Source organism: Meles meles, chromosome 11 (genome assembly GCF_922984935.1).
Source record: "Meles meles chromosome 11, mMelMel3.1 paternal haplotype, whole genome shotgun sequence".
Lineage (NCBI taxonomy): Eukaryota > Metazoa > Chordata > Mammalia > Carnivora > Mustelidae > Meles > Meles meles.
Window position 1 is genome coordinate 14,674,549 of NC_060076.1, and position 288,358 is coordinate 14,962,906.

At 42.1% G+C, this 288,358-nt stretch overlaps 1 pseudogene; it reads left to right on the plus strand.

Moving 5' to 3' along the window:
- Window positions 1-32,855: 32,855 nt before the first annotated feature.
- Window positions 32,856-172,865, plus strand: LOC123952545 (annotated as a pseudogene).
- Window positions 172,866-288,358: the final 115,493 nt, after the last annotated feature.

Sequence of the window (288,358 nt, forward strand, 5' to 3'; positions counted from 1 at the left end):
ATGGTCAGTGGTAAGGCCATTATTATAAGAAAAATGACAATAAGCTTCCACTAAGTATAACACGGTGTGGGCTGTGCAAGCACTGAATGTAAAGTGTGTTGGGATCAGATCCACCTGATGCAGTGGGGAGTTGGGGAAGTCTTCTCTGAGGCATGGGGGTGAACCTTCACAGCTGAATATGACTTTTTCCAAGCAGAGAGAAATGAAGGAAAATTCCAGGAAACAACATGGATGGGCGCAAATCACTGTGGGTTGGACCGGTTTGCTGTCTTTAGGTTAGGTGTTGGCAGAAGATACCTAGTGGTGAAAGCGAGGTTGGGTGTGTAGATATGGATATATCACAAAATAGCTAGGGGCTGTGATGATCGTTGGGGTGTAGGAATTATGATAGCATAATGTGCTTCATGCTGAAGATAGTAATTGGGAGCTGGGCACAGAGATGGCATGAAGTCCCGAGTGGCTGAGGTGTTTCTGGAAGTATGGGCATAGTGATGTCATAGGGCATCCCTAACGGTTGAGATGGTGGGGAGACTGTGGGTGTGGTGATGATTAGATTCTAGTAATCAGCTGAGCCAGAACAGCAAGGATTAAATCATGAAGGTCTTAGAATCCATGAAGAGCACTTATATTTTTATGGAAAATTGTATGAATGATGTTTGTCTCTTTTTCTTTAGGAAGATGAAATGATTTTATCCGATCCATATTTCAGAAAGATTACACTGATTGTAAGTATATGGGATGGATTGAAGATGAATCTTTCTCCCATAGGAGCCATAGTCAGGCTTATCCTGGAATTTCTTTTCAAGAAAAACATATTTGTTTGTTTTCTTTTCCACTTCTAAATTTTACTCTGTATTTTCCAAAGATCTGTTTGATTTCTAAGCCTGCAGGGTAAGGTTTGCAAGTGCAGACTTGAAAACACACAGTGTCCTCCCATCACCAGAAGGCTTAACTTCGTAATTCATAGAAATTAGGCTAGCCTGGGGCCTGTGGGACCTCTCATTTTATATTTTCCTGGAACAACTTGGGTAACAATCATCTTCACAGTTTTCCTTCAGGCCACTGACTGCACACATGTGAATTAGAAGTTCTGCTATATCGTGGAGTCATCTGCTCAAGGTGCAAATCACCCTCACGGATCCCTGGCTCTTAGGTACATGAAAGGCAAAAGAGCCCGGACATCTCAACATCTCCCATACTATAGAATAGGACCTAGCCAAATAAGTTGGGGGCATGCCCCCAGTGAATCCCCAGCTCCGTCCCACTCCCAACACACATGCTGACATGCACTTGTGAACATGCATGGGCAATCACACACACACACATTTATATTTTTGCACAGTCATAATTCACAAAGGAACATTAAAAGCTCTGCAGAAAAACTAACAAAAACAGCAACAAAATCAGAACTTTAACACCATGTTTCCCAAATTTAACTGACTGCAGAAACAACATTTAAAAAAATTTTTTTAGCAGAATACCTTTTACATCCCACTTTGGGACCTTCTAATCAATCTAGTCTTCTGGTAATCAGGGTAGGCTCAGTGAGTTTGCTAGGACTACAAAAGTAGTTATTACTAGAGCTCTGACTAGAATTCAGGTTCAATGTCTGGATAGTCTCATTCTTTTTGTAAAAATATTCCAAGTTCTGAGTCTTCTGGCCCAAGTCTGTGCTATAAAGATATATTTGGGAGAGTATTGGGACACGCAGGAACACAGCTATCTGTCAGTTATGACTGTATGTGTCACTGGAGAGTTTTTCTCTCTCTGAGTAGCTGATCTGCACTGGGACTCTCTCATTATAAAATGTCTTGAGGAGTGAGGGTTTTATTTCTGTCTCATCTGTTTTTTGCATTTGTAGTTTCTGCTTTGTCCAAACAGATTACTCTTTCAGAGAATGAACTGCTCATCTTATTTTTTTTTTTTTTTGGAATATGTCATTCAATTGTATTTTAATAAAATCCACAGGAGGAGCTCAAAAAACATTTTATCTTTTATGAAAACAGACACATAATGGGAAAGTTACCATCTTCTCTAATTCCTAGCACATTGCAGTGGACACAACCCAGACACTAGTGTTTTGGAAGAGACAGGTTTGATGCTAACTAGTCCCACTTCTTCTTGGACATAAAGGAAGACTACATTTCCCAACCTTTCTTGAAGCTGATTTAGGATCATGTGATTTGGTTCCACCCAAATGGATGTGGGGTTCGTGATTGCATTCCATTTCCATTCTTGGTTCTAAAATCTCCTGTAATTTCCCTTTTTCTCTCTTCCTTTTCTTGGTGACCATGACATTTCTTGTGTTGATGATGGAGACACTTCTGGATGGAATTTCCCGAGTCACTACTGGAGAAGAACTGTCAAGGAGAACTACCCAACCTGTATGTCTTAAGGTTGAACAAGGAACAAATCCTTGCAGCATAAGACAGCAGAGATTCCAGTGTCTACCACTTAGTACAGTCTAGCCTCATCTATTTTGACTACTACAAAGAGAATGCCATTGACTTTAATTTTCCCTAATGTATCTTGAGTATCATCTACTAGAAGCAAGTATTTATTCCCTGAACTATAAGCACTTCTATAGCATCTCAGGAAGAGTCTCACATCTCATCTCTCTTTTGAGTCTCCTCCCAACACCCCTTGAAGAAACTTGTCAAGGTGTTCATCATACCCAATTTATAAGTGTCGTGGACGTGGCTTAAATATAGTCTAAAATAATTCAGGAGGTCAGCGTCTCATCTGAATTCCAAGCTCAGGCTTCATGTCTCCGACTCTGGTGCTCCCCAACTATATTCCTGCAAACTGATATGAAGTCCAAAAGATGGCAAAGCCAGTCCAAGGGATCCAAACTGGCTAATTTCACGTTATCCATATACTTGAAATCAGGAAGAATTTAATTATCGAAACTTTAGAGCCAGTGGCATTTCCAAGTAAAGGAAAAAAAAATTCTTCTAGCTATTTTCTTCTATCATTGTACTTTCCCTGCTACTTTTACACTATTTTCCTTTATTTTTCAGGGTTACTCTAGAGATTATAATAAGCGTTTTTCCCTTATTTAAAGACAAATGTAAATTTGTACTTTTCCATTTCCTGAAAAAGCAAGGACCTTAGAGGACTTAATTCCCTTAATTCCCTTTGCTTCATTCCTTTATGATATTTCATTGTTCAATTCTCATTTTATAAATGTTAAACCTCCATGAGAATAATAATTATTATTGTTATTACTTTATCCAATCAACATTTATGTAGACTCACTCCCCCTCTCCTTGCATCTGATTTAGTCAATATACTTTTTTTTTTTCCAGCCCGAAGTATATTCTGTAGTATATCCTGTGGGGAAGATCTACTGTTCATGATGTACTTAAATTTTGCTTGTTTTCAGTTGTCTTTATTTTGCTTTGATCTTTTTCACTGGATATAGAATTTTAGATAGTTATTTTCTTCCAGTCTTTGAAGATAATTGTTCCATTTTCCAGTGGCCTCAATTACTCTGTTCAGTGGTCAGCTGTAATACTTGTTGCTGCACCTTTGGAGATAATCTTTTTCCCCCACCCTCTGCCACAGTTGCTTGTAGGTTTTTCTACTTTTCTTTTTTTTTTTTTTAATTTTTAAAAAATATTTATTTATTTATTTGACAGAGATCACAAGCAGGCAGAGAGGCAGGCAGAGAGAAAGGGAGGAAGCAGGCTTCCTGCTGAGCAGAGAGCCCGATGTGGGGCTCGATCCCAGGACCCTGGGATCATGACCTGAGCCGAAGGCAGAGGCTTTAACCCACTGAGCCACCCAGGCACCCCGGTTTTTCTACTTTTCTTTGAATTTCTTGTCTATATGTATTTTGTGTCTGGTGTTTATAGTGATGGAGTTTGTCGTGCTTCTGGTATCTGGGGCTTGATGTTCATCAGTTTGGGAAAGTGCTTGGTCATTATTTATTCAAATATTGTTTCCATCTCTTCTCCATCTCTTTCACTTCTAGCAATGCAGCTGTATATACTTAGTCAGACTTTCTCAGGAGATCTCACAGTGTCTTGCTTTCTTTCTACATTTTCTATTGTTTTATCTCTTTGTGCCTTAGACTAGATATTTTCTTTTCTCTTATCTTCCAGTTTATTAATTCTCTCTTGTGTTCTATCTAATCTTCTGTTTATCCTTGTATTGTGTTTGGATTGCAGTGATTGCATTTTTCAACTCTAGAATTTCCATTTGATTCCTTTTTATGGCTTCTCGCCCTCTGCTGAAATTATTCATCTTGGCATCTTATGTCTTCAACATATTGCTCCTCTGGAAAGGATCTACGTTTGCTTCTGATAGACAGATTAGGAACAGACTTTTTAAATCAAATCAGGGATTGAGTAATTTGAAGCTGGATTTTTAGCCTTTTAAAGAGTTTCTTGGTTCTTTAAATAGATACTGTTTTTAGAGCAGTTTTGGGTTCATAGCAAATTGGAGAGGAAGGTGCAGAGATTTCCCATATGCCTCTCACTCCTGGCTCAGATACATAGCTTCCCCCTATCATCATCCCCCCCACCAGAGTGCTAAGTTTGTTACAATTGATGACCCTATATTGATGTAGGATCTCTCCCCAAAGCCATAGTCTACATTAGGGTTCACTTCTGATGTACATTTTATAGGTTTGGACAAATGTATAAAAATATGTATCCACCGTTATAGTTTCATAAAAGTAGTTTCATTGCCTTTGAGGGCTTCTTTTAATTCTTGCTTTTTCTTATTCTTGAGGTAGAGTCTTTCAAAACTCCCAAGGGAAAGCTCCTCCCTGGCAGGCCCTGAATTCTAATTTTAGTTTTTTCAACCCAGTAAGATGACTCTGTTCAGCTTTTTGGCCTCTGAGCCTCAGAGCTGCTCAGATACCCATTTAAAATCATCAGATCTCTGTAGGAGGGAAACAGCACCAAATGTAAGACTCACTCTCTGGACTTTCTTTCATCTCTAAAATCTTAGCCTTTCAAGTCTTGGTAGTTCTCAGATATCTTCAAAATGACTATTATTTTTATAATTGATCAAACTGGCATAATTTTTCAGTTGAGCTTCATAGGATTGTTGGTCTGAAACAAGCAGAACTTCCGTCCACAGTACTTTCTGGTCAATCTTTAGGTTTCTCTCATTCTTTTCCCCCCTGCTTTTCAGAGTCTCAGGATGAATTTAGATGTAAATATGTATCTTCACACAGAATTGGGCAGTTATGGCCCTGAATAGAATTTCTGAGGATTGGTATAATCAAGGGAATGTATCTGCTTCTTAAAATTGTAAGAGTATAACATGGTTCTAAAAAATGGTTCAGATAAAAAAATTAAATTAAAAATGGTTCAGATCTAGAAAAGTAAAGTGAACTTGGGAATAGATGACAGAGAATCATAAGCTCAGTACTGGAGTCTTGTTCTGGTCCCCAACTGCCAGGTGTTCTTCTGTTCTCCACTTAGAAACCATTCCCCTCCTCTGGCAAAGGGAGTCATAGCTGCCTTTTCACTGGATAATGGAGAAGGTAAATGTTCATTAGGAAATATAGCATGCTAGAATTTAGAAGGATGAGGATGGAGTAAAGGGAAGGTTAACCTTGCCTTGCTTGGTGCTTCCCAGACAGAAATTAAAGACTATCAAATGAGCCATTTTAGTGCAAATAAATGGTACCACTTTTATAACAGTAACAAATGCTAAGGCAATAAAGCTTCGTCTACAGGGTCTATGAGAACATCAGTTTTGGCTACTTTTTTCACAACTTATGTTTGGTGTTAGCATAGTGTCTGACACATGATAAGTGCTCATCAACTATTTTTTTTGCAAGGAACAATGCTTGAAACTTAGAACCCTATAATATTTCTTTTCCCTTTTTAAAGCTGGAACTAGGAACTCCCTACATTTTCTTTCTTTCTTTCTTTTTTTTTTTTTTTTTGGAGATTTTATTTATTTGACACAGAGAGAGAGGGAGAGAGAGATCACAAGTAGGCAGAGAGGCAAGCAGAGAGAGAGGGGGAAGCAGGCTCCCCTCTGAGTAGGGAGCCCGATGTGGGACTCAATCCCAGGACCCTGAGATCATGACCTGAGCCAAAGGCAGAGGATTAATTCACTGAGCCACCCAGACACTCCTTTCTCTCTACATTTTCAGTTCAACTGTTTTACTTTACAAATGAGAAAACTGTGGTTCGTATTTTCTGGGTCATTGCTGAAAGCAGATATAATAGCGAGTAACAGAACATTTGAAAAAAAGTTCCTAGTGACTTAAGCTTTGTCACAAAGTTATGAATGTAAAAATAGGTTCACAATACTATGGGTACATAATATATAGAAATACAAGTACACATACATGCAAATAATTTTACCTAAGAAGATGAATGAAAGACACTTGGGAATCACCGAAGGAAATTTTGAGTAAATCACCTAGGAACAGAACATGCTGTATTCTATAATGTGTTCTCTGGTGTTCAGGAAGGATGACAAGAGCAGACTCTTCCCTATTTATTTATTTATTTATTTGCAATGGTTTTGAGATTGTTGATCAAAGTGATTTAGTGCAGGCAAACTTTGCATTTTCCTATTGGATGGTTGCCTTCTACTGTTTTGGTAAAATTGTCTCTATCTCTACCTTTTAAGGAAGAATCATCTGCTATCAATGTTTGGCTACTGTCATTTAAAAGCATAAAAACGTGGGCTTAAAAGAGAACACGATATTTAAGTCAAACGTCAAATCTAATTTTTGAAATGGAAACCCCTACTGCTGTCTGAGGTAATTACCAAAATGTGGATCTGAACAAAATGATTTTATTTCAGCCAGCGCCCTTTAAGTTTGGAACAGGAAGTGGGTTAAGCCTTACTGTTTCTTTCGCTTTATTAGATTCTCTAAGGAGAAAAAATAAAACCCCTCATTTTTAATTTGTATCAAATGATAATTTGCTGACATGTTATCTGCTGAAATCAATGCAGCACCCTGGCTAATTTGGAGTGGAGTTGTTTTGCAACAATTTAGAACATAGCTTGGGAATTAGCTATTCAGCAAACCTACATTAAAATTAATTTGATAAAGTATACATTAACATCCTTGACACTTTTCTGAGCATAGATTTTAATAGATCAGTGTATGGGGGGCTCGGCCAGTAAAATAAAAGCCTCCTCTATGAGATGGATAGAGAAATGCACCATCTCGCCCTCCCACACTGCGGGACTAAACCCTTCAGCTATCAGCATAGTACATCAAATTTAAGAGTCTTTAAATATTAAATATCAGTGTGCACCATGGAATGTAATAAACCCACTTTTCAAATAATGTTTCATTCCCCGACATCAAAATGTGTGAGGAGTTTTCTTTTAAATATACTGTGGAAGTTAATTAAGTTCACTCAAGTTTATTGCACGGATTCACTAAGACTACATTGGGATATTTACGACCCACCCAGAATGCAACTCAGTGAAACTTTTGATATGTAGATAAGTGATAAGGATGTCATTTGAGGTTTATTTTTTAATAATAATTTAATTGTCATTGTAAAATGCCTCATAGTTAGGACAGATTAAATTGCCACCAAAACCATTACTAAAATTCATAACCTCTATAAATGTAAAGTGTTTGCTGCTGTGTCATAAATAACAGCACTTGTTCCAGGAAAATGAGGTGCCTGAAATAAATTAAGAAAACCAAAACATATAAATGCATTAGATTGCAACAATTTCTGGTTGCTGATGGAAATGCAGCTGAATGGGGAGGTGGATTCTTTTACTGAGCAAGGGTTACTTATGATCTCAATAAATCTTGGGTGCTGGAGGATTTCTACAGTGGTTTTTTTTTTTCCCTCCCCCCTTTCCTTAGTGGTACTTTTGCAGGGTGCTGCCTCTCCTGACTGAGGAGGAGCAAGATAATCTGGGAACTTTTGAAGAAATTATGTCATGAGCAAGGTGACCTTATCCAAATCCCATGGTCTTATTGAGTTTCATGCTTCTCATCTGCATAATGGGATCATGTTTTCCAATTGTTTTGAATGCAGAAAGCCAAACTAGGTTTTCTCATAGGGTCCTTTCCTGTTCTAATATCCACTAGACTCAGGTGAATAGTCAGCTTTCCTGGAAAGCATTTTCTTATTTCTCAAGTCAGATTGGCCCTTCTCTATCTGCTATTTGTCTAATGCCATTGATCATGTGGCGGTTATCACATGCTCAAAGACTGGTTTTGCTCATCAGGGTACGAGCCATTCAAGGTCAAGAGTCTGTGCTGTTCCTCTTTGCATCTCCTGTTCCCAGAAAATGTCCAGACATATAGTAGATGCATAATAGATTTTAATAAGATAAATATATCAATATATCATTGGATATATTTGAAAAATAATGTTTTCATATGCTTAAGGAGAATGCACAGGTTATATGAAAGAAATTTTCAAGTTTTTTTTCTATTTCACCTTTTGCTACTTGGCAATTGGGCATCTGCAGCAAGTCTGGTTTGGTGTGGAATGGGTCGCTTTTAGGAATAGCTGGGTAGAAGTTTGAAGAAAAGACTGGCTGTTTTATCCATAGAACTAGCATCTGTCTTAACATATTGAACTGATAAACAATGCAGCTGCTGTGGAACTCACACAGAGAAATAAACATGGAAGCCATATGTAATTCATGGTTTGCATTAATGAGAAAATTTTTAAAAAATTATAAAAGAAAGAGAACAGGTTTCTAATCACTGTAGGCATAGGTCAGTAGACGTATTGATATGGCTAAGAGACATAGCCTGAGCTGATTTCTGCTCTTAAAAGAACTCCAGGGTTTTACACAGTGGAAAGGAGAACCAACATTGTACTGAGAGCTAAAATATTTGGATTTTGGTCCTGACTCAGCAGCTTCCTCTCTCTCAGGTCTTGAGTAAATCCTGTCCTCTGTCTTGGCCTCAGTTTCTTCACATGAAAAATGAAGGGGGTTGTGATGATCCGTATGTCTCCCTCCATCCCATATAGACCATGCATCATGTCTGGATGGCCAGATGGCTCCTGGAGGAGGGTGATCTCCTGTCAGAGGTGCGGCCTGCTGCAATCCCAGTTCTGGGGACATGAACTATGAAGCCATCAAAGTTGGGGGGTGGCGATGACCCAGCATTTCCACTTCCTCATGGCTCAGCTTTCATTGGTCTTTCAAAGTCAGAGCCAACCTAGAGAATGCTTATAAACTTGCAAGACACTCAGGATAAAAGGGGATGGAGCAAGAATGAAGAGGTTTAACTTTCTGGCCCTTCTTGCCAATTACAACACATACCCTCCAAGTCAGGGTCCCCACTGCGTTTAACAACCCAGCAGGAAACAGCCTTGAAGAGAGTTCACAATTCCTCTCTCCGACATGAAATAAAACCAAAGATTCCTTATTAGTGGGTTGAAAAGCTAGGTAACAGTAACCAAGAAAAAAGAATAAAGTTGTAAAAGTTCTTTCCTGTTTAATAGAATTTTGTGTTAGTATTGTAAATTAATGTAAATGTCACTTTAAGAGAGAATACCGAATAAAATCCTAATAAAGTTGGATAGCACCGCAGGGGTGGTGAGTAAATTGAGAGAATATCTGATTAGATTTCAAAATGCTGCTTTTTAATTCATGGGACTACTCTCTTCTCCTCGTTTATTAGATATTCAGGTTCAGATTGAGTTTCTTGGGCCAAAAGGGGCTGTATCTCACATCTAACTTCATGTTATTGGTAGATCACAGAATACTATTTAGCAGTTGTGTAGATTCTGTTTTTGTAAGTGTTTCCAGTTATTAGTCAATCCCTTTGAGAAAGCCGAGTGGAAGGTTTGGTCAAAAATGAACAAGGAAAAAAAAAATGAACAAGGAAGGGCACCTGGGTGGCTCAATCAGTTAGGGGTCTGCCTTGGGCTCAGGTCATGATCTCAGGGACCTGGGATCGAGCCCCACACCAGGATCCTGCTCAGTGGGGAGTCTGCTTCTCCCTCTCCCTCTGCCCCTCCCCACTACTTTTGCTCTCCATCTCTCTCTCTTTCAAATAAAAAAAAAAAAAAAAAAAAGAACAGTGAAGCCCAGGGACATTAAGTAAATTGAGATCCCACCCAAAATTGAAAGCTGATCCATTTTCTGATATGTGTCTAGCAGTGCTGTTTCAGCTTCTGGAAGGTAGAGATTGACCCTTGATCATATACCTGATCAGGCATATATCTCCATGATGACCATGTAACAAATGCTGATTGAATTAGAGTCTCTGCCAACATTAGGTTTAGTAACACCTTTAGTGGGAACTTTATTATTATATGTGCTGCGGAAGCAAGCACAATGGGAACTTTATTTATTTATTTGTTTGTTTGTTTGTTTGTTTGGCTCCATGCCCAGTGAGCCCCATGTAGGTCTCAAACTCATGACCCTGAACAAGACAACTTGAGCTAAGATCAAGAGTTGGATGTTTAACGGACTGAGCCATACAGGCACCCCTTATTGGGAATGTTCTAATGGCAAAGCAATTCGCACAGACATCTTTTGTTTGGGGAGTGGCTTATCTACCCTTACTTATAAATCACTGGAGTTTCCAACAACCAGAAGCCTTGGGAAGGAGGCTTCTTCATAATACTGGAAATCATGCCTGGCAACAGAAGAACGTTGGAAGTCTAGTTCTGACCTATCCACACACTTGGGCAAGTCCCTCCTTTGCTCTGATCCTCATTTCCCTTATCTGTAGGAGTGGATTAGATGTGATCCAAAGTGTTCCATCCAACACTAATTCCATGAGCTACTTCATGATAAGAAACCTCCATGACTAAGTATGTTTGGATAAAGACATGAACCATTCCCACCTCTAAGAGATGCACAGTGCATCCCAGTATGCTAAAGACTATGAAAAGGTCTGAAATAAGGAAGTCTGTTGAACTTCAAGCCATTGCTACCAAAACCATTATGATTTAATAGAAAAGCCCATTTAAGTGTTTTGTGAAGATTGGGCAAATATTAGATAAGATGATCTCAAAGTGCTCTTCCGACTCTACGATTTACTATTTGTGATTGACCACTTCTCCTTGACAGGTGAGAAAATCAGACACTCAGAAAGGATAACCAAATAAAAATGCCACACAAATGGGTAGATAAGCCCCTGTTTTAGAATCTATTGAGTTCCTTTCTTTGACAGCTTTTATCTTACCAATAGTGGGGAATCCAATGGTCTGTCTGGTCCATGTGGCCACATTTACACTTAAAACTCCATTCCAATATGTAAGAGGCCCAAGGTTTCCTCCCAAAGCCTTCTTTGAGAAAGGCCATCCTGGAAATAGGATAGGATTAGGGAAATAATGGCAGCTGTGTTTGGGATAGGAGGTAGTCCTTGTGTATCCAAAGCAGGCTTTTCTGACACCCACTGGTCGAGTTAGGTGGACTTTTGTGCACATCCTTCCATCATTATTCTTCTGCATTTTCTTAATAAATTATGTGTTTTAAATGTATATATTCTTCAAACATTTCTCAAAGGAACGTACAAATGGCTAACAAACACATGAGAAAATGGTCAACATCACTTGGCATCAGGGAAATACAAATCAAAACTACAATGAAATACCACCTCACATGGGTCAGATGGCTAAAATCAAAAGCATAAGAAACAACAGTGTTGGCAAGGATGTGGATAAAAAAGGATCATTTGTGCTGTTGGTGGGAATGTACACTGGAGCAGCCACTGTGGAAAACAGTCTAGAGATCCCTCAAAAAGTTAAAAATAGAGCTACCCTATAACTCACTATGCAATTGTGCTATGAGGTATTTATCCAAAGAATTCAAACATAGTGATTTGAAGGGGCACTTCCACCCCAATGTTTATAGCAACAGTGTCCACAGTAGTCAAAATATAGAAAGACCCCAGATGTTCATCAAGAGATGAATGAATAAAGAAGAGGTTTTATACACACACACACACACACACACGCACGCACACACAATGGAATATTACTCAGCCATCAGAAGAATGAAATCTTGACATTTGCAATGATTTGAATGGAATTAGAAAGTACTATGTGAAGTAAGTCAGTCAAAGAAAGACAAACACCATATGATTTCACTCATATATGGAGTTTAAGAAATAAAACACATGAACATAAGATAAGGGAAAGAAAAATAAAATTGGATGAAAATATAGAGGGAGGCAAACCATTAGAGACTCTTAACTCTAGGAAACAAACTGAGGGTGGCTGGAGGTGGGGTAGAGGGATGGGGTAACTGGGTGATGGTCATTAAGGAAGGCACTTGTGATGAGTGCTGGGTGTTATACGCAACTGATAAATCACTAAATTCTACCCCTGAAACTAATAATAAACTATATGTTAAATAAATTGAATTTAAATTAAAAAATGTATATGTTCTTTAGAAATCCCTTTAGAATTCAGTGTTTCTAGCAGTGTCTGGCACATAGTTGGTTATCAGCATCATTTTGAAATCAGATGAGCGAGTGAGTAAATACATGAGTGGATGAATGAATGAATGAATGAAATACTGATTGAAACTCCAAACATCTTAAAGCCATGTCTCCACAGTTCCTACTGCATAGGACGGATTGAAACAACTTGGCTGATGAATCTGAGCCTAAGCTGGCTTCTTTCATCTCAGTTGTCCGCTTCTGCATCCCCCAGTCTTCTGTTATTTTCTGTTTTGTTTTTCAATTTACTCCAGGGCCATATTTTACCTTGGAGATAATTTCCATTGGTACAGCACATCCATCTTAAGGACAGACAAGGTCTTTCTCGACCCTGTCTCCTCTTCTCTAAGGAAGGATTTGTTTGTGTTTTTAAGTAATTGAACTCATCCCCAAAATACTTCTGGCAGTGTGACATCATGTCAGGAAATACTACGAGGTACGGGAGAAATGGTGATCAGTGAAGAAAACAGAAGAAAGCTGAAGGTGCTAGAATTCAAACTCAGCCTTGGAGGTCAGGGAAGGATTTATGGAAGAGAACTCAAATGGGATCCAAAGGATAAATAGGAGTTAGCAAGAAAAAAAAAAAAAGGTAAGTGCAAGTGTTGCAGACAGAAGGAGGAGCAAGTGAGGAAGTTGGCATGTGAGAACAAACAAGCTACCTTTGGGGAATGGGAAGGTGTTCTGTTTGGCTGGAGTAGAGCTAGTAAGAGAGCTGGGGATGAGGTGGCTGGAACTATAAGCCTGAGCAGATACCAGAGTGAAATGCATGTCATGCCTGGGTATGTCTGTGGGCAATAAGGACCCTGGAGAATTCCAAGCAGGTAGGTGATGCGAACAGATTGACGCTTTAGAGGCTTGGCCGAATCAGCTGTCTGGCTGCAGATGTGAGAATAGGTGGAGGCAAGACAATACTCAGGGAGCCTAATTAGGAGCTTGCTACAGTCATTGAAGAAATGATTGTGTCATGGGCTGGGGAGGGGCGGTGACAGTGGGAATAAAAAACCGTTTGGCTTTGCCATTTTTTTTTTAGGAAGTTGAATCAATTTGATGATTAATTAAATGTGAGAGATGAACGAGAGAGATGAATTAAATATGAGTCCCAGTTCCGTGGCCTGACAGCCGGGTGGGAATTGATAGATACCACTCATTGATAATGGGAAAACAAGACATGGAGGAGGTGTTTACTGTTGGGGATTTCATAAGCCAGGATCTAAGTCATTTATTTTCTTCCTCTTCAAATCTATTGTCAGGGACTATGACTACTTATTTGTTTACTGAATTTACCAGTTGGTATACATAGCACAATATATAAAAAGGAATTTAGATTCTATAGTTTCAAAAGAGCCCATTTAAACAACTGTGTATTTACAAATAGATTGGTGGGGACTGCCCAATTCAAGCAAACAATTAGCAATATTTTGAAACAAATAATGGTTCATCAAGTTTTATAAGTGAGTCCACTTGCACCTTTGGGCAGTAGAATAAACAAAATAATAAAAATACTTGGGAAAGTACTTACGAGCCATTTGGATTTTATGTCCTTTTGAAGAGTTGGAAAAACAGTGGAATCGCTTCTGCTTCAGTATGTTACCTCATAACTAAAGAATTGGTTTCAGAGAGGGACTGGGTTATTTGAAATGTATCTATATAATAGTGACCAGAAGATTAAACATACTTAGGCTAGGTGATACAAGATGCTATTTCAGGAATCAGGAATATTTTCTTCTGGAAAAGAGAGGGTAGCGATAAGTGTTCATAAACACCCTTGGCTCTTGTAGGCATATGAGTTGGGCATGGATGGGCTCTTGCCTCATCACACATTCAATAACTGTATGACCTTGACAGGTCCTTCAACTACCTTGAGGCCAATTTCTTCATCTATAAAATGGAGATACTATTTATTTCCCCTGCAAAGCCCAATTGGATAATAAAGAGAATGTGACCACTTGTCAACTCCTATGATTTTCTACTTCTATCTCCCTAATGTAATTCATATCACCCATCTTCTTTCTGACCTCATTGCAAGCATCCTTATGGCATGTTATATCTATGGTTCCATCCTACCTTGACAGAACTCTTGGACTCTTGTCTTGTTCTCTCCAACCACCAACTATGCTGTTCACAGAATGATCTTTCTAAATTCCAAATATAATCATGTTTTCCATCCTCCAAAAGCTTTCCATTAGCTATATAATAAAGCCCAAGCTCCTTAGTATATGCTCCAAGTCCCTAAATTATCTGGCCCCTCAACTCAACACTCAAACCACCAACTTGAGTTTCTGCCATATTAAATCATTTGTGATTTAATTGACTAGTGTGTTTCAGACCACTAAACATTTGCCCAAGTTTCTCCCTTTCCTTGGCATCTCCTTAACCCCTCCTCATTCCACACCCACACTAACATCAAAATATACTGTGATAGAGGAAGTATCAGAATTCACCATATTCCCTTCATTTAGAGATCCAGTAGAGGACTCCATGATGGTGGAAGATGGTGGAATCACTTGATGCAAGAAGCTTGGGTATGTGATGATTACATGGAGCCCAGACTCTAGCTAGTGCTTACTTGAAGAAGAGTAAGCAGTAAACCTTTATTATCTTAAGCCAAATATATTGGAAGGAAATCTGTACAGCTTTTAGCTTGTCTTAAATAATGATACCTACTTGGCTTTCAAGACCCCATTCAAGGTCACTGTTTGGGTATAAATCCCTGATCTAACACTTTCCCCTTCTGAAGCAAGTCACTAAGCCCCTCTACATCTGGCTTTGTCATTTGCCCATCGGGGAATACAATATCTTTTAGTTTATGATGTTGACTGGGGATTAAGATAGCCCATGCAAAATATCTGGACCAGAGTGAATACAGAATAAATGCTGGCTTTTGTTATTATCTCCAAAATCATTCCAACCCTGAGATTCTGTAATTGATGATTTTCAAAACTCAGAGCCAACAATACTGAAATGTGGTCTCAAACATTTCCCCCTATGGTTCTGATAGAGCAGATTTTAGAATACAGGTTGTAAGAAATTCATGGAATGCTAGTGAATTCAGAAATCACCTGGAATACCTTTTATAAAATTAGTCTCATGAAAAGACAATTTCAGTTGGATGACCATCTTGGAGGAGAGAAGCTGTTGTGGCAGTTTTGAAGAGGAGTCAGACACTGAAGATGACAAACGTCATGAGACCAAGTTTTATTGTTATCCTTAGTCTGCTCAAAACTTTGTCACTAAAATAACACAGACCACTAACCATCTGTTCCCCAAAAGCCATGACTCATGTGTTTCATGCTTTGCAAATCCAGCGTTTAAAAAATCATCAAGTATGCACAGTTGTTTCTACCTACTAATTGTAACCAGCACTTGTCTTAATTGTGTAGTGTTTCAACACTTTTTGGGTGTTTTGCTACCTGTCCAACCAAAGTTGTAATTAACTCAGTTTCCATGGTGTCACGGAAAGGGCACAGTCATTGGTATAACACATTTGCTTGGAATCCTTGCCCTATCCCTTAACATCTATTCGATACTGGACCATTTACTTTGCCTCGTTGAGCCTCAGTGTCACTACCTACAAGATGGGGGTAAGGAAACCTATCTTGCTGTATTTTTGTAATAATTGGAGATGATTCACACGAAATAACTGTCACACGATAGGCACTCACTAAGCAATGATAGTATGATATATATCCATAGATATTGATAGATATATTTTTCTCTTCTCCCATTTAGAGTCTATAGGTAGCTAAATATTATAAGCCTTATGCTCTAGACAATCATGTGAAGCTGTATTCAGAGCATCTTCCAAAATATTTTAGAACAACATTCTCTGTATTGAGTGCTTTAGTGTGAATACTGATATATGCTCTCCTTTATGTATCTCTATTTATTTATTCCCCAAGGAAAACAGGTTGAGTTGGGTTACATGTGAGCTAGGAAATGGGGTTATCTAGAAGTAGTAGAGACTCCAGCAGTAGTGGTTTAGATCAGATTAGATTAGGTTATTTACTTTTTCATGTAAAAGAAGTCTAGGATAGATGATTTTCATGTCTGGGATAATGGCTCCAAGGTGTTATCAAGAAAACAGGCTTCCACTTTACCATCCTAAGGTGTTAATTTCATCTTCAGTCAATTCCATGGTTATATATGGTGTCTATGTCTTCTACCTTTACATTCATAATGTGAGCTGTAAAAACTCAAAAGATGTAAAGGCTGGAAGAGTAGCCTCCAAGGTGAGCCAGCTTACTTCAAGCAACCTTTCTGGAACCGACCTCCACATAAACACTCACTTATATTCATTGGCCAGAACGTGCTCCTATGACTACAACTAGCTGCAGAGGAGTCTAAAAATTGTAGACTTTTATTTCTGGGTGTCGGAGTTCCAAACTAAAAAGTCGGGCTTCTATTACTAAAAGGAAATAGCAGGGGCACTGGTGTGGCTCAGTTGATTGAGCGTCCGGCTCTTGATTGTGGCTCGGGTCTTGATCTTGGGATTTTAAGTTCAGGTCCCATGGTGCAGAACCTGCTTAAAAAATTAAAAAAAAAAAAAAGAAAGAAGAGAAGGTACATTTGGGGAAAGATAGCTAAGACTGTCAGATACTAGAAGTGTAATCCAGTGGTGGTAAGACGCTTTAACCCAGGGACCAACTCTCCTTGACTTATACAGGCTCCTCAGAGCAAACGATTGAGTGTGATGATAAAGCCATAAAGCAGGGCCCTGGGAAGAGAGGACCATGATTGTTTGGGTGCCCCTAGGGGTGCAGACTCGGGATAGGGGGCAGCAGTCACACTGTGGGTTTGCTATCCTGGGCTTACCCCAGAGGAGGGATGGGGATTCCAGCCTGAATATTGAAGAGTAGGTATTTTCACACAATAGTGATGGCAGATACTTATGATTTGCTTCCCAGATCATTTCCTTATTTGACCCCCTTCCACCCCACCAAAGAAGAAGGGATGGGCAGAGATTAATCTCATCTGCATTTGGCAGTTGAGAAAATCAGCTCAGCCGGGTGAGGCAAAATGCATAAGGTCACAAAGCCATCCAAAGACAGAGTTAGAATTTCAGTTTTAGCTCCTGACTGTACGTACTTATATTGGACTTGACAAGCACTTAGAAGCAGTGTGACTTTAGGGGTCAAACAAATGTGGGCTTGAATCCATGTTCCACCCTGCAGAATCTTTTGGTTTTGACATGCAGTGATAATCATATTTTTGAGGGAGGAGTGTCTACAGTTCTGTGAATGTTCCATGCATAGATCCTTGTGAACACTACCACCAATGGGCTATACTACATTTCAAACACCCCAAAAAACCCCTTGTGTGGGTCCATGGAAATCTCCATGGTGAGGCTAGTGGGCTGCTTGTGCCCGTGTTGCTATCAATAGGTTTCAAGGTCAGTGAGGGGTAAAATTATTAGCAGTGTGTGATAGCCATACCAGTTAGAAAGATCGGGGATGCAAGCGACAGAGAGTGCAAATCAAGATGGTTTGAGGCCAAAGAACACATCTTATCTCACATAATAAGTCCAAAAAAGGGGGTTCCTGGATGGCTCAGTGGGTTAAGCCTCTGCTTTTGGCTCAGGTCATGATCTCAGGGTCCTGGGATCAAGCCCCGCATTGGACTTTCTGCTCACCAGGGAGCCTGTCCCCCCACCCTCCACCAGCTGTCTCTCTGCCTACTTGTGATCTCTCTCTCTCTGTCAAATGAATGAATAAAATCTTAAAAAAAAAAAAAAAAAAGAAGTCCAAAACGGTAGTGTGGCTTGCAGGTGCCCACTTCTATATAATGCTCTTGGCTCCATAACTTGGCTGCATTCTCTGAATGTTCCAGGCATTACTTTCAGACATAACATATTCAGAGGCATAAAAGTACTGTCCTCTTCTTTTTCCTTCTCTGGAATAAGATATTCTTGTCTGGAAGCCCCAGGGCAAATCATCCTACTCACATGCCTGTTACTTAACTAATCATGGGCAAGGGGAAAGGGTTTCCCCTGATTGGCTTATGCTACTCAGGATACAACAGCTAGGGTGGGATGTGGTCAGCTTCCCATAGAGCATGGTGTGGTAGGCTCTGTTAAGAAGTGGGAATGGTGTTAGAGATAAACAGTAGGCAATGAACAGGAAATCTACAAGTGGATTTCTGCCAATGGCTCACTTTCCCCCCCGCCCTACATGGCTACACCTGTCTGAATCAGCACAGCAGTCAATTTCCAGCCTATTGGAGCCTTTCAGTCTTGTTACTGTGTGTGTTGGGGGGTGGGGTGGGGGAAGTGTAAGGAGGGGAGAGAGAAAGAGGTAAGAAAAAACTGCTGTGGATACTATTATATGCAACCAACGTTAGCCCTATAGTGACAACTTGTTTTCTTGTTATAAATAAAATAAAAATCCCACCTGAAAGTCATTAGTCACGAATCTCTGTATCTGTCCATTCTGTAAGACAATTATGCCAGTAAGACAATTATTCCAAATCCCAGCAAGGTCAAAAAGAAGGAATTAGTTGATTTGGGATAAAATAATATAATGTATTCAAGTATTTTTTCCCCACTATGTAAGTTGCAGAATAAAGTTGCCGTATAATTAGTGCATAAATGACTCATCGGAGAGGTTGGATGTTGTTTTTCTTTTTTATTAGGACTTTCCAGTGACTGGTTGGTGGGATGCAAATGTTTCCAACAAGTTTTAAAGCAATATCTTATGGGTTTTCACTTAGTGCTGACAACAGATGGACACAAAGCTGTATGACGTCTTAACAGATCAACTAGCGACTCAGCATCCGCTCTTAACTGGGGAAGTTATCTTGATTCACTATCCACTTAATCTAGTCTATTCTCTTGGTCACTTTCAAAGAGTGCTCATCAGTATGTGGGCTCCTTGAGAGCAGAAGCTATGTCCTATTAATCTCTGTGTCTCCAAGCAATGCCTACCATAGTATCTGGTCCATCCTAAGTGTTCAGTAAACATATGCTGAACCAAACCTGTAAATGTCACATAGTGTCCTTGGTGCTTTAAGTTTCCATGTCTCTCTTATCCTTAGTGTATTTTGCATATGTTGAAATACATTTATTAACCACTCCTGTCCTTTTCACTGGGCCTGCCTCAGGTAATATAGAAAGTCAAAGCAATAGAGAATCTTGTTATTTGATCCGAATGCATAGGGACTATTCATTTTTATGTGGCTGGGCAAGAAAGATTTTGCAAAAACCAACAATTATTCCCATTTATGCTGATAGGAAGAAATTGAGTGATCTTGCCAAAGCCACCAAGGACACATTGGCCCTAGACCAGAATTTCAGTTAATAAAAAAGGATGCTCTGTTACTGGTGTTATATGGTATAGTCTGAGAGTCCCATCTCAACTAAAAGATGTATCTCGCCTCGTGATGCCTGAAATTTCACCATCAGTGTTGGGTCCCTTGGCCCTAAGTTTCTGATTTGACATTATATTTGCATAACATTTTTTAGTTGGACAAACTACTTTATAAATCATCTCATTTGATGCTTTCAGCAGCAGGGAGAAATGGTCAGGGTGGGCTTGATTAACCCTGTCTTGGAGGTTAGGAGACTGAAATTCACAGAGGTTAAATAAGTGGGAAAGCCAAGGAGCCTTGAAAGCTATAAATACATTGGCTTCAAATTAACCAAAGCTTTGTTCATCACTCCCCACACCCACAAATCTTCCCCTTCCTTCCTTATTTCCACTAGTTGGAATGAATTCTTCCATGATCTGCGCTCTATCTAATGCAGCCAACAGATCCTGTCATGACATTTAACTGGCTCTGCTTTATTTTATTTAGAACCTTAATACTTTCAGGGAACTTAAAGTTAGTCAGGCCCAGACATCTGCTGCTGGAATTCCATCTATACCATCCTTTACAAGATGTCATCCAGACTCCTAGGATACTTCCCTTGACAGGGATCTCACTACCTCTCAAGGTGACTTGTTTCCTTAAGAAGCCCTCTTACAAAGTGCTCCATTTTGGAGAGGCTTCTGCCTTCTCCGGGAGAATGCGAACTCTTTAAAGATAAGGCTGAGTATCCTTATCACCCCTGCATCTTACCCGCCTCCTCCTTTTGTAGCAGAAGCTCAATAAAAGTTTGTTGAATGAATAAATCAGTGGATGAACGGTTGGATGAGTTTCTAATAAAAGCTTCAAACAGCTCCATCTAGTATCTTTCAGAAGCTATTGACCTGCCACCCAAGGTGTTTTTAGTTGCTAATTTACTTTCCTCCAGTTGGGGTTTTGGAATTCCCAATGCAAATATTTTTGAAATACAAAGCACAAGCCATCAGTCTGGCCTCTCATAAACTGGATGCATATCATAACTGAGCACAAGGAGATGCGAGATATGGAAGTGTGGTAATATATGGGCAGCTAGCAGTGGGGAGATATGAACTGATAATTGGCTGCAGGAAGATAACTGTTAAGTCAAAAGGAAGACAGGGATGTTGTTTCATAATGGAAAGGAGCAAATAACACAATGATTTGTTGGAGGCAGCAGAACATGGTGGGAAAGCAGGGGTGGGACACTCTAGGGTTAAATTTGCGCCCGCTGTCACCGACTGCATGCACTTTAATCCTGGGTCTTTGCTTACCAGCTGCATGACCTTGGGGAAACCACATCGTCCCTCTATCATCTAGTTTCCTATCTAGAAAGTAGAGATGAAATGAGGTCGTGCATGAAAAGCCCCTAGAACAGCACATGGCATATGATTTATCTTCACGATGGGACTGGTGGTCAGGCAGCCAGGGTTCGAACCCCAGGTCTGTCTCTAACTAGCTGTGTGAGTTGGTCCCTTGAGTGCTTTTCTCAAGTCATCAATAATATGGGGATGATAATGCATTTCATAGAGTGGTTATGGCCATTAAATGAGATGAATGCATTATCCTCTTCTAATTGTCAACTGCTCTGAGATGGAGATAAAGCCAGTTGGAACGTGCTCATCCTGCATCCTCTGGAGAGCCAGAGCTCTTCCCAGGGTCTCTGGGAATTTCCAGAGGTGTTTGCATTCCTGGCACCACCTGAGCTCAGGGTTCCTGCATCCTTGAGAACAGACTCTGTGGCATCATGCCTACCCTGATCGTTTTCTTCTGTTTTAACAAGAATCACTAGTTCTTTTTCCAGGCATTTGCGAATTAGGGAGACATTGCTCCTGACTTGAAAGGAGTGTGTGTGTGTGTGTGTGTGTGTGTGTGTGTGTTCGGGGAAGGGGAAATCCGCATCCATAGCTCCTAGCCTCTCACCATGCGTACGGCCTTCCTCTGCTATCTTCTCTTCACCTTATAACCCCCGTATTGTCAAGGAAACCCCAAACTCTTCCCTCTTCTATAAAGAGCCATTTATCTCTTCTCAGATATTTTGGCACCAGCTGATACTCGAGACTAAGGTCTCGTCTTCATCCAAAGCATTTATTAAGGGATTTTTTTCCAACTAAAGACAGCCTCTCTTCCACTGTTCTTCAAGTTAACTGGTAAGTCTATAAAATTTGACTGGGTCTTCAATAAATGCTACTTCACCCGGATTCACTTTCAATTTAATAACTCTCCCTCACTCCTGTTCCCTTTTTTCTCATGCGGTGACATGCCGCCATGTCTATGAATTCTCTTCGTGAAGAATGGAGATGCATCACCCTCCACACTGGCAGCAGAGCACAGTTCAGCCATTTCCCACAGGAAGCCAGGATAAAAGTCATACCAACTTGCACTAAACCCTGACTCAGGCCCAGCTGACATTGATAACAAGGGGACTTGCTCTGAGCTGAGGATCTAAAAATGTTCAAGGAACAAAGGAACCAATCAGGCAATAAATACATGAAGAGGAGTTCTCCAAGCGCTGAGGGGAAAAAAGAAGAAAAAACTAGTCTGAACATTTCTCTCCAGACTTCAACGCCCCTCTTATCATGCTCTGGTAACTCCCCAAAGTCCAAACTTCCCATCCATGCAGGGAAGGAAACAACTGGCCACGGTTTTTTTTTCCCTAAGGATTTTTTTCCTAAGATTTTCCCCAAACTGTTTTTACAAAATTTTACAAAAATTTTAGAAATTGATAAGCAGGTTACAAAATAAATTTAAAAAATGTTTTTAGAATGACAGAACCCCATGTGTCACTGCTGAGTTGCTACCATCGTTCCTAGAGAACCATTTTCTAGAAAAGTGAACACTCAAGCATCCAACTAGATGTAAATGATGAGCATGGAGAGCCAGACCCTGCATTGGGCCCCATGAGTCCTGAAGAAATAGTCTTGCCATAATGGTGCTCATACCTTCAACAAAGACTTATGTAATTTATTATGATTATAATTATGATTTTTTTTTTATGTAGGCTCCATGCCCAGTGTGGAGCCCAACTTGGGGACATGAACTCATAACCCTTAGATCAAGACCTGAGCTGAGATCAAGGTCGGGTGCTTAATATACTGAGACACCCAGGCACCCCTACTATGACTATTTTAATGCATATCTTGAAGGAGAACTACAGAATGCCATCAAAGTACAACAGGAGGCCTTGAGTTTGGTTTGAATTTCCAGGGGAGGTGTGCTCAGGGAAGGAAAGGCTGAATTGACATCTATGATCATTGATTTAATGTGTTAACTTCACTAGGCTCTAGTATAGAGCTGTTTAGCCAAACAGTAACCTAAGTGTGGCTATGAAGGTCTTTCTCAGGTATGGTTCACATCTGTCATCAATTGACTCTAAGTAAAGAGATTAGCCCTGAATAAAGGAGATGGGCCATGCCCAATCAGTTGAAGGCCACAAAAGAAAAACTCAGATTTCCCAGAGAGGAACAAATGCTGCCTCAAGAACTACAGCATTAACTCCTCCCTGAGTTTCTAGTCTGTCAGCCTGGCCTACTGATTTTGGACTTGATGGTTCCACAATTGCATGAGCCAAATTCAGTGAAATATAGATAGCTGTATAGCTAGCTAGGAAGACTACACACACACATACACACACGTGTACATGCACACAACCTCCCATTGGTTCTTGGTGACCTGGACGGATATATCTAAAGGACTAGTATGTAGGCAGAAAAATGGAAGAGTTGAGGATGGTGTTCCAGGCAGAGGGAACAGTGTGTGGGAAAGTCCTGCTCACCAGTTTTCATTTCACACCTTTAATGACTCCTACGGTTTCTTGTTCCTTGGAGGATTTTCTCTACTTAGCTTCCTTGCAACCCTAGGCCCGGCAGGTGTGGAGTGTCCTCTCCACAACTATGGATCATGGGCAATTCCAGTGAGACCCTTGCAGGCAGGAAGATGTTTGAACTGGGAGTCTAGTGTCCTGGGTTTGGTCTTCACTTCTCCTCTAGGGATCCTTGGGCAAGTACCTAAGTCTCTTTGGGCCTCAGGATTGTTTTGCTGTTCTGTAAAATAAGGAAGATAATAATAAGATAATGAGAAGAAACTCCATGTACTATTCTAAACGTGAAGCATGAATTCAGCTAATTCCCTAGACATTCATATGAGATGGGAACTATTGTTGTCTACACATCAGGGATGAGGAGCCAACGTCATGAACCATGCTCAAGGCCCCACAGCCAACAGATCACAAGAGCAAGTTTCGAGGTCAGGGGGAGTCCAGCTCTGCACCCTTTGTCATAATCATTGCATTAGCATGGATCCTTGTGTGCCCCACCCTATAAGGCCATTGTAAACACTGGCTATCACCGGGTTTTTTGAAATTTAGTTTTGATTCCAATGTAGTTAACATAGAGTGTTATGTTAGTTTCAGGTGTACAATCTAGTGATTCAGTAATTCCATATATTATTCAGTGCTCATCAAGATAAGTGTGCTTTTCATCCCCTTTGCCTATTTGCCCCATCCCTTCACCTACCACCCCTGGGGTAACCACCTGCGGGTTCTCTTTAGTTAAGAGTCTGGTTTTTTGTTTGTTTCTCTATCCTTTCCCCCTTTGGTAATTTGTTTGTTTCTTAAATTCTACATATAAGCTAAATCATATGGTACTTGTCTTTCTCTGACTGGCTTATTTCCCTTAGCATTATACTCTCTAGATCCATCCATGCTTTTGCAAATAGCAAGATTTTTCCTTTTTTGTGGCTGAATTATATTCCTCTATCTATCTATCTATCTATCTATCTATCTATCTATCTATCTATCTATCTATTCTTTTTATGGCTGAATTATATTCCACTATATAGAAATATATATATATATATGGATAAAGAAGATGTGAGACAATTTGGGAAGTATTTGGGAAATATATCTCACATCTTCTTTATCCATATATCTTTTGATGGATGCATGGGCTGCTTCCATAATTTGACTATTATAAATAATATTGTAATAAACACAGGGGTGCATGTATCCCTTCTAATTAGTGTTTCCACATTCTTTGGGCAAATATCCAATAGTGCAATTACTGGATTGTATGGTAATTGTAGTTTTAATTTTTTGAAGAACCTTGATACTGTCTCCACAGTGGCTGTACCAGTTTGCATTCCCACCAAAAGTACATGAGGGTTCCTTTTCCTCCACATCTTTGCCAAACAACAAACTTGTTGTTGCTTGTGTTTTTTATTTAACCATTCTGACCAGTGTCAGGTGGTATCTCATTGAAGTTTTTATTTGTACTTTCCTGATGATGAGTGATGCCAAGCATCTTTTCATGTGTCTGCTGGTCATCTGGATATATTCTTTTTTTAAAAAAATTTATTTATTTATTTGAGATAAAGAGAGAGAGAGCACAAACAGGAGGGGCAGAGGGAGAGGGAGAGAGAATCTGAAGCAGACTCCAGGCTGAGCTCGGAGCCCTATGCAAGGCTCGATCCCGTGACCCTGACATCACGACTTGAGCCAAAACCAAGAGTCAGAGATTTAAACAACTGTGTCACACAGGCACCCCCTGAATATCTTCTTTGGAGAAATGTTTATTCATGTCTTCTACCCATTTTTTAACTGGATTATTTGTTTTGTTTTGGTGTTGAGTTGTATAAGTTCTCTATTCAAAGGGCTTTTTAAAACCCATAAAGCTTCATGCATAGAGATGATTATTATACTATTTTCCAGCCCTCTCTGCAGAAGGCTCTGGGATATCTTCCCAAATTGTCTTAAAACTTGTCTTATTTTTATTGAGTGTTTATTTTCTGAGTGTCAGGCTCTGCAAGATCTCATTCAATTCCAGCATCAATCTTAGGAAGAAGACATTTTATCTTCATTTTGGGAGCGTGTCCACTCAGGCAGGCAGTCAGGTACAGAGAGAGGCCAGTGATGTGCCCGAAGGCACACAGGGGCTTTGTGGACCAGGGTCTGCCTGAAGGGCAAGTCCCAGCTGCTGGCTCCATCCCGATTCTGACACCCTGCCAGCCTCTCCCTTACTCTGGCTATGCCAGGCCGGGCTAACACTATTGTTGGACTTTCCGCGTCCAGGAAAGAAATGGTTTCATCTGTTTTTTAACAAATTTGCATGAATCTTTTCTGAACACAAGATCTCCAAGTTATGATTTTGATTTATGAATTTGAGCTCCTTCCTTCCTCAGCCAGCTATGCAGCTCCCAGGCTTAGGTATAAAAGCTCAGGGCTCCTCGGGTCTGTGTCCCTCTCCTACTCTCCTGCCCCAACCCCTTGGACTCCCTTCTTGCACTTGTGTTTCTGCTTCTCTGGATCTGTATTGTCCTCTCCCCACTTGTGACCCTGTGTGCCTGTCCATTCTTTTTTGCCTGAAACTCCTGCCCCTATGGGCCCTGAGGCCATGTGATGTTCTGCCTGTTGTGGAAATACACACTCCCTCATGCACTCACAGCTTGTGTCCCCCTTGAGGCCAAGGTGGCCTGCATTTGTATGCAGCTCTGAGGCACGAAGGGCCCAGGAGGGACCCAAGAAGGACCCAGGCAGCTGTTCTCATAGCAGAGGTGTTTCTGTGAAGAGAACATCTTGCAACTCCTTCCAGTTTTGTCTTAACCCAGTACTGGTTGACTGCCTACAGTGTGCTTAGATTCCACAGATTTTTTTGGTAACTTAATTATTGTGTCACTCTCTCCATATCAGAACTAATAAGGATCCTTGGGAAAGGGTGGGATCAAGGATGAGGAGAACAGAGGTAAAGGAGACAGGTTTTGTAACGCACTCTGGAAAATGCACAAATGGGTCATGCCTACAAGTTCCAGAGAGTATGGGCTGGTTCTGGAGAGGTACAGGGGTCTGAAGGGGCTCGTGGAGAAGTAAGGTCTATTGAGGGTTATAAAATCCCACCTACTGGAGGGTAGGGCTGAGAAATGGGAACAGGACACTTTGAGGGAATTATTTGATGTTAGGAGTTTGCAAACATTGGGAGGTGACCTGAAACAGAAACCTCCAAACCTTCAGCTTTTATTTCTGTTGTCAAGTCATGTGAGCAAAAATCATCCTCAGCTCTTCCCCAAGGCTGTTCTTAAGCCTCAATGCATGCATGAGATTTACTCCCCTTCTCAGGGCGCTTATATGTGTCCCCGTATCCCTGTGTCGTGCTTCATCCATCAGCCGGTGGCTGCCAAACCTCCAATTGGTTGTGCCAAAAAACCCTGCTCGGGGAATAACACCTGCACGAGCAGAGAGTTCTTTTATAGCATGCCGAGATGAATAAGGTAAATAAAAATTTCCCAATGCTTTGCACTACTTGAAGCAACTGAATGACTCCAGGTCTCTTAGCATACCGAGAGACATCAACAAGGCAGCCGTGACTGTTTCTTGACTTAAAGTCTATTTTGTCTGATCCAAGTACAGATGCCTCTGCTCTCTTTCCTTACTATTTGCAAGGAATGTCTTTTTCCATCTTTTTACTTTCAGCCCATATCGGTCTTTAAATAACTAAGTCTCTTGTAAACAGCATTTGGTTAAATTGTTTTCAATCCATCAGTCACTCCGCATCTTTTGATTGGGGAGTTCCATTCAGTTACATTTAAAGTAATTATGGACAGGGAAGGACTTTTTATTTCCATTTCGTTAATTGTTTTCTGTCTGCCTCGTGGTTCTTTTGTCCCTTCTTCCTCTCTTGCTATTTTCCTTTGTGTTTCATTGATTTCTCTTTTTTTTTATTGATATGCTTTGATTCTTTTCTCTTTTGAAGCTTTTGTGTATGTTTTATAGGTATCTTCTTTGTGGTGATCATGGGGCTTACATAAAACATCTGATAGTTATAATAGCCTATTTTAAGTTGATAACAACTTAACTTTATAAGAGTATAAAAAAAAGACATTGTATGATGATAAAAAGGGTCAATTCACCAGGAAGATATAACAATTATAACTACATGTGCACCCAACATCAGAGCTCCTAAATGTCTAAAGCAAACATTGGCAAAACTGACAGCAGAGACCGCCAGCAATAGAATAATGGTAGGGGACCTCAACACCCCACTTTCGATAGCAGACAGAACATCCAGACAGAAACTTAATAAGAAAACAGAGGACCGAACAACACTATAGACCAAATGCATCTAAGGGACATATATGGAATGTTCCACCCAACGACAGATTAAACATTCTTCTCACATGCACATGGAACAAACTAAGCCCAAAGTTAGCACAAAGAGGGGAATAATAAACACTAGAGCAGAAACAAATGAACTTGAGAAGAGAAAAACAGTAGAAAAAAATCAAGGAAACAAAGAGTTGATTAAACATTGAGAAGTAAGTTCTACCATATGTAACAACAACCATATGGACCTTGAGGATGTTATGCTATGTGAAATTAGGCAGTCACAGAAGGAGAAATGTTGCATGATTCCACTCCCAACAGATATCGAAAATAGTCAAAGTCAGAGAAGCAGAGAGTGGAATGGTGACTGCCAGGGACTGGGGGGAATGGGGGAGGAGGTCCTTATTTTGTGGGTACAAAGTTTCAGTTATGCAAGATGAATACATTCCAGAGATCTGCTCTACAACATTTCCCACAGTTAACAGTACCATTTTATACACTTAAAATTTTGTTGAAAGTAGAGCTCATAGTAAATGTTCTTATAACCATAAAAACAAAACAAAACAATTACCAAACAAAAACATTGAAGTCACATTGCAGTTAACTTTGTTTCTTTGCAGGGGTAAGGCAGCCCTCTACAATGCAAAGATCTTTAAAAGGGTGTGTGGTTACAAGTCTCAGTTCTGCTTCTTGCTAGTTCTGAATCATTAGAAAAGTAATTTTATCTTTCTGACTTTCGATTTCTTCAATCTATAAGGTGTGAATAAGATGATCTGCCTCGTCTGTGTCACAAGGTTATTATTAATGTAGTTTACTTTGTAAATTCCAAAGTCTTTTTAAAGATCCACCATCTAATTTGGTTCAGAAATTATCTTCACTTCTGCCTTGTGAAAATTCCAAGGTTTAGGGAGGCTTAGTGACAAGCTCAAGGTAACATAACTAGCAACTCATGGAGCTGAAATTAGATTCCAGGTTTTCTAGTCTCTCCAAGGGTGCTTTTCTCAGTACTGGGCTTCCTTAGCGTAAAATTTAAGGAAGAACACTGCCCTCTTCTAAGACGTTTTCTTTATCATCCTGTCCTTATTTCTGAAATAGTAGTGTTCAGTCCTGATCAGATTCCTGGAGACATACGTTTTCTTACAGGGTTAAGTCATTTGAAAAAGGGTGGAAATTGGGTGCTGGCTTGGTGAGATCCCCTAGAAAGCAGTGTGTGTGTGTGTGTGTGTGTGTGTGTGCGCGTGCGTGCACGCGCACATGTGCTTGTGTGCCTGCATGCCTATGTGTAAGGATGCTGTTCTTCTTAAAGGGGAGGATACAAGAGAGAGGGTGGATTTGGGATTTCCCCTTCCCCTCAGTTTTCTTCAAGGTAATTACTCACCAAGGAAGGAACAAAACGATTGAGAAATATTTCACATGTAATGGGCACTTCTGCTTGGACATAGACTTCCGAGGAGTTCTTATATCTGATTTGTGAAACACAAACTAGCCTATACAGAAAGCCCACTTACATGATAAGAGTGCAAATCACATGCTCAATGGGAACTAAAGAAGCTTTTCTCTCAGAGACTCTTGAAACTATCCTTTTGGCCAGAGAACCCCCTGGTTTCACCTTTTGGAATTGCTTGGTCTGTTGAGCTCATAAGTAGGATCTTTAGTGTAGGAGTCAAAGCCTTGTCAGTATTTTGGGGGTTTTGTTTGTTTGCTTGCTTTTTAATTTAATTTAATTTTTTCATTGTTCCAGGATTCATTGTTTATACACTGCACCTAGTGCTCCATGCAATACGTGCCCTCCTTAATACCCACCATATGTCAAAAATCACAGCCTATATAAAGGTACTAATCTTATCAGGAAAACTTCCCATTTCTTTCATCCCCTCATCCTAGAAAATCATATAGAATTCATATCTTTCCATTTATGACGATTTCGACAATACTGTTGACAAAATTCTAAATTTTTCCCTGAGCTGGCCCTGTCATGAAGATCTGTTTTATTCCTAAGTCTGGACGTCCAGCTCCAAGGCTCACCCACAGTGTCTGAAGCTAGAGGACGGGTGGGGATGGATGAAGAAATTCAGAGCTTTTCATGGAGGGCTTGGGGGAGCTGGTGGGACATCAAAAAGCTCTTAGAGAAGAGCTGATGGATGATTTCAGAATCAATGAATCCCTTAAAATATTCTGGGTATAGAACATTAATGGGACGAGCGCGTGGCCCCAAAAGCATTTAAGATTTTTTTGTTAATGCCACAACGTTTGAAAAATAGTTAAGCAATGTTTAACGATCTGGAAAAGGTGCACAGTGCACCCAATCTTGTGTTATTTGTGAAGTGTTTCCAAGAACCCCTGTGAGAACAGCACATCTGCAGGGACTCCATTAAGAAAGGCAAAGGGGGGTGGGAATGAAAAGCTCAGTGAGAGTCTCATCAGGGAAATGAAAAAATGGCAGAAGTGTTTCCATATTGAACTGAGTTGCATTAGTCAGCCTCCTGGAAAAAGCTTCAGGGTTATCAGCTGAACAAAGGAAGACAGTGTCTAAAATATGAAGATCACAGTTTGTATTAGAATGACGGCAACACGGAGAGAATTGCCCATCTGCTTTGATAAAGGAACCACATGGTATAGTCTGGAGTCTCAGAAACAACTATTAAAGTTGGGATATAGTGAATCTATCTAGAAGTACCAATAGGATGCTGTACAAAGTATAGGGCCAAGCAAGAGATGAGCTTTGAGAGCCTACTCTTTGGGGCTCTGGTCTAAATATTTTCAGACTCTGTTCAATCTTAATATTAATTTCTGTTAAACACAGTATCTATTTTCCAGATTAGCAAATTGAAGATGACAGTGTTGAAGAATTCGCATAAGGCTATACTGCTGATAAGTGGCAGTACTTTTGACTTGAATCCTGGTCTCTTTGTTTCCAAAGCACATGATAAAGAAAAAAAAAAAGATTGCACAATGGACTCTTCTTTTGTGAAAACCTACACATTCTTATAAGTTCAGGTCTTCCCATGTGGAGAAGCATTTAGATCTGGTTCCAGAAGTATTGTAGACCAGTCTCAGACCTTCGACAGACACCAGAAAGTATGAAGGAAGACTGAGAAATCTGCAGTACTGTTTTCTAGAGTTACAGATTTCTTAGCTTTTTCCTTAATTGAGGTCTTTTTTTTTCCAAGATAAAGGAGAAATAATCTCTGAGCTGGGACCCATATATTTTTCATTCTAATACTGGCTCAGCTACATCTACTTTCATGAATGTTGGTTGTTATCCAACATTTCCGTGGGAGAATTTTATACACTTTAAAATAAAATAACACTTACTGTGACTGACTTATACAATTGTCATGGAGATCAAATAAGACAGCCCAAAGTGATCTAAAGTAATCAACTGAAATAACAAATTACATGTTGTGGAATTTCAGTTGTGACTCATTTGTAAAGATCTTCATATGGCTTTTTAAATGGGGAAAATTTGGCATATGCCTAAAAAATGTTACACTGAAAATTAAGAATGATTGTTTTAAAATGTTTATGAATTTCTGGTACTCTTCACCTTCCTATATTGGGTGCAGTCTGAAAAATTAAATGGGGGCACTTTATGGGACTCATGAATTCCCGGATATTGCATTCAAAATTTTGTGATAGGTGGTTTCTTGGGAGAAGATGCATAACACTCATCAGGTTTCAAAAAGGAACCCATGACTATGAAGATGAGGGTTTAGTGGTACAATCCTCTAGTCTTGGATTTTGGGATTCTGATTTGAAGGCACTGATAATGACGTAGACTTTATCAGTCAAGATCCAGCCAGGGAAGAAGAAGCCACACTGTGTATTTCAACAAAGGAAATTTAACACAGGAAAGTCATTATACTGGTTTTGGGGAGACATACAGAGAAAAGAAAAAAGAATCCGAGAATATTGCAGAGACAAGAAATGCTGAGGGAACCAACTACTCTTAGGAATGGGTGAACGCAAGGGGAGAGGTTAGGGTGACAGACTCTCAGAGCTCATAGAAGGTGCCCAAGTGAGCTGGTGGTCAGAACTCTGAAAACGGAAGTGCCCACCAACCGCTGAGGAGTCATGGTCAGAATGCCCTAAGAAGTCAAGAAAGAAGTGGGATGCTGCAGCAGACTACCACTGCCCGACTGACACAGCACAACCAGGAAAAGGACCCCTTCCTCCTCATTTCCTCTAACTTCTCTCTGGTGCCTCCTATTGGCAGATTCTAGCTGGAAGCCAGGAAGCTGACAAATTGAGGGAATGTCCTTGGTAGAGTTCCTAGATCTGAAGTCATGGAACAGAGTCCATAAAGGTAGATTTTGGTAAATAATTTCCATGCTATGCTTATTAGTGCTTCTATAAAGAGAACATACCAGGAATTCCTTTATATGTTTGGAAGGATGTACTCAACATACTCGTACTAGTTTATCAATGATCCTGCTATTTCAAAGAAAGTGGAAATCACATACATTTAAACTTAATTGCCCTGAAATCCTATGCTTGGAATATCCAGACATCTTCTGGATGTTGTGACAGGATCCAGACAAGGATCTGTATCAAGACAAGTTTACTGCTTCGGTGAATTAATGGGACTTAGGAGTGGGTGGGGGAAGGGCACTGTCATCATTCTGGTTGGATTGACCAAGGACATGCGTTCCGAGACTGAAGTCTAGGAAGTGGTTCAAGTATCCATGTGGTTGGGATGAAGGTGAAGAGTAAAATTTTCTGAGTGAGAAAACTGGAAGGAGTAAAGAGTCTGGGTATCCAAGACAAAGCCAAAGAATAAGTAATTTTTCTTGCAATCCTCTTACCAGAGACTTTAAAGAAAGCAGATATGCTAGTGATACACACAGTTGCAGGTCCAAATACCTGGTCTAGAAAACCAAATAGCCAGACTCAATCTCATCCTTAAAAGCTCCTGACAGACATCAAACTTCAAACTTCTAACTGTGTGCTGTTTCATACAGACTTGACCTTCCAAGTAAGCCATGGTAGTTCCTTATTGGATAAATCTCAGCTCCTGTTAAGTCTAAATGACTTTGCCACATGGGTAGGCATGAGCTGCCTTAGGACAGAATCTCGATGGATTCAAATGGTCGGAAGCAACAGCACCAGATGGAACACTCCATGTTCCTGACAGGTAGGTCACACGAGTCTATGATGGGCTGATGGTCCTCTCACTGCCTTGTTGAGTTCCTAGATTCTACCTGAAATCTCCATCTCTGGTAAGTTTGCTATCACTGTTCTCTGAAACGTCACAATTGAACTTTATTTATTTATTTATTTTAAAACATTTTTTAGTTTCAGGAATAGAATTCAGTGATTCATCAGTTGCCTACAACACCCAGTGCTCATCACAGGTGCCCTTCTTAATGCCCATTACCCAGCTACCTCATCCTACCACCAACTTCTCCTCCAACAACCCTCAGTTTGTTCTCTATAGTTAAGAGTCTCCTATGGTTTGCATCCCTCTCTATTTTTATCTTATGTTATTTTTCCTTCCCTTTCCCTATGTTCATTTTTCTCCCTAAATCCTACATATGAGTGAAATTATATGATATTTGTCTTTCTCTGATTTATTTCGTTTAGCATAATACACTCTAGTTCTACCCACATCATTGTGTATGGCAAGACTTCATTCTTTTGGTGGGTGATATATATATAGATAGATATCTATCTATATATATATATATCTCACAACTTCTTTATCCATTCATCAGTCAATGGACATCTGGGCTCTTCCCATAGTTTAGCTGTTGTTCATAATGCTGCTATAAATATTGGGGTGCCTGTGCCCTTTCAAATCAGTATTCTTGTATCCTTTGTATAAATACCTTGTAGTGCAATTGCTGGGTTGTAGAGTAGTTCCTCTGTTAACTTTTTAAGGAAACTCCATACCGTTTTCCAGAGTGGCTGCACCAGTTTGCATTTCCACCAACAGTGTAAGAGGATTCCCCTTTCTCCGCATCCTCACCAACATTAGTTGTTTCCGGAGTTGTTAGTTTTAGTCATTCTGACTGGTGTGAGGTGGTAACTCACTATGGTTTTGATTTGTGTTTCCCTGGTGTGGAGTGATGTTGAGCATTTTTTTCATGTGTCTGTTGGCCATTTGGATATATTCTTCGGAGAAATGTCTTCTCATGTCGTCTGCCCATTTCTTGACTAGATTATTTTTGGGATGTTAAGATTAGTAGGTTCTTTATAGATTTTAGATACTAGCTCTTTATCCAATATGTCATCTGCAAATATCTTCTTCCATTCTGTAGGTTGCCTTTTAGTTTTGTTGTTTGTTTCTTTTGCTGTGCAGAAGCTTTTTATCTTGAAGTCTCAATAGTTCATTTTTGTCGTTGTTTCCCTTGCCTTTGGAGATATGTTTAGCAAGCAGTTGCTGAGTCTGAGGCCACAGAGGTTGCTGCCTGTGTTCTCCTCTAAGATGTTGATGGTTTCCTGTCTCACATTTAAGTCTTTCATTCATTTTGAACTTATTTTTGTGTATGATGTAAGAAAATGGTCCAGTTTCATTCTTCTGCATGTTTCTGTTCAATTTTCCCAAAACCATGTGTTGAAGAGACTGTCTTTTTTTCTCATTGGTTGTTTTTTCATGCTTTGTTGAAGAATAATGGACCATAAAAAAAAAAAAGAATAATGGACCGTATAGTTATGGATCCATTTCTGGGTTCTCCATTCTGTTCCATTGATCTCTGTGTCTGTTTTTGTGCCAGTACCATACTGTCTTGATGATTACAGCTTTGTAGTGCAGCTTGAAGTCTGGAATTATGATGCTATCAGCTTTGATTTTCTTTTTCAACATTCCTCTGGCTATTTGAGGTCTTTTCTGGTTCCATAAAAACTTTAAGATTTACGATTGTTCCAGGTCCGTGAAAAATGCTGGTGTTATTTTGATCAGGATTGCATTGAATGCATAGATTGCCTTGGGTAGTATAGACAGCATAATGTATATTCAACTTCATTAGTAATAAAAACAAAAATTACATGGTACTTACATTTCTTAAAAGCACTTTAATACCTATTAACATATTTAATTATCTCATTAAGCTAGTGAAATTGGAACTGATGACTTCACTTTCCTTTACAGGTAAGGAAATTGTGGCTTCAAGGTTAGGTGATATGCTTAATAAGAGCACATTTTTATATGACTCATCAGGGACTTGAACCCAGGCCTTCTAAATCTAAAGCCTGGGATGTTTCCATTTTATGTGGTTACTGTAGGGACTAAAATATTCAGACCATGTGACTGCTCCGGTCATGGTTATGAGCCATGGTGATGGATATATATTGAAAAAATAATCTGTGGTTCAATCATATTTGGGAAACGCTGCATACTGTATTCCCATCGCTGTAATTCATAATTCATCATATCAGAATATCAAAGGCTCTTAAAAGACTTGAAGAGCTTAACTATGGTGGCTCAGTGGGTTAAAGCCTCTGCCTTCGTCTCAGGTCATGATCCCAAGGTCCTGGGATGGAGCCCTGCATTGCGTTCTCTGCTCAGCAGGGAGCCTGCTCCCTTCCCCCTCACCTCCCGCCTGCCTCTCTGCCTACTTGTGATCTCCGTCTGTCAAATAAATATACAAAATCTTAAAAAAAAAAAAAAAGAAGATGCGAAGAAAAAAATACTATAGTTTCTTTGTTTGTTTGAATCAAAAATTTTTGGACCATACATTATTTGCTGGTATGAAGTACACATTTCTATTAAATGGGATACCGGTGTTCCATAAAACACTGGGGAAATGGTGCCTCATCCCATATTCTGATCCTTGACCTTTCAGAATAAAAACTGACTTTCTGCTTAGATTGTCCCACAGCCAACGGGAATATTCAGGCAAGGTCAGTGGCCAGCTGGAGGAATTGTCCAATCTTAGAGCCACCTCGCCACACCAGCTATCTTGTCACCGGGCTCAGTGCCTGGGGAAAATGAATTCCATACTCACAAGAATTACTTTGTAGAAAGATATCCAGAGCTGGTCCTCCAAGGTGATTCTATCTATGGCCGATATTTTGTTTTTAAATTACAAGCTTCTAAATGCCCTGTGGAGATTCATTATTTATCCAACTTTGGAGCACTCAGTGGCTCCCTCCTGTAAAATGGTCAGCTTTGAGTCAAGTTATTAGTTGCATGGTGGTTACTGGTAGTGGCACAGCTTCAGAAACATTAATACAAATTGATTAGGCAACAGGGCTGGAAAGAAAAGAAAAAAAAACTGTGATGGCCAATAGTAAGGAAACACGGGACACATCATCCCATAAGAATGGCAAACATTGTGATTGCATTATTTTAAAAATCTTTTCTCTGTGTTCTAAGTCACTTAGACTTTGATGCTGTGTCTTAAAAAAAAAAAAAAAAAGCAGCAGACATGTGTTGAATAGTCATTTTGTCCTGGGCATTTGTAAGAAGGAAGGGAGGAGCAGAGATAAAGAAGATGAATTCCTTGCCTTAGTAAGGTTCCTTGTGTTCCAGGAAAAGGAAGATAGACCTGCACAACATTGCCCACATACACTATAAAACAAATAACACAGATCTATGCCCCAGAAGGACAGTAATTTCTCATGGGAGGGTGGCAGCCTGGAAGAACTCCCCAGAGCAAGTGACATTCAAACTGTGTTTTGAACTTTATTATATAAGACACCTTCCCCTGGAATCTCTCCCTCTTCAGGGTCCTTTTCTGCCACTATGCCCTCTGCCCACTGCTTTCTAGCCTCGGATGGTTTTCTTTGACGCCATCCTCACGGCCTTTGCACATGCTGTTTCCTCTGTTTGAAACCCTTGCCTTCTTCCTTCAACTATCTGACTCTATTTGCCTTTTGGGTCTCAGCTTAAATTTTACTCCCCAGGGAATCCTTCTGATACTCTCGCCTACCCATACACGTTGCACTTCCTCTATGGTTCTCATTAGGCCATTCAGGGAATTTCATTTCTAGCAGGTATCATACCTTTTACTTCTGTATTTTTCACATGTTTGTTTCTCTCTCTTCTACGTTGTTTTCGTGACCTCCCTGAGATCAGTAACTGCGCCTATTCTGTTCAGCATTGTATTACCTGATCTCATTTAGTTTCTTCCACCCAATAAAGGCTCACTAATCATGGGTTAAATAAATGAATGAATGAGAGCTGGATGTTTTAAGGTGAATGAGAATCTCCAGTAAAGAGTTATTGACATAATCCTGCCTAGTATGAACATTAGTGACAGGTTCTAAACCTGCGTGGTTTATGGGGCAATGGGGTTAGGGGGATTCAGCCTTCTCTCCTCATAGGAAGAGGAGGAGCTCAAACGTACGTGGGGAAGGGTAAAGGCATTATGGCATCACATACAGACAAGGAAACCTCCTGCAGGTCAAACGGTGGTAGTAAGTTCCTGGCTCTCGAGTGCATGTTTGACTTGTGGATACATCCTCTTTCGGTTCATGCAGCTGCTATAGGAAGTCAGACTTGGACTTTCCTCTTGCAGGGAGGCCCAGTTGTTCTGGTGTGGTGGCTCTACATCTTAGGAACAACCCCCTTCTCTTTACCCAGTAGATGAGATCTGTCTTCACTTGAGATTTCTATGCTTCCCAGTGCCATGGAAATGGTGGGTTGTCAAGGGATGGGACTAGGGTGTGGACCAGAAGAGGGCTCCAGCGTGGGCTTGAGTCGACTTTGAGTTAATACCATAGGCCTGAAGTAGACTAGAGCCCTTCAGATTTTACATCAAGTCTGGCATGTTCAGCAGAGCTGGGAGTCCGCAGAGATCTGGAAGCAAATTCTTATAAGAGAAGCATAATCATAGCTGACATATACTGAGCTCTAACCATATGTCAGGCACCGGGCTAAGCATTTCATATGCATTTTCTAATTTAATCTTCACAAAAACATCCTGTGAGTTAGGTCCTATTATTATTCCCATTTAATTGAGGAGAAAAATCTAGGTATTGTGTGCAAGGCAGTCTGAGGCTTACCCGGCCAGCAGCGAATAGTAAAACATTGGGCTTTACAGCCCGAGCCCCTTAGCCTTTTGTTCTTCTGCTTCTGGAAACTGCACTCCTAGTAGGCAGTTGCCAGAAGATTCTGGGCTTGGGTTCCCAGCCATCTCTTCTCTCTCTAGACAACAGGACCACCAGCTGGTCCACAGAGGATGGGTGAGTTGAGGATGGTCTGCTTGGTGGGACTGGTTTTGAAGGATTATGAACACTCAGCTGAGAAACCCAGATGCCATTCTTGGAAACCAAAGGGATTGTTTGCATAAGGGAATGGCATGCGAGAGATCAAAGTGGCAGAGAGTGGCACTCAGGCGTTGGGTGCTGAGGAGACCAGGGACAGGAAGCTGCAGTGATAGTTCAGCAAGTAGGAACCGAGGTTGGGGTACTGAAGATGGGCCAGGAGTCCTCTCAGGCTCTATGAGATGGGAGTTGGCAACCGATTGGTATGGAAGAGCTGTCTGTTGTCACCCAGTAATGGAACATACATTCCCCCATTCCCAGCCACGCACAGCATCTCAGCAAATACACTTCTCCTGAATTGGTCAGTATTTACTTAATATCCTCACTTGACTGAGAAATCCAACTTGGCTCCAGCTCTGAAAAAGCATGAGTTTCTGGGCTTCTCTGGCTTATAAGACTGCTCTTAAGAAATGGACTTTGATGTCAAAAAATGAAATCACATGCATAAAACACTATACATGGGGCACCTGGGTGGCTCAGTGGGTTAAAGACTCTGCCTTCGGCTCAGGTCATGATCTCAGGGTCCTGTGATCGAGCCTTGCATTGGGCTTTCTGCTGGGCAGGGAGCCTGCTTCCCTTCCTCTCTCTCTGCCTGCCTCTCTGCCTACTTGTGATCTGTCTGTCAAATAAATAAACAAAATCTTTAAAAAAATAAAAAATAAAATGCTATACATGTGCTTCTGTCTCACTGGAACTTGTGAGGTCAAACTACCCTTCTTTCTGTGTCGTTATGATGTAATGGTATGACTTCCCTCACTTAAAGGTTGATACTCTACCAATTCCTCCTAAGTACTTTAAGGGCAAATTTAAGAAAGAGAACAGGTCAAATAAATGTAAACACAAAGTTAGACAAATTAAAATGAGCAGAGGATGAATGTTTGTCAGGCTTCTAGTGGATCTACTTTGCTAACACAGTGCTTATATATAAACACTATGTATATTTTTATCTTTGCTATATATTTATCTTTGTATCTATGCACGTGTGTATAGTTGTTGCTTTTGTTTTTGTTGTTACTCATTACTGAATGAGTGAATGAATGAATCAGTGAATACACTTTCTAGGATCAGATATTGAACTTCCTTCTGAGTTCCCTGGTAGCTAAGGGGGAAAGGGAAAGAAGAATACAATATAGTCTATATTATGTGACCAAAGAAAAGACATATTTATCTGAGTGAATGTTTATCTTGGCATAGCAATGGACTCCATGAAAACACTGTTTTCTTAGACCCTCACATAGGACATCTTGAAGTAAATAATGTTACTTCCTCCTCCTGCTGCTTCTTTCTAAAACATAGTTGTTTGAAGGATGTAGTTTTTAGTTTTGTGTGCTTAAAATTGGGACGTGTCCAGAGCAGGGATACAGAATTACCAAATTACAGTAGGAGAGCTCAGTTAGCAGAAGCAGCAAAGGCAGACTGCTGTAGCTAATATAATGGGTTTTAGAAGTGAGGGACTCCCCTCTTTACCTGCACAATGGAGATGAAGATGAGGAGGAGGGGGAGGATAAGTAGGAGGGAGAAGAGAATACCTAAGTGCTTAGCATCGCAGCTGCCGCAGGACAAAGAGCTCCAACTCGGAGGGACTCTGACCGCATGCTTGTGATACAGGTGACACTGTTCTCACGAGGCCTTTTCCATTTGTACCGTTTCCCTTCCTTCCACTGTTTATGTCCCATTAAATAATATGAGGTGAGTAGCGCCACTGGTAATAATATATATATTTTTTCTTTTGGGTGCTCATGTCCAGATGGAAAAAGACAGCGTGCTGCACAGGCGCCACACACCAGTGGAGCTTGGACGATTGACTTCGCCTCTTCCCAACGCGTGGTATCGTGCCTCATTTAATCTGAGTGAAACTTAGAACCTTATCGAGATGGCAACTTTCTCCAAGGAAAGTATACTTCCTTCTCCTCTGTCCCTCTACTGCCCAACACAGACCCCTCAACACCCATATTTGGAGCAACCCGGGATGTCCCAGGCACCGGATAGAGCACTGAAGAAGCATGCAAAGTTCCTGCCCTCGGGCAACTTCACTTCCAGGAGAGGAGACAGAGACAACAAATAATTCAGTGAGTAAAGGTGACAGGTTCAGATTATAAGTGTCATGCTGAAAATGAAAAAGGACCAGGTGACAGAAAGGACTCAGGACATTCTTGATTTAGGCATTGGGGAAGGAGGTTCAAGGAGTAATATTTGGATCAAGCTGTAAATGGCTCAAAGGAGCCAGCCATGTCCTGTGCTGGGGGGAGGTGCTCTAGTTGGAGAAAGAGGAACAAGAGCAAAGACCTTGAAGTGGAATGAACTGGAAGTGTTCAAAGAGCAGGAAAAATGCCCACGTGGCTGGCGTGTGGTGAGGGAGAGGGGGGCTGGGGTGAGCAGAGGCAGGATCCAGAAATAATTATGAAGGGAGCTCTACAAACATCAGCAAAGGAGCCAAGTGGCTATGTGCTGCCTGGGGCAGAGTGAAGTTTTCATCTCCATGGTGTTTCCTCTCCTCTGCTACCATCTGAATCTTGAAAGATAGACCTCTCAATGCAGAGATTTCCAAACTGTCATCGAGCTGAGTCCTCAAACAAACCCCAAGAGGTGAGTTACTGGGATTCTAGCGTTAAGGATGATGGATCTACAATTGAAAGAACTTGATAGAAGTCTTGTCACTTTTAAGTGGTTCTGTTAGGGTTTGAATCTTCCTGCTCCAGGCCATGGCTTTCCACCATCACCATGAAGATGTCTCTCAGTTATTCTGTGTCCCTCTCATCTCCTGTCTAAAATCTTAGAAATGGGTCTTTAGAGACATGGGGTATAGGTGTCAACACTTGGAATCAATGCAGTGAGCAGGAACTATCATCACCATCATTATCATCATCATGAATAACAATGTCATCAGAGCAGGACTCAAAGTACTTACAACCTGTTTAACACATACTATATCCCAGAAATATGCTGAGCACTTAGCATATGCCCTTAAATTTCCTTGGCCCAATAATCCTAAGGTGTAAGCGCAATTATTATCTGTACTTGTAGATGAAAATAAAATAACTGCCCAGAAAGGTTAAGTGACTTGCCTCAGGTCACACTGCAGTAGAGCTAGAGTTGGACTTAGACCCAAGGCTGAATAGATTCTGAATGACTCTGCTGTTCATCTCCAGCTACAGGAACCAGACACTGGACCAGTCGTGGTGGAGGGTGGGGGGGCATGTGATTGAATAAGATTTAGTTCATGACCTTGAAAAGGGCAAGGCATAGACAGGGAATGTCTCTTAAGGGAACATAGTCTTTTTTTTGCCTGCCCAGGCCTCCCAAGCAAAGTGAGCACAGAGCCCAGTTCTGTTTGACAACCCAGAGAGTTAGTATCTGGTTGTGAAGGCAGGAGTGGAGGAGGAGCCAGGCGGGAGGAAGCCATCCAGTAATAAGGATTAGCACTGGCATCTGGGGAGGGAGAGGGTGAGAACCCGGTGAGCAGTTAAGAGGCTCCACCTTGGCATGGGAGATAAGTGGAAATTCTGATTTCCCCAGACCAGAAGATTGAACCACAGTCCAGGCTGTGGTTATTTATATTCCCCTAACAGCCTTGTTTACACAACCTGCCTGGATGCAAATCAGCGTATGGAAGCAGTGGAGGCGGTGAGGTGTGCAGCCGGAAGGGACTGGGGGATTGGTTTTCCTCGTGTAGTGTTAACACAGCTACACATGACTGCTTGCACTTTTGCAGCAGAGGGAGAGAATGAGAACACGCAGTCCCCAGGACACTTGCCCAGTCCTTCTGCCTGAGCAAGAGATAACAAAAGGAGTGGAATGGACTGTGATTATTCCAATCTCTTCCTTCTCAGTCTGCCCCTGACCTTTCTTTGCCAGCTTCATCACCAAGTACATCTCCTGCCCTTTCCTCCTGCAAGCACCCTGTGCTCCTGTCACTCTTGGCTATGAATATATCCTGAGCCCTCATGCTTTTGTGCTCCAGCTCAAGGCCATCTTGCTCAGAATGCCTTTTGCCCTCTCTCTCTCTTCCTCTCTCTCTCTTTTGCGAACTATGTTATGTATGACTGATGGGGCACCAGATGGCTTTAGGTAGTACACAAGCAGAATTCTTATTTTATGCAAATATTTATCATCTTAGACCTGAGCCAATGTGAACAAAGAGACTGAATATATAATAATAGAGGTAGGGTATAGATAAGGCAAGTATCTTGATGATCAGGTAGAGATTACTATCATTTGGAAAACACTGCTCTTATTTATGGGACGTGGTCTGCCTCTTACCACATGGGAGACAGGATTGGCATTCTCTCCTGCTCTAAGGTACTTTCTCCAACCTATGAAGTTCATTCACATCATCTGATTATATGACCTTCATTCAGTCTTCACATGTCCCATTGTCCCTAAAGGCCATGGTCCTAGAAACCGTATTTTTCCCAAGGTCAAATCCTGCCATCCCTGTGGAACATACCAGTCTCCAAGGAAAATCCACCAAATAACCGGCCTCCTCTGTCCCTCCATCCCTCTTCCCTCTCTAAACCCTGGCGAACCTTAACCTGTTCTCTGTCACTATAATTTTATTAATTTGCCTTATATAAATGAAATTATATAAAATGTAACCTTAAAAGGTTGGCTTCTTTTACGAAACATAATTCCCCTGAGATCTATCTAAGCCATTGTGTGAATCAGTCAATAGTATTCTCTAGTATGGCTATATTAGAGTTTTTTAATCATTCACTTGTTGAAGGACATTTGGGTTGTTTCTAAGCTTGGACTATTATGAATATATAATAATATTAAGAATAAAACTGTTTGAACATTCATATACAGGTTTTTGTGTAAACTTGTTTTCATTTCTCTGGAATCTATGTTCAAATTTAATTGCTGGCTTGTTTGGTAAGCATAAGATTAAACTGATTGAAAAATGCCATACTTATTTCCAGAGTGACTTTACAAATTTAATTCTCACTAGTGAGATATAAATCAATTAGTTTCTCTGCCTCCTTGCCATCATTTGGTGTATCACTTTTCTTTTTAAATTTTAGCCATTTGGGGTGTGTAGAGATACCTCATTTTAGTTTTAATTTGCACTAACCTTAATAGTTAATGATGCGGGATGCCTGGGTAGTTCAGTGGGTTAAAGCCTCTGCCTTCGGCTCAGGTCATGATCCCAGGATTCTGGGATCGAGCCCCGCATTGGGCTCTCTGCTCAGCAGGGAGCCTGCTTCCCCCTCTCCCTCTCTGCCTGCCTCTCTGCCTGCTTGTGATCTCTGTCAAATAAATAAAATCTTAAAAAAAAATAGTTAATGATGCTGAACATCTTATGTGTTCGGTGATATGTCTGTGTATGTTTTTTGCCCATTTTCTAATTGGATTGTTTTGTTTTAATTGTTGTATTTTGAGACATCCTTACATATTCTAGATACAAGTCCTTTGTTGGCTATGTGGCTTGCAAATATTTTCTCCCAGTTGGTACCTTGTCATGTCATCCTCTCTCCCTGGGTCTTTCACAGAGCATTATGTCTTTCCATTCATTTAGTTCTTCTTTGATTTCCTCCAGCAACATTTTATAATTTTCAGTGTATTAATTTTGTGCATGTTTTGTTGGATTAATACCTAATTATTTCATTCTATTTGGAGCAATTATATATAGTGTTGTGTTTTTACTTTCTGTTTCTACATGTTCATTAATAATCTGTAGAAATATGAATGATTTTTGAGTGTGGATCTTGTCTCCCATGCCTATACTGAATTCATTTATTAGTCCTAGTGATTTGTAAATTCCTCAGAATTTTCTGTGTAGACCATCATGTCTTTAGCAAATAGAGAAAGTTTTATTTATTCATTTCCAATTTGTATGCCTTTGAATTTCTTTTCTGGCCTCATTGCACTGGCTAGAACTTTCCATAGTATTTTGAATAAGGGTAGTGAAAGTGGACCACATTGCCTTGTTCCAGTCTTATGGGGAAATCATTTGTTGTTTCACCATTTTTTTTTTATTGTTATGTTAGTCACCATACAGTACAGCATTAGTTTTTGATGTAGTGTTCCAAGATTCATTGTTTGTGGATAACACCCAGTGCTCCTTACAACACATGCCCTCCTTAATAGTCATCACCAGGCCAACCCATCCCCCCACACCCCTCCCCTCTAAAACCTTCAGTTTGTTTCTCAGGGTCCACAGTCTCTCATGGTTCATCTCCCCCTCCAATTTCCTTCCTTTCATTTTTCCTTTCCTTCTCCTAATGTCCTCCATGCTATTCCTTATGTTCCACAAGTAAATGAAACCAGATGATAATTGACTTTCTCTGCTTGTCTTATTTCACTCAGCATAATCTCCTCTAGTCCCATCCATGTTGATGCAAAATCTGGGTATTCATCCTTTCTAATGGCTGAGTAATATTCCCTTGTGTATATGAACCACATCTTCTCTATCCATTCATCTGTTGAACGACATCTCTGCTCTATTGTGGACATTGCTGCAATGGTCTTTGGGGTGCATATGACCCTTCTTTTCACTACATCTGTATCTTTGAGGTAAATACTCAGTACTACAATTGCTGGGTCGTAGGGTCGCTCTATTTTTAATTTTTTGAGGAATCTCCACACTGTTTTCCAAAGTGGCTGCACCAACTTGCATTCCCACCAACAGTGTAAGAGGGTTCCCCTTTCTCCACATCCTCTCCAATATTTGTTGTTTCTTGCCTTGTCAATTTTTGCTATTCTAATTAGGGTAAGGTGGTATCTCAATGTGGTTTTCATTTAAATTTCCCTAATGGCTAATGATGGTGAACATTCTTTCACGTGTCTGTTAGCCATTTGTATGTCTTCTTTGAAGAAATGTCTGTTCATGCCTTCTGCCATTGAGGACAATATTAACTCTAAGTTTTGTAGATCTTATTTATCAAGTTGAAAGGATTCTCCTATATTCCTAGTTTTCTGAGAGCATTTGTCATGAATGGATGTTGGATTTTTGTGAAATGTTTTTTGACATTTGATCATCTGATATTTCTTCGTTAGTATGTTGTTATGATGGATAACAGTGATTGATTTTTGAATATGAATGAACCTTGTTTACTTGAATAAATCCTGCTTGGTCATGCTTTATATTTTTTTATTTATAACTTTTTATACATTGCTGAATTCAGCTTGTTAATATTTTGTTGTAGATTTTGTGACCTACATTTATGAGAAGAGTTGGTCTTGCAATTTTTCTTCCCTTTTTTTTTTTCTTGGACAATCTTTGGTTTTGTTATCAGGGTAATGCTGACCTCATAAAATATTCCCTCCTCTTTTATTTTCTGCAAAAGATTGAGTAAAATTAGTGTTCACTTAAAAAAAAAATGGCAGATGGGGCGCCTGGGTGGTTCAGTTAAGCCTTTACCTTCGGCTCAGGTCATGATCTCAGGGTCCTGGGATCAAGCTCGGCATCGGGCTCTCTGCTCAGCAGGGAGCCTGATTCCCCCTCTCTCTCTGCCTACTTGTGATATCTCTTCCTGTATAAAATAAATAAAAAAAAATCTTTTTTAAAAATTGGCAGAGTTCTACAGAAGAACCATGTAGGCATGGATATTTTGATTTGGGTGCTTTCAAAATATACATTTAATTTCTTTAATGGGTATAGAACTATTCAAATTGTCTATTTCAACTTGGTTGAGTTTTGGTGGTTTGTGGTTTTGGGGGAGTTGGTCTATCTATTTTAAGTTGTCAAATTTCAGGGCACCTGGTTGGCTCAGTTGGTTAAGTGTCCAGCTCTAAATTTTGGCTCAGGTTATGATCTTGAGCTTATGGGATCGAGCCCTTCATCAGGCTCCAGGCTTAGTGAGGAGTCTGCTTTCTTTCTCTTCCCCTCCTTGTACACCACCCCTCCCTATGTTCTCTTTCTCTCTGTGTCTCATAAATAAATCTTAGAAAAAATAAGTTGTCAAATTTCTATTTTGTTTTCGGAGGGAAAATTATTATTCCCCTTGACGGAGTTCTGTATCCTAAAATCTGTAACAAAACACATAGCTCTGCATGTGGATTTTCTAACTCCTTCAGCTGCCCTGATCTCTACTTGATTTCCTTGTTCATCACCAATGGTCCTCTAAACCTCAGTTCTCTGGAACAGTGGTTCTTAGCCACTCTCATTTTTAGTCTCAGCCCCAGAGGACCTTTGGCACTGTCTGGAAACATTTTTGGTTGTCACAACTGGGGAGGGCTTGCCATCGGCATCTAATAGATAGAGGCTACACATGTTGCGAAGCGCAGGAGGTTCTTTCTTTCCCCCTCCTTGTATCCCACCCATTGCAGACTTACAATGTACAGGACAGCCTCTCCAACACAGGGTTATCTGGGCTAAGATGTCAATAGCACTGAGGTCAAGGAACCCTGGCCTGTCCTTGCTCCAGCATAGCCTGCAGACCAGCAACATCCACAACACCTGGGAGTTTGTTCAAAATGCAGAATCTCTAGCTTTACCCCAGATCTACTATAAAGTAGAATCTATAGTTTAACAGGATTTCCAAATGATTCATATGGACATTAAAGTTCAAGACGTACTGCCTTAGAATAATTTCTCCCTGTATCAGTCTCTTATTGCTGCTGTAACAAATTACCAGAAATTAAGTGGATTGAAGTGACGTGAATTTATAATACAGTTCTGGAGGTTAGGAATGTGAAATGGGTCTCACTGAGTTAAAAATCAAAGTTTCATAGGATTGTGTTCTAGGCTGTAAGGAAGAATCCATTTCCTTACCTTTTCTAGTTGCTAAAGGCTGCCTTCCTTTCTTGGCTCATGGTCCCATTATTCCATTTTCAAAGCCAGAAACATAGGGCACATCTTTATTATCCTACCATCTCTCTGGTTCTGACATTTCTATCTCCTTCCTGCATATTTAAGGACCATTGTGATAACATTGGGTCCACCTGGATAATCACAGATACTCTCCCTTATGCCTTATCTTATAGCCAATTCATTAGGAAGCCTAATTCCATATGCTACCTTAATTCCACTTCATCACACAAGCTAACATATTCAGAGGTTCCTGGCATTAGGGTGTGGATAACTTTGGAAGATCTTTATTCTGCCTCATATACTCCCCGATTGCATTGATCATAAGAATCACCCAGAGAACAATTTAGCATTCAACTCCCGGGTCCTAGCCATATCCTATGGAAACACACTCCAGAGGTAGTGGCTGAGAATGTGTATTTTCCAACACTTCCCAGGTGGCTCTGATGATCATGTAAGTTTGGGAACTACTGCTCTAGATGTTTTTGGGTAGCCAATTGCTCTTGAAGCACCATTTTCTTGCCTTTACTTTTTGGTAAGGGCCACATGCACCCACCCAACAGAATGTGAGACAAAGATTCAAATGCAAGTAGTCTGTTTGGGAGGTGATTTTAGGAAACAGTAGAAGACAGTGGGGGATAAGACAAGGAAGGGAAGGCAGTTACTCATGAGTGATTATCAAACATTTTATCACTATTGGAAACTGGGGCTTCATCCCACCAAGCAACTCTGGGAGCCAGTATGGGGCACAGATATCAAAGTTATCTCACTTGGGAAGTAAATAATTTGGGGGGTACTTATGCACTAGTTTCTGTTGGTCATTGCTTAAGCGATGTTCCAAGGGGAACATTAATTCCTTGCCTTTTGGGGTTGTTAGGTGCATTGGTCTAGCAGTCGTCTGGGTCCAGAGAAAGCCCTCAGATAAAGAGATGATGGTGCTAGAATTTGGAAGTTGAGAAGTGTCCTCTGAAAGAGTAAGATCTAAGGAGATATGGGCAGGCCACTAACAGCATCTGTTCCACCTTGGATTTCCAGCAACATTTTTTATTGAAATCACCAAGGAAACAATATTTACAAAATTGGAGAAGAGATGGAAGAGTTTTATTGAAAGTTGTCTGCTGAAGTAGAAGAAGAAGGAGGGACCATTGTTTGTACTGAGGAGGGAGCAGGAACCCAAACCCCTCTTAGCCTCCAGAGTCCAAAACAGTTATTATCCATCCTACTTGGTGCCTGTTGGTCTCGTCTTTCAGTCCCTGGTAGTTCTGCACTCTCGCGGTCCAGAGGCAAGGTCTCTTCTCAAGTCCTACTGCTGCTCCAACTGAACTCAGGGTAAAAATCATGCATCGTGTGTAAAAAGATGACAGGATTGGAGTCAGGTGTCCTAATAAATATTGTAAGGGCTGCTCTGAAAGTTTATTGAAATCATGCTCTAAAACTCCCCACTTAGGGGCTTGCCATATATGATGGTTTCTTGAAATGCGAGTTTCTTTCTTCCATGCTCAAGGAGAAGCTGAAATGAGTCTAGGTACAGGTATAGATATAGGTATACCCATGAATACCCTCTTGACCCTTTAGGATAAGGTAGATTCTCATTGGAGTGGAGGTCAGACGATGAATTCAAGGTCGCCTGCATCAGGATGAGGTTTTGAACCAAAAGTGGGATGATGTTGGCTTGTGCTATGGTGGTCACTTCCCCCTCCCATCTTCCCATCACCTGTTTCTTCTCTCTTCTCTTCCATAAGTAGAAGCACTGAGACTTTGTTTTGGGCAGTCAGATCTGTGCCCAAATCTGTCTATGGTTGCTGAGTCCCCTCACAACGTATAAGCCCTGTGGTCCATTGCGAATTTTGGCCATTGATCTTAAATTCTCTGACCCGCATTCGGTTTCTCCACTGAAACCAGTACACAGGCTTTGCGTTGCCTCTGAATGCCAACTTGGCCTCCTATCCATTGTTAAGACCTACCATTGTCCCTGAATTCCAAATTCCATACATTCCCCCCCTTCTCACCTGGCCTTGTTTTCCCAAAGAAAAATAATGCAAAGTGGTACAAATTTAAAAGTGTGGCACTGAATAATGGATCAAGAATACAGTGACACACAAGCAATGAGTTTTCCTGTATAGTCTTCACTTTAGCCAGCAATTTTTCTATAGCGTTATTCACAGATATGCCTTTACTCTTGACATTCCTCACTATTTACCCTGAGCCCTCTTTAGCATAAAGCATCCCACAGCTTACCTATGATTCAAAAAATAAGCACGAAAAGGGTCTATCTTATTCAGCAAACCTATTCTCCGAGGTGTTTCTCCCTCATAGAAAATAAAGTGCGCATTGTTGTATAGGAGTAAATTGGACCAGAAACCTTTAGAATGCTAACTGGTTTTTGTGTGCGTGTATCTTATGAACATTCATGTGCTTATCTCTAAGCTCGTCTAATACACTTTGTGCTGTGTTAGCTAAATGTTAAAGTCACCCCCGAGTCACCCCAATAAGAGTGGTGTTTTGAGGCAACTTGAACTCAGCATAAGCTTTATATATAAAATAAATTCCAAGGAGGCAGACGCAGATTCATGCTTCTTGCCAAAGGGAGGAAGAGAGGGTTTATCAGAGCGGCTCACCTGGCAAGAACCAGTGACTTCTAGCAAGTTCTTTTCTCCCTCCAGGACTGATCTACCAAGCAGGAGGGGATACGAAATGCAGAATAATAGTAGGGCTCTGGAATCCTGTCCATTTGTACAAATTAAAACCAACAAACTGGGGCCCAGAAAATGAAATGGCTTCCCAAAGGTCACATGGCATCCCTCAAACTTGCCCCCAAAGGGAAAGGCTCAGTACATGAGCTCCACCTTCCCCTGGGTTTGTGTGAAAGTCTGACTTTATGTCTCTATGTGCAAAGGGGCCAGAGACAATCCAGCTTCCTAAATGAGCGATGTTGATCACAGATGAACACCAAGCTGATATTAGATAGGAACTCAGGAAAACACTCATTTTCCAAAGGATAATAATCAAGCCATTGGACTGGAATAAAAACAAAACAAAACAAACAAACAAAAAAACCAACCAGTCATAATGGGTTAGAGCACTGTCATTCATGTCAACAACAGCCTTGGAAAAAGAAGATGAGCTTGAAATGTCCACAGTTAAGTCCTGTTTTCCACCAGCACAGAGGTTGTACGGGTCTAAGACGGTGGTGAGGAAGGAGTCACACCCCAACCCTCTTGGCCATTACGGTGCAGGAGAAGGACATTGCTCTGCATTAATAAAGAGACTCTGTGAGCACAGAAGCTTGTTTGGGGGAGCAGGCAGTTTGGAAGAGAGCACGTAAACACACTTGTTGGAGAAACTCTTCATTGCAGGTGTGTTTGTTCTGAAAACACTGCAGTCCCAGGTCAAGGAATTTATGAATAAAACCCCTTCCTTATTTTGACTCAAAAGGAATAAAGATTTATTACCATCCTAACCAGGGAACCAGTATTGACCCACTGGCTATTTGAGAGTTTTAGCATTGTGGGCAAGAATATTTATTGCTTTTAATTACCATAAAGTAGCAAGGATCTTGTTTTCAATAGATTTTTCTCCCATTCCCTGATGTTGGCTTGCAATTCTGGATGTAGGAAGAGGGAAAATAATGCTACATCAGTGTTAAGTAAAAATTCTCGGACAAAGACGATAAAAAATGACCAAGGCTTCTTTTCAGTCTTTCTCTCTACTTTCTTTTTAATCCCAGGAAGTCAAAATAGCTTTGGGGCGTGGGGGGACCTGTGGGAACTGGCCCCTCTGGCTGTATGACCTTCAGCAGCTTGGTTAACCTCTCTGACTCCCCAGACCAACTGAAGTCAGGATGAGAACACAAGGAGTTCCTAGGGCGGTCTTCCAACCTGTGGGGGACTTGGAGGCAGGTAAGCCACAGCAGCACTCGCTCTCCCTGGACCTGCTCACTGTCCTTTTGGCCTATGGAGAATTTCTTCATCTCTTTAAGCCTCAGTTTCATCATTCATAAAATGGGGAGAATAATGTTTCCTTTGTAAGGTCATCATAATGGTAAGAGGTTACAGTGGGTTTAAAAAAAAAATCCCTAGCAGGGTTTTTAACCCATATCATTCAGTAAATGATAATCACACTGATAATCAGAGGTTTGGATGCCAGAGGCTAGGTGTGCTCATTTTCTCATTCTTTCTCTTATCTCTCCCCCTTGTCTCTACACACATGCTCACACATGCAAACATGCGCACATGCAAAAGGGAGAGGAGAAAGATTCAGGTTCCAGGGCAGGGAGAGGTTGTGCTACTTCCAAAAGATCCTCAGTGGTGGTCTGTCAGCTAAGATCTATATGTTTGAAACCACCTATGGATGTTCTGTGGCCAAAGGAAGGGATTTCTGGCCATTCCTGGTTATGTGCCAATAGCAGACACGCCATGTTATCGTGGGTGAAGATAAGCTCTCCTCACTCCATGTTGCCAATGAAAAAGGCATGAGCTGAAAATACTGATTGGATCCACAAAAGAGAAGAACACAAGGCATCCTCGGCTTAGGATGCTGGGGAGGATAATTAGACTTTCCACTTTAACACTGTTCCAGGAGCACTTGCTTCCACTGTCTTCTTGTTCTACCATCACCCAGTGGATTGACCCTGGGCACGTTCCTAACTTCCTCTCGTCTTAGTTTTCTCATCTGCAAAGTGGGAATAACTCTATCTATTCAAGGGATAATTGTGATGGTTCACTAAAATAATCTGTGAGGCTCACTTATCATTGTCCAACCCAGAGAGTGTCAATGAGTAGAGACGGTCATATAAGACCTGTGAGTCATCACTGTCCTTTTCTGCTAGCAAATTCTGGAGAGGAGATGCCTCCAAACTGGCTTTCCAGAAAGGAAATAGCAAGATCACTCATTGCATTTCCATGCCATTGCCCACCATTAAAGTCATACTTGTAGAGCAGGTTAATATTTCCTAATGTGAGAACATCTGGACTTCCCTCCTGCCTTTGGAGTCTCAACACGGCCATATTTTATGGAGTGTCTGCCTTTACCACTGTGATATATGCGCACGGAGTGTGGAAGAAGTTGTTGTAAGTAGAGGGGAGAGAAGGAGTTTTAGCTGTGTGAAAATGCAAGGCATGGAACTAGCTCAGAGAATGGAAAGAACACTGCTAGAAGTACCAATAAGGGAAATACTTCCTAACCTATGACCATATGGGCTTACTGATGACCATCAGTAGTGTCTTAGGTTAAGCATCACTTAAAGAAAGGCAGGGATATGTTAGACACAGTGATTATATTTAAGGGATGCAGAAAGGGAGAAAAGAATGGAGGGACTAGGGTATGGGAAATTAAAAAAAAGAGAGAGAGAGAGCGAGGAGAGCAGGAGGAGAGAGGAAGATACCATGCATGGTGAGAGGGAAACAGCAAGAGGCAGGGATCAGGGAATAAAGGAGTCAATAAAAAAGAAGGGGGACCATGGAGGGTTGATAAAGGCAAGAGGAGGGAGGGGACTGGCACTGACTGCCAGACAGACTCCTGTCCTAAACGGGACTACAGCTGGTCTGGGCCACCTTGTGTGATGACTTCCGCAGGGATTTCCTGGCACAGGGGGGTCCGCCTGTGCTCCGCTAACCTGCCTGCTGCCTCTGCCCTGCTGGGAAGACAGTGATGCTCTCTGCATGTTTGGAACAAGGGGAGAGATCCTCCTCCCTTCCTTGTCTAGCCACTCGCCCCTGGAAATGCTGCTCCCTGCTCTTGCCTTTCAATTCTTTGCTAAGGAAGAAAATAATAAGAGAGAAGATGAATTGAGATTCTTTTATATTTTTACTGCAAATGACCGTGGACAGAAAACTTTTCCAAGTCAATGGCTCTCTTGTGGGGCTTTACAATCCCTCTGCACCCGCAATCAGCACCACCAGACACTGCCTTCTATATGTCAGAGACTCCTTCAGGGCTTGGCATGGAGCCTTTTGTACAATGGGGACAAACATAGCCGTTACATGAATAGGACCACTTGCCTGGCACCCTTTCAGGTTAAGTAGAGGCAGAGAATGAGCTGGTATGTTTTGTAGAGCTTTGGCTGGCGTAGATCTGAGCAAGCATTTCACCCAATGAAAGAGGAGAGCACAGGGCTTCCAAGAGGCAAAGTGTTTCTCTCCAAGTCACACGGTTGGTTGTGGGCAGAGCCAAGGTGCCCCCCAGCCTGGGGTTCTTTTTCTGGCATGCCCCTCACTTTGAAAACCTGCTGGTCAGTCTGTATAACGAAGGAAAGCAAAAATTCCTTCCTTTAGTGCAGTTATATCTCACTTATAAATTGGATGTTTTTTCTGAGAGTTAAATATTTATTATTTATTATTTGCTTATTTTGTAAAAAAATTTTTAATTTCATTTTAATTTTTCAGTGTTCCAATATTCATTGTTTACATACCACACCCAGTGCTCCATGGAATACGTGCCCTCCTTGACACTCAAAACCAGGCTCACCCAACCCTCCACCCCTCTCCTTTCCAAAACCCTCAGTTTGTTTCTCAGAGTCCACAGTCTCTCATGGTTGGTCTTCCCCTCCGATTTCCCCCAGTTCACTTTTCCTTTCCTTCTCCTAATGTCTGCCATGCTTTCCCTTATGTTTTCAAATGAATTTAATAATGCCTAAATGCAATGTCTCTTCTTACAGATGCTATTAGCCATATTACTTAATGAACATTATAGAGAGTCTTTCTAGGAATTTTCCGATTTATACTCTAAACGCCCACACAAACATGATTTTCCCACATCAGTCTCTCTTTTAGTGAGTATGCCCACAATACTGTAGGATGATAACCGTGGCCGTTAAAAGTCCTATTTGTACCACACTCCATTGACCTGTACATGTTTTCACACTTCATGGGCTGATTTGTGTCAACACGATACCTATTTAATAGATGGAGAAACTGAGACACGGAATTACCAAGGCTTAAGTAAGAATGAAACACTTTGTTAAAACAGTGCTCAGAGTTAAAAGGCTAGAGGACCCAATGTTATTGATCTGGAAGCTCTTTAGATTACTGGGGTTTGGGAAATTAGCTTTGTGACTTTGGTCAAGTGCCTGAGTCTTCGTTTCCTCACCCACGAAATGGAGAAAATAAGGATGTGGAATTCGTAGAGTTGCTGTAAGAATTAAGGGTCCTGTCTAGAGGGTTCTTAGCACACAGCAGGTGCTCCACAACATAGCCATTATTACTCAATATAGCCTCTTCTCTCCCACTTCATTCCTGACAGATTCTCTGCGTCTCCTCACGGCACCTTAGACACTCGGGCAAGACGGTTTCTTGCGGAGGAAACGCGCTCTTCCATTCGATAATAGCTCGCCTGCCATTCCGTCCTGCAGAGCACAAACCCGTCCACTTCTCCGTTTAAAAACGATCACTGCTGATGCATGCTTTTGCCTCATCCCATGTTTGATCCCATTTCCCCTTCAGGGGGATGAATTTTCTGCCAGATAGTCTCCTTCCCAAAAGCTGTTATATTTGTGATTTTTAAATTTTTATGTTTCAGCAAGTCAGGCTCTCTCTTTTAAAGAAATATAAAGCATCAGCATCTCTACTTCATCGCGAGGACACTCAGGGCACCAGAAATAGTCGAGAAGTAAGCTGAAGGTCTGACTTTCTGAGGGATGAAGGTGGAGAGAGGCATCTCTCAGGTTCTTGTGACCTCTGAGCATCAGGAATGTTGTCGGGTCAGGAGGAACCTCACCAGACAGGATGTCAAGAGACCGGGAGTATGGTTTGGGCCAGGTTTCCAACTTAGCGTTTGACCTTGAAGGGAAGGAGGGACCTTCCTGTAGGTCCTCAGTTTGCCGCCTACAAAGTAAAGAAGTCAGATCAGATGATCTCTAAGGCACTTTTAGCTCTTGCCTGTTATTACTTCTATCACTGAAATCCTGTCAGAGCCCAAAGGAATTAATTTTAATGATTAAATTCCAGGCCTTGTGTAGCTCTGGGGGAGATAATTGGGAAATATGGTTGTGCCTTTCAAATCAATCCACATGGTGACCCCCAACTCTGCCTAATTGTCAAGAAAGGCCCTTCAACCAGTCTTCGAATAGACTGAATTATAAATTAGACATGCCCATATCCAGAGACATATTAGACAGAGATGTTTTATAGGCCATAATTGCACATGGACAATGCAGTGAAAGTTAGCTCACCCGCCATCCCATAACCCAAACACTTTATTACCTGGCAAGAATGTGTTTGCCCTGTCTACATTCTGCTTTTATACAAAAATGAAAAGAAAAAAAAAAAGGTTACAAGTCAACCAGCTGATAACCTGGATTTATCTTGAGAAAATAGATTCCATGATATGCCCTGGGGTCAGTGTTGATTTAACACAATTCCACGCATCCTCTGCAGCCACTTCTGTAGTGTAGCGGTGCTCTAGCAACAGGAAAAAAAAAACAAACCCACACAATTCTGGAGTGCTTATCTGAGCAATGCTAACAAGGATGAAGCCTTCACAATTTCATTAGAAATCATACAACATTTCACATGCAATCACCTGTGGGACCCTTACAACAGCTCCCTGAAGTAGGAAAAGTGTCATTGTCTCTAACATACAGAGAAGAAAACAAAAGTCACAGAAAAATAATTGCTAGAGGTAAGTTGCTCAGCACTTCTCACGTGCAATTTCACTTTATCCCAGTGATGTCAGGTGAAGTGGGTGCTTTCATCACTCGCCCACAGATGAGATTAACGGAGACTCAAAGTGCTTAAAGCAGAGACTCAGACTCCTTGACTCAGGATCATGTGATTCTAAGAATCCATGTTCCTAACTTCTTCCTCACCTGTCTGGGACTCGAGCAAGGTTTCCCATCCAGAATAGTGCCTGAGCCACAGTCAGAGCCCCATTGCTCCTTTTCACCCTACCCTTAAATACTTCACACTCTCTCTTACCTCTTGCACGCCACGTCCTTGAGGATGGGCAAGAGTTACATAGCATGTTTAACTTATTTCACTCAGCATAATCTCCAGTCTCATCCATGTCAATACAAAAGTTGGGTACTCATTCTTTCTGATGGAGGCGTAATATTCCACTGTATATATGGACCATATCTTCTTTGTCCATTCGTCTGTTGAAGGGCATTTTGGCTCTTTCCACAGTTTGGCGATTGTTGCTGTGAATAGGAAATAACATGGAGGACATTAGGAGAAGGAAAGGAAAAGTGAGTTGGGGAAAATCAGAGGGGGAGATGAACCATGAGAGACTGTGGACTCTGAGAAACAAACTGAGGGTTTTGGAAGGGAGGGGGGTGAGGGGATGGGTGAGCCTGGTGGTGGGTATTAAGGAGGGCACGTATTGCATGGAGCACTGGGTGTGGTACTTAAACAATGAAACTTGGAACACTGAAAAAATAAAACAAAATTTAAAAAAAAAAGAATTATATGGCATGCTTTTCATTTCTCTCTTCACCAGACCTTTGTATTCCCTGGCCGTTCCTGATAACAGAGAATTTACTTTTAATTTTGCACAAGCCAATAAAGGCAAAAGAAAACTGGAAGTGAGTTATTTTCTGTGTTGAGTGTCTGCCTTCTGCTACGTGGTACTTACAGGGATATAGAATGAGGAGGAAGAAGACTGGGTTGAACGTCATCAATATGTTCCATTTTCAAAGATAAAGCTATTTAGGTTTCCAGGGGGCTCTCATAACCCTTCACTAGCACCATGTCCCTCCTTTCCTTCTACTTGTCTGCATCCCTGTTTGCCAACTTTCCTTTCTGTACCACCACTGTCTCTTTCCTGAACCATGAAACCACCTCCTAACCTGCTTTCCCGTACCAGCTCTTTCTCCCCCTGGTTCATTATTTCCACTGCAACCAGAATTCTCTTCTAAAGACAGATAGGATTATGTCTCTCTCCTGTGTTGGAGAGGAAAAACTTTTCCTTTCTTCCCTCCTAGGTTCTTTGGCTGGTCTGATACGTAAATAAACACAAGAGAGATTAGTGGGAGAAAAATTTAATTTCATATGTATGGGAGCCCATAAAAATATGAGGCTCAAAGAAGTGAGTGAGACAGGCAGTTTTTATACCTTTTAGACAAGGAAACAATGGATTTGTGAGGAATTGACAAGACAAAGTGGTTTGGGCTTGGGGACATGAATTAGTGAAGAACTAATGGTGTGTGTGTGTGTGTGTGTGTGTGTGTGTGTGTTAACACAGCCTTCTTGGCCCTGAACTCTGTGTCTGCTGGGGAGGACGCTTCTCCCCACCTGGTATGGGAGGGCACAATTCACATGGAAGAGTTATTTCCTGCTTTCAGGGGGACAATGGGGATTAGAGTGTCCTTCTGGCACTGGTTGTTTCCTTACTAACTTAAATTAAAAATAATCAGTATGTCGAAGTGGCACATTTTGGGGTGGACTTTTCCCTTCCCCATCACCCACTTAAATTCCTCCAGCCTCCCCCTTGCTGGCCCAAATCCTCATCTGGACTGACCCACAGGGCCTTCCCTTCTTCATCCTACCTCTTTCTCTTCCGCTGCCTTCCCTTCACTTTCTTTCTTCCACCTCCTGGATGTGCCATGTATAAAATTCATTTCTGGCCCAGTGTCATTGTGTGGATCCCCCTTTCCCTGGAGTCTGCAGATTCTTTTCTTCCTACCAACCCTCTCCACCCCTCTCCCCCACACATGCATCCACATGCTCAGTCACATTTAGGAATTTCTCCACCTCAAATGATATATACCATTCTTAGGGAAGTATCCCCAATCTCTGTGGTAGTCCAGGCTACACAGGTCCATGTTCCCACATGGCTTCTTCTCCTCTCTGTAGTACTTGGTCCTAATTGTTATTACTCTAGTGCATGTTTATTTGTTTAATTTCCATGTTCTCCACCAGACTCTAGGCTGTAGGGGGACAAGGGGCCACATCTATCTTCCTGAGCTAAGTCTCCTTCATGCCTGTTGTGGGGCTTAATATACATTGGCTGTTTGATGGTGCTGTATTGATTTGTTGGTGGAATGAACAAATATTCAGGATTATACAGCTCTGCCTTTACCTTGGTTAGTTCCATCCCAGAATACAGAAACCATCGGACTGGCCTCCTTATCTCCCCCCACCCCTTCTTCCCTAAACACAGCTTCTTCTCTCTTAATATTACACATTCATTTCCAAGACTCTGTGACTTGCACTTAGGCTCTAGCTACCCTAAAGGTTACAATGGAAAGATACAACCACTTTTATTATTTCTTCCATTTATTTTTCTCCTCTCTTCTCCACCCACAATGATCTCCTCTATTCAGTCATTATTATATGAATAATATTAGTATTTTTAATAATAGTATTAATATAACATATATGGCCCATAAAGGAGGAAAGTGTATAATTTTAAAAGCCGTTCTGTTAGTATCTGACCATCAGTTTAATTTATACCTAGGCAGAGAGCAAACCATGATAGGTCATAGGTCATCCTTACAGAAAAGTGCTGCATTTGAGGTGCTGCAGACCTTTACAAAAACCTCTAAAAGACCACATATTTCCTGACGGAATAGTTGTTTTTTTTTCCTTTCCTGTTTTTTTCTTTTCTTTTTTTCCTTTGCAAAGAAAAATAATTTCCAAAACATTTTTTACCTTCCTAACAGCCAAAAGGTTGTTAAGCGGCTTCACACATTTTTCCCTCTGGGGTGTTCATATCCACCAAAGTTAATGGATGGAAAATTAATGTTTCTCTCCAAATGTTGCCACGATCACAAAGCAAATAGTTGATTCTGCCAAGATGACAGCGTAAATCTGCCCTCAGGAAAAGGCTTCGTCACTATTACCCACATCACTCAGCCCCAGGGCAGGGACTGGCCTAATTATCATGATAATTAAGGAAATGTGGATTTAGGGACCTTGAAAACCCTCCCTATATAACTGACCACACCCTACGATCAGTTGTCCACTCCCCTGTTATTTTTCTGCCAGGTAGACTGCGTTTTCCTTGCACACAACACGATTTGTTTTTTAAGTGGTGCTTTCCAAATATTGTGACTCAAGTCAACACTAGTTGAAATATTTTCTAGGCTAGTAAAATGGTTTAATTATGAATCACTTTCCAAGAAAGAGATTGCAGCTAAAACCCATATGTCCACAGAATGGATGGATTGTTACCAACGTATGCATTAGGGGTGCATTTTTATGCTTCTGTTTTCAAGGATCATCATTTAGTCGGTTTTGATCATCAGGAGGTGAACCCCCGCATGTCTCTTAAGGTAAATGCAAGGCAGGGAGAGCCTAAATTTGCAACAGATCCCAATTTAATATACCTGTAGCAGAGCCTCACACAAAATTTATTAACAATAATTCATGTGTAATCAGTATTTCTGCTGGAGTGCTGTCTTTGGTCTTGCTGAACTCCAACCAAATGTCATCAAAGAATAATAGGGAGGAAAATTACTAATAAAAGCAAGCATGTAATGGAACTTACTGAGGACGAGACACTTCTAAATTGATTTACTTGAATTAACTTGACCCTTAAAACTTATGGAAGTAAGTTGCTCTTATTTTTCAATACTGCAGAAAAAGAAACTGAGGCATGATGGTTAAATAACTTGACCAAGGCTACGCAGCCAATTTGGGATTTGGAATCAAAGCTTAGTAGGATGCCTTTTTGAAAAAAAAAAATTTTTATTTATTTGTTTGTTTTTAAATTTTATTGTATTTTTTCAGTGTTCCACGAGTCATTGTTTAGGCACCACACCCAGTGCTCCATGCAATACGTGCCCTCCTTAATACCCACCACCAGGCTCACCCAACCCACCACTCCCCTCCCCACCAAAACCTTCAGGATTTTTTTTCAGTTTGTTTCTCAGAGTCCACAGTCTCTCATGGTTCATCTCCCCCTCCGATTTCCCCCAACTCCCTTCTCCTCTCCTTCACTCAATGTCCTCCATGTTATTCCTTATGCTTCACAAGGAAGTGAAACCATATGATAATTGATTCTCTCTGCTTGACTTATTTCACTCAGCATAATCTCCTCCAGTAGGATGCCTTTTGACTCTATCTTTGAACCATTAGGCTATACTGTTAAGCAAGCTCGAGGAAAGCAAAATGTTTACTATGCCTTGGGGGATCTGCCTTGAAGTCTGGCTTCCTTTCCTGGGACAGGTGTGGGCTCTAAAGGAGCGAAAGACATGGTGCCCTTTATCTATAGACCACCAGGAGTTCAGCATGCAGTTTCCTGCCTCCTCTAACGAAGGCTACATTACCTCAGCCAACTTCCCCTAACCAGGATGTGCTTCTCAGACCAAAATAAAGCACCACAAAGAGAAAGGAAACTCCTATCCAGAGACCATTAGGACCTGCTGAAGATCTCTCTTAAGGACTGAACTCTTGCTCTCCTCAGGTCAGGATGGCCTTGACTCTCACTGGTCATACATACGCAAAGATCCTTCCCTTCTCAGCTAATTATATTAGCCTCATTCTGTTGAATAGGTGTGCTCCTCAACATGGGAACCAGGAACAACTCCCAGTGAACAATAAAACATGGTAGAGGGAAACATGTCTGCTTTTCCCTCTGGGGAATGAGATGTAGGTAAGTAATGAATCAGTTTTGTTAGCAAGAGCGGTCTTACTAAGAAGTCACATGAAAAGGACTTGACATTTTGTTTGGGTGTGAGAGAAGGATGTAAAGAATAACATTTAGGCACTAGAATGAATTTATTCAAAGGAGGAACATACAAATTAAAAGGTGAGAAACAGAGACAAGATGTGCAGGAATTGTGATAAATTTCATTTGTGATAAATTTCACTTTTGACATGTTTGTGTGATCAGCCACATCCCCCTGGAAGGGATCTAGCTGGTTGTTGGAAATGGGACAATGGTGCGTAAGGGAAGGTCTGAGATAGAAAAGCAGATTGTGGGGTCACCAGTGTAGAGGTGATGATGGAAACCATGAAGCTGGAAGAGATTTCCAAAGAGAAACATACTGAAAATGAGAAAAATAATGATGATGGCATGCTTTGAAAAAGGCTGATGCATTTAAGAGGTAAAAATAAGTGTCTGCCTTCAGGTCATGATCCTGGGGTCCTCGCTCAGTGGTGGGGGGGAGGGGAGTCTGCTTCTTTCTCTGTCCCTCCCATAACTGTTTGTGCTCTCTCTCTCTCTCAAATAAATAAATAAAATCTTTTTTTTTTTAAGTAACTATAAGTAAAAAGAAATTGAAGAAGAAGAGGTAGTGGGGAGAGGCTGCAGATCAACAGTGGTGATTATGGTGGTGGGAGAAAAAAAACAGAATTCTACTATAAGGGATATAATCGTTAGTATCACACTTTCAGAGAGATCACAAAATGTGAAGACTGGGAAAATGATTTTTGATGTTATAGTTGGATGACCCTTGAAGGAGTTTTTCCAGTGTTCGTTGGTGCCCTGCAGCAATCCAGATTTCTGGGGAATAACACAATAAAATACCTTTGGAACATCTTATTAAAAACCACTAATTGTCAGGGCACCTGGGTGGCTCAGTGGGTTAGGGCCTCTGCCTTCGGCTCGGGTCATGATCCCAGCGTCCTGGGATCGAGCCCCGCATCGGGCTCTCTGCTCAGTGAAGAGCCTGCTTCCCTTCCTCTCTCTCTCTACCTGCCTCTCTGCCTGCTTGTGATCTCTGTCTGTCAAATAAATAAATAAAATCTTTAAAAAGAAAAAAAAAACACTAATTGTTGACCATGGATATGAAGACTATGCCGTGCAATGGACTCAAATGCCAGCCAAACTTCTATTGGAAAAGGATAGCTTTGCATTCATTTTTAGACATTCCTGATGGAAGGCCAGCTGTTGTCCATGGTGCTAAAAGAGTCATCTGGCATTATAATATTGCAACAATATGACCAGTATAGTTGGAGTGAATTAGGTGTTTCATTACATGCCTCTATTTGGGGGATTTATTTTTCACTGAGATGAGATTTTTCATATATATTTCCCATCTGGAAGGTTTTTTTTTGTTTTTTGTTTTTTTTCTCCTAACTCCCCAATGGTAAACGTTAGAAAGCAATTGCTTTTTTTTTCTTTTTCTTTTCTTTTCTTTTTTTATTTTTTTTTTAAGAAATCCCTTGAAACATGAGTATAAGAAATAGAGGTGAGGGAAAAACAGAAAGTGGAAGACATGTTGAAAAGGTTATACAATTCTTTCTTTTTATAAAATATCTGAAAACATTAACTCTCCACTCAACTCTACCCCTCCTGTAGCACTCTCAAAGTAAAAACAACAACAAAACTTAAACTATTTGGAATTCAAGCATTGCGCTGATAATCATAATTAAAAATTAAAGTAGAAGAAATATTATATCATTTTTATGAATAATCATAAACTATTAAAATGGTTGCTAATGGAATTACGGTCATCTTTCTTGCATGTTCCTCCATAAAACACATTTTTGAGTCACTAGTAAGACAGGCAATACAAAACGATAAACAATTCCAATAACATCCCTGATGAAGTCAACATAACTTCTCTCCAAGGTCATGTAGGTAGGATCTACTGGGTAAAGTTGCCAATGAACTTGAGAGTTCAGGGTTAAGGAAATCACCAAAAATATTCTTTTTTTCCAGTAAAAACCTCAGCAGTTTGACTGATTGGAATATCAAGTATAGGAAATAAAATAGGAAATAAAAGATCCAATTTGCATCATGAAATTGTTAACAAAATGTGATCAGTAAGTCCATGACCTGTCTCCAATGGAAGAAGGATAAATGAAAATCGGTACAAGCAGTGGAGGTATGTATTTTTGGTTTATCCAGGAAAGGAGGAGACAGGGAAGGTCCAGCCATCCCCAACAGTCCCATCAGTGCTGGGCACTGGGTGCTTAGGATGCTGTGAAGAGCTGTAATAACAAAGAATAGACATGACTGCTTAGGAAGATAAATATTTAAAATTATATGTATATTTACATAAATAATTACAATGGTAAGGAGATATGCCAAAGAGCATGTAAGGAAATAATTCCCTAATTCTACCAAATTCTACTTCTCTAGAAAGTCATGTTTACACTAAGACATGAAGGGGACAGAAGTGACAAAAGAAAGAATATTTTGAGTGAAGAGAACATCATGTATGCAAACATGGAGGCCATGGAGACATATATATTTAAGGAATAGGAAAATAAAAGACCATGTGGCTCAAGAGTAAAGTATGAGAAGCAGAGAAGCATAAAATTATACAAGAAGGGTGAGGAGGTCGTAACTCACAGGTCCTTCTCTAGCCTACACTCAGGATATTGGTCTTTATGTGTTAAAGCCTTCATGGGCTCTATGCATAGTGAAAGGTGTATTAGTCAAGGTTAGATCAGAGAAGCAGAATATTTATGAGAGGGACTGGACCTTACACAATCTTGGGAGCTGGTTAAATAGTTGATGAGAGGCGTTTGCTTCTGTGTCTGCTCATGCAGCCTGAAGTCAGCAGGGCAGGCAGCCTGTAAATGAAGATGAACATAAAACAGGGGAAGTAAGAGCAAACAGAAATCTTTGAGGATGGTGGGAAACCTTGAGGAGAGACAGGGAACCATGCTACTCTCTCACTGCCTTCAGCCTTCTACTCTGATGGTGAGGGTAGCCAGCAGGAGACACTGCATTCTTTGTCCCAGCTAGATGCCCACCTATGCCAGGAATGGGAGAAATGTAAGAAGAAGATTCATGAAAGCTGGAGGAGCTTGCAGGTCTGGCTGTGATCCTTCACCAACTAGGGGAGTCAGCAGAGAAACATAGTGTGTGTGAGCTGTGTACCAGTCAGCATTCTCCAGAGAAACAGAACCATGAGATTATGGAGGCCAACACTTCTCAAGATCCGATGTTGGCAAGGAGACCCAGGAGATGCAATGATATAATTCTAGTCTGAATGCCAATAGACTTGAAACCCAGGAAGAGCTAATGTTTCAGTTTGAGCTTGGAAGGAGGAATCCCACACCCAAGTCTGACCTCCTGAAGGAGTTCCCTCTTACTCAGAGGAGGGACAGGCTTTTAATTCTATGCATGCCTTCAACTGATAAGATGAGGCCCACCCACATTAAGGAGGGCAATCTGGTTTCTTCAGTATACTGATCCAAATGTTCATCTCATCCAGAAACACCCTCACAGACACACTTGGAATCATGTTTGGCCAAATGTCAGGGCACCCTGTGGCCCAGGTACATTGACACATGCAATTAACCATCAAAAGTTGCAAGATCACCTTGGGCCTTACAGTGATCTTCCAAATGGAAAAAGACTATGGATATTTCTTTAATTTTGCCTCCTAAATTAATTAATATATGGCTGTTTGCTCTGAAGTATTCAGTGAAGGGAGTTCTGGGAAATGTAGCATCAGTTAACTTGGCATGATGCAAACCCATTTATTGCAAGGGTGTTTATCAGAACTGTGAGTAGAAAATCACACACTAGTTGTAGTGTGGAGAAAGGATCAGAATGGATCCAAAGGGGTTATCTTCATCTTCCAGTGGGAGAAGGGATGAGGATATCATTACGTGGTAGTATTTTTTTAAATAATATTTATTTGTTTATTTATTTACTTATTTATTTAGAGAGTGGCAAGGGGAGGGGAAGAAGGAGAGGAGAGAGAGAATCTTAAGCAGGCCCCATGCCCAGCATGGAGCCCAACATGGGATTCCATCTCACAACCCTGAGATCATGACCTGAGCCAAAACAAGAGTCAGGTGCTTAACCAAATGAACTACCCAGACACTCCATGTGGTAGTATTCTTCAATAACATAATGTGGCAGAACCAGAACCATAAATGGAGTCTTTCAATCTGAGGTATCACAGGTAAGAAGTGCCCCATCACTGAAAAGTATCGAAGCAGAGAAAATACAATCTCCTTTCACAAAATTTTCAAAGTCATTTTTAAATTGCATGGATATTTGAGCTAAATGATGCTGAGTTGTTTTTTCAAAGAATTTGTGGCTCCATTTCTTAAGGAAATTCTATTTTTCATAAAAAGATACAACTACTACACTGAAGAAGAAAAAAAACACCACGATGTAAGATAGGAAAAACAATTTAAAGAATTGGGATGTGGGTCAAATTAAGGGAAAAACATAAGTGTCATGGAAAGCGATAAAGTTGAGACACATGTGTAAGAAGGATTTGGGGGCTCCAGTAGGGAGGGGGATCCCATGTTGAACACTGGGACAAGACCTTGTTAGGAAAAAATTCTGACGATGGCATCCTCCAGCTTAATTGCCTTAAGTGCTGTAAGGCATTAACTGTGGTCTTTATGACCTTGATGGATATGCTGTTGTAATGACTGCTAACCTCAGCTCATGCCACTCATGCCTGATACCTACTGTTATTGCCCTTTTCTTTTTTTCTTGAAATTGTCAAATTCCCTCCACCTTAAAGCTTTTCTAACATGCTATTGTGATGGCCTGATGATGCTCTTGATCCCAATCTTGATCGTACTCTTGACCTGCATGAATCTATTCATGTTTCCATCTCAGTTTCAATATTATTTCCCAGAAAGACTGTGCCTTTATGCTTTCTCCCCACCTCTGATCTAGACTGGTCCCTTAGTTACACTCTTACTGCCTCCTGTACTTCTCTTTCATCATACCAAACACAACTGTAATTTTTTAGTTATTTTTGAGATAATTAGTTTGTTTCTGCCCCTACCACTAAACCATAAAGCTAAGTGAGATTACGCCTTGCATGTCTATCACTTTGCATGACATTGTACGGTTGTTAGATTATTATTTGAATGGAGCAAATGAAGAAGGAAGACTGACTTTTTGAACAGCTGGATCTTGGGATCTGCATCTTTGTAGATTAATCATTTAACTTACAAGGCAAGGTGACAATCAGTTTTGGTGCTGAAAGCATCATCATCTTGCACCATTTTCAGCTCTCTCCCTGTTGAAGCCAAAGCAGTTTTTATTTTGGATTTGCTAAACATGGCCCAAGCGTCTGCAGCATCAGAATGAGCTGAGCACATCCCTTGGCATTTCATAGCTTGCTTGGCTTGCTCAGGAATAGTCCAGTATTTTCCTGCTCATAGTTGAACATTACTTTGCAAACATCTGCTCTGGGTCCAAATTCCTAGGGAAACAGGACTTAAGACAGCATTGTGTCTCTATTTCTGTGTTTACCTCATTTTCTCTCTGAAGACCTTTTCCCTTGAGCTCCCATGAAGCTAAGAACATTCTGCAAATCCTCATCTGGGAGTTGGTTGCAAAAGGAGTTCAGAGGTGACGCCTCCTATCTGGGTTATTGAGAGTTTGTCTTCATCTCAGATACTTATGCCTTCTCTGGGAGGGATAGGAGATGTGGATCTCTCTGGTGTAATCCAAAGAAAGAAAGTCAGAGAATAAATTGAGCAGTTAGTTGGTGAATAGAAATGTCTGTTCAGGTTTTTCAGTCCCTAATTTCTCTTTCAGCCAAAGACAGATACAATGTGGACAAAGAGGAAGGCAGAGAGTTTAGGGCTCTGCATGGGAAGCCAGGGAAGGATTTGCAAAGATGCCTTTGAGATAGCTTTTGAAATATAAGGAGGGGTTTGTCAGATGGTGAAGGGGGAAAGGTATTCTCTTCAGAGGAGACAAATTAGGGTAAGGAGGAGGATCTTGGGTGTGTACAGGATGGGCAGGGTGAGGTAATGGGGATAGACAAAGCAGTGAGATAAGATATGCATTTCTTATTGTGATTCCTTCCCTGAGGACCAAGAGGACAGTCTCCAATCATTGAGTACTCACAGACCACGTGAATTTTACTGCCTGTAAACAGTCTCAGAACGGAGATGCAGCCTGTGGTCATCTGGACCTCCCTTTTCTGTCTCTGCTGAGTAAACTTGGAGCGCCCAGCTTTGGAACATCGTCGTTTCTCTGTCCTCACCTCTGAGTTTAACTCATTCTCTGGTTACTCAGAATCAGACTCTTTCAGTGTCCTTCTAGCACAGACAGTCCCACGTTTCTTCTTTTGTCCTTTTTATTAAGTATTTGCATTGATTATTACAAACATAAAGAAACATGACCAGGGGTGCTTGGCTGGCTCAGTGAGTTAACCTCTGCCTTCTGCTCAGGTCATGATCTCAGGGTCCTGGGATGGAGCCCAGCATGGGGCTCTCTGCTCAGCAGGGAAACTGCTTCCTGCCCCCCTCTCTCTGCCTGCTGCTCTGCCCACTTGTGATCTCTCTCTCTCTGTCAAATAAATAAATAAAATCATATGATTTCCCTGATATGAGGAAGTGGAGATGCAACATGGGGGGGGGGTTAAGGAGGTAGGAGAAGAATAAATGAAACAAGATGGGATTGGGAGGGAGACAAACCACAAGTGACTCTTTTTTTTTTTTTTTTTTTTTTTTTCATTTTAACACAAGTGACTCTTAATCTCACAAAACAAACTGATGGTTGCTGGGGGGAGGGGGTTGGGAGGGGGGGTGGGGTTATGGACACTGGGGAGGGTATGTGCTATGGTGAGTGCTGTGAAGTGTGTATACCTGGCGATTCACAGGCCTGTACCCCTGGGGATAAAAATACATGATATGTTTATTAAAAAAATTTTTAAAAAATCTTAAAAAAAAAGAAACATGACCAATCCTTTTATGTTGATGTTCAGGAAACTTTGCTCGGCTCCCCTATTCTTAGTTCTGATGACTAGGCTATTGAATCTCTTGGATTTTTCATGGGGATTCTGAAGATAATCATATTGCCTGTGTAACAGCAAATACTTAATGCAGAAGTTGCATTTTGTTGAGGGTAATGGAAGTATTTGTCTTTATTGGAACTTAATTGTTTTAAGCATTTGATAGATATTAACTTATTGAATTTGTGCACATAATCCTGTCTGTCTGTGGGCCATATTACCATCATCATCAAAATCTTAATTTTATAGGTGGGATAATTAAGGTGTAGGGCTTAAAAAACATGTCCAGGTATTCTCAGACAGGAAGAGGGAGAGCCAAGGTTTAAGCAGAAGTGTGACCTAATCATCCATTCTTTTGACCACTAGGCCACCTTGCCTCTCTGTTTTTACTTTATCTCCTTCTTTCCAACATTGGTCTCTTATTTATTTTTCTTGTATTATTGCATGGGCTAGCTAATATTTTTCAGGATAGTATTAAGAGTGTACCTAACTTTGGGGATAATTCCTATAACGCTTTAGCATTATGTATGACATTTGCTATCCCTAGAGTAGAACTTGTGTGCACAATAAGACTTCCACTGAAAAATTAAAACAAGATAGTGTTGTCTGGTCACTGCAAGATCGGCCTCACACAGGAATTGGTGAGGCTTAATCCACTTTCTGTATGCCTCATATGTGCCTCTTTTATAGCTTTCTTTTATACTAAGTGGCTATTATCTAGTGTAACATTTTAATTTTTAACACATTTTTCATTATATATTTTTTTTTCTTATTTTCTTACTGTTTGCTCTAGGGCTTACCATATACCTCTTACAGGTGGCATATTTTTAAAGTCTTTTCTTGGTTTAACTACCTCTTGTTTTAAGACTGTCTCAGGTCAGAAGCAGCAGGTCTGCTGGGTAGGAAATCATGAGATCTCAAGGCTGACTGATGCTCACTCTATGTGTGAAGTTCACTTTGATTTCGATAAAGAAAGGCGTCTCCTGAATTTATGTGGTATCAAATTCCATCTTTTGGGTTGGACCTCTTGGTCTCACTCACAGTCATGAACTAGGACAGGGGACCTAGCATCAGCGTGGCAAGGCTGTAGTGCATATAGGAAAACGTCCTTATTTTCACTCTGGTTAACTCAGAATTTGTAATTTCTTTACACTCTCCATGTGTAAAAGGATTTGCTAAGCAAATGTGTGAAGAAAGCAGCAAGGGAGAGAGTTCATCTACTTATATAAACCAATAGCTTTTAAGAAACTGAGAACACGATTAGAAAACAAATGAATAAATGGATGGCTTTCATTAAAAAGGAGCCTATCCATCCATTAAAGCGGTTTGGGGTGGGTGGATTATCTTCTCAGGCAACTTCCTAAGAGCCTTTTCCAGGGCCACTTCCTCTGTAAAATCTATCGCAATGATCAGGGTAGAGAACAGAGCATAGACTCTGGAGTCAGAGAGACCTGGGGACAAATCTTGTCTCTGCTCCTTGGTAACTGGGTAAGTTCAGGTGAGTCACTGAAGCCAGTGTTTCTCAAAGTGTGGTCCTCAGATCCATAGCACCCACATCACCTGCAGGTTTTCTAGAGACTTTGAACTGCAGGTCCTGGTCAGACATACTGTATTTTAAGAAGATCCCCAGTGATCCATTTACACATTGAAGTCTGAGAGACACTGATCTAGGCTCTCTAATCTTTAGGGTCTCATAGTGTAGATGGGATTAAATGGTGCCACAATGTCCAGCCCCTGTAACAGATGCTGGTACAGAGAGGGCTCTCCAGTCCCTGTAACAGATGCTGGTACAGAGAGGGCTCTCCAGAAATGGTGGTTATCTTCAGCATTATTATTGAGGTTTCTGTTGTCGTCATTGCTCTCAGTCTGAGTTTTCCCCAGCCCCATCACCCGGAGGCATACCAGACTTTTACTCTACAGATTAGAACTTTGCCCAAGCAATGGCTGGAGAACTTAACACTTTCTCTGAGCCTGTTTTCCAGTCTATAAAGTGGAATGATGATCCCCACTCAGACATCTACTGTGAGATTAAAGTGATGCACAGCATCGTTTTGGGGGACTGGGTGCTGTGTTCGACACTTTCTATCCATTTTCTCACTGACTCTTCCTATTACTCCCGTGCAGTGGAAAAGTGTTCAGAGAGGCTACAGCATGTGCCCAAGGACACACAGCTAGTGAGCAGCAAAGCTTGTATCCACATCTGGAGCAAGTCTGAACCTAAAGCATTTAACTGCTTTATTCTGGGCATCTCTTACAGCATAAAAACTTCACTGCCATATCCAGATGCCCTATCAATCATCAGGTGTCCCTAGCCATGAGGAAATATTAGTGATTGAATGTGGGCTTTGACTTTCTACCCTGCTGTGCTGACCCTAGCTGGAGGCAGTTATTTTGCTTCCCTGCTCACTTGGCCACACTCTGAATCAACCCAATTCACTCCATCGTTCCCCACCTTTTTTTTTTTTTTCTCTCTCTCTCTCTCTCTCCAAGGGCTCAGCTGGCCAGATTCAAAGTCAGTTGCCTCGGAGAGTCAGGTGTGACCACTCTTGTTAAGGAGCCAGAGGCTGAGCTAATTATAGTAATTAAAGCTTCTTATTTACACAACACCTCTCAGGCAGAAGGAACACAGAGCATGTTTCCTGGGCCAGGCAGAAAAAGCTGTCCAGCTCCCACACTGCTGTGCTGTTGCTTCCCTGGAGGCCTGGAACAGAGGCTGGAAAGGAGCACATGCCCACATCACACTGGACCACCTCGGGTGCAGGGCGGAAGGAAGCCACTTCTCAAGCAAACAGCCAGGGCTCCAAAGAGTCTAGAAAGTCTGGTTCCCAGTAAATTCACAGCCTGAACACACAGTACCATGTTATTTAGCTGCTCTTATATGATTCTATTGTTCTATTGTTGCCATGTATCTTACTCACATCCATAATCTTTAACTCTTATGAGAGCCAGATGAGGTAATGCCTACTATCCCCATTTTACAGATAAGAAAAATGGGGCTCAAAGAAGTTAAATAAATTTAATCAGGGTCATATAGCTAGTGAGTGGTGTAGCTGACTTTTCCTTAAATTATGTGTAATTGCAAAACCCATGAGGAGTCGGCCACCTCCTATAGCCTATCTCAAGAATTTCACCAATTACCTGGGAGTCTCATCATTACTTACTTTTTACAGCCTTACGATATAGAAGGATGTTATCTCTGTTCAGTAGGTGAAACATTCAGGGTGCACACGTACCCACACATACACGTGAGATTCAGAGAGGTCTTACATCTATTTCCTGTTGTGTCTCTAGAAAGTGGCAGACAATGCTTCCACATCTGGATTTCTTGCTACTATGGCTTGCTGCTGCCTTGTATTCAATTAGTATGGTCTTTTAAAAAATCGATAAATGGTTAGTGATGCTTTTAATAGATATTGAATGAATACAAATCTGGTGTTATTTATCATGTGAGAAATACTTTATTTATTCCCCTTGGAGTAATACCGGCTATATCCAATGTACTTGATTTTTGTAAGGGGTGCCCCGTTACCTGATTCCAGGGGTAGCGGCCAGTCTACTATCATCAGAGAAGCTATCCTCACTCTAACACCAGTGGATCACTACCAGCTGAAATAAACCTACTTGTTCTGAGTCACATAACCAGCAAATGGCAAAGTTGAAACTCCGAATCCATTATCTTTCCACATATCTATATCTGAAATAAATATTAAACTTGCTGCTGACCTTCACTCAGTCAATAAATCAAGAATGACCAAGGGCCTATTGTGCTCTGGGTACTGTCCCAGAGTTGGGTATACAGTGCTAAAGATTAGGCAGAGCTCTCACCCTCTTGGGAAAGACAGACAATAAGCAAATAACCAAACCCATATACCAACCCAAGCTGGAATATGGATTAAAAAGGAACGAAGGAGATAACAGAGAATAATGGAATTGGAGGTGGGCCTACTGAGCCTGGTTGGAGAAGACATTCCTTGGGAAGGAACATTCAAGCTGACTGTAAAAGATAAGAGGAGCCAGGCGGGCTGGTGGTAAAACCACCCAGACTTGGGAACTGTGTATGAGAAGTCTCTAAGAAGAAGGGTTTGGCAAGTTCAAGAACTAAAAAGAGGCCAGGGTGCTGGAGCACAACAAGAGAAGATCTGCATGGGCCAAGAAGAGGGAAAGTGGAAAGGTGTGCAAGGGGAAGTGATGTAGGACCCAAGGGACCACAGCAAGGATTGAGGATTCTACTTCAAAGTAAATGTAAATTACATTTTTTTAAGATTTTTATTTTTATTTATTTATTTTGACAGAGAGAGATCACAAGTAGGCAGAGAGGCAGGCAGAGAGAGAGAGGGAAGCAGGCTCCCTGCCGAGCAGAGAGCCCGATGTGGGACTAGATCCCAGGACCCTGAGATCATGACCTGAGCCGAAGGCAGCGGCTTAAACCACTGAGCCACCCAGGCGCCCTGTAAATTACATTTTTAAAAAGATTACCATGGCTCCTTTTCTCCAGAAGAATACAAATTTCATTATATTTTAAACTTCAGCTTGGAGAAGAAGCCAGACTTCAGAGTGCGAAGGATCTGGGTTTAATCCTACATGGGCCACTATTTGCTATTGATCCTTGGTGAGTTACTCATTCTCTGGTGAGTCTCTTTCCCCATCAGTGAGATCAGGTAAGTTGTGCCACGGTAACAACAGAAAATACCCAGAATTTCAAAGGCTTAATACTACAAAAATTGACTTCCTTTCTTCTTATTTTCTTTCTTTCTCACTTTCTTTTTTTTTTTTTCCTATTCTTCAAGATGTTTTTTTTTTCCATTTTATTTATTTTTTCAGCGTAACAGTATTCATTCTTTTTGCACAACACCCAGTGCTCCATGCAAAACGTGCCCTCCCCATTACCCACCACCTGTTCCCCCAACCTCCCACCCCTGATCCTTCAAAACCCTCAGGTTGTTTTTCAGAGTCCATAGTCTCTTATGGTTCGCCTCCCCTCCCCAATGTCCATAGCCCGCTCCCCCTCTCCCAATCCCACCTCCCCCCAGCAACCCCCAGTTTGTTTTGTGAGATTAAGAGTCATTTATGGTTTGTCTCCCTCCCAATCCCATCTTGTTTCATTTATTCTTCTCCTATCCCCCTACCCCCCCATGTTGCTTCTCCATGTCCTCATATCAGGGAGATCATATGATAGTTGTCTTTCTCCGATTGACTTATTTCACTAAGCATGATACGCTCTAGTTCCATCCACGTCGTCGCAAATGGCAAGATTTCATTTCTTTTGATGTCTGCATAGTATTCCATTGTGTATATATACCACATCTTCTTTATCCATTCATCTGTTGATGGACATCTAGGTTCTTTCCATAGTCTGGCTATTGTAGACATTGCTGCTATAAACATTCGGGTACACGTGCCCCTTCGGATCACTATGTTTGTATCTTTAGGGTAAATACCCAGTAGTGCAATTGCTGGGTCATAGGGTAGTTCTATTTTCAACCTTTTGAGGAACCTCCATGCTGTTTTCCAGAGTGGTTGGACCAGCTTGCATTCCCACCAACAGTGGAGGAGGGTTCCCCTTTCTCCACATCCTCTCCAGCATCTGTCATTTCCTGACTTGTTAATTTTAGCCATTCTGACCAAGAAATGGGCAGAGGACATGAACAGACATTTCTGCAAAGAAGACATCCAGATGGCCAACAGACACATGAAAAAGTGCTCCATGTCACTCGGCGTCAGGGAAATACAAATCAAAACCACAATGAGATATCACCTCACACCAGTCAGAATGGCTAAAATTAACAAGTCTTTCTCACTTTCTTCTCATTCAAAGTCTACTGCAGGCTCTACAACCCTCCAGTGCATAACCTTCCCTCACTGGCTCAGCCCTTCAGACCCCTTCCATCTCCTGTGCCTTCGTATCAGCTGGCTTTGCTGAGTTGGTCGCTATGATAAAAAGTTTCTTTCCAGAAGGGCCATCCATCACATGTGCTCACACTTCTTAGATAAAGTGGGTCACCTGGCCACTGTTCTCCTAGGGGCAGGGCAGAGGAAGCCAAGGGCATGCAGACTTCAGTAAACAATGGTGATTATACATTTCTCACTCAAATGGTAAATGGCAAGTGGCAAATGTTAGAAATAATCTGTGCAAAGTGCCTATGCCATCTCTGGCATGAAACAAATTCTTAATGAATGGTTTTGGTGATTAGCCCCCTCAAATTCCTGGTGCTGCTCCTCTGGGGAATCTCTTCTGGAAGGCTCTACATTGTATATAGGCTATTGTGAGTAACATATTATGGGAGAAGGGAAATAAGGAATCATCGCATACTTCATCGGGGATCCACAAACTATATATAGCCCATGGACCAAATCTGGATGCCACCTGTTTTTTTTTTTTAAACTAAGGTTTTATTTTAGTAATTCCTAACTCAGTCCTCACTTTGTTTTCATGTGGATTCTCTGCCTAATTTAAAAAAAAAAAAAAGAAGTTTGGGGCGCCTGGGTGGCTCAGTGGGCTAAAGCCTCTGCCTTCAGCTCAGGTCATGATCCCAGGGTCCCGGGATCGAGGCCGGCATCGGGCTCTCAGCTCAGCAGAGAGCCTGCTTCCCTTCCTCTCTCTCTCTGCCTGCCTCTCTGCCTACTTGTGATCTCTGTCTGTCAGATGAATAAATAAAAATCTTAAAAAAAAAAAAGAAGGTTGAGGAGCTTGAATTTATCCTGGACTTTAATTTTTCTGTTCATTGGTGCCAGCTGTGACTCAAAGAAGACAGGGGAGTTGTCAAAGTCAACCAGCTCCAGAACCCAATCTCTACTTCTTAGAGGTGGCTGGTGATAGGTGCCCCTTCCCACTTATCTTTATCCATGGCACCATTTTCTTTTTCTCTCTCACCATGTACACCATCTAATGGGGAGCAGACATTGCAAAGATTCAGGGAGTTTGTCAGCAACTGTGGCATTTTTTTAAAAAATCACATTAGGAGGAAGAAACCTGTTGTAAATCCCGTCCAAAAAAATACTTTATAGAGTCCACATGTACACAATGGATAAATCAATTGCTCTAAATTAAATTCTCTAAACCTGAAAGGCCTGGGTCTCATGCTGGATTTATTCAGACTCAAGGAAAATAGTAATTTTCTAAGTCAACATCCTCACCCCACTTGAGTCAGCCACCGATCATGATAAAGACTTCCCTCTACCACTTGCTGCTCCCTTTGAAGGAATTAGACATGTATCCTGGGAAGAAAGGTACCCAAGTCCAGGGGACAGAAACTAATCACAATGAGTTAGCCAAGTAGTAGGTGCATTGCCTCACAGAGGTCTACTGCCTGGTGCAGAGGCTACTGGACGCCTGCTCCATGTGAAGATGCACAGTCAGAAAGCTGCAATGGTCCTGGTATTTCCTATCCTCATCTAGGGCTGATGGCTCATTAATTAATTCCTCTTCCTGATGTTCCCAAATGACACTACAGACAAAGGGCTGATATCCAAGATCCACAAAGAACTCCTCAAGCTCAACACTCAAAAAAACAGATAATCACATCAAAAAGTGGGCAGAAGACATGAACAGACACTTCTCCAAAGAAGATTTACAAATGGCTATCAGACACATGAAAAAATGTTTATCATCATTAGCCATCAGGAAGATTCAAATCAAAACCACCTTACACCTTACGTTGAGATATCACCTTACACCAGTTAGAATGGTCAAAATTAACAAGACAGTAAACAACAAATGTTGGAGAGGATGTGGAGAAGGGGGATTCCTCTTATACTGTTGGTGGGAATGCAAGTTGGTGCAGCCACTTTGAAGAACAGTGTGGAGATTCCTCAAAAAATTAAAAATAGAGCTTCCCTATGACCCTGCATTTGCACTACTGAGTATTTACCCCAAAGATACAGATGTAATGAAAAGAAGGGCCATCTGTACCCCAATGTTCATAGCAGTAGTGTCCACAATAGCCAAACTGTGGAAAGAGCTAAGATGCCCTTCAACAGATGAATGGATAAAGCAGATGCAGTCCATATATACAATGGAATATTACTCAGCCATCAGAAAGGATGAATACCCAACTTTTATTTCAATATGGACAGGACTAGAGGAGATTATGCTGAGTAAAATAAGTTAAGCAGAGACAGTCAATTATCATATGGTTTCACTTACTTGTGGAGCATTAGGAATGACATGGAGGACATTAGGAGAAGGAAAGGAAAAGTGAATTGGGGGAAACTGGAGGGGGGGAAAACTAATGGAGACTATGGACTCTGAGAAACAAACTGAGGGTTTGGGAAACCAGGAGGGTGTGGGGTTGGGTGAGCCTGGTGGTGGTATTAAGGAGGGCATGTATTGCATAGAGACTGGGTGTGGTGCATAAACAATGAAGATTGGAACACTGAAAAAAAATAAAATTAAAAAAAAAATTAATCCCTCTTTCTTTATTCTTTCCCCTAAATTTTGCATGACCTGGACTCTGACAGGTGTGACAGCAACATCCAATTCAAACTCTAAGCCATGACTCCAGAGGTAAATACACTTTGACAGGAGTAGCCACCTGTGTGAAATGATTCCAGCTTCCCAAATGACCTTACCTCCCATACAAATCTTCTTTTCCAGCATAGAATCACAGTTTAGTTTGTAGATTTTGTGTTTGATCATCTATTGCTATAGCTTCCAGAGAGCTTTCAAGATCACGTGCCTTGGGTCTTTTCCTTTACAGGAAAGAAGTGGAAGTTCCAAGGGCTGGCTAAGGTCACGTGGTCAGTGGTCTTCTTGTCTCCCATTCCGTCCCAGTGAGTTTAAGGGTCACTGTTCCCCCCAGAAGTATGATTATATTAGCTCAGGGATCTTGAAAGACTTTCACAATGATGAGGAATCAAATCTCTGCAAGGAACTTTTCAGATCATTTGGAGCCACACTCTTCCAGTGGGTAGACATGCTCCCAGCTGGAATCTGCATGGTTCCCCAGGGCAGGTGCAGAGCTGCAGAATTAGCTCCTTCTGCCTGGGCTCCTGGGAGCTTCCTGGAGACCAGGGAAGGTTTTGTGTTTCTAAGGCCCTCACCTTGAAGCCATTCTAGTCTCCCATCTTCTGACTCAGGGAGTTCCAGGGATTGGTGAGTATCTTTTGGGAGCTCCTTTGATGTTCTTTCACCTATACCCTGGCCCAAATTTACCACTACACTGTAACCAAAATTTGAGGCTTCCCGGAGCTTGAGCACCGGGTCAAATGGTCGTCCTGGTTCCTTTCCCCCTACTTTGATGGATCCTGGCCACCGTTTCCTGAAGCATTTGTTGCACTTGGCACGTGCGGAGGAAAAATATTAAGTACTTTAATTTATATGCAATTTGACATGTGTATATTCAAAGAAAGATGGACTAGAGCAAACACTGCAAGGTTCCCAAGAATTTTAAAAATATAAATAAAACATGAGACTTCAAAGAAGCGTCTGTTTGTGGCCGGCCACTTTGTTCACGGACCTTCCCTCAGGAACCTAGGAGCAGCTTCTTCACTTCTTCCCTGCAGTTCACTGGCACTAAAAGAGGAAAGGGAAAAGCTTTGAACTGATTCAATCATTCTGTTTACAAATAAGGAAACAAAGCCTAGGCATTTAGGTGGCTCAGCAAGGCATCTCTGTGGGACGGCGTAGGAAGAGTAGGCTTGGGGGTCCTGAAGACCTGCTCTTGAGTTTCTCTTTTTCCCTCGTGTGACTTCAGGCAAAATTTTTCACTTCTTCCAGACAGTTTCCCCAACTGTAAAGTGACTTAAGACCAGATTATGTGGCTAAGATGATACTGCCTGCAAAAGAGAAGTTACTCAGTAGAGGCTAGTTACCTTCCCCATGTGACAGAGACAGGAGTACAACTAAGCTCTATAACTTCCTTTCATTAAGCCAGGTCCCTGGATACACATTTCTATATTTTTATATCCTGCTGTCTAGCCTCACATTCGGTCCTCATGGGTTATTAGAGGGGTGGCGTTTCCATTTTTATTTACCGTGTGCACGAATTCCCTCCTTCCTTCCTCTTAAGAAATCTGCCACTGGTAAATTTCTACTCACTCGTCCTTTAAATTGCTGCTAGAATTCTACGTCTTCCATGGAATGTATCCCCTCTACCTCCTTGGGCCCAGTTCCCTACTTTCACCACCCCCTCAGACCATATTGTAAGGTTATCTACTTTAATACTCAGCCCGTTGTGTGGTAATGGTCTGTCTACGGGTCTGTCTCCCCACTTGACTATGAGCAGGGATGGAACCTGTTTCCCTTCTGAATCTCCAGCCCCTAACACAGAGGCAGCTGGGCATAGGTGCTCAATAAATAAATGACTGCCTGAATGGATGAGTTGATGGAAGGAATCACTCTGCCCTCACCTCCGAAGGAGAAATTAAAGTCTTAATTGCCCTCAGTGTCCAAGAGGAAGTGGATCCTTTTTATGGGGAAAAGCACAGAGCCAAAAAGCAGATATGCAAAGATTCACTTGTGTGCCATCTTAGTAGAGAACAGCTCCGTCACCACGATTCCTGTGACATACCTAGCTCCAAGTTCATTTCTCTCCCCACCACAGGCTGACCTTCAAGACTGTGGTTCCCGGACTGTCTCCCTTCCGAGTAAGCCGCCACCCGCCACCCGCCACCCGCCAGTTTGCCTCCCCTGTAATTAGCACCGCCAACTCTGTCTCAGAATGCCAGGCCAGGACCTGGAGTAATTGCAGCTCGAGATGCCTCCTGACACAAATGTTGACATTCTGTTGGCATAACTTGCAATAATGTATGCAGATTGCATCCTTCCAGGGCCATAATTATTACTTCTCGGCAAGAAATAGTCAGGTTATTCCCTGGCTTGATTTCTAGGAGCCAATTTCACTTTGAGAGCCGGCTTGTTTGAAGAAGCGAGAAGGAGAGAAGGCGAGCTGGAGTGCACCCAGGGAGCAGAGCTGTGTGGCTGGTTCTGGGCGGCACCCCGCAGCTGGACCCTGGAAATCCGGAGTCCTAGGTAACTGTTACCAGTTTGCCCTTCTAACTTCTGGAGCTGGGTCCAAGGAACACATAGTTTCTGAGATCCTCAGATTATTCTTAAATGCAGTAAAGGATCTCTCAGTCTCACTTCTCCTCCACGAATAAGGAACTGATCTGGGTTGAAGGCCCAAGGGACACAGGGTTGACCCACAGTACTAGGTTAGAGAGCTTTATAGGAGGCATGAAAAAGTGAGAAGTGACTGGTGTCCATTGCTTACTCTGTATCCTGTAGCTGGAAAATGTATCATCACATGTTGGAAAATATTATCACCTTTTGACCGTCCCTGGTTCCACTTAAATCACCAGCTCTTTGCATCCGTAGAATAAAGAAGTCTAGACTTTTTTTTTAAAGATTTTATTTATTTATTTGACACAGAGAGAGAGAGAGATCACAAGTATGGAGAGAGGCAGGCACAGAGAGAGGGGGGAAGCAGGCTCCCTGCTGAGCAGAAAGCCTGTTGCGGGGTCGATCCCAGGACTCTGAGACCATGACCTGAGCCGAAGGCAGAGGCTTAACCCTCTGAGCCACCCAGGTGCCCCAAGAAGTCTAGATTTTTATATTCTGTAATTAGAAGTGGGCCCGTGTTCTGTATTAAAATAAAAAGATTAAAACAGATTTCGACACTCTCGTGGGGTCTATTAGCATGTCAGATTGTTTTGGTCTATTTTATGACATTTTCTGTCAATATATCCTAGGACTGAATTTTATTTGAACAATTTGGACAATTTGTTTATTCTGTTTGAGCTCAGTTTGGAATTCACTGGGATCTTCAGATCTTTTTCCAATTTCTTTGTGCTCAACTAAGCCTTCATTATATCTTTTTATCTACTCATGTGAGAAAAGGCATGTGATCACGTCTGCTTTGGTCCCTGGCATATCATAGGTGTTCAAAAGTAAAGTCATTCGTTGAAATCGAGTGGGACATTAGCAGGATTGGCTGTTCATTCCCCTACAGGATGGACTACTTTGCCTTCCTGCATTTGCATTCCATCTTGAGGCCTCAGAAAAACAATCTGTGTATAGGCAATGGTGGCCAAACTCTGATTTATTCTGGGAGAATGGGATCGTTTGTCACGTACTTGTGTGTTCCCCTTGGGTCTTCGGGGAAGGAAGTGAGTCAGAGAAGTGAGGATGATGAACAGCACCTGGCCAGGCTCCCCATTCTGGAGAAAATTGTTCCCAGCTGGATGTTCAGGCCACCCTAGTCCAATAAAGACTTCATGCTTCTACCCGTAATGTGTGTGGATTCTCCCTAATGGGGACTGAGGGATGGATGTACATCAAGTGTTCTCTTCTCCTTCCCTTTCTTCTCATTTTACAGGAAACTCACCACATCATAAACTCTGCAGGATGTTTCCCTCGGGGATTTTTCTTCTCTTGCCACCTTGGTCTTCACTCTGGCCTCCTGGGTTTCTGGCTGCTAATGCTGCAGATCTGTGGTCCAACAGTGTGAGGCAGCGGGGCCAGAACCCCTCACGAGAGATGCTCGTTAATTCACTTGATGGGCTGACTCCATCCAGATGCAGCCAGACCCATTAGGAGACAATGGTTCATTTGGTGCTTCAGCCCCTCCATAATGAAGCAAGAATCCATGGAGTCCCCTGGCTGCCAGGATGAAGAACAGGGAGCGCGAATGCCCTCCCCGCCCCTCCGAGCCCTGGAATTGGAACCAAAGGTCCAGACACCTCCTATCTCAGAATCACGCATATCACACTTCCGGAGAGAAAGACAGGGCTGTTTTCACCTCTGTCCTCCAGCTGTGTCTGTCTCACATTCAGACATATCTGGGGGCTCCCATACCACTCAGAGAATGAAATCTGAGCTCCCAAGCACGGACTGTGGGAACCTTCACTTCTGGCTGCAAACTTTCCTGCCAGCCTTATCTGTCTCTAGCCTCCACTATCATCCCTGCGTTATAGTCAAATCAGACCCCTTCCGACACCAACACACGCCCTTTGCTTTCTTAACCACGTGCCTTTGCAAATCTCATTTCCTCAACCTAGAATGCCCTGCTTTGCCCTCACCTTATCAGTCTATCAAAATCCTACATGAAAGACCCAGGAAAATGTCATGTCCGCACTATAAAACATTCTTATTTCCTCGAACAGAAAATAATTTCCTGTTATTATTTTTCTTCTTATTCTATTCAACCTGGACTTGGGGTTATATAATTGTGTTTCTTAAAAGTCTCTCATTACAGGATTGTGAACTCATTGCACGGGGTCACCGCTATCTTATTTATCTCTCTCCTCCACGGTGCTTCATATGGAACCTTGAATATTTGAGGGACACTGGAAATGCTTAAACGGAAAGTCATCCTCTGCTAGTCTCAAGGTTTACTCTATATGATATGCTGTCCCAGGACTACTCCAGGCACTGATTCTAAGAGAATATACGTTTTCCTTAGGGTTACTACCTCCAAGGTCTGGAATAGTATCAAGATCTATCTAACTTACCCTGAAAGATCTATCTAACTTACCCTGAATAATTCAATACAGATCACCAAATTGTCTTGAGCTTTTTGGTAGACCCAAACTACACTATCCTGCAGGGGATTCACATTCTCTCTCTCTTTTTTTTGCCTTTTTTGTGTATTCTGTCCTTAGTATACTGCTGTCTGATGCCTGAATGCTCAAGTGGTATCTGAGACCTTTTAACTTACCCTCTGGCCTCTACCCTGAGGAGCAGCTAAGCCAGTCCAGAAAGATGGCCCCATCATATTCACCTCCTAGAGATTAAGTTGTACCATCCATCCTCCCTTTTCCTTCCTGTCCCAGCAGGTAGCTGATAACATCAAATATGCCTTATTGGGAAAATGCATTCCTGGATTCTCATTTTTAAAAATTTATTTCTTCATTTCTTCATTCTTATATTCATTAAATATGAATTGAATACATAGCATGTGATTATTAAATATCTAGTCTTCTCATGCATTCCCCAGAAAGAAAAGAAAAAAAAACCCAACCAAGCAAACAAACAAAAACCCCAAAATCTATTTGGTGTCTTTCAATTGTACACAAAGGAAAATTAAAATTTCTTATCTTGCCATCTCTGTACTTACAAATACACAGACTCCTGTGCCATTCATACTGGCCTGCTCTCTGCCCCCATAGTGTCTAGCCTATGAATCAATGCACCTGACAGTCCCCAATCCTGAAATCTGTCCCCACCTCACCTCTCCCATCTCACCATTCCTATGGTGGATTCCTCTACTTTTGTTTCAACCTATATGAAAAATCCTCTATTACAAAAATACTCTATGAAAAGCCCCACCCCCCCTTTTTTTTAGTCTAAAGACTGTGTCAGTGACTCCCCCTCAATGTTCCTACCCTCCCGGGTGCTTTTCTTTATGGTAACAGTTCACTGTATGGTATTCTACTTTATGTTTATTTGCTTTTCTCTCCCATTAGATTGTAAGATTCCTGAGGCCCGAAATCCTATTTCGTTTTTCCTGGCATGCTTAGAATTGAGCACCATACCTGTAAACGGTAGATGCTTGAAAGACTTTTTCGCCGGATGGATGGAGTGTTTCAATGCTCTCCCAGTCAAACAAACATGGTAAGTCCTATCCCCTGCTTCAGGGAATTCACATCTAGTGGAAAGAACATAAAGAGAGTAATTATGATACATGGTGCTAATGGCAACATGGGGGTCTGAATGAATGGAGGGGCAGCAACCTGGCAACTTCTCAGGGATGAGGTGGAGAGGGGCAAGTGAGGTCCTTTTCTGCTCAAAGTGAGGAGTCAGCACTGGCAAAGTCAACGTCATGGTCTTGGATGGAAGTCTGCAGCAAAGTCCCAATTCCTATACTAGTTTATGCATGGATCCGTAGCTTTTTGTTTGTTTGTTTGTTTTTAAGATTTTATTTATTTGCAAGTGAGAGAGAGCACAAGCAGGGGAGCAGCACAGGGACAGGGAGAAGCAGGTTCCCCACTGAGCAGGGAGCCAAATGAGGGGCTGGATCCCAGGACCCTGAGATCATGACCTGAGCCGAAGGCAGACGCTTAACTGACTGAGCCACCCAGGTGCTCTGATCTGCCTCCACAGGTTTTATTCCTGTAATCCAGGTCTTCTCATGAGGTCACTTACAGATCTGATATGATTTTCTACACCCTGATTTAATTTCCCCCGAATTCTAGTATAAGTGCTCTGACCTTGCCCACTCAGGCACAGACCTTCTGCCTCCTGTTGCCTATCTGTACTCTGCGTATCCCCCTCTCTCAATGTCTGGATACACAGAATGAAGGCCTCAGCTTCAGCCTGGCTTTGCAAGTTGTGGCATTGTTCAGGCACCAAGTGCTGCCCACCTGGCTGGAGTTTCACTGCGGGGATTCATTCTCCCAGAATGTGCATGGCCAGAGGAGAAGGTTTGGGCAAAGAGACCAGTCTTTGATCTAATAGCCACAGTGTCTGAATCATGGTTTGATCTAATGGCCCAGAGGCTACCCATGATCCTAAGGCCTGATGGAACAGGTAGCTTCTGGTCAGGAAACGGGAATCCCAAAGCCAACCCAGATCTCATTGGCCTTGAAAAATCTCATTCTACCTCACAGCAATTGAAATAGTCAGCTTTTTAAGTGTTGCGGAAATAATACATCAGCATTTGGGGTGTTAATAGACATTAAACATCCCCAGATCATTTCCTGTTCTGGGACCATACAAGAAGTTCAAAAGCCGGAGATCCCCAGTGTCTGCCCTATATCCCAACAAAGGAGAGCTTCATGAGAGCTCCGTGGGAGATTGGTGTTCGTGACAAGGATGGGTTTTTCCTGGGACCTTGTGGAGCACATGTGTGTCTGGTGTGTATGTATTTACAGGGAATTCTTGCTGGGAAATAAAGGCAGAACTGAGTCTTTAGGGATAGGAAGTAGTTGTTCAGGTTCAAGGGAGGTAAATATTTCTCTAAGAAGCTGAGGAAGAAAGCAGTGAGGGGTGTGTGTGTGTATAAAATAGGATATCTGTGATATTGGACAGTATGTTGTCAATCAAGACATTGCAAGAAATGAGGCTGAAGAGCCTGTGCATGGAAGGGCATTAACTTTAAGCTAATTTGTTTGGAATTTACACCAAAAGGAGTGAGGAGTCCCTGAAGGGTTGTAAACACAGGGAGACCACAGCCAGGTTTTTTTTGTAAAGGGGGATTAGAGGGAGAGCCTCCTGCTGTGTCCAAGTCCCTGTCTCCCTTCTCTGCCTCCTCTAAAGCATAACTCCCTAGTATCATCATAATCTCTCCTATGGCTTGTCCCTAAATCCCGTGGTGGTTCCCCCTTCCTGAGCATAGAGGGAGAACAGCTGGTCACCATCCCACTTGAAAACTATTCTTGAGATGTTTCCCAAAATGTGCTATATGTCTCATTCAAATTGGATTTATTCTGGTTTCCACAATCAGTGCCCTAGTTAACTGTTCCATGTTCCTTGAGAGTTGTGATACAGACCCAGGAGCTTGGGATGCACTGGGTGGTGAATGACTAGGACCACCTGCCCCGAGAAGCTGAATGCACTCATCCCACTAACTAGTCATTAAAACTCTCCTCACCTGCCTTTTTACGTCCTCATACAACCAGTTGCATTCATTTGCTTTATAAGGAACTTTCTCATTATGCATATTAATATAGCTTCTCTGGGAAGGCTGGGTAGAGATACTGTACCCATTTAATAGATGATAGAAGAGACATCCAAGATCACTCGGGGCACAGACAGAAGACTGAATTGGGAAGGAGGGTACCTATGTTCTTATCCTGACTCAGCCATCAATTAGGTGGGAATTACTGTAAAAGGAGGCTACACATTTATTCTGAGACTGCATCATGAAGGAATTGCATTGTATTCATTAATTTAACACCGACTTACTGAGTACCCACTTTGTGCCAGGAACTGTTCTCAGAAGAAACGTGCCGAACAGAACTATCCCTGTGGAGCATCCCTTTCCAGTGGGGCGTTAGATGATAAACAGAAAAACAAGGGAGTGTATCATATCAGACAAACAAGTACAATAGAAACCACAGAGCATGATGGGACTTTATGCTAGATGGTGCTATCTTCTATAGAATGAAAAGAGATTGCCTCTCCAAAGGGCTAACTTTGAAATGGAGAACTGATTGAAGACAAAAAATAAGGGATGAATATAGCCAGTGGAAAGCATTCCAGGCTGAACAAACAGCAAGTTCAGAGGTCTTGAGGTGAGTATGTGCTTGGCATGTTCTAAGAACAGCAAGGTCAGTGGGGCAGAGGCCAGACCATGCAGAATCTTGCAAGCCGGGATGGGAACTTTGGATTTTGCTCTAGGGTGATGGAGTGCCATTGGAGGGATTTGAAAAGGATCAGATTCAGCTTTAAAAAAAAAAAAAAAAGCCTATTCTGGCTGCTGTTGTTACTGGGGTGTTTGTTGGAACAGGGGCAAGAATGGCCACAGTCAGAGCCCTTGGAGGTGGTTGGCCTCGTCTCTGTGAGCAGTGAGGCTTGTGGTCCCTTCCAGGCCTACATTTTCCTCTCTTGCTGCAGGCTATGTCTGGTCAAGTTAGGATTGGAATCCAGCTGTTTTGAATTGTGTTCTACTGCACGCTCCATTCCAAAGCACCAGATACAGTTCAAACGAGCCAGTTTCACACTCCAGCCTATCCGAAGCCATTAAAGGTTGCTCATTACCAAGCTGTAACTCGGCATTTTAGAAGAACACCTATGCCCATATTCCAGGGCCCTTGTGTGATTTCTGAAAGTTCTCACTTCCACACCTTTGGTCATGCTGTGTCCTTTGCTCCAAATGCTTATTCTAACCCTGTCAGTCCCTCAAAGCCCAGATAAAATAAATTCTGCCTCTTTGGGGAGACTTTTTCCGATTATCAGGGCCCACAGCCTTCTGTTTATTATCAAGCACCTGCTCTGTACCAGGCTGTCAGTGCTGGATATGAAACAGGGAAGGAGTCAGGCATGGTCCCTACCCTCCTGGAATGTTCCTTTTTATAAGAATACCTACAAACAAATACAAACAAATAGACCAAACACCATATATGCAAACAAATAGACCAAAGAACATCCGACCATGACATACCAAGAAGGAGGAGTGTGCCATGAGACAGAGTACCTGTAAGGATATTTTAGATAGCGTAGTCAGGAAGGTCTGTTTCTGTTCAGCCTTCCTCTCTGTTTAATGAAAATAATATTTATGAGGGTGTGTTAATTAGGAAGCCACGCTCAAGTTCCCAACCAAATTCCTTACACAAAGTGTGCAGCTGACAAATGTCATTAGGATCTGAGCGAAGGAGAAAGGGAGAGCATGCGGCAGTAGTAGAAGGAAGAAACGAGGGAAGAGAGGAAGCAAACAAGAGCATGTCTTGTGACAAAGGTATCTTCGAGAGGACAAACTGTCAAGCAAGGGTCCTATTTCTGTCTCTGTGGAAGGTGTCTCTGCAGGAGACTGACAACAATATGTAGAGTGAGAGCCTGCGTGTGGGGCTGTGGAACAGGTTTCCAGCATGTCTCCATGGGGTCCTCCTACACACCAACACAACACAGGGAACACAGATCACCTGTTGGTGGGCTGCCCGAGGGTCCTGCCAGACAGGATGGGGAGAGGTCGAGGTGGTCTTCTTTGCTACCTTAAGTTTTCTGGGGTTCTGCATCCCATGGGTAAAGTGGTGGAAGTGGAAATTCTAATTTCCTCCAACAATGACTCCAGTTTCCAATTAATATGCTAGGAAGATAGAACAGACACGAGCCTCTGGGGAAACTGTCACTACTCAGTGGCATTTGTTAAAATTAGCTGATGGGCAGCCTTCTTTTTCCCAGTAGAGACCATGAAAAGCTCCCATCCACATTCATTCCCCTGACCGCACCCCCTTCATGTTCCCTAGGTGAATAAAATGTGACTTTTCTCCTAAGTAATTGATGTTCTTTCTGTCTTGTTCCCCGAAGCAGTACAGGTTTAGCAAAGGAAACAGTGTCTCATCTTCCTTGTTACTGGTGCTAATGACATATCCCTTGGCTGACAACTTACAAAACAGGAGGGGGATGAGGATGGGACCTTTGTAGACCTTCCAGTTGCCCAGCCCTGACCTATAGTACTAATAACTCCTACTTAAAGAGGGGATGTAAAGGAAATTGAAGCTGGATGGGGAGAGAAGCCAGGCTGTGACCATATTCACTCACTAACTTGCCCACCCATCTGTCACTCTATCAATCAATTGATTGATAGATCAATCAATCTACCTTTACAAACTTGCCTATTCATTCACTCATTCACTTGATCTATCAAGGTTCTTTGGTTATAAGCAATCTTGTTCTGAATATTTTGAGAAAACAAAAGAGGAAGTATTTGAATAATACCAAAACAACTTGGTCTCTAAAAGCTAAAAGGAGAGGTGCCTGGATGGCTCAGTCAGTTAAGATCCTGCTTTCAGCTCGGGTCATAATCCCAGGGTCCTGGGATTGAGTACCATGTTGGGCTCCCTGCTCAGCCGGAAGTCTCATTCTCCTTTTCTCTGTCCCTCCCCCCTTCATGTGTGCCCTCGTTCTCTCTCAAATAATAAAATCTTTAAAAAAAAGCTAAAAAATTTGTAATGGGTTGAATTGTGTCCCCCTCACCCCATGCCTCCCACTGCCAAAAGTCACACATTGAATTCTTAACACCCAGGACCTCGGAATGTAAACATATCTGGAAATAAGATCATTAGCTTACTATTAGTTAAACTAAGATGAGGTCATACTGGAGTCTAGTGGGTCCCTAATCCAGTATGACTGGCGTCCTTATCCAAAGGGGACATTTGGACCCAGTGACAGACATACACAGAGAGAACGCAATATGAAAAGGCACAGGGAGAAGATGGCCATTTACAAGCCATGGAAAGAGGCCTGGAACAGGTTCTCTCTCAGAGCCTTCACACAGACCCAGTCCTGCTGACACCTTGTTAGACTTCTAGCCTCTTGAGCTATGACACCATATATTTCAGTTATTTAAGCCACCCAACTTGTGATTCTTTGCTATGCTTTGTGCTGGAAAACCAATATGATGGTAGATGTAAGAATCAGCAAGACCAAACCAAACAAAATAACTTGGGAAAAAACAGCAGTTCTAAGGACTTCAGTTATTGGATCTGATCAATATCAATATCAATATTAGATCAATTTGGAGCTCATCATGAGAAGACTCAGACCCAGTAGTCTCCCATTACTCTGTCTTCATTCTCATTCCCATGGTGGGACTCTAATTGCCCCAGCTTCACGAGGTATCTCTATCATCATGTCATTTAGCCCCAGCTTGCAGAGGGTGGAGCGAAACACCCATGGCCTCTGAGGACTCTCAAAAACTCTGGCAGAAATGTGGGAGGGTGTCCACATTCACATTAAGTATCTGTTCTGGCCCCAGCTCTTCGTTAAGTTCTTGGAAACTGTCTTCAAAGCAATTTTACTTTGAAAAAGGTAAAGCATGTGTCCATCCAGATGCACAGAAAGAGGAACACGAGCTCTAAGGGAAGCAGGATGAGGCATAAGAGTTCAGAGATGACTTGCATAGAAGGTCAGGATGAATTTTCACGAAGAGGTGGTCCTATCCTCCTCTACCTATCCTCCTACCTATATGGGTAAAATTTAGACATGAAAATTCTAAGAGAAGGATTTTTGTATATAAAGAAGCACAAGCTGAGACATGGAAGCAACAGAGAATTACCCGTTGTGTAGGGCAGGGAATTCTGGCCAGCAGAGGCTGAGTGGGACAGAGCAGAGGTAAATTCATTCAAACACTGTGGTCAGGTCACAAAGGGTTAGGTAGCTGTCTTGGAGGCTTGAACATGACTGAGCTGGTAGAGGGGAGTCACTGCATGCTTTGCCAAGGATAGTGCCATAATTATAAGTGTGCTTCAGGTCCAAGATAAGGACAGCAGTGGTGGATAGGCTGGATCCACGCTGGGAAAACAGGGCAGGTAGACAGGCAAGAGAAGAGAGAATGGGACGACTGGAAGGAGTTGTGTGCATTTGACCCACACTTTCTTGCCTCTGTGACATTGGTCTTGCTGAAACCACCATCAGGATTGTTCTATCTCCATCTTTTCCTCCTTTGAGGCTCCACAAGTCAACTTTCTACATAAACCATCCCTGAGTTTCTCATTTGGCAGGAATTTCCTCCTCCTCTGACCTCATCTGGTGCTTTTACCGCACTGTTCTTTGTAGGCCCAGAAAACTTTTGTTCAAGGATTTATTCATGAAACGATTAACAAATGCCAACGGTATGCCAGATACTCTATTAGGCAGCACAGTTCAAGAGCTAAGCAGCCAGCCTTTGTCAATATATTTTTGCAAAATTCCCAACTTTCCCACTAGACTGGAAGATCTTTAAAGAGAGAGACCACTCCCATCTCTACCCTCCATGCCTCGCAGAGCCTTATGCAGGGTCAGCTCCCTATATGGTGGCCTAATCAATGACAGATGGCAATGCTTTCTTGTTCCAATCAAGTGTTTTATTTCATGTTAAACACATAAATCCACAGGGGCGCCTGGGTGGCTCAGTGGGTTAAGCCACTGCCTTCAGCTCAGGTCATGATCTCAGGGTCCTGGGATCGAGTCCCGCATTGGGCTCTCTGCTCAGCAGCGAGCCTGCTTCCCTCTCTCTCTCTCTGCCTGCCTCTCTGTCTACTTGTGATCTCTCTCTGTCAAATAAATAAATAAAATCTTTAAAAAAAACCACATAAATCCACAAATACATGCTCTATGACCTTGAACACTTGAACAGCCACTTGTCACTTGTTTGGGTTGAGGTTATAAAAAAAGAAAGGGTGGGTTGATTGATTCTTTATCTTAATTACAAATCTTTTTATGCTTTTCTATGCCTATAATATTATATACCTGAGATGTCTGCGTACAAGTACCTCTCAGTGGTGATTGAACATTCAACATCCAGCTCAGAGGAGCGACAAATGGCCTCATTATTCCTTATGGCATCTTGGAGAGGCAGCTGAGAAACAGGCCTCATTTTCTGTGCTTCCTAAGCAAAGCCACAGGGGCCCAGTAGGTCTGGGGGAGGGGCTGAGGGCATATAGCTACTTCCACATTAGAACCCAGAACCCTTTTGTGGTAGATACAGAAAGGTCTCGAAAGACTACCAAGCTTAGCCCTCTCTGGACAAATGGAGAACTAAGGCCTAGGATGAGAACACAGCTCCTCATGCTGGGGAAAGACGTGGAACTAAATAATTGATATTTAAGTATTAATGACTTCAAATTCATAGAACTTTAAACATTTAAACCTCTTTCATTCCGCCATCCATCTCATGAAAGGATTCCTCTCCACAGTATTTTTAAGGGGATCATCAAGGTCCTGCTTACATACCTCTGAGAAAGTGAACTTACTACCTTTTGAGTCAACCAATTCCATTGATGGGCAACTTTCACTTTTTAAAGAGTTTTAAAGCCAAATCTTGCCTCTCAGTAGCTTTTATCCATTAGACCTCTCTTCTGGGGACACATAGAATAAATTTGTTTCCAATCCACATGGAAGCTTTTAAGGTATTTGAAGACAACTGTCAAGCTATCTAGCCAGCCTACGCTTTTCCAGGCTAAACATTCTCAATTCTTTCAAGAGATCTTCCTATGAAATAGGTTCTTCCCTCTCATTATCCAATTTACTTGTCAAGAGCTCACTCTGGCCTTTCAATGCTCCTTTCAAAATGTGGTCTATACCACTGCATCTGTAACTCCAGTTGAAGTGTGCCTCTGGTTTCACCTCCTTTGTTCCAGTTCTTATACTTACGTTACTATGACCCGATGCTCTCTTCGTTTGTCTGTGGACTCAGGTTGAACAATCACTTGCAAAAACTTCTAATTCCTTTTCGGGAGAGCTACTGCAAAGCCATTTGCAGTAGCCATTTTCCATCTAATTAGAAAGAACTTCTCCCAGGGATATTTACTTTCTGAGGGACATCTGCATAGTTTGGATAACATTATACCTAATGATTGATATTAGACTCTGTGGTCTAATGGTTGATATTTAGACTCTGTGACCCCAAGGAGAGACAGGAGTTGTCCTTTACTAGGCTGCTCTTTCTTCTCCTACTCCTCCTGCCCCTGGACCCCCTTGTGGTGTCCCTGCCTTGTGCCCAGTGATGGGAGAGCCCATAGAGGCCTTGTGATCTTCTAATCAAGTCTTCTTCCCCAATATGGAAACTCTGGTTCCAAAAATATACAATTAGCTATAAATCCATGGTCTCCCATGTGGCCTCGAGTTCTGCATTGCTAGAGGTCATGGATTTTTATGGATATTTCATTAACACTAGAGGATGACCCTTCTTCACTAACGATTGCCTAATATTTAATAAACACAGCCCAGGAGTTTCACAACATGTTAACTTGACAGTGGCAGTAATTAACCAAAAATGATAAATAATTAAGGCCTAATTACATGGTATCAGTCATTTCATTTTCCAGCCCATGCAGTAAGTGGGTTTGAACTGCTGAGCAGGGCTCCTTCACCATCCTTCCGCCATCATTGGAGTGGGGCTCCAGGAGCGCTGGGGCCACACATGGCTTTATGGGGGAGATGAGACAAAAATTGGCTCATTAGATCGGTAATTGGACTGTTTCCCTCAGCGAGGCACATTCACATGGAATGGTTTGCGTGCTTTGGGCTTGGAAGAAGAACAAATGGCTGCACAAGTGATCCCTGGCTTCTCTGACACTGAGGAAGGGAAAGGCAGGATGGAGAACAGAGTCTGTAAGGCACAGAGGAAAAGCATGGCCTGAAAATGGGAGAGGTATTGGAGCTGTCCTCCCATCTGCTGGGTGGCCATAGGCAAGATACCTCCCTTCTCTGGGTCTCTTTTCAGGGCATGTGTGAGTGGGGAGGCAAGCACGTTAAACAAAATGTTGGGGCACTCACTACCTGAAAGTTCCAGAAGATAAACATCCCCTCAAGTGGCTGGTCAAGGTGCCCAAAGAATCTGCCTTCATCTCTCAACTGGGTTTACTTTTTGTCTACCTCATTCATAGGTCGAATGTCCCCTTGTAGTTACAGGTGATTTCTATCACTTTCTGAGGCCATGCTCCTCCTGGTTCATGTCCCTGGGGAAAGGTGTGGGGAACTAGGTCAGCTTTATCAAAGAGAAAACCCATTTAACTGAAGGTAACGATGATGGTGCCGATGATGGAGAAGATAACACTGAACAGGAGCCTTTCGGGAGTGCTTTGTACATTTCAAGCAATTAGATGAAATGTATCACAGACCTTGCCCCAATACAACCCCACACACAGTAAGACTATGAGGTCCCAACTATTGTTGTTCCCATTTCATAGATGGAGAAACGGGTAGAGTGATTCATTCACACAGCTACAAAATGGTGGGTCTGGGGTTGGCACACCACTGAGCTCCTTCACAGATATGCACTGCAATTTGCAGAGTATTTTTGTAGTCAGGACCTCACCAGGCCCTTAACAAGAATCCTGCAGAATGGGTAAAAGTATATCCATGCCCATCTCCCTGGTGGATCTATAACCCCTGAGCAAGAGGTATACCCAGGCAAAAGGCACAGCTACTTCTGCAAAATAAGAGGGTAGGTCATACCAGCAATTATTTTATTTATTTATTTATTTATTTATTTATTTATTTATTTATTAAGAGAGAGAGAGTATGAGCAAGTGGGGGCGCTGGGGAGGCACAGAGGATAAGGGGGAGAGAGAGAACTCCAGCAGACTCCCTGCTGAGTACAGAATCTGATGCAGGGCTCCAGCCCATGACCCTGAGATAATGACCTGAGCTGAAATTAAAGTCAGACACTGAAACGACTGAGCCACCCAGGGACCCCAGACCTGTGATTTTTTAAAAATTTTATTTGTTTATTGTCAGCATAACAGTGTTCATTGTTTTTGCACCACACCCAGTGCTCCATGCACTATGTGCCCTCCCTATTACCCACCACCTGCGATTTTTAAACTGTGACCCTCAGATCCTGAAGATCTCTAAAGAGAGTTGCTCCAAGGAAAAAGGGCTGGGTCCATATGGCTTTGGAAGCTCTCACCCCCAAATAAAATCAGGATAGCTCAGCTTTTGTCAAATTTAAATACTGGATTTTCATTTGTGACTTCCATTGGATGTTGTGAAAAGAAGAAAAAAGTGTGGACGCTCCAATAGATTAAAGTCCCGTTAAGCTCCTGCTAGGAGTCTGGACATTTCTTGGGCTTGTCCATCAGGGAAGACTCCCTGGGTCTTTGTCCCGCCCTCAAATGCAGCAGGGAAGGCATACCTAGTACCTGGGGTTTAATCATGGTCAGCAAGCAGGAGAGTGGATTCTGAACTTTTCCATTATGTGCCAGTGCAGATTGAGGTGAACTGGGGCCAAGTGGGTTCTTGGGTTGGGTCTGAGGATCTTCCTTCAGGTGTTAAACTAAGTTGTACTATGCTTTGTTTGAAGTGCTTGGGTAGTTACAGACACCAGGACTGAGGCCAGGCCCCAATACGACTCTGCTATAGGGTACAGAGAACATTATACTGTCTCTTTGGATTTCATTTGTACCACATGTAATGATTATTTATAGGAATTTTATTGAATGCTTCACATCCCCTCGTAGACCATATCCTACAAGGGAAAGGGGCCCTGGCTGTACCAGCACTCAGCCCAGCACCCACAATTAGGTGATTGGTAGCTTTTGTTAGGTACTCACGGAAAAGGTTGTGCTGCCGTATATGGTGTCCTTCTCAGATCTAGTCTTCTGAGAGAGTGTTTGGACTCAACTGAATATGGATAATGATGAGGAGTTTCTTCTCTGGGTGAGCAGCTGGTGACTGTCACGTCAGGGAACTGAGGGGCAAACTTGGAATTCTGCTCCATCCTCTTCAGGCAAAGGAAGAGGCAGGAACCCAGTTGCCGTCCACAACTGTGATGCTGTTGTTCCTCTGTAGGAATAAGAGAGGATCAGAGTTCTGGTCCAGAGAGGAGCAAGTTGTGGCTGCCCCCAGTGGATCCCCACCCCTCTCACTATGTCTTTGTCTCAGGCCTCCAGAGAAAAAGTCCGGGCATCCATCTGTCTGACACCTCCCTGGGGTCCTATGGCCCGCAAACTGAAAAGCTTGGTTGCGTGCTATGCATCAGGGGGTGAAAAGATCGTGCTGCTTGAAGTAAACAGCATCTGTTGCCAGTTCATGTGAGGACTGGGGCTTGTTCCCAGAAAGGAAGTTAGGAAACACTTGGCTTATCAAGAAGCTGGGAAAGCCCACCACAAAGACCTCCCTGTCTCACCATCCCATGCCCTTGAGAGAGGGAGGCTTAGATAGTTTAGGATGCTATGGATAGAGGAGTGGTGCAGAGAATCCCAGATGGCCCCAGGACCCCGGCTCTGCCTTTATTAAGAAGGCGTCGGGTGACCTTGGATGGCCCACTAGACCTCTCTGGTACAATATTTGTCAAGTGAGAAGACAAAAGCTGGTTGTTCCCCTACCTTCCGGGAAGCTAATTAATAACTCAGCCTGGCAGAAAAAAAGAAAACTTCCCCACCCACACCCCTGTTCTCTCACTCTGCTATTGTCAGCCTTAGCTTCTCCCCAGGGGAGTGGGGCTGACAGATGGTGGAAAGAAACAGGGAGCAAGGGGGGCTTAAGTCTATTTTTGGCTCCTGTTTGAAAGTTCTTCAAGGAACTTTGGGAAGAGGCATCCTCTGTTCTTCTTTCTATCTGCTCTACACTTCATACAACTGCAAGGACCTACTTTTCCAAGGGCTAAGAATATATGTGGCCCACATGTACCCATGTTTCCTGTCAACAAGTGTATATTGGCTTTAATTAGCATTTAACTGTTAGTGCAAAATAAAGTTCTTTATGGTGGTATTCAAGACCCTTTTCATTGATACTTTCTAGGTTCTCCTTTTATGCTTCTCGGTCTCTCTTCTCGTGGGGTTTTCCACTGAATGGGAAGAGCCAGACAAGTAAGCAAGCCATCACAAGATCAGCAATCAACCGTGAGGGTGTGGCCTAAAATCTGCTCCCTCCAGGAAGTCTTCTGGGATTTAGCCCTGATTTATCCTGTCGCTCCCATCACTCTTTCCTCATCCTGGTACTGATTACCCTGCATGGCAATTTCTGAGTTACCACATCTGCTGGCCAATGGTGAGCTCTATGATCAGAGGGCCACATCTATCTTTATTCATTCCATGGTCCCTGCACTCACATAATCTTGACCATATTATGGGTTTGAAATAAATAGAATCTGTTCCTAGAGCTTTCCCCAAAGCTGTACCATCTGCCTCTTCTCTTTCTGAATAAGCTTCACTTTTGCAAATCCATACACCTGTAAAAACAATTATATCCCCTCGAGGGAATGTTCATCTCATCCCACCCAGATTTTTATGTTGCTTGTACTAGCTCCCTCAATAGTTACCATATTCCAGGTAAATAGTCTAATGCTATCTTTTAAGTAAATATTGAAACGAATAATAAAAGTACAACTTTCCATTATTTCCACAGTGGTTTACATTGTGCAAAGCAGCTCATCTATTTTCTTACTGAGGCACCCAACCTGGTTTCAAAGAAGACCCTGCTTTCCCTCAGAAGCATTGGAATTTTATGGACCTATTTCCATGCCTGTTCCAACTCAGTTGTCTCGCTGAAGAACTCTAGAGTTCTTCCCTCAACATACTCCCCACCCTTGTATACCTAATGTTGCTCCATTAAATATTTATGCCAAGATTCATTATTTGTCCATTAAATATTTATAAGCTTGGGAGCCCATATCAGACAATATGTATTTCCTTCTCCAAGAATAGTCTGATAATTAAGTCCACAATCCATGAGTTTCTTCTGGGCAGCCTATATTTTTTCTTCTCTGTCCTGTCCCCAGAAGACTGGCCTGTCCTTCACAAAGCCATTTTATTACCTGCTGGAACTGTTCCTTGCTTCTAGATCATTCCAGCCACCTGCACATTCTTCAACAAGGACAGATTATTTGCCTCTACAAAGTTTGGGAAAAGGCAGATAGCCTAAGGTGCAATTTCTCATGTTTTTCTGGAAAAGGAGTGAGCTTCCTGTTTAGTGAGCTTTATGGTCTAAGCACACATGGCTTTCTGTGGTATTTAAGGACAGAATCTGAAAGAAAGGAGGGGGCTTTTTAGGAGGGGTAATGCTGTGGACAATGAGGGGGAGAACATTTTCCCTTCACAGGGAAAGCAGGATTTCTTTGGAGGAAGTTCGTTGGGTCTCTACAAGGACTGGTGGATCTGAGGTCATCATTCCAACTTGAGGTTGTGGGACTCAATCTTTTTATCACCTAATTCCCCAAATGTTGCTTTCGTTATCAAACCTCCCCAGATTACATGCGGAGAAGAGCTCTAGATACAGTCTTCTGTTGAGTGTAGAAGAATAGCTCTGAAGGGTATACCCTGGGAAAGTGGATAGGACAGTGTAGATGTTTGGAGCTTCGGCACTGGGTTTGAAGCCTAGTTTTCTCCTGCCATCACTAGGTCACCAGTAATGACCATGTTATTGACATTCCCTGACCTGAGAATGAGGGGCTTACTATGTACCTCTCACTCCAGTAATCTCTTCACCTACGTGATCACAAGGAATCTTCCCAATGAGATTACTTTTATCCCTGTTTTGTAGAAAACAGGTGCTTAGACTTTATATGACTCACCCACATGTGAGTGGCTTGTCAGAGGCAGAGCTGGCACTTGGATCTGAGCACTCTGATTCCAGAGTGCCCATTTCAGGCAGGCTCTGAGCCTTTTTGCCAATTGGTAGATCAAGATAATCATACTGACCTCATGGTCGAGAGGATGAAATGAGATAGTGTATTTATCATAATCCCTCATGGCGGAAGTAGAATTTCCCAAAGAAATGGTAGCCTTTGGTACTCTCATTAATAATCAGAAACATGATAATAACATTTTAATTGAATAGGATATCCCTTTAAATGGATTCCTGGCCTTTGGATTTGTTCAGGAAGGGTCTAGGCAAAAAGACCAGTCATTGATGAGAGTTTTGTAGAAGATATTTAAGTATTAATCAGAGGAACTTTAAGGTCCCTCAGGCCCATAGTTCTATGATTCCAAGAATGAAGCACTGAGTAAGTATAATAGTGTAAGTAATGTTACCTTGGCTCCCCTCCAGCAGAGGCAGTCCTTCAGGGAGGATGTTTGGTTCTAGAGCTCTCTTCTCTCCCCTTCTCCCACACAGGCTGCTCTGAGCACTCCAGTTGCCCTTTCCTTACCCAGGACTCACATCTTCCCTGATCCAACCCACAGGGAAGTTGTTCTCGACCCTGGGGTTTATCCCTCTGCTTCCATTCCTCAGACAGAAGAGCTCTCCGGGATAGAGGTAGCTCTTCTGGATCCTGAAGCCCACCTGGTTTTGTAGTAATTGGTATAAAGATATTAATGAAGTAATTCCCTTCCAAATACTATGCTGGGTTTTTAACAGGCATCTTCAAACATGAAGGACACCATTTTGGGGGGGGGGATTTTTATTCTACTTTAATCATATGTGAACATATGCTTTATTTGGTGTATGTGATGGGTCAGTATATGCAATAAAATTTACTGAACACCTACAATGTGCAAGGTATGGTGTTAAGTGTTAGGGATACAATAGTGAAAAGTAAAAATTGATCATGTCCTTCATGAAGCTTATAGTCTAAAGAGAAAGAAAATACCTAATCATGGAATCTCAGGTGATACTAATCATGGCATTCACTTGCATAGGACTCTAAAGAAACTTCCAATGTATTACCTCTCATTCTTTCTTAGCAAATTTGTAAGTGGTGACTTTTAATATTTTTATCTTATAAGAGAGGAGACTCAGCCTCCTCCAACTACTTGAATTGGATCTCAAGAATCAGTTAATACTGGGGCACCTGGGTGGCTCAGTGGGTTAAGCCTCTGCCTTTGGCTCAGGTCATGACCCCAGGGTCCTGGGATTGAGCGCTGCATCGGGCTCTCTGCTCAGCGGGGAGCCTTCTTCCTCCTTTCTCTTTGCCTGCCTCTCTGACTACTTGTGATCTCTGCCTGTCAAATAAATAAATAAAATCTAAAAAAAAATCAGTTAATACATACCTGTGTTTTATTTTTTTAACATATTAATTTAATTTTATTTTTTCAGTGTTCCAAGATTCATTGTTTATGCATCACCCAGTGCTCCATGCAATACATGCCCTCCTTAATACCCACCACCAGGCTCATCCATCCCCCCACCTCCATCCCCTCCAAAATCTTCAGTTTGTTTCTCAGAGTCCACAGTCTCTCATGCTTCATCTCCCCCTTTGATTTACCACAATTCACTTTTCTTTTCCTTTCCTTCTCCTAATGTCCTCCATGTTATTCCTTGTGTTCCACAAGTGAAACCATATGATAATTCACTTTCTCTGCTTGACTTATTTCACTCAGCATAATATCCTCCAGTCCTGTCCATGTTGATACAAAAAGTTCAGTATTCATCCTTTCTGTGGGAAGCATAATATTCCATTGTATATATGGAACATATTTTCTTAATCCATTCATCTGTTGAAGGGTTTCTTGGCTCTTCCCACAGTTTGGAGATTGTGGCCATTGCTGCTATGAACATTGGGATACAGATGGCCCTTCTTTTCACTACATCTGTATCTTTGGGATAAATGCCCACTAGTGCAACTTCAGGGTCATAGGGTACCTCTATTTTTAATTCTTTGAGGAATCTCTGTGCTGTTTTCCAAAGTGGCTGCACCAATTTGCATTCCCAACAACAGTGTAAGAGGGATCCTCTTTCTCCACATCCTCTCCAACACTTGTTGTTTCCTGTTCTGTTAATTTTGATCATTTTCTCACACTATATACAAAGGTAAACTCAAAATTGACAAAAGACCTCAAAGTGAGGCAGGAATCTATCAAAATCATAGGGGAGAACATAGACAGTAACCTCTTCAACATTGGCCACAGCAACTTCTTTCAAGACACATCTCCAAAGGCAAAGGAAACAAAAGCAAAATGAACCTTTGGGACTTCATCAAGATAAAAAGCTTCTGCACAGCAAAGGAAACAGTCAACAAAACAAAGAGGGAACTCAGGGTATGGAAGAAGATATTCCCAAATGATACTACTGATAAAGGACTGATATCCAAGATCTATAAAGAACTTCTCAAACTCAACACCCAAAAAACAGATAATCATGTCACAAAATGGGCAGAAGACATGAACAGACACTTCTCCAAAGAAGACATACAAGTGGCTAACAGACACATGAAAAAATGCTCATCATCATTAGCGTTCAGAGAAATTCAAATCAAAACCACATTGATAGTTGTCTTTCTCCGATTGACTTATTTCTCCCTGATATGAGGACATGGAGAAGCAACATGGGGGGGTAGGGGGATAGGAGAAGAATAAATGAAACAAGATGGGATTGGGAGGGAGACAAACCATAAATGACTCTTAATCTCACAAAACAAACTGGGGGTTGCTGGGGGGAGGTGGGATTGGGAGAGGGGGAGCGGGCTATGGACATTGGGGAGGGGAGGCGAACCATAAGAGACTATGGACTCTGAAAAACAACCTGAGGGTTTTGAAGGGTCAGGGGTGGGAGGTTGGGGGAACAGGTGGTGGGTGATGGGGAGGGCACGTTTTGCATGGAGCACTGGGTGTTGTGCAAAAAGAATGAATACTGTTACGCTGAAAAAATAAATAAAAAGGGAAAAAAAAAACAAAACAGAAAAAAAAAGAATGAATACTGTTACGCTGAAAAAATAAATAAAATGGAAAAAAAATTAAAAAAAAAAAACCACATTGAGATACCATCATACCTGTGTTTTAAACCCTATCAACTTTCAACAACACCATCATGCAAATGGATAGTGAGCATATGATGTTTAATTTTTTAGTGAAGAAAACAGGTCTTTTTGGTTCCCTAGTTAATGAGTTTATTTTCATTTTGACACATGCTAACCTGCCAAGTGTGTGGTGGGGTTAAATGAGACAATGACACTATTAATAAGATGTCAGTCTCCTCAGAGACTACTGGCTCTACTAGTAAGTTCTCAAAAATATCAGTTCCATTTAATCTAACTGACTATTCTACCCCTCCACGCTGAAATGAGTGCCCTAGATGTTTTCACTTACTAGTCTCCTTTTAGTTGGAACAAGATTAGTGACTGAGAACTTTGACATCAGTGGAGAAGAGTGGTCCATGGGCCAGCAGCCTCAGCAGTGTCTGGGATATTACTTAAAAGGCAAATTTTGAGGTCCCATCCCAGACCTACAAAATAGGGAACTCTTCTGTGTTTTAACAAACCCTCCAGGTGATTCTGATCCAAGTTCAAGGTAAAGAACCACTGACCTACAGTGCAATGGAGCCCATTCCTTCCTAAAACAGACCTTCTTATCCTCTCCTTTTGCCGATCTCAACTATTTCAATCCTTTAACAAATCAACAGGGATCAGAATTGTTGTGCCTTACAAAAGATGATAGAAGATTTCTGAGTCATGAACGGTGCATCTCCATGATCACATTTAAGAGAGATCTTCATGGGATTCAAAACCAGCAGTCAACCCTTTGCTCTTCTCTGTCCTGCAGGTTGTCAGGAAGACATTCATCAGTCAGACCCATGTTTTCTTCAGATCCTCTGGTTCCACAGAACTTTAAGCGATTGTTTCAGTATCATGTGCTTTGCTTTGGGGTGGGGGTGGGGAGGGAGAGGTGAGAGAGTACAATGGAAGTGTCTTTCTATTCAACTGAATTTGTATAAGTTCTCAAGTTTCTGCACATTCTTCAGCCATGTTTAAGCAAAAGTATCCATCTCATCACACAGAGATATCTAAGCATTGTCTTGGTTATCATTGTGCCCCAAGCTTCTAGCATGATGCCAGACATAGCAAGTGCTCAGTAAATAGTTGTGAATAAATGGATTTCATTATACTCTTTAACTATTATGTTCAAGAAAAGAGCAAGAGCACATAAATAAGATGGTAAAGTTGTTCCTGAGAAGGAAAGGGATTCATCAGTAGTTGCTAACCCCTTAAGACAAGTCAACCACTTTTAATAAATTTAGGAAATGTCCATCACCCAAATAAAATACCAACTCCAGAACAGAAATGTCAACAGAGAATATCATTTGCCTAATGTTGATTTATATAACTTATGGTATCTTCATTCCAATAAGATGAAATTTTATCAACGCTGAGAATTTAGCAAAGAATTATAGATTCTATTATCATAAAAACATGTTTCCTTAGGTTCTCTAAAAGCACAATAGTTTAGCAGGTATAATCTATCTTACTTTAAGAAGAGGAAAAAAGTGGTAGGGATAAATAGGAACTTTTCTAGCTGGAGAAGTAAAAAAAGCATCCACCACTCCCACACACAAATATACCAAACATACATACAAAACATTTTTTTTAAAGAATCTTTTTTTTTTAAAGATTTTATTTATTTGACAGAGATCACAAGTAGGCAGAGAGGCAAGCAGGCAGAGAGAGAGGAGGAAGCAGGCTCCCTGCTGAGCAGAGAGCCCGATGCGGGGCTCGATCCCAGGACCCTGGGATCATGACCAGAGCCGAAGGCAGAAGCTTTAATCCACTGAGCCACCCAGGCGCCTCACATTTTTTTTTTTAAGAAGAGATAGTTGCCAGGACTGATCTTATTGAACAATCTAGATATCATATCCATTCACATGAAATCTCCAGCCATGATATTACCAAGGCTTCTTAGCTAATGAAGTGCCAAGGTTTGGGGACTTACCATGCAGAAACGCCCCATGCAATGGGAGGGGTTAGCACTTGAAGTCAAATGGGCTTCAGGGTAAGGAAATGTAAGGAAATGAAATTAGAGGAAACAATAAAGGACTGCTCTTGAGATAATGGGCTCCCCTCTTATCGAGGACTAGGATGATCATCATTGTCTCAAGTACATTCTTGGGAGCACCTCATCTTTCTCGGGATGATCTATAGCAAAAGTTGTCTGGTTTATTGGATTTGGGAGACCCTTCCCCTGTGGGATAGCCAAATACACATGTGCTTAATAAAAGCTGATGAGAGGGCACTTGGGTGGCCCAGTGGGTTAAGTCTCTGCCTTGAGGCTCAGGTCATGATCTCAGGGTCCTGGGATTGAACCCCAAATCAGGCTCTCTGCTCAGAAGAGAGCCTGTTTCCCCCTCCCTCTCTGCCTCCCTCTCATCCTACTTGTGATCTCTGTCAAATAAATAAATAAATAAAATCTTTAAAAAAAAAACCTGACGAGAAGCCCTGCAATAAAGAGTCTTATTCACCCAGTGATTTTGAAATGTAATTGAACAATAAAAGCTTTGGCTTCTGTATAAACCTATCAACATTCTGCAGAACTAGTCCACCAAATATACTTTGGGAAACAAATTGTATCCTTGAGATACTAATCTACGTTTATATCCTTGGTAAAGGACCACTTGTACCTAGAAAAGAGGGAGAATTGCAGATTCACCTGTTTGTATTCTTCATGCACAGATACCTGAGAAAGTCAGAGCAGGGCCTGTGTTCTCCCCGTGTTTGGAACTTCGACATGGGTATCACAGTACTTAATACTTAAGTTCTTGACACAGCTTGGTATGAGTTTGGTAAGTGTAGGTCATGAAGCAGAGATCACAGTATTTTCCTTTGCTCAAGAGACAGGTGTGTTCCTGGAGCTCTGGCTTCTGCTTCTTAAAGTCATGGTAAGATGGATTTATTTTAGAGAATGGTGATTAAAACAGCCAAAGGGAAGGAAGGCATTAATTACATCTTCTGGAGGGCGAATAACACTTTGTTTGACAAAGATGAAGATTGATAGGGAATAATGATTAATAAACTTGGAGAACACAGAGCACCTACTCTGTTGACGCATTGGAAGGGATATCTGGATGAACAATGAACTTCCTCAGCTCTCCATCATGTGTACATCCAGTGCCCTAAGATTGTCAAGAAGAACAGAGACCCATGCTCCAAATCTTGTAATATAGTGCCTGTATAAATTTGCCTGAAACCAAAGCTTTGACTTAATCAAAGAAATCATAACTGCCATAAAATTTAATGTACACATTGACTTTATTTCTCTAATGAGTAGAGTGGGAAGAAAGGAGGTTCACTACAGAAGGTTCATAGCTGATAATGAGAAGAATTGGGGAAAGAGATCTGGTTGGGTTTTTTCTGTTGTTGTTTTTGTTGGTTTGGTTTGGTTTGGTTTTTTTGTTTTGTTTTTGTTTTTTTGCAGTCATATCTGAGAGAACTAACCTATTATCTTCTTTGTGTGGACCCACTGAAAAAAAGAATTCTATGATTAAAAAAAAAAACCTCAAAAAAACTTATGCTCCACCCATTGTTTTTCTAACAATAGAAAGAATGGCCATGTCATACCCTCATTAAAACTTCCTTTGCCCACCAGTGGAAGACATACAAGACTCCTGACTTAATTTCCCAAATCCTTTCCTAGTACCATCCTGTTCTTTTGAGGCTTTTTTTTTTTTTTTTTTGCATCCAAGACTAATTAAGTTCATTTCATTTTTGTTATGTAGATTTTTTTTTCTTGGTTCATGGTACATGCATTGCCCAGAAAGCCCATGTGGTGACCCTCTCAGGCTTCAAGACTTGTCTCAAGTGTCTCCTCCTCTGTGAAGCCATAATGTTTTGTAAGATCCACACCCTCCAACTAGAGGGTATTTTCTCTTCTCTATTTTATGTAGCTCTTTGAATATCCCTCCATTTTTTTTAAACATCTTAATTTAATTTTATTTTTTTCAGTGTTCCAAGATTCATTGCTTATGGGACTGGAGGAGATTATGCTGAGTGAAATAAGTCAAGAAGAGAAAATCAATTATCATATGGTTTCACTCACTTGTGGAGCATAAGGAATAAAATGGAGACATTAGGAGAAGGAAAAGAAAACTGAATATCCCTCCTTTCTGGGGTCATCTCAAGCATTGACCAATCCAAATGGTCAGTAACTGTTGGTCTGGAATAGGGTCCTGGATGCCCCTTGCTGGTCTACAAAGTCTGAGGCACATGGAGGACCTGAGGTTGGCAAGGGCAGTAAGGAAGAGGCTAGTGATCGCTGAGAGGTTCAGAGAATCAGGTATTTATAAAAGTGTTCAGAGCATTTCAATATTTTATCCACATGTGTGGTCCTCCCAATGCCCAACAGCTCAATATAAGTCTCTATGATTTCTCAGCATATAAATTTGGAATTATTTACATGTCTGCCTTACCCATTAGATTGAGAAGTCTTCTAGGACAAGACCTTGAGTCTTGTTTATCTTTATGTCTCCAGAGCCTAGCATGGCGCCTGGCATGGAGGAGGCATATTGATTTCTAGGAAGAACTTAAGGGCTCTCCTTAAAGAATCAAGATGAAAACATTTTTAAGGAGGAGGAGCCCTGAACTTGATTGGTCATATGTAAATTGACCTATTGAGCTGTTTCAAATTTTTATTTGCTTTGAGTGGGCCTTTTTTTTTTTCTGTGATGTTTTAGAAATGAGTAATTATGGTTGTACCTCACTGTTTCATTTCTCCATTCCTAGAATACTGCAGGCCGTACCCATAGTTGTGGCATACCAACTCTTAGTGGTACTATGCAGGGATTGACTTTGACCGTTGCAGGTAATGAAATAGACAGGGCAGGTCCCATAGTCTGCTCTGATCTAAAACTATTTAGGACTAACAAGATTAGGAAAAAGAAACAGTGGAGCCCAGCTTACTAGAGTCTCAACATTGGGGTTTTAGGCAAAAGCCAGAGCTAACAATAGCGTCATTTTGCTTCCTATTTTGTCAGGCATTTTGTGACGAGGAATTTAGGTTAGTATTTGAAGATTCCCAAGCTCCCTGGACATAATAGAGTTTAACACTACCTTAATAACACCAGAATCTCACCCCAATTTCTCACATGGAATAGTATATATTGAAAGAATAAAGAAAGGAAGGAAAGAAGGAAGGACGAGAAGGAAAAGAGGCAGGCAAGCAGACAGGAGAAAGCTGTCAGTTATCAGTGAGCTAATTCACAGTGCACACGCAAGCACGTGTGTGTTCAGAGAGCGCTCTAACAGCTACTAAGCTAGATCTGGTTTTGGAAAACAATGAAATCTTCAAGGAAAAAAAAGAATCCCCTCCCCTCCCTGAGAAACAGAGCATTGGTATTCCTCTCAGAATCTAGAAGCTTTAGTTCTGGTACAGGGTAGTGTTTCTTTCACAAATAATATTTTCAACATCATAGCCCTTGGGTAGTGTGGAATAATCCAAATGTCTCATTTTCAGGTTGACGATGCATCCCCTTCCATGCAGAGCTAAATGTGGGGCTACTGAAGGACGTTTCCAAGCAAAGTTGGCCCTGTGGAATCCCGCTAACCTGGTTGCTTTGCAGAGTTGGCTCCGGGGCATGGGGATGCCACACGTCCCTGGAGCTTCACAGGGGCAGAAGTCATCTAAAGCTGAGCTATTAGTAATGGAACAAAGAGGGAAAGAATCCGGGTATCTGAGAGTGCACGCACAGGAAAGTTGGAGCAGGATTAGTACTTAAAGGGTTTAAAATTTAGCCAGAAAAGTAGCCAGGCACAGCCATAATTCAAGGTAGAAGATGTAAGGAGTCCTAGAGCAAATCCAAATAATACAGTAGAGAGAAAGAGAGGAGGCATCTTAGATTTTTGGAGGGTGGGGCGAAGGAGATTAAGAAAGGACATCAAAGAGGTAGGAGCATTTTGACTTCGAAGACGCAAAGATTTAGCATGAACTTGGAAGAACAAAAGGATCCCGGTAAGTGACAACTGGTGAAAAGGCCATTCCAGGTGGAGGGAACAGCATGAGTTAATGCATGAAGCTTGGAAGTGGAAAATGTGTTTCAAAATTCATAATGATGACTTTGATTTGTGCAGAGAATACATGCTAAAGAGAGCAGGAGCTATTTTGAATGGCTTTTCTTTCCTTTCCATTTTTTTTTTTCTTTTTAGAAGAGTGACAAGATAAGAACTGTGTGTTAGAAGGTCTGGAAGCCTACTCAACATACGGGTCTGGAAACCAAGGCAAGTCTACAGTAATTACTTGTAGTGATGAGGAGATTAGAGATTTCTCAAGCTATACATCTATGTATCTCTGTATCTGTCTCTCTGTGGAAAGAATTTATTACAACATAGGAAGGTGGAATACTGAGAAAAATGGCAGGTCACTGTAAGGTAGCAAAAAGAGAAGTGATTTTAGAAGAGTGTTGTTTCAATAGCAGCTCACTTTAACCTCCTAAGTTTTCACACCCTCGTTAATAAAATAAAGATTAAAAAAAGAAACGTTTCTCGGGGTTATTTTGAGAATGTTAGCATGTGACACCTGGACTATAATAGACAATTAATTAGTTTTGCTAAACATCAGCTGTTTGAAGCTTATACATTGAAGATATCAGTATTAGTGAGAATTACACAGAAATTATTCACCATCCAATTCCTTCCATCCATTCTTTGCAAATGAATTGGAGACAAAGTGAGTGTGAAGTTCAGTTCTTCAAGACTCAGGATACTCTGTGAGAAGTCCACCAAAAGGTTCTTGGAAGCAAATAACATCATGGTGGGAAGGGGCTTGGAGGAGATACCCAAGAGCCCATGTTTTCACAATTGACATGTCTGGGGCCCTTTTGGTAATCATTGAAAATGTTTTTGGATAGCTCCATTTGATTCTCCTTTCAGGTCCAGACACGAGACCTTTTAGTTCTTAACCAACAAAGACCCAAATATGTCTGTCCTTAATTAGACTAATGAGGCTTTTGGCTTCTGCTTTATGACAGTAAATGAATTTGCCCTTTTGGTGACAGGTCCTTCAGGGAATGAACTGAAGACTTGTGTAACAATGTCTCCAATGTACTAGGTCATTAAAAATAGTTGTCCAACTATGAAATTAGTTATTGATTAATATTGCAACAGGAAGATCATTACATTATGAAAGAAAGGGAAGTAACATTATGTTCTTGGCCATGACTTACTGAGAGTTTTAAACATGGAAAGTGTGAAATTATTGCTATTTGGCAAGAAAAAAATGATTGTTCAAATACTCCTGTGGATTTGAGAGGTCTCAATGGTCATCTCCAAAAATGCTCACCTGGAATCTCAGAAGGGTATGTGTATGTATGTATGCACATGAGAAATACCTAGTCCCATTCTGCCCTACTTAGAACTAGTCCTGGCATTTATTTTAGTAACAAAGTATTTTAGAATCTGAATTTTCCCATCGTTCTCTGCATCACCACAAAATAGTATATCTTTCTGTGGTACATTGTGAAATGTTCTCTGGAGCGATGTTCTAATTTTCTGTAATAGGATTTGCTGTGACAAAAAGGGCTCTGCATGAATTTCCATGGGAGCAGTGAAGTGGGAGTAAGGAATGGCCTGTGAAATCAGGAAGGGTTTTCCCAAGGTGGCAACATATGAGCTGGGTTTGAACAGGTAAAAAAAAAAAAAAAAAAAAAAAAAAGTTGCCTGGGAAAAGGGACCAAAGACCATTGAAGTAAAGAGAATAGCATTAATCCATCCAACAGATAGTTGCAATAATGTGGAAGTATTCCAACTGAAGTCCAAGAGCCACCAGGGCACCCAACCAGGGGACTTAAGCCTCAGTGATGAGGGAACTTCTTCCTATGTAGAAATAAGTCAGGTAAGGGGTGTTGAGAGAGGGGCCTTGTAGGAGAGATATCAGCACAGGGAGGTCCAAGGGTGAGAATCTATCTTGTCTGGGAAAGTGAGATTCTGTTAGCAAGCTTAGAGCATGCCATATGGGGAAGTAAAGGATGCAGGATGAGCTGGGAGCAGCAGAACATTAAAGGTTTTGAAAGTCATGTGACAGAATTTAGATTTTGTCTTAATGGCAATGAAATGTCATTGAATAATTTTAAACAAGAGAGACAGGAAAAATACGTCAGCAACTATACGGATAATAGATTAGAACAAACAGAGTAGGGGCAGGTTGACCATTGAAGAGATCTTCTGAGTCATCCTATGAGGTGAGCGATGACGTTCTACTGTAAATGGTAGCCATGGGGTAGACACATGTGATATACGGAGGTGGAAGAAGCCACGGAGTTTGTACGCCTATGAAACAGAAGAGCCTGCTGTGTATGGAGAATGTCAAATGGCTCATTATGGACTGAGAACAGGGTGCATGAAGGTGTGTGAGGAGAGACGATCTTGAAAAGGCAAGTTGGAATCAGACTGTAAAGGCCTTGAATGTTCTGGGGAGCTTGGCCTTATCATTAGGATTTACGAGCTGTGCGCTCTAACTCCCCATGTCTTGGTAACCTAAACTGTTCTAAACATCTATTATAGGATTCCAATTTCATTAGCATTTTAACACATTACCACATTTTCACCCTTGAGCGGCCAAGCATGGTTATGTCTTCATATTAGAGAGTAAGTCATAATCAGACAATCCAATACTTTCCACTCCATAAGGTTATTTTCTTGACATTTCCCATTGTGTAATCGCCGGCTATCTGCTCAGTTCGTGTTGAGGTTTCACTCACCTGCACTGGCAATTTCCATACTGTACCACTGCCCTACAGAGTGCTCAGTGTGGGATTACAGAGGGCTGGAGCTGGAGGTGATTCTCCCGAACCATCTTGTTCAATCTGTTCATTGTATGGTTGGGGTTCAGGGTATTGAAATGGTTGGTCCAGGTAAACGACAACTATTTCAAGCCCAAGTAAGACTCACCCAGGTCTTTCTTCGAGCCACAATTCCTGGGAAAGATAGTACATGCCAGGTCCTTCTTGGGACAGCTCTCCACTCCTTGTCTAATTATCTGGGGTCATGGAATAACTCTGGTTGAATTTTCTTTGAGGAGTTTTCCACCGTTTTATCTTGCTGTCTACCTTTCTGCTCAAAGTACTCATACACCATTATCTTGAGATGGAAGAATTTTAAATGAGTGCTTGAACTCTTCTAGGGAGAATGGGCTGAGCTATTGAAGAATCACAATTGTTATTAACATTGTGGAGAGTGCTAAATGTGCCAGCCACCAAATTAGGTGTTTTCTGCTGTTATTAACACATAATTTTTACAATAACTCTCGGCAGTAGGTACTATTAATTACCCACTGTTATAAATATGGAAACTGAGGCTTTATCAACTGACCCTATGTTCAATTGTGACCAACTGGTCAATGCCAGGATTTGAACCTTAGACTGTTGGATAATAAAGCCTTAAACATGCTTAACCACTATAGTGTTTTTTTTAAATTTTTATTTATTTTTTAAATTTATTTTCAGTGTTCCAGAATTCATTGTTTATGCACCACACCCAGTGCTCCATGCAATACGTGCCCTCCGTAATACCCACCACCAGGCTCACCCAACCCCCCACCCCGCCTCCCCTCCAAAACCCTCAGATTGTTTTTCAGAGTCCACAGTTTCTCATGGTTTGTCTCCCCCTCCAATTTCCCCCAATTCCCTCCTCCTCTCCATCTCCCCATGTCCTCCGTGTTATTCCTTATGCTCCACAAATAAGCAAAACCATATGATAATTGATTCTCTCTGCTTGACTTATTTCACTCAGCATAATCTCTTCCAGTCCCGTCCATGTTGCTACAAAAGTTGGGTATTCATCCTTTCTGATGGAGGCATAATACTCCATAGTATATATGGACCATGTCTTTCTTATCCATTCATCTGTTGAAGGGCTTCTTGGTTTACCACCTCACACCAGTTAGAATGGCCAAAATTAACAAACAAGACAGTAAACAACGTGTGTTGGAGAGGATGTGGAGAAAGGGGAACCCTCTTACCCTGTTGGTGGGAATGCAAGTTGGTGAAGCCACTTTGAAGAACAGTGTGGAGATTCCTCAAGAAATTAAGAATAGAGCTTCCCTATGACCCTGCAATTGCACTACTGGGTATTTACCCCAAAGATACAGATGTAGTGAAAAGAAGGGCCATCTGTACCCCAATGTTCACAGCAGCAATGGCCATGGTCGCTTAACTATGGAAAGAACTATAGTGTTCTTTAAGATTATACCATAAGCATTCAAATTGAACAAAGTGTGAAAAACTGAAATGCTGATACCATCTCATAACACACTTGTATTCGCATCTGCCAATTTGTTGATATTTGAAACTTATCAGGATAATATTTTTCACTCCCACAATATTTCTATCTTTGGAATTGTTTACCTCGGTGAGCCTTCAATAATAATTGGAAGATCCCTTGAAGTTGGGGCTGGAGCGGCTATGCCTGCCTGGGCCATCTCTAAGTCCTGGAGGAAAAGGCAGTTTGCAACAAAATAGGAAAATGCAGCTAGCCTGGGCTGTGACCTCAGAGAGAGCAGCCTCCTTGATTCCTGGTGGCTTTCCGTTTGTGGGGACACTCCTTTATAAGGCCCTTTTGAATTTCATCCTAGTAGCCTCTGTGGGATATCTCAGCATATTGCCTCTTTCTTCAAGAAAGGTATGCCAACTCACCTGAGACATTCCTTTTCCTGAACACTGGAGTCACATGGGACCAAACTGGAACCAGAAGCCCTCCTCAGTGGCTTTAGGGAAGGGACCAATTCTTAGAAAAGGTATTTGGGGCTGGGGCATCCAGCGTGTTTATCCTACCTCACACAAGCCTGGAAATGGAAAAGAGTTGACATTTAGCATATGCCAACTGCTGCTGGAAACAGATATAGATAATTTATCTACAAACAACATTAAAAAGATAGGCCTCCCTCTTCAGGCAATATTCCGAATATGGGGGAGATTGATAACAATATTCATCAATTATCCTTTATATTTGATGTTTTCTCAGACATTTTTCCTATCTCTCACAATAATCTTGAGAAATAGATAGGTGGTATTTTTTTTTTTATACACGAAGAAACTGAGGTTCAGGGAGGAAAAGCAACTACTTGAAGGGCAGGCAAATATTAAAAATAAGAAACACTATCCTAATAAGCTGCAAACACCAGGGCGCTGGTAGACAATACCGATGTTAATGCAAATGTGTAATGACATTGGTATTTCGGTGTTCGGTGCCTTGTTCTGGGAATGAGTAGCACGAGAAATTTTGTCCATGCTTTATCTGTAAAGATAATTATTCTTTCATATTGTAATCTCAGCTTCTGATCTGTTTTTACCTAGGGAAATGCAGTTAATAGACTGGAAGTAGATGCTTTATGAAATGACATTATTCACGGTCTGGCTATGACTGCCAGAATTCCAAGCCTACCTGGTAATCCATTACCTCCACATCTCATGCCCATCAAGTACGAACAATAACTGACATATACAGGATATTTATTACATGCCAGGCACTCTTTCTGAGTTCTGTGACTTCAGCTGAGCTAACCCCTCACCCCCAAACCACCCTCCAAATTCCTCCCCTGGGCCTTTATCATACAATCTCCTTTGTATCCACCTTTTTTTTTTCTAGAACATTTTTTTCACCCTCTTGCCTTACCTGAAGTATGTCTGTTCCTCAAGGGCATCATATCCTTCATGACTTTATCGAGAAGGCAATTTTTCTCTCACGTGTCACATACTTCCAGACGGGTAGTTGGGGAGTAACTGGATTCCTTCCACCCATTGACGTCCCTGTCTTTCGCAAAAGTTTATATTCTTGGAAAGCCATTAACTGCTTCTTGCTTCCTCATTGTGACTATCTACTGACACTCTTGTCTGTCCCCAATCTAGCTCCTGTGTCACCGTCACTCTGTACGCCATTGCCCATCCTCATTCTTGAACTGTCAAAATCCAGATGACTGGCGCATCCAGCATCCAAACCTCTATTTCTTGACCTTATTTACCTCATATGAACTTTTGTTCCACTCTGCCCCAGACATTTGGTCCCATGGTCATAACTTAGATCCACATCATTTGAAACCATGTCCTCCTCACCACCTCTAATGCAGATGTTCAGTCATGAGTCTCACTGTCTCTCAGTCCATGGACCCCGTCACTTTAACACCCATCCATCACAAACTGCCACCTTCGCTTCATTTCTTATTGAGCTTGGATTCTGTGGCCATCACTGTAAGCATCATATCATAAAAGGTCTCGTGCCTTGGCTCCTCACTCCCTCACCGTATGTGATATCTAGACAAAATGGGTTGTAAATACCCATCAGTGCCTGTGTACAAATCTAAGGAAAGCCACAGTGTCAAACCTCACATGTACTCCAATGCCTGGGCTACAATCCTTCTATGATTCTCCAGTCAGTTTGCTCCTGTGGACACGGAGACAGGTGCATTCCTATCTCCCATTCTTTAGGACAGACTCACCCTCCAGGCGGCCAGTCAAGCTTCACCAGCACTTAACAAACAAAGTAGAAAACATCCTCCAAATCTGTCAACCCATCTATGCACATCCTTGTCTTCTCTGTTCCCCTATTGCATACAAGAGGGGCTTCTCCTTCCTTCACATTAGAAGCTAGATACCCCCAACTCCTCATAAGATCTCTTATTTTCTCGCTTCTCACTTCCTCACCACCTTTCACCCCTTTATCGACCAGGATCCTGGGTTGCCTGCCTCTTCTCTAGGGGTCCATTCACTCCCTATGCAAATGTGCCCCCCCATCCCCTCTGTCTGTTCAACCTCTCCTGGATTCCACATCTCTCACTTATGCCTCCCTTCTTATCTTACTCTCACATCCAAGGTCACAAAAAAACTGTCTACCCATGCCACGTTCACTTTCTCAACTCCCAAGCCAGTCCACAGTGGTGTTTCCCTAGTAGTCCACTGAAAGTGCTCTTGTCAAGGTCAACAATAATCATATCAATTTTGTCAAATGCCGTGCCTACTTTTCTGCCAATGTTTCATTCAGTCTCTTAGCAGCCTTAATCAAAGTTTCACTCCTTTCTTCTCAAACTATTCTTAATAATCCTCTCCTCTCTCTTTCTGCTTTTTCTTTGTCTTCTTTTTATATTTTTCTTCCTCTACCTGACATCTAAATGTTGGAGTGCCCCAGGGCCTGTGCTCCTTCTCTCTCCATAAACTTTGCCTTGAGAAGTCTATCCATTTTCATTGCTTTAAATGTCATCTATATGCTGATAACTTCTAAATGTGAATTTCCAACACAAATTGTTCCTTGAACTCTAGATTTGTATATCTGCCTAGCTGACATAACTTTTTAACATATCCATGACCTTAAAGAATCTCCTTTGTGCTCTGTCCATCCATCTCATTAAATGGCAGTACATTCATCCAGTTGTTCAAACCCAAAACGTCAAAATTATACTTGAGTCTTTGTTCTCTTTCTAACATCCAATTTTTCTGTCATTTCTATTCACGAAAAGTACTTCATATCTGTAGACTTCTGCCTGTCTTTTTGCCACATTATCCCAAAGCTCCATGCTGTCTTTCCTGGATGACTACAATGGCCATTCCTACTCTAACTGTCACCAAATCTCTTCCTCATAACTAGACGAATGCCTTAGTTACATAAATATTGCAAAAATCAGTCTTCTGCTTTAAATGATCCAGTGGCTTCCCTTCATAGTTAAAACAAAGCTCAGCAACTTCCAAGCCTACAAACTTGACACTCCAGCCCCTACTGACCCAACATTGTCTTTTGCCCTCCCTTCCTTGCTCCAAGACCACAAAGAAAGGGTTGGACATCAGAATAAATACGAGGGATTCACCTGGCAAAGACGAACTCTTCTGTTTTTTCCCTTCATAAATTCTGTCCATTTTCACCACAGCACTTACAAGTTAAAGACTGACTGTTTGTTTACGTGCTTATCATCATAGTCTCTCACTAAATTGTAAGCTCCATGACTTCAGGATTTATGTTTGTTTTCATCACTAATACATACCAGCAAAACGCTAGCTGATACTTTATAAATAACCATTGAATACATGAATGTTGCTGGACAGTAATTATCAGATTCATATGTAGATAAATGACATATTTGATGTGTGAGAAGAGTTAGTGTTTAGATTGCACTTTGGATAACCGCAAAATTCATTTCGAGTGAATATGAAGTTTTATGTGACCAATACTATTGTAAACTATCTAATATAGCAAAAGCACAAACACTGTTACTGGTGGCTTAACATACTGTTACCTTATGATTGTTAACACACTCATCAGTAGCTTATAGAGCATACTTACCAAATTCTAGGAATCGGGCTAGATACAAAGTTGAAAAAAGAGGACTAACACATTCCTTGTCCGAGGTATATTTGTTGGAGAGAAAGCAAAGAAGCACTAAAAGACAAACAAGTAAAATGCAGAAAGAGCTCTGTGATTTGGACTTTTAATCAGGTCCCCTTTGATGAAATAGGAATTAGAACAAGTGGTCCCAGGTACTTTTAAATGCAAATATTGTCATCATGTACTAAAAGCAGCACTTTAAAACCAGAAAACAGAAATACAAGTCATACTGTCTTGTCTCAAGGAATTCATATCCTGGAGAAATTAACTCTAGCATTCTTATTATATTAATCTGCACTCCAAATAGAGGATGTATTTCTGTTTTTATCCATAACATTGCTGCCAGATTAATAAGAATTTTCAAGATGTTAATGGATTGATTTCAGCATAATTGTAACTATATTAATTCAGTGCAATTACTTCTCGGTAAAATTTAAATGAAGCTAAATTGAAGAAATTAGAAATATTTGAAATCTCTAGTTGGAAGCCTGGAGGCATTGTAACCTTGTCTACTCTCATCTCAGAGAATTTGTAGCTGAGCTCTGGGAAGGTGGCAGGGACTTTTCCTGTAAGTTGAAGAGTTTCAAACCCTAATTTGGATTTAGCAAAATGATCAGGAAGGAATTACTAATGCTACTACTACTACTACTACTACTACTAATACCCCTGAACTGCCTATTGGGACAAATGTGCCCAATCAATCATCCAATCCATTTTTTAGTGCCATATTACAGATGCCCACAAGAAAATACCCAGATGCAGGGAAGTTAATAAAGGATTGTAGTGGAAGCTATAGGGAAATTAGGATAAAGCTTTCAAAGTGCAACATCTTTAAGGAACTCTAACCTAGAAGGATAACATGATGTGATTAGAAATGCCCTGGGCCCCAGTTAGAGGATCAGCTCTGCCATTCCTTAATGGTTCACCTTTGGACAGGCCCCTTTGTGTCTTGCTTCATTTTTGTCATGATTCTTACTCTTCTAACTTTGCAGTGCAATGAGAAGACCAGATGAATATGGAAGCCCTTCTGTCAACAATTACAAACTTCACAAACTTAACTGAAGGGGATGATTGGAAAATTCCTTCAGAATTGTAATTAAATCAGTAGGAGGAATCTGGTAGCAGGACTTCTTAAGGACAATGTCCAGTTTAGAAAGATTGGCTAGAAAATATCCCAGCACACTCTGGTCTTATAAATACACTTGCTCCATTTCTTTCGGCTACTTAATAAAGAGCATTGACTCAATCAACTATTTTGTTGCACATCCACCATGCAAAGCTCTGTGATAGGCTCCATGAGGCCTAGAAAGATACAGGATATTGGCATTTTATGCTCTATGTGAGCTCGGAATTAAGTCGGAAAAGAAGGGACGGTAGAGTAAGATTTACGTGTTTGCATCTTGGTAGATGCTCTTCATACTATGTATCTCACATAAGTGTTACAATAAATCAGGGAGATTTTTCTTTCCTTTTTATATATGCAAATGAGGTCCACAAATGCTAAGTGAATACCCAAGATTAGGGTTCTTGAAATTTAGATTTAAAAAATCAGTGACTTTTTTTAAAGTCTTGTACTTTCTACTATATGCAGTGTACTTCTCAGTTAAAAAAAGAAGCATTTTAGGGGCACCTGGGTGGCTCAGTGGATTAAGCCGCTGCCTTCGGCTCAGGTCATGATCTCAGGGTCCTGGGATCGAGCCCCGCATTGGGCTCTCTGCTCCACAGGAAGCCTGCTTCCTCCTCTCTCTCTGCCTGCCTCTCTGCCTACTTGTGATCTCTCTCTCTCTGTCAAATAAATAAAAATAAAATCTTAAAAAAGAAGCATTTTAAACAAAAATATGTATTTTTTAGTTTTTTTCTTTTTTTAATTTTATTTTTTCAGTGTTCCGAGATTCATTGTTTATGCACCACACCCAGTGCTCCATGCAATACATACCCTCCTTAATACCCACCACCAGGCTAACCCATCTCCCCACTCCTCTCCTGTCCAAAAATATTTTAAAAATAGATATTAGTCATCAAATTAGTGGTATAATCTGAATTTCTTACACCCCCTCTGGGCTCTCACATGGATCCTTTCCAGATCTCTGCCCAAATACATTTCCAGACAGCCTTTTCTGCCCACCCTATCTAATGACAGGTCCACTCCCACCTGCTTATTGACATATTGTATTACCTCACTGTGTTACTCATACCATAATGCTCATCCCTCTCTTCAATTGTCATTTTTATTTATTATGGAGGTAATTTAGTACCATGGGAACACTGAGTATGGATCAGTGCTGTCCAGAGAAATAAAATCCAAGTCACATGCATTTCTAAATTTCCCAGGGCCCGTATCTAAGTGACTAAATAAATAAAGGTAAAATTAATTTTAATAATCTGTTTTATGTAACTGATTATATACAAAATCTTTTCAACACATAGTCAATACAAGCACATAAGCAAGAAGACGTTTTACACAATTTGCTAGTGTCCTGGAAAGATTGTATGATTTTGCACTTACAGCCCATCTGGGTTGGACTAGCTACATGCCACGTGCTCTACAGCCACATGCCACGTGCTCCTTGGCCACATGTGGTCATTTCACATTGGGCAGCACAGTGTCAACCCCCTCTCTGGGTTCCATGCCAGCTCTGTCTCTCCTTAGCTGTTTTACCTAGAAATCAAACTCCACTAGAAAGGGTCCTACCTGCTCTATACATATTTTTAACCCCAACACCTAGAAAAGAGATTGACATGCAGTAAAAAGGATCAGTTACAGCAAATGCTTGTGCTTCACACACCGGAACAGGTCAGCTCAGAGCCTAAATCTGAAGTGTGAGGTGGATTTCGATATCCATAGAGGAATGTGAAGACAGGACCAGATCTAGGACGCTCAAGGGTCATGGGTGAGATTTGACAAATGACCTGATGCTTATTCAGAGAACAGTATACAGAATCCCCTTTGGTGTGAGGAGATGTGGAAGTAGAACTCTGAGTGGACTGTTTATGACTGACGCTGAAAATTCTGCCGAGGGATCAGGTGGACCTGAGTTTGAATTCTGCTTCTGTCTGGGTGATTTTGGTGGGCAACCTGTTCCATCTATCTGTGCCTGCGTTTCCTCATAGGCGAAGTGAAGAATGTTAATTCTTAATCCTTGCTTAAGGATTAAATAAAATACTGTATGCAAATCATTAAGCATCTAGTTTACATTCAGAAATGTTAATCAGTGTTGTTGATTGTTGATTACCATTGTTGTTATTAATATTTCTATGTGGATGGAGAGGTAATTTGAAACCTTGAACACCAAGCTATGAAATCTCAGCTATGGCCTCAGTAGTCATGTTGCTATCAGTGGTTATCAGCTCCTATTGCCACACTGCCCCAACTAAACCTTTCAATAATTCTTCATCACCTCTCAGCAGAAGTCCAAACCCCTTAGTGCCCCCAAAGACTCTACACATCTTGGGCCTCACCACCATCATTTTCCCCTAACTCTTTTCATATTACAGTCTAGCCATACTGAATCATTTAGAATCTGGGGTGCCTGGGTGGCTCAGTCAGTTAAGTGTCTGCCTTCGGCTCAGGTCATGGTCTCAGGGTTCTGGGATGGAGCCCTGTGTCAGGCTCCTGGCTCAGCTCCTCTCTCTTCCTCTGCACCCCACCCCCTCAAATAAATAAATAAAATCTTAAAAAAAAGAAAAAAGAAAAAGAATCTTCCGAAAAACTCATTCTATTTCATACAACTCTATCTTTGAACATACCATTCCTCTGCTTTTGTCATTCACTTGTCTGCCTGAAAAACTCCTGAATGCTCTCCAAAATCCATCCAAAATTTCCTATCCTGGGCAAAGGGGGGTGCAAATCTTCTATAGAGCATTTTTTTAAATTTATTTATTTGACAGATAGAGATTACAAGTAGGCAGAGAGGCAGGCAGAGAGAGAGGAGGAAGCAGGCTCCCAGCTAAGCAGAGAGCCCGATGCGGGGCTCGATCCCAGCACCCCGGGATCATGACCTGAGCTGAAGGCAGAGGCTTTAACCCGCTGAGCCACCCAGGCGCCCCTTCTATAGAGCATTTTTTAAATGCAATTTCTTATTTACACATCAGTCTCCTTCATGAGACTCCCATAATTTGAAGGAAGGAGCAGAGTTTTACTTGTATGTGCATTCCCAGTGTGCAGCACAAAATAGATGTTCAGTACATACTTGTTAAATGAATGAATGTTTATGCTATAGGCAATGGGAAACTCTTGAAGACTGTAGCGCTACCAAGGTTTTTGTTAATGTCTGGACTGCTACATTTCAATCCCTCTTTGCATAACTCTTAAACTGATTATCTGGGAACCCCCCTCCTTCTTGAAACAACTGCTGTCAGTGTTCACATATGAGAAAGAGATTAAAACCCAAACCCGATTTCCTGGTACTTCATCTTCCTCAGCAATGCTTTAAGTGCTCCTGGCTTATAAGGTGGGATTTCCTAATTGTGTTTAAATCTCCTATCTACTGCTGGCCATAGATGTGCTAACAAATGAAAGTTTGGGGGGTGGGGGGGGAGAAAGTTTTGTCTCTTATAGCAGGGAGATAGTTTGAGGCTATGTTTTAATTAAAATGAATATCTGCGCTATCTTAATGTTATTGCCAGTTAAGTGTAGCAGGGTGATTTAAGAGTTCTATAACACAATTATACTCTGGTAATGAAGCTCTGCAGAATTATCCTCAGAATTTAGAATGCAGAAGGGAGCAGTAGCTCTCATTTGTAACCATGTTACGGCCTTTATTGTTACAGTATTTTCTGTTTTCTTCAAAGATTAACTCAATCGTATTTAAGTCTCTGGCTACATTACAGAGAGAAAGAGAAAGGGGGTAATGGGAATGGTTTTGCAGCTCTGAAGCCCGTCTTAATGCTCTACCGTGAAGACAAAATAGTGTGGAAATTTTACCACGGTGTCACCTTCTTACTGTTCTCTCTCCAGCCCTCCCCCTTAGGCTGGTCTGTGCAGTTCCTGGCAGATTCTCACCTGGGCTGCGGGATGATGGGGACAGAATGGGGAAAGCGAGCCAGGGATGACTGCCTTCCAGGAAAAGGGAAAGCAGGCACAGGAGTCTGTGTTGTCCTTTGTTTTGATTCCACTTAAGACATTTGAGGTAGGACAAGGGCTGCCCTGGCTCCCATGCAGTATTAATAGTGGTTAAAGTGTTAAATTCTAGGGTCAAATCCAGAATCCATCATGCATTATCTGTAAGAGCCAAGAAAAGTCATTCAACCTCTCTGGGTCTCAGTTGATTAATCTGTAACATGGGATGGTAGCCAAAACTGCCTTGTCAATTTTTTTGTGAGCATTAACATCTAAGAGAGATGCATGTAACTTAGAACAGTGACTGGCATATGGTATATGCTCAAAAAGTAATAGCTAACTTAATTACTATAAAAATACTCAGTCTCAAGCAATTAATTTGGATCTGTTTCTCCCAAGTGGCATCGTCTAAAGATTGGCAGAAACCAAATCATGTACGTGTATCTTCCCTAAAACTCACACTTTGAAAAGCTTAAAAACAAATTTTGATTCAGTTTAACCAATATTTAACACCTATTATGCATAAGACCTTACACTAAGCATTTCAAGTAATACAGGTATGAAGCATGTCTATCTTCAAGGATGTGTCTTCAAGGTTCTGTCTTCAAGGACCTTACAACACAGTGGGGGAAGACAGGCGTGCAGACAAAGGTGTTCTAAAGAAAGGGGCATGTGAATAGTAATGCAAGGTAAGGAATCTTTTACTTCCATTAAGGAAGACTTTGATGAAGTCAGATTGGAATTGGATATTGGAGGACAAATAACATTTTCATAGGCAGAAAATATTGGGAAGGGACTCTAGGTTGAGGGATCATCTTGACCAAGTTTAGATGTAGCAAAGTGCAGGGAATGATTAGAGAATGGGAGAAATCTATTGCTGAGGCTTCACAGCATGTTGTGTGTCTTGGGGGAGGGGCTCGAACAGGGCTGATTTTACAGGGGCCAAAGTCCAATCATCTTCCTTCATGAAAGGCAGATGAAGGAGTTTTAACACAGCTCTGTACAAAGCTGAGTGTTTCTGAGGTGGATCAGCCCATGATCTTACACCTTCTATACTTGTTTCTGAGTTAACTTCTGCTCAAGGATACAGGATGCTATAATCCTTTACAGCTATTTCCACATCAACAGACTCAACTTGGAGAGACGTGGCAACCTAGACTTCCCCTTGATCCCCAGAAAACAAAACTGTTAACCTAAACCTTATTTTTTAAAATTTATTTTCCTTTTCAAGTAGGTTCCATGCCCAGCCTGGAGCCCAAAGCGGGTTTGAACTCACAACCTGGACATCAAGACCTGAGCTGAGATCAAGAGTCAGATCCTCAAGCTGACTGACTGAGACACCCAGGTGACCTTACCTAAATTTTAAAGGGATGGAAATAGTTCCCTTTTTCTTCACCTCCAAAGCTTTGCTTCCTTCTTCTCATCCTCCGTCATAGTAACTAATGTTTATTTGACATCTAGTGTATTCCAAACTCCCTACTTTGCTATTTACCTGCTTGAGCTCTTAGCAACTCTAGGAGCTTCCTGTTACCATCACACCCATTTTTCAGATGAGGAAATTGATGTTTATAAAGATTAAATGTGTGGCCAACCATTAACTCAGCTAGTAAGCAGTAAGACTTGAGACAATGTCTGCTTCCAAACCTTTAAGCACACACAGTTCTACTCTACCATGAAGAGGGTCAGGTCATTGGTAGGTCTTTAGCCTCTTGAGGTAGCACGATGTGGCTTTGGCAGGAGAGCCAAGAGATGTGAGTTATACAACCAATAATACCAACTCGTTCTGTGACATTCTCTAAGTCACCTGTCCTTCCCAGATCCTCACTTTCTCCAACAGTGACATGAGAAGATGGACTGAAAATATGTCCTATTTATAGAAAACTTGCCTATTTGTTCTTTAATACCTGTTAATGGATTAGCTTTGATGTTCATGGTAATCCACAAGGGCATTGCCCCATTGCACACACCCTAGAACTCTGATTTGGAAAAAGGACTTTCTCAAGTCCCAGTAACTAGCAAGTATCAGAGAAAGACCTGAGCACACATTTTCTGCCAACTAGCTCAGTCCTCTCCCTACTGCTCCAAACAGACGCCCTGCCCAGACTGGAATTGTTGCTGCACTTAACCTACTATCCCATACAACATTTTTTTTCTTAAAACTCCAAATCTTAAATTATCTCTTAAATTATTTTCTAAACCTCCGCTGACCCTTTTAAAATCAGCCGATGGCACCACCCCTTCAACTTCTCTTTGCATAAGCAAAATAAAGGCATTCTAATGAGTTTGTGGGAAATGCTTTGCGCAGATATGTATGCTCTGGGCGGAATGTTAGAGCACACTACTTTCTGTGCTGCTGAATGGACAACATTAATAGTAATGCTCCTAGATATTTACATCACAAATCTCCCTTGTGTCCACCCTCCAGCCAGATGCTATTAAGCCAGGATTCCCTACTGATTTGCAGTGATGTCAGAGGGTATAATCAAGACACTGTCAGATCCTTAGCTCTAAAAAAAAATCACCCAAAACATCCGGCAGTGGTGGGGTAGAGTGGCTCAGCCATAGAGCTATCAGACACAACACATGCAAATTCCATTTCTTGGATGGAGAAAAATAATCATTTGTCTGGAAAAATTTTCCTAGGCTTTGAAATGAACACACCATAAATAATCAGAGCATTAATGAATTACAGTGAGAATCTACCCAGCTTCTCAGAATCCCACCCCTTGTTTTCAGCCTGAAAATCATTTTCTTTTGGGGTGATCTGAAGATTTTATTCAGCATGTCTATGTCGACCTGTGGAGATGTGTGGTGGTTTACCCTACCTGATAGATCTGAAACTTTCTCCTGTCCTTTGCAAGTGGCCCCCTCTGTCTGGCTATTATTATATGACCCAACTGCCTATGGCCAAATCTCCCTGGACACATTACGAATACCACTGGGGGACTAGTCTAGAGGGTAGGTTGTGAAACTCTGATTCTTTCTCCTAGAAATTTAGAAATAGGATACAGCCTGAGTCCATGAACCAAGGAATGGCAGGGTCTTGTTCACTGAAGGGCATGGACCACCATTATGCAGTAAAGTCACGATGAGTGTGACGGGAGAGGAAGTGTTGACTGTGGAAGATGGGTACAGGGAGAAGAGAATGCAGCAAACAGGAAGGAAGAAAAAGACAGGAAACCATGTGGCCTTGAAGCAAAAAAGAAGATAGGTGTCCTAGCTTCTGTCTCTGCTCTTTGGGAACAACATACATTTCTCATTCCCAGGAGAGGGGGTGGATCTCCCAAAGCTTTTCAGCACTTTTCATTATTTTGCTCTTGCTAATTTGAGAGGTTTGGCTTTTGCTCCTTAAAATCTTACAGATCTCTAAAATGCAAGTTGTTCAAGGTCGGAAAAACTGGGCGCTAATAATATGCATGATATTTCATGATTTACAAAGCAATGGATGACTGACCAGATAGCAAGATTCAATGCTTTATTTCTACACAATGAGGATTTGGGGCAACTGACTGTAACCAATGTGGTTTTGCTTTAGTTTTTATGCCTGTGTGGTGTTTTCTGCCAACAGTAATAGAGAAGTTCCTGCTAATAACGATGTCTAATATTTATTGAATATTTACTATTTTGAGTAACTGGCCAAGTGTTTCTATGAATTGGTTCTCTTATTTCTCAAAATCACCCAACAGGGTAGCTATTAATATTGCTCCACTTTACAGATTAGCCAACTGAGATTTTGAGTGGTTAAATAAGGACTCACATTTAACAAAGGGTCAGGGGCTGGGGCAGTGAGGCAAAGATGCCGGAGTCAGTGTTCTTAATGGCTGTCCCAAGTGCCTTGGTAGAATGGCTTGGTACCCTATGTTTGAAGTTAAAAACATTAAGCACAAGTGAGGTTTCCCTTCTGAAGTGACTGACCTAAATCATGTCCAATAGCGATGCTTTATATTTCACAGTGGATACAAAATAAAAATTCTTAGGGAAAATATAAATAAGGGGCTTGCCATAGACAGGGAATTTGCAAGCCAGTTACTATTCCTAATGATTTTCAACCACTTTCCAATAAGCCTGTGTTGCATAGGGTACACATTATTCTGTCAAGAGAGAGTTGTGTTTGAAAAGCAGAACAAGCATCCATTCGTTATAGAACTTTGGGGGAGTTACTCTGCACTGCTGTAGCTTTGTTTGTGACGTGGAGGTAATTATATACTTGCTCCAAAAGGTAAAAGGAAAGGAACAATGCAAACAAAACACCTGGTACATAGTAAGTACTTAATAGTGAACATTTATTACTAGATACTTCTCAAATGATATTTATTGGGGTGATTGAGGTCCTCGGAACTGTGCTAACAAACCCTCATTCTAAAAACAACAAAAGAAAAAAAAACACAACTAAGTGTACTTCCAGCATATGTCCCTAACAAACCAGATCAAGAAAACATGGCCCCATATCCATAACTCTATCTGAAATAAGCCAAGCAGAGAGAGTCAGTTATCATATGGTTTCACTTACTTGTGGAGCATAAGAAATAACACAGAGGACATTGGGAGCTGGAAAGGAGAAGTGAGTTGGAGGAAGTCGGAGGGGGAGACAAACTGTGAGAGACTGTGGACTCTGAGAAACAAACTGAGGGCTTTGGAGGGAGGGGCGTGGGGTTTAGGTAAGCCTGGTGGTGGGTACTAAGGAGGGCACGTATTGCATGGAGCACTTTGTGTGGTACATAAACAATGAATTTTGGAACACTGAAAATAAAATAAAATGAAATAAAATGAATCTTGAAAACAATCACCCTATGAGCCAGAAACCATAATTACCATTGTACAGATCAGAGAGGTTAAGTCCCTTTTCAAAGGCTGCAGAACAAGAAGGAGCCAAAGGGAAGACTTGAGTCCAGCTGTTTCAGACCCGGTGCAGTCCTTCCAACTCGTTGAGAGAAACCCATGGAAGACTGTGATCTTGCTGTGGAACATGTGTCCAGAGAGAGAGGGGAGTAGAGCCAATGAGGCACAGAGAATGAGTGTGCAGGAATGACAGGGACATACTTTATTCCTGCCTGGAGAGATTCTGAGATATCGTCATCAAGAGAATAGTTATCAGCTCTTGGGGATGTCAGGAAAATTGTGAAAGACTACGAAATAGGCAAAAAAATAAAAATTACTGGGGGCCCAGTTTGGCCCACCCTTTTGGGTTATACCTCCTTTTCAATGTCTGAGCTATTTTACCCCTCTGAAGTATAAAGAAAACCCATAATAACGGAAATGACCATTAATCCCTAGAGATGCACATTGTGTCCAGTGGAGACGAATTGATGATTGCCCTGTGGATATTAATTAACCGGTTTTGCATCTATGTGTCATCTCTGTCAGCCTGCCTGGTTACCTATGTGTGTTCCTTAAATGCTCCTTTGAATGGGTTGTAACATCTTACTGGTTCCGTCATTAATTCACAAGTTAAATAAAACATTTGGCATATGTTCCTTTCATATTTATATGAGAGTCGGGTTTTATCTTTTGCTAAAATTGCTCATAAATAGGACAGAGCTGCCCACTGCATTATACAGGAGACCTAATCAGGTACAAGTAACTGTTTCAGAGGGAAGTCAGAGATTTCCTTTGCTTAGCAGGAGCAGCTGGACCAGAAACACACCATTCATTAGATGGAAGGGAATGACAGACAAGAGGTCTGAAGCACAAGAAAGAAAGGCTTCCCTATCTGTTTCCAGGGGTGAGTTACTGAGAAGCAAACACCACGGCTGCTTTGGTGATAGCCAAGCAGCCCGAGGAGGCAGCGTGGGGGAGAGGACAGGCAGTAGGACCTGGAGTCTGGTAAACTGGGGCTTTGATCCAGCTCTGCCATTAACCAGCTGTGTGACCTTGGGTGAGTCACTTAACCCTGGGTTTCCCCATCTGCAAAATGAGATGCCAGAACTAAATTACCCCCAAGGTCCCTTCCAGCACTAACTGGCTATGGCCCCGTGATTGAAGACATTGCGTGGTCATGGCTCAATGGTCCTGAGCAATTCTTAGCTTGGACATCAGCAGGCTTGTGGTAGAAGCCAAGGACTGATGGTCTGTGGAATCTGGAATGAATTCCTCCCTTGTCATCTTTCCTTCCGTCAAATAGAATATGGTCTCTGGCTCGGGGAAGAGTATGGGGCTGGAGACACTGAACCATCTATGTAAAAGGATTTAAACTTCAAAAACGGGCTTTTTACGAGAGAGATCTTTGAATCACCTCAGCCTGCTGTTGTAGGGGATATATTCTAATTGTTTCTAAAAGTGGAATCGAAAGCCATAGTAGAAAGAAAACCAGTGCTTTCAAGAGGCTTTAAAATTCACTGTTCACTTTTATGTAAAGTCACTCGAAATCCCCCATTCTTTTTTCATTTTTTTATCGTGTTATTTTAGTCACAATAAAATACATCATTAGTTTTTGATGCAGTGTTCCAAGATTCATTTTTTATGTACAACACCCAGTGCCCCATGCAATACGTGCCCTTCTTAGTACCCACCACCAGGCTCACACATCCCCCCATCTCCTCCCCTCTAAAACCCTTTGTTTGTTTCTCAGAGTCCACAGTCGTTCATGGTTTTTCTCCCTCTCTGATTTCCCACAGTTCACTTTTCCTTTCTTCTCCTAATGTCCTCCATGTTATTCCTTATGTTCCACAAGTAAGTGAAATCATATGATAATTTACTTTCTCTGTTTGACTTGTTTCACTCAGCATAATCTCCTCTGGTCCTATCCATACTGATGCAAAAGTTGGGTATTCATCCTTTCTGATGGCTGAGTAATATTCCATTGTACATATGGACCGCATCTGCTTTATCCATTTGTCTTCCTCTTACACTGTTGGTGGGCATGCAAGTTGGTATGACCGCTTTGGAAAACAGTGCAGAGATTCCTCAAAAAATTAAAAATAGAGCTACCTTATGATCCGGCAATTGCACTACTGGGTCCTTACCCCAAAGATACAGGTGTAGTGTAAAGAAGGGGCACATGCACCCCAATGTTCATAGTAGCAATGTCCACGATTGCCAAACTATGGAAAGAACCGAGATACCCCTCAACAGACAAATGGATAAAGAAATCCTCCATTCTTAGTGTTCACCTAGAGTTTGGGTAACTTTGGTTGAAAAGATGACAAAAGTTTAACCACCAGATGCAGAACTGGGTTCAATGACCTCTGATCTCCTTGATACCAGCACACCTGCAGCCAAATATTATGCCTGCAAACCACTGTTTTTTGTAACTTTTCTTCACTTCAAGGGGCTGCAGGTTATATACAGTGTACATTGAACGAGGGGTTAGGCGATTTTATTTGGAAATTCACTTGGTCTTTCTAAGCCTCATCACTGGACCTCTAGAATGAGGGTCCTGGCTTCATGCCGTTAAAGCCTTCACCCTCTGAAGTGAGTCCCCTGCTTAGTACCTACAGTGTGCCTGTGGTCTGACAGGAGAGCAGAAAACAGAATATAAAAACAAGACTCTTGGCCTCAGGGAGTTTACACTTTAATTTTCCAGGAACCCTTCTGTCCATAGATTTCTGCCTAGGGCTTTAAAAGGCAGGGTTGTTGTGCAAAAACAATGAATACTGTTACGCTGAAAAAAAATAAATTAAAAAAAATGAAAAAAAAAAAGGCAGAGTTTGTACCACCTCAGAGTCCATTTCCAAATTTCTAGATTGCCTTGCAATTCTCCTCCCCCAATTCCAGGCAGGTATTTCTGAGATACGTAATTGATACATCTCTCCAAATGTTTCTTCCACATGACATCTGATTTTTCAAGGTTCAGAACTGCATTCTGTTCCCTTCTAGGAAGATCAGTGAGGTGAAACGTCGGACTTCTCAGAGTAGAGGCAGTGATGGAAGAATTTGTAAAGTAACAACAAATCTCTGGTTTCCTCTCAATCAGAAGGGGAGCCATGATTTCAGTGAGAGCATGACCTTATCATCCAGTGTTGTGTTATCACCCAGCTAAACCCAGAAGCCCTGGAGTCAGCCAGAGCCACATCACATTCTCTACTCCCCACTTCCCAGCTCTGTGAACTTGGCCTCTCCTTAACTCCTCTGGGCCTCCATTTTCTCATTCTAGAATCTTCTGCGAATTAAATGAGAAAATGAATGAAATCATGAGATGTATTAAATATGCATGAATTAAATGACAGAAAGCATTTAATAGGATGCCTGACCTATAATGAGCATCAACAAATGGTCACTATTATCAGTGCTTTAACCAGCAGTATCATGTTTCATGGGTCACTGTAATGACTCTATTTCTCACTAACCATAGTTTCAAACTATGTTGATCCTAGATGAACCGCTTCACTCTTGACTTCAGTGCTTTCATCTGTAAAAGTGGGGAGACTGATGGACAAGGTGGCCCCCAAGAGTATCTCTCAACAATAATGTCCTATTATCAAGGGGGCCAAGAGGTAAAATCACTTTCATCTTGTCTGCCAACTCCAGCAGCTGAAAAGTGCTTTTCTGGAATATTCTCTTAGAATAGCATCGTGATTAAGAGCATGTGTTCTGTAGCTAAATTGCCTAAATCTTTATCCAAGTTGTCTAGGTTATTTACCACATGGGACTTTAAGCAACTTATTCAGTCTTGCTGTGCTGATGGTTTCTCATCTACAAAAGAAGGATCATAAGCACACTCACTGCTAAAGACTATAGTGAAGACTCACTGAGTTAATCCATAAACAGGCTTGAGTGTCTCACTCAGACTGGGTGCTGTGTAAGTATCTGTTGCTCTTGTAGCTATGAGGGCCCAATTCTGGATTCAGGAGAAAGGAGCACTGTGGTGGCCAGCCCTGTCCACCAAAGGCCTGGAAGGGGGAGATGTCAACCTTCTTTTCCTGTGGTGACATAGGGTCATATGTGATTAAAACAGGACAACACTGCCAGATAGGTCATCAGGTAGGTGATTAGCTTCAAAAGAGAGAGAAACAACACAACCCACTGCACAAAAAAGTCATCGTCATTGGAGGAGAAGGGATTAGACTTTGGTGAAGGTCAGTCAAGTGCTGGAGGGGTAGGCAGAGGAGAGAGAGGAGAGAGCTTGCTCTTTTCTGGATCTGTGGATGTGAATTACATGTGGCAGGACAAGGTGTGTCAAGCAGGGATGTACAGAGAGAGGCCTTTTGGGACAGAGAACGTGGGAGAGGCGGAGTGTGCTTTCTCTGAGAATTTCCAGACAGATGTATATTGGAGCAGGTCCTATTTCTGGCAGAGCATTTTCCTTTGCAGAAGATTGAAAGAATTCAGCCTCTCAAGTCACAAATTACCAAACTGAGTCTAATGGGGTCTAAATAGGGTCTAAAATAGGGTCTAAAACTCTAATCCTGTGTCTGTGGTTAAGAGTAGTGGTGTACTTCATTTCATCCCATTTTCTGTAAGGGAAAGGGAGATTCTAACTCATATCAGCCCCTTGCTGATGATGTTAGGGTATACTTGAATACAGGAATTACTGAGTATTGGGTGAAACCCTGAATTTACAGCCAAGCTTCTTTAGTTTGGGGTTGTATGTGGGTGAGGGTGGTTGGAACATACAGAGAAGGGTGTTCAGGTGGTGTGATACACTAGAATCATGGGATGCTTTTAACGAAACACAACCTGAAAAAAATCTAAGTTGAATTATTTTCGTAAGAACATCCATAATGGAAAACTCACCATGGTTCTATGTGGTAGTGACACTAGTCCCATTTTACCCATGAGTGACCAAGGAATCAAAGCTCAGAAAGATGCTTAAGTTGCTCAAGTTCTGTACTGATTAAATACTGTTGCATGAAAAACCACCTCCAGAGCTCAGTGACTTGAACAAGCATTTGCTATTTCTCATGAGTCCTTTGACCTTGTAGGTGGTTCTACTGATCAGAGCAAGGCTTGGCTAATCTTGGCTGAGCTCAATCATGTATCTGTGTGTCAGGTTGGGGCTGAATGGTCAGAGATGGCACAACTCAAATGTGTGGCATTTCCTGGTTGTCAGCTGGGGTGACATTGTGACTGGGCCATGGGCCTCTCAAATGCTAATAGGTTATCTCAAGACTGCCCTTATGGCAGTGGTAGGATTCAGTGTGTGTGTGTGTGTGTGTGTGAGAGAGAGAGAGAGAGAGAGAGAGGGAGATATGAAGAGGAGAAGGAGAAGGAGAATCTGCTTCAAGGTCTCTTGAAGCCCACACTTGGAACTGGTGGTGTCTCCACCACTTTCTTTTGCTCGTCCCAGTCCTAAGGACAACCCAAATTCAAGCTTCATGGAAACAGACTCTTCCAGTCTATGGGAGAGGTGAAAGAGTCACAACACAGAAGACATGGATAAAGGGAGGTCTGATGAATTACAGCCAGTTTTTGCAATCAACCAACTATAAGGTCTTGGAAAAAAAACTAGAATTAATCTCAGACTAGGAGTCACTCCAAAGACCACGCTCTTAACCCCTCTGTATAGACTTACCATGCTTGTAATTAGTCCTTGAGTTGCTGGCAAGCTTCTTCCCTTCTGGGAAAGCTCAATCTCAGTCTCTCATTTAAACAGTGGCACAGAGGGTTAACCGTCAGCTCCAGCTACTCCAAGACAAGCAACTGCCTAGCACTGATAGATTCTCCCCTATGTCTTTATTTTTCCAAAGTAAGAAAAAAATTAAACAAATAAAACCAACTGAGAGAGTCCGTGTTGTCTGGCGAGGCTCTGTGTGGGAGGACACGTGATACAGGAAACGAAGCTGCAGTGGTCAATATGGGAAGGAGAGGCACATGTGTCCTTTCACTTGATCCCTGAATTGAGAATCCAATTATCAATACATCTTTAACATCACTGGGTGAGACAGCCTGTTTTGAATCAAAGTATTTACGGAACACAAAAGAAACTGTTGCCGGAAAAAGACTTAGTCTTTACCCTTTCCGTGCAAGGAGTCCATTTGGAGGCACGGTGTGGATGGTGCAGGTGCCTGGGCTACGCACATGACGTTTCCCTGCCTCTGTCTGCAGGTGCTCTTTTTCTTTCTTTTTTTTTTTTTAAAGATTTTATTTATTTACTTGACAGACAGAGATCACAAGTAGGCAGAGAGGCAGGCAGAGAGAGAGAGGGAGAAGCAGGCCCCCTGAGGAGCAGAGAGCCTGATGCGGGACTCGATCCCAGGACCCTGAGATCATGACCCTAGCCGAAGGCAGCGGTTTAACCCACTGAGCCACCCAGGCGCCCCTGCAGGTGCTCTTTTTCTTGTCAATTTCACTTCCGTTCTTCATACTTAATTTTTCTATTCATTCTTTGGAGTTTGCAGCATAGACATTAAGTTTCCCACATGGCAGCTGAGGAATCGGAATCATGGGGAATGAAAGGATGCTTAATTCTGTACGATTAGAAATGGGCTGAATGAAAGAAACATGTGATCTTGAACCCTAATTGGTGCTTTTCTTTTCTGCCCCACATGATCTGGTTCAGAGAGGAGTGACCCATTCTCATGTGCTCTTGGGCCCATAGGGGCAGTCAGGTGAATATCTGCCGGCTAAAAACCGGCAGAGAAAAGAGGTTGTAAAATAGCCATCTCTGAGCCACATTTCTATCCTGCAGATATTGTATTTGTGCCATACAATATTTAAAAGTGAACATTTTAAACATATTTTAAAATTATGAGGTTCCCTGTGAAAACTTGGGTTTTGTATTCTCTTGAAAAATAGGATCTGGAAACACTGGGCTCCCATTCCTGTGCCTATGGTGGTAGTGGTATACCAGATGGACGGCCCCTCAGGGTGATTGTCTTCAGTTTCCCATGATCTTCACCTTGTCAGGTTCACCCCTGTGGTGCCTGGATGTCTCCCCGTAGGCATTTGCATTTACAGCCTCTTTATGCTTAAAACACACACACACACACACACACACACACACACACTCTCCCATCCTGAAATTCCTTTGAATCACCTTGGAAATAGGGTACCTCATTCTGTAGTTGAAAACAACATTTCAGGGCACCTAGGTGGTTCAGTTGTTAAGCGTCTGCCTTCAGCTCAAGTCCTGATTCCTGGGTCCCAGGACAGAGCTCCACATCAGGTTTCCTGCTCAGCAGGGAGCCTGATTTTCCTTATGTGCGCGCGCTCTCTCTCTCACACACACGCTCTGTCTCAAATAAATAAATCTTAAAAAAAAAAAGAAAAGAAAACATCTTCTATCTTAATATAAGATATCGAGGGAAATTCACTCATCTCTAAATAACATGCTAGGTGCTTTTTTATTTTGATCCTAACCCAAGGTATCAGGAAGGGTTCCTCCAAGAAATAACTCCTGAACGGGGCCTTGGGAGGCTTAAGGTAAGAGCTAGCAGGGTAGGGACAGAAGGGTAGCTGAGTTCCAGGTGCCCAATATACGTGAAGCAAAACTTTGCAACAGACGGTTGTGTACAAAGCAGTCCAGAGTGTCGCTTTCCATGGAAAGAAGGAGTAGCAAGAATTGAGGTCTGCAAGATAAAGTGGTGTCCAGGTCCTAGAGGCTGAGCATGCCGTGTTTTATAGACAATGGGAAAATACTGAAATGTATTAAATGGAAGATGGATTTAACCACAGGATGATACGGTAATATTTGTCTTTTAAACAGATTATCTGGTGGCCATAGAAAGGATGGATGTCATGGCAGGTGAAACTGGAAACAAGGAGACCACAGGAGAAGCTACTGCAGGAATCTAATTGTAAGAGGTCGTGAGGGACTCATCTGAGAAATCCCATAGGAAATAAGGTCAGGAAATCCAGACATATATTACTTTGACTTTTACTGAACACTAATTGTGGGTAGATGCTATGGGGGAAGTTAGCTATGGAGTCCAACTTGCTATGCAAGGTTTCCATCTGCTTTCCAGTCTCCCCAGTGAGTGGTTCCCCAGTCTCTGAGGGGACAAGACCACATGACAGGGAGTTGACTCCCTCACACCACCCTAGAGTCTCATTTTAATTATTAGAAACGACTTCCTTACATTGAGTCAAAACTGTAGTTCCCCTTCTCACTTCTGGCTGCTTCCTTTGGAGCTGCAGGGACAAAAAGTAATCCCTGTCCTGCATCACAGCATTTCAGGTATTAAACGGCAGGAATCATGTTTCTCAGAAATCCTCTCCTTCTCAGCTAAAAACAAACAAACAAACAAACAAAAAAACCAAAAAAAAAAAAACCCCTTAGTTTTTATGGGAGTCAATGTCCTCCACCTGCAAGCACAACACACAGCATGGTCAAGCTCTACCCATTGTAGAAGGTCCTGCTTTGATGCCACCATGATGCCTCCAAGCTGTGGCTCTGTGGATGGAATCAAGCTTCCAGTGGGATTCTGGAAACGTAAGACTCAGAACCGCACTGGGATACCGAGGCTCTTACCTATGAGGGGGAGTCCGAATGTTTGGTTGTGGCAGGACTCCAGAGCAGGAAGTCTCAAAAGTTTTGTCCAGGGACCAATGACAGTAGCATTATCTGGGAGCTTATTAAAAATGCACATTCTCAAAACAAACAAACAAACAAACAAAAAAACAAATTCTCAGGCCCAACCTGGATCAGATTCAGAATCTCTAGGGCGCCGGCCCAGGAATCAGTGTTTTCTAGGTGATTCTTCCACAGGCCAGTTTGAGATGTACTTTCATAGAGGGTCTTTGACTAGGTCCCAAGGAGATTTAAAAAAAAGTCTGGCACTCACCTTTAAACAAAATTCTTCTTCTCTCACAACGGGGTTTGAGTAACCTTTCTAAAGACCGGGAGCATGTCAGCATAATACGCAGGTCTTTAAATACTGGGGGTGGGAACCTCAACGAAGCCAATTAAGTTTTGCAATCCAGCGGTTGGGAGAAATATTTAAAAAAAGAGAGAGAGAAAGAAAGAAAAAGAAAACAAAACAAAACAATATGCCTTTGGTCAATCCATTACAAAAAGGACTGAGCCGCTGACCTTTTCATTCTGCCTGTGCTGTGTGCGCAGCAACTCTGTAACCTTTTCCAGCTGGAATAGAAAGTTCAATTAAGTTTGTTGGCTCAGAAATCTGCCCGTGTCCCGGAGAGCAGATTAGGCACTTAGGGGCTGCAATTATCCATCTGCTGCTTCTGCAAAACTGAAAAGAATGCAAACGTGCCGTACCTATCCCTGGGCACAGGCAGAAGCGGATATATGTGTATGTGTATGCACGTGCACAAGCAGAGCCTGCAGACAGGCGCTGGCTGCAGCTGAGACATTCAATCGTTTCCAAATTTGGGTCCTTTATGCTTTGCTGGGGATGATTTTAAGTTAGACAAGAGCCTGAGAGTTGAGACCTGCACCATTCTTGGCCACCATGTTCATCCTTCCATCTTTTCTTCAGAGCTGGGTCTTCTGGTGGGCACCTCGGTCCTCTCCCGACTTTGAGGGCAGAGTGTGGACTTGGTCACGGATAGGGGTCTTAAAGGATTCTTTCACTGTTCTGCTGAGTATACATAGCAAGCCTGCCCTGCTCAAAGAAGAGATATAGTGTAGTCACTGAAGAAACCAACTAAGCAGGGATTACCAGCTGGGTAAACTTGAACATGTCTCTTTAACTCTCTTCTTAAAGAAGCTGGCAGTAATTGATCAAGTTCTAGCTTCCTTGTCCTCATCTTTGAAATAGGGAGAATAGTATTTATCTCATAAAGTGGTAGCGGTAGTGAAGATTCAGCAAGACAGCACACTTAGTTGTCTGACACCTAGTTTATACTTAATAAATGGTAGCTTTGTTTAAATGATACTGAGTCACTCTGATGTTCAGTTACTTGTCTTAAGTTGGTGATTTGGGCCTTTAAATTTCCCCTCTGACACCTATGTCCCATGCCTAGACACTGGGCCACCATCTCCCTGTGCCTTGAAATCTTCCCTAGCTCACTCCAGAACTATACACTCTCTTGTTCTTCTGTCTGAATCTAGAGTCTTCTCTGAATTTCGTGTCTACTCTACCATGTTCTAAATAAAAATAGTTCTTTGAAGACCAGGGAAGTGAGCTTTTCAAAGCATAAGTTAGATCAAACCAGTCTCCCCACTCCCATTCCATCCTCCCAGCATGAAGCTCTCCAGTGACTTTACATAGGATTTAAAATTAAAATGCAGACTCCTCACAGAGCCCTACAAGGTTGGGTAGGATCTGGCTCTCGCTTGACCTCATTTATAGTGCATTGACTTCTATCTCACATGCTCGGATGCAACAGCCTCCTTTTCTGGCCCTTGAATATACCCAGATCTTCCTGCCTCAGGACCTTTGCATGGCTCTTTTGTCAGTTCAGTGTGCTCTTTCCCTAGGTCATAGCATTGTTGGTTCTTTCTTACTATTCAGTGCCGTGTCCTTGGAAGGCCTTCCTGAACCGCACTTTCTAAATTAATCCCACTCTCTAGTTACTCTCTGTCCATCCAGCCCCAAGCTTTATGTTCTCAGAGTTTTCTTGTTACTTACTTGTTCTATATTTATGATCTACTTCCTTATCTCTGGATTATGGACTTCACAAAACGAAGGGGTTGGTTTGTTGTGTTTGACGCTCTATTTCCAGCACTAGAGGTGATCAATTAACTTTCACTGAATTAATAAGTTGATGGATCCAAGCTTGTGGCCTGAGGCCCTTTTTTGATGATAGTTGCTTAGGTCTTAGATTGTTCTTTGCTTCTGGATCCTTGGTGGCTTAGCTCTAAAATGCATTGACAAAGGCGCATCTCCACTTCTTGCTCAACCTCCCCAATGCCCACTGACTTACTCATTTATTTCCAAATATCTGTCATCATTGTGTCTGGACACCATGTTTTATGTGCTAGCTTTAATTTCACCTCTCTCCCTCTAGGTGTCTGCATGCCAAGCACAGGGTCAACTCCAATGGCATGTCTGGAAAAACATTCTTAATGAAGTTTAAAATTCTTAAGATGGTGAGATTTACTTCTTGTCTACTCCTGCAGCCTCAACTGGTACCATGTTGCTTGAGATACTGAATGTATCTATGGACAATACCATGTCACACATACCATGTATGAAATAGAAGTCTAAGAGGACAAGCCACTTCTGCAGCAATTGGCCCCCAAAGGCTAGGACTTGATCAATTACTTCCAGCTTCTTTAATTTTTGTTCCAGCTTCCAAGACAAGCCACCCAGCAAAATCTAAATGTGGTCCACACACCAAGCACCTTGGATGGCCATCTCCAGCTTCAGATGCTAACAACCTCCAATCCGAGAATACCTGAAGCCTTCCCTTTATTCCACTCTAAACCTTTCCTCCTCACCTGTTTTCCTTTAAGTTTCTGCCAAACACAAGCGATGCGGACTGTTTCCTTTGCGATATCGAGTTCCGAAAAAACAGTGTCTGTTTCTTCTCTTTTCTGTTGTCTCTGTTTTTTTTTCCACATGAATGTTATGGTTATCCATGGCTTCAAAATCAATCATCCCCAAAATTAATGGCGGAAAGTGTGCATGTTCTTGCTCACAGTTTTGGAGTTAGGGATTTAGGAAGGGCTCAGCTAGGTAGGTTCTCTCTGGTCCACATGACATCAGCTGGGTAGCTGGGTCTGGAGGGTATACTTCAGACATAATTTCTTCTTGGCCATGAATAGGACACATCTGGCACATCAGTGTGCTTTGACCTGTGTTCCACTCCATGGTGTCTCAGCCTTCAGAGCCCCAACACATGATGTTCTCAGTGTGGCCACTCTTCTTGTATGGAAGCTGGCTTCCAAGAGGCAAAAGTATAATTTACACTCGAAATGGCCCTCTATCATAGCCACTGTATTTTATTGGTCAGAACGATCACAAGGCCACTCAGATTCAGTGTGTGCTGGGGCACGAGGCATATCATATTGGGGAATGGGGGAGTGGGAACATCATATTCTAGAAGAGCACATGGGATGGGAGATACTGTCATGGCCATCTTTGGAAACACAATCCATGTTCTCTTCCGTTTCTGTTCTCCAGCTATGCTGGTCTTGTTACCTTATCACAGATACAAGATTGTTCTTCTGTGTTCAAGGTTCAGGATCTTTGCAAACATTGTTACCTCTGTCTGAATGCTTTCCCTCCTGATCCTTGTCTAAAATTTGATATCCCCTACAAATTTGAGCTACAATATTACTTCCTGTCATGTCCTCAGGGACATTTCTTGATACCTCCCTCAAAACCCACACATAGAAACTAAATCAGATCTCCCCCATATCCCCCCATCTTAACATTTATCAGCATTTGGGATTATATTCTTAGATTATTTTTTAATTAATCTCCATCCCTCCTCCTTCCTCTTGCCATGGGTATAAGCAGGGTGTAGGATCTGGGTGTGTTGATTGCTGTTTTAACCTCAGTGCCAAGTACAGTTCCTGACACATAGTAAGTGCTTAATACATTTTTGTTAAATCAGTCGATGCATTTATTTAAACTTTTCTGCCCTCGTGCATACCTCTAATAAGAGTCTAGTGTTTGAACTTTCTGTTAGGGCCCTGAGCCCATTGAAAAATCAATTCACATGGAATTTATCCTTGCTTAATGACATTAAATGTAAAGATCTTTTACCAGTTGTTGTTATTTTCATTAAGTCTCTGGTGAACACTGACAAAACCTGACAAAAGTCCAGCCTACTAAGGTGAAAGCAACTAGGAGTGGCTTTGGGAAGACTGGGTTTGAATTTCTACCCTTGCAACTGATTGTGTGAAGTTAGGTGATTTAACATTTATGACTCTCCCAATTTCACCATCTGTAAAGTAGGGATACTAATATATTCCTTATAGAATCTTCTTAAAGATTATGTTAGATAATAATCCTGGAACAGCCCACTTTTTAATCCCAGAATCACCACTGTCGTTCAAAGTCTATCCAAACAATTGGAATACAAATTGATAAAAAATATTGCCACTTGATGAAGTAAATTTTGCTTAAACTCTGGTTCCAGTTTTGCTCTGATCTAACTATGCTTTTTAAGGTAGCTAGAAAATACTTTACTGTTGGCCTTTAAAAAACAAACAAACAAACAAAGCTTGAGATGACTTCTAATAAATCAGCATACTTGATTTATTGACTTTTCAAAAAGAAAACTAGGACATTTGTCCTCTATGGTTAACCTACCTGTTAATGTATTTAATCACTTGGTTTTTGATTATGGGATGAAACACCAAAGATAAAACATATTGAAGGAGCTTCTTTAAAAAAAAAAAAAGATTTTATTTATTTATTTATTTTTAAAGATTTTATTTATTTATTTGACAGAGAAAGATCACAAGTAGATAGAGAGGCAGGCAGAGAGAGAGAGAGGGAAGCAGGCTCCCTGCTGAGCAGAGAGCCCGATGCGGGACTCGATCCCAGGACCCTGAGATCATGACCTGAGCTGAAGGCAGTGGCTTAACCCACTGAGTCACCCAGGCGCCCCTTATTTATTTATTTGACAGACAGAGATCACAAGTAGGCAGAGAGGCAGGCAGAGGGGGGGAGGGAAGCAGGCTCCCCGCTGAGCAGAGAGCCCCATGTGGGGCTCGATCCCAGGACCCTGGGATCATGACCTGAGCTGAAGGCAGAGGCTCAACCCACTGAGCCACCCAGGCGCCCCTGAAGGAGCTTCTTTGGGGGCAATGGAATATATTCGGGAGGATAACCACTATTTAGGACAACTGAACTATACATGCCCAGACCTAATTCTTTAAAGAACTTTCAAGCCCCAGTGATTTTGGCTGCATTGGACCCCATAGACAGAAGCTTTACTTACACAACAGGAAATTTACTTGTATGACCTGTGAGCATGCCCCCATTTTCAAGATGACGAAACTGGGGGTCAGAGAAGAACCAGTGGACAGCCAGTGCTGAGCGCAGCCAGAACGTGATCTGGTTTTGCATTCACGTTAGCCAGGGCTCTTTCCTCCTCCGAACCCTTTCACAGCTTGTGAAACCGTGAAGAGATAGGCAAAGCAACAGAAAGCCAGCACAGCAGGGAAATTAATTTCAAGTTGCCTTAGTCATTGCTGTCAGACTCCAAAGCCCCGACATGGATTAGCAGCCTGTCTACTTCCTCCTCGGAGAGGAACCACCAGTCATGCTTGTGCGTGACCAGGGTGGCACCCCCAGAGCCTCTGCCAGTCCCGCCATCAGACAGGACGTGTCTGGGAAGAAGAATTTGCAGCCGACTGCTCCACCATTCAGGTCCCCATCTGTGTCAATTGAGTAATTTATAAATGCACTTTTTCCTGTGCTGCAAAGGAGATGCACAGGACCTTTGGAAATAATTCAATCTCTTTCAAGGGAACACATTTGGGGAAATTATTGTTAATGCATCTGAGTAAGAGGTGCTCAACCCCGACAAATATTTCATGCAATTATAGCAAAGATGAGACAGTGACAACCAGTGACCATCAATCATTCTCCAGATCAATAATAACCATGGAACATGCAATCAAACCTAATCAACACCCCGTGATTAAGGAACGGAGCCTCTCTTCTTTGCTCTCGGGGTCATAGTCCCTTGAAAGGCTTGGCTCAGAGTCCTCGAGTCAGGGCATACTATTGAAACAAACATACAGATACGGGCTTTAAAGTCTAGCAGATCTGGGTCAGAGCCTATAAATACTTGCTTCTCAATCTTGGACAAAATTATATGATAAAAATTAACACTTACTGCTTTCTTTGTCTCTCTCTCTTTCTCTCTCTCTTTGGTGCCCTACAAATGTCCTGAGCATTTTGTCTGTATTATCTCATTTAACCTTATAATATGTGTGGGGTTTGTGCCACCATGCCCCCTCTTTACAATAAGGAAACAGTCTTAGAGAGAGGGGTTAGCTTGCTCAAAGCCATTTACACAGCAAGGGACTCAAATCCAGTTCTGTCTGACCAAAGCTACCATAATTTCCAAAGTGGAGAACTTTTTTTTTAATATTTTATTTATTTAATAGAGAGAAATCACAACTAGGCAGAGAGGCAGGCAGAGAGAGAGAGGAAGGGAAGCAGGCTCCCCACTGAGCAGAGAGCCCAATGCGGGGCTCGATCCCAGGACCCTGAGATCATGACCTGAGCTGAAGGCAGAGGCTTTAACCCACTGAGCCACCCAGGAGCCCCCAAAGTGGAGAACTTTTATAACTAACCAATGCCAACTCATTTCATATACCTGAATCATCATCTTTGAGGGCAAAGGCTAGGCATGTACTCTTTTAAGTAAAAATTTTAATGAACTATAGCAGATATACAGAAAAATGATCTCATGAAGTATAGCGTGGTATATTTTCCCAAAGTAAATATACCATGTGTGCAGAGCAAACCAGCCCCCAGGAGCCCACTGGTGTACTACCTAGTCACGACCACCCCTTTCTGTCCAAGGATAACCAGCATCCTGACTTTAAATGGCAGACCTGCATTTTCCACCCTTTTGAACTTTATGTAAGTGGAGTCATAGCACTGACATACTTCTGTGTCTGTCTTCACATTACGTTCCTAAGATTCATCGATCCTGGGAAGGATGGAAGTTGTTCGTCCATCCTTGTTGCCGTAGCGTATCCATTGTGTGAATATGCCACAATTCGTTTGGTCCATCTGCTCCTGATGGATGTCTTTCCCATTCTTGGGTATTACAAATGCTGCTGCTACTAACATTCTTTCATCCGCCCTTTGGCTGGCAAAAATGGATGCCTTTCTGTCGTGTGTCTAACTCGGAGTGCAACTTCTGGGTCACTCTATGTGTGCATTCACCTGTAGCAGATCCAGGAAAGCGTATTTCAAAATTCCTGGGTGATTCTGATACATAAGGAAGGTCGAGAAACCCTGTGTAACCCTATGTCAACTCCCTTATGTAGAATGTAGCTGTTGTTGCTTTCTGGAATACAAGTACGTCATAATAAAGTTCTAGATAGAAGGCTTTGCCTTGTTATTAAAGACAGCCTCTCTTCCTCCCTCCAGTCCTCCGTTTCATTTCCCTGAACCAAGGCACTCTAACTTTTTAATACCTAAGCTTCAAAGGCTGGCTGGTCCTGGAAGAAAAAAGAGCCTGCATGCCTGTGTCTCTTATTCTTGGAAACGGTAAGATTTTGCCATTGCAAGGAAGAGAATAATGGAATAGTATAATTTTTGGCACCAAATCTCTTAGTTGCTGAGGACCCATGAAAAGAACTGAGGGTGTTATGGCAGATAATAAGCACACAAAATGCATAGTACATGGCGTGGCTTTCCATAAATGGCCCTGTTATTATGATTATGATTATCGCTATCATCAGTAGCAGCAAAGAAGTGAAAATATGCTAGGGCTGTGCGTTCTTCATGAAGCAGATCTGGCCAGTCATTTCTGAATCCTCCGAACACGTACCATGGAACCAGACTGTAGACGGCACAAGGAGTTCAGGGAAGAACAGGCTGGGCTGTCTTGAAGACACTCACTTGTCTAGTGGCAGAGGGCTGCTGTATCTCTGACCTCATTTTGTGCATGCATGATGTTTGCAGTAGAGGGAGGGCACTCAAAGAGGTGAGTATTTCTGAGGAAGCAAGTCCCCACTACTCCAGTACTATAGGAAAGCACATTCTTACTGAGGATAGACCACAAGTTTTATTTCATGCTCAAGGAATCTGTACATGGAGACTTTCTCAGAAACCATATACCTCTGTCACAGTGATTTTAGTCTCTAATAAGAGAGAGTAATAACTAATTTGTTTTAAGTCAGAAAGAAGAGGGTGAGAGGCCTTGTAGTTGAAAGGTTTCCAATGCACAGACAAATAGCATCTGGGCTTCAGACAGGGAGAAGTAGGCAGCTCCATGGATGGACAGGGCTCAATGTTCTGGTTTCTTTGCTCTGTCCGTGTACTTTTAGCTCTGTCTTGTTTTCTCCCTCTGCTTCTCTCACGTGGTCTTTCTCTCCAACTCACAGGTTCTTTGTGTCTTTGTGCCTCTGCCCCTTTCTCCTCTCTTCCTTCCAGACTCCCTGCTAAACTCACAGTTTCTGCTCCCCAGGATTTCAGCTTGCAAGGGTCATTGGCTTGCCATGGGCTTTAAATCTGTCACAACTCAGCCTCAGGTTCTCTGTGCCTTCATGACTACTGCTCTATTAATAGCTATATTTTGTGTCTCTTTATTCAAGCTCCTAAGGGCATCCGATTGTCTCAGTTGACCTCTCAGAGCTCACCACTTGAATTACAGATGGGTTTCCATTGCACAGAGTGGCTTCCTCCAAGTAAGGAGCCCAACTCCAAAACAGTCAGCTATACCGAGGGGAAGGGGACCACCTAATCTCTTGCTCCAACCATTCAGCTACAAGATGAGCAGTTGCCTTACAATAGTGTGTTGGATGGAACAGGCAATGAAACATGGTAAGAAACCTTTCAAGCTGCAGAGTCCTTATATCTGAAATTTGCTTGGGGATGACCAGAGGCTCCTGGGGACCAGAAATTTTGTCTGGGTCCTTTTTGAATGCTCAGGAACTGGTTCATAAGACTCAATAGTATTTTTGGAATGAAAAAATTCACTTCTCTGTTCTCTATCATATACGTGTTTTCCCTCCATGCCCCAAGAATTGGGGTTTCACTCTTTCACTTACTCATTCAACAAATATTTACTGAGCATCAACTTTCTGCTGGACAGTGTTTTGTACACTTGAGATTTAACAATGGATAAAATCACCTGCCTTAGTAGAACATAGTAATAAGTACTAGGAGAAGGAGTAAAGTAAAGTAGGTAGGGTCATGATAGGGAGAGTATTTATGCAACGAGGTCAGGGAAGTCTAGTTTGAGGAAGTAACACTGAGTAGTTAATTGAATAAAATGAGGGGTAAAACTTACACAAATCTAAGAGAAGTTTTCCCTAGGGGAAAGATTTCTTTTGACTCAGATGGAACAAGCAACAAGTATAAAAGCTGTAAGGTGGGGATAGGCTCTGCACTTTATAGGACAGCAAGGTGGTAGGCTTCCAGCCTCCAAGATAGTTCCTAATCTCTGCCTCAGTGTGTGTGTGTGTGTGTGTGTGTGTGTGTGTGTGTGTGTGTGTGTTTTCCTTTCTCTGTGGTCTAGGTGACCAAAAGAATATGAAAGAGGTGATGACTTTTAGTCTTCTAGTGACTAAAGTGATAGGTCATAAGCCTTCTAGTGATAGGTCATAAGAGGCATTGGCAGTCCTGGCTTGGCCTCTTGGCTCACCCACTCTGGGAATAGTCAGCCACCATGTTATGGGATCACACAAGAACCCTTTACAGAGGTCCTGTGGAGAGGAGCTAAGCCCTCCTGCCAATAACCAGCACAAACTTACCAGCCACGTGAGTTAGCCACTTTGGAAGTAGATGTTCCAGCCCTAGTCAAACCTTCAGATGACACTGGCCGCAGCAGACATCTCTGCAACTTCATGAGACCCTCAACCACAGAAGTCCAGTCAAGCTGCTTCCAAAATTCTGGCCCACAAGAACTGTGAGGTAGTAAATATTTACTGTTGTTTTAAGCCTTTAAGTTTAGGCATAATTTATTATACAGCAACAGGTGATCGGTACATGTGACCAATGAGTCTAGAGTAGAGTGAGCTCTGGAGGGATGCTGTAAATTAAGGATGGAGCACATGGTTCTATTATAGAAGACCTTGTAGTTTATAATAAGGAATTTGAATTTACCCTGAACTTGATGTTAAACCTGTGAGGGGTTTTGACCGTGGGAATGGCATTAGGTTTTAGAAAGATCATCCAGGAAGCTAAGTGGAGAACTGAAACCAAGGGGAAAAGTGTAAAGGGAGGGGGACATTTTAGGGGCTACTGTGTTTGCCCATGTAGGACATATTGATGCCAGGGACTCTTTAGGCTCTATTTTGAAAGGTATAATCTGTGGGTTTTCTGATGGGGTTGGAATAAAGCGTGGAAAAGTGCAAAGTCAAGATGTATTTAAACTTTTGGAGTCAGTCCCGGGGAAAAGAGGGTGCCATTTATAGAGATGAGGGTCACAGTGCTGGTGACATGGTGAGCAGATCTGAAGGTGGAGGAATGGAATATTTTGGGGTCAGTAAGAGGAAGAAAAGCCAGTTGTAAAGACTGAGAAGGAACGGCCAGGGAGGTAGGAGGAAAACCAGGAGAGTGGGCAGTCCCAGAAGGCATGGGAGGAAAATACTTAAAGGAGCAAAGAGTAAATTACTCAACCAAATTCTGCTTTGTGTATTGGTACAGTGAGCTTTAAGCTCTGATGACTGAATTTGGCATGGAGGACATCATTGCCAACCTTAGGAATGAGAAACACAGGCTGGCAGGTGTGCTTATGAATTCATCAGCCCCAGAATATCTTTTTCTAGTCTTCCTCTTCCTTGTGCCATGATGAAATCAACACAGCCAGTGCAAGTTGTCACCCGTCTGTCAAACTTACACGGCAATCCTCATTTTGTGATTCTCCTCCGCACACGGACTCATCAATGGTGCCCAATTTTTCACACCTGTGGAGACTGATATCAAGTTAGAATCCACTCTGTTTTGGAAGTTGAGAGTCTTAAATATGTATTGGAAGGAGGTAGAGCGGGAGGTGAGGGGACCAGGCAGGACTGGGTAAAGTAGTGAACCCCTGACTGGATTTGGTGGGCCACAGGAATCCACTGAAAGGCGTCCTGTGAGTATTTGACATCTCCACCTTGTACGTCGTCAATCCTCCAGTCAGTAAAACAGAGAACAGAGGGGCTGAGAAGGGGATATTAACGGAATTTAAGAAGTTAAGCAGGATTTGAGTCGCACAGTTATTACTCAGGATGAAGAAAAGTTTTGCTGAATTTTAGGGATCTATACAAATCCAGGAAAAGGAATAGGGATGATGTTGTCAGAGGATTTATACGGTGAAGTGAAGAATCACAGATTCAAGAGACCCACTTCTTTCTGGACTGGAAAATTAGAAAGATGAGGCTGACTGTAATTCTTCACCTCAGTTTCTCCACCTGGAAGTGAGGATTGCTCCAACACCTGATCTTTGATCACAGGCTTCTCTTAAAGAGGCCAACGGAGCTCCTGCCTCCTGCATCAGCAAATAGCCATTGGCTCCCAGGAGAGCAGTTATTTATGCAGGTGAACAAAGCAAACCTGGAAGGAGGTACCGTGCGACGCTCCCTCCTCGATACCTCTACTGCCTCGGTGTCTCTCCTTCAGCACCTCAAAATCAGACCAGATCCATAGGGTGCTGGCACTTAGAAGACCCCCAACCAGTGCCACTTACCATTTTCAGTATTGTCTTAGAACCCACGGTCAGTGTATATAGCTGATCTCTCTACCAGCTTGGCAGCCTGCTCCTCTGGGGAGCACTGTTTTCCCTTAGGTTCCCCCTTTGATTCCCAGGGCCTAATAAGTCTCTGTCACATACCAAGTGCACGGAATGATGCCAAATTTTACTCTTCACTCAATGATTTTCTCTGTGCCTTTATAGCTTTGGTACCACTCCCCCCAAGACCCCTGCCCTTAATTAATTTCCAGCTTCCCAGGAAATGCTAAGGCATCATGGTCATGCTTTCATTCATGCGCTCGTCTCATGGATATGCATTCGTTGGTGGGTCCAGACCTTGCAGGCCAGTGAACAAATTAGAGTCTGGGCTTATAGTTTCATGTCTGAGTTCTTCCATCAGAGTCATCTAGGAAACTTGTTTTAAAAAAAAAAAATATATATATATATATGCATATATGTATGTATATAGACACACACACACACACAGACACACACACACACACACACTCACACACACACACACATACATATATAACTCCCAGGACCACATTTCCATCCTGTTGGTTAGTAAGTTTTCAGGTCCTGGGGCCTGGCATTTTCCTACAGATCCCGTGGGATTCCGTGGGTGGGGCACAGAGAGTTCCATGAGAAAATATGGTGTGTCTATTATTCCTGACTCAACAACTTTGTTGGGAACCTCAGAAAGGCCTGTCATAGTTAACACTCAGATTCTCCACCTGCAAAGCCTCTCTCCTGCCTACCTCTAAGGTCCAGTGTCGGGACAATATGAAGTAACTAATAGCAGTATGGGCTTGGTATGTGTCCCGTTCTCTACACAAACCACGAATTGTTGTCCTTAAGCATTAGCCAGTGTTGGAGACTTCCGTGTAGCTGGCACTTCATTACTAATTTAAAAATGCATTATCAGAGGGCACCTGGGTGTCTCAGTGGGTCAAGCCTCTGCCTTCAGCTCAGGTCATGATCTCAGGGTCCTGGGATCGAGCCCCGGATTGGGCTCTCTGCTTGGTGGGGAGCCTGCACCCCCCTCTTCCCTTTGCTTGCCTTTCTGCCTACTTGTGATCTCTCTTTCTGTCAAATAAACAAATAAAATCTTTTTAAAAATGCATTATCGGGGTACCTGCCATGTACAAGTTAGGGTCTTCTATCTTCCACGGACTCTTGATAGGGGTTCACTAAATTAGCTGTAAAATTAGTGGCTGATGACATTTTAATGTACTGACTCTCTGAGTACATTGCATTTACCATCTTGAAGAAAATCATAAAATAATATAATTGATAATAATAATTGCTTTCATTTTATTGAAATTTTATAATGTACCAAGCGCTGTGTTAAGCACTTTTCTTAGAGCTGAAAAGGACTTTTGGAACTGTCTACTTGAGGCTGCAAATCAACATGTAATTGATCATTTTTTTAACCTTAATAGTGTTTTAAAAGGCAGTGTTACTATGCATGAGACACATTTAATAGAAATAGAAAAATCCTAATCCCTGTTGTTTCTCAGAAGACTCATGGCACACGCCACTGTCACCAGCCTGAGATTCAGAGGCAGACCCAATCCTCCCACTTCTCAGATTAAAAATTGGATGCTCAGAAAGTTTATATGGCTTACATGGAATCGTTTGGGTCTGTTTGAGTGCTCTGGCTCTCTTACGAAATTGCTTCTTCAGCTTAGCAGCCATCAAAATCTCCAGTTCAGTCAATTAACCTGGTGCCTTGGCCTTCAACTCAGTTACACACCACAGGCTGAGCAAAGCCTCTTCCTTCATAGCCATGACCTACCATGATCTCTAGCCCTCAGTCTCTCTGAGGCTCCCTCAAGCTCCCTATCTTTCACATGTGCGCTTCCCTGCTCCCGTGCACATCACAGGCACGGAAATGTCCCATCAGGTGCATACTCCTGGTGCTTCCTCTCATGATCTCCTCCTCACCTCATTAGCTACTAGGTACCCTTTGTCTGGAAGATGGGTTCCTGGCACGATGATTTAAGCAGTCAATTTAATTGGAAGATTAGGAAAGACCTGGTGTCCAGCTATCATTTGAGAATAGACTGAGCAATAGTCCATTTTAAAACCTATTATCCACTCTCAATTCTTGCATATTTTGCCCAGTTCCCAAACTCAAGAAATTCCACATTGTTTTTGCACCACTAAGTCCTTCATTTGTTAACATCTCTGCCCGAAGATCACCTCTGCAGAGAGGACTTCCTGGCTGCCCCCATCCAACATGGCCCTCCATTGCCTCCTGCCACTATACATTCAGATCACCTACATTTACGTCATCCGCAATATGGTGGTGGGTTGATGGTGACCTCACATCTCACTCTGAAGGGCTTGGGGCACAGACTGAAAGGTTCTCCCAAGATCCCACCTTCTAGTCTTCACATCTGTGTGTAAGTCCCTCCTGTTAAGTATGGGCAGGACCTGCGACATGCTTTTAACCAATAGTATATGGTGAAGTGATGAGATACAATTACAGTTTGAATGTGATTTCCTGGTTGTATCACAGTTGGTACACTCCATCTTGCCAGCAGACTTGCTTTCTCCATTGCTGGCTTTGAAGAAGCAAGCTGCTGTGTAGTAGGTAAATACCCTGTTGGAGAAGTCATTTTAGCAAAGAGTCTACGGGCAGCATCTAGGAACAGAGCAAGAAGCTGAAGTTCTTGGACTTACAGCCACGGGGAGATGGATTTGGCGAACAACCTTGGTGAGCTTAGAAGTAGACCCTTCGGCAGTTGAGTCTCCAGATGAGAACTGAGCCTTGGCCAATATTTTAATTTCAAATCTTGCAGAGAGAATGCAGCTCACTCTTGCCCAGACATTGAACTGCAGAAACTGTGAGGTATTAAAATATGTGTTTTTTTAAGTTGTGGTTTGTGGCGATTTGTTAGAAAGCACAGAAAGCTAATATGGATATTTCCTCCTTCCTCTACCTTGGTTTTGTCTGTGTAACTTGCTTTGACCCATAGAGAATGGCAACAATGTCAGTGTGCTGGTCCTGAGCATGGGCAATAAGAGGTCCCGTAGGTTCATGCCTGTTCTCTTAAATTTCTGTCATCATCTTCAGAAGCATATGCCTAGACTAGCCCACTGCTTCCAGAAAGGGAGTGAGAGCTCCAAGGAATATTCTCCAGTGAAGACTACCCTAGATTGGCCCTTTCTCAGTTGACCTGCAGATGTGCAAGAACCTCTGAATCTGGGTCAGTATGAGTCCATGGGTACCTGGGTGGAACTGAGACTGCAGCTCTGCTCTTCTGGTTCTTAGTGTGGTGAATTCCCAGGAGAAAGCAGCTCAAACTAAATATTAGTATTTATATTCGTTTTATACTTTGGCATCTGGGGTTTTCATCTGGGGTGTAGAGATAGAGGCCATGGAGGGAGCTCTTTAAAACTTTTGAAATTATATATTGAATCTATATTTTGTGCGTTTGGGTGGGAGACATAGCTTATAATGGTCTCTCCCATTTAGAAAGTAATCCGTAACTCCTCTCCCATTAAAGAACTGGAGAGGGCTTTCTCCCCTGCCAAGGCCAAGGGATGGTGTTTTTCACTTAAGAAATATGATTCTCAACCCATGTTCATTTCTCTTAGTTTTATGGATTGGTTCTTGATAGCTTTCAAAAGATACCATTTCTTAATACCCATGCATTTTCTTTATCAGTTAAAAAAATATCACTATTTCCCTAAGGAAAATTATTCTAATAAGGATGTTTTTAAAACCCCAACAACAGGACCTATTAAGAATGTTTAATTCCTCAAGTTCCTTCAGTTTTATATCTCTGAAAGAAATTACTTCCATGGTTGTGAGTGTGGTATATTGATGGGACACATTGTGTTTCCAATTGCCAGGAAGAAAATACCAGAGAACCCAGGGAGCATGGAGTTCAAATCCCCCATTTGACTTTGCTCCCATTTCCTAACTGCACAGCCTTGCAAAGGTCACTCCACCTCTGCATTTTGGTTTTCTTCGCCTCTAGGTTGAGACAATCATATCTATATTCACAAGGTTGCTGTGCGAATTACATGAACTAACATGTGAAAACTTGCCTGGCACATAGTAAGTTGTAAATAAATGTTGGAAATTCAAATTTATTATATTTCCTGCCATTTCTGCTCATTTGCAACTCTTCAAAGTGGGGAGAACCACTTCTTTGTTTCAAAGTGATCACTTGGGGAGTAGAAGTGGGTTGTTTATTGACTATCCAGACAGGCTCCTCCTTTTGGGAGACAGGGGCTATGTAAATACCAGTATTATTATATTATCCATCTGGCACTGTGGCTTCCGAGTGTAATTAGCTATTGAGGAAAATACATTGAAAAAAGGAGGATCCAGGAAGATTTAACAATAATAGTAGCAATTAGCATTTTTCTTGTTTTGTTAAGGACATAGAGTTTATGAGACACTCCAAGAATTTCCAAATATTAAAGAGACTTTAAAATCATCATTACACTTTTCTCTACTCCCATTACCATAGCCCTCATCTCAGCCATCAACCCATCTCTTGTCAAGAATATTCTGACAGCTCCTAACTGGCCCCCTCCACTCTAGTCTCATTCTCTTTTAATTCATTCCGTGCTCTGAAGTCAGAATGATCTTTCTAAGGTGCAACTCAGACTACATTCACTTTGAGACCCCTTGATGGCTCTTCAATGACTTTAGGGAAAAGGCCAGACTTTGTTAATAATATGCCCAAAGCTTTTCTGGGCTGGCCCTTGTCTCATACCTCCTCACACATCTCTCTCCATCTCTGCCCCGTTCTGTCAAATTTCATTTCATTCTTCCAATCATTCACAACTATTCTATAAGAGGGTGAGGGAGTTGAATACACAGTATCCATCTACTTCATGCCTGGCCTTACAGCCAGATGAAACTGGAGCTGGCTGTCGGGGTATCTCCATTTTACCCAATAACCCTGTAAGAGAGGCTGGCTTAAGGGCCATTACACACGGCGGCTTCCACTGCTTCATGCCTGATTTATACAGATTCACGGGCTCCCACCCCAACAGAGAAGACATCTACAGGCCTTCAACAATGGTGCATTGCCTCAGTGAAATTAGGACATGGAGGAGCATAGCAGAAAATCTTTGGCACTCTAAAAATGTCTTAGCTAGGACACAAGGAGTACAAGTCATAAAAGAAAGTGGGTTGTAAGTTGGACTTTATGGAAACTGCTGTTCTTCAAGACATACCCTTGGAAAAAATGAAAATGTGACCCACAGACAGGAACAATAGTTTCAAAGATATATCTGACGAAGAACTCATATCTAGAGTATGTAAAGACTTCTCAAACTTCACTAATAAGAAGATAAACAAATCAACTAAAAATGGGCAAAAAATTTGAACACGTGTTTCAGCAAAGAAGAGATATGGTAACAAAAAAGCACACGAAAAGAAGCTCACCATCATGAGTCACTAAAAAAAAAATACAAACTAAAACCACAATGAGGTATCAGTGAACAATTATTAAGATGGAGAGAAAAACTCAGACCTGTTGGCGAGGAGGTGGGGAGACTGGGTCTCTGACACCGTTTATGGGAAATGTAAAGTAGCACAGCCACTTTGGAAAGCATTTTGGCAGTTTCTTCCTCTCTTTTTTTAAAGATTTTACTTTTAAGTAGTCTCTACACCCAGTGTGGACCTTGAACCCAAGATCAAGAGTCACATGCTCTACCGACTGAACCAGCCATGCGACCCTTGGCAATACAGATGAAAACACATGCTGACACAAAGACATAAATGGGGATGGGTATAATAGCTTTATTCATAATTGTCCCTGACTGAAAATAATCCAAACGTCCATTGACTAGTAAATGCATTGACAACCTGAGATACATCCAGGCAGTAGGACACTACTCAGTGATAAACAGAGCAAACTCCTAGGGCAGGTGACAACGTGACTGAATCTTGAGTGTGATGCTAAGTCAAAAAAGTCAGATGCAAACAGTTGCATACTGTACGATTCCAATTCCATGACATTATGGAAAAGTCAACCTCATGGGAAAAGATACTGGATCACTCGCTGCCTGGCCCTGCGGGAAAGTGGGGAGGGAATTAAATGCAGAGGGTCACTAAGGACCTCCTGGGGGTGGAGGGAATATCTGCATCTTGATGGCAACGGTGTTTATATGACTCTATGTTTGTCAAAACTCATCAAACTGTACACCTAAAAAAGTGCATTTGATTGAATGTAAATTTTATTTTCAAAAATCATGAGTAAGAAGAAAAAGAGACACATGGATTGAAACCCAAACAGGTTTATGAGCTTGCACAAAATCTCTCAGGAAGTTATTTACGCAGATTCAACCTGCACTCAGCATCTTGTCCTAAATATAGTCATCATTTATTGAGATGCTAAGGAGAAAAATAATTGTCCCGCCATATAAAGAAAGCAAACTCGTTAGCCATTCTCTCTGAGAAGGAATGACAATGAAAATCCATGAGTGAAGGCACTGCCCATCAGGGTTCCCATCTGCTCTGGCAACAGTCTTCCACAGATGTGTGATCTCAGGCGGGGCCAGGCCTTTGTAAGAAGAGCATGTTTATTAAGGACATTGGTAGCCTCGGATTCCCTTCTTGACAGAGTCATGCAACATTCTACTGCTAAGTTGTCTCGTTTCTTCAGAGGAGTCATGGATAGCTCTGGGGATCAGTTTCCCCCCTCTTGGGAAGTCTAAGTGCCTTGAGTTTCTCAGGGACAGACCCAGGGTTAAAAAATGAAAAGACAGCTAACAGTTTTAGGTACTTATCATGTGCTACCCATTGTGCTGACAACTTACAGAGGTGATGAGGGTCCACTTCACTTCTTCAACAACCCCATTTTGTGGGTCAAATAGCTAACCCTTTGAGATAGGTGAGAGAGAGAGAAGCACACAGTAGATACCATCAGTGTTCTGCCTATGTCCACCATGCTCTGACTACTTCAGTCAGTGCTCCTGGCCTGATTTCTGACTGCCTGCAATTCTTCTCTCTTGAAACTACTTTCCCCATATATGCAGCAGGATGGAAATGCTCCTACTGCACAATGCCTAACAGAGGTCAATGTATAAACATCCCAGCTCCTTTGGCACTTGGAGGGGATAATTCTGAAGTCTATGCTATAAACCAGTATCAAAATTTCCACAAGGAGTTAATTCTTCAGGTGCCCAGCCTTGATGAGTTGCCTTCCGTCTCTCATCTTACTTCTCCATTCACCTACTGGTGTTGGTTTCACCATACAAACAAACTACTTGCCCACCAATCCTTATCTCTTGGTCCTTAACTGGAATAATCCAAATGAAGAGCCACAATGGCACCTGGACAAATTACTTTTGCAATAACCATGAGAAGTTGTTCTCAGAGGAGGCTCAGAGAGCACTTGCAGAATCTGAATGAATGAGTCAATGAATGAATGAACGAATGAATGAGTAAATGTATACATAAATTAAGTCCTAGAACATCAGAAGGAAGAGGGTTTGTAGAACCTTCTCATGCTGAGGGAAGGCTTTCTGGAAGTGGTGAGAATTTAGCTCAGCACTTAAACCTGAGTGAAAGTTTAGGTGTCTCCTTACCTTTATAGAGCAACATGTGGCTGGACTGTGATGACTGAGGGATGAATGAGCAATGACACTGGTCAGAGAGGGCCCAAAGTGAACAAATTGACTCCACCCTGATGGTTTAATTTCCTTCTATGACACCCACCTCTCTGTAAGCCAGCCCTCTTCCTTCCAGGAAGTGGGAATAAAACAAATGAACAGTATGGCCAGCTTATGCGGTGGCATCTGACAGGTGGCTCCAGATGCCGGAGTGTTTCTGAGCTCCTGGACCCAAAATCCAGGCTGGGAGGAGCAACAGTATTTAGAAAAAAGTAGTGGCCTGACTCTAGGGACAACTTCTTCATGCTGATTCCAAGGAGATAAGCTGGAGGCATGACACATCAGACATGACTGTGTCTGTGATATTTCACATGTGAGTAGTAATACCTAGCATGGGGCTGTCATAGGTAGTAAATGACACAATATCTGAAAAACTCATCATAGTGTCTGACACATACGAATTCCAATTAATGGGACCCCCAATGAGCAAAATGTCTTAGTAGCAGAAGATGGATCTTGTCTTCAGTTTCTATGTAATGTTCAGCTTTGTTCTTAGAGGAGTGAGTGGTCTCCGACAGCAAAATCAGAAAGTAGAGACCATGATGTTTCCCTTCCCAGGTGAAGATTTTTATGACCTGATGCATGTGGAGTACCAAACCTATGCTTAGTAAGTACCATGAAATCTCAGTCTAAAGACATAGGAGGAGGGGCTAGCCTTGCAGACTAATGGACTACAGCTTCTCCTGAGTGATCTCCCCAAGGCTGATTCTACCCATGGGCATAACTCCAGGGGGAGGGGGATTTACCCTGAAGTTCATGGTTCCTCACTTGCTTAGGCCTCTGAGACCAAAATTCTGCATTCATACTTTGGCATCTTTTTGTTAAATAGAGCTCCCTCACTCAACTGAACACACCTCAGTCCCCATGACCATGATTTGTTCCTTGATGGGGGCAAAGGTTATGTTGGGAACATTCTCTGGGCTTACATGTGAAATCCAGGTGAAGCTGAAGGAGTGAATCCATCTAGAACCATCCTCAGAAGCCTGCTGTGCCTTCACTTAGGTATCTCTTCTTTCATCCTTTCCCACCTTCCTGCCTTCCTCCCATAACAGAGTCACAGGATGTCCAAACATAGGAATCATCAAGCTTTACCACCTAATCCCTGAAGAAAAGAAGGTGTTTATTTGCTCAGTGATTGAATCAAGTTCCTGTCGTTGAGTTTAGAGTGACTTTCTTATACTGTACCATTTCTTCCTCCCTTCCTCTCTTCCTTCCTCCCTCCCTCTCTTCCTTTCCTCCTTCCCTTCTTCCCTCTATCCTAAAAATAAAGAAGTTTTATCTTTTCTCTAAAAGGAAGTTACTTCCTGAATGTGGCCAACAAGGGACAAAGAATGGTCTAATTTTTTGGCATACTGCCCTGGGACTGGATTGTTTCCACTGGCCTTTTGCGCTCTTGGTTTATGAAAAATCAATAGTTTAATACAGAAAAAAATTCCCCTGGCTATCTATTTAGATCTGTATTGCCTTCATTGCAGGGCTCTGGCTCTGCCTACAAGAACTCCTAAGTCAGGTTGTTTGGTGTGGTGTCAGTCCAGCTCTCTGTGCCCAGTCACCTGATGTGGGGTGATTATGGTAGTAACAGCCATAACAGAACTCAGACACGTGTTCAGGGCTGAGCACTTCTGAGAGACATTTCATATATGATGACCCTCATCTACATAGTTGACACCCAATAAATTCTTAACTGAATTGCTTCAAATGAATAATTGTAGAACCCAAGTAGATAAGATAGATGGCACTGTTCTTGTAACAGTAAGAGAAGTAGCTATGTAGTGGGTGTCTACCATATTTCCCACTTCCAATATTAATCTCATCCCCTCTGTAGCATACTCACTTAAGGAAACAATTATTATCCCAATGAAAAAATTAAAGCCTAGGGAGTTTATGTGACTTGCTGAGGTCATTGGGGAAAGCACAACTAGATAATAATACCCCTTTCCTCTTGCTAAAGCCCATAGTTTCTCTGCTTGACCTTGGGGTTTCTGGGCATATGGGAAAATACAACCCATGAAGATTTAGTGATGAGCTCTTAAATACCCACATCTTGAACTTAAATCTTGCCCCTTGTTCCTTCCCCAACCCCAACTAACTGAAGCCCAAAATAAACAATGTAGACCTTTGAATGGAGCATGACTGACTAGTCTCCACAGTGATGTATGATCTATGCTTGGACTCCAGGTGAGGTGGGATAATTGGGTTCTTTCCTTGGAATTTTAGACTTGAGGGACTCAGTGAGTGAACTAGCTGGTAGTAACTTCTCATGATGGGAAGTCTTGCAGGCATGCACTGTGGCTGGAGGAGAGCTCATGGGTTATGCTCAAGACACAGCAACAGAGGAAGCTTGAGGAATGAGAGGAGAGAAAGAATAGAAAGGAGAGTAAGGTTGTTGTGCATGTGTAGAGGAGGAAAAGAGAGAGAGAGGTAGTCTTTTCCTGCTCCCTCTCCAGCTCAGTGGTTTGGAGTTAGTGTCCTACCACTGAGTCAGGGATTAGCAAACACAGCGTGCAGGCCAAATTTGGCCAGCTCCTTATTTCTGTAAGTAATTTTACTGGAACATAGCCACACCCTTTCGTTGATGTATTATCTGTAGCTGCTTTCAGGCTACAATAGCAGAATTGAATGGTTTCAGTAACAACCAGATGGCCCACAAAGCCTGAAATATGTATGATCTGGACATTTGCAGAGAGAGTTTGCTGACCTCTGCACTAAGCCCGAGGAATTCCTGGTACATGAGGACTTATGTTCATAACTAAGGTCATTTGAAAGATTTTCAGGTTTCAGAGACTTTGGATACTTTTACTTTGGGAAACCTTGTGAAATACAGTCACACTCCACTTTAAATATATTTCCTTAAAACTTACATTAAGATGGAGATGCGGTTGATGTAAATGATACAATGTTACATTTTAGACGAATTTAATTAAGCAATTGATTTTGACTATACACATTGCATTTGTATGAATTTCGAAGGAAAATTCCTCTCCCTAGCCCCACCCCAGGGGGGATCTCAGATCCTAGCCAATCTCATGAGCCTGAGGCTTTGCCTATGGGCCCTGTGGATACCATGGGCAGGTTCAAAGCAACTTCAATGTCACTTCTTCCTTTATCCTATTGTTTTCAACAGCTCAACTGAGATATAATTTATGTGCCATAAAATTGACCCATATTAAGTGTGCAATTCAATGAGTCCTCATAAATTTATGGAGTTGGGCGTCCACTGCTGGAATCATATTCCCATCTTATTTTTCAGACAGCTTTCTGTCCTATCTTGAAGTTCACTTTTCCTTTCAAATTGCTTGTCCCTTTCTGAGCTCTGTTCCCTGAGGGAGAGCCTGTGCTATTCCAGGTAAGCAGCTCACCCTTGTATTTGCTGGACTGTAAGTTTTATCGTTTATCTGCATGATCTCATGACATTTTTATGGGCCTTAAGTGTGGCAGGCCTGGTCATTTCCCGTTCCCAGATCACCGTCCAACTGACAAGTGTTAGCCACATTTCTAGGCAATGTGAGAGGGTCATCAACACAGCTACCTCTTTTGAAGTTTGGGGAAAGATCAGAGATGGGTATAAATAACAAGCAACTGAAAGGAGCAATGTAGACTCTTGAGAAGTATGGCATTGTGATTAAATCTGGGTTAGAACCCTGGCTCTGACTCCCATTTGCTGCACAGCATGGGCCTGCTATTTTGGTTCCTCAGCTACAGAGAAGGATAATCCTAGGTGCATGATTAAGGTGAGAAGTAGACCTGTTAATTCACATAAGACACTTGGAATGGTGCTCGGAGGATGGTCAATTATGATAAATTTGGAAACAACTCTTAGAGATGGATAGACTTCCTCTTAGCAGGCAACTATCAAGTGAGTTGAGGAAATATTTGATGAATTTTCTCAAAGTGGGGGCTGGGTTTCAGAGGCAGCAGGGAGATTTCAAGGAGAGGAGGTATGAGGACGGAGAAGATAACAACATGTCGCCCCTCCCCAGTTGGGAAGAGAGTGCATCTTAAAGTTTTGAGAAAAACAATGGAAAGTTTATATCAACAAGGAGAAAAAAGCACAGGCAGCATACCTGGCTGTGGGGGCTGTGTTAGAATCACTCCCCAGGCTCTGGGATTACGGTTTACTTACCTCTGCTGGGAAATTGAATGGGTTAAGGAAACTGTACTTAAAAAATAAAGACAAATCCCCAGCTGTCATCCAAACTGAGGAAGAAACACAAGACAGAAGTGAGGGTGCCATTTAAGGGAAGTGTTTGTAGATGGCCCTATTTGTCAGAGGAGGGAGAAGCCATTCCAGCGGAAGGATTTAGGGAGGCTCCATGGAAAAGTGGGCTTTGGAACTTGGCCTTGGGTCATATGTAGGGTTGTTATATACAGAAATGAGGGAGAAAGTCATCTCAGAAGATGAAATAGTGGGCATAAAAGAGGAAACTGGGAACTCACAGAGGCAGTAGGAGAAAGAGCAAATTTATTTTAGGTTGTATAATAACATAAATAACCATAAATGTTATATATCATGTTATGTGCCATAAACTTTGTGTTATCTCATTAATCATGACAGCAATACTGTAAGATAGATACCATTTTCAGTATTCTGTAGATAAGAAAATTGAGGTCCAAGAGAAATTCAGCAACTTGCTCACATTGCTGGGATTCCAAAACCTTTCATATTTGTGCCCCAAACCCCAAACCTGTGCTCTCTGTTACTGCATGAGGAGCTTCGGTGGGAGTTCCGTTTGGACAGGTGGGCTAGGACTGGGCCAAGGACCACTCCAAGCTCAACGTGGAAGAGTTTGCTCAAGGCAAACACTGTCCTGACAGCTTGGTGAAGGAAACTCAGTAATCTTTGAGCCTGAGGCACATTGACTAACTTCTCTGGATGTATTGTTTCTTCATCCACAAAAGGGGATTCGGAAGAACACTCTTTCTGATTTCATATGAGGATGAAAGGGGTAATTCACATGAAATTGTCTCATAGTTCTGTCTGTGAAAAGTACTTCAGAAAGGACAGCTGAAATCATTACATACTTTTCCAAGAGCCGCCATAACAATTGACCCCAGATCAGATGGCTTAAAACAACAAAAATGGATGCTCCCATAGTTCTGGATGTTCCCATAGTTCTGGAGGTACAAAATCCACGTGATAGCATGGCTATGCACCCTTCAGATTTTCTAGGGAAGTATCCTTCCTTGCTTCTGCCCAGCTTCTGGTAGTTACTGACAGTCCGTAGTGTTTTTTGGCTTACGGATGCATCACAGCAGTCTCTGCTTCTGTCTCCACGTGATGCCCCGCTCTGTGTCTCTGTTCTCATGGGGCATTCTCTTCTCTGTGTACGTGTCCAAATTTCCCTCTTCTTATAAGGATACCAGTGATTGGGTTTGGTCTCACCTTAACCCACTATGACCTCCTCTTTACTTGATTACATCCACAAAGACCCTATTTCCAAATAAGATCTTATTCTGAGCTTCTGGGTGGGCATAAACATTGACACTTGGATTTTGTACAGTCGTCATCATCATCATTACTACATAAGAAGAGCAAAGTGCCTGGTGAGATTGTGGTACAGCCTAAGGGCTCAGTACAAGGTAGCCTTAAGTAATAGCAGTAGCTGCATCAACGATGACAATCATAAATAAGATAATGTTTACATTTAGTATCGTGTTAGGACTGCTCATTCTCTTCTTCCCCAATGCACCTAGCACTCACGGGTACGGGCAGCAAGGGGCTCCATAAATATTGGTGGAACAAGCAGCACATCTCAGCTTCTTAGGAAAAGCCCCACCATTTGTCTCCAAGAAATTGACATGAGACGTGGCTCAGAGCAGCCGGCGGGGCTGTCACCTGCAAGCAGGAGGTGTGAGTGCATGATGGGCTAGTTCCCCTCTACAGGCGCTGATGGCCGCTCCTAATGAGACAGGGTGAGAAATGAGCTCAGTCTACGGGACCGCAGTTTAATCCTTTCTGAGCCCACAGGGTCCCAGCATGAGGACACCAGCTGTTTTCAGATTCCTTTCTGGAGAAAGCACAAGCTGTTTTTGGTTTCACGACCCACAAGGTACCCTCAGGACCCGCCCTAGCCCTCAGCACAGTTTGCAACACCACCAGGCAAGAAGGGAAATGGAGGGGGGGGACTGTATTCTAAGCCAGATGCAGCAGCAGAATCCTAGGGTTGAGGGCTAGTTCTTCTCTACCTGTGACCCTCGGTCTTCTCATCTGGGAAGTGGGTGTGAAACACCCAGCACAGTGGGCTGTCTTGAGGATTAATGAGATAATGGGCCTGAAAAGAACTTTATAACCTGGAGAGAAATGTAAATATGTTATCTGTCCAGCCATTCCTCACTGACAACACTTAGATTTTTCTCCCTGGCCGCTCCCCTCCTTGATGCGGCTTTCTTTTCTCTCTTCATCAAATCACGTGCTTGGAAAAGCATTTGAGGGGCACCTGGGTAGCTCAGGAGGTTAAGTGTCTGACTCCTGATTTCAGCTCAGGCCATGATCTTCAGATCGTGGGATCGAGCTCTAAACAGGGATTCTCTCTCTCCCTCTCCTTTCCACTGTCCCTCAAATAAAGAAATAAATCTTTGGGGGGGAAAAAAAAAGAAAAGTATTCAAAACTGATTTGAACTCTGACATTCCTGAGTGATGACAGCTTCAAGTGCTCCTTTCCAAGGGGTTTCTTCCCAAGAGGGACCAAAATGATAAGCAGGGTGAATTTGTTAGTTCATTCATCCACTTACTCATTCATCTATATGTTTATTCATTTGTTTTTAAAGCCATAATCCATTTAACTACCCTTTATTATGCACTTGCTCTGTGACAGTCATTTCCTAGGTTTGGAGATGAATCCAATGAGGAGTCCTCTCATGGCACTCACCAGCTCAAGGGCAAGTATGTGAACACAGATAACCAAGGCAGGGTCATATTTTGTGACCTGGTACAAGTCTCTTCCTCTCTCTGGACCTCAGTTTCCCATCTATAAAATGAGACAGTTGGACCAATTGTGCTCAGTTCCCTCTCTTTGCCATCAAAGAAACAACTACACTATTGGGAGGAACACCAAACTGGGAGTCAGGAAATTCCGAGCACCGTCCTACCTCTGCAAATAACCTAGAAAGATTCTAAGTCCTTTCCCTTCTGCAGCCCTCCCTTTCCCAGGGTGTACCTGCTGGGGCAGGGTGACATAATCCCCAGGACCCTTGCAGCTTAGAGCCTTTTACTTCATGAGATCACTGAGCTCCTTGTTTGGGGGCCAGTGACACAGCGGTAGCAGCTGAGCAAAGAGTCAGAGGAAGACACCAAAGGGATGGCACAGGAACAGAGATCCTAGAAGTGTCTATCAGTTGTCAGCAGGTGTTTCCCTGGGATGCTCAGCATCCTGCCGGGGCGGATGATCTCTGTCTTCTGCTCTCACAGGCTGAGCACAGAAGTGTCTGAGGCAGAGAACAGACAGCTCCTTTTCCTCACCAACGCCATCCTGCTACCACATCCTTTATCCTATCCCAGGCAGTGTGCAAGCCATGCTGGTATTAAGTATTTATAGGAGGAATAGGAAGGAGACAACAGCCCTGTACTGTCTAGCTAGGGAGAGTCCTCCCACCTGGTGGCTTCACTGGAGCTTCTTGGAGGATGTCACCTCCAACTTGAGATCTGAAGGATGTCAAATAGCTAAACCAACGGTGATGGGGGTAGGTGGGGTGGGAGAGAGAGAGCAGGGTGCTCTAGGAATGAAGAGAAGTTCAGTGTGGCTAGAGCATGGCATGCTGAGACAGATGTACCTAGATCACGGGTCTCAGAAAAAAGATGACCACAGCTCCAAGTTACTGTGCTCAGAATAAATTGAGTCTCTGTTTTGAGGGTCCCCAAGCCCACATTAAAAAAAAAAGTTCTAAATGCCAAGTAAGTCCTTATTTAATTCTCTGGTTTGATGGAAGCCTCTCTCTGATATTTTCAAGATCTCTGCATATATATGACTTTCTTCCACTCTGCAGCCTTCAGGCACTGAAGACTGAATCTTGATCTCAATCAGACTCCCCTCGGGGTGAACAAAAGAAAAGCTGATTGGATGTGTACATCCAGGGAGGGGGCTCTTTTTTCTTTGTTCTTCTTGCTTTGTGACATCCATTTTTCCCAAGTGCATTTCAAAGAGATGTGATGAGTGGAACCATCGAGAGGAAGAGGCTGAATGGATGGCCAGGGAGATTAGATTAGAAAAAGGACAATCCATGTTACTTTTAAGGTTAATGTGAGCAGACAAAAGAGAGTTCCTCTGGAAAATCAGGTTAACAGTAAGGAGATGGAAGAGGGATGCATGTTAATGGGGACAGGTGGGGAGTTGTAAAGGACACTTAAAGAAGAGGAAGCAGAGGACAGAAGCTGGGAGGATTGAACAGGGGCATTGGAGGTCCTACAGGCTTCCTGGGATGGGAGCTGCTCCTGAAAGGGGGTTCATCTTCATGTTGGGGTCTTTCCAGCAGTCACTTTGAGAGGAAATGGAAGGAGCTGTGTCTTTCACCCAGTCCTAGATCAGCCTATATCATTGCTCACGTGGACTTCCGACCACCTCCTCCCTCTTCTGGGTTTCTTTGCATCCATCATTACGATGCAGCCAAGGTTATTTTCCTCCCTAGCCTCTGGCTGCCTCATCGCCCTTTCTTTATTCCATGCCACCTATATCTGGTCACCTAACTTATCTGGCTATTTGCTGAGATTTTGATTCTTCAATGCTTCTGAAGTTCCACCAGTCCCATCTCTCTACTTGGGAGAGATATGTCGAAGATATGCAGAAGTTCTAACTCCCACTACTTGTAAATGTGACCTTATTTAGAAAAAGGGTCTTTGCAGATGTAATCAAGATGAGGCCATACCAGATTAGAGTGAGTCCTCAATCCAATTGGCCAGTGTCCTTATAAAGACAGAGGAGGCACATTTTACTGGCAAGAAGGCCACGTGACCATGGAAGCAGAGATTGCTTGATGTGATATAACTACAAGGTAAGGGACACCAAGAATTGCTGCCAACCACCAGAGACTAGGAAAGATTTTTTTTTTTCTTACAGTCTTTGTAGGGAGCATAGCCCTGCCGATAGCTTGATTTCAGATCTCTAGCCTCCAGAATTATGATAGAATAAACTTCTGTTGTTTTAAGCCCCTGGTTTGTCGTAGTTTATATAAGTAACCCTAGGAAACTAATAGAGTTCTCTGCTTTTGTTCTGTTTTGTTTTGTGTTTTAGTGAACAGCTGTCCTGCTTGCCTGTCTCTAATCATCCTGGGGATGAGGGCATCTGATTTCCTTTTTGTGAAAGTGACCCTGTCCCATCCTGTGATCCTATGTGCCTTGCCAAAGGGTGGCCCCATGACCTGCTAGGCCAGTCTGACACACTCCCTGGAAATCTGAATCTTATGCAGAGTGGCACTAACTGGATCAATATCTGGGGCTCACTTCTCTCTTTGGCATTGTTGTGAATGGACAGTCCATTCATCCCCTCTCCCTAGATCCCTAGAGCAGCCCTTGCTCCTTTTCAAGACCAGAGATCAACCCCATAACCTTCCAGTAATTTTTTTTTCATTTTCTTCTTGAACTAGTATTGATTTCTGATGTTAGCAATTCAAGAACTTGATATAGTGCAGGCTCTTCTCCACCCCACTCTCAGGAATCCATGCCTCTACTCCAGTGCTCACACGGTGATCAAGTATGAGTCTGTAGAGGACATCCTCACCTCCTTTCCCCAGGAGGGAGAACTGGGTTTCTGTCTGTGTCAGTAGTGCTGGCAAATGTAGAGATACTCCCTTAATGAGTATTGAATGGCCAAAGGAAAGGAGCCTCCCTGGGGTCCCCTGTAGAGTTGGTCTTGCTTTGGTGCTCAAAATGATAAATTGATATATTTAATACTATCTTCCATCACAGCTCCACAGGACATCTCTCACAACACCCCTGAGACTAATAATCATAAAGGGAAGGGAATAAGTCTCTGGGGTGGGGATGGGTGGCAAAATTTAAGGAAGTGCTCACTCTCACGACCAGGGTCATGCAAGTGCCATCCTTGAAAGTAACTGCTTCATTAAATTTTGCCCAAATATGCACTTTTCTTAATTAAACTACCTAATATCCCAGTACTTCATTATCAAATCTGCAGTGTCTTGGCCAAAAAAAGAACCCACCCACATTGTTCCATTTCTTTAAGGAAAGGACAGATATGTAATAAGATGTGGTCAGTGCAGTGGAAAAAACATTCTAGGCTAAGAGACAGGAGAAATGGGTCTTATTTTTGAGCTTCTCTGTAATAGTTAGGGATTTCAGTGATGTCAGTCTTCTGGGAGTCAATCTCATCATCTTTAAAATGGGGATGATAATAACACTTACTATTATTATTATATTCTTTTGTGAACATTAAGTAATACATTTAAAGTAGATAAACAATGCCTAGCTCAGAGCAGACATATAAACATTAGCTGTTCCTATCATTATTTGATGAGCAGAATGGTTCTGAATTTATCTCTTTTTAGTCTTTAGAAAGAAGGGGTAATGATGTTCAGGCACCTAATTGTTAGGATCATTGGGTATCTCCAAATTAAAAAAAAGAAAAAGGTGAGAAAGTGAAAAGCATGGAAGGTTATCTCCATGCCAACAAGGCTGGTTAATCTGTGATGTAAGAGTTTGGGTTCAGATATCAGAGAATTATTAACTCTGACACATATTTGCTGCCTTACCTTGGGCAAGTCCGGCTAAGTTTCTAAGACTCCATGTAGTCATCTTTAAACTAGAAGTACCAATAATCCCGACCTTATAGGGTTTTGTGGAACTTAAATGGGATAGTAGGGGCAAGAAAGTTGCATAGATTCTGACAGATGGGTAGTGATCCATGAAACATAGCTGGAGTCAACGTTGGTGAAGTTTCTGTTGAAGCAGGGGTTAAAATGGCAGTTGTCTGTGACTTTGAAAGGTGATTTATGGGAGCCAGTGGTTCTCTTCAGCAGGCAAGGGAAGGATATCAATCGGTGAAAGTAAGCTGTAAGTGAAAATTGAAACTGTCAGATGGTGTGGATTCCCTGCTCAGTCTTTGGCAATTTTTCCTTTCCTTTTTTAATTAAAAGTTTTTGTCTTCTGATGTAGAAGTGGAATGAATCACTATGGACGTTGGCATGCTTGGAGCCTACCTGGGGCTAAAGGCTGGGAGTCTTCCTCCTGGGGAATCCTGAATGAGGATCTGCTCTGGAAGTCACTCAGCACGTTTCCCAGCACCATGGGCATGATGGCTTTGGATCCTGACCTGTTTAAAACTTAACTCTGGGTTGGATTTTGGCAAGTGATTCTGAAATAAAACTTTTCTTTTTTTATGAAATGGAGGTAATAACACCTATTAGAAAGGATTTTTTTGAACATTACATCAGAGAAAGTATTTCTAATACAATGCCTATACATAGAAACTCCTTTCTTCATGCTAGGCACTGATGCCTTTTCTCTGGAAGCACCCGACTTTCTCAGACCTTTCAACCAATATTGGTTGAAACACTATGGCCCTGTGATGAAGGGTGCAGATGCTGGAGTCGTGCCATTAGGATCTGAGACTCAGTTCTAGCGTCTACTCTGACTTTGACAAGGTGAGTTAACCAGTCTATTCAGGTTATCTATTCTGGCATCAAAATTGATCTCAAAACTTAGTTGTTTGTAATGACTATTGTATTCTGATCACGATTTAGTGGATCAAGAATTGAGGACTCACTGGGCAATTGTTTGTGGATCCCTATGGAGGCAACAGGTGGAGGATTCGTGTCTAAGCTTCTTCACCATATGCCTGGTGTGCCATTGTTGCTCAGCCCACATCTGCCTCCCGTGACATCCAGGCTCCAGGACATCTACCTATGGTTTGGGCTTCTCATGGCAAGACAACTTCATGGTTGTTGGGCCTTTTGCACAGCTTCTCAAGGATTTTAGAGAGAAGGTACTCCATGAAACTCTTCTCATGACCCAGAATCATGGTCTCCAGACTCCATTTCTGCTGTCTTCTCCTGGTTCAGCAAACTATTAAGACAACCTCCATTCAAGGAGAGGAGAATTCAGAATAAATGAAACAAGATGGGATCGGGAGGGAAACAAATCAAAAGAGACTCTTAATCTCATAAAACAAGCTGAGGGTTGCTGGGAGGAGGGGGTTCAGGAGAGGGTGGTGGGGTTATGGATATTGGGGAGGGTATGCACTATAGTGAGTGCTGTGAAGTGTGTAAACCTGGCAATTCACAGACCTGTACCCCTGGGGCTAATAATACATTATATTTTAATAATAATAAAAAATAAAAAATAACCAAAAAAAAAAAAAAAAGGAGAGGAGGGGCGCCTGGGTGGCTCAGTGGATTAGGCCGCTGCCTTCGGCTCGGGTCGTGATCTCAGGGTCCTGGGATCGAGCCCCGCATCGGGTTCTCTGCTCCGCGGGGAGCCTGCTTCCTCCTCCTTCTCTCTGCCTGCCTCTCTGCCTACTTGTGATCTCTCTCTCTGTCAAATAAATAAATAAAATCTTTAAAAAAAAAAAAAGGAGAGGAGATTCAACTCCATTTCTCAATCGAAGGAGCAATAAAGAAGGTACCACCATCTTTAATTTATCATACCCCCAAGCCTCTGCTTTCTATCTCATGGGGCTTGAGAAGAACTTAATGAGGTACTGAACCAACAGCATTTAGCACAGTAGCTCACATATAATAATCATTCAATAAAAAGTGATCTGTTATGAATTATTTGCCTTTTTTCCAACCATCCCTTCTTCTTCATGGCTGCTACCTTCCTCCCCACCAGTTATCCCCAGGGCACACACACAAATCAGAGTTTTTCCCATGTTGTAATGAAAGGATGGGGGAATAATGAGATAGTCCTGGACATATGATTATGGGTCATGCTATGATTCGGACCAAGACAGTGGTGGTGGTGCAGGAAATGGGAAAAGTGGATGAGTTCAGGGGCTATTGGAAAATTATATTAAGAGCTTAGGGACTGATTGATTGATTGATTGATTGATTGAATATTTGATGGAATGTGTGTTTAAGAAGAAAAGATGAGTCAGGAAAATGCCCAGGTAGTGAACTATGGTAACTGGTTGGGTGGTGGCATGTTTCACCAGCATAGGAAACACAACATTTAGGTTCGGTTGGCTACTACTTCTTTTTGTTATACCCTTGTCTTTCCCATATCTGGACAGCAGGCAGACATCCTAGGAATTTAAACATTGTTCTTTCAGTAACTGGGAGACCCTGAAGCTGGTTGATCAGACGAATGACGTGAAACAAGTTGTTCCTTAGGCAGACTTTGTGATTTACAGTGATGTAAGACCGATGACTCTATCTTGTATCAGTTTTGGTCTGTTCATATTAAATGCTCTTCATGGCATTAATAGGGCCTCATCTTTTGCATAGATAAAGCACAGTTTTCTGGTAGAAAGTTTCAACTGTAAAAGAGAGAGAGAAAACAACACTCTCCAACTTAATGAGAACATAGACTGCCCAGATTCCCAGGGAGAGGGTGTCTGTCAATCTGATTATTATTATTCAGAGGTCCCATCCCTTTGTATCTCCATCAGCCTAGGGTGACATCCCAAATGAAGTCTATCACATTGTCTTTTATCCTCCCTCCAGCGTGGTCCTCCCTTATGATCTTTGGCTAAACTCATTGCTCATATCTCCATGAATGCAGCTCTGGGCTTCTCCAAATGCCCTCTGGCCAGGGAGGGCTCTTCTGTGATATTTGATATGCCAGCTGGTGTCAAACAGGCTAGGTTTTTCCTCAGAGTAAATGCACTGCAGAGAAACTATAAAAACACACATCGTGATGACATGAATCCAAATACAACATGATAGGCAATTTCCCCCTTCTCCTTAGTAAGTAAGTAAGTAGCCTTACTCTAGTTTTTTCTTAAACTTTGTAATAACGTGATCCCACATTTTATGCAACAGAAGATTTGGACCCTGTTTGGTGCATTATAATGGAGCAACAATAAAAACCGCAATGAAACTGTTAACAATTATGGTAACAACAGCAGCCAACTTTAGAGTGTGTTTATTACATGCCAGGCCTTGTGCTAAACGTTTTATGTATGCTTATCTCATTTAATCACCATTAGAATCCTTAGTGATCGGCAATTTTGTGTCCATATTACACATAAGATTTAGGTCAAATAATTTGCCCAAATGGCTAATATGTAGTGAAGCCAAACTTCAGCTCCAGGTCTTTCTGATTTGGTTCGCCTGGTACGTTAAGAATATTCACATGAAACTGGATATTCACATCGGACTGCCCCGGAAGGTTTTTGGATACGTTGGGTTTGACCCGAGCTTTGTCTTGATGAAGGACTTGCAGTCTAGATTGGTTTACTTTACTGAGTGCTGTACAGGGCCCTGACATCCTGCTGGATGGGAAATGATAGAAACACATTAGGCAATCAAAATGTAAACGTTTTCACTTAAAGAGCAAATTGTGGAACACGTAGGGGACTCGAGATCCATCACGTTGGAATTCAGCAGCAAGGGTAAAAGATCCAGGTATGGTAATAAGTTCAGACCAAGAAAATGTCTGTGGAGTGGTGATTTAATTAAAGATAGAGGGCTAGGTTTCGGACCCCCACTGCTACTGACACAGGCAAGTGGCCAGGACTCTGGAGGACAGGTGACAATCAGTGCCATCCGCTAGGGCTCCGGGGGAGATTTGCAGAGACTTCTTGTTGGAACTCTGTTTTGACTAATATCTTAGAACCCATTCATGCATTTATTATGGCATCTACACCAGGCAGGAAATGTTAAAGAGTGATGAGGACCAGGCGTATGAGCACTAGGCAATGGGACAACCAGAGAGCTCCTTACAGAACGGCAACCTCCACTTAACTAGCCCATAGTGGTATATGGTTATTTCATCTATCAGGGTGTTCTAGAAGAAACCGGAAGCCCAAAATGAAGTCATTTGCTCCCATGACAGCAAACCGAGGCCTAATTACAGTGTCAAACCTGTCCCAGGAATGTGACCTTTCAACAGCCAATCCACAATTTCCAGATCAGCACTAGTGAGGTCATGAGTGATGAAAACCTTGTCATTCCCTCTCCCGCAAAAGAAAGATGCCCTGGGCAGAAACAATTCCCATCCCCCGCTTTTTTTCCTTTTGCTAATAACTTCCTTGACCCACCCACGTGTCTCTAAAAACCTTCCATATGTACAACTCCTCAGAGCATCTTTCTACCTGCTGTATGTAAATGCTGCCTGATTCGTGAATCACTTAGTGAAGCCAATTAGATCTTCACATTTTCTCGGTTGAATTTTGTGTTTTAACAAAGGTAAACTGGGCATCAGAATGCCTGTGTGAAATACGCAGACCTGTAAATACAGGCAAAATAAAGAAGAAAGTCCTTCTGGTCCACATCTGTTGGGCAAATAAATCCCATGTTTCTGGTTGGAAATACAAAATTTATTCAAATGTCACTTGCTCTAGGAAGCTCCTGTGTTACTTTTCTAGGGCTGCCATAACAAAGTACTACCATCTGGGTGGCTAGAAACAACAGACATTTTTCCTCTCATCATTTTGGAGGCTAAAATTTGAAATCAAAGTATCAGTAAGGCCATATCCCCTCTGAAACCTGCAAAGGAATCCTTCCTCCCCTCTGCTTAGCTTCCTGTGGTTTTACTGGCAATTGGTGCTGGGGAGCTGGGGGCAGGGTGTGGGGAAGGAAGGAAATTTCCAACCATCTAATCCCTTGGTAGTTTCCACAGATAATCAGCTCTAATCCCTAGGTGCTTTCCGGATGTCACTCATTAACATAACAAAAGATGCTCTTACTGCTCTCATCCCTTGGGAAATTCCAAGGGGCACTGTTTCCCAGACCAAATATATATTTTTTGTTATAAATCACAATATTCCAAATAGCTGGGGAGAAGGGTTTCTGGAAGGCATCAGAGAAGAGTTATTTATGCTGGAGGGTGCGGTCAGAAAAGATGAATAGAATTTCTTAGGTGGGAAGGGGAGTTGGGGATAGAGCACATTCTGGGCCTGAGCAAAGTCCCAGGCAGGAGTTTTCAAGAATGCTAAGAAGTTGGGGAGACTCTCCAGGCAAAGACAAGGCAGAAGTCAAGCCACGGCCAGGTCAGAGGCCAGAGTGCTTGAGAAGAAATGACTGTTAGTGATGGGGGCATGTCAGGAGGAAGGGTGAGAAATGAGAGTAGAAAATCAGGTAGGGCCATCAGAGGAAGGACCTTGAATCCCAGGGTAAGTACTGTGAATCAGGGTAGTGGCCCGGGGATGGGGAAAAAAATACCCTTATGAGGTTTTCTCATTTTCTCAGGTGGAATAAATAAGAGGCAACATTTGGTCCACAGAGTCACATGGAGAGGTGCACAAGAGAGAGGACTTCTTTTCCTCTTCTTATAACTGAAAGTAATTTCTGTTTTAAGCCACTGTTCTACTGCATGGTGATCATTTTTACCAGAGATGTGAGTAAATTCTCCCCTTCTGGGAAGCTGGGTCTAAGTCCTGTGGGATGTACAGGGCATAGTCATGCTGAGTGTGGACTCTGTCAAGATCCATCCTTCTCCTCTTCTGGCCCGGGCAGCTTACCAGGAAGCTGGTGAATCCTGCCATCTTCTGCACCACAGATCTCTCCACATGGACCATCTCTTCAGACCACAGTCTGTACCACCACCCACGATGCACTGTCTTGTCTTAGGGCAATTCTAGAAGCATCTCTCAGCCCTGTGTGCCCAGACCCTGGGCTCTAATAAGCTTCAGATGCCCTAGACCTATGCTGGGTTTCTCTAAATTTCTTGGTCACCCTGGGGCAGACAGAACTAAGGGCACCTTCCTCAAACACGTCAATAATGTCCAACATGCTTAATTTGTTTCATTTTTTACCTTTTCTCTTCAGTTTGAATAATCATTCTTGATCTCAGCATCATCAGTGAGGGGGGATTCTTTTTGTAAATCTAACTCAGAGATTCTTAATATAGAGGCTAATAGAATTTTAAAGGTCCGTGAACTTAGACGGGGGGGAAAATGCAACCTTTACTTATTAACTTCTGACCAAAATGTGTCATTTCCTTCCCTTACGAATCTGGTTTTAACAGTATCTGTGGCTTGTAAAATACAGAAATAAATATATTTTCATAATCACATTATAATAATTACAGATATCCTGAAATATTATTGATATATATATGTTATTGATTGATATATATATATATATATATATGGCTCCTTCCAAATTATAGTAGTCATTACAGTATCTTATTAATATTTCAACAAAGAAGCACATATATTACTCTATTACAAAATTTTAAACTCTTTTAATGAGTGTATTTCTGTATAATTGGCTTCCTCTATGTTTATATCTATTTCATTTTTCAGGAAGAATTATTTAAAAAAAAAAAACACCTTTGGGGTTCCTGGGTGGCTCAGTCTGTTAAGTGTCCCACTCTTGATTTCAGCTCAGGTCATGATCCCTGGGTCCTGAGATGGAGCCCCACGTCAGGGGGTCTGCTTCTCTCTCTCCCTCTGCCCCTCCCTGAACACACACACTTACTACCCCACCCCGCATAAGTAAGTAAATAAATCTTAAAAAAAAGAAAAAAACCCACAATTTTGAAATGGTGAAAAATGAGCACTATAGTCTCCTATAGAATGTGAGACAATCTCTGATGCTCCCTCTGGTTACCTGATTGTGCTGTAGTCTTCACCTTTCATTGCCTTTAAGCTATTTTATGACTATACAAATTGAACAAACAGACCAGTGGAAATAACTCTTGTCTGGAGAGGTGAAATGTGTCCTGTAGAGGTATAGAAGCTCCGTCTCTGAACTTTCCCAAGCACCCAGCTGCAAGCAAGCTTTGCATGCACTAATGCATTCATGTCAGCATCTCTGATCGCCTATATATATGTCTGCTTTTTGGATTTGCCCTTTGAACTGGTTTTTAACACCTTCCAGATTCCTTGATTCACTAGTGAGTGAAACGAATACTCGAAAAACCATTCATTTTGCAGTTGTGTAAGAGTTACTATTTTGTGTTGTAAAATTATTTGCAATATGGCTTATGCATGGAAAGAACTATTCTCAGCTGCTGTTAGCAAGAAGGGATGGTCAGATGAGCCAGAAATAGCAAGGGGAGGGATGAAGGAAGCAGAAGCACCACCTAAGACTTCAAAATTATCGACAACCTGAAAGAAGGAAAGATCGTTTTCATCTGACAGAAAAGGAAGGGTCTAGAGTGATGTCAAGGGCTTTGTCCAAAGTCACTCTAGAATCCCAGTCATCATTTTCCACAAGACTATATTCCACAGAAAGGGGCATGGGGCGGGGGGTGGGGGGGGTTGGTCACTGTCCACTTTGCACTGAAGGCAGAACCCAGGAGAGGCTGGGTACAGGCAGAGCGTCCTCAGGCACGCAGCTCAGTATGCTGAGCAGCCATTTGGCTCCTCACTGTCGCTGTCGTTTTTCTCAGTAGGACCACGGCGGGGAAGTGTCAAGCTGGTTCCCCATTGTACACATCAATGTAGCTGTGCTGTTGCTGGTATATCTTTTTTTTTTTTTTTTTAAATCACAAGTCTGGGCTTTCTGGTAATAGACAAAACATGAGCCTCTGCTCGCTTGCCTTCCCCTGTGCGTGTCATCGGTGTAATCAGGGAACAGGTGGTACAGGCGATTAATAGGGAGGGAGGGGACCGAAGGAGAGAGGATCTACTCAAGGCCAGGGGGTGGGGGCGGGGGAGGCAGGAGTTAATTTGACCCTGAAGCTTAGAGGCACTGTCTCCTCCAGCAAGGCTGCCACCACAGTTATCGGTGGGAACAGCCTCTCTCTGGGCTCTCAGTCTCATTTCCAGTCTGGGCATGCTTGAGAAGCCATTACCATATTTATAGAGCTACCTGGCCCCACGGCACACGCATGAGAGGGTTAGAAAGACCTATCTATTTTTCCAGCTGTGCTGCTATCCTTGGCGGCAAGGCTGGAGGGGGAGAAGGGAGGGCCGGGTCCCAGTATTAGGACAGATGAGAATTAGCCTGCGGAGGCTGGCCAGAGAGGAGAGACCCGCTGGCCTCCTGCCTGTCTCTTCCAAGGGGTCGAGCTGAGCCAGGGTGGCTAGCGTTGGATCTCTCAAGGCTTTGAGGACTGCTGGTGAGGGAGAGGATTGCCCAGGAGCTACAGTCAATGTTTGTTCACCTTCACCCTCACCCAATTCCCTTATTGAAATGCAAAACTGCCAGCAGATGGTGGTGGTTTGGGGAGGGGGGTGTCTGGAAGCAGTGCCTGAAAGTGGACAGAGCATGAATTTAAGAGACAAAGAGATCTTATTAGTTGTATAACCTTGGGCAGATTATCTAATTTCTCTGACCCTCATTTTAGTCATTTGCACAAAGGGGATGATAATGAATTGTTGGGAGGATTTAATTACAGACATAGTTGGATGTGACTTAATAAGTGCTCCTCTTTCTTGATCAGGCCATTCTGCCCCACACTTAACATTTTGCCTCACATCATTGCATAGGAAGTTTGTTGTAGTGGTCATAAACGCCTGTGTGAATGTATTCACCCCCCCCCCACCTCATCGCCGAGCACATGCGTGCTTCTGTGTTCTCTCTCTCTCTCTCTCTCTTGCTCTCATGCACACGTGATTTTGTCCTAGTCTTCAACTGTGCCATATCGACCTTGTCCTTTATACAAGTTAGTGGGCCCTGCAGCTAGCAAAATGGCTCTGATTCTCAGGACTGCAGTCCCAAATAAGGGTCCTGAGACATTTCTGATTGTTTGTGTCTCTAGGCACCCGGTGTTCCCAAGACCATCTGGTAACAATATCAAGGTTGCAATGGGAGCAATTGCCAGCATGATTTAGCCCCTGCTCAGTCCAGCTAAACTCAACTATATTGGTAACAATTTGAGACTTTATTTCATCTCATGCTCTGACAGGCTGTTGAGCAAGAGAGGGCAAGCATCTTGAAGTAAACCCTTGGTTCCATGAGAACTCTACAACTGAGCCACAAAAGATACTATGGAGTCTCTACATTGGGACCATCTGTGGGTGTTAGTCACAACCCCCTTTTCCTCTTTTCCTTTAATTGGGACACCTGATTCCCAAGGGGGAGGGAGAATTTGGGTATCAGTCGAGAAAACAAATATATGCCGAGAAAAATATTTGCAGATAGAAGAGCATCACAGTTGCATATGCATATTATGGGTGTGGGTGGGTGGAAGTGGGTTCATGGCAATTAGAAAGGCCCTCCAATCACAGGCCTCTGGACAGAGACGCCAGGGCAAAAACAAGAGAAGGCCAGATAGAAGGTGGGGAGAAGTGAGGTGTTCTCGGAAAGTACAGGTCAAAGTGTGAAGATAAAAGAGAGAGAGAGAGAGAGAGAGAGTGCTAGAGAACCAGGAAGCTAGAAAATCTGTCCTGACCCACTTAGTCCTCCCAAAAGTCAGGGAAGACTAACCTCACATCAGAATAGGCAACAGAAAAGGATCAAGTTTGAGTCCCAGACAAATTTATTAGTGAAGGAAAAGGGGACCGGGGAGGACAATAATATCTCAATTGGCAATTTACTGGTAATGAAAGTGCACCATAAAAACATACTCTAGACAGATGAAAATTGTGGGCTCAAATTTCAAAATGTACTAAAAGAAATTAAGGTAATAATGGAGAAATGAAAGAAAACATAAATCTCTAACAGAAACACTTAGTAATAAAGTTACAAACTCCACAAGAATTAGAACATTTTTAAAACTTTGATTTTAGAAATAAACATTAAACTGGAAAGAACAAAGGGTGAATGAATGCAGTAGAAAATAACCTAAAAACTAAAGGTTAATAGGAGTAAAATTTTAAACAACAAAACAAATGAAGAGATTAAAAAAAAAGATTTGATAAAAAGTGACAGAAATAGAAAACGGGTAAGAGCAACAAACATGTATATAATAGGTAAGAGCTCACAAAAGAAGAAAACCAAGCAATGGAACAGAAATCATAAAAACCACCCAACCAAACAATAGCTTTTTTCTGGCTGGAACCAGGGAGGGTGCAGAAGAGAAGACAAAGAAGTTTCCTGCTATGCCAGAAACCCTTAAGAAACAGCAAAATAATTTTACAGAGTTGAAGATCAAGTGTCTGAGAAAGAAGTCTGCCCAAAAGATGCTTGGAAAGGAAGGGGGAAGCTTATCTCTGAAAAAGCTAAGCATTACCACAAGGAATATAGGAAAACGCTCAGAACGGACATTCAAATGAGTAGAGTGGCAAGAAAAGCTAGCAACCTCTGCATACCTGCAGAACCCAAACTGGCACTTGTCTCAGGATCAGAAGTATCAACTGTGTAACCCAAAGGCTGGAAAAGGGTTGCAGCTTCTTCACCTTTGCCAGATTGTCAATCACAGCTTTGTTAAGCTCAGCAAGGCTTCCGTTAAAATGGTAAGGCTTGTGGAACCATACATAGCATGGGGGGACCCAAAGTCAGGAAATGAATTGATCTACAAGCGTGGTTATGGCAAAGTCAACAAGAAGTGAATGGATCTGACATAACACATTGACTGTTCAATCTCTTGGTAAATATGACATCTTCTGCATGGAGGATCTGATTCACGAGGTCTACTGTGAGAGAACATTTCAAAGAAGCAAATGACTTCTTAAAGTCCTTCAAATGTTCTTCTCCATGAGGGGGAAGGAAGAAAAAGACCACCCATTTTGTGGAAGATGGAGATACTGGCAATAGGGAAAACTGGATCCATAGGCTTTCTAGAAGGATGAACTAAGGTATCTACCATGATTATTTTTGTAACCTGGTCAGTTAATAAATGATGATTTTCAAACTGAAAAACAACCAGATAACAACAACAACCAAAAAAAAAAAAAAAAAAAAAAAAAAGCTTAAAACAAATTTGTTTAAAAAAAAAAAGGATCTGTAAGCACATACCGGAAAGGAACACCATATCCTCAAGAAAAATGAACCAGAATGACCAATATCAAAACATTCTAAAAATACCTTGAGCACCCAGGTAAAAGAACTAAGTCACTTAAAAAGGAAAGAAAATTTGATGGCTATCAGATTTCTTGACAGCAACACTTTATATCAGGAGACAATGGAATGACATATTTAAGATACTCAAGGAAAGAAAATATGAGCCATATATTATTAATCCGGCTGAAGTTATTTTCAAGTATAAAGACTGCAGACAAACTCCTATCAGTAAGCAGGAACTCAGGAAATATTGTCCCCAGGAGTCTTTCCTGAGTAAACTACCAAAGAATGAAATTGAGTGGAAAGACATTGACATAAGGCCTGGTGGCAAACATTAGCTACCTGTAGAACAAAAATAATCATGGTAGATACCTTACTTCATCCTTCTAGAAAGCCTATGGATCCGGTTTTCTCTATTGCCAGAGAGAAGGTATCCACCAAAACAACTATATGCTCTGAAATTGTAGGAACACAGCATCAACTTTTAAAAAGGTGGAAAGCATATAAAAAGTAGATTACGCTCATGATCACTTTACAGTTATTACCTAGGAATAAAAAGATATTGTTTCAAATCAATTCCTGGGATAGAAGGTGATGAAGAAGAGATTATTAGCAAATTTTAATATTATTCAGAGTAGTAAACCAATAGATAAGTGCTATAAATACAAAAATACCAACATAAAGGAGGCAGTTTGAACAAACTTACAAACTTTCTTATGCACTCTATCACCCCCTTAAAAAATGTAAAAATATAGAAGTAAATAAAATAGACCAAATTATGAAAGACTATTTGTATAAAAGATAATATATTTATAAATGCAATATAAAGCATGACAGAGCAAAAGGCAAATATAACAATCTTATCTATAAGTATCACGAGCTTGATTCACCTCTTTAAAAAATTTAGATTCTCTAACAAAATACATTGCATACAATGCTGTAAATAAGAGATTTAGACCTTGAAATTATGAGATAGAAACAGGTTAAAAATAAAACAAAAGGATGGGAGCATATATACAAGGCAAATGGAAACAAAAATAAATCAGAGGACATTTTCATCACCCCAAAAGGAAACCCAACCCCATTAGCAGATAATCTTCAGTTCCCTCAAATCCTCCAGCCCTAGGGAACTAATCTACTTTATCTCTCTATAGATCTTCCCATCCTATACATTTCATCTCAATGAAATCTTACAACATGTGCTCTTTTATGATTGTTTTCTTTTACTTAGCATAAAGTTTTCAAGATTCATCCATGTTAAGCATGCATCCTTTCTAGTCCTTTTGACTGCCAAATAATATTCCATCAAATGAATAATTCACTGCATTGATGGTTGCACAATTCTGCAAATATACTAAAGAACAACAACAAAAAAAAGAACATTCTACAGTTTAAATGGGTAAGTTTTCGGTATATGAATTATATCATAATAAAGCTGTCACACAAAAAAATAAGTATAATAAATCAAAGTTCACAGTCTACACATCAGAAACTGTAACATTTCAATAAAGTGACCTGTTTGTCCAGTCAGCCTGGGATCTTCCTGGGTTTAGCACTGAAGTTCTCACATCCTGGGAAATACATGGACAAACCAGAATGTTGGTCACTATAAATGTAGACCATTGCTATTTAAAAGAGACGTAGAAAGGTATTTATAATGTTATATACTGTAAAGCACAATAAAGACAGAGCTGTTAATAATACTTAAGCACCCCAAACCACAACAAAAACATAAAGTAAAAATTCTAGAAACAAGAAAGAATATAAATGCACAGGAGTATCTAACATACCTAACACAATCCAAAATTTATGAAGTAGGCAAAGTTTGATACAATTTAGAAGGCCTAACCAACACAGTGAATAAAATAGGTAACTGAATCTTAGTAATTCAGAACACAAATTGTTTTCAAGGGTGTATAGAATATTCACGCAATTGTCTGTACTTTAGGACACACACACATATACCCTTCAGGAAGTTCCAAAGAATAGAAATAATAGATTTTATGATGATATTCAAGAAAAGTAGAAATGATAGAAAAAAATTTTTTAAAGTTTTCTGTGTCAGGAGATTTTTTTTAAAAGGTTTACTTAAAAACCTTGGGGAAAGTGAAATAAAATTATCCAAGTATTTGAAAATGATAGTAGTAATGAAATGCAGCATGTAAAATCTATAGAATAAAACTTAAGCATTTGTCAGAGTTAAAAATCAGAGCATGAAATACCAATGTCGAATAAATTAAAAAAATAAAAATAAATGAATAAAATACCCAAATCAATAAAGTTAGAAAAACTAGAACAAAGTAAACCAAAAGAGAGTAGAGGGAGGAATTAATGAAGTTGAAAGTAGGGGATTAATGAAGTGGGAAACTTAATTTAGGAAGTCCAAAACTTAGTACTTTAAAAAAATATCCATAAAGATACTTGCAAGCCTAATGGAGACATTGGTGGAAGAAAACATTCATACATAAAATTAGAAATAACAAGGGGAAGTATCTAAAAGAAAAAATATAAAAAAGAAAGAAAAAATAATCTCAAGGGGCTATTTTGTATGTTTTGCACGGAATATACCTGAAAATCAGAGAAATTCATCTTTTTATTTATTTATTTTTAAAGATTTTATTTATTTGACAGAGAGAGATCACAAGTAGGCAGAGACACAGGCAGAGAGAGAGGAGGAAGCAGGCTCCCTGCCTAGAAGAGAGCCCGATGTCGGACTTGATCCCATGACCCTGAGATCATGACCTGAGCTGAAGGCAGAGGCTTAACCCACTGAGCCACCCAGGCACCCCCAGAGAAATTCACCTTTTTAAACAAAACTGTAACTTAACAAAATTCAGAAAGTTGCAAACAAACCATCTTCGAAAAATTAGTGAAAGTTGTTATAACGTTCCTCATACAAAATCACTAGGACAGGTACTTTCATATTTGAATTCTAACAAATCTTTAAAATCAGATTATGTCAATGCTCCTTAAATTATTGCAAAGTATGGAAACATAAGGTACTCTTCCAAATTCATTTTATAAGATGAGCATAATGTTTGTTCCATCTTCCTTAGCAAAGCTTGCATCAAAAAATAAAGGTACAAGTCAACATTGCTTATGAATATCAATGCAAAAAAATTAACATCGGCATGTTAAAAAGACATACATTACACCAAGTGGGTTTTATTTCAAGAACAGAGTGTGGTTCAATATTAAGAAATCTTTTAATATTATCCATCATATTAATAGAACTAAGAAGAAAAAAAATCATATGACATGTTTATAGATGGATGAGCCATTTAACAAAATCCAACACATTACACATGTTGAATAAACTCAGTGAAATAGGAAATATCAGAGGATATTTCCTTAGTCTGTGCCAACATTTCCATTCATTATCCAAATTAATCCTAATGACACTCTTACAAGGTAGGTAATATTCCTATTTGCTTATAAGAAAACTGTGGCTTCGAGAGAGAAAATAAATTATTCAAGGATACATGCATATCATTAATATGTGGAAAAGCTGGTATTTGAATTTAGTATCACCTGACTCCAAATCCTATTAACATCTGTACCCACATTATTCTTCTTTCTACTGGCTCTTCAAAATTGTCCTTGATCACCATAGCTCTCAGCTTCCACTTCTTGATTCTTTCATTCCTTCTTTCTCTTCTTCCTTCCTTCCTCAATCTTTTCTTCCTTCCTTCCCCCTTCCTTCCCTCCCCCACCCCTTTCCTTCTTTCCTTTCCCATGGCATTGCCTCTCCTTACTCTAGCAAGTCATTTGTCCTCTTCAAGTGGACTCCATCCAGTGCTCTATTCATTTCACTTTATGACTTAGGGACAGTTATGTCTGCTTGACTTTCCTATTTCCTACCATGTTATGAGCTCTCTGAGAGAAAGCCTCCCACCACACATGCCCATCCTACAAAGCATCTTGTGTGTTCTTGAGTTCAGAGGAGTATCTGTGCATGGCCTGTTGATCATTTTTTGATTAAGTGCTGGAATGTGAAGGTGGACTCCATGAATTCAAAATTAATATTTATCATCTGCATAGCAATATGATCATTGTCCCCATATATATTGATTATACTTCTGTAACTCTAGATATCCCCTTGAAGACTCTCTGCCCCTTGCCATGTGGCTGGAGTAAGGCTGAAGTCCTCTCCAGGCTTCTACTGATTCAAGGTGGGAGTAAGTGACGTGGGGCACAGAGATGGAGTTTATCTTTGTCATTGCCCCTCTACCTCTTAGACACTCCGTGAATTTTGCTTCCATCACGTACTACTTCATTCTTATTATAAAACGTAACCTCTTCTTCAGAATTAGCAACTACCAGAACCATCATGATGAAAGTGACTTATTCCTACTATATGAGAGTATATTGTATTTTATAGGGGAACTGTGGGCAGCCAAGGCTGGAAGGAACCACATCAGCAAGGACACATTTCCTAGCTTTCTGCTCATTTTCTACAGTCCTTTTTCCCCTCCCTCCTTTTTACCTTTCCTCCTCCACTTCTTCCTGTACAGGAAGAGCCCCGAATTCAACCACCTGTTGAATGATAAAGAACAGTGCATCAGTTTTCTTATGTCTTCATGCCTTCCTTTAAAGCCAGTATGTCAAAATCTACACTTGTTCTCTCCAAAAAGATCATTCTGTCTTTAGTGCCTTCCATTAAGTTTATAAACATACCCCCCTCATTGTTATTGCTATGAGATACAAGCATCCCCATGGGTCACAGAGGCAAATAGGACAAAGTCCAGGGAACATATGTCAGATAAAAGTTGTTGATGCAGGGGCTCCTGGGTGACTCTGAGGGTTAAGCTTCTGCCTTTGGCTCAAGTCATGATTCCAGAGTCTTGGGATCAAGTCCTGAATTGGGGGTCCTTGCTCAGCAGGGAGCCTGCTTCTCCCTCTGCCTGCTGCTCCCCCTGCTTGTGCCCTCTCTCTCTGTATCTCTCTGTCTTAAATGAATAAATAAAATCTTTAAAAAAAAAGTTGTTGTTGGGGGTATGCTTTAGAAAATGGTTTGGTGATTTTCCCCAAAAGTTAAATGCCATATATATACTAGGAATTTCATATATCCACACAGAAGCTTACTGACACATGAATGTTTGTGGAAACATTACCATAATAGCCAAAAGGTGGAAATGACTTAACTTCTCAAATTCGCATCAACAGTTGAATGGATAAACAAAATTTGGTATACCCAAACAGTGGAATATTACTCAGCTATAAAAAGAATCAAGCACTGATCCATGCTACAATGTGGATGAACCTTGGAAAAATTAAGTTGAGTGAAAGAAGCCAGACATAAAAGGTTACCTATTACATGGTTTCTTTGTATGCTACATCCATAGTGGGGCCATTCCATAGACAGGAAGCAGACGAAAGGTTGGCAGGTAATGGAGGGGGAAGAAGAAGAAGGCATGATCACTTGATGTGATCCATAGGAAGGAGAGAGGGGAGGAGGAAGAAAGGGAGGAAGGAGGAAAGAAAAGTAATGTGTTTTGTGGGATGATGAAAACTTTTTAAATCTAGAGAAGGCTGCTCGTTGCAAAACACTGCGAATTTTCTAAATGCCACTCTACTGTACACTTTGAAATGGTCCATTGTATGATATGTGAATTTTATCTCAATAAAAATAGGTATCTGACACACACACACACACACACACAAAGCTAGTGGTCAATGGTACACGTAGTATTACTTGGGGATCAGTGGGGGAAAAAAATCAAACCTTAGGTATCTTGTGTCAGATGTCCTTGAAAGGTGAACCTGGGATGACAGCTTGAGGCTCCCAGATTCTATTGCACCTGCTTTCAGCTGGCAGAAGCCGACCTAGGGCTCAACTCTGTGGCTGACACTGAGGAAGAGTCCATTAGTAAAACCCAATTTAATCTTCAAAAAATGAAGTGTTTCCCCATTGACCTCAAGGAGGCCACAGCGTCCCAGGAAATATCGTGCTCATGAACTTCTATGTCAGCACATTTACTTCCCTTTAGTGGTCTTCAGTCCAAGGAAGGCCTGTCTCCTCATTGGACGGTGATGGTCTTCAGTCCAAGGAAGGCCTGTCTCCTCATTGGACGGTGTGTTCCTAGGGGAGAGAAACTGACAGCTCAGGTACCCACAAAGAATGAGAAACGCCTGTGGTTCGAATGTCATCATCCAGGAGCCATGTTTAAATGTCTTTTGTTTAAATATTACAGCAGCTTAGAAGAAAAAGTGAGCTCATTCAAGGGGTTGTGGAGGCTGAAGGAGACCTAGGGTTGGAGCTGCCAAGAAGTGGATTTGGACTTGGGGTCCTTAAGCCCCCCCCCACCGCTGCCCCCCGGAGCTTGTCAGTGCTCCCCCCTGCTGCTGCACGTGGGAGGCACCCACAGGGAGCTCTCCGTCCTGCGGAAGAAGAGACAATGAGTTACCTGCTTTCGAATCCGTGTGAAGGGTAGTTTCATACTGATAGAAACTATACCTGGAAAGAACATTTGGACCTGGTTATTATCTTTTCTGTGGAGCAAGTGGCCAAAAGACAAAGGTGCCAATATGTCCGCCATCCATTTTTTTGTCTCCTTTCAAATAAACTCACTGTATCTTTCACATAGAGTTTCCCTTCCTAGCGCATTTCGTAAATGCCTGTATTTCTAGAAATTGCCGCTGACTCCAGACATTTCTCTCCTATGTGTTAAAATGTGTGTATTATCCTATGTCAGACCATCTTAAAAATCTTTAGGGCACCAATATATGAGAAAGAATGATCTCACAGGTTAAACGACAAATGACAACATTTGTCTTCCCAGGTGTGTATGTGAAAAAAATCTTCACTACCTTCATCCGCAAAGAGAGAAGCACAGAGTTTGAGAAATCCAATAGCTCAAAGCTCTCAGTGAATATTTTGGAGGAAAAATACTAAATGACTCAATCATAGGGAGTATATACTAGAAATCAGAATAGCTGGATTTCAACTCTAGATCTGCCTGCCCCTCAGAAACTGTGTGCTCCTGTGGAAAGATCAGGTCCTACCAGAGAAAGAGAAAAGGACAGGAAGAGAGGCAGGAAAGATGCATGTTGGAGATTCGAAATTGGGAGTGTCATGGAGACTAGCTGGAAATTGAGAGGTAGGTTGGGGTTAAACTGTGAAAAATATTGAACGTCTTATAAAGGAACTTGAACTTGGTCTGGTATAAAATGTGTTTTCACTTATAGTTTTCTAGCAAACGATTAGCGTGATCAAAGCAGCATTTGACAAAGAAAAAGAGGACACTTACAAAGCAGAGGACAGAATATTTTGACAAAGACTGGGACCTGAGGGATCATTTATATGCTCCAGTCTAGGCTCCAACGTAGCATGGAGACAGTATCCACATATCTGGGAGTGGAAGTTCGTGGAACGGGGAGTGATGATGGCCTGGGGAAGGCAGGAGCCAAAGGGTAGTTAGATGTCACACTGGATGATCAATCTAGATTTTTAGGAGTTCTGTAGGGAGAAAATAGAATATTAAGAACACAGAGCTGGCATCAGACTCATTCTTATTGGACTCCTGGATCTGTCATTTAATAAATCTGTGAAGTTAGCTGTGTCTTCACTCAGAATCTTAGTTTATATATATGTAAAATGGGAATAACGATAATAGTCACTTCCTAAGATTACTGTAAGGATTCAAGGAGGAAAATCATTAAGTAATGTAGCGAAGTAATCACCACGTGAGAAAATGGCCAATAAACCTTACATACAGCTGTTAATTACATATTATGTGGTAGGTGGAGAATATAAAGTAAAATGGGTTTAAAGGTGACATTTTCCAGAGGTCAAATACCCTTAAGCAAAATCAGGGATTTTTTTGTTGCTGTTGTTGCTCCTGTGTGGTGATAAAACCGAGGGTCTGAACATCACAAAGAATTTCCATTTTTGCTTCTCCCTTCTCTTTGTGGGTTTTTGTCCTCTCGGAAGACTTTGTCCCCATCACAAGAAGTGGAACTAGAAGAGTATATAATCAGCCATCTCAGCTTCGTCAACAAAGACAGGCTGGCTTCCCCGGAGCACCATTTAAGATTTTCCAGGGGGGAAAAACGTCTGATTGGCCTCATTGGGCCAGATCACTCATGGGAAAATTGCTGTAGCCCAGGGTGGGTAGGAGGATCAAACCCTCATTCTTAATATATGGTTGGAGTGGGGAAGAAGCATTACAAAAATAGAGTCTAGTTGGAGACCTATTGATTTTGCTGAGCTGGCTTTATAAGTTTGTATAAGGTCCTTCCTCATGCTATGGTGGACACGCTTTGTCTATGCTTTCTTTGCTGGGCATAGGCACTGGGCAAGGTAAGTGCTCCCTACCTTTATACCCCCAGCTTCCCTTCTTTCAGGGTTCCCATTATAGACTCTTGACCAGATAACATCCCAGATACTTTGGCATTGAGGGGCGGTGTGGTTGGGTCATGCTGTCTTTGCCTGGGCCAGTCACCCTTCCATCACTTGAGATTCTGGGCAGAGCTGTGAATGAACACATTTCAAATGCTATCAATATTTTATGAATTTCCATCCACTTACTTTAATGGGGAACCATAAAAGCATTTAACCATATTACACCCCATCTCTCAGGCACTGCATTATTCCAACAGAGCTGTTTTATTAGAGTCAACCACCAGGGCCTTCGGGATGGCTTTACCCACCTCTCCCCCACCCCCAATTTGTTCATTGGCATGTATGTAAGTCTGTTTGTCTGTCTACCAACCTATCTCCAATCTATGTATATTTATCAAATAAAATCAGCCAATAGCAAAGGGAACATCATGTTGTTGCTCATGGGTGCACACAAATTTGTATTTGTATGTATGTGTGCACACATTTATAAGCATGCACTCTAGCGCACTGAGAAAGGTTTCATCTCTTGGCCTTGCTTGACTGAACTTGGGCTTTAAAAGGACATTTGGTTTTATGGACTCCCCTGGGTTCTCTTTTAGAGCATTTACTCCTTTGTCTTCTGGGGGAAAAAATCTCAGGGAAGCATCTTACCTGAAGTTTAAATATCTGAAATTAATGGTTAAGCATCCAGGCATTGGATTTAGATGGACATTGGCTTCACAGCTCCACTGTACCACTTACCTTTATGATCTTGGGCAAATCACCGGACCTCACAGTGTCCTCTCTATAAAAGGGGACTTCCAGAAGCTATCTTTCCAGGTACCGAGGATCAGGTGAGAGAGTGTGTGAACACATAGTGTAGGACCTGCACGGCAAAAGGATGAGGGCAAAAATGAGCTTTCTGAAGCTGAAGGGCCCAGAGCCTTTTTTTCTTTTCACTTCCTAGAACTTCTGGGCTGCAACATGTATTTGTTTCTGGAGATGGCTTCTGTCTGTACCATCTGCCTGAGCACTGCTTTCCTCCCATCCCTGCTTATCTACCCTCCCTGACCCCCCACAAAACCCAGTTTCACACCCCAGCTGGGTCAGGACTTCACTCCATTTCGTCTATTCTGAGAAGCCTTCCTCAGTGCCCCCAGACTGGATTAGGAACCTTTCTCTGAGCTTCCCATCACCACCCAATCTCTTTCCATAATGCAGTATTTGGCTAACTCTGTCATAATTGTCTCCCCCCTCTGGATGACAAGCTCTCTGTGGTCAGAGCTCAAGCATTATTTCTTAGCACAACTAACAGAGCCCATGGGATCTGAGCTCTGCCAACCTCATCTCTTGAAGAGCTTTTAACCAACCTCTCTTCTCCATCCATTGAGTCTGGCCACCATTTTGTTCAGCACTCACTCTGTTCCAGACAGATTCTAACCACAGTATGTGCAATAACTAATTCAATCCTACATCAGCCTTATGAGGGAGACTATGATGATGCCTACTGTACAAGTGAGGATGTTGAGGTTAGGAGATGATAGAAAATTTACACAAGGTTCCCAGCTCTTAAGGCGCAGAGTCAAGTTTGCAGTCTTATGGTCTCATTCCAGACACTGCACCCACTACCATGCTGCACTCCTTATTCATGTACTCTGTTCTACCCATTGCTCCAACAAAGCTGACCTCCACACAACAAAGCTGACTTCTACCCATGGCTCCAGAAAAGCTGACCTCCATCACCCATGTCATGTTCAATGTCAACTCATAACCTCTGTACACACTATCCCTTCCCCTGCAGATGCCTGTCTGCCTACCGGCTTATCCTCCACTTGTTCCTCAGGAGCCAGAACACTTTCCTCAATGCCTTGTCTGTGTTTGCACCTCATGGGGGCATTTACAGTGCGCTCCTCTGTTTACTTGCCTTTTTACCCATCAGGCTGAAGGCTTCTTGGGGTAGGAGTTGTGCCTTTTTCATGTTCCCGGTACCTAGTGCACTTCCCAGGCCCTCATGGAAAATTAGTATCTACTGGTTGAAGAAATTCTTTTGACATTCCTGGGAGCTAAAAGGCTTTCTCAATATTGTCATCTCTTTGAATCCTGGCTTCCTCATAAATTGTATATGTAAATCTCTAACTTTGATAACATGGTTACCGGCACACATAACTAAGTAAGATGCCAGAGCAAATGAAATAACTGCTAGAGAAAGGTACAAGTAATATGTGTCTATCTGAATTAGATAGGGACCAGCCAAATGAGTCTGAGCACTCGAAAGTTAGCTGGCGTCTACAGAGTGTTTGGGGTAAGGGTTTGGTGTCTCATTGTAATCTCACTATGAATCCTTGAGGAGGAAACTGTGTTCACAAGGAAAATGGAGAAATGGGAAAACAAAGTACAGACTTTACACCTAAACCTCTGGGCCCATGTAGCTCTATCCAAATGCTGACCATCTTTGAGAAGAGGTTCTGGCATACAAGGTTTGTGGTAAGAAGCTTAAACATTTCCTATACCTATACCCTATGCGGTAGGGTCTGAAGAACAGTCTTTGAATCCACTTACTTGAAAAGGCTTTGGACAAGGAGGACCACATGCTTCTTCATCTATAAGAATGGGAATCCATAGCAAAGAATGAGCAGGAACTCAAATTTACTTCATTTTTCAGCAAATTTCTGAAAGCTATGTGTGGTCTGGTCCATACCTTCTGGCTAAAGTACTGGACATGAGGCAGAAAAGTTCTAATCCTGCTTAAAACATCTCACTTAAAAGGTCTAGGAGTGGAGAGTATTAGACAATGGGTATGAGACAAGGTACACACAAAGATGGGCAGTGTCAAGTATCAAGTGTTACTGCCAGAAAAATCAAACTAAGGTTTTCAGTAGCCTTACTACTGAGTCAGAAGACACAGAAACTTGAAATAAAATGGTGGCAGATGAGTAATGAAAAGATGAAGATTCTAGATGTTTGCTACAATCAGAGGTAGAACTTGCTTTGTAAACTTTCTGGCCAATAGATCAGGTTCTGATAAGTATAGAGCCCACAGGTGTTCACCAGAAGAATCATGAACTTCTAGGTTAATAGTCAAGGAGGACCTTGGCTGTAGGTGCTCTATTTTTCACTGGCTCCTGTTCTCATCTATTTCAGTGAGTCTGGGGATGGTGTCTGGGTCGGATCACCATGCTTTCTTCCCTTCCCCAGCTCCCTAAGATCCCCTATCCTTAACACAAGTGAAGATCATTTCTGACATAGAAATGAAATCAGCTGCCAAGCTCCATCAGGTGCCTGTGTTCCTCCTCACCACCTCCTCCCCACCACTTCCAGCAAAACCTTTCTCCTGAGCAGACAGAAAACATTTCAGCCTTGTGACAGCCCCCTGTCACTCTGATGCTGCGTGTTTTGCTTCTGACATGATAACCGAGTGCGTGAGACAGACAGTGTTTGTGTGATGCTGGCAGCTTTGTAGTGGAATCACAAGGCTGGGAAGAAGGAGGCAGGTCAGGGCTGGGACATCTGGGAACCCAGGTCTTTTCCCCCTCTGTACATCTCCTGCCCAACAGGTTGAGGCAACAGCAACAAGCCCTCTCTGTCATGAAGAATCCCAGCCCATTGTTCAAGGAACATTGAGCTACAAAACTCTACCTGGATCTGATGGTTTCACTAAAAAACAGCTCAACTCATTGAATACACATTTACTGAGATCCTGTTTTGTGCCATGCAAAGATGTTTGATGCCAGGGACTACAAAGATGAAGGAGGAGGAGGAGGGGGAATGAAGAAGAAGAAAATGATAATGGTGGTTCCTATTGAGGACATGCTCTCTGTGGTGTTCTGTAGTTTATAGATGAATCTACATTTAATCATCTCAGTGGGTAAGGTATTGATAGCCCCATATTATAGATAAAGAAACCCAAGCTCAGAGAAGGAAAGTAACATGCTAAGCTCATACCAATATTGAGTAATGGATCTAGAACTCTGAATTAATTGTTTTTGGTTCCAAAGCTTCTTACGTTCACCTTTGTGTTCTACTTTCTCCAATGAGTCCTGTGTAGTAAGCCACAAAGTTTTATATATGTGTGTGCATCACAATAAATGTGTGCTTAATTATAAGTAACCATGCATATATGCTTAATTACACATCCTGTTACCTGCAGGATTAATTACATGTCATAGAACATGCACACAATCAGAAGAGGTGACATTTGATGACATTAAAAGAGCTAGGAGAACAAAGAGGGAAAATTTTTAAACAGTTGCATATGTGTGCTTTCTTATAACTTTGTTGCTTATTTTGTAGCTTATAACTGTGTGTGTGTGTGTGTGTGTGTGTGTGTGTGTACTAAAGAAAGTCTTATTGTAACCCAAAGAAAGAAGCATGCTATATGGCATTTGTAGGTCTTAGAGTAAGACAGACTTGCATTTGAACACTTCCTTCATTTCCTGGTAACCATGTGACACTATTAACCTCTCTGGACCTCAGTGTCTTCATCTAGGACATGTAATAATAGTATCTATATTGTGGAATTATGCTGAGGGTTGAATAATAGAATGCATGTGAAGTCTACATAGTTAACTAGTATTGAATCTTACTTTGTACAAAGCCTTCAGATACAATCCTGTTTGATCCCAATAATAACCTTGGGCAAGATACTACTATGCTACTATTATTATTCTTTTTTAGTAAGTGTTAAAAATGAGGCTTAAATAACTTGTTTAATCAATAAATAGTAACATGAGACTAGAATTCAGTAAGTCTGACGTCAAAAACTACTTGTAGGTGGACAAGTTATGCTCCCTTGATAGGATGGCTAAGATCTGTCTGAACATCCCAAGAATGGCAGAATATATACTTTTACTGCACCAGGGTGACTTCTTTGACAGGAGGGTCTACTGGGGGGACTTCTATCATTCTGTTGATCCTGCAAGAACATTTTGTTATACATAGGACATTGCTTGGAAATTGCTCCCATTTTCTCTTTCGGATGATTGATGTACATCGATCGCATGCATATACTGTATGTTGAAAGAAAAGAGCTCTTTTTTTGCCCCCCATTTTTTGTATCCATGGATGTTTCCATAGCTCATGCTTCTGAATAGAGCAGGTTCAATTACCAAAGATGTTTTTCTAAAAGATGTAGATTAATATCAATTAACAGGTCAAGATAGGAGTTGAGACCTTAGCCTGTTCACAGAATGAGTTGTGATTTCATGTCATCTGACACATGCATAATTACACACACCAGGAAACATCCACCAATGTGTGCATCACAATAAATGTATGCTTAATTACAAGTCACCGTGCATATATGCTTAATTACACATCCTGCTACCTGCAGGATTAATTACATGTCGTGGAATACGCACACAATCAGAAGAGGTGACATTTGATGACATTAAAAGAGCTAAGAGAACATAAAGGAGCAATTTTTAAACAGTTGCATAATATGTGTGCTTTTTTCTCTCCGCAGAAGGCATCAGACATTAATTTCTACTCAATCAATCAAGAAGCACTTATTGAACAAGTCCTGTCAATTTTATTTTTACAGCGTCTCCCACATGTAGACCTCCCTTTCCATTTTCATGATCCCTAATGTCATCACCTCTCACCTGACAGTCCAAGGTGATGGGAAGGACACTGCACCCAAATCTCTCCCTGACTCTCAGCCCTCAGCCTGGTCCAAGTCACCAGCGTATCTTGGACTGCAGAGATCCCTAACTGCAGAGATCCTGTATGACTGCAGAGATCCCACCCAAATCTCTCCCTGACTCTCAGCCCTCAGCCTGGTCCAAGTCACCAGCATCCCTTACCTGTATGACGGCAGAGATCCCTAACAGATCCCCTGCTTTCTCCTAGGTCTTAAACTCTCCACCCCCAGCCAGGGGCTCGAAACCCTATTCCGGTCCTCTCAGTTCCCACCTGAAAACCCCTCAATGATTTTGCATCTATCCGGAACAGAGCTGAAGATTCTGAGCTTGAACTGCAAAGTCCTGTTTGTTCTGGCCCTTATGCACTCTTTTGATGTCTTATTACCTTGACTTCTCTTCCTAACATCCAGCCACACTGCTTTCTCTCCATCCTCCCAGCAGGCCATTCTTCTTCTTACCTCAAGATCATTCACGCATACTGATTCCTCTGTCCCCAAAAGTTCTTCTTCCTTTTCACATATCTAATTAAATCCTACCTAACCCTCAGATTCCAGCTCAAATAGACTTTTCCCAGGAAAAGTCTAGCTCTCACTAGAGGCCCAGACCAGGTTAGGTTCCAATATTAAACTCTGTACTTTTACTTCATAAGAAACGATCACTGGGGCACCCTGGGTGGCTCTTAAGTATCCTTCTTCAGCTCAGATCATGACCTCAGGGTCCTAGAATTGAGTCCCACATTGGGCTCCCTGCTTACTAGGGAGTCTGCTTCTCTCTCTGCCTCTTCCCCCTAGGTTATGCTCTCTCACTCACTCTCTTAATCTTAAAAATCTTAAAAAATCTTAAAAAAAATTATCACAATAATCATCATGAGTCATCTGTGCAGTATTCCCATTAATGTCTGCCTCAGTCCCTAGAATGTCTACAAAGACTGTGATTGGATATATTTTTATTTTCTATTATGTTCTTCTGGTATAGTGCCTGGCACACAATAACCTTCTAGTAAAGTTACCAGATTTCATAAATAAAAATAGGGGATCCTCAACTAAATTTGAATTTCAGGTAAATAACAATTTTTTATTTAAAAGTATGTCTAATGCAATATTTGGAACATACTTTACGATAAAACTCATTTGTGCTTACTTGAAATTCAAATCTAACTGGATGTAGTATATTTTATCTGGCAACCCTACCTAATACGTGATGATTGAGTGAATAAATCAATTGGTAATTAGATGAAGAGACAGAAGACCCTGATTGAAACTCAACTTTGGTTTCTGGTTTATCCTCACAGGCCGCCTTCATTTTCTCCCATATATAATAAGAGTTCATATATAAAACTCTGACTCCTATATTTTTGGCACAAAATTGTGAGAAGCTAGGGTAAAAAGTCAAATAATGAGCCCTCTCTGCCGCAGTTCTCTCTAGGACAGTTCTTTGTTTCTAAAATGATCTGACTGGTTGAGTCATTCCATTCTCCTCCTCCAAATTCTACCTCTCCCTCATGACCCCACCAGAGTTAAAATATCCCATTTTGCATATTATTCTAGGTCTTTTGTCATTTGAGACTGTCATTTTCTTTTTCTTGTTAAGAATGAGAGCAAGAGTGCATGCACTCAAGCTATGGGGAAGGGCAGAGGGAGAGGAAAAGAGAGAATCTAAAGCAGACTCCACACTGAGAACAGAGCCCAGCTCAGGGCTCGATCTCATGATCCTGAGATCATGACCTGAGCTGAAACCAAGAGTCACACACTTAACAGACTCAGCCACCCAGGTGCCCCAGAGGCTGTTGCATTTTAAGTCTAACAGGTAGATCTGGAACTAATATTAACACTAATGCTTAAGGAAATAAAGATCAATGCAAAAAATCCATGATGAAAAAAATATTGAAAGTTTAAATAAAAACAGAATCAGTAGGACTGATTTTTTTTTCTTTTGCTTCAGGCTCCAATATGGCGTGGCACAGCACTTTTTATTGAAATTTTTGATATTTTGCTTATTGTGGTTTTATTTGCATTAATTCTGATCTTTTAAGAAAGTATTTTGAATTGAATATTTTTAAAAATATATATTGAAAAAGCATACTGAATGTAAGACTTATCTTGACTGCTAAGTATTTTGTACCTCTTTGCATTTAGCACCCAGGCTGTGTGCCTTAAGTCCTTCCCTCTTGTTCCCACTCTTGTAAGTAGAGCCAGACTTTGGAAGGAAACTCGGAGTGGGCAGGGCATCAGGGGCAGGGATAGGAGGGTTGGAAGTGCCACACTGAATTTATCCTGCAGGCCAAGAAGAATAGAACGGTTTTGAGCTAGAGACCAGTTCTGCTTTGAATTTTAGAGAGGTATTCTGTTGCTGGTCTGATCTAGAGAACGGGTCAGAAGGACTGTCACCAAGGCTCGGAGACAGAGGAAGGCAGTGCCATCAGCGATGTGCAAGATCAGGGGCAAGGAGGAAGCTGTGAGGATGGATGGAATCAGCAACCAGTGCGATGACAATGGACTGACTAGATTTGCTGGGAAGGAGCACCATCTCCTTTATCTTTACATCTTGGCTATTCTCTACTGTCTGTTCTCTGTTCGCCTTAGCTCATCTTGTCGGAAAAGAGCAGGCAGGGAGGGAACGCAGAGGGCAGGCTTGTTAGCTTCAGTGAGTAGGATTCTGACTACATGGATGCTTCCTGATTTATTTGCAGACCTTCTGGGCATTTTCCCAGCCCCTACATAAATTAGTTCCCCAGAGATCCATACATTGAGTAGCATACTCATTGTTCCCTGTATATATGTCCCAAAGGTGGGCCAACAAATTCACTTTCTGAAATGGTCTGGAAAGGGACTGTGTTACTGACACTCTCCCCCATGGTATTTGTATTTCAAAAAGCAACATGCTCAGGAATCCATCATTTCAATTAAAGCTCATCTAGCTCTCCTATAAAAAAAAAATATCAATATGGCAGAGTCCTCAACCCAGGAGGAATCACATTTAACTTTCAGCCAGAAACCACCATGAGCATGCTATGTGGTCTTGAATCCACTGCATGGCTTTTCTGTGCTTCAGCCCTACCTTTGGGAGGAAGCTTCCAGTAGATAGATGATCCTGAACTGTGGGCTTTAAATCTTGATGTTGGTACTCACTGGTCATGTGCCCTCAGTCAATTTATTTCACCTTTCTGAAATACACCTTCTTTCTCTTCCTGTCCAAGAGGGAGAGATGTGCCCTTCCTTGTAGGGTTGTGATGAGGATGAAAGGAGTTAATGCCTGGCAAGTGTTTAAAACTTCCCAGTATTCAATAAATGATAGCCATCCCCTCCCTGCAATGGTTAATGGAGACGAGTAATCGAAAAGAATGTGCCAAAAAAAGAGCGGAATGTCATTTTTTCAGCTGGCAAAAACTCAATACCATTACATGCCAAGATTTGCTGATACAATGAATAATTTTGGAGTAATTTTACAATTGTGTATACAGAATGCCAAAATTCAATATGAGGGTGGGTTTTGATGAGATGGAGTCATTCCGGCTAATTGTAGTGCTGTATAGGGAAATGCCTCTTGCGTTTTTTGTCTTGGTAATATTTTTCAACTGTGTACTTTAAAAATAATAATTTCCCATCAATGATCCCTTGACAATTTCCAGGATGAGAAAAAGGAGACACAACTACACTAGCTCCAGACCATTGTATGTTATGGTCCTAAATTTCAATTGCAAAAACAGTCATAGATTTTACGTCTTTGTGATCTTTTTCGATATTTGACTTATTCCTTTAATGTGTTTTAAAGTTGGGTCACAAGTCAAGAGGAGCATAGTCTCATCCCATAGTGCTAAACAACATGTAAACTTTAAGGATCTTTTCCCCATCTGTAAAACGGAAGCCATACTTGCTGCTTACATGTGGTATAAAATGAAATGAAAGAATGTATGAAAAGAGCTCAGTTTGGCGTCTGAGACAGAGCAAGGATTCGATGACTGGTCATGTGACTATCATCATTAGAATAGTGATGACTAGTTAAAGTCTTTTCTTTATTTCTTCATATATTTCCTGATTTCCTACTGAAACGTTTCTTCCAGCCATGTAAGTGGGCCTCAGTTTTAACTCTGTGGCTCTGTAATGTGATTTCGGTTTCGTTAGTATTTTATATTATGCCATAGAATATTTACTCTCATTTTTATTTATAGATAAAACAAATGACTTTTTATCCTATGAGAAATGCACTTTTCCACAGCAAAATGAAGTTCGTGAGATGCCCACAACCTGGATTCTTGTAAAAAGTTTATCAATTTATCCAAAGTCATGAAGCAAGATCTTTGATTCTGAGCCCTTTTCACTCTCCTTCCAATTTTTTTTTTTGAACTTAACGTTATCTCTGTGGATTTTCTTTCAGAATATTTAAATTTGAATTTGACTTCATATCATTTAGAATATGGTTGAGATACTCCCTTTCTTTTCCCTCCCCTTTGTTCTGCCATTAGTTGGTGCGTTCTCAGTGAATGCAAATTCATTTTTACATCAGCAAAAGGAAAATTGAATAAGGAAGGCCATCTGATATGTAGTAAATCAAACAAAACCACAATGAATTTCAAAGCCAAGTATAAATTTAAGACATAGCAGGATGTGTAGGAAAGAACAATGAGTTCCAATCAGGCAATTTGGAGTCTACTTTAGACTCTGCCACTGACTCACTGCATGACCTTGGGAAAGTCATTTTGCTTCGGCAGGTTTTTGGTTTTATTTTGTTAAAATTAAGTGTAGTGCTAAATAACCATGAATTAACCATGATATATAACATGATATAAACATGTTATAATTCCCATTAATGAATCTAAAATATTAAGCTTGAACCTCAATCAAGTGTTAGAATGCAATCTGAATTTTACCAAGATTAAGTTGTATTTGAAGTGACCTATTTTTTCCCCATCATGGATGCACTAGATTGAGGAGTCTTAAGTATCACATGTCTTGATTTGACATGTCAACATCATGGAACTTGATCAAGTTTCTCCTTATGTGTTTCTGGACAAATTAGGAAAATGTGGACCAGATCAGTGGCAAATAAACCCAGGAGATGACTGGAATCTCCAGAGGAGTTATATCAGCATGCACATTTCTGAATCTCATTCTTACAAGTTCTGATTGAGGTGGTCCTGGGTCAGATCTGGTGATCACAATGAGCTCCAGTTGATTCTGAACATCATCTTGGCTTGGAAACCACTGGGCAAGATTATAACCATGTGGACTAGTTAGTTGAATTACCAGGGTGGGTATGTGACTTGATGCTTTCCAACTTGTGTATGCATGACTTGGAAAAGATATAGAAGGGATATTGATCAGATGCATAAATGTTACAGATATGTTAGATAACAAAATGAAGGCTTCCTTACATTGATGGGTAGAATAATTAATAGAAACAAGCAAAATAAAATTTAGGGGATGCAAAAACTCTTGTACTTCATTTACAAGTTTTGAAATTAAATGTGTGGTTTCAGATAGGAAGTATCTGACTTGTGAGTGCCTCATGTGGAACAGACATTGAGATATGAGGGGACTGGAGTCAAGAAAACTTCCTGAAAATAAAATTATTTTCATGCGCAAACACTTTGTACATGGTAATTCTATTTCTAATTATTTGAGGAACCTCTACACCGTCTTCCTTGGTGGCTGTACCATTTTGCATTTCCACCAATGGTATGTGAGTTCCCTATTTTTTACATGCTTGCAAATGCTTTTTATCTCTTACATTTTTGATAATAGCATCCTGGCAGGTATGAAGTGATGTCTCACTGTAATTTTGATTTGCATTTCCTTGATTGTCACCTACCATATGATCCAACAGTTGCAGTTCCAGATATTTATCTGACATAACTGAAATCAGGATATTGAAGTGGTATCAACACTCCTGTGTTCATTGCAGCACTATTCACAGTGGTCAAAGTATGGAAACAATCTACATGTCCATCAACAGATGAATGGATAAAGAAAGTATACATACAATGGGATAATATTCTGCAATATTAAAAAGAAGGAAATTCTACAATATGTAACAATATGAATGAATCTTGAGGACATGCTAAGTGAAATAAACCAGTCATAGGCCAACCCATACCACATGATTCTGCTTATTTGAGGTAGCTAAAAGAGGCAAAATTGTTGAGCCAAATAGTGGAATGGTGGTCGTCAGGGACTGGAGGGAGGGGAAAATGAAGAGTTGCTAATTAATAGGCATAAAATTTTAGTTAAGCATGATGTATAACATTGTACCCATAATCAAAAATACTACATTGCTCACTTAAAAATTTGGTAAGAGGGTGGCTCATGTTAAGTGTTCTAACACTAATAAAATAAAGAAAAACACTTGTGTAGAATGCAAAATATTATGAACATAAAATGGCAACAACTGATCTCAGAGGCAGAATCAAAGGGTTGTTAAGAGACAGAGTCCTAGATACCCATCTTGACTTTAACTAGAGACAGTCATGTGGTCTTGGGAACATTATTTAACTATTGTGTGGCTTGGCTCTTTCGTCTATAATATGGAAATAACACCTTCCTGACCGGGACTGCATTAAGGTTTAACACACTTAGCATATTGCCAGGCACATGGCAGTAAACTCAGTAAACAATATCGATTATTTCAGGTATCATAATATAGTGCCCAGAATGAAGAAGGAACAGAGCTGTACTTTGTTAACTGTCAGGTGTCACCTGAAGAATCATGGCCAGTTTGGAAAACCAACCTTTAGAAGATCTATAGGCCAAAAATAATGTGTTCAAAGGCAGGAGGTGGTACATGACTAAGGTGATGAGTGCCTGTTAAGTATAATCAAACGCATTTGAAGGTGTTCAGAGATTTTTCTCTTGGGAAGTAAAGCCAGAAGACAACATCAATCTAACCAAAGGGCAATGAAAATAAAATGGCTTTGATTTTTGGCTCCACAAGGCAAGCTTCATTTGGGTTAGACATAAGGGGTTGGACACTTCCCATAGTTAGAAGATCTTGGGTTTCCTGGAGCAGGAGATAGTGCTTAACCTTCATTGTGTTCAAGACCCATGGTCAAGGTCTTTGTGGAGAGTACTCCTTCCTAAGCTCAGAGTTTGCCTACTTGGACTAAGCCCTCTAAATCCCTCTCAAAAGTTAGGACAAGATGGAAGTGATGGAGGCCTTCCTGGTGACTTCCTGAGGACCCTAATATGCAGGGTGAGTGTACCTAGAAATGGGTGAGTTTGCCAATGACTTGCAGCTCTGAAGATGGAAAGTGATCTGTGCTCCCATCTAGTTCAATGCATCTGTCTTTTCTCCCAGGGCATCAGCCAAGTGCCTGATATACTGGGCTCATCAGTCTTTCTTGAACTACAGAATTGGGGGGTTGCATTTGGCTAATGAACCTCTTCAGAAAAACATACTTCTTCAAATTAGGTTCTAATTGCATTGGGGAGCAGCAATTGCCTGTAACCTGTTAATATTTTAGGAAGTTGCATCCACCTGAGTGATTTGAGAGCCAACAGCCTTGGAGAGTGCTGGACTGATGGGCATCAGGATTGACCCCCACCTTGTTAACCTTCCCTTGCTTTCCACCTTCAACCTCCCTGCAAGGATCTGTCTGAGTCTGAGCCTTAGGAAGCTCTGTGTGGCTCACAAAACAGGACACTGATGGAATCCTAATATGGGGATCTTGCAATCAAGCAGGATTATGGTTAGGAAGTTATGGTACTTGTATTCTCAAGACTGGTGTAGACCCAGGAAATGTATGTAGTCCCACCTTCATTTAATCAATGAATCCACTTGGTAATATCTCTATGAAGTGGCTTTTAACCCCTCTTAAATATCCCCCAAATTGGGCAACTCAGTGCTTTCAGATAGCCCATTCTCTTTTTGTACAGCTCTGAGAACTGGAAAGGTCTTATTGAGGCCAAATCAATACGGAATGCTTAGCTCCTTTGGAGAATAATACTAACGAGGATGATCATAACAGTCTACATTTACTGAACACTTACTACCAATTAAGCAGTCTAGTAAATACATTTTCTGGTTGAATCCTGATTATCATGCTATCAGATACATGTCATACATCCTATTTTATCGATTAAGAAACTGAGTCTGGGGAGGTTTCTGTGATTTCCTCAAGCATCAGAGGTGAGTTTCCTATGATTGAAAGGGCTCATCCCCTGAGCCTTCCTTATACTCTAAATGCAGGTCTGTGGGTCCTCTCCTGAATGGAGCCTCCTTAAAACCCCTTGTCTCAGAAAGAGACTAGATCTTTGATCTGCACTTCATCTCAAACCTGTCACCAGGTTGGCTCCACAGCAGAGGTTTTCAAACTTGTGGGACTCTATGATCCCATTTTGCAACTATTTTTTTTTTATGTCCTGGACTTCTAAGATGTCAATTAGAGAGAAGTTCCAAGGCTCATAAAAGTTTAAAAACTATTTCAGTAGACCAGAATATAGATATATAATCTAAATAGTAATGGGATATTTTAGGCCAATCACATATTATAATACCAGCCCACCCCCAAATCCAACTCGGAAAGCATTCGTGAACAATGGCATCTAATAAAGGAGGGGCTTACATGTCCATCAGGCAGCAACTCTTCCTAAGCATCTGCTTTACTTATCCTGATTCTTTGTCTGGTGTTGCAATCCTCGCGACACTGCTGTCTCTTCCTCTGTCTCCCTCTTTATCTCTTTCACTTTCCTTGAGACACAAATACACACTCTCAACACCCACAGACCCAGCTGTCTCCTCCCTGTGCCTACAGTTACACCTAGTTTCTCCTCCCCACCCAACTATCTTGACTTTCACCCTTGGGAGCTTGACATCTGTATTAATCATGACTTTTCATTCATTCAAATTCTCTATTCTTGATGCTTTGATGTAGGGGAGGGGGGTGCTTGCTGACTCTGACAAGACTGCCTTCAATTCTTACAGACAGCTGTCATAGGCCAGCCGTCCAATCCAGAGTCCATACCCCAACCACCATCGTTGTGTAGCTCTTATACCCTGAGCCACTACTCTTCTGCCCTAATCATCCTGGGGGCAAGTGCCAGAGAACGAGGGACAACCCCTATATCTCAGAGCCCATTGCAATTATTTAAATTAGACAAGCTTGGTTGCCCTGCCTCACTCATTCCTTCCTATGGAAACCTCAATAGAAGCTCTTGTCCATGTTTTCCCATCCCCATTTGCCTTCAGACTGACCCTGTTGCTTCCCCAGGGAACCTCCTCGAAGCATTGGGTTTATGTGTACAACAAACTCTTCACTGGCAATCATTTCCTGACCAGCGAGCCCGCCGTACGTGAATAATAAAAACTGTATTTTAAAACAACTCTCCTTTCTCAGAGATTAGCCTCTTGCTCTCGGCTTCTGCAATCTGCTTTTTCAACAGTGATTATCACAATGAAACCAAATCTGCTTCCGGAGATGGTTCCTTCTAGAAGAAGTGCAGATACATGTGGATTCTAAAGAAACACTTTTTCCCCCAACTAAAGACACAAACACATGCAGATACACAAGAGAATGCATCCTATCCCCAAACCTGACTGACCACCCTGGCTCTTACCTTGCCTCTACCTGAGCCCTTCACAGCCCTCTCACAGCTGTTGTCTTCCTGGGCTTCACCTTCTTTCTTTCTCCTTAAATACAGCCTTACACATGTCCCTCTTGGCCTGAGCTGCTTCAGCTGTTCTGAGAAATGATCCCAAGGCCACTTCTTCCTCTGTGTGTCCTTCACCTTCACTCCCCATATAATCTTTACCACAAACATGACGTCACTGACTTAACAGTTTCTTGGTAGCTGTCTACTTCTATACAGGTTGAGCACTCCCTGAGGCTGGGGTCCCCACAGCACCCAGCTTTCAGTGAGCTCACAACAAATATTTCCTGGTTGAATGAATGAATGAATGAATGAATGAATGAATGAGTGTGACTTGTGCTCTCTGTCCTTTGCCTTTCCCTTTCCTCCTAGCCATCACCCATCAGGTGCACACACACACACTGTTTACCTTGGGGAAAATACCCACTGAACATCCCTAAGGAAACCATTCAATTTCTTATATATGATTTATAGGCAGTGTGTCTTGAACTGAGTTGTAAAGGGAGAACTTAATTTTTTTTAATACATGAGAAAGTTCTGAAAATATGGATTTGGACTCAGAGAAAGAGAAATCAAAGAGGCAGGAAAAAAAAGGAGAGGGGGGATGAGTGAGTGAAAACCTGGAAGGAAGGAAGGGAGAATGGAGAGAGAGAGAAAGAAGGGAGGAAGGAGGAAGAGAAAAACGAGTTGATGGATTCTTCTTGCCAGGACAGGTCTCTCGTTTGGTATACCCTGGGAAAGTGAGGTATGGGACCCCATTGCCCCAAACATTAACTTATTTCCCTGTCAACACTATCTCTGCATCACCAAGTTATTCTTGGACCACAATCCACATGTAGGGATGTTAGCCCCTGACTTGTATCTGGATGCACATTTCTAGGAACACCCCAGATTAGGAAAGTCTGATCTAGCACCATTGGAAGCCATCCAGATGGGAACCTTTTGGTGGGCTGTGCCCCCACTCCTTGCCTTTTCTTCAGACTCGAGGACAGGTACAGTTCTGGTGCCCCCGTGGCCTTCCACTTCTTTCTCTCTGTCTGCAGAAACATGACAGATAGGCACAAGCTCTGGATTAAAATGATTCTTGTGACCTACCTAAGCTCCATGAAGCAGACGGCAGTGGAACAATAGGTAAGCTTTGGGTGTGCCAAATTAGGGGTGGTAAAGCTATTCCATTCGGGAGAATCAGGGGACATTCCAGGCCCTTCTCCCTACCCCTGCAGCTCATGCATCCGGAGACTTTGCCGGGATGCCACTGGTAATTGCTAGCTCCATAAAGACGTCGCTGGCTCCAGTTTAGAGGGGATGAGGACATCTGGGTCTCTCAGTCTGTCTGCTTCCTTGAACACAGATGTCACTCCCTGTCTCTTTCTGATCCTTGTTTATCTCTTCCTTCCCTTGGTCCCTGCTCTATTCTGTGGTAATTTCAGCCACAGGAGAGGAAAAAAAAGAAGTCAGATATGGAGATATCACTGGAGCAAATGGCATTTACCGTTAATGTGGCGGCAAATGGCCTCCTCCCTGACTTGTCATGTTTTAACTCTCTTAAGGAAGGAGGTGACGGTGCACTTCTCTTCTCCAGGCCCAAAGGCCGGGGAAGACGTTTCATCTGGATCATTAACTCCAAGGTACGATTTTCCCAACCGCACCTCTCTGTGGAACCTGTGCATTGAGGGGAAATGGCGACCGCAGCATTAGCCAAAAGAGCCCAGTGCTGAGCGTCAAGACCTCGGCTCCAGTCCATGTCCATGGCTTATGAGCTGTGTGTCCCCAGATTCACAGTCCCAAGCCTCAGGGTTCTCACCTGCGAAAGGAAGGTGGCCGCCTGTGCCTGGCCTGCTTTGAATAGTGATGCGGAGGCTATCATGAGAAAGTGCGAAAGTCATTGGAGTCTAAAGATCTACGGAAGTATTCATTATGACGATGGCTACTTTTTGTACCGACTTCCCAACATCCTTCCATCTCCAGCTCCCCCTGGTTCAAATCCTCCACTCAGAAATTTTCTGATACCAGTCATTTCCATGTTAACATCATTGCATCTCTTTGCCCCTGGGTTCTCCAGTTCCAAACCACTCTTGGCCATGCCAGCAGAATTATCTCTCAGAAACACAAGCCTGACCCTGCTCACACCCCACAGGTGTTCCCAAAGGCACGAGTTTGCTTACCTAACATGGTCTGATGGAAGTTAGTCACGGACTCCGTGTGCCAGGCATTGTCGGAGGTGCTGAAACTAGAGCATGGATGAGACAAGAGAGCTCTCCCCCTCAAGGAGAGACAGAAAATAAACAGGAAGATGATCAGAGAAGATCATCTTAGTTAGTGGTAAGTTATAAGAGGGTAGTAAAACCAGGGATAAGACAGGAGGGATGGGAGTGTGGGCAACAGTGGATATCTGATCTCCATTCAAGTAAGGAAGGAAGCAGCTGCATGCAGCTTGGGGATGGGAAGGTTAACAGGACAAGAAACTAGCGATTACAGAGGACTGAGAGCATGATGGGCTCAGCAGAGCTGCAGAAAGGGGGCTGGTGTGGGAAGCAAGGGTTGGTCAGCAGGAGGCATGAGGACTAGGGAAGGCAGGACCCTGTAGACTATAATAAGATCTCAGCTGTATCCTGGGTGCCAAAGGAAGATTTTGCAGGGTGTAAAGTAGGGGAAAACATGATCACCTTTTAGATTCACTTTTAACAAAGATCACTCTAGCTGCACTGTGGAGAATGGAATTTTTGTGGTTGAAATTCCAATAGTGACACTTGGAGCCCTTCACTCATCAGGTCTGCCTTCCACCTTCAGCCTGTCTTCTAGCTCTACCACTTGTCCGGGGCTCTTGGAATGCACCACTATCTATGGTCCTAAACGTCACGTCCTTTCACACTTTTAATTCAGCTGTTGCTATTCTCTCTTCTGATAAAGCCCTTGCTGATCTTCCACTTGGCCTCGTACCTCTGGCCATCCATGCTGTGTGCTTGGATGTGGAACCAGAACCAGAGCATTCTCAAGGATCCGGAGCAGTATTGGGGGGCTTAATCCTACGGTGAATCCACTGTGTGCCTGGAACTGTACTGGGCCCCTAGGATGCAGGAAAAATGACACAGACATAGTCGCTGTCCACATGGACCTCATCATCTGAAGAGTGAGGGAGTGTATCCAGGAAATACGGAAGAGGTAAGAAAGCCTATACTATGAAAGATAATCCAGGGCTGGCAGAACTTCTCTTGGCAGCCAAGAACCATAGATTGATGGTTTCCTGGAATCTTCAGCTTATAGAACCAAATCAGACCAGGAAAAAAAAAATTAGGAGTTAGAAATGCATGTTTATCAAGTCTCTGGAGGATGGGGTGGCTGTATGAGCTCAGAAGTGACAGGAGACACCACAAAGGAAAAGACATACAGCAAACTGGGAAAATACCCACAGCAAATATGACAAAGAATGACTATCTTATTATGTAAAGAGCGCATGCAAATCAATTAAATTCAGGGAGACCCCAGCAGATAAGTGAGCAGAGGGCACAAAGAAACAATTCTCCAAAGAGGGAAATACATACAACTGGTGAACAAACACAAGAAAAACATGTTCATTCTCTCTAATAATCAAAGAAACACTTATTAAAACCATGCGATAACATTTTTTGCCTATTGAATTAACAAAGTTTGAATGCAGATGAGAGGAGGATGGCCAGCCAGTGCTTAAGAGAACGGGATGATTGGGACTCTCAAGCTTTGCTGGGAGACGTGTAAACCAGGGCAACTGTTTTTGGAAAACAACTTGGCAATGTGCATGAAGAGGCTTAAAATATGATTTTATTTTAGTAATTTAATTTCTGAGATTTTTTTTTCCTAAAGAAAGATTCCAAAAATAGAGAAAGGATCTATGCAGGAAGATTTTTTCCCCCCTCCGAAGCATTATTTATAGTAGCCAAAGGGTGGGGGGAGAAGAACGAAATAAGAAATTAGAGAGGTACAGATAGCCATATAAGGAAACATTCTGTGGCCATTTAAAAAGATGTTTATGAAATGCTAAAGTTAAGTGAAAAAGGAGGACAGAAAAAGAAACTCTGCTTTCAGTATGATTGTGCTTATAGGGAAAATATCATAGGCACGTTGACTTAAAAATTTCCACATTGTTAGATAGAGCAGAGCGTCGCTAGGGACGTTGGTCTGGGTCCAGTGACGTGGTCTTAGCCATCCAGCTCATACCTCCTTGATGGTTGGAGACTTGGCAAAAGAAACAGGGAGCAGTCCCAGGCTTCCTCGGGGTAGCCTGACTTGATTCTCCAACTTCTGAGATACCTACATGATTTTAAGAAACCAAGCTAGCGTTCGTTTCACAAATGAGGAAACTGAGATTCAGATGGTTTAGTGTCTTGCTCAGGGTTGCACAGATTCGTGGTAGAGCTGGTCCCAGGGTCCAGGCCTTCTGAATTCAAACGAATATAGCCTTCCTCCCCAATATGCATCTGGATTAGTGGATAAGATTTGCACATATTTGGCCGTGCTCATGTTCACCCATATGCACGCTTGTGGATGTACACGCCTTTATGCATATTCAGAGGACAAGTGAGCAACCATTGTGGTCTGCCTGGAATGTCCTGGTTTTGCACTCAAAGTCAGGCAGCAATTGTTGGTCATCCTAAATGTCTGTGGGTTTCAACCCGTTTGGTGGGAATAGGCTTTGTGGGCATCCTATGCATCTCTTGATATGTCTTGGCCTGTTTTTCTACTGCCAACTGGCTTCCCGTTCTGCTGGGGCCACTGGGCTTCACAGCAGCCCTATCCCGGGGCCAGAGTCTTCCTGTAACTTGGCCTGGAGTCAGGGGTAGGGGCTCTTGGGAAGCCACTGCTCTGGTTCCCAGGGTCCCGTGTTCCTTTGCAAGCAGCCATCACGGCACCATCCAGTCTACTTCGCAGACGCCGATAAATGTCCCTCTCCTCTGATCCCCCTGCTTCACTCAGCCCAGGAGTAGATTTGTTTGCTTTCATCACACAGACAGGCACTTGCATCTTGCCTCTTGCGGCTTAATTAGCTCTAATGGGGGTGGAGACTGTCCTTGGACGGCTTCCCGCAACTGCCCTCTGCTGGCCAGTAGCCGCATAGGCGGGCGGCTCTGGGGACCAAGAAGCTGTGGTTTTTACAGTGTTTCCCAGAGCGATCCTGACCTGGAGAAGCAGTTATGACAAAAGACCTTTTTGCCAGTCCTGGCACACTGAGCCGCCCCAGTCTCCAAGAATTAAATCGAATGTGCAAGAATTAGGTACAAAAATGCCTTCCTTGTGTCCACTGGGAAGATATGTTATTAAAATTAGCCTGGGTGAGGCACCTAGGTGGCTCAGTGGGTTAAAGCCTCTGCCTTCGGCTCAGGTCATGATCCCAGGATCCTAGTATCAAGTCCCGCATCCGGCTCAGCAGGGATCCTGCTTCCCTTCCTCTCTCTCTCTGCCTACTTGTGATCTCTGTCAAATAAATAAATAAAATCTTTTTAAAAAATTAGCCTGGGTGTTGAAAAGCACCATTCTAACTTTATGATCTGGAACAAGCCGCTGTGCTTTTCTGGGCCTCAATTTTCTCATCTGTAAAATGGGCACACAATGGTGTCTATCATTAGGTTCCTGAGCACCTTAACTGAGAGAGACTGCCACACAAGGCATCTTGATAAATGGTGGCTGTAACTATTGATACAGAGACTATTTATGATTGCAGTTGGAGCGTACAGTGGGACTGCTTAGTCTTCACAGCAGTGATGGGGGAAGGCTGTGTGAATGGAATGCTTTCGAAAGCTGGGTCTCAATGCATTGCTAGGATTTAACACCTTTTTTACTACTACTACTACTACTACTACTACTACTACTACTACTATTATTACGATGTGCCAAGTGTCATCCCAGAAATGGGAAGGTTACAGAAATGAATAAATCACTGGAGCCAAGTCAGAGTAACTGCACTACATTCAAATTTAAATGGAGAATTCTTATAGTCAATGGCGGCATGTTTTAAAAATAATAATGGTCATAATAATGACCACACAATGGCACATGTGTTTAGCACTTTTCAAGTTGCAGAATCCTTTTACGGGCCCCTCAGAGAGATAACAGATGTGAGCACTTCAGAAAATAGACAGCTTTCTGCAAAATTAAGGTGATTTGTATTGAGGGCTGAAGTTTGTCTATATCCTTCATTGACTAAACAAATCATTTGTTTGCTCCTGTTAGATTGATAAAGATGATCACAGAACCATGGGATCGTGGACCCTCAGAGAAAGGAGAGACTTTATCTGTCCCTCTCTCCATTCATTGCTGTCCATGGAACGCCTGTCAGGCAGGAATCCATACACTGTTTGATTGCTCCTGGGGATGGAGCGCTCACTTCCACTCCACATAGAGGCTCATCTGTCATTGGATAAGCAGAGACACTGAGTGTTCAGCCTCTCTTTCCCCCTTACCGCCTTAATCTAGACAACCGATTATGTTCATTTTGCCACTAAATATCTCTCAGCATCTTCATCATTACTCTCTGCACACATGCCACTTCTGTTGTGATGATCGTAATTCTGTCTTTGGAGTGTCAACTTAAAGTCGCCCCCTTCCCTCCCAGCCCATTCTGAACATTGCTCTGTCACATGCAAGCCTGAGGTCCCATCCCCGGCCTGGAGTGGTGCAGCCTGCTCAGCAAGGCCTGTGATGGCCTCTACAGTCCAGCCTCTGGCCTTCTCCATGAGCAGGGGTTGGCATGTGACAGCCTAGGGGCCAAAGGCAGCCCACAGCCTGTGTAGGCCATGAACAAAGGATGTTTGTGACATTTTAATTTTTTTAAAGATTTTATTTTTGTTTATTTGAGGGAGAGAGAGAGACAGAGAGAGCACAAGTAGGGGAGAGGCAGAGGGAAAGGGAGAAGCAGACTACCTGCTGAGCTGGGAGCCTGATATGGGGCTCGATCCCAGGACCTGAAGGCCACGACCTGACCCAAAGGCAGACACTTAACCACCTGAACCACCCAGGTGCACAACATTTTTAAATGTAAATTGTGAAAGAGAGCGTTAGCCTTTTGGTTGCTTATGGACTTTGAGGACATTGTCTCTTGACCTTCAAAACCTAGAATATTTACCAACTGACCTTTCACTGAAAAAGTTCAGAGACCCTTACTCTGGGGGTGTCAGTTCCTGACATCTCCCACACACTTGGCTTGTCAGCCACTTGGGTAACTCACCAGACTCAAGTGCAATGTGCTTGATAGACCTCAGTCTCTGATGACACCAACCTTCCCTACCTTTCTCTCTGGTACACTCTCAGTAGACTTTCAGTGTTGATGCTGATGCTGATAACTAGTGAGGGCCAGACACAGAGTAAGTGCCATGCACTGTTTAAAGCACTTTGTATGTATTAACTCACTTAAGCCATACAAGCCTGTGGGGGAATCACTATTATTCCTGTTTGACCGAGGAGGAAACGGACATGCCACAGATCAGTTCTCTTGCCCAAGTTACAGAGCGCTGAAGTGGACAGTTGATTGAAGATGCAGTTCTAATGTCCTCGGAGCAAGCCAGCTCAGGATTCCTGCAGATAATCTGCTGTTCCCTTTGCTCAGGTAACTGAATGCCCACCCAGCTGAGAACATGTCCCCCAGAAGATCATCACTGTTTGTGCCAATGACCTCCTGCTGACCTGAATGGGGACTTGCTGGGGGTCGGGGGTCCCATATTTTGCACTTTTAGTTTCCTCCCCAGTCCATATCCCTAGACCCAGCTCATTACTGGTGCCAAGAACAGTGCTCCAGTGAACCAGATTGCAGGGCTCCTGCTAGGAGTACACAGACAGTGGGGGCCCTGGTGAGCTCCAGCTCCAGGAAAAGGACTGTTGACTCGAAAGGCAAGGAATAAGGGAGGACCCTGGAATTTGAAACTCTTGATCTGAAGCTTGATTGATGATGGGATGCAGATAGGACGGGTTCTTCCAGGATGGACTCCCTGAAAAAGTCTGGAGGTGTAAGCCAGGAAGGGCAAGGATACTACGTTCTAGAAAGGTAACAAAAAGAAAAACACCACCAGGTAGAGGTCTTATACATCTCCTATGTAATAAATGGCACTAAAAAGTTTGAAATGCTGTTTAATGGCTGGGAAAAGGCATTCTTTACGCTCTTAGGTCCAGGAGTGGAGGCTAAGTCAGAGGGAGGTAGATATGAAAGCTCACTTAGAATTCTTTATCTCTGGGGCACCTGAGTGGCTCAGTCAGTTAAGCAACTGCCTTCGGCTTGGGTTATGATCCCAGAGTCCCAGGATCGAGTCCCATATTGGTGCTCTCTGGTCAGCAGGGAGTCTGCTTCTCCTTCTGACCTTCCCTTGGCTCAATTAAATAAATAAAATATTTTAAAAAAAAAGAAAGAAACTTTTTATCTCTGGTTTATTACCATGGGATCTAGAGAGTCTCCCTTTCTTCCCATCTTAGGGTTTCAGGATGAGAGTACAGTAGGTTTTTTTCAGTCCATGCTGGAGAACTATAGCTGCTTAAAGGATGGGGATGGCTTAATGATCGCCTAGTTCCACCCAATGGAGAGAAATCTTAGGCAAGAAGAAAGTAATTCACTAGAAGGACAGTGACATCATGCAAGTCGTGGGAGATGGGTACAGTGGAACCACAGGGACTCCACACTACCAGATTTACAACCTGCCTCTCATTTCCGAATATCACTTCCACTCTCTCTACTTGCTTCCTCTGTGAGGCACAGAACATGGCTCTCTGTGGTTCTCACCATTCATGTTCCATGACTGCCTCCACAGCGGACTCAGTCTCTTCCTTTAGTTCCAGTATGCAAATCTAGGGAAAACTGATTGGCCTGGCTTATATGCAGGAGTTACCTCTGGGCCTGTTTGCTATGGCCACGGCCCAGGGCCAAGCTACACAGCCATGGCCACCAGGGTCGCACCACCGTGGACTGCAGAGCCCCAAGTGGGGATGTAGGTATTTTGAGCTGGGTGGCTGCTTCAGTTCATATCCACCTCAAAAGGGGAGAAGCAGGGAACCTACATGGCTGTTAGATAGTCTCCACCAGAAATCTCATTTTTTCAAAGAAACTGGGATTAAAGAACTCTGTTTTGAGTCTTGGGTCTTCCTTTTAGGAAGAAAAGTATAGCAGGCCTCCTACATGCTAGCTGTTTTATATTGAATCTTCAAGGCAAGCCTATGAAAAGGTAATATTTACTCCTGTCTTGCACATGAGGAAACTGAAGCTCTGGGAGCATCAGTAATCTCTACCTGAGTATGCTTGGCTGGTGAAGAGTTAGCCCAGGAGGGCCATCTAGATCCTTTGATATTCCAAACTCTTCTCCTTCTCTTTATACAGCTCTACTAACAAGAAATTTGCTCTACCCTCTGGGCCATTGGTTTCTTCTTTATGGGAAGTGATCCTTTCTAATGCAAAAATTCATCTTTTCTATTTAATTCTCACACCCTTTCCTGCTTTTCCCAACCTCCACTGACCTAGACGTCTCTAGCTCTATGATAACTGACACATTGTGTCATTACAAGAGAAAGACACTCCTGGCCTATGAATTTCTGGGCGGTAAAGTAATGCATTAGTCTCTTACCCCAGGAAGACAAACCCCAGGCTCTACAGACCAGGCTGTAAGCTCAGCTTTCAGGCTAACTTCTGTGTGAACTTCAAGGAGATGCTCCTCTTCTGAACCTTGGTTTGCTTACTCCATAGACCCAGGGAATGTGTGGTTGGGCTACTTAAGGAATCTCTCTAAAGCCGGTTCCTGGGGGTGGATTTTTTAGCTTTAGGCGCTTCCCTTGTTCACATCTCCCCATGGTCCTCAATTTTCTCATCTGTAAAAGTTGGAAGTTGAACAAAATATGTTTCCTCCTTCCAGCTCTCAAATTTTGAGCCTCTTGCTTCTCTGCACATGAAACCAACATTTGCCCAGCCTCACCCCTCCTCCTACAGAGAGTCCCCGGCCTCTCTCTCCCCATCAGTCCAGTGACCCACTCACCCCCCAGTGCTCACTGAGATAACTCCAGCAACAGGCTCTCCCCTCCTGGCTCTTAAGGTGGCCACACACGGGGCTAAATAAGCTGCTTACCAGTGCAGGAAAGGATGACATTTAGAGTATCCATCTTTTTTTAAGCTTTGCTTTAATTTGAAGCTGGTTTGGGAATGCGTTGGGAAGATGTCCCTTTAATTTGGTGCTTGGAGCTTTCTGAAGAGTTCTTCTATGTCTCTTTGGGTGCTTCCTAAGGACTGAAAGATCAGTGCTGTCTTTCTTACCTCCCAAGCCCCTTAGAAATTATTTGGTTCCACCTGAAACTTGCCATGGTGGCCAGGCTCTGAAGCTCTGGATGCGAAGTTAAAAGGCCTGATTGGCTGTGTGACCTTGGAAAAGTCATCTCACTTCTCAGGGCTTTGGATTCCCCCTCTGTGAAGTTTTAGCCTAATAACTACACTTACTAACACACTCTCTAACAATAACAAGATCCCATGTCTTCTATGTCCTAGATACCGTCTATGAAGATCTCCACACATCATCTCACTTAACCCTCGTAATAGCTAGTAGAAATAGTAATAGAAATACTATTGCTATTATTACTTTGTAAATGAGACCAGTAAAGCTCAAAGAAGTGAAATAACTTACATAGTCTAGAAGACGGCCTCACCCAGCATTCAAACCCAGTTCTCTGTAACCCCTGCATCCTTAGCCTTCTGCCACATAGCTGGGCCCGACTACATAGACAGTGTTCTCATGACTTGTTGCTACAAACTTAGTAAGATAAAACAACCACCATTACACCATGCTTTTGGATTCCATGGGGAAAGAAGTTGGGCAGGTATAGGGTGGTTGCCTTATCTCTGCTTCACAGTGTCTGGAGCCTTAGCTTAGAAGATTCAAGAAGTCTAGAGGCTAGTCTAGCCCCTGGGTTGGTGTGATTCACCGATGGGTGTCATTTTGAAACCACTCACTGGAACATCCACATTTAACTCTCCATGTAGACCAGGTGTCCTCACAGCAGGGTGACCCACAGGTGTCTGGACTGCTTACATATTGACACAGGGGCTCACAAGAATGAATGTTCTAGTGAAGCAGTAGAAGCTAGGCAGACTTTTATGATCTAGTCTTAGAAATCACATGGCGGCACTTCTTCCTGCAAACTGGTCAAAGTAGTCGTATACCTGATCACATTCAAGGGGGAGGGCACATCGATCTATCCCTCAGTGGATGGAGTTTTAAAGGTTTTTGCAGCCATGTTCTAAAACCACCATCAGTGGGATCAGCTATGATCTATGCTGGGACATCTGGCTAGATTGATAAAGACTAAAGAATCTGATGGGATCAGGGCCAAAGGCCATAGGCCGTTGGTTCTATGATCAGTCTAAAAATGAGCTTTCCAAGAGTCCAAAGAATAGTGGCCCAAATGGTGGAGAAAGCTCATCTTGATCTCAGTCAGCACTGATTTTTGAGATGACCTAATCTAGGGTATCCTGGAACGACACCGAGGCTTCCAGGCAGAGATGTCAAGGATGGTCAAGGATGATCAGGGAGCAGATTATGACCATTTAATCTTGCTTTCTGATGATGGATCATGGTGGTGGGCATGGGTTTTGGAATCAGTCAGACACGGGTTTAGAGGCAAGCTTGACCCATTTCCCAACTCTGTGAACCTGAGCAAATGACTTGACCTTTCTAAGTTTTGGTTCACTGTTATGTGAAACAAGATAATACAAGTTTCCTGTACCAGGACTGTTGCAAGAAGCCAAGGGGAAAACACCAACATGCCCCTGGAGCACAAACACACACATAAGTTTTAGTTATAATTATTCATCACTCAATCCCTAATTAAACATGTGTTTATTGAGCACTTAATATGTGGCAACCACTGTCCTAAGTGTTTGTTATTTTTACCATTGTTGCTACTGTTATCATCAGCAGATGTGGTGTACCTGCTTGGAGAAGGTCCTCAGATGGAAATTGAGAGTTCAGGGGAAGGGTTGAGGCACCAGGGACATGGATGAAGCAGGCTGGAGTTCAGGGAACCCAGACCAACAGACCGCTCTGCCAATTGGGTCACCCACAAGGACAGGGAAAGCCCCAAACTTCATCTGGGCACATGGGTCCTGAGAGTCTCCTTGACTCATCCTTTTTGGGATGGATGTAACTTATCAGGCTAGAATTGGGTAGGGGTTTCGTGGGTCCCTACAGTGACAGTTGTCAGTGCCTGAGATGTAGGAGTAGGGGAGGAGCCTGAGATGAGCCTACATCTCAGTGCCTGAGATGTAGGAGTAGGGGAAGAGGGGAGAACCAGGGGTCACACCCTTCTCCCAGAGTTGTGAACCTCCATGAGACAAAAGGCAAGAATGTGCTTTGTAAATAGGGAAGGTATGACAATATTAGGGATAAGGTGTGTGATGGGTCTCGGAAGCCAGCCTTGTGGCCTGCAGTTTTCTCCATTTCTTAATGTGATTGTGTAAGGAAAAGAGCACACCCTGAAGTCAGACTCTGCTTCTTATTGACTGGGACACTTTTGACAAATTTCTTTTCTCTGAACCTTCGCTTTCCCACCTCTTAAGTGTGAATAGTGACAACAATAACTATCTTAATTGGTGTGGGTATTAAATGAAACCTCCATGTGAAAATTTGGTCATGGAGTAAGCCTGTGTTATTTAAACTGTCCAGGGACTCTGCATTAGACTCCCTTGATGCACCTGCTTAAATTACAGTCCCTACATCTACTCCTATGAGAATTTCTTCACCCTTATTTTGCTACATATTTCCATATAGCTTTGATCTTCTGATATATACAGTATATCTCTTTCCTTTTTTATTGTCTGTTTCCCCCATTTTCCTTCCTGTAAACACCGTAAGAACGGAGACTTTTGCTGCTGTGCATCCAGCCCTTAGAACAGTGCATGATAAGTGGGAATAATACAAACAAAAACAAAAACAAAAACACAAGAATGAATGAATGAGAACTTCTGGATTCTCAAATCAGCCTTCTCTTAAGTCATCCCAGGCGATTCTTACACACACATAGGTTGGAGGACCACCATAGGAAGTGCTTAATCAACACTGGTTGTTTTTCCCCTTCCTTTCTCTTTAAGCATCTTAAATTTGTTTAACTTGTTCAAAGAACCAAATTACCAAAGTTAGATAAGAGAGTGAGTAACTCTAGGATGAATAGGATTATCTGGTAGCCCCCATTCTCTGTTGCAGAACTATCTAGACCTTGAAGGGAGAAGGCTCTATTCTGGTGTATTCTGATGTTAGAAGGATATGCAGCCCTTAGGCAGTGACCCTCATGACTGGGTGCCTAGCGTGCAAGATTCTGGGAGTCCTGGAGAAAGCAGTCTACCTACTGACCCCATCTTCTCCTCAATTTGACCCAGGGCCTTGCTTACTTAATGCCCATCACATTAGACTTGCGAGGTGGCCTAACTTAAGACTGAATAGGGTATGTCCTCTGCTCTAGAAGGATGGACGATGGTTCAGAACTGGACCCTATTTCCTGAACTGATCTGGCTCTGGTTTGGGAGAGAACCCAGGTTGGCTGGCTGACCAACATCCAAAAGTCATGGAAATAGGTAGAGGGTTGAGTTCCTGTCAGAGCTAGGAAAGACAGGGAAGGGAACTGATATGCATGGCATACCTTCTACCCTTTTGTTCATATATCACCTCTCTGGCTTTGAAGGTTTTGAAGGTTTTGAAGGTTTGGCACTTACTAGCTGTGTGACTGGGTCATTGACTTCCCTCTCTGAGCCTTGGTTGTATCATCCATAAACTGGGATTGGCAGTAACATCTTATGGGGGGGTCCTTATTTGGATTTAATTAAGATCAAAGAACTCCATTGGACATACAGTATGCCCTAGATGTTTTCCTTCTTTCTTTTTTAACTCCACAAATCCCAGTGTATGTGAGGGAAAACAAAGAGGAACACATATGGAGGAGGGTGTCTGCTGCTGGGCATGTAATATGCAGCTCTAGGGACAAAAGCCAAGGGGAGGGATGTGCACGCTGGGGGAATTTTGGAGCCACTTGACTTAAGAAGCTCAAGCTAATCAATCCCTCTCAGCTCATCATGGGCATTGCAATCAGGGCTCCCCCTGCTCACCCGCTGCTCTGCCCTTGGGGAAATTGCCAGAGCTAATCATGGGGCATTGTTCTCCCAGCTCAGCTCCATGGAGGAGCACTCTGGGCTTGGCCAGGAGAAACATCAGGAGGACTCAAGGAATCCCAGGCGTGGGGTATAGATCTAGATGGCCCTTTGCAATACCTTCAATTCTCTCACAAGGATAAAGAGAGGATGTGACTTAGCCAAGGTCACAGAGAAAGCTGGATTAGAGAAAAGAGGAGATTTTTATATTTACTGGTGTTTCCATTCATTCACTCAAGAGGTTTTATTGATTGCCTATTATGAGTGCAGGGCATCACAGGTCACACAAAGCCACACTGCATTCCTAATTCTACCTCCTTTCTAGAGCTCCAAGCTTTTTTCTCTAAAGACCAAAGACACTCTGGTGGTAACTTTACTGAAACCTGGGCAAGGGCCATGGAGGTGCTCCTGCTGGCCCCTTTGTCCCCTGCTGCCAGATCAGTCCTAGATTCTCAAGCCCTAAAAATTGCTCAGGACACCAGGAAATAGTGGATCCAGTTGGAGTCAGTGGAATTTACTTTATTTGAATTGACTTGAACTGAATGAAATAGAATTACAAAACTAAATGGAAATAATTGAATTGAAATATAACAAATTGGATTGAATCAGGATTAATTGAAATGAAATCAGTTGAGAATGTATTGAATCATGGTACTACTAAAGGTTTGGACATCACCTCCCTGACCCTGCTCCTTATATCATGAGAGGATTAAAGCCCAACAAAGGGGAGCATGGGACAGGGTGTGATGGAGGGTCAATGCCTTTGAGAAGGTCAAGAAAGTGACAGAGCCAGGCTTCCAAGCCAGGTCATCTGACTCCCTGGTCAGCATCTGTCTCACAATCCCATATTTCCAGAACAAGTGGGGTCTGAGGCTGGGTTTCTGAGAAACAAGCCAGAAGTCAGTAGATGATTTCTACTGTGAAGTGAAGAGAACTTTGGGAAAAATGGTGTGCAGAATTTTTGGAACCTCTCCACCTTCTAATGAATAACCAAGCTTGTTGACCTCTGACATTGGCTTTCCAAGATAGTTCTTATCTGGGCTGTGGTGGGTGCATGGGGAAAGAGAAGTTTAAAGGCTCTGAGCCTAGTTTGGCCATGATTCTTTATGAAATTGAATTTACTTTGAGGAATAGAGATTATACTTGTAGCTGACTACCCTCCTTGAATTCCCAATCACAAGATCACCGTGCCTAAAAGTCCACTGTTAATACCGTTCCTTGGATAATGTTTTAAAAATATTCTATTAAAATATATATGTGCTAGCTGGAGGAGATAGCATATTTAATATCCACATTTTAGTATATTAACCTTATTGTATCAACTATCTGACACCAGAATGAAGGCTTGTGTGGATGGTGAAATGAAGTATGATTTGCAATAGGAAAGTTGGTTTGGATGGGTGGCCGATGTTATTTTTAAAAATTGATATAAATTGCTCTCTCCAGGAATTTAAATCTGAAAATCTCTATAATGAGGAGGCATTATTCTTATGATGAAAACATTATATAATAATAGTCTGGATTCCTAAGGAAAAGGCAAATTGTAGCCTATTGACCTCTTGCACACTTCTCTCCCCACAAATGGTCATAACTGCTAATCAGCGCTCAACATAAGAATTAAGTTTCACAAGTAATCTTTATATCAACGAGGGGAGGTAAGTCAGACATTCTTGGCCTCCTTTACAGAGGAGAAACTAAGCCCTTGAGATGTTCAGTAATGCACCTTCTGTCTCGCGGGGATTCAGAGGCGGAAAGAGGACCTGAGTTTCCACCTTGGCTCCCTGAATCTGGAAGTCTCTCAGACATGTTATATATACACTGTGCAATTGCAATCGATTTCCCATCGTCGTTCCTTGGTTGTGTGGGACATGGCAGGCAGAAGTCATGGGGTGGGCACCTCCAAAAGCCAAGGGTGGCTCCAGTCCATTTCACAGACTTGAGCCGCTGGTGGAGCAGCCTCTGGAGTGTGTAATCACGCTAATGAGCTGTGGTGCTTGTCAAGGTATGTGATCCGGACGCTTGTTGCTGTGATCTGGACATAATTGACCCTGCCACAGGAACAGCAAACTGGCCGACAGGCTCTCAGCAAACCACAGGCTGGGCAAAATGACACACTGAGGGATGTGGCCAGCTATCCTGGCTCCACAGTTCTTCAGTGTTTATGACACAGTTGTCCTTGCCAACAAGCACTCAAACCAGAAGTAAGGGTCCTGTTGGAACAGATTGGGGGGGGGTGTGGTGATAGATTTTGGCAGCAGGGTAGGTCCTCACTCTACCTGCGAAGGTTTCAGATGAAAGTGAATTGGACTCAGGAAGATTCCCAAAGGAAAATTGCTATCACTTAACTTAGACACACACATCTCTAATCTCCATCCATAAAAGGGATCCTCTCAGGACGTGGCTGTACCCTGAGCTCCATGGACAATCCATGGGAGGAGCCTCAGGCCAGCCACTGAGGGGCTTCCATCTGTGGCTTTGTTCCAGGGTCCATCTTTACTCGAGTTCCAGTAACTAGATTTTCTTATGTTCCCTTTTGATCAAGTCTCTGCACATGTTTCTGCCATAAGCATCATTTAGTCCACAAATATTTAATGGGCACAGGCACTGTTTCCCTGATAGGCACTATTTTAAATCCTGGGAGTGTAGAGGTAAAAATAGTGGACAATGTCTGCATGGCGATGATATTCTATGGGGAGACAAATAAACAACAACAAAAAAACCTCAAATATATACCCCAATATCAGGAGTGGTAAGTCTTACGAAGACAAATAAATGAAGGAAAAGCATCAAATATATTAATCTAGTTGGCAGGGGTAAAGTGGTGAGGTGGTCAGGGAAGGCTTCTCTGAAGATGAAGCATTTGAACAGAGTCGTGTTTGGTGGGAAAAGGAGTCCTGTGGCTGTCTGGGAGAAAGTGTTCCAACTGTAGGGGTTCAAAGACAAAGACACTGAGATGGGGACAATTGGGGAAGGTCAAAGAGTCATTAGCAGGCCAACAAGCCTTCAGTGAAATGAGGGCAAAGGGCAGCTGCAGGAAATGAAGTCAGATAAGGAGCTGGACCCAATTCCTTACTGTTAGGTTGGCTGGACAGAGCGTTGAAGGCCAAGATAAGCTTATTGAAGTTCTCAGTCCAGCCTATGTTCTGCGAGATTCCTCTGGTGTTAGTGGGATCTGGGACGGAAGATGGCTCCCTCCATGCTCTGGCCTGATGGTTCCTAAGTTGGTCAGTTCCAACTCTCAACCTCTTTCTCTAGGCATCTCCATATAAGCCAAGAGCAGCAGTTACTAAAGCTGAAAGACACAGAGAGGGCTCACAGGTCCCCATGTTTTACTCCTGGGTTGTTTAGTCTTTTTTTTTTTTTTTTTTTTTGCCTGGGATTGAGCTAAATTCCATTCCAGCTTAAGTCTGGTCCCTGCTGCTTGCTTGTCTTTACCCCAGTGGGTCAGTATTATTGTTGCTTGCTCTGATGATCTCTAAAAGATCATCGGGAAGCTGGCTTTGCTAGAATAAAATGGGAGCACTTTGTAATGGAGATTGTAATTGGAAAGAAGTTTGAATAATTGATGTGTTTTCCTCATCATTGTTGGTGGGAAAAACTGGCCTCAGTCAAAATTTCAGACTCTTGTCTTGCCACACCCCGCAGCCCTATTTCAAGCTCGTGAGTGTTTGCACACACTGCACACTCTTCTCTCTGCCAGGAATTGGTACCCCCCAATCCCTCTTCACTGAAACATCTACTCACAAGACAGATTTTTTCTGAGAAGGCTTTTGACAATCCTGGGTTGCTATGAGTCTTCCGGTGGGTTCCTTTGGTACCTTGTCTTCCCCTGTCCCCCTTCGTGTGATGCTCTAATTAGCTAGTCCTAAACTTGTCCTCCCCTAGAGAAGACCTAGGGGAGGGGTGTAACTCAGTGGTTAAAAGCGTCACCAGAGTCACACTGCTTGAGTTCAAGTTCTGACAGCTCCGTAGATTTGGGGTAAGGTTTTTTTTAAATTTCCTCCGAGCCTCTGTGTACTCATCTCTAAAACTGGGAGGGTAATAATGCTCTCCTATTAGGCTTCTTGGATATGATAATCAATGCCAACTGATCTCTTTGTGTCTCGTTTTAACCCTCTACATAGCAATTATAGTGGGTTTTTTTTTTTAACGTGCTCTTTCCACAGATTTTTCACATGCTTATAACCTGTTTCTCATTATTCAAGTTTTAGGTTCCATAACTGTTCAGAAAGGCTTTCCGTGGCCATTACATTTGAAGTAGACTCTTCTCCTTCCCATCACCCTTCAGAGTCATAAGCAGTGCTATTTACCAAGCATTTTCAGTTCTACCTCTTTCTACGGACTGGACAGGATGGCACCTGGGGTTCCTTGATGTTAGGTGGGACCGTATGCCTAGTTGTCAGCAAAAATAACATTAATTATTCTAAGATTCAAAGTTATTTATTAATTAATTAATTTATTACTTATCTATCTATCTATTTATTTGTTTATTTTTAGAGAGAGAAAGAGAGCACACAAGTGCATGAGCAACAGGGAGGGGCAGAGGGAGAGGGAGGGACAGAATCCCAAGCAGACCCCACGCTCACCAGACTCAGGGCTCGATCTCATGATCCTGAGAATATGACCTGAGCTGAAATCAAGAGTTGGATGCTTATCTGACCGAGCCACCCAGGTGCCCCTTCTCAACTTTTCATTGCCAATGCAAGACCTCCAGAGATCTCATTTCCCTCTGGTATGGTAACAGGCAGTACCCAAGACGAGTCCCTACTTGAAGATGAGGATGAAGAGTTTCCCTTGTCCTCCAGACCCAGGATGTAGCATGAGCAACAATGAAACTTATGACACTGAGACTTGGGGATAGTTTATTACTTCAACATGACTTAGGCTAATCTGACTAATACACCCTTTGAATTATTTATCTTTCCCTATGAATATGAGTGTTAGTCATTTCTCAGTGTCTACTCTCCCTTGCTTCTACAATCATAGAACTCTCCTTTTTGAGCTAAGGAATGGCTTCGCAGAATAAAGGCTGCACTTTCCAGGTCCCCTGACAGGTCATATCACCATGTGACAAGCTCTGGCCAATGTGATGTGAGCAGAAGTGAAGTTTTCCCCTTCTGAGCCTGACTCTTAAAGAGAAAGCCATGCTCTCTCCTTCCTACTGGCTAGAAGATGGAAATGCTGATTTCATCTCTAATAAGCAGATAGGGGAGACACCATTGCGATGACAGAACAAAAGGAGAGAAAGAGTCCATCTTCCTGATGGTCTGGAATTATCACATCAGCTCTGGATTCCTTATATCTAAGCTGCTCTATGATTAAAAATAAACTTTTGATCTTGTATAACCTATGTTATTTGGGGTTGCTATTCTAGCGATCAAGTCTCTTTGTTCCCCAATATCCTACTTCAAGACATCTTGCTCATTTATTCAGTTGACTGCTGTCTATTCCCACTGCCCCATCACACATGCACACCCCCGTAAGTTCTCACAGAACAGGAATTATTTCTTTCTTATTCATGGCTGCGTCCACAGAACTTAGCACCCTGCCTGTCATAGAGTAAGTGCCTAAGAGTATCTGTTGCATAATGAAGTAGAAATGACATACAGTAATCTCCGAGTAAATCATTATTCACTGTTACTAGGTATTACTCTTTACATTTCAGAACGTTCTTTTCTATTATCTGCCACGACCACGACCGTTCCTGAGGTCTCTGATGTTTTTCCTGCCTATAAGAGCATTTCTCTTCTTTCTTATTTACCAAGTCCTTCAAGAATAAGCTCTGGACTCATGTCAGAGATGTACAGAATGCGACGGCTATAAAGGACCTTAGCAGTCACATGGCATGACTTTCTCATTTTACAAGCATGTGAACAAGCTCAGAGAGGGGAGATTAGCTTGTATTTTAGTCAGTTTGGGCTTTTGTAATAGAAGACCATAGATTGGGTGGCTTAATGACAACAGAAATTTATTTTCACTGTTCTGAGGCAGGAAGACCACGAACAAGGTGCCAGCAGATTCAGTGTCTGGTGAGTCCACCTCCTGATGGTAACTGCTGACTTCTTTTATCCTCCATGATGAGAGAGGGCAAGAGACCCCCAACATCTGTTTTCTAAGGGCATGAATCTCACTGATGAGGGTTCCACCCTCAGGACCTAATTGTCCCCCAAAGTCCTCATCTCCCAATACTACCACCCCAGGACTGAGGATTGCAAAGTATGAATTTAGGGATGGGGGGCACAAACATCCAGTCTGTAGCAATTTGTTACAAGTCACATGGTGAACTGCTGAGAGAAGGGCCCAAAGTCTAGGATTCTTGTCTTCTTTTAGTATGCTTATTGTCACCAGAATTTCCAGCTCTTCTTAGGTGAGTTATTCTTTGATCAGACTTCAAAGATACAGGTGGACTGTATTTCTTAACATCTCCTCTATTGGGACTTTATAGTTGCTGTGAGATAGTATCCCCACCTTTGCACTTCATGACTTTCCCGCATTTGGAACCCAAAAGGGCTAAAGCCAGAAGGTCCCCCAAAGGTGAGTTAGGAAATGTCTTTGTTCTCCACGGGGACACTGAAACCTGGAATGACAAAGAAACTCCTCTGACCACACTTGGTCCATTGAGAGACACTGGGAGGAACTTCTGGCATCTCTACGGAAATGTCACGCAAAGTGAGAGTTAGACATTTTGGGAGATTGTGTCATGGCCCAGGAGGTACTACAGCCAAGGCTTGACAGGGGATACCAGGGTTATGGGTGAGAGACTCAGCGATCGTATGAGTGTCGATAAGAACAAATCATGTGAGTTTCAGTAAAATCTGCTGCTAACACTGAGAACAAATACAACTCAACACAATAAATATGGCATATAATACGATCTAATATAACAAAGTCAATGAGGTGGTCTACATCTGCTTTCTTCGCCAGTGTTAGCCTTCTTCAAGTCCAGGAGAAGTGAAAGAAAAACTAGAAAAATAATGTCCGTCATAGCACAAGTGTCTGGTAAATGTCCTTGAAGTCAGTTCATTTGACCCATTCAGCTTTTTTCAGCTTCCCCTCTTCTTCTGATCCCCAGTGGACATCTTACGGTTGCAGGCAGTTGAAGATTTGGAGGGATCCCCAGCATCATCTGGCCCAGCATTTCCCAGAAGATTTGATCAATAAGTTCCTCCATTTAAAAAAAAAAAAATGCTTGTTTGATCAAATACTCAGGATGCGAGCTAACACAGTCATGGTTTTGGGATGTCCCATGTTACAAAAAAATAAACAAACAAAAATTCCCAAAAAGGAAAAAAGAATGTGTGGAACTTCTAAACTCCATATTTCTCTACAATATGTGATCACAGAACCCTTTTAAAATTGATTTTGCAAACCACAAATATGGCAGAGAACAGTTTGGAAACATCAATGTAGCCCAAACCCCTCACCTGGTGTGTGAGAAAAAAAATAGGGGCTCAGAGGAGGGAAAGTGGCAGAGTTGGGACAAGAACCTGGGTCCTCTAACCCAGAGTCAACTGTATGTGGTGTCTCCCTATGAGAGAGATGACACGTTCTTAAAGCAGTTCTGAATGGTCCATGTTTCATTTAACAGCTCATCTGTCAATGGATAGTGTCACAGAAATATGCAACCAAGACATTGTGTTGTGAAATGAATGGATTTACAGACCAGGAGACCAGCCCTGTGCTCTGCTCATTAAGAAAAATCTGTGTGCTGAACATCGGTGTGACAGGCCCATCGAAGGATTTGTTTATCTCATTTAGAGTAATGGAGACATGGGATTAATCATTTTAACACCAAGCCACCGTGCTTCTGTGGCCCCAAGTGCATGACCACCCAGCTGAACCTACTTGGACGCTATCTTGTTTCCAATCTCCATGCCCAGCTGTGCTCTCCTCTATAGTCCAAGCCTCTGGGGTGTGGCCTGGGGCTTCCCTCCACAGGGCATGGACTGACCAGAGGCCTGGAGGAGCAATTCGGAAGTTAGTCATTGACTCTCTGTTCTCTCATGGCTCCCTTCTCAAATTTTCATACATAGTGGAGTTGGTATCACAAGTGGTTTTTGCAAACTCACATGGGAACCCTACCTATAACTGCTCCCACACTTTCCTTAACTTCTTCCCTCCCATGCAACTGGAACATATCCTCACCCTCTTCCTGATAATGACCACTCCCCCTGCTTGCTCTCTTCACTCCTACACCCACCACCATTTCCATTTGTCTTCCAACCTCCTTCTCCAATACCAACATTTCCCTCTCCATGGTTCTTTTCAGCAGTTTACTATGAACACACTCTATTGTTTTCCTTTTGCATGTATGCATAAATGGAAAGGTTAATTAAGTCACTTCAGCTACTGAAAATGTTCTCTATTCTTCTCCATATCCAGAGTTCTCAAAAACATTGTCTAGCATGCAGTCTCTACTCCTCACCACGTTATTCCATCTTCACTGATTTCTGCCTTATTACTTCAGCCTAAATTAGATCACCTTCATGTTGCAAAACCTAAGGTGTAGTCTGAAGTCTTCACTTCACTTGACCTCTCAACCATTTGAAAAACATTGCCATTCTCCTTGGAATCCTCTTCTGATTCTCCTCCCACTTGGCTGTACTCATTCTCCATTTCTCTGCCAGCCCCTCCTTTTCTACTCAAGATATTGAGTTCCCCAGAGCTTGATTCCGAGTCTCCTCCCCTGTTGAATTCTGCTTTGCTCTATTGTGATCTGCATTTCTCACTGCTCACTTCCTCGGTGGATAGCACAAACCCTTCCCATGACTAAGTTTCATGTCTATGAAATGTCTCCCACATTTATCCCCCTGGTCCAAGCTCTCTTCTGAGAAGGAAGCTCATGATCACTCATCACCCTGACACTTCCTGATGGCTGTCCCCAACTGCAGTCTTCACCTCTTGCCAGCATCCTGCTTCTTTTCCTCTCATGTCTCTCTTATCCCTTAATCACCTAATTTATTTTGTTAAGATTTATTTATTTGAGAGAGAGAGAGAGTGAGAGAGAGAGAGAGAGAGAGCGCTCATGGGAGGGAGGGGCAGATGGAAAGGGAGAGAGAGAAACCCAAGCAGACTCTGTGTTGAAGAGGATTCTGAGTTCACTGCCTGAGCCAAATCCAAGAGTCCAACACCCAACCGACTACATTAACCAGGCACCCCAATCCCTAATCCCTAATTTCTTATGTCAGAAACCTGGTAGTCATGTTTGACACCTTGCTTTCCCTCTTCCCTCTGGTAGCACAGATCGTCAATCACAAAATCTTACAGACTCTATGTCCAAAATGCAGGGCGGGTCTATTGGCCCTTCACCATTCACTGCTTCTCCCCAGGGTCAAAGACAACCACCAAGTCACCTGATGCCCTTCTGCAGGGTTCTCAACATTAGAGACAGCATGCTTGGTTTCATTTAAGTCACGATCATTTTTGCTCAACCACTTAAAACCTCCAGTGGCTTCTGTTTAGTCCTAGAACACAGGTCACAATCCTTTTCCTCATCTACAAAGACCTGGCATGATCTGAACCCCTCCATCCTACCTCTCTCCACTCTCCTTATCTGCAGGGTCCACTCACTCTGGTCCACTCACTCCGGCATTTCATCTGCTCCTTTAATGCCACCTGCTCCTTCCTATCTCAGGGCATCTACACCTGCTGGTCCCTTCCCTTTAAAAAAAAATGCTCATTTCTTACCATCACCCCTGAGAGAAATATCTCCTGACCGGCTGGATCGGGTCAGTCCTCCTCTTTACCACCATTAAAACTCATTACCTCCTATATTTTTCTTTCATTGCATTTATCAATAATTTAATTATAGAGACTTCACATCTGCATCCTTGATTGGAACATAATATCCACGAGGGCAGGCATCAAAGCTTAAATGTTTTATGATTCCAGCAGGAGCCCTGTGGTTGTCGTATAATCCTTGTGCAATAAATGCATGTGGAAGAAATACAAATAAATGGCATGAGACTGTTTTTGGAAATGAAGGGCATCAGATGTAGAATATTTCCATCCAAGATACTTTATCTCTCTCCAGCTGTCTGTGGCCTTCTCTGGGAAATGGAAGGGGGGCGAAGCCCACCTTGTCTATTTCATGAGTTCGTAATGACAGCGAGCTGCGGCGGGCTTGGTGGATCTCTGTAAATACAGAGCAAACTATTTGTTATTGCTCTTTGCTTCAGACTGTCTCTGGAAGGAGGAGCGTGGGCTGCTTTTGTGATAGGAAAATACAAGCTTAGATTTCTAGAATGGCCTTAAGAAAGTCTGTCTCTCTGGATCTCAGTACTTCCAGGTATAAAAAGGAATCAGTTGGGCCGGACATACCTGCAAGGTCCATTCCTCCCATGTTAATCCATGACCACCTCATGCACAGCAAGGGACAGGGATGGCCTAATCAAATGCTTTGGCAGATAATTTGTGCTGTTGCAGATGATCACGAGGAAGGCAGAAATTTATCTCCAGAGCAAGGCCACGTTTAGGCGACGACTCCATTGCTGTGGTGCCATATGGACAATTCTCATGAACGAGCCCTGGACTTGGTTTCAGGGGCCAGGGTGTCAATTCCAGGTCTGTTGCTTGTCAGTGGTAGAACCCAGAACTGCTTTTTTATACTTGTGAATCCTCAGCATCCTCACTGGAAACACACAGGAGTCACATGACTGACCTCAGTGAGCCAAAGTGGGGAGAAAACAAGATCGTGGTCAGGGGAGTCAGCTGTCAAATAAAAAAGGCTGCACACCATTTTCAGCAGGCAGGCACCTGACATCTTCCGAAAAGTGGGAGTGGGCCCTATTTTCTTTCTACACAGAAGCCTGCTATAGAGCTTTGGAAACAAAAGGTGACATGGGCAGCCCCAGCACTTTAAAGCAGGAAATTGTTCCCAGTCCTTAGCCTGCAGCGCAGAGCACAATTTTTTATCCAGAGATAGCAAAAATTGGGCCTGGAGTAACTTGATACTGCAGGCTATTGTCTCACAAATGATTTATTAGCCAAGGCTGCTCTGTGCTCAGAAGTTTGCACCCTGCCCAGGGCCCCCTCTTCAGAAGGGAACCTTGCCTCCCCTTGGGAATGAGTCTCTGGAGATGAATATGAAAACTCTGTTTATCCTCTGATACTCCCTGGAAGCTGTTTCTGGCTATGTTCTAAGAACATCGAGCGTTCATCCCTGTGGAGTGGTTAGTAAGGGACAGGACCTCCTGGTAAGAGGTATGTCTTAAATTGTGTCTGCTAAAAAAAAAATAGCTGTGTGTGTGTGTGCGCGCGCGTGTGTGAAAAGGACATCAAATACAAATAGTTTAAAATCCAAATTCTGCCATTTATTGACTTTAACAATTTGGGAAGGTTGTTTGCTTGTTTGAGCTGCTATTTCCTCTTCTATGAAAGGAGATATTAATGCCTTTGTGATGGGATCATGCGAGGCTCAAAAGATGAAATGCAGGTCAAGCCTTTAGCTCTATGCCTGACACATTCTAGGGGCTTACTGGGTGTCAGGGATTTTTCTTCCTTTAAGAAAGGGCAAGAGGTCACCCTGGGCCATTCAGTTTGAAAGGTGGTGCCTACAACAGCTATTCCTCACTTTTGTGGCTGTATCAGTCATCTACTGCTGTGTAAGAAGCAACCACAAATCTCAAGGCCATGCAATGAGCCTTTATTTATCCTCCAGCCCTGCTGATCTTGGCTGGACCCAAGCAGGTGGTGCTAGGCTACAAATTGGCAAGGTCCACCCGCCGGGCTCTTGGTCCCCCTTGCACCAACAGGTGAGATAGATATGTTCTTGTAGATATGGCAAAAGTGCAAGATAGCAAATGGGGACACAAGAAGGCTTTGGAAGCCTAGGTTGAGAATGGACACCCTGTTGTTTCCAACCCTCTTCCACTGTCCAAAGCCAGTCACGTGGTTTGGCTCAAATTTAGGAGGTGTTAAAATGCACTTGGCATTTCAGGAAGGAAGGAAATAAAAATCACTTGGCAAAGGTTATGAATACAGGACGGGGTAAAGAGCTGGGGCAATTTATAAAATCTAGCGCAGCTGCCATGCATCCAAATACTCTTCCTTTTTCATGTATGTGGATGGGGAACACACCTTAAAAGGTGAAAGGAAGCCCTGCCTCCCTCCTTTCTAAGCAGTAGGAAGAAAAATATTTTTCCCCCTGCTTCCAGTAGCTAAAGCTAGAGTGAAGCAGACCAATCATATATTCCAGCCCAGGATATTGATGTTTTCTTTTTAATTCTATTTATTGTTACTTTCTAAAATCACTTTGGATTCATCTTTTTATTAAGTAATGTATGCACATCATGCAAAAGTCAAAGGATCTAAACAGCCATATTACAGTAAAAAGACGTCTCCTGTGTCCCATTTCTTCATCACAGAGTTCTTTTACTTGATGAAACTCTTATAACCAAGATGGTCTGGAGCCTTCCAGGGAAATCTACTTAGGTATGTGCAACACCATACTCATCCCTTTTTTGCTTAACATGAAGGATACACACACCATTCTGTACCTTGATTTCTCACTTGACAATATATCTTGTAGATCTTGCCATGATAGGAGTAACTACTTTTTGTTAAACAACTGCCAATATTCCTTTAAAAGGGGGAACTCTGAGTCCTTAAGGAGGAATCCAAAGATTTGGGGTTAGTTAGAAATCACTTCTGTGGCTTCAGTGCGGTTGAGAGTTCAACAATAGGACACGAATAGAGGGTCAGTGTTGGGAGAAGAGGATGCCTGAAGTAGACCATTCCAGGGCCAAGAGCTTGGCTGTGCTCTGTCTCTTTCCATTTCTACCGGAGTCTGGTCCGACAGCCTTTCCAACAGCACTCTGCACCACCCCTCTCCCCCCAAGTACAGTTCCTCTCTGCTGAAGTTTACACAAATTTGGTTTCTTTCATCTGCGATCAAGAACCCTAACTAATACAGAATGCCGCTAGGAGCAGGCTGTCTGCAGGAAACCTGGAATTGATAGGACCAGTGTAGGGCTGAAGACAGCAACAATCCACTGGTACTGAATGATGGGAATCTCAGAGTAAGAGGTAATGAATGGGGAGGCGCCAGCGCAGGGTCTGAGCATTCACGCACCAAACGTTTCTTGAGCTCTTAACACGGGCTGGATGTGATTGTCAGTGTTGAGGATCTAGTGAAAGGAAAGCAGACAAGGTCTCTGGCCTCGTGGAACTCACAAGCTAGCGCAGGAGAGACAATAAAGAAGCAAACTAATGCCCGGCATAATGTCAGGTAGCGATAAGTCTAAGGAAAAAGGAACAGAAGATGACAGGGATACCATTTTAATAACAGAGAAGAAAAGAGGTCACCAGGCTCGACCAGCACAAGATTCTGCTCACTCAGTGCCTTTTCCACCATGGATCGGCAGTCATCCAGCCCATGGATTTTGAGACCTGTCTCCCTTATTATTTATTCTCTAAAAACTTGCTGTAATGTGTGACCTCTCCACTAGAGCTGAGTATTTCCTGTAAAGATGCTGCAAGTTGCAATGTTCTCTCCCCAGGCGGGAGCCTTCCTTCACAAAGACCACTTACTAAGACTCCGCTGCGAACTGGGGAACAAAGAAGTTCTAGGGAGATGAGACAAAATGAGTGAAGCTTCCCACTGAAAGCCTCAGTGACTCCATGTAGTTTATAGAATCTCTCATTCCATTTGGCACTTGGGTGCTCCATGCCCAGGTTTTCAGGGCTCCTTCTAATTTCTCTCCCTTAGAATATTTTCCAGCAAATGGTCATTCCCTTCCTGTCCCCCTGGGGTGGGGCATAATTTCCTGCTCCAGTTTGGGATTGGCCGTGGGCCTCGCAGGGGCCAGTACAAGGTGAAGGCAGAGGCAATGCAATTGAAGGTCCTAAATATTCTTGTGCCTGTGGCTTGTTCTTTTGAGCTTCCGTGAACCTCCATGACAGACCTGTTCTGCCACTTCTCCAAGGAGGATGTAGGCACCTGTGGATGAGACATGTACGGAATGTCTGGAGTATGAGTGGGAACAAAAGGTAAAAGCTTGTTGCCATAAGCCACTAAGTTTGGGGGCTGGTTATGTAGCGGGTCTGCAGCAATTGGTAATACTTTAATAATGAACTCAATAGGGGCACCTGGGTGGCTCAGTGGGTTAAGCCTCTGCCTTCAGCTCAGGTCATGATCTCAGGGTCCTGGGACCGAGCCCCACGAGGGAAGCAGGAGAGCCTGCTTCCCTTTCTCTCTCTCTCTGCCTGCCTCTCTGCCTACTTGTGATCTCTGTCAAATAAATAAATAAAATCTTAAAAAAATAAAAAATAAATAAAATAAAAATAATGAACTCAATAATTTACTGTTTATCTCCATAGGGATTTTTGCCTATAGGGCCCAAGCCATCTGAGCTAGCTTCTCTCTCTAGGTATTATACCTCCATGTCTAAAGCATCATTGCTAAGAAGATGTCCTGGAGACAAGAGAACGTGGGCTTGAGTTCCTGTCTGGCCAGTTATTAGCTTTGGGGAATATTTAGTTTCCTTATGCTTCAATTTTCTCCAGTGTAAAATGAGATTAATAACATTTACCTTTGTAGGCTCTTGCCAGGATTCAGTGTATCACATATGTAAAGCTTGGCACTTACTATGTGCTCAGTAAATGTTTCGATTTTTATTACATGTTTTCTTAGATAACATTGCAATAATGCTTTGAGGCAGGGTGTATTATTACCACCATTTTACATGGGAAAAAAAGGAGACTTGGACAAGCTAATTTACTTGTCTCACAGTTATTAAGTAGCAAGCTGAGGATACACACCAGGCTGTTGGACCCAGAAACTCTACCTTCACGGCCGTATTATGGGGCATGGATGATTGCTGAGATTTCTTTCAGTTTCTCTGCTACACAGTTCCTTGGTCAGAAATGTAAGTGCCAGAGGTGTAAATAAGGGAGGTATGTTCTTTGAGCCCAGCCTTTTCCAAAGCGTGAGATGCACACTGGCAATGGTCCAAGAGGCAATTTAGATGAGACGGGGACCCGAAGACAGCAGACATCCAATCACATTGTAAGAAAGTCATTTCCTTTCCAATTATCTTCAAATGTCAAAGAAAAACAAAATCTTAGTTGGTTGCTAGCATCTTTTACACTTTTAACACTTGCTAACCTCCCCACTTCCATCCTTTTTTATAACAAAGTAAGAGCTTGATCTAGGTGGAGAGCTTCTGATTAGGAACAGCATCCTGTTAGAATGTCACTAACCGGGTTGCGTCTCTGTGAGTGGTATTATTACTGTTGTAATATTCCCACTGTCTTCTATTTAAACATGTTCTTTTGGCTTTCCCTTTAGTATGGGAGTTTAGAGTCCCCCTGGGAGGAGCATTCCTTTAACTAAAAAGGGTTAATATAAGAAAAACACATTACATAAATAAAGAACATAAATAGTCTCTGAATAGCAAAAATGATGAAGGTGGTGGTTGAAACGACGGTCGTTTAGGAAGGACTGTTTCATGAAGGTTTGGCATTTTACTTTTGTCCATATGTCTCACAGCCTACCTCTTGCCCCACCCACACTACAGAACCAGTATTTCAGTGCCCATGGAAGTCCAGGAACTCAGAAGGATCCCTTGACAGCGAAACTGGGGACAGTGGTAAACGTTTGAAACACAAACATCACACCTGTTTGTTTGAGATTACGCAGCCCCCTAAAAAATATCCCAAACTGGACAGCAGAAGCCCTGGATCTCTTCTGGTTAGCTGTGTGACTGCAAACAACCTGCTCCAGCAAGCTGAGCCCCAACAGCTTCATTTATAAAAACAGGCCTTTTAACTAGATGATCTCCAAGGCCTCAGCCATTGCAAAAGTGTGTGAATATTTTCAATATTATTTTTATTAAAAGAAGCACTTTACCATTGAGAATTTCAAATGTTTTTATAATAAAGCCCGAGAATCAAGGGCAACAATATATTTGCAATAGAAAGTGCATTAGCATATTTTGATAGTTTTTGATCATTTGTGCATGTATTAAAATGAAACATTTGGTAAAAATTAAACATTATATGCAAATGAGTGCAACAAGCCTACTTTTGGAATAATAATTCATTATCTCCCTTATAATATATGTGAGTGGCTTCGTTTTATTTTCCAGTACACCGTAGCCATTAAGTCAGCATGTTGGAAGTTGACCAAGAAAGCATAACAGAGGATCCAATCTTTCATTTACATAAATCCCAGAATTACACCTGTCGAAACTGTATGCTATTAATAGGTGACAAGACTGTCACTCGATGTTCACTTATAATATTGTCACTGGAACCTAATAAACATTTAGGACATATTTCAGAAATTGTTGTAATTTTTTTTTTTTTTTTTTTTTTGCCAGGAAGAAGAAAGCGTGTTTGTGCTATAACAAAAACGTTTTACGCTGGAAAGTTGCTGCTAGCAAAGGTGTTGACTTTTTCCCTTGCGTATTTTCCCTTCTTTTGCTCTTTCAAAACAAGAATCCACATAATTGTGATATTAAGCTGGAAGGATAGGACGATCTTCTGCTTCACTGCCTTCATGTTTTCAGTAAGGGAATTTTGACCCAACTTTTTTATGGTTGCACAGTTACTAGAGGTGCCAGAACTAGACCCCAAGGCTCTTGACCTCCTGTTAATTATGTTTATGTATTTCTGCGTGCATTGATATGGAAGATATAAATACAGAGACTATAAATATATATGCAAACATGACAACCATTATGGGGATTCTTCAAGGTCACGTCTAGAGAATCATGGAGCGAGTCAAGTTTCTCATCAATACTCTAGCTTTATTTCCTCTCCCTTCTCCTTCTGGAACAGCCATCTCAACCAAATGACAGCCTTGTCTCCACACCGCCACCACAGACAACCCAAGCCACTTTTCGGGAACATGAACTCATGCTACACCATGGCACTGTTTGCTTGAAATTTTAATTCAGATAGATTTTGTTTCTTGCAGCAAATTGTACATTCTTTGAGGAGTCTGACTATTCTTTCCCCAGATTTCTATGTTTTGTGGCATCTCTTCCAGGACCAGAATGGAGAATGACTAAAATGTAAAGAACCTTAAACATAAAATGGCCCAACCTACTTCTTTTACTGAAATTAGTGGTTTGTCTAAGATTGCATAGCAAGTTAAAGAAGGGTCCTAATAAAATATACGCAGATAACAGATGTCAGTAAAATAAAAAAACAGATTAGCACTGGAAATGGTTCTGTTGCACATTTGTGACTTTAAGATCACTAAAAAGTATGCCAACCTTATTTCATAAAATAAACCTTAAGATCAGGTTAATAGATTTTATATGTATTATGTTTATTTATATGTATTTTGTATATTATATATAATATAAGTCTTATAAAATATATCTCATATTTTTATTTATCATAATATAATATATTTATTTTTATATTTTTATTTGTGTATTTTATTTTTATATTACAAATATAATATTTTATATTATATTTTATAATGTATCATGTAGTTATATAATGTTATATAATTATATATAATAATATATAGTTACATAATGTATATATAATATACATTATTATATAATAACATACATTATATATTATATAATCTATTATATAATTATATATTATATACAATTATATGATATATATTATATTATATATATATTTATGTACGTGTATATATATTATATGTTATATACAATTATGTATGTAATTATATAACAAATTATATAATACATATAATTATATTTATTATACTATATATTTTAATTATACCATATATTTTATATACATATATATTATATATACATATGACCATGTGTATGTTGCTATGTTAAATAAGCTAGTAAATCCATGGCCACAGTCCCCAAGCAACATGAATAAAGAAAGAGTCACTGGGACATAGTCACAGAGACTAAATCTCTAGATGGTCTGGAGTGTGAACTCCAGCAATAGTGAAGAACCTCTGGACCTGAGACCATGTGAAGAGAGGTAAACAACACCCATAACTTTCCTAACTTCCCAAGCCCAGAGGGAAGCATGATGCTCTTCAAAGGTGCACAATGGAATTGTAACAGGACACCAATAGACTTTAAGCTCTGGAATCAGACCCACCTGAATCTGACTCCTGGTTCCTCTTTACTAGCTGTATGTCTTTGGGCAAATCGATTACTTTTTTTATTTTTTTATTTTTTTTTATTTTTTTTCCATTTTATTTATTTTTTCAGTGTAACAGTATTCATTCTTTTTGCACAACACCCAGTGCTCCATGCAAAACGTGCCCTCCCCATTACCCACCACCTGTTCCCCCAACCTCCCACCCCTGACCCTTCAAAACCCTCAGGTTGCCCCAACCTCCCACCCCTGACCCTTCAAAACCCTCAGGTTGTTTTTCAGAGTACATAGTCTCTTATGGTTCGCCTCCCCTCCCCAATGTCCATAGCCTGCTCCCCCTCTCCCAATCCCACCTCCCCCCAGCAACCCCCAGTTTGTTTTGTGAGATTAAGAGTCATTTATGGTTTGTCTCCCTCCCAATCCCATCTTGTTTCATTTACTCTTCTCCTATCCCCCTACCCCCCCATGTTGCTTCTCCATGTCCTCATATCAGGGAGATCATATGATAGTTGTCTTTCTCCGATTGACTTATTTCACTAAGCATGATACGCTCTAGTTCCATCCACGTCGTCGCAAATGGCATGATTTCATTTCTTTTGATGGCTGCATAGTATTCCATTGTGTATATATACCACATCTTCTTTATCCATTCATCTGTTGATGGACATCTAGGTTCTTTCCATAGTCTGGCTATTGTAGATATTGCTGCTATAAACATTCGGGTACACGTGCCCCTTCGGATCACTATGTTTGTATCTTTAGGGTAAATACCCAGTAGTGCAATTGCTGGGTCATAGGGTAGTTCTATTTTCAACATTTTGAGGAACCTCCATGCTGTTTTCCAGAATGGTTGCACCAGCTTGCATTCCCACCAACAGTGGAGGAGGGTTCCCCTTTCTCCACATCCTCGCCAGCATCTGTCATTTCCTGACTTGTTAATTTTAGCCATTCTGACTGGTGTGAGGTGATATCTCATTGTGGTTTTGATTTGTATTTCCCTGATGCCGAGTGATGTGGAGCACTTTTTCATGTGTCTGTTGGCCATCTGGATGTCTTCTTTGCAGAAATGTCTGTTCATGTCCTCTGCCCATTTCTTGATTGGATTGTTTGTTCTTTGGGTGTTGAGTTTGCTAAGTTCCTTATAGATTTTGGATACTAGCCCTTTATCTGATATGTCGTTTGCAAATATCTTCTCCCATTCTGTCAGTTGTCTTTTGGTTTTGTTAACTGTTTCCTTTGCTGTGCAAAAGCTTTTGATCTTGATGAAATCCCAATAGTTCATTTTTGCCCTTGCTTCCCTTGCCTTTGCCGTTGTTCCTCGGAAGATGTTGCTACGGCTGAGGTCGAAGAGGTTGCTGCCTGCATTCTCCTCAAGGATTTTGATGGATTCCTTTCTCACATTGAGGTCCTTCATCCATTTGGAGTCTATTTTCGTGTGTGGTGTAAGGAAGTGGTCCAATTTCATTTTTCTGCATGTGGCTGTCCAATTTTCCCAGCACCATTTATTGAAGAGGCTGTCTTTTTTCCATTGGACATTCTTTCCTGCTTTGTCGAAGATTAGTTGACCATAGAGTTGAGGGTCGATTTCTGGGCTCTCTATTCTGTTCCACTGATCTATGTGTCTGTTTTTGTGCCAGTACCATGCTGTCTTGATGATGACAGCTTTGTAATAGAGCTTGAAGTCCGGAATTGTGATGCCACCAACTTTGGCTTTGTTCTTCAATATTCCTTTGGCTATTCGAGGTCTTCTCTGGTTCCATATAAATTTTAGGATTATTTGTTCCATTTCTTTGAAAAAAATGGATGGTATTTTGATAGGGATTGCATTAAATGTGTAGATTGCTTTAGGTAGCATAGACATTTTCACAATATTTATTCTTCCAATCCAGGAGCATGGAACATTTTTCCATTTTTTTGTGTCTTCCTCAATTTCTTTCATGAGTACTTTATAATTTTCTGTGTATAGATTCTTAGTCTCTTTGGTTAGGTTTATTCCTAGGTATCTTATAGTTTTGGGTACAATTGTAAATGGGATTGACTCCTTAATTTCTCTTTCTTCAGTCTTGTTGTTGGTGTACAGAAATGCAACTGATTTCTGTGCATTGATTTTATATCCTGACACTTTACTGAATTCCTGGACAAGTTCTAGCAGTTTTGGAGTGGAGTCTTTTGGGTTTTCCACATATAGTATCATATCATCTGCGAAGAGTGATAATTTGACTTCTTCTTTACCAATTTGGACGCCTTTAATTTCTTTTTGTTGTCTGATTGCTGAGGCTAAGACTTCTAGTATTATGTTGAATAGCAGTGGTGATAATGGACATCCCTGCCGTGTTCCTGACCTTAACGGAAAAGCTTTCAGTTTTTCTCCATTGAGAATGATATTTGCGGTGGGTTTTTCATAGATGGCTTTGATAATATTGAGGTATGTGCCCTCTATCCCCACACTTTGAAGAGTTTTGATCAGGAAGGGATGCTGTACTTTGTCAAATGCTTTTTCAGCATCTATTGAGAGTATCATACGGTTCTTGTTCTTTCTTTTATTAATGTGTTCTATCACATTGATTGATTTGCGGATGTTGAACCAACCCTGCAGCCCTGGAATAAATCCCACTTGATCGTGGTAAATAATCCTTTTAATGTACTGTTGAATCCTATTGGCTAGTATTTTGGCGAGAATTTTTGCATCTGTGTTCATCAAGGATATTGGTCTGTAGTTCTCTTTTTTGGTGGGATCCTTGTCTGGTTTTGGGATCAAGGTGATGCTGGCCTCATAAAATGAGTTTGGAAGTTTTCCTTCCGTTTCTATTTTTTGGAACAGTTTCAAGAGAATAGGAATGAGTTCTTCTTTAAATGTTTGGTAGAATTCCCCTGGGAAGCCGTCTGGCCCTGGGCTTTTGTTTGTTTGGAGATTTTTGATGACTGTTTCAATCTCCTTACTGGTTATGGGCCTGTTCAGGTTTTCTATTTCTTCCTGGTTCAGTTGTGGTAGTTTATATTTCTCTAGGAATGCATCCATTTCTTCCAGATTGTCCAATTTGTTGGCGTAGAGTTGCTCATAGTATGTTCTTATAATTGTCTGTATTTCTTTGGTGTTAGTTGTGATCTCTCCTCTTTCATTCATGATTTTATTGATTTGGGTCCTTTCTCTTTTCTTTTTGATGAGTCTGGCCAGGGGTTTATCAATCTTATTGATTCTTTCAAAGAACCAGCTCCTAGTTTCATTGATTTTTTCTATTGCTTTTTTGGTTTCTATTTCATTGATTTCTGCTCTGATCTTTATGATTTCTCTTCTCCTGCTGGGTTTAGGGTTTCTTTCTTGTTCTTTCTCCAGCTCCTTTACGTGTAGGGTTAGGTTGTGTACTTGAGACCTTTCTTGTTTCTTGAGAAAGGCTTGTACTGCTATATATTTTCCTCTCAGGACTGCCTTTGCTGTGTCCCACAGGTTTTGAACTGTTGTGTTTTCATTATCATTTGTTTCCATGAATTTTTTCAATTCTTCTTTAATTTCCTGGTTAACCCATTCATTCTTTAGAAGGATGCTGTTTAGTCTCCATGTATTTGGGTTCTTTCCAGCTTTCCTCTTGTGATTGAGTTCTAGCTTCAGAGCATTGTGGTCTGAAAATATGCAGGGAATGATCCTAATCTTTTGATACCGGTTGAGACCTGATTTGTGACCCAGGATGTGATCTATTCTGGAGAAGGTTCCATGTGCACTAGAGAAGAATGTGTATTCTGTTGCTTTGGGATGAAATGTTCTGAATATATCTGTGATGTCCATCTGGTCCAGTGTGTCATTTAAGGCCTTTATTTCCTTGTTGATCTTTTGCTTGGATGATCTGTCCATTTCAGTGAGGGGAGTGTTAAAGTCCCCTACTATTATTGTATTATTATTGATGTGTTTCTTTGATTTTGTTATTAATTGGTTAATATAGTTGGCTGCTCCCACGTTAGGGGCATAGATATTTAAAATTGTTAGATCTTCTTGTTGGACAGACCCTTTGAGTAGGATATAGTGTCCTTCCTCATCTCTTATTATAGTCTTTGGCTTAAAATCTAATTGATCTGATATAAGGATTGCCACCCCAGCTTTCTTCTGATGCCCATTAGCATGGTAAATTGTTTTCCACCCCCTCACCTTAAATCTGGAGGTGTCTTCGCGTCTAAAATGAGTTTCTTGTAGGCAACATACTGATGGGTTTTGTTTTTTTATCCATTCTGATACCCTGTGTCTTTTGATTGGGGCATTTAGCCCATTAACATTCAGGGTAACTATTGAGAGATATGAATTTAGTGCCATTATTAGCCTGTAAGGTGACTGTTACTGTATATTGTCTCTGTACCTTTCTGATCTACTACTTTTAGGCTCTCTCTTTGCTTAGAGGACCCCTTTCAATATTTCCTGTAGAGCTGGTTTGGTGTTTGCAAATTCTTTCAGTTTTTGTTTGTCCTGGAAGCTTTTGATCTCTCCTTCTATTTTCAATGATAGCCTAGCTGGATAGAGTATTCTTGGCTGCATGTTTTTCTCGTTGAGTGCTCTGAATATATCATGCCAGCTCTTTCTGGCCTGCCAGGTCTCTGTGGATAAGTCTGCCGCCAATCTAATATTTTTACCATTGTATGTTACAGACTTCTTTTCTCGGGCTGCTTTCAGGATTTTCTCTTTGTCACTAAGACTTGTAAATTTTACTATTAGGTGACGGGGTGTGGACCTATTCTTGTTGACTTTGAGGGGGGTTCTCTGCATCTCCTGGATTTTGATGCTTGTTCCCTTTGCCATATTAGGGAAATTCTCTCCAATGATTCTCTCCAATAGACCTTCTGCTCTCCTCTCTGTTTCTTCTTCTTCTGGAATCCCAATTATTCTAATGTTGTTTCGTCTTATGGTGTCACTTATCTCTCGAATTCTCCCCTCATGGTCCAGTAGCTGTTTGTCCCTCTTTTGCTCAGCTTCCTTATTCTCTGTCATTTGGTCTTCTATATCACTAATTCTTTCTTCTGCCTCATTGATCCTAGCAGTGAGAGCCTCCATTTTTGATTACACCTCATTAATAGCTTTTTTGATTTCAACTTGGTTAGATTTTAGTTCTTTAATTTCTCCAGAAAGGGCTTTAATATCTCCAGAGAGGGTTTCTCTAATATCTTCCATGCCTTTTTCGAGCCCGGCTAGAATGTTCAGAATCGTCATTCTGAACTCTTGATCTGACATATTACCCATGTCTGTGTTGATTAGGTCCCTAGCCTTCGGTACTGTCTCTTGTTCTTTTGTTTGTGGTGATTTTTTCCGCCTTGTCATTTTGTCCAGATAAGAGGATATGAAGGAGCAAATAAACTACTAAAAGGGTGGCAAAGACCCCGGAAAAATGCGCTGTAACCAAATCAGAAGAGACCCCAAATTGTGGGGGGGAGAAAGGGGATAAAAACAGCTTCTGAAAAAAAAGAAAAAAAAAAGAAAGAGAAAAATTTAAAAAATAAAACAAATAAAAAAAATATAAAAAAGAAAGAAAAAATATATATATTTAGATGAACTAGTCAAAAAATGTTAAAAAAGAAAAGGGTAAAAGTTTTAAAAAATTTAGCAGAAGAAGAAAAAAGAAAAAAGAAAAAAAAATTGAAAAAAGAAAAAAAAATTGAAAAAAGAAAAAAAAATTGAAGTAGCCGCAAGACTAAAGGATCATGGGGAGAAAGCCATGAGTTCCGTGCTTTGCTTTCTCCTCCTCTGGAATTGCTCTGCTGTCTTAGGAATTGAATCTGCTTTCTCCTTGATAGATGAACTTCGTCCTGGCTGGATATTTTGTTGATCTTCTGGGGGAGGGGCCTGTTGTAGTGACTCTCAAGTGTCTTTGCCCGAGGCGGGATTGCACCGCCCTTACCGGCGGCCGGACTAAGTAATCGGCTCGGGTTCGCTTTTGGGAGCTTCTGTTCCCTGAACGCTTTCCGTAGAGTTCCGGAGGATGGGAATGAAAATGGCGGCCTCCCAGTCTCCAGCCCGGAGGAGCCGAGAGCCTGGGGCCCCACTCCTCAGTGCGCCCCCAGAGGACAGCACCCAATCACTCCCGTATCCCCAGCCTCTAGCCGCGCTCCGAGCTCACCCAGCCCGCGACCAGTTCAAGGTAACCCCGAGCTGAGAGTTTAGTCCTCGGCTCTGTCTCTCCAGCCGGCTTCTCCGTTCTAATAGCTGCGAGCTCTCCGACACTCCGACACCCCCGATCCTTCTGTGACCCTGCGGGGCCTGGGGCCACGCTGGCCCCGCGTGGGCTTCACCCCGGTTTAGCCCCTGGAGCAATGTCCCTCAGTGGAACAGACTTTTAAAAGTCCTGATTTTGTGCTCCGTTCCTCCGCCGCTTGCCGGGAGCCGGCCCCTCCCCCCACGGTCTATCTTCCCGTCGTTTTAGATTCACTTCTCCGCCAGTCCTACCTTTCAGAAAGTGGTTGATTTTCTGTTTCTAGAGTTGCTGTTCTTCTTCTCTTCGCTCTCCCATTGGATTTGTAGGTGTTTGCAATGTTTAGATAAGCTATCGAGCTGATCTCCTGCTACCTGATGTAGTCTCAGGCTGCTACTTCTCCTCCATCTTGACTCCTCCCCCAAATCGATTACTTTTTATGAGCTTTCTCTATCTTGTAAAATGGATCTAATGATAGCTACTTGTTAGGACTGCTGTTAATATTAAATTAAAAGTGAAAACTTAGCATTTTAGACAAGTAACTCTCATATGACAAGTGACCTATAAAGAGTAGCCATCAATAACGGTGATGGCATAAATTATGGAAGCTACTCAAGTGTCCATTGATAGAGAAACGAATAAAGAAGAAGTGGTATATATACAATGGAATATTACTCAGCCATAAAAAAGAATGGAATCTTGCCATTTGCAACAATGTGGATGGATCTAGAGAGTGAAATGCTAGGAGAAATAAGTCAGAGAAAGACAAATACTGTACAATTTCACTCGTATGTGGATTTTAAGAAATAAAACAAAGGAACAAAGAAAAAAGAGGAAAAAGATCAGATGTTTAATGGTAGAAAATAAATTGATGGTTACCAGAGGGGAGGGGGGGTTGGGTGAAATAGGAGAAGGGGATTAAGAGCAAATCTACTGTGATGAGCATTGAGAAATGTATAGAAGTGTTGAATCACTTTATTGTTCACCTGAAATAAATACTGGAATTTTAAAATAATAATAAAAATGAAATTTTAAAAAACAACAGCAGTGGCATTCGTAACTGCAGAATTTAAACAATATACTAGAAAAGTAAGACCCTTATTGAATCTAGTAGCACTATTATGAACGGCTGTACACTATAACCACTTAATAGTCTTATCCTATCTGGACTGTAAGTTCCTTGAGGGGGAACGCATCCTAATCACATCACACATATGAAAACTGAGACTCAGATCAATGCTCCAGACTCCAACTATTATTTCCAAGAAATCCTAAAATTCAATTAGTATCAATTGATATAGAAATTTATGCATGTTTTTAAGACAAAAAAGCACAGTATTCCTTTGCTTATCAGGTTGTGACCAGGTTCCTCCTATGTGGTACAATATTCTAGGCCCCCCATGTGAGCCCAATCTACCCTTCCTGTCTCTTCTCAATCCATGCCTCAGCATGAAGAATATATTTCAGACCCTTCAGTCTTCTCACCATTTCCTGAAAATGATCTATCTACTCATTCTTCCTTGCTGTCCTCTTCACCCTCTTTTCAGCCTCAATAAATGCAACTTAATATTCAAGAACCCACTGTGAAACATTCTCCAAACAATCAGGAAGATGGGAATGATAGCAGTAGTCACCGTTTACTGAGCCCTTATCCATGCCAGACACCTTGTTCTTGGAAGTCACACCATGTTCTGTGATGCCATTATGACAGCTGTCTTGTTGCTTGTGCATCTTGAAAATTTCCATCTACCTGTCATTTTCCTACTCAACATGACATGAGGACAGTTCACTTACCAGCACTTTCCCAGCACAGATCCTGTTGTTGGTTCACAATCACTATCTGTCGAACTGACGAATGGTAAGATTAGGGTTATAATTAATAAGTGTTTGTTGAATGCAAATACTGCAGAGCAAGTTTAAATATCAGACTGGAGATTGGGTGAATGACTCTCCATTACCTATCAACTGTAAGATTCACGATCTAGCTACCCTCATGTTCAAATAAATCCCCTCACGCTGGGAATTAAGAATAGAAATAAGAAGTAGAGACAGTGTGATCTCATGCATATTTGAGCTCCCAGATCTCCCTATCCAAAAAGGCTCAGACGTGGATTCATATGCAGTCGCACATCTGGAGCTATTCCTTCCCCACTGCCTTGGCAGAATCCCTGTGGCTTTGCAGCAGACCGTGCATGAGGGTATCTATAAATAATCACCCAAATGTAATGCCACCCAGCCCGCCAGGTTAAATATAGACATTGGATTAGCTCCAGGGAGGAGGGGACAAGTGATTCCCAACTCAAAGAAATTGTTATGAATTCCACTTGCTGCGTGAATATGTACATTGGATGTTTCCTTCCATAAGGACACCAAAATAGCAATTAACTCAAGGCTAATGTTATAGCTGCTACTATCTCCCCTGCTTAATCTCTCCCCATCTGGACCCCAACACAGATGCTGATGTGTCTAAATGTGTATGTCAAATGACAGCTCTCTCCACACCTGTTCTAAGTATACCTGCCCTGCCCCCTGCTCACCGCCTCTGCTTCCCTTTGGTGGGAGAAGGTGTTGCATGGGTGATGATACACCATCTTTCCCTTTTATATCATGGATCTCCATAGGATGGTGGAAAGGACTGACCTGTGACTTCAGTCAGAACTGAGTTGAGTTTCCCAATTTACTGGTTGTGTGGTCTTGGGGAAGTTAGTTAACCTCTCTGGTTCTCATCAATTTCTCTATTTATAAAATGGAGATTATCTTGCTTACCTGATAGTACAAGTTTCTCTATGTAAATTGGGAAGATTTTGTAAGCGTCTTTATGTAAATTGCCTGGTCCACTAGCAGACTCTGAGTGAAGTAACTCCTCTCCTTCTCACCCCATAATCTCATTTTATAGACCTCTGGAGATGAAATGGTCATTAGTGATTATCTGGTCCACTGCTTGCATTTGCAAGGAAGTTGCAGGTTAGAGAGGTAAATAATGTGCTTCAGAGGTGTCAGATTGAGTTAAAGATGGGGCTAGGACCAGGATACATGTATACTTCCCTCAGAGCCAGCATTTCTCCCCACATCATTCATCCCCTCATCTATTCATTAATCCTTCATGCACGCATGTTTTCATGTTTGTTGAGCACCTATCAAGCAGCAGGTACTGAAAATATGGAAATGAACCAACAAATGCAACCCTTACCACCACCAAAGATGCAACCAAGTTGGTCCAGAAAAAAAAAGCTAATAATATTAGCTAATATTTTTGAGCTCTCTTCCTACTCCACTTGGTGCTTGGAATTGCTCTACAGACTTTACATGCTTGACTCCTTTAATTCTCCCAACCTATGTGAATTACAGATTCCTATGAGAAAAACCGAGGCACAGGGGGTTGAGTGATTTGCACAAGATTACATGGCTAGTAAGTGGTTGTTACAGGATCCAACCCCAGGCAGTGTTATTTCCAAATTCATGCTGTTAACTACTAAATTTTACCATCTCCTGATGCAGAAATAAGACCAGTGAGTTTAACACAACAATCCAGAGACTGTACGAATTCAGTGTTGGGCCACTCCCACTACCCAGTGGATGTCAGGGGAAGGGACTCATTTGGGGAGTGATGTTGTCCATCTGGTATTGTTAATGAGCTAGGATGTCATTAACTTCAGAGGTGGCAATCTGATAGAATTCCATGGCATCAGAAATAGGACTCCAAGTGAATCACGGAAACACAAGATAAAGAAGACCAACCTTGGGTTTAGGAACACTTCGCAATTTGCATGTCACTTTCACACCTATTGGCTTGAGCAGCACAATACCGCCTTAGTCATGAGGGCAGGGCATGGATAATAATTCTAATTCCAAAAGTAAAAATAACTAGACTCAGAGATAGTAGCTTTGGTCAAAGATGCTAAGCAAGATCATATCAGAGCTGGTTATACCACAAGATAGGGCTCTTGAGGTTGTTTAGGGCACTCCCTGTCCTTGACCTGGCCCCCATTCCCTTTTTTTTTTTTTTTGTTATTTGGCTTAAAAAATAAAGAAAACCCCAGTAAACAAGAGAAACAGATAATTAGTGGGCCCATCAACCTATCTCCCCAAACATCCAATGTTGTGTTCATCAGGGTTCAGCATGCCTCTTAAGTTCAGACGGATCACACTAAAATCCTCCAACAGAACCCACAGGGTAGATATTCTGCATTGTTGCCTAAAGAGAGAGGGATTTTTTTGCCAGAAAAGCAAGGCTAGAGGGAATGATACACTTGTATTTTTGCCCTGAGAGAAAGATTTACCAACCCTACAGTGAACAAAAGTAGGGTGCAGATAAGCCCGTCTTTTTTTTTTTTTTTTTTTTTTTTAAAGAAACTGTGCTTTGGGATCATACAAAGGTTCTGCTCTGGATGACAAGAAAGTGATAACATTATCTGTTGGAAGCTTTTTTCAAGACACTCGTAACACTCTGATGGTCCAACACATAACCTCTGTGGCCTCTGGCAGCATATCACTTTGAGGACACATTTCTGATTGGATGAGTCAGCAGTGAAATGCATCCCTGAGTAGACGGCCCTGCTATGCAAGTGCTGGCCAGTGTGCACAGGTTTCCACCGCATTATCATCAAAGGTTGTCAACATCCCTTTGAAAAACATGATGTAAAACCAAGGGCCTTCTCTTAAAAAAATGTACATAGGCACACACATGCAAATTTTTAATACATTTTCCAGGAGTCCACAGACACCCTGAGGCCTAAACATAGAAATTCTGGTCATCCAGATACAAAAATGTAAAGATCCCAGAGTTTTAAAATTTTGTAGTTACATTTAAGATGGATTGGATTTGCATATTTCCATGAACAGGGACTGTGTTTTATTCACTATTATGTCTTCAGTCACCAGGAACAAAATACATATTCCAAATCATTTAGTTGAATTAAACTGACTTATAATATAGTTAAATGCTCTATCAGTTAGCTATTACTGCTTAACAAACTATCCCAAAAGATAATGGCTTAAAACAAAAACCATTTATTTAACTCATGATTCTGCAGGTTAGCAATTTGGACAGGGCTCAGCTGGGAAGTTCCTTTGGTCTCAGCTAGGTTCCCTCATGTTTTGGGGGGGGGTTTGTTTTGTTTTTTTAATTATGTTTAGTTAGCCAACATATAGTACATTATTAGCTTTTGATGTAGTGTACGATGATTCATTAGTTGCTTATAATACCCAGCGCTCATTACAACATGCACCCTCCTTAATACCCTCATGTGTTTTGGGTCAGTTTCAAGTCAGATACAAATTACTTTTGCTGATAGTGATTGAACATTATCTCTGAGACCTCAACTGGGACAACCAGATTGACTCATCTGTATCATCTTTAATCAATGTCACATGGGTTAGTTCACATGATAGGGAAAACATACCTTCACACTCAGGGTGACTTGGCTAGCTTCTGTTGCCAAGGACACTCTCTGTCACCCCCAGCTCTGTTTTGCACTATCTCCATAAGAAACCCAATGCTAATTGATCCCTACTGAGCCTTCATGTCTCATAATGTCTTCCTTTTGCCCTTAGCTGGAAAAGAGCAGACTCATTAATTCATAGAAATGTATTAGTGACTCATCTTTTAACACTGTACCTTGCTATCAGTGACAACATCACCTATGGGTGGCTTGGAGACAAACACTGCAGAGGAGGTTGGTGATGGTATGGCCACTGGGACAAAAAAGAAGCTATGATTAGCAGGACAGGGGGAAAGGGTGGAAGATGGCTGTCCATCAGGCTGACCAACTGCAGTCTTTTATGCTATAGCTTCAGTTCTATATGTGGGCAACATTTCACCTTTCCACTGCTGCCGCCAGATTTCCTAGAAGAAATCACTGGGGAAGAAAGCAGCCTGGATTTCCTGAAAGGCAGGAGGGTGAAGTCTGGAAGTGCTGAGATTTGAACTAATATTATTAATGTGTACCAAAGACAGAGACCACACAGGGAACCTTCTCACCACCGTGTCTCTCAACCAGAATAGGAACTCCCTCCCTGAGTTCCTAGGGCCTTGGTCTGTGTGCCTCATCTGTGACTTTGATTGCCTGTTTAACTGATCATGTTTCATACAGAGCTTAATTTCTATGAGAACAGAGACCTCATCTGTACCTCTATCATCCTCCCAAGACTGGTGTATGGAGAAGGCCCAGTGTGTAATTGTTGATCCAATTTACTTACAACCGTCTTTTATGGATAACACAAGAATTTGGGGAGAGAATGAAGAGTCAGCTGTAGGATATAAGAGACCCAGATGCAGTTTTTGGACTGGCTTCCCCATCGTTCTACCATCTTTAAAGATTCACCCCATCTCTAAGAGTCTCTGACTCTCCTGATCCAACTTCAGGGCCAGAGTTTCTCGGGCAGGGTCAGGTTGCTCATGATGGGTCTATCAAAATGTAAGCAATTCTGATGTAGGTGGAAAACAATGATAATAATCATAATAAGCACTACCAAAGAGATGTGTTGTTCTTTGCAGCTCTTATTAACCTGGATTTTGTTTAAGAGGTTTCCAATTAGCTGCTTGTATCTGCACAGTTAACCTTTCTGAGCTTTTCTCTTCAGGCCCCCTCTCCCCAAGCCCTCAGCCCTCATTTCTGCCCACGGGGCCTCACAGGAATAGCGGGAATCCAGCCTCCTGAACAGCTCCTGAGCATGGGATAATTGCAATATAATTAATGAATTAAAAAGAATGAAATGTTTTAAGTGCTTTCAATATTCCCTTTTCTATAATTATCTACAGGAAACATGTTCATTAACAATCTTGTGCTGACAGCCCCCAGGCTCTGGATAAGCTAGCTCTCAGCTTCCAATAAGAAAATGAATTGATGACCTCTCTATCTCAAGCCTTCACCTTCGATGGGGAGGGTAGAGGCCAGAGCAAGACCATCATTTGGAAAACTGGTGACCAGATCAGACTCCCTCCCTTACCTTCAGTCTCAGGGCACCTTGACTAGTCTCATATGCTAAGGATATTTCCTCTACCTGTCTCCCCAGATCTGCTTTATGCTGTCCCTCAAGGAAACACAATATTAGTTGGTCTCTATGAAGTCTCTCATGTCTCATATTGTCTTCCCTTTGCCCTCAGTGAGAAAAGAGCTGAATCATTCATTCACAGAAATATGTGAATGACTCAAATTTCAATGCTGAGCCTTGCAGCCAGAGGTAACACCATCCATGACAGGAAACCAGAAGTTACTCAGAACCACAGGGTATACCTGGTGTAGATGTCTGGGACCTAATTTTATTTATTTTTTTTAAAGATTTTATTTATTTATTAGAGAGAGAGAGAGAGCAAGCACAGGCAGACAGAGTTGCAGGCAGAGGCAGAGGGTGAAGCAGGCTCCCTGCCAAGCAAGGAGCCCGATGTGGGACTCGATCCCAGGACGCTGGGATCATGACCTGAGCCGAAGGCAACCGCTAAACCAACTGAGCCACCCAGGCGTCCCAGGGACCTAATTTTATTTGACCATTGGGAGGAAATATGTATATTAAATGAAATATTGGTATTGCATAAAATAGTATTCAAAATACATGTGGATTGAAAAAACTAAAATATTATACCAAAATAAATCATGTTTAGGGGGTAACTGTTTCAAATAGGGTCCCCAGTAGCTCCAGAGACACCTGGTCACTGATCACATCACTGGAGACATTTATTAAGTCTGGTCTAATCCTACTATGATTACGTAGTGCCAAACCAGAGCAACTAATCTTATACTGTGTTTTTTCCATTATTGTGACAGACGATGAGAAGGACATTTTGGGTTAGGGTCCCATCCCAGAACTCTATAGGTTTATTTATTTTTAGACTTGTGATTTTCTAATGCATACGAGGTGATAAGGCAGGTCCAGTGTAGAATACATTGGTGAGTGACATAGGACTGTGTATTTAAAGGTTTTATAGACTAGTGGGGGAGATAAGATTTCTATCTATAAATAACTATAATAAAGACAGGGCTAGGGACTGGGAAAGAAGGGCAATAAAAGAGCTTTAGAAGTGCAGAAGAAGCATTATCATCTCCAGTCCCAGGGACCTGAGGACAGGTCATGGAGAGGGAAGAATTTTCAGCTACAACTTGAAGGACAAGTAGGGTTTGGATGGGCTGAGATGCAAGAGGATGGTTTTCACTAGGTGAGGAAACAGTCCTCAGAGATGTAGAGACTGAGGCCAGAGGTCTGGCCAGGATGCGACCATTGAGGCTAAAAGTATAGTTGGGGTGTGGCTAAAGGAAGCAAGTCTGGAATTGCAGTTGAGGAAGAGTCTGCAAAGGTGTCTGCCTGGCACACGCAAGAGGTTAAGTCAATACCAGACTTTCAGCTTATGAGCAAAAGGAATCTTTGTGTTGCCGAAAGACAGCGGTGTGGTCAGAAGGGGCACGGTTCAGGTCATTGGAGGTAGGAACTCAGGTTAGGAAACTGTGAAAGAGACGGTGCAGGCAACAGAGAATGGATGATCAAATAAAACCTGTTTAACTCCCACCACCATCACTGTATGTGCCAGAGGACACCCAGCTGCCATTATACCATGGGACAAATGCAAATAAATGGAAATCAACAGTTGAAGGATGTGCAAAGGAGCCACAGGACACACTGAACAGATCTGAAAACCATGAGCATTAAAAAAAAAAAAATTGTAATCTGTTGGGGCATCTCTGTGGCTCAGCTCGTTAAGCAACAGATTCTTGATTTCTGCTCAGGTCATGATCTCAGGGTCATGAGATCAAGCCCCACGTTGGGCTCTGCACTCAGAGGGGAGTCTGCTTGAGGATTCTCTCTCTCCCTCTGCCCCTACCCCCAGTTGCACACTCTCTAAATAAATAAATAAATACAATCTTTGAAAAATAATCTGTTCATAGAATCAAACCATCTTTGTATATATTTTTGAGACACAGGATGTTGGTAATCAATAAGATAATTATTGGGGTCACCTTTGGTGTACCTACAAAATTCATATTTGGGAGCAGGCTCTTAGAGGCAGGAGATACTGCAGGTAAGCTGGGCAGGGAACGGTTTGGGCAGCTGTAAATGTAACAAAATGACAGCTTTAGAGTTTGTTGATGTCAAGGTGGGTGCCTTTGTTGGGGTCCCTGAAGGAGGTGCTGCACAGAATTCAAGGCAGGCAGAGATGGTCAGGCAGACACAAAGACAGAGGCAGTTCCTTCCAGAGCTCCAACAGGCTTGTGCTACTCTGCCAGTTTGCAGTCCGCTGGAGGCTTTTCCACCCTCTGAGTTCAGGCCAAATTGTGTCATAAGTTTTCTTGTTCCTCAAAGGGACCCATTACTTTTATATATTCACTTTGTTTGAACTGAGCTCCATCATCATATCCTCAGGACAACCTGGTCCCTGAATTAAAATGGGAGGTCAGGACTTCTGATCTCATAGGAATGACAGAATATGGCTTCTGGAGCCAGAACAATTGAATGACTTTTTTTTTTCTTTTCTTTTCTTTCCTTATGCCTTTTACTGGGTGAGCAATGTTGGGCAAGTTTCTTAAAATCTCTGAGATTTCGTATCCTTCTCTATGAGCTGATGTTATGATCGTATTTACCTTCCAGGTCCATCCATCCTGGATGAAGTTAGGTAATATTTGGACGTCTGGGTGACTCAGTCAGTTTAGTGTCTGCCTTTAGCTCAAGTCCTGATCATGGGGTCCTGGGATCAAGTCCCCATATCAGACTCCTTGGTCATCAGGGAGCCTGCTTCTCCCTCTGCTTGCCACGCCCCCCTCCCGCTTGTGCTCTCTCTCTCTCTGACAATTAAATAAAATATTTTAAAAATACTTGCAAGTCCCTAAGCATAGAATGTGGTATTTACTAGAGAGCCGGCAAAGGTTCCTTGCTGTTCTTTTCATTGTTGTGGTTGTCTTTTTTGTGCTCTTCTCAGGTTATCTGCTGGCTAGTCCTTAAGGAACCCTATTATCATTTCATATCAGTTAACAACTTCTTAGATGTTTCTTTGGGGTTTTTGTTTGTTTGTTTTGTTTTGCTTTGCTTTTTTAAAGGGCCAAACCCACTCTCTGTTCCTGGGAAGAGAGGTGTATGTAGTACTCGGGATTATTTGGTTGCAAGTAACAGAAACCCCAGTGACTCAAGCTAAAAGGAGAATGTGGGGTTTCATATAGCATGCTTCAAGAATGGCTGGAGAAGTTCGAGTTTCAGGAATCTCTGTTTTGCATGTTTCAGCTCTAAATTCCTTATCAGTATAATCATCATAAGATCCAAGATGACCTCCAGTGGATTCAGGCTCACATTCTACCAGGTGAGCGATCCCCAAAGAAGAGGAGCACATTGGTTCAATATGGTTCTCTTGTCCATCCTAAATAATCCTCTATCGCTGGGTGGTTGGAATTAACTAATTAGTTGGGTCTGGCTTGTGTTCCCGCCTGTGGAGTCGAAGGCTGAAATTAGTCTCTGAACCCCATAGATTTTAGAAACCAGGGTTGGTGGCTCTTTAGTGTAGTGGTTCCCAGAGTATGGCCCCTGAACCAGTAACATCAGAATCCCCTGAAAAAATACCTAGAAACACAACTTCCATAATACAATCATATTGTATAGTATAATTTTATATTAATACTATTATAAATTTTATACTACAATTATTTATACAGACCTATAAAGTCAGAAACTCTGAAGACAGGGTTCGGGAATCTGTGTTTTAACAGCCTTCCATGTGATTCTTAATGTATGCTCAAATTTGAGAATCACCCTTCTAAAGGAAAAGATGCAGACGATTTCTGGATAAAGACAGAAAGATACCGAACAAGCCCAGTACAGCCTGCACCCTCATCAATTGTCATGACCATTTTACAGAAAGGGAATCTGAGGGTCCAGGAAGTAATGGGACTCTACCAAGGCTTCCTGTCTCATAAGCCCAGAGCCAGATCTGGGACTCAGATACCCTCGTTCCTAATCCAGCACTCCTACCAAAACACTGTAAAAGAAAATGAAAAAAGAAACTCCTTGCCGCAAGGTATGACACCTGATTGTGTGGACTGTTCATTTTTTAAGGAGCTTTTTTCACTGAAGTAACCACTACATAATAGTGGATTGCCCAAATGCATTTTCAAGACATGAGCTCTCTACAGCCCTAGAGGGAATACGCCCCCAAGAAGTGATGGGTACATCAAGTAGCGGTTTCTATTCCATATCTGCTCACATCCCAGAAAGCTTCCCCATGCCCACAGGTTCTGCATGGCCAGATGACATGATTATCTGCAGATGTTACTCACTCCAGGGCCAAGTTATTCATATTTTACATTTGAAAATCATCTCCCAGCTAAGGCCAAATGAAATGACCTTTGCAGAATGAACTAGACGGGAGTCAACAAGAATTTATTGAGCAGGGAGCTTGTGGCCGGGACCGTCAGTCACGGCTGAGCTTGTGAGGGAGGAAGAAAGCACGGGCCCTTCCCCAAAGGAGATCTCAATTCAGTCCGGCAGATGACATGAGCGCCACTAAAACAATTAGAGAATTTTACAGACGTTCTCGCCCAACAGTTGTGCTGTCATGTGCCCAGCACATGAACCTTCTCTCTGTGTTTGAGGAGTCTTTCACATTTATAAACCTTGATGAGGATCAGTCTGTGTCTCACTGTGAAAGCTGAAAAAGCCAGGTAGAAACTTTCCCAGCGAGCCAGGAAATGAGAGCATGGACGGCCAGGCAGAGGTGCTGGCAGGAGGTAATGGTAGAGCAGGTCATGGGGAGAAAGACTGGAGAAAAGTTCATCGTGGTGGCAGCAGTGACACCTGCATCTTTTCAGGGCACTGGTGACAAAGGTGTGGGAGATGACCCAGAAGCCCTGTGCTGCAAGGGCGGTGATGCTGGCTATGGATCCTGATGAGGCAATACCCATGAACTCTCAGGGTCCTCACCAGATTGCTTAAGAACCACAATGTTTGTGATAGGCTTTAGTGGCTTTGAACTTCTCACTATTCTTGCATAATTTGCTATCAGGCTTAAATGTCACCAGAGTCTGCTTCGGTTGCTTGCCCCTATGAATCCTGGCTGATGAACACTGCCTCCTTTCTCTTCTTCAATGCATCACGTTCTCTCTCGCCATGGGCCTGTGCTGGGTGTCCCCTCAGCCCAGGCCACATTTCTCCCCTTGTCTCCCCTTCTCCTTACTTATGTAACCACTACTCACCCTCTTAATCCTTTCGGCCCTAGCTTGAACACCATTTCTTTACAGCAGCCCTCCCTGAGCACTGGGGCACCTGTCTTCTTATCCACTCCCCCCACCATGCCATCTTGCTTTGAAACACTGTCCAAGTTGGTGAATGCATGGAACTCATTGCCAGCTCCCAGACTAGATTTGAGTTGCATGAGGGCAAGACTGTGTTGTTTACTCACTGCCCATATCACCACTGCCTAGCATGGTCTTGGGCACACAGAAGCTGTAGCCTCTGGGATGGCTGAGTGGGATGAATGAATGAAGACTGGGGGGGGGGGGGGGGGATGTGTGGTACACACCATAAATACTGTAGTCTTCTTCAAGGTACTGCAGAAACTACAGTAACCAGAGAACATTTCCTGGAGTAGAGGGTGTTGAGTTGGATTTTGAAGTATTTGTGGAATTAGAATTCGGGGAATTTGGAACAGGACAGCACATTCCAGATTGAGAGAACAGCATGGAGGCCAGAGTAGGGAGGGATTTGTCATTGTGTGCTCTGAGAACAAGCAGGTGACTTAGCTGCTAAAACAGGGGTCTGTGCAGGAGAGGAGGAATAGGTTCAACCACATTGGTTAGAGAAGGGAGATTCGATAGACTTTTATTAAAGGAGTCTAATCCTGGCTCTGCTATTTTTAAGCTATTCAGTTCTAGGCAGATGCTTCATCCCATCTGAATGTCAACTTCTCCATTTGGAAAACAGGAATAACATCAAGTCCACGATTTCCTTGGAGTGAAGTAAATGTAAAGTGATTTCTAAGGTTCCTTCTGAAAATCAAAAATGGCCGTCTCCTGCTAGGAACCTTCCGCACTGACAAAGCTGGAGATCCATAGCCGGGTTTTGAGGTTCTTAATCATGTGACCCACACCTGCTTCTCCAGCCTGGTTTCCTGCTGACTCGTTCCCACACTTCATTCACATTTCCCCAAGCTCTTTATCACCTCAGTGTCTTTGTGCGTGCTCTTCCCTCTGACTACCTTGCCCTTTCTTGTCCATCTGGTGAGCTCCCAAGTCATCCATTTAAACCCAGCTTATGTCACCTTCTCCAAGAAGGCTCTGTTGCATCAGAGTTCATCATCTGGTTCCCTTTCACAGCTTACAGAGATGTCAGTGATGATCTTTTTCACAAATTTTTAATAACCCAGCACCTTCTTTGTGTCTGGAATAGAATAGGCAATCACCAACTGGGTATTAAATCAAATCTCTTGTGCAAACTACTGAAAAGTAGAGAGAGTTCATCTACTAAACACTTGCTGAGCATCTATTATGTTCCAGGTGAAACATTAGGCAACTTGTTGGTGACTGTAGGAAAACCATGCAGACCAGGGAACTCTTGCTAATGGAAGGGACTTGGGAGAACCTGTTCCAATCCATAAGACAGCAAAGCCCTGAGAAGTTAGGAGTTTGTTTAAGAGCACAAAGTAATTTATAGCAGTGCAAAAGACAAACTCATTTCTTGTGACCCTTAGCTTGAGAACACATCCCTATCGCCACCTACCTTTATGCTTATCGTGGTTATAATTATCCTGTCTCTTAGCCATACTAGTTAACTCTTATTTTTATAGCCAGAGCTAACATTGTGGAGGATTAATATCCTTTCTTCCTACCCTTATTAGTACATTATGTGACTGCAACTAAGTCATAGCCTGTGTTTTCCCCTGTTTTTTAGATGAATATACAAAGAATGACTTCCTAATATTTGAAGAGTTGCTAAATTATAAATTCAGAAAATTTCCATTTCCACCCACCTCCTTTCCTGCTGTAGCAATTCTGGAGTCACTTGGTGGTGATTTGTAAATCTTTGAACCTGTAACAAGAGAATGGATAATTCTAAGAGTGCGTCTAGAAGAAATAGTTTGCATCGTTCAGAACAATGAACTATTCTATAATTGAAGAGAAGACCTGAGACAGCATGAATGAGATCATGTCTGTAAAATGGTCTGAGCCCCTTAGAGGCAGTCACTCCATAAATACATGGTATTGTTATTCTAGCATTTGTAGCACCACATAATATGAGCACTACTCATTTTGAGAGGAAAATGGCCTATATGGAGTTTCATAAATAAAAGAGTGTGTTTGCTCACCCCTCCCTCATTGTTCCTTGCTTTGCTGTGGCCTCTGGGCCAGTATTTGACCCTGTTTTCCATCTTGTCACTTAAAACAGAATGTTGGAAAAAACTCAGCAAAATGGGCCATCCCTTCAGCAATTCATCCAATGTTTATTGAGATTCTACTATGTGCCAACTGTATGCAAGGTCCTTGGTAACTTGCTGGCATCTCTTTCCCCGAAGTCTTATCCCCAGTCCTCTGGACCCAAGAAGTTCTGGCCTCAAGTGCTTATTTCCAGACCAATGAAACTCTTCCCTGTTGTGCCATGAAGCCTCAGAGCTCACTTTGGTGCCAACACTTTATGAGTCAAGTTGTAGAATTCTCAGAGATTGGAGACAATTTCATTTTGTCCCCCCATAAAATGTCTTATTGGTGACAAACTGCAGTGCCCCATATAATGGTCAAAGGAGGACAAATCATTTAGTCACTCATTCAACCAATATTCACCAAGTGCCTATAACGTGTTGAGAAGGCACTATGGATATAGGGAAGAATGAGAAAGGTAAGTTCTATACCCTCAAGAAAACAGATAATAAGGATGTCAACAAGTAAGGATATCATATAATGACAGGTGGTGTAAGTATTGTGAATAAAAATAAACCAAAAAAAAAAAAAGAAAAAGAAAATAGGGTGAAGGGATTAAAAAATAACTGAGGGCCATTTTAGATATAGTAGCCTGGACTACGGTGTCCTGTCTACCCTACTGTAGCTCTTCCCACTGCTCCTTCTGATGCCAGGGTCTCATCCCTCCAATCATCACTGTGCATCTGAATTTAAAGTATCCATCCAATCTTGGGTTAGATCAAGCCACATCTATCCTCAAGGCCTCCCAGGGGCTCCCTGATATTTAAAAAACTAAGTTCAAATGACTCTTCCAGACACTAGCATATCTGTTTAGTAGAGTAGATGCTTCAATGTTTTACAGTCCTACTCCCACCTCTATCCATCTACCTCCCTACACTCTGACTGCTTTTGAACATATGCATTCCTGGAAAATGCCCGGCTCTTTCTTACCATCGATCATGCCATTCCCTTGACTTTCTCCCTCTTCTTCATTTCTCATCCTTCAGGACTTGGCTCAAATGCCACGCTGTCTTCCAACGCACCGTTGGAATGATGCTCTCCCTTGTGTGCTCCAAAATAGGCATTATTCCATTTGTGCTGTGTTGGATTCTGCCTCAGTGAACAGAACTTGTGCATGTGTCGGGTCCCGATGAGAGTGTCAGGTTCTTGAGAAGAGGGATTTTGTTCTTAGTTATTCCCAAGTTCTCAGCACTTTGCACCATGCCTGGTATTATGATCAGCACTTGGGAAAGGTTTGCTGAGTGACTAATAATCTTCATTGTAAGCAAACAACCACAGGAGCTAACATTTGTTAAGGACCCACCATGTACTTAGTCTTAAGGTAGGAGTCTTATGTAGAATATCTCACTTAATCTTCACCACAGTGGTTGGGGCTCTTGCTAATGAAATTTACAGAGGAGAGGACAGAAAGGCAGAAGTTAAGGATCTTAGCTAGGTTCAGTTTGACACTTTTAACCAAAGTTAAGGCTGCACTTTTAACCATCATGTTGGACAAAATCTTTATGATGGTTAAATTCCATCTCCGTAGAGGTCAGAACCAATTCACAGAAGGATGGAGAGATTCTAGCTGACCATGAAGAGGGTTTTCTTGTAATGGAAGTTTCCTTATTTCTGGAGTGTGTTGCCAAGGACCGCGAAAGACGAGGTAAGTCTTCCCTATCCCTGGTAGGAGCTGGCTAGGATATGTCATTCCCCAGGTGATCCTTAGAGAACTCTTCTTCCCAAATTTGCCCTAATAGCCTATATCTTACCCATACAGAATAAAGGACTAAGACCTATATTCAAAAGTCCTTGACCTTAGTCCTGAGTATGACCTAGCTAGGAAACTTAGTTTTTTTAATCTTTGAATTGGAGGCAATATACCTCTAACCATGCAGCTTCCCAGAGTTGTCCCTATTAGCCATCCTTCCTCCTTCCTTCTAATAACATATACTAATAGTCACTTCACTACCAGAAAACTTCATGTCCATCATAAATAGACAGGTGACATATAGTCTCTATCATCACTGAGGAGTTTATATTACATTTAAGAAGATAAGACATATATTTGGAAAACCATGATTCTCATCAATGTATGATAAACACCAATATAGGAGTTTGTACATAGAAAATGCTAAATAAGTGTTTATGGATGATTGACTGACTGAGTTCATTAAATAATTCAAGAAACACTCATCAGGCATTGCATGCTGTAAAAATTATGGAAAGATGGACCACTTCTGTGTGGTGTGACTTAAGAAGGCTCCACTGACAAGGTGACATTTGAGAAGACCCTGTAAATTTCAGGCTCCATGAGAGCAGGGATTATCATTAATTTGCTACTGTATCCCTGGACTTGGGACAGTGCTTTACATGTGTGGGCACTCGCTATATATTTGTTCAATGAATGAATGAATAGAATTGTAATGGCCGGGTGATAAGAGCATGTGATGGATAGCAGCTGAACCAGTTTTCTCCTAATACTAACATGCATGAAGCCCCACTCATCTCCAAGGCCACGAGTGCAGCCCTTCACCTTGGTGATCTTCAGTATCATCTCTTGTTAATGTTGCATCTGCACCAAAAGCTCTCCTGGGATGCCTTCCAGGTTTAATGCCATATATTCAGAGTTTTCTCTGAAGCCAGGGGAAGGAAGGAGGGGGGACTCATGATTTGACCAAATCTCCCAGTCTAGAACCTACCAGTATTGGTCCAGAATGCTAAGGGAACCAATCTCTAAAACATGTCTACATCTCTCTGGTGGCTTTTGACCACTTCTACCCTTGAGGTTGCCCTAGGCCCTGATCAGAGTGAGTAAATACTACAACTTATCTCTATCATGACACACATGATATGTGTGTCATGAGTTACTGCTCCCCACTGGACCTCAGCTTCCTCAGCAGGAAACTATTAAGGTTGGCCTGGATGATCCCCAGGGCCTCCTCCCCCTCCTGTTGTGTGCTATATCTTGCACTGTTTCGAGTCAGCAATAGTCATCACCATGACTAATGTGTTCTTGGGCTGGGACATATCTGTTTGACAAGGGCCTACAGGATGGAGTGGGTTTCTCTGTGTGTTCCCAGCAGAGAAGAACACACTCTTCAGCATGGGCTTCAGCATGGACATCTGCCCACACCAAGCATGACGGCCTAGCCCCAGGGGATGGAGGCTTATGAATTTCATAGCAGTGCCTGGAATCTGAAGCCTGGGCCTGATGCAGCTTCTGGGTGGGAGGATGCTGTCACCCAGAAGCCCATTCATTCAGTAAGTGGAAAATTCCACTCGATCAGAGGGTTGATGCCATGAGGATCCAGAAGAAGGCTTCATTTCTAAAAGTATTGAACAAGAGCTCCGTAAGGGAGATCCTCCAAAATCCTACAGGGGCAGGACTAAAAAATATTTTACTGCGTAGCATTAGAAAAATTACTTACCTTCCCTGCTTCTTTCTTCCATCTCTCTCAGGAGAGGTGCTAGGGCATTACAAAGGATTTGAGATTCTCCCATACACACTGGAGTAAGCTTTCTGGTTACCAGATTTCCCATATTGTAGACTCCTAGCTCTGTCCTCAAAACTGCCCCGAGACAGTGGATAATCATTGTGATCTCTCCAAAGCTCTGTTTCCCTTCTATGGCTGTTTTAAGACTGAATGAATGAATGCTTGATAAATAAAATATGAAAAAGACAGCAGAGTAACATAAAGGAAATAAAAACATCATGTTATCCTGGCTTGGTCCAATACATTCTTTACTCCTAAGATGTATAACCTCGGACGAGTTAATTGACCTTGTGAGTCCAAATTTCCAACTGGACAAATGGCAATATCATACAAGATTATTGTGGGGGTTAAAGGAGAAACCCCATGGAAAATGTCAGGCCCACGGTAGGCATGCAGTAAATACTGTTTCCTGTCTCCATTTCTCCCTGTATGAACACATGAAATTACAGACGCATCAGTAAGATGCACTGTGCAATGTGGAGTGTTTCTGCTTCTGAGATACTGAGCGTGCTCTGGGCTTTACTGGCAGTGTTAGGTAATTAAGAAAAGGGGTAATTATTCTAGCCCATGGAAGCTCATGAGGCCTGACAGGACTGTAGGAGCAGAAAAAGTAGTAGCTCAAGCCTAGCTCTAAGAAGAAAATGTACTTTCCATAATTTTCTTTTTTAATGTTTAGCTTGCAGTCCTGCCCAGAGATCAACCACAGTAACTGCCACAACCCCCTTTCCCCCAACTCAGTTGGTGGCTTGTCAGGATCAGGCAGCAAGGTAAAGTTTTTGATGTTTTCTTCTGGGGGTTCCAACAGGTACACCTGGCTTCTTCTTGTGGATCTCGACATTGTGCACATTCAGCCCTGGCAGGGAGCATGCCCAGATGGAGAAAGGTGCCCTTGCAATGCTGACACACATGTGTTTTTCCCAACAACCAGCAACCAGGCATCAAGATAAAGAAGACCCCAGTCACATAAATCCCAAGGAATGACCGATATTCGCTTGTATCCGTGGTTACTCTCTTGCTAAACAATGAGCATGGATTCTCTTTCTGATTGAGAAATCAGTGCTCAGCAGTAGGTCACATTATTGCCCCCATGTTATAGATGAGGACGTGAGCCCCAAGACCTCAGGTAATTGACCCAAGTAACCCTAGTAAATGACACAGCACAGATGTGAATCTAGGCTGGCAGGCTTTCTTTGACCTCCACCCAGTCTCACCTCTCAAAGACACAAGCCTCTGTCCTGGGAGTAGCTCCAAGCACAACAATGAAGTGATCTAGCACTCAGCTTGGGTTGACTTAATTCCATTTGGGCACCCTCATTCTGAGCTTGTCCAGTATGGAGTTCGACCACTTGGCCAAATCAGCCCCTTCTTTCATAATGGCTTTGGATAAAAATTCCATGGAAGAAGGCCATTGGGGTCTTCAACATGCAAGCAGTGAGAGCCAGGCCCCCTGGGCGAGGAAGGACATTTTATCGCTGACATTATCTAGAGTTGTCTAAGAAAAAGCCAGTCAAATTTTAGATTTAGATCTTATTGTTCTGTGTTTATTTTTTATTGATTGTATCATAAATTTCCTGCAGAGAGGACATACCCCCTTGTTGCTTACCTCCAGGGTGGACCACTCCCACTATCCCACCCAGAGACACCACTAGCGGAGAGTAAAGATTCTAGAAATTGCTTCACCAATGCCCCCTACACCCCCACGTCCCCATAGTAACCAGAAACTTTTGCTTTCATGTGGTTTATGTGTTGGGGTATGGACAAAACTTTGGCTAGGAAACAGGCTCCACTACTAAAAAAGAATTTGAAACCATCCACTGAGATATTCTTTCTAGAGTTCAGTCTGGTCTCAACATTTTATGGTTCTAAAACTGTTCTCCCTTGAGAGGAGTGATTCAAAGCACTTATTTACATAAGTGCACAAGTTCCCCTGAAGGCATCTGGGAACGACCTGTGGACATTTCCCCTTTGTGACCATTATTTCTGATGTGAGTCCGAAAGACGATGCATCCCTTTTTTTAAAATAAAGAAAAAATCCAGTTTACTGTGTGTTCACTCTTTGCTAGGCACTGTGTTAGGGACTGGCCTTTCAAGAAGGAAAAAGGAAAAGTACGATTCTTGGGCTCATGGGGCTTGAAAATAGTGGGAGAAAGAGAGAGGGCAATAAATAATTCCGAACAAATATATAATTACAGATTGAGGTAAGTGCCAAGAGCAAAGAGATGCTCATTTAGGTTGGAGAGGGGTAAGAAGAATCTTTCTGCTGAAGTAATATTTCTTCATCTGGAGGATGATTAGCAATGGATGGTAGAGGATCGGAGAGAAAGGGATTCCTCATGGTGGGAAAGGCCCGTGCAACAGCACTGAGGAGGGAAATGAGCTAGGGTCCCTGTAGGAAAGAAGGGCTATGGGAATGCAAGAGGCCGTGGTGCGGGCCAGGGCGTGTGAAGAGGCCAGAGAGGCAGGCAAAGGCCACATCTACCAGACTCTAGAGGCAATGACAAGTATTGTGAAAGTCCCTAAAGATTTTTAGAAAGAAAATGCCATGACCCAGTTTTTATTTTAGAAAGACCCCTCTGGCTGTGCCATGAAGAACTGAGTCACTAAAACTTGCTGAATAATCCTAAAATATCTTTATCACAAAAATAGTGCCCTCCTTGAATCTCAGCGAGAAAGTTGTGAATTCAAGCTTTGGGGATTGTCTGCGTCCACTCCGGGCCTTCTGTACACAGTGGTCTGGGGGTCTAGAGCTTAGCAGATCATAGACATCGCTTGTGTGGAGTCCCATGCTGCTGGGTAATGTGTCTCCCCCACTTCCCTTCCTCCACTGGGTGAATCATAGCTTTTGTCCAAAGTGGGTGGATCCTCCTGCCAGCTCCCATCCTCCCCGTCCCCATAAGAGGAGGCAGCTCTGCCAAGTCCCCCTTCAGAGTCAGGGACACCACCTGTCATGTTGCGTCCTCCTCCTACTCGGACATCTGACAGCCTCCGTGACTCGTGAGCTGAGGAATTACAGATCATCAAAACTAAAGGGACCCTAGAAACCATCCAGTCATCCACCCAACTTACAAACTAAGGGAGGAGGAGGAGGGTGCCCCTAAGGGCCACGGTTACCTGGGGGCAGTGTCAGGACTAAGGTAAGCTGCAAGGGAGCTACATGATAAATACCTCTGGACCAGCCTAGTGCTGGAACTTGAATGGAAACATTGTAGGCATCGAAGGTACTCTGGGATGGGAAGCCAGTGACTTGTGTTCCAGTCCCAACCCCAGAGATGGCCTGCTGTGTGACCTTGGGCAAGCTTCCTTCTTCTCTGAGCGGCACTGCTGTCCCCTGCACTCTCAAAGGACCTGTGCTGCAGATTCCCAAGGTTTGCCTGAGCTCTCAAGGGCAAGAACGCAGCCCAGGGTCAGGAACCCAGGGAGGGCCAGTCCCCGTGGCAGAGGATGTTTGATGGGGCTGTGCAGCAGCTCCCCTCCCAGCCAGCCTGAAGAAGCTGCCAGAACTGCTGCCATCACAGGACACCCTGCCCCCCACATCCCTACCTGGGACGCCTTGCCTCCACATCACCATCAGCCTGACACCCTACCCAGCTCTGCCTTTCTTGACAGAAGTCCTCTCCCCCCTGGCCATTCTCCTCTCCTTCTCTCCCACGAGTACACACCCCTGGGGTTGCTCATCTTCCACACGGCCCATTAGTCTGTGACCCCATCTCGGGATGAGGGAGATAGCGGTGACTCCAGCCATCCATCCCCAGGGCATCTCCTCATTTCATCCTCCCCACCATCCTACAGTTAAACAACAAGAAAAAATATGTATTTCATACTGGAAGATGAAAGCAAAGACAGGGACGAGATGTTGCCAAAAGCACTCAAATACATAGGTTGAAGCCAACCGGGTTTCAACCTCATCTCCTAGCCAAGGCTATAAGGAATTCACTCCACTGATAAAGTGTTCACATCTAAATGCACCCCTATTCCCCCCCTCCCCGACATGAGGACTCTGCCATAAACCCCAAGAGTGACCTCTAGGAGAACATCCAGCTTGCCGCCGGATTACCAAGGGGAAGTTTGGGGTGGAAGGGAGGCTTCAGCCATGCCAGCAGGCAGCTGCTCGCTCGGCCTATGCTCCAAGCCTGGCCTTGATGTTGCCTCTGGTGAAAGACATCCTGGCTCCTAATCAAGGAGGCTTCACTTGCTGGCTGTCTCCCTCTCCCTCTCTCCTTTCTTTCTGTGCCACTCAGTAATGTAAATTGGTGTTTTGAAGAAGTCCATTGCTTTCATGTGCAGCTCTAAGAGAATCATGCAGATGGCCCCCCGGGGCCCTGCCTCTGCATTTACCTATGCACAGATGCACAGGTGCCCCCACACCCACATGCATGCACACAGAGGCACTGAAGACCCAGCGAATGCAAAAAAGAGCGGATGATAGAAACAGGGTATATAATGCTGAGTTTATACGACTGAGTATACAAGGGGAGGGTCCTAGTTTTGTGGGTTAATGACAGTGTCTGTGGGGATGGTTATGGAATTTGCAAGCTTCTCTCGTTCTGAGATGGCCTCTCTATGCTCTGAGGGCAAGTTTTAGGATTCCAGGGAGGGAACGGGTCCATTTGCTGCAGTGGGTGTAGTATCCCCTGCACGGTGGTCCTTTGGCTGCAGGTGTTGACCCTGGCCTCCTCTTTCCAAGGCACAGCTTCCCCACCCCTGTCCCCTTTCCCCTGAGGTGCCCACTGAGCACAGACATGGAAGCTTGCCCTCTGTTCCCAGCTCAGGCTGCAGCCTTGCCCTCCCCATGCAGAGGAGGCTCAGGCTCTTTCACTCCCATGAACTTCCTTCCTGGAAAAAAAAAAAAAAGACCCCTTCCCCCTTTCCTATGGTCTTCTGGGGTGATGCAGGTGATCCCCCTCCAAGGCCCAAGTCATAAATGTCAGCTCCCTTCCTGGGGTCACGGTAGGGAAACAGATGCCCATGCAAACTTAGCAGCTTTTTCAGAAACTTATCTTTTTTTCACGAATCTGTTTAAGAATCAGAAACGAATCCGGAAGACTCCAGTGGAAGGTGAAGGTGGGGTGCTTTCTATTTTTGGTCTAAGGATCGGGTAACACAGCACAATGAGGAGATACTAATAAGAGGCCATGGTAGGAACAGAATGAAATAAGACGATTCAGACTGACACGAAATGCCGTGCTTGGCACATAATTAGTGTGAGGTTGAATGTGTGTGTGTGTGTGTGTGTTTTCACACGTACATGGGTGTTCACAAACCCCCTCCAAGGCCTCTGTGGGTCTGTGAGATGGAACAGAAGGGGGCCAGCCCTTTCCTTTTCTCTGAGACAAGTGATTTTCGGAAGAAGCACTTCTCACCACTCTTCGGCCCGAGCTGAGATTATAATTAATTGCTCTTCCTCACTCAACCCAGATTTCTTTCTCTCATGCTCCAAACACTGGCAGCCTGTGCACTTCGTTTTTCCTTTGGCCTGAGGGGCCATTTCCCTTGGCTGAGGTGCCAAGTACCCCTTTGCCGTGGCAGAGCTCATCGAATGCAGGGCCTGTCCTGGGCAGGGGGCTTACGGAGCCCGAGCGCTCAGGGCTTCCAGAGTGGCCTGGTTCCAGCTGGGTGCAGACAGGGAAACTGGCGGGGAGCTGGGGTTTGCTGACCTTGGTCACTCTTGTTCACACTGTGCTTTAGGGTTAACCTCCAGTGGGATTTAGTCAAGATATGGCCTGTGTTTTCTGGAAGTTTACCCCGAATCTATTATAAGTGCTTGCATATATGGTGGGATGAAAAACATGTGGACTTCAGATGAAGAGATACCCACAAGGGTTTGGCTCTGACACATACTGGTTGTGAGATCTTGGGTAAGATTTCCCACCTGCCCTAATAAGGATGGGGGTTTTGCCTTTGCTTTGCCAAGCACTACAGTCGTACCCATATCGTCGAACTTTGTCCCCTCACTATAACTACCCATTTACTCATCTATGTTTCTCCTAGACTCTGAGTTCTTTGAGGGCAGAGACCATGTCTCGTTCAGCAATGTAATCCTTGTGCTTAGTGGGGTACTTTCACTATAGGTACTCCATGCAATGCTTGGTGAGCAAATGGGTACGGTAATGATAGACGGATAGATGGATGAATGGATGGACGGATGGACGATTTTTTCTCAAGTTGATACTCCCTCATCTGTCAAATGGCAGAAATACCATCTACTTCACAAAGATTTTATGGAGATTAAATGAAATGAGATTCACTAAACCCTGTCACAATCCCTGGTATCGAAAAGATGCTAAGCAAAAACTGCCTCCTACCTGGTATCCATCCACATTTGCCTGCAAGGTAACATGCTAACTTTTGTAGATCTTACTCAATAGTAGTTATTGATTCGTGAGTTTCCAACATTCTATTAATTTACAAATGGCCAGGGTCAACTTTTTCAATGGCAGACCAGGCCATTTCACTTTTCCACTAAAACCCAATCGATGGTGCCCCAAAATCAGTAAGCAAAACAGGATTTCTCTCAACCAATTATCAAAATTCTCAGTGTAGCCCACAGAGTTCTGCCTGAGTTCACTGTCACCCATCTCTCCAGGCTGGATGGTGCTACTCTGCCCCCCCCCCCCAGCCACCCTGGCCTTATTTTACACACTAGGCTTAGGATACACTAGACGACTTTCTCCTGGGGACCCCCACATGTCTTGCCTCTCCTGCCTGCAATGACTCCTACCTCCTGGACTACATCAGGACCTGCCCCCCCCTTTTTTAAACAAATGCTCATATTTCCACAAATTTTTTTCTTCACGAAATATAGTTGAAAATGCAAAAATATAAAATACATCTGTGTGATCACATGATGAATGTCAGCCTGCAACATGGATTCATCCCCTTTGCTCTGTCCCGGCCAATGAACACATTCGCTGACATATTAAAAGGCATCCACGAATATTTATTGAAGAGTGGAAATCCTGATCTTTTCCCAAAGCCTGCTCTCATGCTCCTCCCCGGCCACACGCACTTACCAACAAAGGTGTGTATGTCTTCCTTTCCATGCTACATTTCGGGATTTTCTATTGTACTTTTGCTCCCCAGTCCAGTGTGTTTCCTGACAAGCTATAACAGGCGCCTATTCTGATGGAAACTCAACATTCATAAGTCTTGGGGAACTTTCGTATTTGGATCCGTCTTCTTCCAGCACACTTGCCATTTGCTCCCACCTACCTCCCTGGGCTGATTTTTACCTGCTTTCTCCCTTCAGGTCATGGCAAGTACGTCCCAGGAGTCCTCAGAAGTGGAAATAGGCAACCAAAGTGGGCATTATGGAGATGTTTTATCTCAGATCCAGTCATACTGGAGAGAGGTCTTGTCCCTACAGGGAAATTCCTGATCACAAGATTTTTTATTCTTAAACATTTATTTTTAAAATTTAAAATTAAAATTTAATTTAATTTAATTTAAAAAAAACTTATAAAGACTGTTTAGGGCCTGGGCTAGTGGAAGGAGATAGTTATTTATGGCATGTCACTTTAAATCAAAGATTAAAGCCTCCCCTGGGTTTGGAGGCATAGTGCCTGCATGGTAGAGAGGGAAACGTGTTTACAGACAGGCAGACCGGAGAGCTGGTCTAGGTCTCACCTCCTTTCAGTGACTGTTTCTTTGTCATCAAGTGGGAAGAGTTGTGTATATCGTATCAACAGTGTTGATATTTAATGTGACAATGCCCGTCAAGGACACACCCTCTCCCACACGGTTCAGATTTGGTGAATTCCTTGAGAAATTTTGACAGGACAGAGCTGGACGAATTGGGAGAGGACCATCCAAACCAACTTCCTCACGGGTTTGGCTGGAGCTCCTGCCATCTGCTGGATCAAGAGCTTGCGTTAGAGAGTCAGTTTTGCAATCCATGTCACTTGAATTAGACCAGAAGTGAAATCTAACTCCAAAGTGGAATTATATATTATTTTCCCTGAGAAAATGATACAGGCAGTCACCAAAGCTACACACGCACATCTAGAGTGATCGTTCTTCAAATTATTCATCTGTGTGTCACCAATGTGCCTTAAGACTTGACATCTATTCACTTGAATTGTCTCTCTGAGTTGACGTTTTATCTTCATTCCTGCAGCTGTTCCCCCAACCCAGGCTTCAACCAGTTATTATACCTGGACAACTAACCAGATGCTATGGGTCTTCAAACCTCTGGCTGGTTTTGGCACCAGTCTCCCAGCCAGCCCCTCACCCCATGCCAGTTCCCCTTTCATGAACTCTAAGAACCACCTTCCCCAAATCCCCTTCTCCTATTGTCACTGCCCTGTGCTCTGCTGCCTCTCAGTACTTAATGTTGGCTCTGACTTTAGTCCAAACCTCATGGAGTTGAAGCCTCTCCTGTGACTCTCCCTGTCCACTGTAACCCATCCAAACATCTGATGCTTCCCACCCACCAGTCAAGCCCAAATTATCTTTCTTATCCCCAGACAGGTCCTGTTGAGGTCTGCTCTGCACCTTGGCTTACGTTGTGACTTTTCCCGAAATACATTCTCTTGTTGTTTGCTGTTTGTTGAAATGTGTTTATGGATTCACCACTGACCCCCTCCTTTCCTACCTCTCTGAGATCCCCTTCCCATTCTTTAGGATCAGTGTGCATCCTACCTCATCCAAGAGGGCTTTCTTCATCTCTCCAGTTCACACTGACCTCGCTTCTCTGAATTCCAAATACATTTATCATTAGTCAAAGTTATTTTTCTCAAATGATTCATATACTGCTTTGTTTTGGTGGTGGTTGTTCTGTGCTTTCAAAATGAAGATTACTGCTGAGTTTAGGCCTGATATGCCAACTTCCCAGGCAGTTACTGGCTGGATCTCACGAGTTCAGGGAGAAGTTTTAAAACCAACTGGTTTTACCTCCTTGCCCATCTGCTCACTCTTTTCCCAATCCTGCCCAAAACATTAATGGCAGCTTTTTTTGCTAGTGGGCAGGATTACTAAATAGAAAACTCTATGCCATGTATGGCACCCTTTTTCACCTTTCCTTGTGGATGGTCAGTTAGATGCTTACCATTGTAGGCGACTGATTCAGGGTGACTTCCTAAGTAGATCCAGCCATGTCTCTCTTCTGGCTCCATCTCCCTCCTGCTCACAAGGGGATGAGTAGTCAGAATTTCTGGCTGGCACAAGGAGGTGACTTGAGGCAGCTTTTCAGGGTCTCATTCTACCTGTTAGCCCCACCCCTCACCATCTGATAGAGTTACCCTTTTTACAGAGATCGCAGAAATTGATGTCAGGGTAACATGCCGAGTGCATGTTTTCCAACCTTCTCATTGGACACATGGTAAAATTATGACTCAGAGGAAGTATCATATTTCTAGAGGTTCCAGAACAAAGTAGAGACAGGATCTGAACCCAGATCTCTTCTCTTTTTGTCCAGCTCTCTCTCAAGGATGCCATGTCCTAGGGCACAGGATGGGGACATCTTTGTTTGACTCCCATACCTGAATCTCACCAGGCAGACACTCTCTGATGCAAAAGACAACATATTAAATTTATAAATGCCACTTTATTTCAACATCATTTGTGTCATTTGTGAAAAGAAAAATAACATGTTTCTGGGAAGGTAGTAAACACTTGATGGTAGGGCATGTAGGGCATGGGTACACTGTGAGCCAATGGAAATCCTCTTTTGTCCCTGGAGCCTGGGCATGGCTCCCAGCTCCTCAAAGGGCCCAAGGATGAGTCAGGAGTGGGATCATGTACAGCGTGGGCTGAATGGCCACAAAATGTGGCCTTAAAGGAATTAGGGTAGGAATCTGGAGATAGCACTTGCCCTAGCTTTCCCAACTCCAACAGTGCCACGCATAGAACTCACTAGGTCCAAAATGACATGCCGGATTTAAAAAAAGAAAAAAATAAATAAAGTGACACAAAATTAAATGGCCAAGAGCCACCTGCTGTTATAACTTGGACTTGGACTTATAGACAATTTAATTCTATCTAATGTTCAGCTAAAATGTTGCCATTTCTACAACACCTTTCTCAACCCCATTATCAAGACAAATTGCTACACTGCCCCCTCGCCATGTTGTCATAGAATGTATTAACATTGCGCTGTTGGCTTGTGTGTGTCATGTAATTTAACTATTTATGTATTTGTCTGTCTTTCCCGATAGATTAAGAGACTTTTGGGGACAGGAGCTCCCTTAATACATATTTCTATCTCTTATAGCCAGGATGGCAAGTATGCAGTCTGCTGCCTTTACCTCACTCCTTGCTCTAGGCAGACATTGATAACAATCACAGCATTCCATACTATGGTGCTTGGAAAAGGCCTCAGAACCCTTCATAACAAAGTCCTTTAAGCTGCTACTATTGATTAACCAGAGTTTTGATGCAAAAGGAACTTATATTTGTGTCTATTACAAGTAGCATAGTGGTTCACACAATGCTGGTGTTCAATTAATATTTGTTGAGTTAAAATAGCTCCTGACAGGCATATACCCCCCAAAGTTTAGGAGATTGGTGGATAGGGTAAGGGTGAAATGAGCCAGGTCAGGGAGGGGCCACAATCATTAGGACGGAGGGTCTTGGTTAAAGGGAGGAAAGTGGTCCAGGACACACTTTCCTGTTGGTATAGCAACCTCAGGATATAGGATCATCGCACTGAGCTGTGTATGGTAGAGTCAGGTCTGAGGCAGAGCTACATTCAGGTCATTTGGGGACAGACAATCAGGCTGTTCTGGCAGGACCACACCTTTGCTCATGGTGGCAAGGGCAAGAGACACTCTAAATCATTCGTTAAAGGCCTGAATGCTCAGCATCTGGCACCGATTAAATGAATCAATAATCCAAAGTGGCTCCAGGGTCCTTGTCTCCAAACCTTATAATAGTCTCTTTACCATGTTGCCTTTTTTTTCTCCAAACCTAATGTTTTGTTCTTCTCTTATTCTGGGTTAACCAATCCCTTCAATTTTCTTTCCTGGTGGTTTGCTTAGCTAGTTAAGAGTGTTCCCACTGGGCAGAAACTTGAGTTCACAATAAATCAGGCAATGTGGGCCATTGATAAATGGGGCTGCCTTTGGTCAGCAGCTCACCGTACAAGTGAAAATTTGATGTGAAGAAGTCAATCAGCACTTCCCTTGGTGGCTTAGTGTGGGCAGTTTGAGCTAGAAAGAGATAGAGGCATTCTTAGCTCCTATGCTGGACTTCTTCAGTGTAGGGAAGGAACCATGAGAGAGTCAGAGAGCCGCTAGGACAAGGCATAAAGTCAGGAGCTCAGTGCAAGGGACTGAGCAGAGAGTAGAACAGATCTTGGTGCAAGGGGAAGTTAGAGTACCCAGTAGGAAACCCTGTTGAGTTTCAAAGTTATTCTTGAATCTATGATTTGATCTTCCCTATCAATTTAGGAAAATCTTTGGTCATTATCTCTTCTAATATTTCTTCTTTTCCAGTTCTCTGCTTCTGGGACTCCAATTGCATCATTTGTTATTGTCTTACATGTATCTTTTTTTATTGTTTTTCTTTCCTCTGTGTGCTTCATGTTGTAGAATTTCTATTGATTTATTTTTTAATTCACTGTTCCTTTATTCTGCTGTGTCAGGTCTGCTGGTAGGCTTACCCAATTAATTCTCTCTTTCAGATATTGTACTCTTCAGTTTTAGTGTTTACTTGAAACAATTTTAGAGATTCTCTTTCTCCATTACATTTCTCATTTTTTAATCTATCTTTTCTTCCTAACTTACATTACTACATTTTATCATTTTTAAATTGTTTCCTGTTAATTCGAAAATTTGGGTCATCAATAGATCTGCTTTTATTGACTATTTTTCCTCTTTTTTATGGATAGTGGTATCCTGTCCCTTTGCAAGCCTTGAAATTTTAATGTAATCCAGATATCGTAATTGAAACAACCATAGAGAGTAGAGTAAATATTCCAAAGAGACCACAGCCAACTCAAAAAAAAGCTAGAATAGGGGCTGACTATTTCAGTTAAATTCAGTTATGAGTTGGAATTGGTCATATCTAGGTTTAAGCTTTCTTTAGTTTCAGTTCACCTCTGACTTTAAATGTCTAAGGTCAATGTGTGTATTACTGGCCCTTCTCTCAAGTAGGACTGTGAGCTCTGAAGACTGGTGAAGAGAGATTGCTATCATTCCAGCTCAGCCCTCAACCTTCTGCAATGTCATCATGCATTCAACAAAAGTCCTATGGGGGAAGAATCAATAGAAAGAGAGAATTAAAGCTGTGTTTTAGAAGGTGGGGTCCTACAGATATCAATTCATCATACTAGGCCATATGACTACAAAAGCTTTGTTGTCTTATTATTAGCCCATACAAGATCATCTGCCTATGGAAGGCATACAATTCTACTTCTCTGGATTAAGCAATGGCAGATATTGATAGGGAGGAAAGCAGCTTCTCTTTTCTGCTCATCTAGAAGGACTCAGATCTCTCTAAAATTTAATTCTTTGTGTCCATTGTCCTCTAAGATCTGAAAAGATATATGATATTTCCTGTTAGTTTTGGTTGTGAGAACAACAGTCTATCTTGAGGTACCACATCCCAAACAGAAGCAGAATTATCTCTGGTTATCATTATGGTCATATGGCTAAGGGTTGGGTTCAGGTAGGATCCACATGCTCCATTATTCTTTTGGCTACCTGCAGAATGTTCTTCTTAGGATGGGTCAAAGAAAATCAATAGGACCATGATATATAAACAAGTTTAAAGTCTCTGTTCATGTCACATTGGCTTATATGACATTAGCCAAACCAAGTTATGGTGCCCAAATAATCATCAATGGAACAGGGAAGTAGATTCCACAAACAGAGGAGAGCATTGCAAAGACAAACCACATGTATACAATCCTTGTATGGGGAGTAAAGAATGTGAAAACGTACTCTAATCCATCCTGAATTGTGTCATGGTAGGAAAGTCAAGGCACAGCTGCATTAACAAGAGCCTGAAGAAAGCTTTAAGCCTCTCATGTCCATAAAAGGAATCCTTGACATTTTTTGCATTAACCTTTTTATATTGAGAACCCATATGACAACTCTCACCCAAGAGAGAGGAGAAGAATAAATTTGAGGCAGACAAAGCCAAGGCACTGACCTTGCTCCAGTTGGAAATGTTCCTCTCACCTGTTCTTCTTGATTCAGATGCTAATGGACAAGTGAGTCTATCAAGGAAAAAGAAAACCTTAGGAAACAAACAACAGAACCACAGTCGCCCCCAAATCTCACAGCACTGCTGCAGTTGGTAGCATGCGTCTCTATCTGTGCCTTAGAATCTGCCCTACAATAGTAGTCTACGAACTTTAGCAAGCAGCGTAATTACATCTCATTAATCACAGTCCTAGACCCCAACCCCAGAGTTACCAAGTTAGCTGGTCTTGGGTGGGACCAAATGGTTTTCATTCCAAACAAGATTTCAGGTAATGCTGATACTGCTGGTCTGGGACTATGGTTTGAGGACTCCTCCAAAAGATCATAAATTCTCCAAAGCAGAGACATTTCATGCATTCTTCTGAGGACTGTGGGAAGGCTATCCTTCATCCCTGAGCTTCCTTGATGTTCTGCCAGTGCTCCTGAAGGCTGAAGATTTTCATAAGGCAAAATGTCTGAAGCTGCAGCCCATGGAGCTAGTTAGCCCTGCGTTAGGATGATTGGGTTCTATTCCATTTGTGCTATTGGCCTATTTTGTAACAAGTCATTTTTACCTCTCTGAGCCTAAAGCTCCTTCCGTGCTAAAGAAAATCCAAGCTTTGGACAACTCAGTTGACTTAGTTGACTTTTAAGAAATCCTTTATTTAAAAACTATATAATTTTATGGTATTATTATCAGCAGCTCCATTGCTTTGGGTGATTTACTTAAACTTTACAAGCCTCAGTTTTTCATCTGTAAAACCAGTAAAACAATTGTATCTACCCCCAAAGGACTATCATGCATGACGATTCAATGGGATAATGCATGCACAAAACTTGGGATACTGCCTGGCACCAGTCAATGGTTAATAATTGTGCCATTATTGTTTATTATTACTATTGCTAAGCATATAGAATTTCACACAGTACTTTGGACTTCGAGGAGAGGGAGAGAGACCACTTTCAGAAGGAAGATAAGGGGAAATTTCAAGAAGAAAGAGGCATTTGAGCTGGGTCCTAAATATCAACTAAAATCGGGGTTTCTGGATTTTTTGGTGGGGCGGGAAGGGCAGTTTATGCAAGGAAGCAACATGAATTTGGACATAAAGTAGGGAAAATACAGGTTATGACCAGTGATCAGGAAGCTAAGTGTGGTATTGCATGTATGGAGTAATATAGCAAAAACTAATAAGAGCTTAGAATGAAAGCAAGATCAGAGAGACCATGGTTTATAAGGCAAAAGAGTTTGGACTTAGGAGACAATGAAGAAGAATAACTTTTAGAGAAGACAGTGGTCATTGGATTTGGTTTTAATTTGAGCCCCACCACTTCAGATAGTGGCTTTGGTGGCTACTTTGACATCTGAGATTCAATTTCCTTATTGTAAAATGGAGAATATATGTACACACATATATGATGGCGCTGTCATGAGAGTTAAAGAAGAATGTACATATGAACTTACCTTTTGTGGGGCTCTGCACATAGTGGACCCTGAGTTAATGCTTTAAAAAAAATGTAAAGTTGTTTTGAAGCAATTTAAATTTACAGAAGAGTTATGTAGTTGGTACATTGAATTCCCACATATTTGTCATGCTGCTTCTCCCCTTCTTGTTAACATTTGATATTCTGATGGTATATTTATGAAAACTGAAAAATTAACATGAGTTAGTAATATGAGAGCCATTTACTAAACCACAGACTATTTGGGTTCTGCCAGTTTTCCCACTAATGTCCTTTTTTCTGTTCCAGGATCTGAAGTGGAACAGCAAGTTGTTTTAATTCATCACAGTTCCTTCATCTCCTCCAATCTGATAGTTTCCTGGTCTTTCCTTGACTTTCATGACCCAGACATACTTTAAGAACACTGTTTGGGCATTTTGAGAATGTCTCTGAATTTGAGCTTCTCTGACTCTAGTTTTATGAATAGACTTCATTTTGTTATTTGGAGGAAGAATATCAAAAAGCTGATTGTATTTTATCAGGTTATATGCAAAGTCGGCCACATAGTTTTCTGGGCACAGTATAAAATGAAAAGGTGAAGTCCCTTTAAAAAAAAGGGGGGGGGTGCCTGGGTGGCTCAGTGGATTAAGCCGCTGCCTTCGGCTCAGGTCATGATCTCAGGGTCCTGGGATCGAGCCCCACATCAGGCTCTCTGCTCCGTGGGGAACCTGCTTCCTCCTCTCTCTCTGCCTGCCTCTCTGCCTACTTGTGATCTCTCTCTGTCAAATAAATAAATAAAATCTTTTAAAAAAAAAAAAAAAAAAGGTGGGGGGAGGAGGAAAAAAGGTTAAAGGTACTAATATATAAAGCTTTTCTTTTTCCTCCACAATTTCTCTCAACTTGTTACACTGGTTTTTTTTTTTAAGATTTCATTTCTTTATTTTGTCAGAAAAAGAGAGCACGAACAGGGTGAATGGCAGATGGAGAGGAAGAGGCAGAATTCCCACTGAGCAGGGAGCCCGATGTGGGGATCGCGCCCAAGACCCGGGGATTATGACCTGAGCTGAAGGCAGATTCATAAGGGCTGAGCCACCCAAGCATCCCTACACTGTTTTTCATGTTTTGTTGTTGTTGTTGTTGTTACTTTGTATAATTCTAAAGAAAGAAAAAGTATTGTAAATCATTGGCATGAACTTTATTATTTTTATATTGTACAATGGCATTTTAAGTAAAAATATATGAGCACTTAATTTGTATACAGAATCATCAGATTTACACAATCTGTGTTTTGAAGCTTGCACACACATGTGTTTTATTCTAATGCCATTCATTGTCTTCTTCTGTTCCAAGCAAACTCTGGTTTGAACAGGAAGTGTAGCTTCTAAGGTCAATCAGTGTCCCTGCCTCCTCAGTCACAGATGTAATACACTTACCTTGTACTTGCTTTAAGCCTTGCTGGACTTGCATGCATCATGGGTCCACCGGAACCTTGTGCTCCTGGGGCATCCAAATGCTAGATGAGAGGAACGGTGGCCATGCATACGGTATACATCTCTTCTGCCAACACACCTGCTCCACATCCCATAGTATTTAACTGACAACACACACGTTCAGAAATAAAATTATGAAGAATTTCAATATACCGAAGTCAGAACATTAATCAAGTGCAGGACCCTTCAGAGCATGGAGTCCTTTGTCTACACGGGTTGCACATCTGTGAAGCCAGCCCTGGCTACGTGATTTTAATGTTACTGTTGCTCTTAACCTTAATCATTTGATTAAGGGGGTATCTGCCAGGTTTCTCATTGCCACGTTAAACTTATTCCCTTGCCATACTCTGTTCGTGAGAAGCAAATCCCTAAGTCCAGTCCATATCCAAGGAGAGAAGAATGAAGCTCTGTTTCCTGGAGAGAGGAGTGTCAAAAATTTTGTGGACATGTGTTAACACCACTACAGTCACTTTGGAGTAGCTAATGTTTTTTGAATCTCATAATCCAAGGGCCAATTTGGAATCTCGTGACCCACATCTTGCCTCTAGTTCTGCGATATGACGAGTCTGGCAGGAACGTTATAAAAGAGTGTGGCGAATCTCCCATCGTTGTAAATGCTGTTCTCCTACCAGTAAGAGACCCTCGGCCTTGGGACTGAACTGGATGACAGGGAAAGTGACCCTCTACCCAGGAAGTGCACCAACCTATTTTCCTTGGAAAATCTTTCCCTTCAGAGGTGGTGGGCAGCATTTTGGGGGGAGGGGGGCGTGGTGCTAGGCATAGCATGTGCTCCAAGTAGGTGACCAGGAGTATGCAATTATCAGCCCATGGTGCAGGGAGCTCCAAGCCCCCTCATCACCCTCAGCGTGCACAGCATCTCTGCCTGCCCGCCGTTCCCCACTTCTGGCAGATGCTGTCTGCACAAGACGCTGAGTGCAGGCGAATTATTTCCACTACTTCCTGCTAATTTCAGCACTGCATTCATCCAAAGCTCTTGAAACTCTTAATCAACAGGAATATGCTAACCTGAGACTAGGTCACAGAGGGACAGCTTAGAGATCTGGGGGGATTGGTGACAGCTGCTGCCCTCTCTCTGAAGAGGATTGATGTGGATATCATCATGCTTGTTGACAGGAGGAGGGAGGAGCCGGACTTTTAAGGTCTCTTCCAATCTGGGAAGGCTATGAATACCGCTACCAGCTGAGTGATTCTCCATGCTTTATTCATCACGAAAATGACGCAAATTCAGTAAAGCAGCTCTCTCGAAGGTAGGTGGCCACTAAACCAGGCATACAGACACTTAGCACTCTGAGAACGCTTGCTGAGGAAAGTCCTTGAGTTGTTTTCCTTCTTTTTTTTTTTTTTTTAGGTCATTTCAGGAATAGATGGGGAAAAAATGTAGTGCATTTGGTACTGCCTAGGAATAGACTAAAAGGTTTTAAGTTCAAAAGCAGTGAGCTGTGGTTGTCTGGAAAAGCTACTGCAATTCTAGATTGTATTAATAGAAGTAAAGTGTTTTATATGAGGGAAATAATTCCTCTCTCCTCAGGGTTAATCAGAGCTTATCTGAGCCACACTGTTCCATTCTTGTTATACCTTGGAGGGGAGGAGAAGCTGACGATTCTCGGAGAAAGGTACCCCAGAGAGCGAAGGGTCTCAGAAGCATGCAACTGGAAAAGCCTCTGAAAAGATGAGGCTCATGAAGCCTGAAAAATTAGGAAGTCGCCAACTTAATGACTGTTATCATCCCATAGGATATGGAAGTTTCAAGAAGTTAAGAACAAGTTCTAATGAAAGAGTGACAGGGATTTCTGTCTTGGCACGTAAGGAAGATCTTTCTGACAACCAGAGCTGAGCAGCGAGGGGAGTAGATCTGGCCACATGTTCTTCAGAGGTGGCCCGAGATGATACAGTCTATTCATGATGCTGAGAAAGGATGTAAATAGCAGGTGGTCCAGCCCTAACTAGAAAACCCCAGCATCATACAGAGAGTGGTTTTGTCCACATTCATCTTGAGAGGTAAAACCAATTCCAATCAAGGTCTTACTAAAGCTGTTTTATTTTTAAATTTTCTGAGTATATAGCAAAGTTTAAATAACTCAAGTAAACACCTGTATACCCACCACCTAGATTTTATCAGTGATAAATTTATAACAGCCTTATGGAGACATGATTCATAGATCATACAATTCATGTATTAAAAGTATACAGTTTGATGCTTTTTACTGTTCAACCAGCACCACAAATGATTTCGAAATGTTTTCACCATTCCTTCCCAGAAAACACCATACTCATCATCGATTGCTCCCCTTCCCACTCCTAGTTCTCATGTCCTTTCCATCATCCCCTAGCCTTGGAAAAACAATAGTCTACTTCCTGTCTCTATAGATTTGTTTGTTCTGGACATTATTATCTTTTTTATTTGTTTATTTACAGCATAACAGTGTTCATTGTTTTGGCATCACACCCAGTGCTCCATGCAGTACGTGCCCTCCCTATTACCCACCACCTGGTTGCTCAACCTCCCACCCCCCCGCCCCTTCAAAACCCTCTGGTTGTTTTTCAGAGTCCATAGTCTCTCATGGTTCATCTCCCCTACCAGTTTCCCTCAACTCCTTCTCCTCTCCATCTCCCCATGTCCCCCATGTTCCTTGTTATGCTCCACAAATAAGTGAGACCATATGATACTCGACTCTCTCTGCTTGACTTATTTCACTCAGCATAATCTCTTCCAGTCCCGTCCATGTTGCTACAAAAGTTGGGTATTCATTCTTTCTGATGGAGGCATAATACTCCATTGTGTATATTGTTCTGGACATTATTATAAATAGAATCCCATAATAGGTGACCTTCTGTGATTAGCTTCTTTGGTTTAGTATATTGTCTTCAAGGTTCTTCCATGTTGTAACATGCATCAGGACTCCATTGCTTTTCATTACCAAAAAAAAATTCCATTGTATGGATATGCCACATTTTATTTACCCATTCGTCAGTTGATGGCCATATGGATTGTTTCCAGTTTTTGGCTATTATGAATAATGCTGCTCTGAACATTCGTCTACAAGTTTTTGTGTGGACATATGTTTGCATTTCTCTTGGGTATAACTCTAGGAGTAGAATTTTTGGGTCATATGGTAACTCTATGTTTAACCTTTTGAAGAACTGCCAAGCTATTTCAAAGTACCATTAACATTTTACTATGCTTGTTTTATTACATATCTTCCCTTCCATTAATTGATTCTTATTTTTTTGCATTTCAAAGGAAACTGCAAGTATCAGTCACTCTGAAAACTTCAGCATTCTTGTCATTAACAGGACTCAATATTTACTTAACTTTTTCCTTCTATTATAAAATTTATGTACAAGGCAATGCACAAATCTTGAGGTATGCACTGATACTTGACAAATGTGCTTACCTACAATCCAAGGCCCTTTCAAGGTAGAGAACATCCCCATTTTTTTCCAGAAATTTTCCTCATACCCATAACCAATTGCTCAACTCACCTTTCCTCAGATGCAACCACTGTTCTGATTCTTTTCTGCTATAGATTACATTTGCCTGTTCTAGAATTTCATATAAAATAACTCATAAGACTGCACTTTTTAAGGTAAGACTTGTTTAACTAAGCCTAATGTTTTCAGCCATCACTAATTCATTCCTTTTAATGTCTGCGTAGTATTCTACCCTGTGGAAATACATTGTTTTGTTTCTCCATTGACCATTTGATGGACGTTTGGTTCACATCCAGACTCGGCTGTTGAGAGTAATGCCTTTTTGACTGTTCGTCTGCAAGTCTCTGTGTGGGCTTCCTCTTTTGTTTCTTAGTACTGCACTTGCTGGATCATAGGGTACATACACATTTATCTTTATCAGAATCTGTCAGACCTTTTCCCCACAGCAATTGTACCATTTTATACTCCCACCAAGAACAGAGTCTGGTTGCTCCACATCATTGTCAACCTCTAATGTTCCCAGTGTATATAATTATAGCCATTTTGGTAACTGTGTAGCTATAGCTCATTGTGGTTTTAGTTTGCATCTCCATGATATCTAATGATATTGAGCACTTTATCATTTACTCTCTTTGGCCAATCTGTATATTTCTTTTGAAAAGTGTATGTAAATATTTTGACTACTTTTTATTGAGTTGTCTGCCTTTTAATTATTGAATTATAGGGATTACTTATATAACCCTGAATAACAATCTTTTTAAAAGAATTTTCATTTATTTATTGACACAGAGAGAGGCACGGAGAAAGGGAACACAAGCAGTGGGGCGAGGGAGAGGGAGAAGCAGGCCTCCCACTGAGCAGGGAGCTGGACACAGGTCTCAATGCCAGGACCCTGGGATCATGACCTGAGCCAAAGACAGCCGCTTAATGACTGAGCCACCCAGGTGCCCTGAATCATAGTCTTTTCTTATATTTAGAAATGTTTTCTCTTTGTCTATGGCTTGTCTATCCATTTTCCAAATGGTGTCTTTTGCAAGGAAGAATTCTTAAATTTCGAGATCTTATTTATCACAACTTTCCTCTTATGGTTACATTTTCTATGACCTGCTTAAGAAACTTTTGCTTTTTCTTGATCATAAAAATAATCTTTTATATTTACGTTAAAAAAATAACTTTTATGGGTTTAGCTTTTATGTTTTAATCTATGACCCATGTCAAGTAAATTTTCAGTAAGGTCAATGTTCATTTGGTATTTTTCATATGAATATCCAATTACTTTAGCACCGTTCATGGAAAAGACTCCTTTTAACATTGTGTTTGCTCTGGTGACTTTATTGAAAAACAGGTGACCATGTAAGTGTGGTCTATTTCCGACTCTCTGTTCTATTAATCTATTCATCAGTTCCAAAGCCAGCCCATAGGGTTTGATAATTTAGGTCTTCTAACTTTTTCTCAGCAATATGTTTGTTTATTTTGTTTTGTTTTGTTTTTTAGTTTTCAGAGTACAGATCTTACACATGTACTGATAAATTTTTTCCTATGTATGTCACATTTTGATGCTATTTTAAGAGAAATTGTTTCTGAATTTTATTTTCTAATCACATAGTTGTGTGCATAACAATACTGTTGATCTTTCTAAAATAAAACCTTGTATCCTGTAACCTTGATAAATTCACTTAATCCTTTTTATTAATTTTATTATATTTTTTCAGTGTTCCAAGATTCATTGTTCCTGAACCACACCCAGTGCTCCATGCAATAGTAGCTTTTTAAATCCCTTATGTTTTCTTTATAAACAAAATATCATTTCAAATAGTTTGATTTTTTCCTTTCTGATTTTTATGTTTTTTGCATCTTTTCGTATTATTGCAAGTAGTTAGGATTTCCAGCACTAAAAGTAGTGTGAGCAGGAATTCTTACCTTGCTTCTTATCTTTGTGTTCATTATGACACCACTAAGAATGATGCTATCTGTAAGTTTTATAAATTCTGCTTATTAAATGGAAGAATTCTCCTCTTCTTCATCAGCTGAGAACTTTTATCATAAACTGGTGCTGAATTTTATAAAAATGCTTCTTCTGCACCTATTGACATGACTACAGGGATTTTTCCCTTTATTTTATTAATATGGTTAATTATATGCATTGATTTTTTTAATGGAGGTGAAACTGACACATCATAAAACTAATCATTTTAGGGTGAACAATTCAGTGAATTAAAATCAACCTTGCATTCCAGGTATAAGACCTTCATGCTCATGATAAATTGCCATTTTTAGACATTTCATTTGATGTACTAATACTTTGTGAAGGATTTTTGTGTCTATGCTCATGAAGAAAAACAGTCTATAATTTTCTTTTCTTATAATGTTTTTATTAGTGTTGGTCTAAGGGTTATACTGATCTTATACAATGTATTGGCAAATGTTTCCTCCTCCTCTGGGATTTGAAAGACTTTGTGTCATATTAGTATTAATTCCTTCCAAATATTTGCTAGAATTCACCAAAGAAACTCTTCTGAGCCAAGAGTTTCTTTGTGATAAGTTTTTACAGAAAGGATTTAATCTCAATAATAGGCGATTCATATTTCTGTTTACAACTCATATTCTGTTCACAATTAAGCAAATTACATTTGAAGCACAACTGAGTTAAATTATTTTTCATTAAGTTAAGTAGGCCTTCATACTGTCTCCATATCTGCTACGCAGATGATACCTGCAAAAATTGTATAAATTGACTTCATCTTAATATTTACAGCAAATAGGGATATATTTTCTGTGATCATTGTCAGTTCCTTGTACATGGTGGTAGGCAAGAGGGTAGCCCATGTCTCATTAAGAGGAAACCCAAAAGAGATCATCACTATTCCCTGTACAAGCACACGAACAGTGAGGGTTACTATATTAATTCTCTATTACTAGTGTAAAAATTGCCACAAAATTAGTGGTTTAAACAACCCAAATTTTTTTTCTAATAGCTCTGTAGGTTAGAAGTCTGACATGGATCTCACTGGGCCAAAGTCAAGACACTGGCAGGGCTATACTTGTTCCTGAAAGCCCTGGGACAGAATCCATGTCCTTGCCTGTTCCTTGTCTCATGGCCCATTTCCCCGTCTTCAAAGCCAGTAACAATGAATACCGTTGGCCATCCTTCTGTGTACATAGCTTCTCTGATCATAGCTGGGAACGTTTCTTTGCTTTTAAGGATTGATTTTATTAAACTGGGCCCACCTGGATGATGCAAGATAATCTCTCCATCTCAATTCCTTAACCATAATCACATATGCAATCTCTCTTCTGTCACAGAGGCTAACGTATTTTCAGGTTCTAAGGATTAAGACACGGACATCTTTGGGGAACCATCATTGTGCTTATCACAAGGAAGCTTCTCGCTGGCTCAGTAGGACCTTAATCTGTTTGGATGGAATCATGCTTCTTTGTGGGGGTTATAAGGCTGACAAGTCTTGCCCCTCCAGTGAGGAAAACACTATACATGACTTGCTGCTTTGTCTAGCCATCCTCATGCAATTAAGTTTGCATTCTTGGGACACCTGAGTGTTCAGGCGGTTAAGCGCCTGCCTTCGGTTCAGGTCATGATCCAGGGGTCCTGGAATCGAGACCCACATCAGGCTCTCTGCTCGTTGGGGACTCTGTTTCTCCCTCTTCCTTTGCCCCTTCCCTCACTTTTGCTCGCTCTCTCTCTTTCTCAAATAAATAAATAAAATATTCAAAAATAAATAAATATTGAGGTGTGCCTGTGTGGCTCAGTCTATTAAGTGTCTGCCTTTGGCTCAGGTCATGATCCCAGGGTCCTGGGATGGAGTCCCACATCAGCCTTCCTGCTCATGCGCTCTCTCTCTCTCAAATAAATAAAATCTTTAAAAAAAAAACCTAAGTTTTTATTCTTTAGCATTCAAGGAACTCCTATCTCTTGCCTGTGCCTATTGACATCTGATCCTTGTAATAATCTTTGAGACAACTATGTAAGCATTCCACTGAAAAGGAAAAAAAAAAAAAACAACTTTAATGTTGATGGTATTCTGTGCTGGCAAAAACTTAGAGAAATCCACTTCTGTGTGATTTGGTGAGTTTATATGTTGTCTCTGTGGCTTTATTTAGAGGGCAGTATGGCTTTAATCTATCAAAATTTCAGAAATGTGATGATTCTTCAACTCAGCTCTTTCTTAGGTGTCTAACCTACAGAAAACATTCTCACATTGCACAAAGGCAGGTTCGAAGATGTTCTCTTCAACATTTCATTTGTTAAGGCATATCCAGGAGAATTGCTGTGATCATTAAATTAGCAGATGTTAAATATATTCTGGTAGATTCACACTTGGGAATAGGACAGATTTTTTAAAAGACTGAAATAGATCGACATACAGCAAATCTTGAAAAGACCAAGATATAGCAAAGTAAAAGAGCAAACTACAACATGAGAGAATGGGATCAGGTGAGTGTGCATGTGTGTGTGTGTATAGTCATGAAAAGACTCAGAAAGATATGGGCAACATTTCAACAATGATTTGCATTGTGAGGGGAATTATGGAGCCTGGTATAAGGGTTTTGAAGGCAGACTTTCATTGTTATTTATAACTTGTAAGTATTCTTAAGTATTATTATGAAATGAATTTTTTCTCCCATTTTTTCATTAACATATAATGTATTATTAGCCCCAGAGTACAGGCTTGTGAATTGCCAGGTTTACATACTTCACAGCACTCACCATAGCACATACCGACCCCAGTGTCCATAATCCAACCACCCTCTCCTTAATGAAATGTATTTTTAAATGAAAGACTTTTTAATGACTGAATAAAAGAGAAAAAAACAAATCTGTCTTTATTTCCAAGATTTGGAGACTGTGGATTCCATATTTTCTTTTTTCCCATTTATTTATTTATTTATTTATTTATTTATTAGTTTCGAAGATAGAGTTTAGTGATTCATCAGTTGCATATAACATGATGTAATAAGCGCTTATTACATCATGTGCTCTCCTTAATATCCATCACCCAGTTACCCCATACCTCCACCCACCTCCCTTCCAGCAACCCTCAGTTTGTTTCCTAGTGTTAGGAGTTTCTTATGGTTTGCCTCCCTCTGTGTTTTCATCTTATTTTATTTTTGCTTCCCTTCTCTTGTGTTCATCTGTTTTGTTTCTTATATTCCACATATGAGTGAATTCATAGGGTATTTTTCTTTCTCTCACTGACTTATTTCGCTTAGCATAATACCCTCTAGTTCCATCCACATTGTTGCAAATGGTAAGATTTCATTCTTTTTGATGGTTAAGTAGTATTTTCTCCCTAAATTATAGAATCATTAAAAGATCCAATCAAGCTGATCTTGCTCCAGGGGTAAGCATTATTAACCCCCATTTTCCAGACAAAACATTATGAATTGCCTTTCCTAATAACCCACAGCTACTTGGTAGCAGAGTTAGAACTGGAAGAGAGACCTTGGGGTATTCCTAGCCATATCTAAGTATGTCACAGCTTGTAAGCAGCAAAAGCAGGTTTCTACACACTTTTCTGAACCACTGTATTTTATTCTTTTTTAAGATTGTATATATTTATTTGACACAGAGAGACACAGCTAGAGAGGGAACACAAGCAGGGAGAGTGGGAGAGGGAGAGGGAGAAGCAGGTTTTCCCCGAACAGGGAACCCGATACGGGGCTTGATCCCAGGACCCTGGGATCATGACCTGAACCGAAGGCAGACGCTTAAAATCTGAGCCATCCAGGTACCCTTGAACCACTGTATTTTAAATGTGGCCTCGATTCTTCAGTCTGAAGCTATTCTCTTTCCTATGTGCTTTTGCAGCAACTTCCACAAAAGAAGAGTGTGTTTCCCTGCCCCTTGAGTTTGGAGTTAGCCATGGGATTTGCATAGGCCAATGAAATATTGGTAGACACGATGTGATCCAGGGTTCAGATGTGCTTCCTTGGGGCCCCTGAGTGGTTCAGTTGGTTAAGCATTGGACTCTTGATATTGGCTCAAGTCATGATCTCAGGGTCATGAAATCAAGTCTTGAGTCATGCTCCATGCTCTGAGCAATGATTGGCCCCATGTGATTCCCACTCTTCATATCATGGATGAACTCTTCATGTCACTGTGATGGCTTCTCACGAAGCTGGAGAGCACATGCAGTCATGGGAGCAGGGCAGCGTCATTGAGGGGCATGGGGCATTTAGAGGAAGGCCAACCTAGATGGAATGCAGGAAAGCAGGTCTCTAGGCTCAGCGGGAGGCCCAATGGTCCTTAAGGAATGAAAGAGATAAATGAAGAACACGTACTTTTCGGTTTCATCCCTGTTTCCCTATTGCATGTGACTGCTTTGATCTAATAAACTCTGCAAGGCAGGTGGGCATAGGAAGGTGAAACACAGCAGGATGGAACAAGCAGGCAGAGGTTGGGACAGGAACTAGAGATCTTCCCAAGAATGTGGAAGTGCAGGAGAAGAAGCATGAGGGGGGATGAGCCAGAGCGGCAGGAAAGACACGCTATATTGTGGTGCCAGCAATGAGATAACCCTGTCAAGTCTGTGCAATGGACCTGCCCAAGGGCTGCCTATGAGCACGGCTAAGGGGAGTCTGCGGCAATTTCCCAAGAGCCAGAAAAAGGGATAGGGCAGGGTTAGAAGGCAGAAGTGGCCCAGGGATAAAATTCATGATGCCAGGATGAGAGGGAAACGAAAGGAATTTGCACCAATGCCTCCTAACAGAGGAGACAGAGAGTGCTGGTGCAGGGCAGAGCACATGCTCTTGGAGAGTGTGGTATCTTGACTGTTTGGAGTACCACTCTAACAACAGCACGGTGCACTGTGAAGGAATGTGTATCACGGACTTTTGTCTAAAACAGCATCAAATGCAAAATTCCAGCTCCATCACTAATAGGATCTAAAACCCTGCATGCATGACCTATCTGGACCTCAGTCTCTTTATCTGGAATATAGGCATAACCGTATCCTTGAACTCATAGGGAAATGATGAAAACGTAAATGGCAGAGGACACACACAGCATCTGACTCCTAAGAATAAGGTTCCAGAAGGGTGGTATTTTCTTGCCTTCTTGGTTAGAATTCCAAGTTAGGGAACTGTAGATAATCAAGGGACACAGTTATCAAAGCTGACATATCAAGCAAGGGCTCGGGGACATGAACAGCACCAAGGCAGAGGTGAAGGAAGACCTGAGCTGCCTTCGGGGCTCCTGGGGGTTAATTAAGGACGAGTGTGAATTCCCCATCTCCTCAGCCCCAGGCCAGGCTGGCCCCGGAGACTGGAGCAGGTTTGGGACAGGCAGGTCTGTACGGGTTCCAGCCGTCCGCCTCTGCAAGCCAGGGCCCGAGGGGAAGCAGCGGCAGCCTGCCTGCACGGTGCCACAGTGGGGCTCGGAGCAGAGAGCGGCTGCGAGCCTGCCGGGTGATTTACAGCCTTTAAATGGTTCTCCCCTCGTGCAAAACTCTTAATTTAATAGACAAACATCTTGGGATAAGGGCTCACTAGAGACGGAACTGATGGGATAAATGCCTGAAGATTAAAGACCTGAAGAGGGACGAAGAGAACTCGGTTATGAGGACGGGAAAGAACTTTCCAGCAGGTAGCCTCCCCATCCCCTCCCGCACACGACAAACATGAGACAAGTCACCAACAAGAGGTGAGATATTCAATGTCAGGAGACAGACTCCAGGTCATTGGGCTTGAAAGGGACCTTAGCTGCTGCCTCAACCAGTGTGTCCCCACCTGAGCATCCTGCAAATAAGGAGCTGAGCCCCAGGCAGGTCCAAAGTCCAATCAAGGTGAGTTGGTAGTAAAGCTAGTACTAAGAGGGGCACCTGGGTGGCTCAGTCATTAAGTGTCTGCCTTTGGCTCAGGTCATGATCCCAGAGTCCTGGGATCAATCCGCACATTGGGCTGCCTGTTCCTCTGGAAGCCTGCTTCTCCCTCTCCCACTCCCCCTGCTTGTGTTCCCATTCTTGCTTTGTCTCCCTCTGTCAAATAAATAAATAAAATCTTTTTTGAAAAGGCAGTACTAAGATTTTTTTTTAATGTTATCCATTTATTTGACAGAGGAAGAGGTTCTAAAGCAGGCAGAGTAGCAGGCACAGGGAGAGGGAGAAGTAGGCTCTCCGCTGAGCAAGGAGCCGGACACAGGGCTCCATTCCAGGACCCCGGGATCATGACCTGAGCTGAAGGCAGTTGCTTAACCAACTGAGCCCCCCAGGAGCCCCTCCAGTACTGAGATTTTAATGTTTAGGCTTCTGTTCCATCCTTTGCAAACAGTAAACTCCTCGTTCTGTCCTGCACACTGCTGTACCCTCAGGAGCTAGCAGAGGGCTGGACACAGAATAGGCCCTCCATAAGTACTTGAGGAAGAAATGGACTATGAATGGGGCTTTCAGGAGCATCCCCCGGAAATACATCACTTTCCCCTTGGCAAGGTGCCTAAAGTAAGTGTCCTGGAGTTGACTGTTTCAATCCTCCTCTCTTGAGGCTTTGGCTTCCAGTCGGAATACCCCCACTTGCAACCAGCCCTTTGCTTCTTTCAGCGAGATCTCTCCCAGTCCTGGGATCCTTCCTGTAACACACATATCAGGCGCTGGCCTGAACATTGAAGGAGGGGAGGCAAAGGAGAGGGGGCTGGCACAGGGAAGGTAATGAGATGGAAGGTAATAAGGGGATCCCCTGAGTTGACTATGAGAAGAATGGGTATAGAATTGGAGGGTGATCCAAGGCCATGAACTTGCTGTTGTTAACTTGATTTTCCAATCCAAAATTGGTAAGGATGTAGACAACAGATGAAATAATATCAACATGGTCAGGTAGGATAGAACAAACAAGATTAGGGAACTGGAGCATACCACTTGTCATCAGGGAAGTACAAATCAAAACCACAATGAGATACCACATTACACCAGTGAGAACGGCTAAAATTAACCAGAGAGAGAACAACAAATATGGGTGAGGATGTGGAGAAAGGGGATCCTTCTAACACTGTTGTTGGGAATGCACGCTGGTACAGCCACTCTGGAAAGCAGTATGGAGATTCCTCAAGATGTTAAAAATAGAGCTACCCTACAACCCAGCAATTGCACTACTAGGTATTTACCCCAAAGATACAGATATATTGAAAAGAAGGGGCATATGCACCCCAATGTTCATAGCAGCAGTGTCCACAATAGCCAAACTGTGGAAAGAGCCGAGATATCCTTCAAAAGATGAACAGATAAAGAAGCTGTGGTTCACATATACAATGGAAAATTACTCAGCCATCAGGAAGGATGAATACCCACCATTTGCATTGACATGGGTGGAACTGGAGGGAATTATGCTAAATGAAATAAGTCAATCAGAGAAAGGCAATTATCATATGGTTTCACTCATACGTGGAACATAATGAATAGCACAGAGGACAATAGGGGAAGGGAGGGAAAATTGAATGGGAAGACATCAGAGAGGGAAACAAACCAGGAGAGGCTCTTGACTCTCAGAAACAAACTGAGGGTTGCAGAAGGGGAGGTGGGTAGGGGGACAAGGTAACTGGGTGGTAGGCATTAGGGAGGGTATGCGATGTGATGAGCACTGGGTATTATATGCAACTAATGAATCATTGAACACTACACCAAAAACTAATAATGCCCTATATGTTGGCTATTGAATTTAAATTAAAAAAAAAAAAAGATTAAGGGACCTGGAACCACTAAATATATAGAAAATCCAGACCAGGCTCTTAGGAGAGGAATCCGAAGGCTCTAGCCCTGGCTCTCACAGCGTCTTCTTTAGTGGTCTTTAAGGAACGGTACTTTGGGTCTTCATTTGACCACACTCCCCTTGTATTTAATCATGAATTAACTATAGTCAGTGCTTCAAAATGTGCAAGAGGTAGGAGAAACCTCTTTAAGTTTACCTAGACACAGATGTGCACACCGGTAGCAGTGAAATACCAGGGTTTCAGTCCTGTGTCTACTTTAGACTGTGTACATGTCCTAGAGCAATCGGTGTCATCTACATAAGATTCAGTTTTCTGTTTTATATAGTGCAGATGACCAACAACAGTATCAGTGAGTTGTTGGAAGACTTTACTGAGATGTAGCACAAGGCCCGGCCCACAGTGGGTGTTCGGTGGGAACAGAGTTAGCTAATATTTTGTATGTGTGTTGAGGGGATGCTTTCTTTTTGTCTGGAACTCCCTCATGCTCATCAAAACATTCTCAGAAGACCATTGGTAGTAGCCAAAAGTATGGACATACTCCAGGGAAAATGCTTTATGTACCTCTAAGAGTGGTTAGTTTCATTTTGAACACTGCTACACTTTCCAGCTTTTTACTTCCCTTGAGAATTGTATTTATCTTCACAACTTTGTGTTCCCTCTCCTCAACCTTTGTGTGGGAGATCCTCTTATTTTTTTCTTGTATTTCCTTTGATTTTTTTTTTTTCAAAATTAGATGTGGCAGACCTGTCCCATGGTTTCCTTTACCAGATAAGTGGTAGATAGGTATTACGTGCTAATGTATCCCTTATGTTCTTACAGTGTCTTATGCTTATGCCCTACAGTACTTTTTGAAGTGAAAAAAAGGTAATAAAAATAACTCAGGTTTTCATCATTTCATATAAAAACTTCATTCTTAATCTCAATTTGTAATACATCAACTAACAGCAGGAGTACATGGAAGGTTTATTGATCCAAACTTTGTATGTCATGAAGTTCAGAGGAATAGCCAATAATAGGCTTAGTAATAATCACGATTCAACAACTTCTTGGCAAGTGAAAATATTGGGTTGGTTCTAAAGAAAGAAAATTAAATATGGGAAAAACTGAGTCCAAAACCCCAACTCTATAAATACAGGATGAAGAAGACATAGTTTAAGAAAAAAAAAATAAGATAGGTTAAAAGTGTGAGGTTGTATTTCTATTTAAACACAGCATGAGTCAGTAGTGAACTTTGATTGGAACAAAATATGCTAATGTTATTACAGGCTGAGCTACGAGTAGTTTCACGCTCAGTGGAGGAAAGTGAAAACTCCACCCTACTTAACCTTGGTCCAACCACATCCGCGATCCTGAGTTCAACTTCAATTTAGACTCAGTGATGACAAACCAGAATGTGGGCAGAAGAAAGAGAGGAAGAAAAAATTAAGATACACAGAATACTTAAAAGAACTTCAGGTTCTTAGTCTGGAGAAAAGAAATTGTGGGAGAAGTAACTTGGTAGCTATCAAGAAACATCTGAACACTTGCTCAGGAAGACACTGAAAATTAGAATAGTACAATAGATGTAAATTGCAGGAAGACACAGATTCGCTCCACATGCAGAATGACTTCCTAAAAATTAAAGCTTCTTGCTTAAGCAATTAGCTGCCTTATCTGTTCACCAGCCTCGATCAGTCACACACAGGGTAACCATCAAAACCATCTGCTGTTGCAGAGGATGTTAGGTGTCACAGAGGATGTTGAAGAGGGTGTTGGGGGTGATAGAAGGTGTTGAACAGCATTGTACAAAGTCGAAGTCCATGTCTGAGACATTTTATATGCATGACAAATATTTGTTGAATGAAGAGAGAACAGCTAGCTAAATTGCTCCTTTGAATAACTTATATGATTAATTTTTTAAAAAGCAAATTTTCACTAGCTTGGAGAGATGGATTTTGAGAGGCTTGACTGCAGTTTTAAAATTGGAAAGGAGATGGGTAAAGGAGAGTGGTTGCTCGCCAAAGTTGAGGACATGAGATATGCCATGAAAGCTGGAAAGTATTAGTACCAATTATATACTCACCAAGAGCACTGAAGAATGTTCCAGGCACTCAGCCCCATGATTCAGGATCTAAACCTCACCAATAAAAGTGAGATGAGAAGATGCTATTACTATTGCGGTCCCCGCTTAACAGAGGATCTAACTAAAGCTCAGGAAGCGCAATGGATTGGCTGTGGTATAGACTTGGGGTGTTTTGTTTTATTTTGTTTGTTTTTCAGAATTAGGTTTTAAAGACAAGATTTTTTTTTAAGTCCAAATCATAAATGTTTTTAACTGTATCACACTGATATGGGACTAACAAGCAGAATACACATAAGAAAGTAGAGTGGTTATTACTTTAAAAGTAGTGTAGGCTGAAAATATAAGTAATTTCAGGACCTGTCTTTAATAAAAAAAATAATAATAATAAAAATGAAGTACCATTCCAAGCAAGAAAAGCTGAGAAACCATAAGGGGAAAAAATGAAGGAACTTTGTAAAGAAAGACATTTAAAGTGTAGCCCTGCTGGATGGAGAGCAGAGTCAGGAGGGAGGCTGACTTCTGGTGTGCTTGTGCCTTCCGGGACTTGATGTGGCTAAGCACACAATGAGATTGGAAGGAAGGGGAGGAGAGAATGATGCTTCCTTTGGGAGCCAGGCATTATTGCTTTGCTGTGGTGAACAGGTAGTTTTGAAAATTACACACTACAGTGGCAGGTAATTTATTTTTTATAAATTGTGAGTCTTGAAACTGAGAGGGGGAAAAAAATAAACAACAACAACAGTATCTGAAATGATTAGGAAGGAGTAAAATGGTCTTGTCTGCATGTGGCCAGGGTGATTAATATCCAGGGTTACCTGGAGGGGGCGATGTACACCCTACTCTGAGGAGCCAAACATGTCCTTGGCCAAGAGCTTACCTGGAGATGGTTTATGCCCAAATCCCCAGATGTGACCAGTCCCTCACTCTGCTCCCTTAGCTTTTCTAAGCCCATTACTGTAACACACATCACAATTTATTATAATTACACCTCTCTTTGCTTGCCTGTTCTGCTTCACCGGAAGAACCAGCACTCAGCCTCAGTAGGCTCTGGAGACAGAACATTGGAGAAGATCAACATTGTGCAGGATTGTTAGTGCTTGAAAAAATGAACTGTGAAAATGAATCCCTAACATTACAGAGACACTGAAACCCAGAGAAGAGAACTAATGGCCCAGGGAAATCAGGGACAACGACCACTAGCACTGTGGCACGGTACAGTGGGGAGTAATGTGACCTTACCCTCTTGGAGCTTACCATCTAGTGGAGAACATAGACATTAAATCAGTAATGCAAATCATCATCCCGAATGTGCAAAATGCTGCCGTCAGAGTTTTGTGTGGTGTGGGCTTAGAGAGTCAGGTAATTCTTCCTGATGGCACACAGTCTGTTACTGGCAAAGCCAAGTCTAGTTCCCAAATCTACTTATTATCATGGGGTCATTTCTTCCTTATATTTTTTGCAATGATATTTTGAAGTTTTGTTTGCCCTAGACTAGGGGTTCCTTAGAATCTGTGACCCGTAGATCTCTCTGAAGATCTGATGAAAGCTATGAACTATCATTGAAAATGTACAAAGGGGTGCCTGGCTAGCTCAGTTGGAGGAATGTGCTACTCTTGATCTTAGGGTCATGGGTTCAAGCCCCACGTTGGGCATAGAGCCTACTTAAAATAAATTTTTTAAAAAATGAAAATTTTAAATATACATTATACCCAAATGGTAGAATTTGGATAGAATTTGGGGGACGATCTCTGAACTCTGAATTCCTGCTCTGAATTCCTATCCTGAGCTCTTTCCTAGGTAATTTCATTTAATCCTAACTCTCCTTTCTCTGGGATCTTTCCCAACCTGGATTTTCAGCTCATTTGTCTTCCTTGCAATCCAGATGTCCAGGTGGTTATCTGCTGGGCATCTCCCTGATGGTTCCACTAGGTTGTTCCACAATTAGGACATAGCAGAAGCTGTACTTGGTGACAAATTACTTGTGCAGGGATTGGGGTTGACAGTGGCATCAGGGACCTCAGAGACCAGATTTTTGGTGATCAAAATCTCAGTTCACAGCTGGAAATGGCTAATAGAGAGTCATAAAAATGTGTCTGGTTCTCAGAAAACAAAGCTAAGAAAGAAATGTCAAGGTAAGAATTATTAGAGGATGAGTGGTAGGTTAAGCTCTAAGTTTGACTGATATTTTCCCCGAAGAGTATAGAATGGGAAGAGAAGGAGAAGGGAAGAAATATGGAGGGAAAGGAAGAAAAGAGGAAAAGGGGGAAAGAGGGAAAAAAGTAAGCCAGTAAGTTGAAGGAAAAGAGAGAGGACCAAAGAGGATCATGGAAGAAACATCAATATTTCACAAAGTCAATAAAGGATGAAGAAACTTTGCAGGAATCTGAGAATCCCTAGGAATCCCTAGAAACCTGAGAATCCCTAGGAAGAAAATCTGTGTTTCCAGGAGGAAGTCCTCAGCACCCAATGGCATAGACATCATACAAGACAAGAAGCTCAAAATAGATCCTGTGTTTTTTATTTAGGAGGTGGTTGGTACCCTTGGCAGTGGACTTTTGGGAGAGGAGACTGATTTTATGGGGCTGTGGAATTCATGGAAGATCAGGAAGCAGCAACAATCAAGGGAGAGAATGTCTTTGCATGACTCATCTTTGAAGGACTGAAGAAAGAGAAAGTGAGAGAGGGACAACACAACACCAGGCACAGCAGTTGTGGGAGAGACATCTTTATTGAGAGGATGGTGAGGTCACAAAATACAGCAGGACATGTCGGAAATGGAGGGCACAGCTGATGAAATAAAGTCGGCTAAGAGAAGCAAAGAGATTCACAGATGAGGAGCACAAGGTAAATTATCCGATGATACGGGATCCTGGAGCAGGAGAGAAGGCAGACAACAAGCCCAGATGCCGTTACTTTTTCAAGTAAGACAGGGAGGCGGTGAATGGAAAGGGCTTGTTGCTGAGATCCGCGTGTTGTCTGAAGGTCGAAAGCCGCCTTGCCTGCTTCCCCACTTTCTCTTTATGGCAGCCGGTTTTCTCTGGGGTCTATCACTGCCTTTTACGGTGGAGGGATTAGAAGTCATGGGGCTAGTTTTTAAATAGCCCTGCAGTCTGTCTGAGACACTGACTCACCATGAACTCAACCTTTTTAGAATACAACCTTTAAAGAAACTTTAAGCGTTGGACATCAAAAACAAGGGGAAAAAAATGTTTTCCCTAATGTTATTTGCAAATGTCACTGTAGGGCTGAGGAGTCTAGCTGGGAAACTGTGAACCCTGTTTTGCTTTCCATGGCCCACGCAGAAATGTGAAGAACAGGCAACCTTCTGGAACCTTCCAACAGCCCTTCATGGGGATGAATGGGCCATGATTTCAAGCCCTGCATTTGCTGACACTTCCAGTCTCATTCGAGCAAAGGGAGACAGGGCGTGGCAGCCTCCAAAGTCTCTTTCAACCCAAAGAAAGATTCTCTAAGACTTGAAATCATAAAATGTTACTTGGAACCCAAAGTTTCCATTAAGTGGCACATTTAGCTATGAATCATATTGCACAGGATGAAGAAGGAAAAAAAAAAATGAAGGAATAGAACCCTGGGCAAGAAAAAAAAAATACGTGCAGATGTTTTATCCTGAGTTCATCTTTTCCAGGAAAGTACAGCCCTTTTTCAAAGCCCTCAGCACAGAGATATCCTGCCACGTGTCACTGACTCACAGGGGCAGATCAAAGCTATTCTTACATCCATCCCTTCAACTTGACCTGAGAAATAAAGAAAGCTGAAGGCAAAAGGGGTGAGTACACAAAGGATCCGGCAGTGACAGTAGACAAAACGCAGCGGAGAAGACCCACAGAAACTTGCAGATACATTTTTGCATTTGTTTTGTTTTGTTTTGTTGGTGTTGTTTTCTGTTTGTTGTTGTTTTGGTCTGTTTATATTTGCCATCATTCCAGGGAGGGGTCAGTGGGGGATGCTGTACCTCACTTCCTCTTTGCAGGGTCACCTTCCACAGTGCTTCTTTCCTCTGTAGGAAGATTTGTGAATAGGTTCATGGCGCTGGGAATCAGCTGTCTAAAGGTTTAGTTTGAAAGCCAATTTTGCAGCATCGTAAATCCAGTGGTCTTGGGCCCTACAACCCTGAAATTTTTGTCTTGCTCATTATTCAAATTGGAATAAGACCTATTGACCTTGCAGTATAATTTTAAAACTATATAGTCTACGACAAATTTGCGGATATCGGAACCTACTGGACCTGGGTTTGAATACTAC